The sequence below is a fragment of the Pelophylax lessonae genome (genome assembly GCF_965119305.1).
Source record: "Pelophylax lessonae genome assembly, chromosome: 2".
NCBI lineage: Eukaryota > Metazoa > Chordata > Amphibia > Anura > Ranidae > Pelophylax > Pelophylax lessonae.
The window spans coordinates 696,502,063-696,767,743 of NC_138769.1; the positions used below are offsets into that span (position 1 = coordinate 696,502,063).

Below are 265,681 nucleotides of genomic sequence, written 5' to 3' on the forward strand. Positions count from 1 at the left end.
GCCACGCGTGCCTACACAGGTTGAACTGGATGGACTATTGTCTTTATTCAACCTCAACTACTATGTAACTATGTACCCATCACATATAGGGACATCACATACCCCCTGAGGAAAACCTTACTGTACAGGTCGAAACACGTTGGGGTCCTGCTCACTGGATGATTTGTGATATTGTCCTGTGCTTTTAGCAATATGTGATAATTGACATGATATTCCTATTCTTTGTAACCAGAGCTCATAGCTTACGTTTCTGAATTTTACAAAGTTTTTTTATGAAAACACTTTTTCTAATAAAGAAAAATATTTTTATATATCTATAGTCTTACTGGTATTTGCTGCTAAAAAAAACCCTGGGGGCTTCCTTCTTTTGCCGCATTAAAGTGGACCTGTACTCAAAAAGTACAGATTGGCCATCTAATAGGGAACATCTAGAAATGTTAAAGGAGTTGTAAAGTCAGAAAGGTTTTTTTTTTTATCTTTGCATTCTATGCATTAAGATAAAAAGTCTTCTGTGTGTAGCAGCCCCCAGCACCCCCTAATACTTACCTGTGCCCCCACTCTGTCCAGCGATGTCCACAAGTCCCTCGGCCATCCTGGGACTCTCCCTCCTAATTGGCTGAGAGAGAGCCACAGGGCCATTGGCTCCCGCGGCTGTCAATCAAAGTCAGTGAGCTCCATGGACACATGGAGCTGCAGCTCGGCTCGGGTGCCCCCATAGCAAGCTGCTTGCTGTGGGAACATTTGACAGGAGGGAGGGGCCAGGAGCAGCAACGAGGAACCCGAGAAGAGGAGGATCCGGGCTGCCCTGTGCAAAACCAACTGCACACAGTTCTTTAAACTAGACTTTATTTGTGTCTGAGCAGTAACCTAAAAATCAACCTTCAGTTCCTCCTGAAAAATTAGCTGAACACTTCCTGGTATGTGATTGTGCCTAGGCACTCCTGCCCCTACCTGTATATCTGCAGTGTGAGATCAAAGGCACTGCTGCCTATGACTGCTAGTTACAGCAGATCTGGAGTGTGATTTGGTGATGTCACTACTGTGCTGCTTACTATTCTTCTTGCTGGAGGCTCTTATATTGGGAAGGAAAGCCCTGCCTCTACCAAGTTGGCCACCTCCACACAGAGAGACATTGCAGAACAAAGCATGGTAAGTCAGCAGTGGGGACAGATCGACTCTAGGCAGGGCCGTAGATAAAGGGGTACCACCAGTCCTCCTGTATGGGGCCCAGGCCAGCGGGAGGGCCCAGGCAGCTGGATAAATCAGATGTGGGCATGGAGGATGATCGGCATGGCGAAGGCGCAATTACTGGAACCAGTCCCCCCTGTATGGCTTTCTCTGCAGCAGCTGAAACTTGACTTCTTCTCCTCTCCCTACTGTTGGCTTTCAGCTGCTGCAGAGAGAGCCATACAGGGGATCAGTTCCAGTAATTACCTCCCTGTGCACCATTATGTTTCCCCCTGCTGCCCATGCCCCCCCTGTGTGCCTCCACTCCCACAGTGCTGCTGGCTTCCCTACTTTTCTTTCTCACTAGCACTTGCAAGCACATAATACGATCCTTCAGGAGGGAGAGTGGGGGAGGGGTCTGGAAAATGTCACATTTACCAGCCCCCATCTTTCCATAATGAACATAATGAGTGATTTGTACCGATCACTCATTGTGTTTGTTCATAATTGAAGCGTAGTAGATTGTTTTGGGGGTTTTTTTTTGGGGGGGGGGGGGGTTTGTCAAGTTGTCTGTAAGGGGCCCCATGGTTTCTAACCGAAGCCCTGACTGTAGGGAGGCACTGCTGTTGCTTATTTCTTTGCCTTTTGCCTGCCTTTTTTTTTTTTCTTTTTTTGGGGCACAGCATACAGAGTTCAGTTATTCTTCAAAAATTGCCCCACTATTTGTTCTCCCATCCCTAAAGATTTACCTGACTCCTGTCAGTGCTCCAGCGCTGTCTTGGGAGCAGCACTGCTACCTTCGCTTCCTGCTTTCAGAGGAGACACCGAGGGCAGCGGGAGCCATAGGCCCCTGCTGCTGTCAGTTAAACTCTTGTTAAGGAGGGAACAAGAGCATGGCTTACTAGCACTGTGCGTTTCTGGGGACACACACAGCCCTGCTCAGTAGCACGCATGTGGGTGCTTCCTTAACACGCAGCTTCCTAAGGAAGCGCCCGGAGGAGGAGGAGAAAGTGGACAGTGCTGGCAGGGGGTTGACAGCCTTTAGTATCACTTTAAGTATGTGAGCTTTGCTCAGCAAAACAGTCCTGCATTCAAACAGAAGGCGACACGAAAAGCTGATTCATCTGCAGTATATACAAGCAACACTATATACTTATCAGCAATTTTTTATTTAATTTTTTCATAATAGTCACTTTAAAGGGAGACTATAGTGTATTTTCAAGTAAACGTACATTTAGTTCTATTGTTATCGTTTAAATCATTTTTACAGTAACTTTTACATTTTTACTTGCTCTTTCATATTTTGATTATTGTGTTATTTTATATTAGGGCATGTATATGCTCTGTCTAGCTGTTACCTATATATTGGGGTATGCGATGAGCCACCTGTCACAAGCTAATGCTGCATCTGCTACCCTCATGAGTACACCATGCTTGGTAGTAAACCCTGTGTTCATTTTCATGTTGGCACTGTGTTCTAAAAGTAAATAGCTGCCTGCACACTTACATGCTGCATACTAGTTTCAGGGTAGTCCCCTCATTCCATAGTAATGCTGAGCAAGTGCTTTATTGCCCTGAAATCAGCATAAGGCTTAAAGAAGATGTACAGCCAAAGCTCGTTTGGCTGTACATCTCCTATGAATCACAGGAGTGCAGTTAGTTCTGCACTCCTGTGACCCATTTTCAGCAGTCTGAAGTCCGCTCTCTGCTGACGTCACAGAAGTCAGTCCAGGTAACGCATCAGCACGACCAGGGAGTCGGGATCCCCAGGTGCCTGGACTGACATCCAGCTCAGCCTCTCAGGGAGCCGCTGAGAGCCTGAGCCGGCCGCTACCCACCCCTCCATAGCGATCAGCCTCTTGGAGCCGCTGAGAGCCTGAGACGGCCGCTGCCCACCCCTCCATAGCGCTCAGCTTCTGGGAGCCTGAGCCGGCCCGCTACCCGCCCCTCCACAGCTCAGCGCTCCAATGAGTAAGGAGGAGGCAGAGCGGAGAGCTGTGACTGACAGTCAGCAGCTCTCTGCTCGGGGAGCTGTCAGAACCGATCGATTGGCGGTGCTCAGGTTTTTAGTGTAGAGGCCCCAGGGGACAGATGCAGCATCAGACTGATGCTGCATCCACCTAGGTAAGTATAAATGGAGGAAAACATTAAAAGCCACACTTCTCTTTTAAGATTCAGACAATGATCACCTGTGTCAGAAAGATATTTAGCTTGACAACAGATTCCCGCAATCCTGATATGGTCTAAAAATTAATAAGGTGGTATTCATTCTGAAATCTTGTGACACCTGCAAATACCTGTATAGCTCTTCAGATCGATACCTGTGGAGCCACTTAGATCCCTGGCCTAGGCTTTGCACAGTACCTTGACTTCTGTAAATATCAAAAATAACCAATTATAGTTAAACTTCTACAAGAATTTGAATATTCAGTTTTCTAGGGATACTATAATGGCTTTAGGTCAATTCTAAATTAAATTTATTACATGACAAAGGATTCCCATTGTTCCTTGCACCAATAACTATCTTTGTCAGCTGCCAATGTCTATGTAGAACGTTGGACTTCCATAAAAGTTGAGTCACACCTCTGATGACTTATTCAGCTGGCACTATTGTAAATAGCAGGCTTTTAACATCTGCATGGTTATGATAACTTGTACAGCATGTGAAAAGGAGACTAGGACTCCACCTGCTGGCTGGATAATAGGCTGCAAAAGAATAGTCATATGCATCATTTCATATTTACCGGACTAAAAAAAGAAAACCTGTACAAAACAGTTAGACATTCCTGTTACCCTATCATACACATGCAGGCTTACCTATAAAAGATTTAGATTTAGCACCATGTATATTTGGAATATGACTCTGGGTCCAGGAATTTAGATGTGAGAGATAGCTTGAACTCCTATAGTTACTGCCCTTCCAACAGCTTGGACTAATATATTATTATGCGCATAAGTTAAGAGAAATGTAAACAACTTCAGGGGTCCATGGCTGATACTTGGGAGCTTGTGACCGCATATGTTATTGACAGTTTAGGCAGTTAACAAGGCACCCACTCTCAGACCAAACCAAAAAATGGTGCAAAGCACCTATCTCCTGCGCTCTGAGAGGTGATCTTCTAACCACATCCAGCCACACTCATGCGGATACCAAAGACTTTCTACTTGACTTCTCTTGAATGCTTTGGCCTTGCAGCCCCTTTCAAGACCAGGGTAGTCAGGGACCACTAAAATCGAAAAACAAACACAAGGGCGCACCGGCCTAGTGCATTATCTTCCACAAAGGTTTTATCAAATAAAAGGTATAAAAATACTCACAAACGAGTTCTTGGTACATGGATATCAAATTTAATATATTGCCGTCTGCATCAGAACCGGAGGGTGTACCGTCCTCTTAAGCTTGAAAAGTCTTACGTGTTTCGAGGCTTAGCCTCTTCGGCTCTGAGCTTTAGAGGACGGTACACCCTCCGGTTCTGATGCGGACGGCAATATATTAATTTTATATGCATGTACCAAGAACTCGTTTGTGAGTATTTGTATACCTTTTATAGATTTTTATGCATGAGACAGGCTGTGACTGAACTCTGTATATATCTCCATGCGCATGTAAATAAACAAATTCCTCTTGTTTTCCAAAATCACCGGATCTGAGTTGTTCCTACAGTAATGCACTAGGCCGGTGCGCCCTTGTGTTTGTTTTTCGACCCACTCTCAGATCTCAGGGTGGCCTCTGACCTTTGACTCCCCAAAAGTCATCCTTGAAAAGAAATAAGCGGGGTAAGTGTCAATGAAAGTTAAAGCGGGACTTCGCCCAAATGGGGAAGTTCCACTTGTTTGCATACTCCCCCCCCCCCCCCCCCCCCTTTGCCACTTTTGGCATTTTTTTCGGTGGGAGGGGGGAGCGAGTACCTGGTTTTGACAGGTACCCACTTCCAGCTTAGAACGCCGCGGCGATCTGAGCCAGAAGTTCAGCCCTCCTCCTTCCCCCCCCCCCCCCCGCAGTCTTCTGGGACACATCGCAGATCCCAGAAGACTATGGACCATTCACAAGGCGCATCGCGACTCGCCCATGCGCAGTAGGAAACCGACTGTGAAGCTGCAAGGCTTCACTTCCTGTTTCCCTTACTTGAGATTCCGATACCTGCACCTGTAGCAAATTGAAGAATCTTCTCAGGTGCAGGCATCGCTGGATCCCTGTACAGGTAAGTGTTCTTTATATTAAAAGTCAGCAGCTACAGTATTTGTAGCTGCTGACTTTAAATTCTTGGGGGGGGGGGAGCCTGGAGCTCCTCTTTAAGTACTGCTTTAACTTCCTGTCCAAAAAATGCAACACAAACTGGAAGGAAATCTGTATAAGTGCATCCCTCTTAGGCCTTGTTAACACAGGTATACTAAAGCATATACCCATTTAAGGACTGAATTTGCCTGCTTGGGGATGAGTAGGTGTTCCATATAGGTAGCCTATTCATGTCAATTGGAATACAGCTGTGTGGGTTACTCTAACCCAGGGGTGAGCAAATAATGTTCCCAAGGGGCCATATGAGAAGCTGGGACTAATGTGGAGGGCCAAACCAATGGTAACTGGCCCTTTCCTGTATGTACAATGACCTTCTGGGATAAATCACTGCCATCCTTGGGGGAGAAAGACTGAGGAACCTCGGTGTGGTCTTGCGGGATCCCCGCACTGCTGTGCCCTGATCTGTACTTTGCACTGTTCATTTTTATTTTCAATGAATTTAATTGAAATGTCACTCAAACAGTGATTTGCAAAGCGGTGGATTGCTTCACACTAAGCTGAAAAAAGTACTGCATGCAGTACTTTTTTTTTTTTTTTTTTTCAAGGCACACCACCCGCACACCACTGCAATGCAGTGGTGCAAACCAGGCAAATAGGACACGAGGCATATTGCCTTGTCCATTCGGTGGGACTGTGCTGGAAAAGCTCCGTAACGCAGTCCCATCGCACCAGGTGTGAATGAACCCTAATCACCACTGTCACAAATGGAAGAGGATTGGGTAGCTGAATGGAACCTGCTGTGGGAGACTAGGATGAATCCCTGCCACCCCGGGGGAGAAAGACAAGCAAGCAGGGGCTGCTGGGTGAGCAGGGACAGGCTGTGTTCAGGATAACTGCCGGCACCAAGGAAGGAACGATGTATGTTCCTCCTACATTTCGGAGTGAAGAACAGACTCTAATACAGTAAGAACTGTCTTGGCTGGTAGCAGAGTGGCAGGAGAGTGTCGGGAGGTCTCCTAGGCAAACACTCTCCTACCAGAAACACGCCTCTCTGCTGTGCCAGTTAGCTCCTCCGGCTCTCTCCTTCTAGTTCTGGCTTCTCTCCGCAGGGTTCAGGCGGACTTCTGTCAGCTTCCAACCTGACAGGCTCGGAGAGGCATGCTGACAGTGGAGGCATCACAAGCCGGATAGAGAGAGCCAAAGAGCCGGATGTGGCCCACAGGCCACAGTTTGCCCAGTCTACTCTATCCTCTTATTCTAGTGGCAAATATAGAATTATGGATTTGACACTATTTTCTGTTTGGCCACAAAGGTCAACAGGATACATGGAGAGGTTGAATCTCCCCAGCTGCCTGGAAGTACTAATCCTAAATGTTGGCTATGGACACACTTTACCTCATCACGTCTTCGGTATGGATATATGCATGCTGTACAGTTACCGGCGGCTAACCGAAAGCTCCCGATCTCTACTTGTGACTGGGAGCTTTCCAATCATGTGACAGCCAGTCATGGCGGTCACATGATCAGAAACTCAGCCCCGTCTCCCAGCATCAGAAACCCCTTATAGGGCTGGAAGGTGCCGGTGTTAAGGGGTTAATCACATAATTTCTTACACCCATGATGGACCAGAGCAATTTTTACATTTCCAGTATGGTCACCCCCCTTTTATCTGTATATGAATGAAACAAATGTATCTATAGTGTTACAGTTAGTGTCGCTACATTGTATTTCTTAATTTATTTTTTGGAGAATGTTGGGCTCCTTTCAGACTGGCAATCCAGTCAAGTCTGCCTGTAAGTTTTTCAGGCGGACCTAATCTGATGGTCCATGTGCCCCTATAGACAGCAGTGCTGTATTTTAAACTAGGCCAACAAGGCCCAGGCCTAGGGCGGCACTTTGCAGGGGGGTAGCAAAAAAGCCGCCCTCCCCTCCACCTGAGACTCTATTGGCCACTGGTTACTAGAGCCGCCTCTCTCTTACCCCCTCTCTCTCACCCCCCTCTCTCTCTCAATCATCCCCTCTCTCTCTCTCTCTCTCCAATCCCCCTCTCTCATCCCCCTCTCTCTCTCTCGTTCTCTCTCTTGCTCTCTCTCTCATCTCCCTCTCTCTTGCTCTCTCTCTCATCCCCCCTCTCTTTCTCTCTCATTCCCCCCCTCTCTCTCATCCCCCCCTCTCTCTCTCTCTCTCTCTCTCATCCCCTTCCCCTCTCTTTCTCTCTCTCTCTCTCACCCCCCCTCTCTCTTTTTCTCTCTCTCTCTCTCACCCCCCCCCTCTCTCATTCTCTCTCTCTCTCTCTCTCTCTCTCTCTCTCTCTCTCTCTCTTTCATCCCCCTCTGTCTCTCTCACCCCCTATCTCTCTCGCTTTGATCCCCCCCTCTCTCTCTCTCTCCCCCCCCCCTCTCTCTCTCTCCCTCCCTCCCTCACCCACTCTCTTCCTCTCTCTCTCTCTCTCATCCCCTCTCAGCCCCCTCTCGTGAGATCTCAGGGGTTCACATCCGTTAAAAGAGGAGTGGAGCAAATTTACATAGGAGGAAGGGGGGCGCCCAATTTTAGTCTTGCCTAGGGCAGCACAAAACCAAAATAAACCACTGATAGACAGGCGGGTTTAAATGGACTTGTGTCAGTTTACACCCACCTATTTCTGGATCTGACCCGGTTCACTAACAAAAACGGAAGGGGATCAGTCCTCTTTCATTTGGGCAGATCAAGTCAAAAGGTAATTCGGTGTAAATGGACTGCAGAATCCGCTGTGCATAAACTGAGAAAATGCAAATGAGTCATCTACTTGCACCGCTCCGATCAGCAGAGGATCTGTGAGCCGATCCCGTGCTGATCGGAACGGAATGCCACCCTGTCTGAAAAGGGCCTAATGAACACCCTCCAAAAGCTCCATTATATGCAACATTGGCTGCAGCCGCTGCAGTATAAGAGAGCAAGTCCCTGCTGTCAAAATGACTTGCTGGTAAGTGTGACAAGGTGAATGGCAGCAGGGGAGAGGGACAGGACATGCAACATATGCCCAGTGTATTTGGACGAAGTTTGTTTGGGTGTACATCAAACATCCGGTCATATATTCACATTCTTGCATTAGGAAAATCATAATTGTATATCTTTAGTTGTCAAATGGCAGAACCTTTGTTGCCTACTGAGGTGCTGGCATGTAAAGTTTTATATGATGAGTCTCACTGATGAATTTAAAATAAGTTGGGGCACCGTGTACAGATTGGGCCAGGATCTAAGGGATTTCCAAGAGAAAATTGGGATCAGTTTTAAAGACTATTACACAGATATTGTAGCATGTTGGATTGGCGCTTTTTAAACTTCCACTGAGAGAGAGCAGTAAAACTGCTGTGTAACACTACAAAGAAAAAAAAAAAGTACAACCTGCATATGTAATGGATAAACATGGCTGCCCACCATTATGCATAGATAATAACAAGACATATTTAGAAAGGTTTTAAAAACACTAAAATGGATTTATATGATTTCCATCGTCAGTAGTCACTTTCTCATATGCTTAAAAATCTGTAAAAAAACCTATAGTTTCCCTTTAACTGTGTGAGGAGTATAAATGTACCAGCAGTTACTCGCATCGCTGTTTTCTTGCTTTTCTATAATTTATTTGCTGCTGACCTGCTTCTGAGATTAGAGTATTAGAAATTGAGTTATTACACGGCCAGTTGTATATATGAGAAACTGACAGTTTTTTTTTTTTTTTTCATTATCTAAAGTAGGGCCAAATAATATGAAACAATTTTTGAAGTTTAGGTAATGCTGTTTTTGATATGTTTTTGCTGCTTTGAAAAGAAAATTGGTGATTTTACGGCATACGGTATTTTTCTTTCTTTTTTTTTTTTTTTCTAAACATTTTCTCATGTTGAGCTTTACTATTTAATGCTTTAAATAAAATGTATTTGTGTCACAAAATAGCATTTGTTTTGTTATGATGGTATGTTGATATGGGTATCAAAGTGTATGTCTGGGCAAAAACAGAAAACTCAACATATGCAGTACATTTTTGCAATGCATGTGCTTTTCTTTTTACAGTACGTCTTTTTACATACGCTGCATGTACAGAAAAATACCGATTGATGTACCATGGATCCAGTGGGCTCCTAACTTCCTGTGTGAACTGACAACGCTGCCTCTGCTGTACTGAAAAATAGGGATGCATCGATGCCAGTTTTTAAGACTGAGTACAAGTAACAATAGTTTTTTTTTCAATACTCCCCGATGGTATTTAACAATACCTATTTTTTAGTGTCATGTGACAGTTTTTTTTTGGCTAATGAAAAGTTATTACTGTGGATTAGTATGGGGTTAGGGGTGCAAGGTAGATGGGAGGTGTAAGAAGAGGAGAGGCTCCTGCACAGGAGAAAAAAAAAAAACAAAAAGAGCGCCTCTAAGTGGAATATTTTTTTTTTTTTCCAAACTAACTGTAATATTTATTAGCACTTTGGACAAATAAAATCACAGCAAACTCACAAGTGTGATGATAAAAAGGCTCTGATGTGATTTCTCAGATGAATCTACTGCAGGGATGTTTGGGTTATAGCAGGGGTCTTTAAAGCGGTAGTATACTCCGCTATATGACTTTTACCTACAGGCTTGCTTGTTGGTACAATTAATATCTCCTAAACCTGCACGGTTTAGGAGATATTAAACCTGCATGCAGCCGCTGGCGTCTGCGGCGCATGCTCTCTCTTCAGAGCTCCTTGCCGGATTTTGCAGGAAAGTGAAACTCCCGCGCATGCGCAGGAGTGACGTCATCGTGGCTCCGGCCACTCACAGCGCCGGAGCCACTGAACCAGGAAGAGACGCAGAGGGAGCATGTCGGCTCCCTCAGCGTTGTCCAGACGACCGTGCCGGGGCTTCGTTCTAAGTTAAGTATTTTATAATGAGCTAGTATGCGATGCATACTGGCTCATTATGCCTTTGTCTTACATGGTTTTTTTTTTTTTTGTTTATGAGTATACAACCGCTTTAACCACTTAAGCCCCGGAAGATTTTACCCCCTTCCTGACCAGGGGGTATTTTGCGATTCGGCACTGCGTAACTTTAACGGACAATTGCGCGGTCGTGCGACGCTGTACCTAAACAAATTTGGCGTCCTTTTTTTCCCACAAACAGAGCTTTCTTTTGGTGGTATTTGATCACCTGTGCGATTTTTTTGATCACGCGCTATAAACAAAAAAAGAGCGTCAATTTTGCAAAAATAGCAATATTTTTCACATTTTTTTATATGAAATTCCCCCCAAAAAAAATGTAAAAATCAAAATTTTTTAACATTTTCAGCCAATTTGTTTTATGCTACCTATGTTTGGTAAAAAAAATCGCAAAAAGCGTATTTTTATTGGTTTGCGCAAAAGTTATCGCGTTTACTAACAAAGGGAAAGATTTTTGTCATTTTTGTTGTTTTTTTTTTTAACGCGTAATGGCGGCGATCTGTGATTTTTTTTTGCGGTACTGCGACATTGGGGCGGACAGATCGGACCCTTGACTGACATTTGTGACACTTTTGGGGGTCCCAGTGACATTTCTACAGTAATCAGTGCTATACATATGCACTGTTACTGTAAAAATACACTGGTAGTGAAGGGGTTAACTTTATTTGGGAGGGAGGGGCTGTGTGTGTCCCTAGGGGCATGCTTTCTACTGTGATTGGCTGTGGCTTCAGCTGTAAGGACACTGATCAACGAATCTACATAGTAGATCCGTGTGATCAGTGTCTTTACAGCGAGGAGAATGACAGGTGGCTTGTTTACACAAGCTGCCTGACATTCTCCCTCTCCCCCGCCGATCGCCGAGTGACCGGCGGACATCGGGTCCGCTGGTCACACACGCGCGGGGGGGTCGGTGACCACGCGGGAGCGCGCCTCCGGGGGCGTGCGCTCGCTCCCTAGACCCTCACAAGCTAGTGACGTAGCCCTACGTCACTTTGCCTGTGAGGGGCTGACTGCCGACGTAGATCGGCGTTAGGCAGTTGGCAAGTGGTTAAACTATGGCCCTCTAGTTGTTCAAGAACTACAATTCCCATCATGCCTAGTCTTCTCTGTGAAGGTCACAGTTTTACAATGCCTCATGGGATGTGTAGTTCCGCAACAGCTGGAGGACCGTAGTTTGAGGATCCCTTGGTTATAGAGCCCATTCATTTTTCCGAAGCTGAATGCTTTTCTAGACTTTGTCAGCGAGAAACTTTCTGGATATATACCCTATATACTTTGGCGCCCAATGGATTGAATGAAAAACTAGACATTAGTACAATATTATAATCATCTATTATAATCAGGTATCAGTGGACTTTTTTTATAGGTCTCTTATAAATTCTCTATGCATTGAGTCTCTCCTTCTCTGTATCAGCACTAATATTTATACTGTATAGTAATTTTTTTTTTTTTTATTTATTTTTTTTTTTATTCGTTTTTCTTTAATTATCTTTATTTGTATTTTTCATTTTATTTAAATTTTTTTAAATAATCTTTATTTTATTTTCACAATTTGCAAGGTACAAATACAACAAGATAAAGTGTAAAGCGGAGTAATCAACAAGAAAATGCTGCTTGCATGCATACATAATAATGGTTATAAAGCAGATGGAACTTGAAAGACATCGGCATATAAGACAGGTTTATCATATTGTAGAGTGTGCCTATTGGCCCAACAGAGGCGAACCTTAACCAACCCCTGTCCCACTGGCAGGGCCCGGCCCCGGAGAAAGTCCTCTGGAGGGGCCCCTTTTTAATTTTATTTTCATTTTTCATTTCATATATTTTTTATTATTTTGTATTTTTTTTTCATTATAATTTCTTCATTATTCTTATTCGTTCATTATTTTCATTTTTCTATTTATGTTTTCACATTTAATGGTTATTGCCTTTGCTAGATCTTATGTTCATTCATTTTACTAGCATCCTCGCTATGTAGCCGAATTGTGTATTGTAATTGCTTTTGTCCCTCCCACTCTTTTTCTATGCCCAATTTTCCTTTAGTTCTCCCTTTTATATACCGGGCTTGTCACCCTGTACTATTACACTTGAAAAAGGAGTGTGCATGTTCCGTATGAGCTTGGTGCATGCTCGGAAACGCGTTGTGTTGTACAGCATCTTGGAGACGAGGGACGTCACTCACGCTGCTCTCCACCCACACCCGGAAGTGCTATCAAGCAGCCCCTGTCTACACAGACATCGCTGGAGCCAGCAGCTGATGATATTGGCGTCTACCGCTTCATCTGAGAAATCACATCAGAGCCTTTTTATCACACTTGTGAGTTTGCTACAATTTTATTTGGCAAAAGTGCTAATCAATATTACACTTAGAGGCGTTCTTTTTGTTTTCTTCTTTCACTTACAGCATATAGAGTTGGCTCAAACCTCTGACAAGAGCTATAGCCCTGAGTGTTTAGCATGCTCCATTAACCATTCCTTAGTCCCTTCCATCCCATTTCCCTCCTCAGGAGTTTTTACATGGACATTTATTATATAATGTTTTTGGACTGATTACATATTCAAAAATTTTATAATTTTATTACCTTGCCATGCAGTTTGTGGGCCGTTATCTTCACTACCACTAATACTCTTATGGTGCTCCTGACCGCATGTTGTATCGATACTATTTGGCTCCTGCATAGGGGCAGAGGACAGTGTTGGAGGGTACCCTGGACAGCCTGGAATGATCGGAGTGACCCCAGATCAGAGCCTTCTGTACTGATTAGAGCTGGGGGAGCCAGGCAAGGAGGGGGCAGCTGGTACTCACGATTTGGGCAGCAGTGGAGCCTGGTCTCTTCCTGAAGGACATTCTCTTGGCTGGAGGGTGAGCGAGCACTGAGAGCGAGGGGACCGGCATGCATGGGAAGGACACAGCCAGCCACCCCAATTCACTTCTGATCTGCTGCTCCAGATCAGTCACCGAGAGCTGAGTAGCGCACCAATCGCTGGGATCTGCCATACAGCACACTGACTGCTATCCCTGACCCACACCTCCATCCACTGCTCTACCCCATTGGCAGCTCTGCTTCCCCATCCATTGGACAACTGATCACCCTCTACTACTCTGAGGGTCAAGACAGCCCTGCCTATCAGCAGGGCAGGAGGCGGGAGCAGCTGCAGATCCAACTCATTTTAACAAGCGGTTGATTACCCACTTGTTATTATGAAAAGACTCCCGCTCTGTGCAGATCTCCAGCTCCTCCTGCCCCTTGCTCTGCTGATAGGATGACATCACAGGGTGGGAGAGCCAGAAGAGGAGACACAGGCATGGCCACATAGGAGGAGGTGAACGGCAACAGCAGTCTGTGTTAGCCCTGTCCAGACCGTGGTCCCTGCTTACCTCCCATTGTGCGGCTTGGACATGTGGCCATACTTGTGCAAATGCTTAGTATTGACACCTATACCAGTATCGGGGCAACGCTACCGAAATCCATAACAACGTTAGTCAGTCGTGCCTGAACATCTTCCCTGATGGATGTCAGAAGAGCACCTTCATGGTATAGATTTAGCCCCAGACCATCCATTCTCAACCAGGGCTCCTCCACAGGATGTTAGGGGTTCTGTAGCTAATTGACCTCCAATCTGATGGTGCCTACATTGTTCAAGGTCCAAAAGTCCTTCCAACAGAGTAACAGCAATCTGAAAATAATTCAGCATTACAACATGAAAACTTGTCACAGCTTTCATTGCTGATTGGCTAATTGATCCAATGGAACACATTTAATATTTCACCAGGGCACAATCAGGGTTATTCGCAGCGACACACATTGTCCAGGAAGTGACCTGACCTATTTTTTAATGTGTATGGGACCTGAGGAATCCATCAAGAATCTGGAGCATGGACTCCATCTGTTCTGTCCTAGTCATGCCATTCACATTTCCACAGCCAATCACCAAGACCAGGAAGGAAACCTGTGTGGAAAACAAAAAGGGGGGTGCTATTGATGCTGTGTCCCCAATAAAGCGTTTTCTCCTCCCTTCCCAAAGGGGATACTAAAAGCAATAAAATTGTTATTGCTGTGTGTCCCCATTGGGTAGATTTCTCTTCACTTTCTCTTCTATCTAACACCATCATAGATACAGGAAGTCATGAGCAATCACCCAAATGAGGACACAACAGTAAAAAAGTTATATTTTGACTGGAGTTGGTTTTCAAAGTATAGGGACACTTACTGTATGTACATAATCCTTTTACTAATAGCCCTAGGTCCACCCTATCACTTCTAACATAAATCACATGTATTGTGTGAGGTCGAGTGTGTTGATGGAGGGAAAGTCAGATCCTCTATATCTAAACTCTTTCTAACATTGGACAGCTCTTTATGGCCCTCTCTATCTCCTAAAACAGTGGTCTCCAAACTTCGGCCCTTTGCTTGCTTTTTACGGTATTTGGGGCACCATTTCATCCACTGATACGAACATTTGGGTATAATTCCCACCACTTACACCAATAAAGGGGGCACAACTCCTTCCAATGACATCAATGATGGGGCCCAATGACATCAAATGGTGGGGCACAATTCCTCTCACTGACACCAAACAATTTTTATTGCCACTGATGTTGGGACCTTTTCTACTCCCACTGGCCACAGTCCAGCCCACCTAAAGTAGAGTTAACTGGCCCTTAGAAAGTTTGTAGACCCCTATTCTAAAACAAGGCAGGACATATGGAGTTTCAACTCAATCATCAAGTTTTCTATACACCTTATCAAAAGTGAAGTAGCATTGTTATCCTGGTAGATAGAACGATGGGGTGCAATTCTGAATCACAAACTCTGTAATACATTTTAGTGGGTAAAGAGGCCACATTGCAGTCTTATTTTCGCACAACAAAAGGCTCTAAAAGTGTCCATAAACACTTTTATATGAAGGAGTTCCCAATATTTTTACTATCATGTTGAAGACAGGACATCATCTAGCCAGGTAAGTGTAAAGACTAGTACACACGCAACGATTATCGGCCAACCGATCTTCCGTCTTTTATCCAGAGTGGTGTTTTGTTGGTTGAAATGTGCCTAGACTGCACACTCGCCAGACAAAATTCTACTTCAGAAGTGATGTCATGTATTGGTTTGCTTTCTTTGTGTTCTTTCTTCTCTGAGCATGCCCAGACTTGCTCATTAGATTTCTCCCTGTCGAAATCTGTACTGACTGCACGAAAATCGGCCGTGTTTTGACGGCGGACAAAAATTTTATAGCCTGCACACCAGATTTTTTTTCGGCCGAAAAGTCGGAGTCGGTTGTCGGAAGCATCATACTAACAAGCCGAAAATCGGCAGATCGGTCGTTGGACGAAAATTCCCTGCCGATTTTCGACGCGTGTGTACGAGGCTTTAGTATAAAAGGCATAACCTGGATCCTTGGAATTTGTGTGGTGAATGACCAGATAAACTTAAAAAGCTCAGCATAATACCTAAAACAGAAGCTTATTTTGAGGCGTAAAATGTCAATAAGATTTTTGGAGCAAATAGGGTACCAAAAGGAAGAAGCCATCCTTTCACTAATTATCATCAGCAGGTACATACAACTCAAGGCCATGTCTTTCTTGAGTTAAAGTAGGTATTTCATCTTAGGTAACCAGCCTGACTTTGACCTCTACAACTACTCCTGATCATTTCCTTTTAACATTAATATGCTATACTTTCCCCGATATTTTGGAATCGGCCCCGTAGGTTACTGATATTGCCGATATTTCGGGAAAGTGCTTGTACCGGTGTGATGCCTGCAGCTAGAAGCATCACCCCAGTACCGGCGTCCATAGCAAATGGTCTGCTGTCTTGTAATGACAACCGATGCGGCTGAGAAGCCGCTCGGCTTTCATTACAAAGAGCAGGAGGGGACGTCCCCCCCTCCCGCCGCCTTCTGTGGCTCACCCGGGTCTCCCGTCCCACCGGGAGACCTGGGCAACCAGCCTGCACGGCCGCCGAAGACCCGATCAAAGCCGCATTCGGCTCTGATCGAGTCTCCATGCAAAAACCCGGAAGTGACATCACTTCCCGGTACTGGTGCCAGATTAAAAAAAAAGCATTCAAAACAGCAAACCTTGGCGTTTTAAATGCTTTTAAGTGCAGAGGAGGGGTTGGGGTCTTTTATACCCCCAGATCCCTCCACAAGAGTACCTGTCAAAAAATAAATAAAAAACAAAAAAAAATGTTATATTTTGAAAAAAAAAAAAAAAAACTTTTTTAGTTTCTGTCAGTTAATTTTGCAAATAAGTACTTTTTCTACTTCACTGATGGGCACTGATAGGTGGCACTTATGGACACTGATGAGGCGGCACTGAAGGGCACTAATTAGGTGGCACTGATATGCAGCACTGATGAGCACTGATAGGTGGCACTGATATGCAGCACTGATATGCAGCCACTCTGATGGACACTGATAGTTGACACTGGTGGGTGGCACTGATGAGCAGCATTGATGGGCAGGCACTGACTGGTGTCACTGATGGACACTGCTGGAGCTTTACTGTAATCAGGGCACCCGATTACTTATCCTGGTTATCCCTTTGAGGAGATGCCACTGATTGGCTCCCCTCGCCACATACTCTGACAGTGTAAGACGAGGAGCGCCGATAAACGACACTTCCGCATTAACGTGACTGGCTGACCGAATCATCGACTTTTTATCAAGATCGGGGTTGCGCGTGTCCTAGGAACACAGCGCGGCCATGATCGCCACCGTGCGTGCCCCCGCAGGCGTGCGAGAGCAGCCGTTTTGGGGCGCCCTCATATGACGTCATCTCAGAATGAGAGCTGCACCGCTCCGCTCCGCTGTCATTTGACGGGTGGATCTGGTTTAAGGTACTCCTCCCCCATCCATTCTTAACCACTTGCCAACCGTATAACTTACATATATGGCAGCAAAGTGACACCGCTGCTCCAGATCATGTAGCTAGTAGGCAGAGATGTATAGTAACGAAGTAGAGCTACTTAAGTACTGTACTTAAGTACCGAAATGCGGTATCTGTACTTTCCTAGAGTAGAATTTTTTTCTCCTACTTCTACTTTTACTTCACTACATTTTTTCGATGATTTCGATACTTCTACTCAAGTATTTTTTTTTTGTGCTGCATAGTTACTCGTTACTTTTAAAAAAATTACCACTGCCAAAACAGTAGATGGCAGGTTGCATAAAGCTCAAAAAAATGTGTATAATGTCATTTGTAAATCAGCGCATACGAAAATAAAGGCTGTGTATAATAAAAGCTGCTATACCAAATCTTTCCAATAAAAAGAAAATATGAAACAAACAAATAAATGGTGCTACAGCGCTTAAAGTGCATCAAGAAACTACTAACAAACACAGGTTAATCATTTGAATAAATCATTTGAAATAATAAAAAACAATATGATGTTCAAACTTTTGACTTCTTTCTTTAATAACTACATAACACAGTACTTGTACTTCTACTTTCAGTACTTGAGTAGAAATTTTTTTTCAAAACTACTGGTACTTTTTACTTTTAGTACTTAAGTAGCAAATTTTTTGAAAAAAGTACTTGCAATACTTAAGTAAAAAAAATGTTGAATACTTTAGTACTTCTACTTAAGTAACTTTTTCTGTGAGCACTTCCACTTCTACTCAAGTCACTTTTTGATCGAGCACTTGTACTTTTACTCAAGTAGAAATTTCGAGTACTTTATACAAGTCTGCTAGTAGGTGATCCAACACTTCCGGGTAGGGGGCGCGCATGCGCGCCACTGGCGGCCCGCTCCTGCTATGATTGTTCACAGTGGGAGCTGATCTGCGGGTACCGTGGACTCGATGTCTGCCGACACCCGTTGATCATTCGGTACAGAGGCAGAAAGGCGGTCTGCCCATGAAAACAAGAAAGACTGCCGTTCTGTCAGTAGAGAAAGCATGGATCCTGTGTTTCTGCAAAGCAGAGGCAAGAATCTATGCCTTCCCCAAGAAAAAGCACCTCCCCCACACTGTACAAAAACACTGGCTAGACACATAGTTAACCGTTTGATCACCCCGGATGTTAACCCCTTTCCAGCCAGTCTCATTACACAATACAATACAGTGCATATTTTTAGCACTTACTGTATTGGTGTCACTGGTCCTCAAAAAGTGTCAGTTACTAGTGTCTGATTTGTCCACTGCAATATCGCAGTGCCGCTATAAGTTGCTAATCACTCCCATTACTAGTAAAAATAAATAAATAAATATATAATATATATATATATATATATATATTTATCATAAATTTATCCCATAGTTTGTGGACGCTGTAACTTTTGCACAAACCAATAGATATACATTTATTGTGATTTTTTTTTTTTTTTAAACAAAAATATCTAGCAGAATATATGTTGGCCTAAATTGATGAAGAAATTTGATTTTTTGAATTTTTTTATTGGATATGTTTTACAGCAGAAAGTAAAAAAATATTGGGGTTTTTTTTTCAAAATTGTTGGTCTTTTTTTTGTCTATAGCGCAAAAAATATAAACCACAGAGATTATCAAATACCACCAAAAGAACGCTCTATTTGTTTTTGTTTTTTGAAAATTCTTTTTATTATTTTAAAGAGAAAAAGGTACAGAAACAGAGCATTGGGCATACCCTGGTCCCTGGCTCAACAATAGGAAAAAAAAAAATACACAACAAAAGAGAGGTAAAATTAGCAACTATAACAAAACCCCAACTATTGGCTGCTGCTATAAAAAATATTGAGAGTGTGCTTCACAAGAAGATGGAAGGATAAGAAAAAAGAGTAGAAAGCTCTATTTGAGGGGGAAAAAAGGACTTACATTATTTAGGTACAGCGTTGCATGACCGCACAATTGTCCGTGAAAGTAATGCAGTGCCATATCGCAAAAAAAAAAAAAAAAAAAAATGGCCTGGTCAGGAAGGGGGGTAAATAATCCGAAGGTCAAATGGTTTTATAACCAAAAACATGACAACACTTCACTCATATCATCCTTGTTGATATGTTGTAATAAAAGTTTAAAAATAAATAATAAAATAAAAAAAATATTAATAGTAAAAAACTAAAATAAGAATAAACATATAAAAAAATAATAACATGATAAAATAATAGAAAATAAATAAAATAATAAAAATATAAGAAAACTCTAAAATATTAAAATATAAATATATAAAATATAAAATATTAAAATAAAAAAATAAAATATCATAAAAATAAAATAATAATAAAAAAAACTGTTTTAAAACTGGTTATATAACCAAAAACATGACAACACTTCGCTCATATCATACTTGTTGATATGTTGTAATAAAAGTTTAAAAATAAATAAAAAAAATAAAAAAATATTAATAGTAAAAAACTAAAATAAGAATAAACATATAAAAAATAATAACATGATAAAATAATAGAAAATAAATTAAATAATAATAATATAAGAAAACTCTAAAATATTAAAATATAAAAAATATAAATATATAAAAATAAATATAAATATATAAAATATTAAAATAAAAAAATAAAATATCATAAAAATAAAATAATAATAAAAAAAACTGTTTTAAAACTGGTTTTATAACCAAAAACATGACAACACTTTGCTCATATCATACTTGTTGATATGTTGTAATAAAAGTTTAAAAATAAATAATAAAATAAAAAAAATATTAATAGTAAAAAACTAAAATAAGAATAAACATATAAAAAAATAATAACATGATAAAATAATAGAAAATAAATAAAATAATAAAAATATAAGAAAACTCTAAAATATTAAAATATAAAAAAATATAAATATATAAAAAAATATAAATATATAAAATATTAAAATAAAAAAATAAAATATCATAAAAATAAAATAATAATAAAAAAACTGTTTTAAAACTGGTTTTATAACCAAAAACATGACAGCACTTTGCTCATATCATACTTGTTGATATGTTGTAATAAAAGTTTAAAAATAAATAAAAAAATAAAAAAATATTAATAGTAAAAAACTAAAATAAGAATAAACATATAAAAAATAATAACATGATAAAATAATAGAAAATAAATAAAATAATAATAATATAAGACAACTCTAAAATATTAAAATATAAAAAATATAAATATATAAAAATAAATATAAATATATAAAATATTAAAATAAAAAAAATATCATAAAAATAAAATAATAATTAAAACTGTTTTAATGCCACACATCTTCATTTTAGTGTTCAATATTTACTACCGGTATTCACCAAAACTGAAGTATCTTACACAATAGACTTAGGCTCGGGGTATTTCCCTACGCCTGGTGATGCTCACGTTTTTGCGCCCAGTCCCTTGTACACCGGATGCCCTACATCAGCAATTGTTTTTTTTTTTGTGTAATCGTGTGTTTTTGACCCCAAAGACCTCATTGTAAATGCATGACGTGTTTTTACGCTTGAAGAACCGCATTTTTAAAGCGTTATATAAGTATTCTGCAAGAATACCGAATGCTTATACAACGCTTTAAAAATATGCAAAAAAATAAAAAATTCAATAAAATCACCAAAAATACGCACCGCTCGCTCATGATCTGCTCAGACTGATATTTATTTCACATGTTGTGCAACATATCCTTGTATTGCTATTTTATTTATTAAAACTGATTTAAAGATTTACAGAAAAATATAAAGTATTGTATTTTCTATCTCTGTGTAATCAGTCTGTGTGTATCCGGCTGCATGGCCAGAGAATGAGCTGAGATGAAGTGTGAGCTCCCCCTTCTGGGTGTTCTCGGCTACTACATGTGCTCTGCACTTTTTCAGGCACCCCCAGTTTAGCCAAATACGATTTCTCCTCCCCCTTCCCCTCCTCCTCCCCCTCCTCTTCACAAATGTGCATAAGACAAACACGCCCCTTACTGCGCGCCCCCAGCTCCACACCGGGCAAACTGCTCGGAAGCGCGCATCGACGTCACGCCTAGCAACCCTCTGGGCTGTCTGCGCGTCCTAGTGACCGGCGCGCTCCCGAGATCGGAGTGAGACATCTGTGAGTTGCCCGGAACCGGGTCACCGAGCGGGTGAGAGCTGTGCGGAGGGGACAACCGGGGTGTGTGAGAGGGAAGATTATCAGTGAGAGACACGGGGGGCTCCGGGGGGGGGGGCTCCGAGAGTGCGAGAACTTTACTAAACACAACTCTCTATTCAAATGTTTTATATCTTTATTTATAACTCTGTGTGTCCCTCCGCTTCACTCTATGTGTATGTGTGTGAGTGTGTGAGTGTGTATGGATGGGCATCAGATGGGAATGGTACTGTGAGCTCCTCACTTATTATTTGTAATAATATTATTATCAGTATTATATATAATATATGTATATTAGAATGTATTATTATTTGTTTGTTACTATTATTTGATTCAAATAATAATTATGATAATGTTATTATTATTATTGTTTGTTACTGTTTGAGAATAAATACTAAAAATATTTTTTTAATAACATCATGTATCATATTATTGTTATTATTATTAATAATATTATTAGCATTTTTTATGTATAGTAATATTATTGGTTATTAGCGTTATTATTTATAGTAATATTATTGGTTATTATATGAATATTCATACTATTTTTTATTGTTTGATTATTATTAATATTATTATTAGAATTATTATTTATAGCATTAATATTAGTTCTTCTATAAATAATAATACTATTTGTTTGATGATTATTATTGTATTATTAGCATTATTATTTATAGTATTATCATTAGTTCTTATATAAATAATAATTATATTTGTTATTGTTTGATGATGATTCATAATATTATTATTATTAGCATTATTATTTATAGTAATATCATTGGTTATTATATTAATACTAATACTATTTTTTTATTGTTTGATTATTATTAATATTATTATTATTATTTATAGCATTAATATTCATTCTTCTATAAATAATAATACTATTTGTTTGATGATTATTATTATTGTATTATTAGCATTATTATTTCAAGTATTATCATTAGTTCTTGTATAAATAATATTTATATTTGTTATTGTTTGATGATTATTAATACTATTATTACTAGCATTATTATTTATAGTAATATTATTGGTTATTATAATAATACTATTTTTTATTGTTTGATTATTATTAATATTATTATTAGAATTATTATGTATAGCATTAATATTAGTTCTTCTATAAATAATAATACTATTTGTTTGATGATTATTAATACTATTATTACTAGCATTATTATTTATAGTAATATTATTAGTTATTATATAAATAATAAGAATATTTTTTATTGTTTGATTATTAATAATATGATTAGCATTATTATTAATAGCATTAATATTAGTTCTTCTATAAATAATAATACTATTTGTTTGATGATTATTATTGTATTATTAGCATTAATATTTATAGTACTATTATTAGTGCCTATATAAATAATAATTATATTTGTTATTGTTTGATGATTATTAATACTATTATTACTAGCATTATTATTTATAGTAATATTATTAATTATTATATAAATAAGAATATTTTTTATTGTTTGATTATTATTAATATTATTAGCATTATTATTAATAGCATCAATATTAGTTCTTCCATAAATAATAATACTATTTGTTTGATTATTATTGTATTATTAGCATTATTATTTATAGTATTATTATTAGTTCCTATATAAATAATAATTATATTTGTTATTGTTTGATGATTATTAATACTATTATTACTAGCATTATTATTTATAGTAATATTATTAATTATTATATAAATAAGAATATTTTTTATTGTTTGATTATTATTAATATTATTAGCATTATTATTAATAGCATCAATATTAGTTCTTCCATAAATAATAATACTATATGTTTGATTATTATTGTATTATTAGCATTATTATTTATAGTATTATTATTAGTTCCTATATAAATAATAATTATATTTGTTACTGTTTGATGATTAATAATACTATTATTACTAGCATTATTATTTATAGTAATATTATTAGTTATTATATAAATAATAAGAATATTTTTTATTGTTTGATTATTAATAATATTATTAGCATTATTATTAATAGTAAATTAATTAATAATAATAATTAATTAATAATAATAATAATATTATTATTATTAATAGTTCTTATAACTAATATAATAGTTCTTATATAAAAAATAATACTATTTGTTATTATTTGATGATTATTATTCATTTTATTGTTAGCATTATTATTTATAGTATTATTATTAGTAGTAGCAGTGTTAAGTTAACATTATTTAACATTATTTTTTTTATCCTTATCAATTAATAATATTATTATTTCTATTATTATTATTATTATTGTTTTATGGTGATTACTACTTATATTAATAATAATATTTATATCAGGGGTATTGAATTAAAATTCCGGGAGGTTCAATCACTAAAATTTTCTTCCCGCGGGGGTCCAAACCACATATTTGTGTGGTGACTCGGGTCCTTCACATTACAGCCCTCCTCCTCTTTTATCACAATTCACAATCACAATTCATAGCAGCCTTCTCCATCACCCTCTTCACATCACTCCCCCTACAGTCATGCCCCCTTTTACATTACTCTCTGTCCACAGCACTGCCCCCCAACACATCCCCCCCCCCCATCCCCACACATCAGTGTCTTCTGCCCCCCTGCACATCACTCCCCCACAGTAGTGTCCTTTCCCCTCCCTTCTGCCCCCTTTCACAGCCCCCACAGCTCTGCCCCCACTGCTCACCACAGCCCCCCTCCCGCAGCTCTCTCCCCCTCTTCACTCCCCCCTGCAGCTCTGTCCCCCACTTCACATCCCCCTCTAGCTCTGCCCCCCACTTTACACCCCCTGTCGCTCTGCCCCCCATTTTACACCCCCATGTAGCTCTGCCCCCACTTCACCCCCCCCCTGCAGCTCTGTCCCCCACTTCACCCCCCTTCAGCTCTGTCCCCCACTTCGCACACCCATGTAGCTCTGCCCACCATTTTACACCCCCATGTAGCTCTGCCCCCAATTTCACACCCCCTGCTGCTCTGTACCCCACTTCACCCCCCCCCCCCCCCGCAGCTCTGCCTCCCATTTCACACCCCTCTGCGGTCTCTCCGCCACATCACACCCCCTGCAGCTCTGCCCCCCATTTCACACCCCTCCGCAGTTCTGCCCCCCACTTCACACCCCCCTGTAGCTCTCCCCCCCCATTTCACACACCCCTGCAGCTCTACCCCCCTCTACTTCACACCCCCCTGCAACTCTGTCCCCCATTTCACTCCCCCTGCAGCTTTGTCCCCCACTTCACCCCCCCCTCTTGTAGCTCTGCCCCCCACATCACACCACCCCTGTAGCTCTGCCCCCTAATTCACACCACCCCTGTAGCTCTGCCCCCCCCCCACTTCACACCACCCCTGTAGCTCTGCCCCCCACTTCACCCCCCCCCCCGCAGCTCTGCCTCCCATTTCACACACCTCTGCAGCTCTGTCCTCCACAAGATACCTCATCAAGCTTGCATTGGACTATTTATTGGTTGCATTATTATCAATAATAGGCTTTATTTATGCAACATGTAAAAAATGGCTACTCACAAACACAGATGTCAACCCTCTGAGGAAGAGGCTAAGCCTCGAAACGCGTCAGCCGTCATCTTATTGGATTATGGACTTTCATATGGACTATTCCTGACACTGGACCAATCGAGCCTGTTATGATCATTTTTACAATTGTGTTTGTGAGTAGCCATTTTTTACATGTTGCATAAATAAAGCCTATTATTGAGGATAATGCGCTAGGAAAAAAAAGGAATAAAAAAAAAAAAAATTCAATCTGACCAGATACTTCTTAAAATTGGCCAATTCCTGCTGGCTCCCACCACCATGTTTCACAGTGGAGATGGTGTGGAGATGCCAAAGATTGGAAGTGGAAAATTGTGTGGGGAACAGCGCTTGCATCCAATCAGCTGCGGTCACTGTTCGGGTGTTCTGACAGCTGGGGCCGGCCAGCTGTCAACATACAATAGCCTGACAGGGAGATTTGTTAACTCGCACTGTTAACTAGTTAGGAGGAATCTGTTACATTTCTTTTGTTCAGCCAGCATGCTGAACAAAAATAAATTTGTACATGTATAGTCAGCTTAAAGCAAAACTTCACCCTAGAGGAGAAGTTCTGGTTTATGTCTCCCCCCTCCTCTGTTTTTGACATTTTTTTGGGTCAGCCATCAACATGCTCTTGCTGTGATTGGACACAGCGGGAGCCAATCAGCCCATCGTTCCCAACAGAGGCAGAACGGCAATCTACAGACAAAAAGAAACAAAGAAAGGGCGCATCGACCTAGCGCATTATCCTCAATAATAGGCTTTATTTATGCAACATGTAAAAAATGGCTACTCACAAACACAGATGTAAAAATGATCATAACAGGCTCGATTGGTCCAGTGTCAGGAATAGTCCATATGAAAGTCCATAATCCAATAAGATGACGGCTGACGCGTTTTGAGGCTTAGCCTCTTCCTCAGAGGGTTGACATCTGTGTTTGTGAGTAGCCATTTTTTACATGTTGCATAAATAAAGCCTATTATTGATAATAATGCGCTAGGTCGATGCGCCCTTTCTTTGTTTCTTTTTGTCTGTAGCACCGTTGGACTACCCCAGTCCTCTTTGGGCTGCAAGACCTAGCTATCCAAGACGCCAGTTGGAAGTCCCATGGTGTGTGGTCGGGGAGCTTGGATTCTAAGCGCAGGAGAAGGGTGATATCACCTTATTTTTTTTGGAGCAGAACGGCGATCTGCCTATGTTAACAAAGCAAATCGCTGTTTTGCTAGTACGGGAGACAAAGATCCTGTGTTTCTGCTCGGGGCCACAATTTTGATGTAGCCTTTGTGTAGGTGGTCATGTTTGTGTAGTCCGGCGGCCATTTTGCGTTGGTCTGCCATAGAAAACAGCAGCCGTCATGTCTGTGGAGCCTTCTGGGTGGCACTTTTGGCGGTGCGAGCCCCTCCTCATCCCCTGGTGCTGACTCCTGGATCCTTTTGTTTCCTTATCGCCACTCGTGCGGTGCAGATTCTCCTGGTGGCTGCGGTGCCTGGTTTCTGTGGGGTGGTGAGTCTGGTGGGGTTCTCTCCCTCTCTGCTGAAGAACGATTGATGCTCTGTGACTGGCAACCAGGTGGTGCTCTCATGGAGGGGCTACCTTCAGCGCTTGCCTAACATACAAATTGTAAATAGATACTCAGTACAACACAATAAAGAAATTGCATAAATTCATATAAAGTGCATATTATTAAAAGTGCTCTGTGTTTAGAAAAAATAATAAATGTATATAAATAAGCTAAATGGATAAGTCTTATGATTGGTGGTAAGTAAGACTTTGATAATGACCAATAAATAGTCCAATGCAAGCTTGATGAGGGATCTTGTGCATATAGAAAAACATTTCTGTGCAAAGTAAAGTGCAGGTGCTAAAAGTAATCTTCCCCGTCAGCCATGTATTGACTAGACTTCACCAACAGAAGAAATCCAAAGGTGGTTATGAATGGGCCACTCACCAGATGTTGTTAGTCTTGGCTGCTGTATAGCATCAAGACCATGCAGCACTTAGGTGGTCACCCCAACCAGGAATAATAGCTGTTCTCCAGTGTAGTCACTCCGACCAGGGACATCAATCTGTATGTGATCTCTCCAGCTCTCCTTGTGCACAGCACGGGTAAGGGACAAGAGGTAAAAAAGGCTCCGGATAATGCAGTAGGTTAAAAACATTTATTCCTATCCATGGGTTAAATGATCCGCAATGGTGACAAAAGTTTAAAAGGTTTAAAAAAGTTTAAAAACCGTGTGCGTGACTAGCCATAGACCGGAGATGAAGGTGACGGCGGTATATCTTCCGGCTTGCGTTCCACCCTCTCCACGTGATGTCACTACGTGCGTTCCCAGTTTTTTCATTTTTATGTTTTTTTTTTCATTTACGTTATTGTCCTCAGCTGCTGCAATTTCTCACATTTATATAGAAGATCACGTTTAGCTCACAATCTATGTTCAGTGGCGCGAGGGGTATACCTCTTTAGGCATATATAAGACATAACCAGGTGGTGCTGCCAGAGCGGTGGGGGTTGTCCCTTAGCAGTGTTTTACACTTTTTTGTGGGGTCCCCCTGGTGACTCATGGAGTCTTTGGAGCACATCTACCCACCTGATCCCCTCCCTGGGGCTGCTGGGCCCCTCTGGGTCCTATACATCCATTGATGCACTGATGGCAGTCCTGGAGTCCTTTGTGTTCCGGGTGGAGGTGGCTTTTGGGTGACAGGTTGGTATTAAGAGCCCCCCCGCCTTCCCCTGCCGCATCTGATCTTGAATCTGATTCGGCCGCCGCCAACGTGGGTCTTCCTACTGGGTCTGCGTCCAAGCACCCTGAAAGCTCAGATAGTGAGGAGGATTCCTCCACTTCTGCACGAAAAGGTGCTGGTGGATGCACTGATTGTATCTGTGCTTTAGACTTAAAGTTGGAGGATGCAGCTGTGGCTGCGACAGAGGCGCAGGTTCCCTTTTGGCACTCGCAAGCCATCCAGAGTGGCAAAGGTGTTTCCTTTCCCCTCCTATTTTGACAGAATTGTCACTAAAGATTGGGGATGACCAAAACGTCCCCTTGGGGTCCCTAAGCAAGTTACTAGGCGATACCCCTATGAAGAGTCCCTTCTTAAGAAGTGGACTGTTCCACCAGTTTCCAGATTATACAAGGCAAACATGATTCCGGTTGAAGAGTCCCTGGCCTTTAAGGATCCGGCTGACAGGAAGCGGAGGCTGTGGCCCGCAATATGTACACCCTGGCTGGTTCAACACTAAGGCCGATATTCACCATTGCCCTGGTGTCGCAGACACTGAACGAATGGGCTAAGCTTTTGCGCTGTGACCTGAAGGGGGAGTAGCTCCCCCCTGCCTTTGCTGAGCTGGCGGACCAGCTGGTCCAGGGGCTGCAGTTTATCTGGGATGCCTTTTTGGATGTGGGCCCCCTGGTGGCTTGGCTATCTGTTTCGGCAGTGGTCCTCAACGTGTCTTTTGGTTCAAATGCTGGTCTGCGGACCAGACTTCTAAAAAGGCCTGACTGATCTTCCATTTCAAGGAGATCGCCTGTTTGGTGCTACCCTGGATGACATCATTAAAGGTCTCTCGGGGAGAAAAGTTCCTTTCTTCCAGAGGCTACGAAGGGCTTCTCAGTTCATAAGAAGGTTTTTAGTCCCTCATGGTGGACTGACAACGGATCAAAGCCCTTCGAACTTGGCCTGGCAAGTCAAGAGCAGGCTTCTCCAGACCCGCGGAAAAGGCCCTTTCAGCAGGAAGGTGCGCCCTCACCCGTATATGGGGTGGGGAGACATCTTCGCTGGTTGCTGGACCCGTGGACTTCCCTGGTACAAGACAAGTGGGTCCGCAAGGTCATACAATCTGGCTATAAGATCGAGTTTCATTGTTACCCTCTGGTAAGGTTCTTCCTTCCAACGTGTGACTGTCCCCGGTCCGCTTACAGGATCTTTTTGGGGCAATGCAAGACCTTTTACTTCAAAGGGCGATTGTCCCAGTTCTGACTTTGGAATGTTTTTAAGGGTTTCTGCTCAAACCTGTTTACAGTCCCCAGGAAGGCAATGTGCGTCCAATTCTGGACCTCAAGTCACTGAACTTCGTTTGCGCGGGTGCAGAAGTCCAGAATGGAGCCCATTCGTACGGTGGTGGCTTCCCTGCATCAGGGGGATATTTTCTTGCCTCCATCGACATCAAGGATGCTTACCTTCACATTCAAATATGTGTCGGTCACCAGTGCTTCCTCCACTTTGCCGTGGGAGAGGAGCATTATCAGTTTGTGGCGTTACCTTTTGGTCTCGCCTCTGCTCCTCGGGTCTTTATGAAAGTGTTGGACCCGGTGTTAGCATTGTTACGCTAATGGGGGATCGTGGTACTGGGCTTCTTGGACGTCGTCCTTCTGCGAGCGGAGTCGCCTACTGCTCTGGAACCTGGAAATCACCATATAAACTTTGAGGGGTTTGGTTGGATTCTACATTTTCAGAAGTCTGCTCTGGTTCCATCCACAAAGCTGGACTATCTGGGTCTTCCTCTGGACAAACTCCAGAAATTGCAGGCTGCAAGTCGTCTCCTGCTGTCCAGCAGATGTCCAGCAGATGGTAATCCCTCCGGACTTGCATGCGGGTGCTGGGCCTGATGGTGTCTACCTTCGAGGCGGTTTCTTTTGCACAGTTCCATACGAGGTCCCTGCAAGGGAGATTCTTGCCAAATGGGACAAGAATCTGCAGTCTCTGGACAATCAGATCTGGCTGACCCGGGGAACGAAAGAGTCCCTGATATAGTGGATTCGTTCTCTGGTGCTTCGGCTGGGCAAATCCTTCCTCCCCTTGTATTGAACAGTGGTCACCACGGATGCCAGCCTTTCTGACTGGGGAGGCGTCCTGGGCAAAAACTCTGCTCAGGAGATCTGGCCACTGGAAGAGTCTAGACTACCGAACAATATCTTGAAATTCCGAGTGATCAGACTGTACCTGGACCATTGGATGGATCGTCTTCAGGGATGTCCAGTGAGCATTCAATCGGACGATGCCACGGCCTTATCAATCAGCACAAGAAGTGTCCTGGCGACTTTGGAGGTAGCCGGCATTCTAAGGTGGGCAGAGCGGTTAGTTCCAGCCCTCTCCGCCGTATACATTCCAGGGGTGGAAAACTGGCAGGCGGATTTACTCAGTCAGCAGGCGTTGGACCAAGGGGAGTGGTCCCTTCATCCAGAGATGTTTGATCAGTTGTGTCTCCAGTAGGGCATCCCCGAGGTGGATCTGTTGGCGTCTCAGCTCAACAGAAAGGTGCAGAGGTTTGAGGATTCTCTGGCGGACGCCACAGATGTGCTGGTGGCCCCGTGGGGTCAGTATCATCTGATTTACGCCTTCTCTCCTCTCAAGCTTCTGCCAAGACTTCTAGGCACGATTGAGGCAGAAGAAATTCTGGTCATCTTAGTGGCCCCGGACTGGCCTCGCCGGGTTTGGTACGCCGATCCGGTGCGGCTGCTCACCGACGTTCCTTGAAAACTTCCTCTCAGGGAGGATCTGCTGTCCCAAGGACCAATCTTCCATCCCCTTTACAGTCGCTGGCTTTGATGGCTTGGCTGTTGAACGCCAGGTGCTGAATGAGGGTACTTATTCGCCGAGGATCTGCTGAACAGGGATGCTAATGAGCTGGGAATCTGCTGAACAGGGGTACTAATGAGCTGGGGATCTGCTGAACAGGGGTACTAATGAGCTGGGGATCTGCTGAATGGGGATACTAATTAGCTGAGGTTCTGACATTTGTCAAGCTTCATTAAAGCCTCAAAAAAGCATCACCGAAGCAGCAAAAACACATCAAAAAAGCATGTTGAAGCATTAGGCGCTTTAATGTGTGTTAAAATCTAAGCAAGTGTAAATGAGCCCTTAGTGCACTGGGAGGCACAGGTACAGCGTCTAGTCCTGCAGCCCATTGCGCAAAGGGTCCAAGGCCCATTCACATGTGAGCGATGTGGGAGCATAGTGTTTTTCCTGTGGTTTCATTTTTGTGCAACACGTAGGGCAGCCTCCACACTCCAGAAACGTAGCTCCTGTACTCTTTTTTTGGAGCTGACTTTGGCACGTATTTGAATATTGAATTTTTGTGACAAAACACCAGTTTCTTTAGAGCGTTTGGGGTTCCATTATTAATGAATGACACCCTAACGCACATTGTGTGTTTTGGTGCATTTTAGCACATTCTGAAAATGCTTCCGAGTTGCTCAGATGTGAACAGGGCCAAAATCTTAAATGGTCCTGACCCACATTTGCAGGACTGTCAAAAGTGTGCTAATGCATGTAAAACATATTCAAAAAGAATAGCGCACACATGCAAATGAAATGACTATCAAATATGAAGACAATCCATAAATAAAAATGGGGATTTGGTCCCACCATATGGCCATATCATGCTCAAGCCAACCACTATGTCAAAGTACCCCATTATCAGTGGGTCCTACACTATCCATAAAAAAGTGTGAATCCAGCCTCTCTAACCCTTGGAGTCAACACTCCTTGCTTGGAGAGATGTGCTAATGCACTACAAGGGACTCCTCCTATATCTACTTGTTAGTGGACACTGATAGAGTACAGGTGTGTGTGTGTGTGTGTGTGTGGGGGGGGGGGGGGGGTGCTCAACCTCAGAAGTCTGGTCAGACCGAATACATAATAAACAAGCAAAAAGTTGGGGGAGCAAACCCTGAACATGTATTTCTAAAGCTGGTGCAGCTATGAACCAAGGGACATGCATATTAAAAAAGAATAGCGCACACATGCAAAAGAAATGACTATCAAATATGAAGACAATCCATAAATAAAAATGGGGATTTGGTCCCACCATATGGCCATATCGTGCTCAAGCCCACCACTACGTCAAAGTACCCCATTGTCAGTGGGTCCTACACTATCCATAAAAAACATACAGTACATCAACATGTAAAACATACAAGAAAAGCCTGCGTTACTATGTAAATAAAACAATGGAATAAATGCTTGCTGCTTGTGCTCCAAGGCAAGGAGCAATGTGCAAAGCAGAGTGACCTATAGCTACCAAGTAACCATGATCTTTCAAGTTGTGTCTTTGTTTTAGAAAACAAAAGTTGCTCTAAGCATTTTTACCCTGACAGCTTCCCGAAAGTGAATGTAACCTAAGAACAATGTAATGTATTGCAGCTGACCAGCTTTTAGAGTGCATTCACATTAAAAACCTTGCAAAGGTGCAAAAATCGTGCAATTTCCATTGCGTCTTTACAGTGTTTATGCTTATTTTGGCGCATTTTGACGCGTGACTTTTTTTTTTTATACAGCCTTTTTGAGCTTTTTTTTTTTTTTTTTTTAGCCAATAGAGAAAACTATCATCTGTAGTATCATTTGTTGCTTGGCATTTCAACTTTTTTAACTTTTCCATTAACTTTTTTTTTTTATTGTTGTTATAAATTTTATTTATTTTTTTCCTTGGGGTTAGAGTTCAGGTTAGGGTTAGAATTATATATTTATTTTTTGTTAGGGTGTTAATACTAATAATAATAATAGTAATTATAATTAATAAATTATTAAATACATGTAAAATAAATACACAAATAAAAATAATCATAAATAATTAATAATAAATGAGTACTAAGTAATAATAAAGAAATAATGAACCCCTAACTTAAACCTCTAACCCTTAAAAAACTAAATAAATAAAATAATAATAATAAATAGCTAAACACTCTAACCCTAACCCAAAATAAATAAATTATTATAGTAATTTATTTCTTTTTTTGGGTGTTGGGTGTTTTTTGTATGTTTTTATTATTATTAGTAATAATAATACTTATTTATTTATATTTTTTAAAGGTTAGGGGTTAATTATTATTTATGTATTATTATATATTATTCATTTATTTTATTTATTATTTATGGTGACTTTTGTTATTTCTGTATTTATTTTACATTTATTTATTCATATATTATTACTATATTTTTTTTACATTTTTTCATTATTATTTATGTATTATTATATATTATTCATTTATTTTATTTATGGTGATTTTTATTTCTGTATTTATTTTACTTAATTTTTATTTATTCATATATTATTACTATTTTTTTTTTTTTTTTTACATTTTTTTACATTTTTGCAGAAACTCGCACAAATGCGCACAAAAACGCACAAAGGATGCGTTTCCATTTATTTCTATGGGAATCAAAATGCGTCAAAGCGCTCAAATATGCCCGATTCGAGCTACAAAAAAAGCTCCAGAACTTTTTTGAGCTTCAGGCATTTGGCTTCAGGTGAATTGGAGTGGAGATGTAAACCATCTCCAAAGAGAATATTTGATTTTTTTCTCCTCCAGCATTTTGGAGCTTTGAGCTTCAAGCTACAACACGTTGAGGTGTGAATGGGGCCTTAGTGTGGCGCCCTGTTACGCTGGTGGTCAGAAGAAACCTCTTTGATTGGTGGTCAGTGAAATCGTGCCCCCTTACATTGGTGGTCAGTGTTGTGTCCCCTTACATTGGTGGGCAGTGTTGTGTCCCCTTACATTGGTGGGCAGTGTTGTGTCCCCTTACATTGGTGGGCAGTGTTGTGTCCCCTTACATTGTTGTGTCCCCTTACATTGGTGGGCAGTGTTGTGTCCCCTTACATTGGTGGGCAGTGTTGTGTCCCCTTACATTGTTGTGTCCCCTTACATCGGTGGGCAGTGTTGTGTCCCCTTACACTGGTGGTCAGAAGAAAAGAGACTAGTTTGTTTGGTGATCCCTTACTTTGGTGGCCAGTAGAGAAGGGCCTTCTTATATAGGTGGTCAGTGGAGAATGACCTTAATAGAATGGTGATCAATGAGAAGAACGCCCCCCTTACAGATAGCTAAAAAAGATGATTGATGTCAGTGGTTACATATTGAAGAAGCAAACATTGTTCAATGCTCAAGTAACCCCTAGCAACCTCTGGAGAAACGTCTAGGGTTCCATGAAAAACTGGTTGAGAAAGATTGAATCTACAAATTTCTAGGCACATCATGTCCACCATCCAGCCAATTTTTATAGTTATACCAACCAATGTTAAATAGATTGTTTAGTGATTAAACAAATTACATTTTTCTTTTAAATCAGGGTTACATAAAATAATGCTTATAATTATTTTGCATTCTAATTTTCTGCTGTCTGTTGTGATCAATTAGTTGTGTAATCTGATGAGAGGGAAGCCTGTATTGAGTAGGATAATGGTTGGTACCCACATCCCTTGGATGATAAATAACAAAGGTTGGGGATAATACCCAAGACCCACCTCCCAGTGTGGTCAAGGGAGAAAGGGGGGAAGGAAAGAATATTGGGACTTTCTCGGTACCTTAGTAGTCAAATATCGACAGAAATGTAAAATCCAACAATTTTTATTAATACATATAATTTTAAAACAAAAGGAAAAAAGAAACAATGTTGTACAAAAAGGTACTGTATCAGAGCCTATAAATAATCATATGAGCATATATATGGTTTGATTTATCCAAAAAGACATGGACTCTCAATTATCCAGGTGTGTATGCCTCAACATGTTTCGTGGCGGACCACTTCTTCAGGAGGATATCATTATATACACACAATGCTCTTTCTAACAATGGCAAAACATTTGGTTAGTGGAAAATATTTGTGTATATATATATATATTAAGATATCGTACAGATGTACAAAGTATACATCTATAATATTCGTGAACATCAGTATGGGAGGTCAGTCTTACCTATTATTGTTAGGCTCACAGGAATCACAGACCCAAGTACGCAGCCATCAAATCCTCTCACCGGCGGACATGGGAGACACTGAGTTTAAGCCAATTAAAGTTTTATTTTTATTTTGTTAATGATATACTGATTGTAAAAAAGATATTGAAAGTCAGGGTGGTGGGTAGCCACTCCCATGGTGGGGCGGCTAGAAAAAAATGTGATAATCCGAAAATCTAACAACATGCAATGCCAAAAATAAGCCACACTGTGGTCTGAAGCAAGGCTGAAAACCAAGAATAAGCTGTGATAGTATAGACATGCAATAGTAAAGAAAAGTGTGAGAAGCATGACCCTAATTGGTTTCGTGGGGCCCCAGAACACCCTGTAGTTCGACAACTGGTGGTCTAGAGCTAATCAAATTTCCAAAAAGGGTGATGCCGTACAGAGACTTACCCTTATCCCAGAAAAAGGTAAAAAGGATGATATCAATAAAAGATAGCCTACCAGGGATATGATGGTTGTTTAGTTAAAACATGAAAATCAAGATCCAGAGGCATTCAACCGAGGAGCATATCTCACCAAGGACCATTTGAATGGACCAGAGAAGGTTGATAAGTGTTGTAAACTACTGATTTTACACCCAGTAGTGTTAGAATGGATTTTCCGGGTAGAAGATCCACCAATGGCTGGATTGCCTATTCAAACAATATACAGTGGGTACGGAAAGTATTCAGACCCCCTTAAATTTTTCACTCTTTGTTATATTGCAGCCATTTGTTAAAATCATTTAAGTTCATTCTTCTTCCTCATGAATGTACACACAGCTCCCCATATTGACGGAAAAACACAGAATTGTTGACATTGTTGCAGATTTATTAAAAAAAAAAAACTGAAATATCACATGGTCCTAAGTATTCAGACCCTTTGCTGTTACACTCATATATTTAACTCAGGTGCTTTCCATTTCTTCTGATCATCCTTGAGATGGTTCTACACCTTCATTTGAGTCCAGCTGTGTTTGATTATACTGATTGGACTTGATTAGGAAAGCCACACACCTGTCTATATAAGACCTTCCAGATCACAATGCATGTCAGAGCAAATGAGAATCATGAGGTCAAAGGAACTGCCTGAAGAGCTCAGAGACAGAATTGTGGCAAGGCACAGATCTGGCCAAGGTTACAAAAAGATTTCTGCTGCACTTAAGGTTCCTAAGAGCACAGTGGCCTCCATAATCCTCAAATGGAAGACGTTTGGGACGACCAGAACACTTCCTAGAGCTGGCCGTCCGGCCAAACTGAGCTATCGGGGGAGAAGAGCCTTGGTGAGAGAGGTAAAGAAGAACCCAAAGATCACTGTGGCTGAGCTCCAGAGATGCAGTCAGGAGATGGGAGAAAGTTGTAGAAAATCAACCATCACTGCAGCCCTCCACCAGTCGGGGCTTTATGGCAGAGTGGCCCGACGGAAGCCTCTCCTCAGTGTAAGACACATGAAAGCCTGCATGGAGTTTGCTAAAAAAACACCTGAAGGACTCCAAGATGGTGAGAAATAAGATTCTCTGGTCTGATGAGACCAAAATAGAACTTTTTGGCCTTAATTCTAAGCGGTATGTGTGGAGAAAACCAGGCACTGCTCATCACCTGTCCAATACAGTCCCAACAGTGAAGCATGGTGGTGGCAGCATCATGCTGTGGGAGTGTTTTTCAGCTGCAGGGACAGGACGACTGGTTGCAATCGAGGGAAAGATAAATGCGGCCAAGTACAGGGATATCCTGGACAAAAACCTTCTCCAGAGTGCTCTGGACCTCAGACTGGGCCGAAGGTTTACCTTCCAACAAGACAATGACCCTAAGCACACAGCTAAAATAACGAAGGAGTGGCTTCACAGCAACTCTGTGACTGTTCTTGAATGGCCCAGCCAGAGCCCTGACTTAAACCCAATTGAGCATCTCTGGATAGACCTAAAAATGGCTGTCCACCAACGTTTACCATCCAACCTCACAGAACTGGAGAGGATCTGCAAGGAGGAATGGCAGAGGATCCCCAAATCCAGGTGTGAAAGACTTGTTGCATCTTTCCCAAAAAGACTCCTGGCTGTATTAGATCAAAAGGGGGCTTCTACTAAATACTGAGCAAAGGGTCTGAATACTTAGGACCATGTGAGTTTTTCTTTTTTAATAAATCTGCAACAATGTCAACAATTCTGTGTTTTTCTGTCAGTATGGGGTGCTATGTGTACATTCATGAGGAAGAAGAATGAACTTAAATGATTTTAGCAAATGGCTGCAATATAACAAAGAGTGAAAAATTTAAGGGGGTCTGACTCTGAATACTTTCCGTACCCACTGTATATATATATATATATATATATATATATATATATAAGAGGAGGTATAAGCATATGAATTCCCACTAGGTTCATTTAGGACCCTCGGGGCATGCAATACATCCCACAGATGTGTAAATGCTTACCAGCCACTTGTGAGAATGCCAAACTTCGGATGAGTGCCGGGATCCTCTAGCATTTGCCGCCATAGCTGGCCGCGGGTGCTATTTGTGTGTCTCCACACGTCTGTGACACTCAAACAGCACCCGCGGCCAGCTATGGCGGCGAATGCTAGAGGATCCCGGCACTCATCCGAAGTTTGGCATTCTCACAAATGGCTGGTAAGCATTTACACATCTGTGGGATGTATTGCATGCCCCGAGGGTCCTAAATGAACCTAGTGGGAATTCATATGCTTATACCTCCTCCTATATATATATATATATATATATATATATATATATATAATGTTTGAATAGGCAATCCAGCCATTGGTGGATCTTCTACCCGGAAAATCCATTCTAACACTACTGGGTGTAAAATCAGTAGTTTACAACACTTATCAACCTTCTCTGGTCCATTCAAATGGTCCTTGGTGAGATATGCTCCTCGGTTGAGTGCCTCTGGATCTTGATTTTCATGTTTTTACTAAACAACCATCATATCCCTGGTAGGCTATCTTTTATTGATATCATCCTTTTTACCTTTTTCTGGGATAAGGGTAAGTCTCTGTACGGCATCACCCTTTTTGGAAATTTGATTAGCTCTAGACCACCAGTTGTCGAACTACAGGGTGTTCTGGGGCCCCACGAAACCAATTAGGGTCATGCTTCTCACACTTTTCTTTACTATTGCATGTCTATACTATCACAGCTTATTCTTGGTTTTTAGCCTTTCTTCAGACCACAGTGTGGCTTATTTATAACCATATATATGCTCATATGATTATTTATAGGCTTTGATACAGTACCTTTTTGTACAACGTTGTTTCTTTTTTCCTTTTTGTTTTAAAATTATATGTATTAATAAAAATTGTTGGATTTTACATTTCTGTCGTTATTTGACTACTAAGGTACTGAGAAAGTCCCGATATTCTTTCCTCCCCCCCCCCCCTTTCTCCCTTGACCACACTGGGAGGTGGGTCTTGGGTATTATCCCCAACCTTTTGATAGTTGTGTAATCTGTTGTGTCCAAAACGACCAGGTGCTTGTAAAGTCATTCTATGCATTAGGGTAAAAAACCTTCTGTGCTGCATATGTCCTCCCTCAGCCTCCTTCTACTTGCTTGGGCCCGATCCTGATCCAGCGATGTGAATGGGAGCAGCAGCTTTCCTGGCTCTGTTCCTTCTCACTGCTGAGTTAGATAGCAGCGGAAGCCATTGACTCCCACTGCTGTCAATCAATTTCTGAGATGAGAAGTGGGGGTCAGGGGCCCAGCCACCCTTTCTGTGTCAATGGACACAGACAAGATGTCTCGGGAGCGAGCCCCCCCCCATGAGTGCCTCCATAAAAAGTGACTTCCTAATGGGGGCACTCGCTGAAGAGAGGGAGCCATGAGCGGTGGCGGAGGACCCCAGAAGAAGAGGACTGGGGCTGCTCTGTGCAGAACCATTACACAGAGCAGGTAAGTAGGAAATGTTTATTGTTTTAAAGGAAAAAAGTGAACCTTTAATGTTTCTTTCATCAGTTTTCTAAAGGCTGAATGTATTAATGTACTATGATTATTGTCTAACCTTCGCTCTTATAAACTCTCTCTTATAGGACTAGAAAATGTTGGATTTCTTGCAGGATACGGGCAGAAATGTATTCCCAACACTCCCCAAACTCACCGATGAAGGTAAGTGCATAGGACAAAAATAAACTGGCTGTTTAAAAGGATCAGTCTGCCCAAAACTGATATTTGGGTTTTGATAATTGCTGGAATGTTTATTCCCCCCCCCCCCCAATAGTTTCTTACATTCTCGGGGACTCTGTTGGGGAGATCTTTTGTGTTTCTCTCTGCATACTTGCTGTGGCCATTATGAGGGATCCCCACTCTCTTAGGCAGTGCTGGGACAAGGTCATCCAGCGCCCTGGGCAAAAATGTCAAACTGTCCCCCCCCCCTTCCCTTAGGGTCAAGGCACCCCCATCCCTGCAAGAAACCATTGCGCCCAGGGAAGCTGTCCCTCCTGCCCACCCCTTGTCCCAGTCCTGCCCTTAGGGCCATATTTATAGTGGAGACTGGATATTTAACACCGCAGTGTTTAACTAGTCAGCATTTTAGAAGTAATTTACAGTGCATCCGGAAAGTATTCACAGCACTTCACTTTTTCCACATTTTGTTATGTTGCAGCCTTATTCCAAAATGAATTAAATTCATTATTTTCCTCGAAATTCTACAACAACGATACCCCATAATGACATCATGAAAGAAGTTTGTTTGAAATCTTTGCAAATTTATTAAAAATAAAAACTGAAAAAAACACATGTACGTAAGTAATCACAGCCTTTGCCATGACAATAAAAATTGATCTCAGGATTTAGAAAGGCACACACCTGTCTACAGTATATAGGGTCCTACAGTTAACAGTGCATGTCAGAGCACAAACCAAGCCATGATGTCCAATGAATTGTCTGTAGACCTCTGAGACAGGATTGTATTGAGGGCACAGATCCGGGGAAGGGTACAGAAAAATGTATGCAGCATTAAAAGTCCCAAAGAGCACAGTGGCCTCCATCATCCGTAAATGGAAGAAGTTTAGAACCACCAGGACTCTTCCTAGAGCGGGCCGCCTGGCCAAACTAAGCGATTGGGCGGGAAAGAAGCCAAGAACCTGGTGGTCACTCTGACAGAGCTCCAGCATTTCTTTGTGGAGAGAGGAGAATCGTCCAAAGAACAATCATCTCTGCAACACTCCACCAATCAGGCCTGTATGGTAGAGTAAATGTTTAAAAGTGATGGTGCGCTTTTCAAAAATAAGAAATATATTACACAATATATTATATATAACACATAATGTGAGTATAATGACAGTGTATACCACAGTGATATTCAAATCAGGTGAATTATCAAACAAAAGTCCCAAACAATTCAACCTTGATGTTAATGAAATAAATAATCCATGTGAACTAAAGTCCAATTTTTATGAAGTGATCAAAAATGAAAAAGTGAAGGGTCCAAATAATAAATCTTTTGGGTGATTGTGATGTTCCCTCCACCTGGTGAAATGCCTCCTTACCCGGCGGAAAGAAGGTAAGTGCCTGATTGTAGCAATTCCTGTGAAAGTGAAGCCGATATCCTATTTCCACCTACCACACGTGCACGATCACACAGGTGACATAATTAATGCAAGCCTCTTACCAGATTAAAGAGACAAAACAGCCTCCAAAATGATAGATGGCACTGGGGGCATTAAAATCCCTTAATGTTAGAGATGGATGGATGGCTCGCACTTTCTTCCCTCTGCACAAACCACGGTAGCCTCTTAAATCCTTAGGTGATTATATATGCTTCCCACGATGTTCCAGTACACATGTAAAGCATAAATGGGACTAATAGTGCATTACCTTTAAAAACGGTTTTATTGGTAGACAATATTGCACTTACAGTTGGTTGAGCATAAACGAGCAGAAATTCTTTAAGCTAGCAGGCTGAGGATCTCTATTCGCCTCGGGTCCGGCTGCAGCACGGACCTCGAGTGACGCAATGACGGCACGCCTCCCTCCTGACGCGTTTCCTCCAATAGGGCTTCAACTGAGATGGGAGATAGGTATGGTAGAGTAAGAGATTAGTCAGGATCGAGGAAAAGATGAATGCAGAAATGTACAGAGACATCCGTAATGAAAACCTGCTCCAGAGTGCTCTGGACTTTAGAATGGGGCAAGGGTTCATCTTCCAACTGGACAATGACCCTAAGCACAGCCAAGATAACAAAGGAGTGGCTACGGGACAAATCTGTAAATGTTCTTAAATGGCCCAGCCAGAGCCCAGACTTGAACACAAATTAACATCTCTGGAGAGATCTGAAAATAGCTGTCCACCGACACTCCCCATCCAACCTGATGGAGCTTGAGAGGTCCTGCAAAGAAGAATGGGAGAAACTGCCAAAAAATAGGGCTTGTAGCATCATACTCAAAAAGATTTGAGGCTGTAATTGGTGCCAAAATTACTTAAACAAGGTTTTGAGCAAAGGCTGTAAATACTTATGTACAAGGGATTTTTTTTTCGTTTTTTTAAATAAATTGACAAAGTTTTTAAATATTGTTTTAAGTTTTTAGAATTTTGAAGAAAAATAATGAATTTAATACTTTTTGGAATATGGCTGTAACATAACAAAATGTGGAAAAAGTGAAGTGCTGTGAATACTTTCTGGATGCACTGTATAAACAGTCTACGCCATCCTTTTCCAACCTTCCTAACATGGAGGAGCTGTTAAAATAAAGAGTAGTTTTCAGGGAACCCCTTCTAATAATGACTTTATCTACAGATCATAATACATTAGCGTAAATAGAGTATTTGAACACGCAAAAGAAATAAAATGTGACACACTTAGAATATTTAATACACGAGGCTGCTTTATACGACAAAATAATTTTCAGTAATAATATTGAAATGAAACAAATATTAGTCATGGCTAGAAAATAAATTCAGACAGTTAAAACTCTAGTATTCCCATCTCATGTTTATCAGTGAAGAAATGCCGGCTTGCTTTGGCAGTTTGTGGAAAATTTCCCTTTGCATTTGTGGTCATAAGAGAAGAAACTTCTTTGGTGGTCTGTGAAATTCTCCCTTATTTTGGTGGTCAGTGGTGAAGAGCCTTCTTATATACACTGTAACACTAGGAACAGAGAACACTAGGTGGCGCTCCTAAGAAGCTACCTGCACCCTAGCAACGGGGGCAATTCACACTGTAACACTAGGAACAGATAACGCTAGGCGGCGCTCCTAAGAAGCTACCTGCATCTTAGCAACAGGAGCAATTCACACTGTAACACTAGGAACAGAGCACGCTAGGTGGCGCTCCAAGAAGCTACCGGCACCCTAGCAACGGGGGCCAATTCACACTGTAACACTAGGAACAGAGAACACTAGGTGGAGCTCCTGAGAAGCTGCCTGCACCCTAGCAACGAAGAAAGAGGTGTGGTTCAGTGGAGAAGGGCTATCTTATATAAATGTAAAGGTGGTAAGTGGACAAGGGCTTTGTTGTATTAGGTGGTAAGTGGAGAATGGCCTACTTATATTGGTGCTTAGTGGACAAGGGCCTTCTAATATATGTGGTCAATAGAGAAGGGCCTTCTTATATAGGTGTTCAAGTGGTCAGTGGAGAAGGGGCTTCTTATATAGGAGTAAAGGTGGTCAATGGAGAAGAGCTTTCTTGTATAAGTGTATACAGTAGGTGATGAGAAGAGCAGCGCCTTCTTGCTTGGGTGGTCAGCGGAGAACGACCTTCTTAGGTGTAGAGCCTTCTTGTATAGGTGTGAAGGGGGACAATGAAGAAGAGCTTTCTTGTATAGGTGGTCAGTGGAGCAGGGCCTGCTTATATAGATGATCAGTGGACAAGAGCCTTCTTAGATTGCTGTATAGGTGGTTAGCGGAGAAGGGCCTTCTTATATAGATAAATTGGTGGTGAGTGGAGAAGGGCTTTCTTTTATACAGTGGGGAAAATTATTATTTGATCCCCTGCAAATTTTGTACGTTTGTCCACTTACAAAGAAATGAAGGGTCTATCATTTTTGTGACAAAATATTAACCAAAAATACAGAAAAAACACATGATACAAATGGTATAAATTGAGTTGTAGTTCAGTGAGTAAAAAAAGTATTTGGTCTCCTACCAACCAGCAATAATTCTGGCTCCCACAGACTGGCTACAGTATGTGCTCATCTGGTACACAGATTAGTCCTGTCAATTTAAGAAGGTTCTCCTAATGACAACTCATGTGTTTGAAAGACACCTGTCCACAGAATCTCTTTCTTCCATTCAAACCTCATGATCATAGGCAAGACCAAAGAGCTGTCAAAGGACGTCAGGGACAAGATTGTAGACCTGCACAAGGCTGGAATGGGCTAAAAGACCATCAGCAAGAAGCTTGGTGAGAAGAAGACAACTGTTGGGGCAAATATTCGCAAATGGAAGAAATACAAAATAATTATCAATCGTCCTTGGTCTGGAGCTCCATGCAAGATTTTGCCTCATGGGGTAAGGATGATCATGAAAAAAGTGAGGGACCAGCCCTAAACTACATGGGGGGAGCTTGTGAATGATCTGAAGGCAGTTGAGACCACAGTCACCAAACAAACTATTGGTAAAACAATACGCTGCCATGGATCCTGTAGTACCCGGAATGTCTCTCTCCTCAAGAAGACACATGTACAGGCCTGTCTGAAGTTTGCCAATGAACATCTAAATGATTCAGAGAAGGATTGGGGGAAGGTGCTGTGGTCAGATGAGACTAAGATTGAGCTCCTTGGCATTAACGCGACTCGCCGTGTTTAGAGGATGAAAAATTCTGACTATGACCCTAAGAACACCATCCCTACAGTGAAGTACAGAGGGGGAAACATTATGCTTTCGAGCAGTTTCTCTGCTAAAGGTACAGGCCGTTTTCTCTGCTTCTATGCCCGGAAGGCGTTGCTGATGAAATGGAAGGGTGCTGACCCCCCCACGGTTGCATAATGGAGGGCATTGGTGGATGCGGCTCTGCCCCTCTACAAGCTGACCTATATGGGGCGTCAATGCCCTCAAAAATTTGGGAAGATATGGGATGCTTGGATCCAGGGCCGGATTAAGAGCATCATGGGCTTGGTGCTGAGGATTTTGAAGGGCCTTAAGGGCCGTGGCTTGGCATGCACCCAGAGGAGGAAGGGTGCAGCCATGCATGCCTAATTCAACATGGGATGCTGTCTCTGAAGCCCATAAACACATCCATGCATCGGCAACTGTCCCTCCTTGTCCGGCCTTCGTGCTGTGTGGGGAGGTTCTGAGGGTGCTGCCTGGGGAAGCGAGCATAGAAGCCAGACTTCTGTGTTTACAAGTGACAGAAGAGCGGTAACAGTGAATATGGCCAACCCGGGGCCTATATTAAGGTAGGGGCCTGGAGCTGCAGCTGGCCCTGCTTGGATCGCAGCTAGACCTCTGCAGATCTAACCAAGTTATGTTGTTCGTTGCTCCCGGGGCTTTGGTGGTGTGGTTGCTGCTGTGTGGTTGTGGGCCGTGGGGTGCTGTAGGGGCGCTAGTGTGTCTCTGCTCCCCCGCGGCTCGGCCTCCTGGAGCTCCCCTCTGCGCCTCCCCCTCCCGGGGGACCCGGGGTCTGGGGGGACTGTGGACTATTGAGGCCCTGTTGTTACTACTGTATCTCTGGATGAAGGCCAGTATCTATGTCTGTTCAATTACCATGTTTATCATTACTGTGCATTTGCTCTCTTTGGATCGATTGTTATTATCTTTACTTCCTGTGTATCCATACCTTGTTGGCACTGTTAATTTATTATTTGTCTTATATCAATAAAACGTTTCTGTTAAAAAAAAAAAAAAAAAGGTACAGGCCGACTTTACTGCATTGAGGGGCCAATAGACGGGCCATGTATTGTAAAAACTTAGATGAGAACCTTCTTCCCCCCGCCAGAACAGTGAAGATGGGTTGATGATGGGTCTTCCAGTGTGACAATGACCCAAAACATACTGCCAAGGCAACAAAGGAGTGTCTCAAGAAGAAGCACATTAAGGTCATTGAGTGGCCTAGCCAGGCTCTAGACCTTAATCCTATAGAAAATGTATGGAGGGAGCTGAAACTTCGAGTTGCCAAGCGACAGCCAAGAAACCTTTAAGGATTTAGAGAAGATCTGTGAAGAAGAGTGGACCTAAATCCCTCCTGAGATTTGTGCAAACCTGGTAACCAACTACAAGAAAAGTCTTATCTCTGTGCTTGCCAACAAGGGTTTCTCCACCAAGTACTAAGTCATGATTTGCTTGGTCATCAAATATTTATTTTACTCACTGAACTGCAAGTCAATTTATAACATTTGAATCATGTGTTTTTTCTGGATGTTTGGTTGATATTCTGTCTCATTTAATATACACCTATGATAAAATCTATAAACCCTTCATTTCTTTTTAAGCGAGCAAGCTTACAAAATCTGCAGGGGATCAAATAATTATTTTCCCCACTGTAGGTGTATAAGTGGTCAGTGGAGAAAAGCCTTCCTAGGTATAGAGCCTTCTTATATAGGTGTGTAGGTAGTCAATGGAGAAGAGCTTTCTTGTATAGGTGGTCTGTGGAGCAGGGCCTTCTTGTATGGGTGGTCAGTGGAGCAGGGCCTTCTTGTATGGGTGGTCAGTGGAGAAGGGCCTTCTTATATAGGTGTGTAGGTGGTCAGGGGAGCAGGGGCCTTCTGGTATGGGTGGTCAGTGGAGAAGGGCCACCTTATATAGGTGTGTAGGTGGTCAGGGGAGAAGAGCCTTCTTTTATAGCAGGTCATTGGAGAAGGGCTTTCTTGGATAGGTGTAGGGCCTTCATATAGTACATGTAAACCCTTCATTTCTTTGTAAGTGGGCAAACTTGCAAAATCTGCAGGGGATCAAATGATTATTTTCCCCCGCTGTAGGTGTATAGGTGGTCCGTGGAGAAGGATCTTCTTAGGTAGATGTATAGGTGGTTATTTAAAAAGAGCCTTTTTAGATTGGTGGTGAAAAGTGTCCCCATTTCAGGTGGCTAAAAAGGTAATTGGTGTCAGTAATTACTTATCTCAGAGTCAGAAATTGCTCACTGCTAGAGAAACCCCTAGCAACCTCTGGAGCACAGGTGCCAAACTGGTGGCCTTCCAGCTGTTGCAGAACTACAAGTCCTATGATGCTTTGTAGTTACAAGTAAGACTCAAACAGGCAGTGGCATGATGGTACTTGTAGTTCTGCAACAGCTGGAGGGCTGCCAGTTTGACACCCCTGCGGGCCTGGAGGACCTCTAGTGTTCTTTAGAAAGGCTGGTCCACAATGTGGAATTTGTGATGTCCCACAGAGTGTTGCCTGCCCAATGCTGCAGCGGAGCATCCATCATTGGAGGAGAGGGTGGTCACTTGACTTTGAGAAGTCACATGACCGGGCTCTACTTCCTGCACTTTTTTTCTACGCTTTGCATGGTTTGGAGACCCAAAGCAAATGAAGCACTAAACTCATTTGTAAATCACAATTTTGTGCGTTATGAATGTGTAGTGTTTTTTTTTTTTCTTAAGCAGTGGTATTGCTTGGCATAGGCCATACACCTTCTTTATAATTTGGTCTCCTAGTTGGATTTCGATTTTTTTTTTTTTGTATTATAGAGAATGGATCAACACCCAAGCCTTCTGGGTAAATAGCAGCTGTGCCATCGGGAATTATTGCAGGGAGCATTGGTGTGCACAGCCTATTGCATTAGGGTGTGCACCTCAAAGCTCAAACACATACATGTGCATATATACATATAGTGATGGTGTCAGTAGAGCAGTGGACGCTGTCAGTAGGGCAGAGAGTGGTGTCAGGGCAGTGGATGGTGTCAGTAGTTTTATTTTTTATTATATCTTACAATTTTAGTATTTTTTATAAAATTGTAGGGGGCTTTGCTGAAATATCAGGGGCTCAAACAGGGGAAATCTGCTCCACACAGGGTTATTAGGGTATGCCCAGGCACACCTGGCACACCCTGTGCGCACGCCTATGGCAGGGAGATTTGATTTTCAAAACATATTAGAATCCAGATGCTAACCTATCATAAAAATACTGTATCTTTGTGGGTATAGTGGCCCTTTATTGCACTTTTTTGTCATAACTTTAAAAACGTGTACTGTACAGACTACAGATATATGTATATGTACATTTATATGTCATCAGTAGACAGTTGCTCTGTTTTGGGTGTTTGCTGCTTTGCTAGGTTGCTCTTTTCTGAGCCTTTTGTTGATCAAGTTCCATTCAAACCAGTTTATATCTTGTTACTAGGAGATAATAGTGACTGCCACACAATGCTTTTCTTTATACAGTATGCTAATCCACTGGTGCGATTGTAAGAGCGAACATGATATAACAATTTTCCGATCTGTATATTTTTACCTTGCTTGTTATAAAATGTATTTTATTTGTCACCAGAAGTAGGATATTTAAAAATATTTAACCTTTTTTTTTTCAGCAACCTAAATATAAAATTAGAACAAACCTATCAATATTTAGTAGGGGGAGCTGTTAGCTTTTTTTAACATGTTTTTTTATATCTTCTTAAAGCGGAACTTCAACCTAAGGGCCCATTCACACTAGGAACTGCATGTGAATTTCACAGGAATGCTGTGCGGTTCCTATGCCGCTCTGTGCAGTGAAATTTCAGCCCTAATAATTTTGAATGGGCTTAAATTGCACCACACCAAAAGTAGTGCATGCACTGGTTTTTAAAATGCACGGAAACTGCATCGTATAGTGCTTTTGTACCATGTGATCTGGTGCGGGCAAACACACTGGGTTTGCGACATGCGCTTGGGGTGTCATTCATTTAGAACTGCAGCAGTTCACAAGGGTAGTGCAATTGGAATACAGTGTGGGAAGCTGCACAGGAATGCAGCTCTCCCGCAGTGCACTCTAGTGTGAACAGGCCCTAAAGGGGAAGTTCTGCTTTATGTCCTCCTCTCCTTCCACAATGTGCATAGTATTTTTTTGGGGGGAGGGTACCTAGTTTTGATAGGTTGCCGGCCGCTACCATTTCCACTCGGATCGCCTAGTTAGCCCCTCTACTCTTTTCCTGCAGCCTTCTGGGATACATCACGGGTCCCAAAAGGCTGCGGGACCATTCACAAAGCGCAGAGCGGTTTGCCGATGTGCAGTGGAAAGCCGGCTGTGAAGCCACAAGGAGTCACAACCGGCTTCCCACAGTAAACATGCCAGCACTGGGGACCCGAAGACAGGAGAAGAAGTGGCTCGGGTGTGAACGGCACTGGATCCCTGGACAGGTAAGTGTCCATTTATTTAAAGTTAGCAGATAGTATTTGAAGCTGCTGACTTTTAGTTTTTTTTCTTTCTAGGATGAAGGCCCCCTTTAAAGAGGAGGGTCAGTGTTTAAAAACAAAAATCAAAAGTCAGCAGCTACAAAATCTGTAGCTGCTGACTTTTATTAAAGAGGTAGTATACTCCACTTTTTATTTTTACCTACAGGTAAGCCTATAATAAGGCTTACCTGTAGGTAAAATTAATATCTCCTAAACCTGCACGGTTTAGGAGGCATTCACCCAGCATGCAGCCGCTGACACCAGCAGCGCATGCGTTCTGAAGGTCCGGCGTATCTTGCTGGACCTTCAGAGCTCCTTATGTGGGAATGACGTCATCGCCCCGACACCGCTGAGGGAGCCGACATGTTCCCTCGCGTCTTTTCCCGGTTCGGCGGCTCCGGCGCTGTGAGTGGTTGGAGCCGCCGAACCCCGAAAAGACGCAGAGGGAACATGTCAGCTCCCTCAGCGGTGTCCAGGCGACCGTGTGGGGGCTTCGTTCTAAGGTAAGTATTTCCTAATGTGCTAGTATGCAATGCCTACTAGCACATTATGCTAAATGGACACTTACCTGTCCAAGAATTCAGTGCCATGCTCACCCATGCTAGTTCACTAGCCTTCGGGTTCATGGCATCCTAATTGTGCGTCTTTCGGCTTCACAGCCGGCTTCCCATTGTGTATGCGTGAGCCACGCAGTGCTTTGTGAATGGTCCCGCAGTCTTCTGAGACCTGTGACATGTCTCAGAAGACTGCAGGGAGGGAGAGGAGAACTTCGGTGCAGAAGTCAAAACTAGGTACCTGCTCCCCCCCCCCCCCCCCCCACTTTAAAATGAGATGCCAAGTTAGGTAGATGAGGGAGGGAGGGTGACTTAAAGTGGAATTTCCCCTTTTGGGTCGAGGTCCGGTTTAATCTTCACTGTTGAAAAAAGCCTGCGTACAGATCTCAATATTTTGGGGCCCATTAACACTGTTGTGTTTCAACGCACACAGTGCAACATGGTAAAACACATGCGTCCAATTTCCCCATAATAAAAATAGTGTCTGTTCTCATCTCAGCGCTGCATTGCAATGCCTCCTTTTTTCTGAATTTCAGTGGACTGCGTGTCTCGTAGAAGCCAATAGCTACACATTACAATACATATAACATGCATCTTGGAAACGCACATTGACGCATAAAAAACACACCTGCCTGGCGGGTGGTCCGGAACAGGTTAAGAGGCGTTTTTCAGCTTTAAAAACGCTCTAACTCTGATAAAAGCTTAAAAATGCTGAAAAATGCCAAAAAACACAGCTAATTAGCGTTTATCAACATTTTTGAGCCATAAGCTTTTGTAGGAGTATAGTTTTGCTAAAAAAAAAAAAAGCTAGGAAATACTGCTGAAAAAAGCTACCGTAAAAAAAAAAACGCCACTGCAAAAAAGCTGAAAATCACTTTCTACTGACGTTTTGATAACATCCAGTGTGCATGAGGCCTTATTGTTAGTGTTTACATATCCACGTCCCATCCAATGACATACAGGTACATCGTTGGATGGGAAGGGTGAAATCTCAGTCATTAATGCAGCTGCAGCAATGATCGAGATGTCATTTTATTCTGTTGGGGATTCCCTTCAATGTAAAAGTAATCCTAGCGGCTAAGAAGCCGCTGGATTACTTTTGCAGGCAGTGGAAGGGGGACATACTTCCCTCTTGAAAATTATTAAACTTGCTGTAGTAAATATATGGTTTAAAATATTCAACATAAAGTGTAAAATCCAAAAGAAAAGTGAAAAAGTGCTTATAGGCCAAAAAAGTCTGATTTAGAAATCAAGTGCAATATTTCTATAATCCAAACGTATCCAAACGTCGCGGTGAGGACACTTCACTGGTGATCAATAATAGTGTGTCTCCTTTTCACTAGCATTCAAGTGCGCATCCTACTCACCAGAATTTTTTGACTCCCGTTACAGGCATTCAAAAGGCATTAATATCTGATGTTTTCACTTGCGGATTTCAAAGGAACAACCCAGAATAAACTGTCAATGGCAATGCTTCTAAACTTCTATATGCTCATAACAGACCATGTGGTGGTAAAAGAGAAGCCTCTCATTGTGCAGTATGTATGAATAGTTTATTAAAAAGGTTTAAAATCACACTTACATAGAGCCAGTTGTATCACAGCATTGAAAAAAACAGGGGACGCCATATTGCGCTCCATCTGCGTTCCAGAGAGGCAGAAGTGTCTCGCTTAGTCCCACCCAACGCGCTACGTCAGTAAACGTCTGATATCATTACTGGCTTAAGCAAGCATCTGATCAAACTCATCTCAATTTGATCAGATGCTTTGGAGGGCAGAGGAGAGATCTGGGATCTAATAGACCCCAGATCTCTCCATAAAGAGGACCTGTCATGGCTTATTCTATCACAACGAATGCAGTTCATCCCTTCTGATAGCAATAAAAGAGATTAAAAAAATGTAAAGATAGTGTAATTTTTTTTTTAAAAAAAACAAAATAAATATAAAAAAAAAATGTAAAGCGCCCCCTTTCCCCTGTGCAAACACGCAAGTGCGAATGCTCATATAGGTCCCCTATGCATATGTACGGTAAATGGCGATCACAACACACATGTGGGATATCGCTGCGAACAATGGAGTGAGATAAATAATTTTAGAGCCAGACGTCCCCTGTAACTCTAAACTGGTAACCTGTAAAGGCTTTTAAAACGTTGCCAATGGAGATTGTTAGGTACTGTAGCTTGGTACTGTTCCAATTTTTTAAGTGTGACAAGTTTGGTATGTTTTTACTCGGCATAAGATCATCTTTTGTATTTTACTAAACATTTGGGTATTATATTGTGATTTTGTGCATTGAGATTCATTAAAGTGCATTTTTTTTAAATTTTATTTTAAAAAGGCTTTTGAAAAACCGCCGTGCAAATATCGTGTGACATAAAAATATGGAACCCCCACCATTCTATTCCCTGGGGCCTCTGCTTAAAAACATGTTTGGGGGTTCTAGAAAACAAAAATTATGTTTCGATGATGTAGGAGAGGAATGTCAGAATTGGCCCAAACTGGAAGTGGTTAAACCTCAAAAGAGAAGTAGGTGGATGCGGCATCAGTCTGATACTGCATCTGTCCCCCGCCGGTTCTAACAATGAGAACCAAGCAATCCAACACTACCGATCACTTGGTTCTCAGAGCTCCCAGAGAAGAGAGCTTGTGATTGTCCTGCCCTGACTGGTGGTGGAGAGGGTGGGAGCGGCTCACAGAGAGGCTGAGCTGGGTGCTGGTCCAGCTCTGTGATGTCAGCTGAAGTCCGCAGTCGGCTGACATCACAGAGCCGCAACCTGGTGAAAACAGGTCACAGGAGTGCTGAACAAACTGCACTCCTGTGATCCACAGGAGAAGTACAGCCAAATGAGCTCTGGCTGTACTTCTCCTTTGAAGTATGTCTTAAAGCTGTAGTAAAAAAAAAAAATAAACTTTTTCCCTGCAAGGTAAAGGCATATTGTGCTAGTATGCATCGCATACAAGCACATTATGAAAGACCTACCTTGAAACTAAGCTGTCACAGCTGCAGAAGCTTCCATCCTCACCCGGTCTTCCTTTCGGGTTCACGGGCTGTGGCCACTTGAATAGCCAAGTTGCGATGACGTCACTCCCGTGGGAGTCACGCCCATGGCACAGAGCTCTAAAGGAATGGCACAGGTATGCCATTCCTTTAAAGCGCATGCGCCGGTAACGTCACCAGCTGCCAACCAAGCGAATATCTCCTAAAAGATGCACATTTAGGAGATATTCATTTAACCTACAGGTAAGCTTTATTATAAGTTTACCTGTAGGTAAAAATCAAATGCAGGAGTTTACTACCACTTTAAGCCAATATGTTTGTCTTCATTTTGGATAGAGTAGGGAATAGTTGAAAACCCCTGGCAGGTTTTTTTTTTTTTTTCAAATAGAATTACCTTTTGTAGATTTTAATTCGCTTCCTGTCCTACAGAGAGTGAGAGAAGTTCCCTCTTAGACAGATATCACCACAGCAAGTGTCCCCAGTGGAAGATTTCCTCAATATTCCTGTTCTGGTGACAAGCCCATATTCAGCATTTCCTGATGACAAATACAAAAAATGATTCTCCTTAAAGTGGAGTTCCACCCTAAAATTATACTTACCTCCATCTTCTCGCTCCGGGTCACCTGAAAAACAAATGGATAATCGCAATTTTTTTTTTTTTTACTTACCTCGTTTAGAAGATAATATACTTACCTTACTTCCTTCTTCCTCCCCTCGGCGGCCGCGGCGAGTCGTCACTTCTTGGCTTTGCAATGATTCCTGGGAGATGAACGTCATCGCTCCCAGGAATCAATGCGCCGGCACCGGCCCCGACGTCAGTTCCGGTGCAGATGCCGTCATACCTTGCTAAACAGCTTCTGGGCATGCCCAGAAGCTGTGCAGGGATGACGCTGCGGCACCGGAACTGACGGCGGGGCCGGCGCAGTGCATCGTGGGACCGAAGAAGACGGAAGAGGACACAGAAGAGGATCGCGCTGGCTTCAAGCTGCCCACACCTGAGATGGCAGCGCTGGACAATACATTTTCAAGGTAAGTATTTCTTCTAAAAGGTAAGTGCAACCCCGGACAGTACAGAGGCTAGCCATTGTGGAATGTACTAGCCCTGACTGTCCCAGGGGTATTTTTATTAAAAAAAGGTTCACTGGTTGGAACTCCGCTTTAACAGGAACTTATACAGCCTCCTTCTCCACTCTAACCAAAACCTTATGCCTTTGGACACATTTTAAATTAAAATTGACCGCAACCATTTAATGGTCTACAAAGTGAATATTACAAAGGTCACAAAGCGAAGGACTGTGGAAGGCTCGGAAGCCTTTCTATGTGCTCTGTTTTCTATTAAAGCTGTGCTTCCCATAGGGTTTAGTGACCGGTGCTGGCCGTACCCAGTGTGGTCATTCGGTTGAGTGATTGCACCGTTGCCAGGAGTTTTATATAAACAGGTATTCTGTGCTGACATGTACAAGCAAATATATTTGTGCAGCGGCACAGGGATTTTCTGCACAAAAGCTACGCGGTTCTTTAATACAGTATGGGAACACTGTACTCATTCTTTCTCCCTTTATTATGTTTATTTATTGACTATTCAAACAGGCAGATAGATCCCAGCAAGCCATTCTTCATTCTTCTATGGGAACCGGATTACATTGTGGCTCTGGTGCATTTAAACATAAACATATCCACTACAAGTGTTGTTCATAGTTGGTAAGGCTTGCTTAAAACAGTAGTAATTTTTTTTTTCAAAGTACAGCCAAAGCAGTTTGTTCTGCACTCCTGTGACCCGTTTTCAGCAGACAGCGGGCTGAAGCCTGCTGTTGGCTGACGTCAGAGAGCCGGTCCAGGCTGGGGCAAGATCACGACAATGAAGTTGGCATCTGCCCACATGCCTGGACCGGCACCCGGCTCAGCCTCTCAACAACCTGCTGAGAGCCTACGCCGGCCTGTCCTGCCCTCTCCACAGCCCAACGCTCCAGTCAGCGAGAGGAGCAGAGCAGACAGCAGTGACTGACAGTCACCACCTCTCTGTTTAGGGAGCCCTGAGAACCAAGCGATCAGCGGTGTTTGATCACTCGGTTATCAGTCTTAGAGCCGGCAGGGGACAGATGCGGCCTCTACCTAGGTAAGTATCATTCTGAAAAAAAAACAAAAAACATTCTTCTCTTTTAAATGGACCCCTGCAGGTTTATGCCATAATGTTCTAGAATGAGCCGCATATTAGCACATTATTACCTGTCAAATGCAGCCCTCCATGCGCGTAGCAGTCACTTCATTCACCATGGCACACATAAATGTGGTCTGATCCATGCATGCGTGGTTCAGATTACGTTACAGCTGACAGGTACCACAAGGGTCTCTCCTGTTATAAAAACCCTGCCCATCACGATTTTTTTACTATGAGAGTTTAATAGCACTTTAACTACTTGCCTACTGGGCATTCTCACCCCCTTCCTGCCCAGGCCAATTTTCAGCTTTCAGCACTGTCACACTTTAAATGACAATTGTGCGGTCATGCAATACTGTATCCAAATAAAATTTTTATAATTTTTTTTTTCACACAATAAGAGCTTTCTTTTTGGTGGTATTTAATCACCGCTGGGTTTTTTATTTTTTACAAAGCAAAAAGACTGCAAATTTAGAAGAAAAAAAAAGTTGTTCTTAGATTCTGTCAGTAATTTTTCTCCTTTACTGAGGAGATGGCACTGATGGGCACTAATGAGGTGGCACTCATGAGGAGGAACTAATATGTCGCACTCATGGGCACTGATAGGTGGCACTGGTGGGCACTGATAGGTGGCATTATTGGGCACTGATAGGCAGCACTGAAAGGCGACACTGGTGGATGGCACTGATGCCCACTGATGGGCAGCACAGATGAGCAGGCACTGATGGGCACTGACTGGCATAACTAATGGCCACTGTTTGGGGTCACTGATGGGCACTGATTGGGGTCACTGATGTGCACTGATTGGTGTCATTGATGGGCACTGCTGGGGCTTTACTGTAATCAGTACCCTGATTACCTGTCCTGGTCACCCCTTCAAGGAGGAGCTGCTGGTCGGCTCTCCTTAACACACATTCTGACAGTATGAGGAGAGGAGCGCCGATAAACGGCACTTCTGCATTTCCATGTTTAGACACAGCCGATCACATGGGTACATGGGTAAAGAGGGTAAAGAGCCATGTCATTGGCTCTTTACCAAGATCGGCGTCATGCCGTGTCATAGGATCGGGGCACGGCTCCTATCACCGCACTGCGCGCCCCCGCAGGTGCGCATAAGCGGTCGTTTTAGGGCGCTATCATATGACGTCGTCCCAGAACGAGAGCCACACTGCTCCACCGTCATTTTACGGTGGGCGGACGGCAAGTGTTTAGGCTCCGTTCACATCTAGGCGTTTTGGGGCGTTTTTAGGGAGTTTTTCTGCTCTAGGATCAGCTCTCAAAACGCCCAACAAGACAAATCCTATTCATTTCAATGGCCCCTGTTCACATCTGTGCGTTTTGTCGCTGTAAGCAAAACGCCCAACGCTCAAAAAAGTACATGAGCTTCTTTTTGGGCAGATTACAGGCGTTTTCCATTGGTTTCTATCCAATCTAAAAAACGCCTGCACAAAAAACGCCTGTAAAAACGCCTGTAAATCGCGGTACAAATCGCGGTAAAAAACGCGGTAAAAAACGCGCGAAAACGCTACGCTCAGGTGTGAATGTAGCCTTAAAGTGATTATAAATGTATTTATTTATTTTTTTACAAATCATTTTTTAAAAATAATAAAAAGAGTTTATACTCACCTGCTCATTGCAATGGAATTACACAGAGCTGCCCAAAACCTCCTCTTCTAAGGTCTTCGCTTCTGGCTCCTCCTCTCTGGCTAGTGCCCCCATAGGCAGCCACTTTCTATGGGGGCACTTGTGCGGGCTCACTCCTGAGCCCCGCTGCCTGCATCTATAGCACAGACAGTGGAGTTCGTCCCCGCCTCCCACTCCTTAGTCACTGGTGTTGATTGACATAAGCAAGGAATGCAGTAAAGAAAAAATGTTTAGGCTTTAAATCCACTTTAAATAATAACTAAAGGCAAACATTTTTTTGTTTTAGATAAGGTAGAGAGGGATTTAGAACACCTGTCTATTGTTGTCTGTACCCCTTATAGGGAGATTCACCCTCTCTATTTGTCCTAGTTACTGCTATCATGGAAAATTAAAGTGAAAGTAAATCTCAAAATTATGAGTGGTCACCAGAACAGGAATAGAAGGGAAATCTTCCAATGGGGACTTCTGGTGACCCTGATGACTACCAGGGATATCCCCCACTTTGGGGGGTTTTCCTCTAACTTCATTTTTTGGCTGTGGGACAGGAAGTATAGGGATATCTCCCCAATGGAACACAGATGGCAAAAGAAACTAAAAACTGACGGGTCAAAATTAAACAGCTTATGTGCAGGCAAGCTATTTATCACAGAAATCACATGCAATAAAATAAACTTGCCAGCTTGTTCCAGTGTTCTGTAGAATGTGCAGAATGTGCACATGACGGTGTAAGCAGACCTTGAATTTTACTGCAAGGTCCATTTTAAAGAGGCTCTATCAGCCTCTAAAAATACTAAGCCTTCACCCCTCCAGGGACTCAATTCTTCATTATCTCCGTCCCAGCGCTGCAGCCTCCACCATTTTCTTCAAAATTCGACACTTCTGGGAGTGCCAGATATCAGTGTCCCCTACTGCGTGCTTTAGTTTCATCATCGGACCCCTATGTCAGTTCTCTTGTGATGGGTCGAAGGGAGGAGCCACAGCGTGCAGTAGGGGACACGGGCATCCAACATGCCAGGAAGTGTTGAATGCTAAAGATACTGATAGAGGCTTTTTTTTTTTTTAGAGACTGGCACTCTCCACTTAGAAAATATCATTAAATGGACACCTAAGCTCTCACCAAAAGCCAAACAAAGCCCACTGTTTTTTTTTGGGGGGGGGAGGTAACTTCAAACATTGCCATTTTTGATTAAAACAGGGGTTCCAAACCTAGGGTCCATGGACCCCTAAATGGTCAATAGATGGGTTTCAGGGAGTCTATCAGGGTAAGATAAAAAAAATAACATTTACATTCACTATACACCCCCCCCCCCCCTTTCCTTGTCCCAATCAATGGTTTCCCATTTTAAAAAAATGAAAGAAAACACACCCTGCTACTGCTTATAGCACCAACTGGTAAGCATCTCTTGACTTGTTGTTGGCCAATGTTTACCACTTAAATTTGTGTAATAATTTTTGGAGAGGGAGGGGTCCAAAGCTTTCATCAGATTCTTAAAGGGGTCCGTGACTCAAAAAAGGTTACTAACCACTGGGTAAAACAAATATAATGGAAAAATAATATTTGTGGCTTTTTTGCGGATGTATTAACTGTACTGCAGCTGACATATAAACTGATGGATCATTTCTGCAATACAGTTTGTTTATATTTTCAAATATTACAAAGTGTCCGGTTCATTTGCCCTCCATACGTACAATGACATCACCTGCATGGACATTGGCTCAGGAGCTCTTGTGGGCTGAGTCTGGCCAGCATGGGCGATATGGTGTGCTGCTGTGCGTTGTGCATTTGCACGCTACTGTACAATGCCTTGGGGCGCCATTACCAGTAAATAACACTGCAATGCACCGCACATAGAGCGTTGCCATGCCCCAGTGCACAAGTGTAAATAGAACCCTAATTGATGGTTCTTTTCTGCTGTGCTTCTTCACATAGCACTACACAAGCTGCTGACTTGTGTCACTGTGAGAAACACGAGCATTGTTCTGAGAATCACCATATTATTTTACCTGGTAATCAAGAGACCGTGCATATGTAAAAGATTCAGTAGGGAGAAATGTAACACTTTATAATTAAGTCCAATAGCTGTCATTGTTGGGCATGTTAGTATTGTTCTCAGAGGCATGTGCAAAGTGGACCTGTTTGTAAATTATGAGCTAATTCCCTTTCATCTTCTTTCATGTGTAACATACAGTAGCTGAATCTCTTCCGTTATAGGAAGACTATAGTGTATTTCCAGTGAGAACATATTTTGACTACTTATTCTAATGCTTATCTATAAAGAACAACTACCACAAGTAAAATCAATGCCTGTTATCTATATGTACTAGAACTTTCGTTTTTTATAGATAGATCAGATTTCTTAGATTGTCGCATCACTCCCAAAAGAGCCATTTAGGCAGTGCTGAGCTTTCTTATTAGAAAGCCCAGCATGTTTTGCTAATTAAGTGTTTTACGTATGCGCCCTGTATGATTGAAATGTACTGTATACTCGTAAAAAAAAATTTAAGAAATAATACTGTATGTTGTAAGATATGAATTCATATAACACATTAACTTTAATCTCTAAAAAATGATCATATATGGGAAAATGTGAATCTGACCTGAGTGAAACTTTGGAAATAGATGAATGGCATAAAAAAGTGCAGTACGCCTCTAGATCGCTCATTGATACTTCAGTTATATAAGCTAACTACAAGGTGTTGGTATGGTGATGCATGATGAAGAAAAAGGAGTTGGCAGCACTCCAGATGGTGTCAAAATCCAGATTTATTAACAGGACATCCAAACATGACAATTGTGACAAGGTATATTTGAATTCCCACGGAGGCGAGTCGAGGCGTGCACCGGTGTGTGCTATCAGGCAACTATACCATCTTGAGCAGTGAGTTCTTCCTTCTCTGATGGTGATACATGATGCCAACCACGGTGGCTTTGTATGTTCCAGGTGCCTCTCCACTTTGTTTTCGTGGCTGTGGGCATTTTTTTGATTTCTGGTGGCAGTGCCTGAAGGTGAGACGCTTCTGGATGCGTCTTTACAATTTTATTGTCTCTCTCGCCCGAATTAATCTCCGAAAGTCCCCTTGGGGATTTGTACAATCCAGTGGAGGAGGTACCAAGACATATGAGGAGATTGATTGCCTTTATATTTGTATCAGCAAAAATCTCCATAGACAAATCTTGGAAGTCACGTACGATTCCATTTGAGTTGGGTTGCCGTGGATTATGGTGAACGAACGTCTCTCTGCAATCTTAAACTACAAAATTGCACTATTTGAGAAAACATGGAAGCCCTAGATTAACTAGTTGTTGGGTGATGCCTAAAATATCAAATTAAGCACCTATGGATTGGACAGCTTGCGGTTTTTTTTTAAAATAATTTCCTTTCTCCTTCGATTGTCTCTGTCTTATGGATACATGTTCCTATGTGTGATAACGCTATGTTTGGAGTAATCTAGCACATTTTGCAAATTTTTGTACCCTTTCTTGTTTTGTACTTTGAAATCTGACTAATCATTATTGGAAAGAAATTCATATGACACATACAGAATAATTCATTAGGGACCAAGGTGTCCTTTGCATGGTGGTTCAGTAATTTAGCCCTGGAGTCAGAGAAGTCCTTCCTTCCTGTCCTTTGGAGGATTTTCACAATGGATGCCTACCTGTTAAGCTGATGAGTCATGAGCACCCTGTTGGTGTAGAGGACTTGGTCTTTGAAGGAGTCTCATCTCCTTATCAACGTACTGGTGCTTTTGGGCGATTTGGCTGTCCCTGCAGCGTTGGAACATCCTGCTGGAGGGTAATCTGATCCAGATTCAGTCCGACACAACCGCAATGGTTCCTCGCTGTGGCAAGTCTTGCTGTGACAAAAGAGGTAGTTTGGATCCTATCCCGAGCAGAACTTTATGTTTAAGCCCTGTTCGCTGTGTACAATACAGTTAGGCATAGACAACTGAAAGGCCGATTTTCCCAGCCAGCAGCGCCTAAAACAAGGGGAAAGGTCCCTTCACCCGGGGGTGTTCCAGGACCTGTATCACAAGTAGGGCAATCCAAACTAAAGACCAAAATACTGCTCAGGTGTGGATGTGTGAAGGATTGCTCACAAGTGCTGGCTCGCCACCCTGATCACCATACAAAGAAGAAGAAAACCGGTCGCACATTGCAAATGCAATCCAAAAAAAAGGTAGGGGACACTGGATGTGAAACACCTGCTCAAGGGCAACACACTTGATAGTGAAGCATCCTCAGACCTACAACATTGATCTAGCCATTTGTGGTAAAATGCGTTAAGGTGGTGGTCTCTAGGGAGAGGGATCTTGGTGGCACCTACTCTGGGGGCTCTGTGGGATCAATTCACCCAAATCTATGCATTTCCTCCACTGAAGCTTCTTTCTTGTCTGCTCTGCAGGATCAGGATGGAGGTTATTCCAGTGAATCTTGTGGCTCTGGACTGACTTAGGTAGATGTGATATGCTGACTCCTCACAGAACCTCCATGGGCACTGCCAGATCATCGGGTCTTCTTTTCACAGTGTCTGATTTTCTATCCTGTTTCACGGTCTCTAGCTTTAACATTATTGTTGAAGCTCAAGTTGTGAGGGACAGGGGAAAATCTGAGTCTATGATTCCTATGATGCAAAGAGTTAGAAAGTCTACTTCCTGCAAGGTCTGTCATGGGGCATAGAAGGCATACTTCACTTGGTGTGAGTCTTGATGCTTCTACTCCAGGGGTTTCTCTGTGTGATGAATCCTCTCCTTTCTTTAGCTGGGTCTGTATCAGCATTTGCTTTTCAGCAGTATCAAGGGTCATGTTTTCTACCTTTTCTATCTTGTTTCAGAGACCACTGACCTCTCACTCCCTGATTAGGACATTTGTACAGGGGGTCTCCCGTGTATCTCCCACCATAAGTTCTTCTGTGACTCAGTGGATCTAACTCTGGTTCTCTCTGTGCTCCAGAATCTGCTGTCTAAACCCATTAGAGAAATGTTTGTTTCTACTCTCACCTATAAGGTGTTGTTTTATGTAGACCTTACTTCTGCGGGTCTAAACTGGTGGTCTTATCCTGCAAAGGACCCTTTCTGTTTTGTTTAGAGTCAAGGTTGAGGCCCAAGACTTTCTTTTGCCCAAGGCAATTTTTACTTTTCACCTCAACCAGGACTTTTCTTTCATCCCTCTGTCCAACTTACCAAAAGGATATTTCCCCCCTATGTCTACATGTGATTGGGGCTGTGAGAGTCTAACTCTTAGCCACTGCTTCTTTCAGAAAGACTAATTCCCTTTTGTTATCCCAGATGGACTCTGAAAGGATGAATTGGCTTCTTGTTCCACTCTCTCGAGATTGCTCAGACAGACCATCATCCAATCAAAAGAAATCTGAAATTTGCTGCAACACTTCACCTTTATTGATCTTTCATGCAAAAGATATGACAGATAGCGCGGGGTACAGTAAAAGTTGAAGCGTCTTGTGCTGTGACTTGCGCTTACACTGTAAGTGCTAGTCACAATGCGAAACGCATCAACTGTTACTGAACCCTGCACTGTCTGTGAAGTCCTTTGCATGAAGGATAAATAAAGGTGAAGTGTTGCAGCAAATTCTGGATTTCTTTTCATTGTGTATCTACAGACAAGCTTTGCTAGCACCTTCACCTAAGCTCTAGCTATGCTGTGGATGGATGCCTAATGTGCTTACCTGGAGCGGCTTTCTCTTCAGTGGTGAATTATCCAGACCATCATCCAAGCTTTTGCTTTCAAGGATCGGTTCTAGGGCTGCCACAACGCGTCGACTACAAAAAATCGTCGACGTGCGTGAAAGGCATCGACGCGTCAACGTGTGACGTCACACGCCCCCTGGCCGGCCGCAGCGCCGCTTGAAGTATTGCTGGCCGGGAGAAATCAGTGCGCAGCAGCAGAACACCGGGCCCAGGGAGGAGGAGATGCCACCGTACGAGGGGCTGGGGACGGGGGGAGAGAAGACCGCGGTGGTCATAGACCTGGGAGAGGCATTTACTAAGTGAGTGTCTGGAGTCATATGCTGGGATTGGAATTGGGGTGCATGGGAGACATGGGATCTTATACTGGGGGGACATGGGACCTGTCATTAGAGTCTATTGGACCTGTCAGTGGGGGGTACATGGGGGTCTGCCAGCTGGGGGGTGTGTGGGATCTGTTGTTGGGGATTCATGGAGTCTGCCTGCTGGGGGTGTATAGGATCTGTCATTGGGGTTCATGGGGTCTGTCATTGGGGTTCATGGGGTCTGCTAGCTGGCGGTACATGGGATCTGTCATTGGGGTACATGGGGTCTGTCATTGGGGTTCATGGGGTCTGCCAGCTGGGGGTGTATAGGATCTGTCATTGGGGTACATGGGATCTGTCATTGGGGTTTATGGGGTCTGCCAGCTGGGGATGTATAGGATCTGTCATTGGGGTACATGGGGTCTGTCATTGGGGTTTATGGGGTCTGCCAGCTGGGGGTGTATAGGATCTGTCATTGGGGTACATGGGATCTGTCATTGGAGTTCATGGGGTCTGCCAGCTGGGGGTGTATAGGATCTGTCATTGGGGTACATGGGGTCTGTCATTGGGGTTCATAGGGTCTGCCAGCTGGGGGTGTATAGGATCTGTCATTGGGGTACATGGGATCTGTCATTGGGGTTCATGGGGTCTGCCAGCTGGGGGTGTATAGGATCTGTCATTGGGGTACATGGGGCCTGTCATTGGGGTACATGGGGTCTGTCATTGGGGTACATGGGGTCTGCTAGCTGGTGGTACATGGGATCTGTCATTGGGGTGCATGGGATCTGTCATTGGGGTTCATGGGGTCTGCCAGCTGGGGGTGTATAGGATCTGTTATTGGGGTTCATGGGGTCTGCCAGCTGTACTAGGTGGGAGAGCTTACTGAGGGGTCTGCAATGGGAGGGGGGCTTACTAAGTGGTCTGTACTAGGTGGGAGGGCTTACTGAGGGGTCTGCACTGGGAGGGGGGCTTACTAAGTGGTCTGTACTAGGTGGGAGGGCTTACTGAGGGGTCTGTACTGGGAGGGGGGCTTACTAAGTGGTCTGTACTAGGTGGGAGAGCTTACTGAGGGGTCTGCACTGGGAGGGGGGGGGCTTACTAAGTGGTCTGTACTAGGTGGGAGTGCTTACTGAGGGGTCTGCAGTGGGAGGGGGGCTTACTAAGTGGTCTGTACTAGGTGGGAGGGCTTACTGAGGGGTCTGCACTGGGAGGGGGGGCTTACTAAGTGGTCTGTACTAGGTGGGAGGGCTTACTGTGGGGTCTGTACTGGGAGGGGGGCTTACTGAGGGGTCTGTATTAATTACAGGATTAATTAGCTAATCAAAAAAACAGTTAAGCAAAAAAAATAAAATAAAAATAATCGTTAGATTAGTCGACTAATCGTAAAAATAATCGATAGATTAGTCGACAGACAAATTAATCGTTAGTTGCAGCCCTATCAGGTTCTACAGTTTACTGTCACGGCACACTCTACTTTATCTGTGCGTGTTTCTTAAACTTTCCAGATTTGCAAGTCTGCAATCTGGTCTTCTGTGTACAGTACATGTTAGTGTTTGTTTGCTGTGTTACCCATTTGTTAGTTGGGCTGCTTTTGGAAACCCCAAAGGTTAAGGACCTTCTGTATCCCCCAGTAGAGAAAAGAAAATATCGTTTTTTGACTTATTCCAAAATCTTTTTTTGGAGTCCATAAGGGACACAAGTCCGACTCATCTGTGTTTATGATTTTGCTCTCAGTGCTGCTTTGCTGCAAAAAAAGGAGCATACTGCTGGTAGGATGGGTTACCCAAAGCTGGCCTACAGTTTTTTTGTTTGCCAGTGTCCAATTTTCCTGTAGGTGTCAATATAACCCAAAAGTTAAAGACTTCCCTTGTCTTTCAATGGAAAGCTATTTTACAGTGAGTACAAAAATCCTATTATATTTAATAAACCTAAAACAAATTAAAGTCATGATAAAACCACATATCCAGCAACCTGATTGTTTTTGCAAACAATATATAGGCTGCAGTCAAGTGAACCTTTAAAAATAGCTCAGCTGCACCTATAGCTGCCTCTGTGTGCTCGGTGCACTTCGTCTTATCTATAATGTCCCTCAGCCTTCTAGCAAGTGCACTGATGGTTTCTGCTGCAAATGTGGTGTTGAGTATAAAAACTGTGTGGTAATATTTAGCAAGGGTGTCCCAAGTCCCTGTTGGGGGAATTCTTGTGCTGTCCAGATCCCATCCAATGATTATGACCAAACTGGCTTCTATCATGTCTTTCCTGTTTAACTCTAGCATACCAATTCTAAAAATCATAGTTCCAAGCTGTTATGCAGGATTGGCCCACACGATCAATGTAGGGTGAATAATCCAAGGTGCACTTAAACACGCTATCACATCAAAGATAAATAGGATAATAACACATCCTGGTGTTTCACATGTGAAATTGAAAAAAAAGGAATTCATATGCTGAATACAGTACTATCATTAAAGGTATAAACCCCATACAGTTACCAGAATATAATATTTTTCACTATAGCGGTGCCTTGTAATGTTGTGGTACATTATAATGTTGTGCATAGTGGTCCATTAAAATGTTTTATTTGAATGTTGGTATACTGGAAGTTGTTTACGTATCCATACAAAAGCAGTAGACCTATGAATATAGTACTTCTTTAGATATTGTTTAATTAAAATATAAATGGAATATAACAAGAGCCAGAAATACTTATTTTCCTGATTTCTAATGTCTGTGTCGATATTTTAGATGTTTCCACTATATGGGCTTGTGTTGCCGAGTTCGTTGAACATCAAATGTCTCAACAAAAGGTAATTTAAATACATCAACATTTATAATTGCTGTGGTGTAACTATTTTGACAGACTAGTGATGTTTCATATCCCTTTGCTGGGGAAACATTAACTCCCTGTAATGTTCTGGTACCTTTGGGTACCCTAATTACTCTTTCATAAGTGTATGCGCCCCACCATTCTCTTTTGGTAAGGTGCGCATACACCTTTAAGACTGATGCTGTCATCACTGAGCGCCGGACTGGACGGCTATTTAGATCGCCGGCTCTCACTCACATGTGTTCGTTCAAACTGCTTTGTGCCTTGATGCTAACCTGTCTTGAAGCTCTCATGCTTGCAAGCATACCTCGCTGTCGGAACCACGCTGCGCTGATCCCTGTATCCCGCTACCGGATCATCCGCTCTTGCCGAACCTCTCCTCTGCTACATTGCTACTAGTGATAAGTACCCCACAGGGGAAACCTCTATAACCTTCATACTAAAGCTTACACTATCTAGCTCTGCATACTAAGGACTATTACTACATCTGCATTATCTAAGATTGCTAGCTCTTGAGCCTACTACCACCTGTTCTTGCACTGGGTTGATCTCTCCTGTATGTCCACCTGCTACTCTGTCATCTGCTACCATACATGATTGCTAAACCTATCTGCATCCCATCTGCTACTATCTTACTTTCAAGAACATTTCCTTTCAAGTGTCTGTCATCTACCATCTCTACCCAACCTGTCTCTTCAGCCTATCATCACTGTGTTACTATATACATAAGTCACTCTAGGAAACATCTTATTGAGTGTGTGTATTTACTTGCTGAATTGAGATCATCCACACATGATGAGTCTTTGGGAGTTGGGATTGGTGTCTCAGCGTTTCTCTACATGACTACTGAAGTGGAATATTTCTGCAGCTGAAAATCCACATCATACATAAAACGCAGGAGCGTTACACTCCCCCCTTTTAGAGTCAGCAGCTGACACTTTGCATGGCTGCTGACTCTCAAATACGGCTACTACTGGCAGATTCCATCTCCACTGATGATCAGGCACCAATCACAGTGCTGCTCCAAAACAATAAGGTGATACCACCCTTCTTCTGCGCTTAGAATCCTGCGCTTAGAATCCTTAGAATTAGAGTGGCTCTGAGGAAGAGGCTGAGCCTCGAAACACGTCAGCCGTCATCTCATCGGATTATGGACTAACTTATGGACTACTCCTGATACTGGAGCAACTGAGCTTGATATGATCTTATTTCACCTGTGTTTGTGAGTAGCCATTTTATATGTTGCATGAATAAAGCCTATTAATGAGGATAATGCGCTAGGTTGGTGCACCCTTTCTTTGTTTCTCTTTACCAATCACAGTGGTTCCTGATCATGTGATCACTATGTCCAGTATGACATAGTGATTAAATGCAGATTGGTTTTCCAAGCATGTGCAAACATATTTGGGAAACCAGGAGACTTTGCCATCTTTGCAAATGTGTGATAAATCACCTGCACATACGCAGATGTGCTGGGGGCTCTGCCAGGACCCAAAGATCAGGCAGAGCCTATCCACACATCTGTGTACGCGCTATAATGGTGGCACTGGAGAGGGGTGTAGCTGGTACAGAGCAGGGCTGGAGGTCAGCTTCCAGGCTGCAGATGCCCACTGCCATCTTCAGGCTACAGTGCCAACTAATTAAATATATATTCGGCAGATCCAGTTGCATTAATAAGAATAATAATTCATGAATTCACTGGCTGCATACTTGTTTAGGGTAATAAACTGCATACTTGTTCAGAGTACAGCCAGACAACATGTATTTTCAGAGGGGGGGGGCCAGAAATGGCAGCCTACATGTTTCTCTTAGTTAGGATTTCCTTTAAAGAGGATCTTCAGGCCCACAAAAAATAAAAAATACTGTTGCTGCTGACTTTTAATTACAGGAAACTTACCTGACCAGGGATCCAGCGCTGTCCTTACCTGGGCCCGTTCTTTCCAGAACCGGCATTTTTACTAAGGTAAGCTTGCTGTGATTCCTTGTGGTTTCACAGCCGGTCTCCCACTGTGCATTTGTGAATGGTCCCACCGCCTTCTGGGACCCGTGATGTGTCCCAGAAGGCTGCGGGCAAAGAGGGAAGGGTACCTGTCAAAATCAGGTACCCGCTGCAACTCCACAAAGTGTCCAAAAGCGGTAGAGGCTGAAAGGCAGAACTTCCCCTTTTGTGTGAAGTTTCACTTTAAAGTACTGTAATGTCACCCTCTATTGGCAGCAGGAAACCATGCCTCATACAAGAACACCCAGGGACAGTCCGAGCAAGTCAGATTGCCTATATGTATTCACTGTGTCCTAGCTTCATATTGATCACATGATTGGGACCTACTCAGACTGGTTTCTAATTACTGACAGCCTGGATTGACAGCTAGAAGTTGCTCGAAGTGTCGGCTGCTAACTGTCAAAGGGATAACATTATTAAATGTATCCTCAGCACAGGGTATTGTGCTGAGGGATGTTTATATACAGAGTGTGGACAGGAAGGGGTTAACCTGGCCATGCACATTTCAATAGGATTGTACAATCTACTTCCAACAACTGAATCTGAAAAGTCAGATTGCAAGGTGTATGGTCAGCGCTAAGCTGGCAAAAAATGTTGCAAAATGTATTAATAACCACTATGTTTTACAATGGCCTCCCAAAGCAGTACATTTCATTTCATTCATTCTGGTTGTTCCTTACATTTTATTGCTGTTGACAAATCCAAAGTAGATTGTACAATCTGGCTCTAACCTGAGCATCCAGCATTAGACTGCCTGAAGCCTGAGAGGTGCCTTAAGAAATAATGTTCTTTTTTTCCGATTTCTGATTATATTTCAGGGGGTGCAGATTCCTGGACTGGGAACTTTTACTCTATCAAGACACAAATTAGATGTTGGCAACAACAAGTTCATCCTGGTTCAACGTCCAGTATTTCTTTTGTCTGAGAAATTTGCACAGATTCATGGACTGAAGTACAATAAAATATTCACAACCAGTAAGGGATTTATATGAAAATATGTACAATATTTGGCCTTACATGCTCCGCTCTGCACAATTTTAAAACCTTAATATTTTTTTTTATTATTGATTATTTACATTTTAATTCAGCCCTGCCACCATTCTCGCCTAGATGAGAATGACGTGTCTATGCTCCCGTAGTCCCCTGGGATATCCCCACCCATGGACGTCCGCAGGTAGGGGCAGGGGGGGGGGGGAATGCCCCTGGAATTTCAACTTCCCCTTTCAAGTGGTTGTTAAGCCACTTTATACCAGCCTGTCTGGTCTGTTTAATAATCCTGTGTGTCAGTGTATGTGTTTTAAAAAAATAAGTAGTTCTTTACCAGTTTTCAGAGGGCCCAGCGCCGCTCACGTGACCCGTCTGCTCTCTCCTCTCCCCGTCTGATAGCTGCCTGCAGCGAGCGGGGCCGAGAATTCCTCACTGATGTCAATCAAGAGGGGAGGAGGAGAGAGGCAGCGGGTCACGTAAGCGGCGAGTGGCGCTCTGAAATTTTGTAAAGAATGGCTTATTTTTCATAAAACACAGACACAGGGGCACACAGGATTATTAAACAGACTGTAGACAGGATATGAAACTTTAAATGAATCTACAGCAGCAGGAGGAGAGGGGGGGCACTGACACAGGAGCAGACAGACAGGGAGGGAGGGGGGAAAGAGGACAGAGGAGGACAGGAGGGCTGCGGATGACGGAGGCACGTAAACTGACCACAGTGTCAGGGCTCAGCAGCCATGGTTACCGTGGTCAGTTTACAGAGGGGAGGACATAACCAGGCAGGATCAGCCAGGTATTTTAGGTGATAGAAGGGGCCAAATTACACAGCAAAGCATTCTGTGTATACCATGCTTTAAGGGAACAGGGTCTTTTTTTTTTTTTTAGGTTAACAAATGCTTTAAAAATAAATGCTACTGTTTGCTCTTTAAAAATAAATGCTCAAAATAAGTATAATGACTAAGCCCCTCCCCTTTCTGACATTGAAAACGGGCAGAGCATGGGTGACCTTAAAATGATGCCCCCCCCCCCCCCCCCTGAAAAAAGTTCTGCGGACGCCCATGTCCCCCCCACATATCTCAAAAGGCTTCAGGAACTGAGATACAGAGAGGCTGGAGGGTGGAGCTGTTCGTGTTATCGGGGGCCAGCTGCCTGATTCCAGAAAAGACTGTCGGGATCCTGATGACGTCAGGGGAGAAGATGGTGGCTGCGGGACCTGGCGTGTGGACCAGCATCAGAGAATCTTAGACTGCCAGAGCATGGGAGATAAGAGGCTGCAATCAGGGGCATATCTACCATGAGGCAAACAGGGCATTTGCCTGGCATCGCAAAACTCTCCATAAAAAGTACCTGTCACTGCCAATTGCAAATGTTACAGCATTAAAAGTGATAAAAATAAAGTAACAGTGTAAAAAAAAAAAAAAATAATAATTAATTAATACTTAAGCAAAAAAAATGAAAGTGCCCCGTCCTCCCATGTTCGAATGCAAAGGCGAGTGCACGTGTCAGTCCCACACGCATGCAAACAGCGATCATCCCACACATGTCAGGTGAATGGCAGATCATGGGCAGTAATTCTAGCACCAGACCTCCTCTGTAAATCTAACAAATCTAGTGGTAACCTGTAAAGGCTTTTAAAGCTTTGCCTATGGATAGTAAAATGTACGTTGTTTGCGGCCGTTGAACAGGCGTGCGCAATTTTACATTGGCTAGGGTGGGACAAATTTAGATTGGGGGGGGCAGGGGGGGCCTAGGGCAGCACAAAACCAAAATACACCACTGGCTGCACTGGCCCATCTAGCAGCATGGAGAAACCTGCGGAAGATGAGGATCAGGTAAGTAAATCTGCTTTTCCAAATCTCCTAAACAGAAGCAAGCAGCTGACCCTTGCATTGCAAGCATGACCCCACTGCAAGGATGAGTTTTTAGGTTTCCTAGAGTTCAGCTTTAAATACAGTATCTCACAAAAGTGAGTACACCCCTCACATTTTTGTAAATATTTTATATCTTTTCATGTGACAATTCTGAAGAAATGACACTTTGCTACAATGTACAGTAGTGAGTGTACAGCTTGTATAAGTGTAAATTTGCTGTCCCCTCAAAATAACTCAACACACAGCCATTAATGTATAAACCGCTGGCAACAAAAGTGAGTACACCCCTAAGTGACCATGTCCAATTTGGGCCCAATTAGCCATTTTCCCTCCCCGGTGTCATGTGACTCGTTAGTGTTACAAGATCTCAGGTGTGAATGGGGAGCAGGTGTGTTACATTTGGTGTTATCGATCTCACTCTCTCATATTGGTCACTGGAAGATCAACATGGCACCTCATGGCAAAGAACTCTGTGAGGATCTGAAAAAAAAAGAATTGTTGCTCTACATAAAGATGGCCTAGGCCAGTGATGGTGAACCTTGGCACCCCAGATGTTTTGGAACTACAATTCCCATGATGCTCATACACTCTGCAGTATAGTTGAGTATCATGGGAAATGTAGTTCCAAAACATCTGGGGTGCCAAGGTTCGCCATCACTGGCCTAGGCTATAAGAAAATTGCCAAGACCCTGAAACTGAGCTGCAGCACAGTGGCCAAGACCATACAGTGATTTAACTCCCTTAGCGGTATCCCCGAGCGTGACTCGGGGTGGTTTTTCCATGCTACTATCGGTATCCCCGAGTCACGCTCGGGGTAGATGTGCAGAGCCTGCAGCGGGGGTTCCTTACCTTCTCCCGGCGATCCAGCGATGATCTCCCATTGCTGTGATCGCCGCCGAGATCCCCGCTGATCGTCCGTCGGTCTGATGACTTCCTGGTTCCGTTCCCTGCAGCAGCAATGGTGCATGGGAGCAGAACTAGGAGGGAAATTCAAAACTTGCACAAAACACACACACATAAAAAGGAGGTGATACAATGTAATCTGAAATTATATAAATGTATTATGTATAATTTCAGATTACATTGTATTACCTCCTTTATATATATATATATATATATATATATATATATATATATATATATATATTATATTATATAATAAAATTATATTATTGATTAGATTATAATTCATGCATTTGTGTTTCAAATTTATCACATCTGGGATGTCTACTAGAGTCTTGTTTTGGTCAGGTTTAAGTCAGTAATTACTAAGAATTGTAGGCCTATAATACATAACACCAAATTTCCATGCAAAGAATTGTACCGCTTTTGGTACATAATTTCTGACATAATCATACCGCCAGGGAGGTGAACAGGACAGGTGCCACTCAAAACATGCCTCGCCATGGTCGACCAAAGAGGTTGAGTGCACATGCTCAGCTTCATATCCAGAGGTTGTCTTTGGGAGATATATGAGTGCTGCCAGCATTGCTGCAGAGGTTGAAGGGGTGGAGAGTCAGCCTGTCAGTGCTCAGACCATACGCCGCACACTGCATCAAATTGGTCTGCATAGCTGTTGTCTCACTACTTTACATTGTAGCAAAGTGTCATTTCTTCAGTGTTGTCACACAAAAAGATAGAATAAAATATTTACAAAAATATGAGGGGTGTACTCACTTTTGTGAGATACTGTACATCCCAATTCTAAATTGATTTGTAGGTGAATGTTACACCAACAAGCATTGTTTTCTAAACAGTGAATGTTCACAGTATTTGTCTCTATACTCTTGTGTTCTCAGGTGATGTCCCGGTCGTTCCTTTGAACTTCATCGCCATGTCTTTCTCTTGCTCCTACAACAGAGACACTATAGAGGGCTGTGTGAGGGAGACACTCGGTGTTTTCTCTCGCTCTGTTGCTACCAAACAAAATGTCGAGTTCAGCTTTAAAGGCATTGGTTCCCTTATCATCCGCAACCAGAAAGCCAAGATGAAATTTTACAAAGACTTTGTAAATAGCATGGATGGAACTGGCTCTCTGGTGAAATCTCTGTGTAATGTAAGTCTATCTTGTTATATTCGTCTGGTGCCTATGGTTTTCAGTTGGAGTCCAGCATTACATTTGAGCAATATCAAGATTTTTAGGCATCAGTTTAATGGAGTTCCCAAATGTTATTTGGGGTTCCCAGACAACATTACAGTAAGGCCTCATGGACACTGGACATTATCAAAACGTCAGTTGAAAGCTGTAGCTGTAGAAGGAGTTTTTCAGCTTTTTGCAGTAGTGTTTTACAGCTGTTTTTAGCTTTTTTTAGCTGTAGCGTTTTTTAGGTTTTTCTTTTTTATAACAAAACTATACTCCCACAAACTGAAGAAAGGAAAACGCTGCTCCAGGTGTATAGTGTGTAGTAATTGCCAGGAGATGGGATATCCCATAGAGTGCTGACCCCGGCCCGCCTCCATGGGAACACTTGTAGAAAAAGAAATAGCCTCACATCCAGGGATTCCAATAAGTTTCAAATACCTTCAATTCCAAAATGTTGCAAGTGATGACACCAAAGACACCAACATGAAGTCTCGTAGACGCGTTTCACACATACATCTTGTGCTTAATCATACTCCCACAAAGGCTTATGGCTCGAAAACGTTGATAAACACCAAATAGCCAAGTTTTTCAGCGTTTTTTTGGCGTTTTTTCAGCTTTTTTCAGCTTTTATCAGAGTTAGAGCGTTTTTACAGCTGAAAAACACCTCCTAAAACCCACTAGATCTGGGGTTTTTTTCCAGCCAGAAAACGCCCCTGCCAAAAACTGCTGATAACAGCCCATGTGTTCAAGGACACATAGAATAACATGCTGGGGAGTCTACTGGCTGCAGAAAAAAATGTCTGACGCCAAAAACAGCCGCTGTAAAAACATCCATTGTGCATAAGGCCATAAACTTGCTGATCTCCGAAAAAAAATTAATCAATGCTTTTGCTGTGTTCGAACAGTGTTAATTTTAGACAAAAATATTTTTGTCAATTAAATGAACACTATCTTAGTTGACTAAAATATGACTAAAACTAAAATGCTATTTTAGCGAAAGGCTATGACTAAAGCTAAATCAAAATTTGACATCAAAATTAACACTGCATTGCCACATAAGAATAAGCAGAGGGGAATCTACTTAGCTGCTGAAAGAAAAAGAAAAAATAAGAAAAGGGCTTTTCATATTATTTTTTTTCTTGATATTTAATGTTGGTAATATATTCAGGTTTTATGTACAATGAAATTACAGACAATAGAGTTTAAAGGTTTTTTTATATTTTAAAGTTGCACTTCTGTTTGTTAACCACTTAAGCCCCGGAGGATTTGGCTGCTAAAAGACCAGGGGGTATTTTGTGATTCGGCACTGCGTGACTTTAACGGACAATTGCGCAGTCGTGCGACGCTGTACCTAAACGAATTTGACGTCCTTTTTTTTCCACAAACAGAGCTTTCTTTTGGTGGTATTTGAACACCTGTGCGATTTTTTGATCATGCGCTATAAACAAAAAAAGAGTGTCAATTTTGCAAAAATAGCAATATTTTTCACATTTTTTTTATATGAAATTCCCCCCCAAAAAAAAGTAAAAATCAAAATTTTTTAACATTTTCGGCCAATTTGTTTTATGCTACATATGTTTGGTAAAAAAAATCGCAAAAAGCGTATTTTGATTAGTTTGCGCAAAAGTTATCGCGTTTACTAACAAAGGGAAAGATTTTTGTTGTTTTTTTTTAACGCGTAATGGCGGCGATCTGCGATTTTTTTTTTTGCGGTACTGCGACATTGCGGCGGACAGATCGGACCCTTGACTGACATTTTTGACACTTTTGGGGTTACCAGTGACATTTCTACAGTAATCAGTGCTATACATATGCACTGTTACTGTAAAATTACACTGGCAGTGAAGGGGTTAACTTTATTTGAGAGGGAGGGGCTGTGTATGTCCCTAGGGGCGTGATTCTAACTGTGATTGGCTGTGGCTTGAGCTGTAGAAACACTGATCAACGGTCCTACATAGTAGAACCGTATGATCAGTGTTTCTACACAGGGGAGAATGACAGGCAGCTTGTTTACACAAGCTGCCTGCCTTTCTCCCTCTCCCCCGACGATCGCAGAGTGACCAGCGGACATCGGGTCCGCCGGTCACACGCGCGGGGGGTCCGTGACCGCGCGGGAGCGGGAGCGCGCCGCCGGCGGCGCGCGCTCGCTCCCCAGTGCCTCACAGGCTAGTGACGTTTATTTACGTCACTTTGCCTGTGAGGGGCTGACCGCCGCAGTATATCTACTTGCGGCGGTCGGCAGGCAGTTAAAAAAGCAATATTTTTGTTTGTTTATGAAACTTGGTTTTATTTTTAAAGACGTTTTTTTTTTTTATCACAACGGCTAATGGCTGTACACATGATGAGATTATCGGACGAATGAAGTTACGAAAATTCTCGCACAACAGAATAAAAATTCGGAAGTGATGTAATGTGTTGTAGTGTATTTGTATTGTATTTTTAAACAACAACTGTACTGATTAACCACTTCCCGCTAATCGATGCAGCCCTACGTCAGCTCAGAGAAGCGGTTGTACCGGGGTGATGCCTGCAGCTAGAGGCCTCATCCCAGTATCATTTTTTAGAGCCAGCGGTCGGCTTTCAGGTGATAACAGCTGATGCGGCTCGGCCGTTCTCCCAGTGAACGGGAGGGGACACCCGCCACCTTTCACAGCTCTGCCCGGTTCTCCCATCCCACCGGGAGACCCGAGCAACCAGCCGTCACGTCCGCCGGCTGGTTGGAGTCCCGATCAAAGCCGAATCCGGCTTTGTGTAGGTCTCTGATGTAGTAACCCGGAAGCGACGTGATGACATCACAGCCGGGTTATTCTGCGGCCAAAGGCGCCAAATTTAAAAAACTTTTAGCATTCAAAAATGCAGATTTCGAACACATTGAAGTGCAGTGGAGGGGTCTGGGGATTTGAACACATTGAAGTGCAGTGGAGGGGTCTGGGGTCTTTTAGACCCCCGATTCTTCCAAGAGTAGCAGTCACTGCCTATTACTGTCACAAGAGATGTTTACAGCAATAAAAGTGATACATTTTTTTTTTTTTAAACTGTGCTAAAACTAAAAAATTTAATAAAATAAATAGGAAAAAATGTTTTTTAAAGCGCCCCCATCGCTGTGAGCTCGCGCACGAAAGAAAACGTATATGGAAGTCGCGTCCGCAAATGAAAGCGGTGTTCAAACCAAACATGTGAGGTATCCCTGCAATCACCACAAGAGGGAGAGAAATAATTCTAAAAAAAAGAGCTGCTTTGTAACTCTAAACTGGTAACCGTTAACATTTTTTAAAGTGGCGCCTATGGAGTTTTTTATATAACGTATTTTGTCGCCATTAGGCAGGTGTGCCCAATTTTAAACCGTAACATGTTGGGTATCTATTTACTCTGTGTGACATCATCTTTCACAATATACAAAAACAATGGGCTAACTTTACTGTTTAATTTTTTTTTAAATGCAGTGAAATTTATTTTTTACAAAAAAATTACGTTTGAAAGACACAAATACCGCGTGACAAAAAATATTGCAACGACCGCCATTTTATTTTCCAGAGTCTTTGCTAAAAAAATATATATAATGTTTGGGGGTTCTATGTAATTTTCTAGCTAACAATACAGATTTTAACTTGTAAACAACGTGTCAGAAATCGTTTGATCTGGTATCGTATGAGAAACATTTTCATGCTTGTCCAATCAAATAATATCGGATGAACTATCGTGATCGGCTCTCGAAAGCTCTGTACTAACAATCAGATCGTCATACGATCGCTTTGAAAGCTGTATTTTTCATACGATTTTCAGGCCCTGTGTATGGGCCTTAAATCTGTGTCTGTAGTGCATGTTGAAACCTTAATACCATAAATAACAACGTTATTCGATTGAGTATATAATGAGTTTGGCAGTTCTAGAGATATGCTTAAATAACGCATTACAATTTAATTAAACCCATGTGATTTTAGTCTACTAAAATACGACTAAAACTAAAACAATTCAGATGGTTAAAATACGACTAAAAGTAAAATGGTATTTTAGTCAAAAGACTATGACTAAATGACAGCAATACAGTTTTTAAAAGGGTCCACCTTTTTCACACTATATCCAAAATTAAAAGCCAAAAATAAATTAACACACAAGCTGAAGTTTAATCTGATCATATTTTGCTTTCCCTGTTCCATGATCAACATGCTAATGAAATGTTTAAGGTTCACACCTAATACAGCAGGTGTCCGGTGCATCCCTGTTCTCCATTTCAGGGATGAATCAGGCCCAAATTTTTACCTGAATTTGGACCTGAAATTGAGCCAAAGTTGCAAAGAACCCCTGTGCAATCCGCTCCGCAGCCACCCCGGAGATGTGTGAACTGGCTCCATTGAGAGCCGAGCACACTCTCCTGTCATGTGAATCTGATGCGGGTAAACACACATCCAATTCTCACTAGTGTGAACCCAGCCTAAATAAAATTTTCCTGTCATTCTATACCCTTTTGTTAGACCCAGAGGCACCATGACTGGGTCTTTGTGTTTCTCTACGCAGTGCAGGCAAATCAATGCTGGTGGCAGGGGCTGGCAGGGTACTGTACACAGCTTGCCTGATGCAAATAATGGGCTGGCTTTTGGGAAGAGATATTTCATAGTTTTACATAGAAGTTGAGGTTGAATAAAGACAATAGTCTATCCAGTTCCACCTGTGTAGGTGTGTGTGGACGTAATCATCTCACATACCCCTGAATGTTTTGATCCTTGAAATGTACGTCCAAGAGTCTTTTAAAAGTAGCCATACTCCCCGCAGTTACCACCATTTGTGGTAGAGGTTTCCACAATCTTGTAGCCCTTACAGTAAAAAAAAACCCTTGTGTAGCCTGAGGTTAAATCGCTTCTCCTCTAATCACATTGTATGGCCTCGTGTCCTCATGCATTCGTTACAACTGAATAGTTTTTTTTCTATGCTGAGATCACCGTTGAGGTACTTGTATATTGCTATCATGTCCCCTCTCAGGCGTCTCCTTTCCAGGGAGAATAAATCAAGCGCCTGTAAGCGCTCTTCATAATTAAGGTCCTCCAATCCCATAATCAGTGTAGTTGCTCTCCTCTGGACTCTCTCCAGCTCCAACACATCCCTTCTGAGGACTGGCGACCAGAACTGGACAGAATACTCCAGATGTGGTCGAACCATGGTTTTATTAAGTGGTAAATGATATGATATGCAAACATCAACATGACTAATATCAAATTCAACAATGCGTACTAAACGTATGATTTTTTTTTTTCCCCGTATGATTCTGGAAAAGCTTCCTGGTTGCATAGCTATGTATCGGATAGTGCAAAACAAAAACAATGGCAGCCAGGCTTTAACGGGTTATTTTCGTGTTTTTGATCATGTGTGGTCTTTGTCTATTGATTTTTAGCTGACACATACTGTACTGATTGTCATTCTCTAGGCCAGCCTTTTTCAACCAGGGTGCCTTGAGGTTTCTTCAGGGGTGCCTTGGCAAAATGCCCAAAAATTGTATACAAGCCGGCGTGTTGATAAAGCCTGCCTTTTAGTTAAACAAGGCCATTGTGAACCACTACAACCTTCTAGCCACTAATGACCAATGGCATCACCAGTTGAAAAGGAGGATGTCAGTTGCCTGCATAGCATTCTTGTTTGACCCTTCCCTGCCCCTCTATATCAGCATTGAGGGCACCTTAGCGGGGTGTTGGAGAAAAACTCAGGGAGAAGAGAAACATTGGAATACTAGTCAGAACCAGTTTGCAAAAGTGTAATTGCTTTAGAAGAATAAATCACTTCCAACGTTGGCTGGTCCTACATGTGTGGAGGTTTCTGCTTCATACAAAACTATTAGAATCATTTTTTCATTTTAGAATGCGGTGCCTCAAGACTGTCCATTATTTTTAAAGGGTGCCCCGAGACTGTCCATAATTTTGAATGGGTACCTTGACTTAAAAAAGGTTGAGAAACACTGCTCTAGGCTATCAAAGGGACAAACCGGAAAACTTTTGTCATACGATAGCCTAACAAACGACAATCGTTTAATCAGTACAGTATGCGTCCGCTAAAAATCGATAACCAAAGTCCACCCATGATCAGAAACATGACAATAACCCGGAAAAAGCCTGGCTGCCATTGTTTTTGTTTTGCACTATCCGATACGTAGCTATGCAACCAGGAAGCTTTTCCAGAACCATACGAAAAAAATCATACGTTGAGTACGCATTGTTGAATTCGATATTAGTATCATGCAACAAAATGCGAACGGTAAGTCCTCCGATTATCTGATCGTGTGTACGAGGCATAAGCAATTCCAGTACAGGGGAGGAACCTGTACAACTGTACAAGACCGATGGTAAGGCTGGAGTTCAGCTTTAGGCTCGGTTCACACTTGTGCGATGCGGGAATGCTGCAAATATGCAGCGTGATCCCGCATCGCATCCGCACATCTGGCAGCTCACACTGCCATATGCGATACGCAGGGGGTGTCAACTAAATGTTAACGACACCCCCAGTTTGATCACATACCGCAGTGCGATCTGACAGTTCGCACAGAATGGGATCACACAAGTGTGAACTACTGTGCGATACGATTCTGATGCGGCTCAAAAAATGCCTCATGTGCGTGTTTGGTGCGGATACAGTGCGAATTCAGCCATACAAAGTGTATGGCTGAACTCGCATCCGCACATGAGATCGCATGTAATTCAGGAGCAGTGCGCTCCGAATTACATGCGATCACCGCATCCGCACAAGTGTGAACCGGCTCTTATGTTTAAGATTTCCATTAGCAATCATTGGCATGGCTAATCAAACTGCATTTAGGAATACACAAAATAGCTTGTGTAATATTGTCTTTCATTGCTAAACTACGGCAAAGTTTCAAATTAAATTCCCTTTACAATTCTTAGCATTTTAGCCCATGATATCTGATTATAATGGTTGTTGTGTTATGTTTTCCCATTAGAGGCCTGGGACAGCTGATTCTGTGATGTCTGCTGGGGAAGACCCATCAATGCGTCCTCGGTCTTGCAGCGCTCTGCTATTCCCTAGGTATTTATATTGTTAAATATTTAGAAGAATATATTTAGTGCCTGAAACTGCTGTCTTTTGTAGGTTTCTTTTTTTTTTTTTTGAGTGTTATTAAATATATAGTTGTCATTCAAATAATTATACTCCCTTCAGAGTCTCAAAAGCTGTCAAGAATATTATGTCATTTATTTTTTAGGAAAACACTAATTATATGGTTACAAATTATATTTCACCCACGTGTCTCTTGTGGTTGAAAAGAACAGAGTTGCTATAATATTGATGGAACCGCTAGTCAGATCAGTCCCTGCGCAGAGGGTGACCACTTAAAGCGGAGTTCCACCCAAAAGTGGAACTTCCGCTTTAGGGAGTCCTGACCCCCCGACATGCCACATTTGGCATGTCATTTTTTTGGGGGGGGAGCGGGTACCTAGTTTTGACAGGTACCCGCTCCCACTTCCGCTCGGAGCGACGCGGCGCCCTGAGCGGAAGTTCTCCTCTCCCCCTCCCTCCCTGCAATCTTCTGGGACACGTCAGAGGTCCCAGAAGATTGCCGGCCAATCACGGCGCGCAGCGTGACTCGCGCATGCGCAGTGGGTACCCGGCTGTGAAGCCGCAAACTGTAACAGCCGGGTGCCCACAGCAGTGATGCCGGCGCCGAGGGAGAGGATCGAGGCTTCCGGCGGCCGCATCGCTGGACCGTTGGACAGGTGAGTAAATGGCTGGAACTCCGCTTTAAAGTGTTACTAAACCCAGGGCCCTGCATTCACTATATCTGGTCCCCCACAGTACACAGAACATGGAAAAGTAATTAATGTAGTAAATATAAACTGCTAAATACCTTTTCTCATCAGCAGTTAGAACAGTCTTATGACCTTTTCAGTGTTTGGTTCAAGCTTGTAGGAGGAGTTTTCATTCTACTCTTCTATCTTTAAATCTTTGTGAAGTGAAAAAGTTTTAAAGATAACTGGCAGATACCTCTAAGGCTCCGTTCACATGTAGGCGTTTTGGGGCGTTTTTGGAGAGTTTTTCTGCTCTAGGATCAGCTCCCAAAACGCCCAACAAGACAAATCCTATTCATTTCAATGGCCCCTGTTCACATCTGAGCGTTTTGCTGCTGTAAGCAAAACGCCCAACGCTCAAAAAAGTACATGAGCTTCTTTTTGGGCAGATTACAGGCGTTTTCCATTGGTATCTATTCAATCAAAAAACGCCTGCACAAAAAACGCCTGTAAATCGCGGTAAAAAACGCGCAAAAACACTACGCTCAGGTGTGAATGTAGCCTAAAGGTTAAAGGCTATAATGGTTATAAATTAAAGTCCTCTAAATTGGAGTTCCACTATTATCTGGTCATACATCCTTGCTAGTGAGAGGAAAAGCTATGTGGATGATCTGGATTCGTTTTGGATACCAATGTTTGTTGTGACCCCCCCTATAACCAAGGGGTCATATCCTTCTGGTAAGGAGTATTTATTAAGAACACTGGGGGAAGGTGTGGAGGTGAAGGTTTTTAACACCACTTCTATCAAGTCTGTGCTTTTAATCACTGCTGCGGTTAACCATATAATCACCTTGATATTTTAAGCACCAAAAGGACTTTTATTTATTTATACATTTATTCATTTATGCTGGGTTTGTGCTTTTATCAATTGTTATTTAGCACATTTGGACTGTTTCATATAAGTATTTATTTATTTATTTATTTATTTATATGCACCCATGCACTTTTTGTGAATATTGTTGCTGAGCGCAATATATACTCTTTTTCAGTATCATACTTTTGTGAGATACTGTAAATAAAGGGAGAATAGAGCACATGTAAGGAGGGTAAGGGTAATTGATACAGGAGGATTTACCTAATTTTTTTGTTTGTAAAATACACCAAAATATGAATACATTTAGACCCCGTTCACACTGGGGCGACCTGTCAGGCGACCTGGTCGCCTGACAGGTCGCCATAGGTCGCCTGCCATAGAGAAGCTGTGGACCCGTTCTAATAGGAGCGACACAAGTCGCTCCGACTTAGAAAAAGGGTCCGGAGCTTCTTTGGGGCGACCTGGAGCGACCTGCATTGACTTCAGTGTTATGAAGTCCGTGCCGGCTGCTCCGAGGTCGCGGTGTGAGCTGCGCGCCGCGACCTGTGAGGTCGCCCCGGCAAGTCGGATCGCCCCAGTGGGAACGGGGCCTTAAAAACCAGCTTTATCCTCTTCGTTGCAACACTTTAATTACAACTTTTTCTTGGTGTGCATTGCTGAGTCCAGCAAGTAATGTTCAGCAACAAATTATTACCACTTACACATGATATTGTGTAGAATTGCTTATTTTAATACCAACACACATATTTAGTCACAAAAAAAGTGCAGCGCTCTCTCTCCTTCATTAAAGTGCATTCAAATTATAGTGCATAAATAAATATCTGAAGACAGTGTAAAAATCATTTCTCTTACGTCCTCCGACAGTCGCCGCCCACTTCATATTCATCACCAATGGGGTTATGTCCTTTATTCCGTAGGAGTAGCTAGGCAATAGAATATGTTAGTACAAAGACTTTTAACATATCCCACCCCCAGGGGGTGGTCCCCTCAGTACATAACCCTCCACTTCCTGTATCCAACTCAGTTTCATTTGTCTAGCTGTCAGGATTAGCTGGAAGTTTCTGTGCTGGGGCACCTTGTCTCAGCTCTCTTTCCTTTCTTTGGATTTTATTTGAGTTTTTTCTCTCTTTCTTGTTAGCTGTTATTTTACCAGCGTTAGTTAGTTCTTCTGATGAAGAGGATCATGCGGGCTGCGTCTCGGGCTGACCCCCCTGGTAGCAGGCTGTGGGTCAGTGGCTTCTCAGCCCGCCATCGAGCGTTCAGTCAGGTATCGCTCCTGAGTTATCTGAACGACCCATCCCTGTTCCGTGCAGGGATGCTAGGTGAGGTGGCTACCTCACTGGACGCTGTGCGGTTTCTCAACCCACCTTCTGATGCGTCCTGGATGCGACTCTCCCTGCCTCATGTGCAGCGGTTTGTTCGCCTGTGCGGGTCCCCCACGCCATGTGAGAGGTAAGTGCATTTATGTGGGGACCTGTCTGTCTGGGGGGTGTCAGTCTGAGACTGTGTACCTTGCCCTGTGTTCACACTATTACGTTTTCCCTATCTCTCACATTGCAAGCTGTGGGCTGCAGGAGGGGGGGCTGGCTGCACTCTGTGTCAGTTTTCTGTTTGTGTGAACGGCTGTGTGCTGTGGGGCTTGAGTTTCTCATGCTTGGGGCACATTACAGCACCGCTGCGGCGGTTTACCATGTTCCTTTTTTGGGCAGATGGTGTGTTTTACTTCTCCCTCATGGGGTGTGGGAGCGGCAGTTTCAGCGCCAAACGGCGCCATTTTGACTGCGATCGCTCCGGCCGCATGTTTTACATGCATGGCGGCCATTTTCTTGTAGCCTCCATAGGCTTTCATAGAGCGCCCTGTATGCCAGCATTTCCTTTCCTTCAGGAGCACCGCAGGCAGCAGCAGCAGCACCGATCTCTCCAGGTTCATTTCTTTTTATTCCCTGTATCCTGCCTTGGTATACTTGTCCCTGTGGGGGTCCCTTGTGTGGGATGCTTAGTGTGAGTGGGCTACGATCGCAGCGCTCTCTTAAAGGGGCGGTCACCCATTTATTTTTGCTGCTACAAGGGCATGGATTTTCAGGAATACTAGTTTCCTGCCAATTTAGGGGGAAGCCAGGGGACTGCGGTTTCCCCCCCCCCCCCCGGGGGGGGATTTGGCTGCGATTGTGGCTAGCCTTGCGACTCAGGTGCAAATGCTGGTGGTTGCTCAATCCTCTAAAAGGCCCAGAGTTTTCAATTTCCTCTGTTTCAAGAGGGTGATGGTACTGGGGCTGCTGGGGCAGAGATCTCCTTATCGGGGTCTCGTTCCTCCCGGGACCTTATAGGGTCAGTAATGGAGGCTGGGGTAGAGGGGGTTGATAATTCTCCCCCTGGCTCGTCTGAAGAGCTTGCGCTCATGGATGAATTGGTTGCTTCTATCAAGCAAACTCTGCGTTTGGAGGAGGAAACATGTCCTCCTGCTGCCTTGGCGGCTTATGGGACGCAGAAAAGGCGCATATCATCGCAGCTGTTTCCATGCACTGATGATTTTCAGCGCGCTGTGAAAGAACGATGGCGTAATATACGCAAACCTTTTGCTGTACCAAGTAGGTTTAAGCTGCGCTATCCTTTTACGCCCGCTACTGATGGGCGTTGGTGTGTCCCACCTCCGGTGGACCAGGCGTTAGCAGTTTTGAATAAGTCCACTGCGATTCCTGCTGCAGACACCCCGGTGTTCCGGGATGCCACGGACAAGAGGATGGAGTCCTTTGCCCGTCGTACCTATTCTATTATGGGTTCTATGTTGAAAGCTTTATTGCTTCACTTATGGCGGCCCAGGCGGTCGCGAACTGGACGCAGGTGCTTAGGCGTGTCCTGGGGGCTGATTCTGCCCCCCAGGCGACTTTGGATATGGTGGATCAAATCCACCAGGGTGTCATGTATTTGTGTGATGCGGACCTGGATATGGTTCCGTTGGATGCACGTGTACACAGTGTGGCGGTGTTATCTCGCCGCCTGGTTTGCTTGAAGTGTTGGTCTGTGGATCAATCTTCACGTAGGACCTTGGCCAATCTGCCGTTTGATGGTTCTCGCCTTTTTGGCGAATCCCTGGATGCCCTAATTAAAGGGGTCATGGGGGGTAAGAGCACGCTCTTACCTCAATCCCACTAGACTAAGACGGCTCCTGGAAAACAGAATTATTTCTTTCGGCCCCCTCAGGGGTCCTTTCGTGCCTTTCGGCCACATTTTTGGGACAAGCCGTCCAAGGGTCAAGGCTCCCGCAAGAAGCCGTGGGCAGGTAAGCAAAGGTCCGGCCAATCCGGTTCTGCGGCCCACAACAGTGCGGCCTGAAGGGGCGCCCTCACCCACTTCACAGGAAATCGTTCGATCTGGCCACTAGATCGAGTTTCTCTCTCGGCCGGAGAGCAGATTTTTTCCCTCAAGTCTTCTGTTATCCCCGGAGCGTTTGCGGGACCTGCATCTAGCGGTGCAGGACCTGAGGGCTCAGGGAGTGGTGGTCCCGGTGTCTCATCGGGACAGATTTCGGGGGTTCTATTCCAATCTGCTCACCATGCCCAGGAAGGAGGGCAAGGTGCGTCCGATTCTGGACTTGAAGGCGCTGTACCGCCTTGTGCGGGTGCGCAAGTTCCGCATGGAATCCCTGCGGTCGGTGGTGGCTGCCCTGGTTCCGGGGGAGTTCATGGCTTCCATCGACTTGCAAGATGCGTATCTTCACATCCCGATTTTCGAGGGTCACCAGAGGTACCTTCGATTCGCCATAGCGGAAGATCATTACCGATTTGTGGCGTTGCCTTTTGGTCTCGCCTCTGCTCCAAGGGTGTTCACCAGAGTGCTGGCACCGGTTCTGGCTTTGTTGAGGGCCCAGGGCATTTCGGTTCTGGGGTATCTGGACGATATTCTGGTTCGGTCTGCGACCAGCCAGAGTCTGGAGAAGGATCTGTCTGTCACGTTGCAGACTCTGCAGGAGTTTGGTTGGACGATCAATTTTCCAAAGTCGACATTGTGCCCATCGGTTCGGATTTCTTACCTGGGTATGATTCTGGACTCTGTCCAGGCGTAGGTCTTCCTGCCGGAAGAAAAACTCGCTGTTCTTCAGGAGGCAGTCAGGTCCCTCAGGGACGTTCCATCTTCGTCCATTCGGACGTGCATGCGGTGTCTGGGATTGATGGTCTCGGCTTTCGAGGCGATTTCCCTTCGCCCAGTTTCACACGCGGGATCTCCAAGCGGAGATATTGTCCAGGTGGGACGGGCGTCCGCAGTCTCTGGATCTCCAGATGTCATTGAGTTCTCAGACCAGAAGGGATCTTCTGTGGTGGCTTCTATCCCCCTCAGTATCGGGGGGCAAGTCTTTTCGTCCCCTTTCGTGGACGGTGATCACCACGGACGCCAGCCTGTCGGGCTGGGGTGGTGTTCTGGGCGTTCTGTCCACCCAGGGTGTTTGGTCGACGGAGGAATCCTCCCTTCCGATCAACGTTCTGGAACTGCGAGCGATACTCCTCTGTCTTCGTCGTTGGACGGACAATCTTCACGGCTTCCCGGTTCGGGTGCAGACGGACAATGCCACGGCGGTGACTTGCATCAATCACCAAGGGGGCACCAGGAGTGCCCGGGCGGCTCGAGAAGTGGCCGCGATTCTGTCTTGGGCCGAGACGCATGTCCCGGCAATATCGGCAGGTCACATTCCGGGGGTGAAAATTTGGCAGGCGGATTATCTGAGCCGTCGAACCCTGGACCAGGGAGAATGGTCCCTTCACCCGGCTGTCTTCCAGATGTTGTGCGCGAGGTGGGGTCTTCCGGAGGTAGACCTGTTCGCGTCTCGTCTGAACTACAAAGTACCACGGTTCGTGGCAAGGAGTGCGATCCTCGGGCAGACGCGTCGGACGCGTTGGTTGCCCCGTGGCATCAGTACCAACTGATGTATGCGTTCCCGCCGATTCAATTGCTGTCCAGGTTCCTTCACGGAACCGACCACGGTGATTCTTGTGGCACCGGACTGGCCTCGCCGTTCCTGGGACGCAGACCTCGTAAATCTGGCAATCGACGCCCCGTGGCGTCTGCCTCTTCGAGAAGATCTTCTGTCGCAAGGACCGATCTTCCATCCTGCTTTACAGTCGCTGGCCTTGACGGCCTGGCTGTTAAAACCGAGGTCCTGAAGAACAGGGGTCTTTCCCCTGAGTTCATTCACACCTTAATAAATGCGAGGAAGTCTTCCTCGGGGAAGGTTTATTACCGTACTTGGAAGGCGTATTTTGCCTGGTGCGTATCCAGGGGTTTCTCTCCTGACACTTATTCGGTGTCTAGGGTGTTGCCCTTCCTTCAGACGGGTGTTGACCAGCGTCTGGCGCTGGCCACGATCAAGGGTCAGGTGTCTGCCTTGGCCGTTCTTTTTCGACGGCCTGTGGCATCTGATTCTTTGGTTAGCACTTTTGTGCGGGGGGTACGTCATCTGATCCCTCCTAGGAGGGACCCTCTTACCCCTTGGGACTTGAATCTAGTTCTATCAGTGTTGCAGCGTGCTCCTTTTGAAAGGTTCAGGGAGATCTCGCTGTCTTTGTTATCCAAGAAGGTCGCCTTTTTGGTGGCTATCACCTCGACTCGACGAGTGTCGGGGCTGGCAGCCTTGTCCTACAAGTCTCCGTGTCTGGTTGTGCATTTGGACAAGGTGGTCTTGCGACCTAACCCTTCTTTTCTTCCAAAAAGGGTTTCGGACTTTCATCTCAATGTGGACATTGTCAAACCTTCGCTTTGCGCGAAGCCAAAGCATCCGACGGAGGTGTTGCTTCACTCCTTGGATGTTGTCCGGGCGATTAGAGTCTATTTCACATCGACTGAGTCTTCTCGCAAGTCGGATGCCTTGTTTGTCCTTCCGGGAGGTCCTCGGAAGGGCATGGCGGCGTCGGCTTCTACAATCGCCAAATGGATCAGACGGACCATTGATCAGGCCTGTGCTTTGAGGGGGAAAGTTCCCCCTGTACCTGTGAAGGCGCACTCTACCAGATCTCTGAGTACGTCTTGGGCCTGTCGTCATGGGGCCTCTGTGGCCCAGGTGTGTGAGGCGGCGACTTGGTCGACCGTACACACTTTCACGATATTCTACAGAGTAGATGTTCAGGCATCGGCTGATGCTTCTTTTGGCCGCAAGGTTCTTAGTGCGGCAGTTCCCTAGAGCCCTTGTTACGGGTTCTTTGGCTTTTTGGGATTTTTGTTTTTTCCCTGGGTTTTTTTGCTCCTGTTGAGCGAGTGTTTTGTTCTTATGCCCAACTGGTTTCCTTCCTTTGGTAAGGTTCCTTTCTCTGATGGGGAGACGGCGTTGCCTTGGGCGCGGCTGTGTTCTTCCCACCCCTCATGTTTACACTGCTTTGGGACATCCCCATTGGTGATGAATATGAAGTGGGCGGCGACTGTCGGAGGACGTAAGAGAAAACGGAATTTTTGTAAAATCTTACCTGTAAAATTCCTTTCTCTGAGTCCTCCGACAGTCGCCGCCCCCGCCCCTCTTTTGGGGTTTTGATGTACTCTCTACTGCTATTCCACTGAAACTGAGTTGGATACAGGAAGTGGAGGGTTATGTACTGAGGGGACCACCCCCTGGGGGTGGGATATGTTAAAAGTCTTTGTACTAACATATTCTATTGCCTAGCTACTCCTACGGAATAAAGGACATAACCCCATTGGTGATGAATATGAAGTGGGCGGCGACTGTCGGAGGACTCAGAGAAAGGAATTTTACAGGTAAGATTTTACAAAAATTCCGTTATTTTAGTTTAAATTTTTAAACAGTCCATAAATAAATGATTCAATCTCCGTTAAAAAAAGTGCAGTCCTATACACCAAAAGCTCCTCAGTATTTGCTACTGATCACCCCAGTGCCCTTCACCCCACCTATCTTCTCATCTGCTTGAATGGACCTCACTAATTAAAGGAGGTCTATATGCACTTTGCAGTGTTGTAAGTTGCACCACTTCCACTTGCCGTACACTCCAAATCCATAGCTCTCAGCGTGGTGTCAATCATATAGGAGGCAAGAGGAAAGAACCGTAGTCCAAATCGCTAATAAAAAGCATTTATTTCCATATGAAAATCCACTCACATTTTAGAAGTAAAAAACAGGCATTTCACAATACAATCCTCTGCATACACAGCTCCACCTCGTCCCAGCATGATTACATCTTCGGATTTACCTAACCTATTTGTTTCTAAAATACACCAAAATATTAACAAATTAAAAAAAACAGTACCATTATTCTCTTGGTTGCTACACGGTGCACTTTAATTATAACTTTTTCTTGGTGTGCAGTGCTGAGTCCAGCAAGTAATATTCAGCAACAATTTATTACCACTTATGCATGAAATTGTGTAGAATTGCTCATTTTAATACCAAAACACACATTTATTTCTTGGATTCATGTGGTTCAGAATTGAGGAAAAAGTCACAGACAAACCACCTGCCATGGAGACAATCCTTGAAGAGAATGTGGAGCTTGAGAATGGGGAACAACTTAAGAAAGATCAGCCAATAGAAAATGTGCAAGAAGGAGAAGAGCCAATCACAAGCAGAAGAGGTAAGGCATAAGAAATTAAATATGCAGCAAAAGTAAGTTAACCACTTGCCGACCAGCCGTCGTAGTTTTACTGCGGCAGGTTGGCTCTGTTACGCGAAACGACGTACCTGTACGTCACTTCATGTAACAGATAGTGGGGGCGCGCGCATGCCGATTGGCCAGAGAGGGAGCCAAGCAGTGGGTCCAGCGGACGCGATATCCGCCGGGCACCCGCGATTGCTCCCCATGGAGACAGAACGGCGGTCTGTTGATGTAAAAAAGGCAGACCGCTGTTCTGTCAGTGATGAAAACGGTGTTCCTCCTATTTAGGAACACAGGTCTCTGTGTTTTTTTCCAGTGAATACAACTCCCACACAGTTAAAAAGCACTCCCTAGGAACACAATTAACCTTTTGATCACCCCTGGTGTTAACCCCTTCCCTGCCAGTGTTATTAGTACAATAACAGTACATTTCTTTTAGCACTGATTACTGTAGTAATGTCACTGGTCCCCTCAAAAGTGTCAGAAATGTCAGGGGTCTGATCTGTCCGCTGCTATGTCGCAGTCCCTCTAAAAATCTCTGATCGTAAAAAAAGAAATAAATAAAAATCACCTAAATCTATCCCATAGTTTGTAGATGCGATAACTTTTGCGCAAACCAATCAATATACATTTATTGGGATTTTTTTTACCAGAAAATAAGTGGCATAATACATATTGCTTCACTGATGAGGTGGTATGCTTTGGATCATGAGCAATTCCTTTCCTTCTCCACACTCTTCTCTTCCCATCACTCTGGTACTGGTATCTTGGTCTCATCTGTCCATAGGATGTTGTTCCAGAACTGTGAAGGTTTTTTTAGATGTTGTTTGGCAAACTCTAATCTGGCCTTCCTGTTTTTGAGGCTCACCAATGGTTTACATCTTGTGGTGAACCCTCTGTATTCACTCTGGTGAAGTCTTCTCTTGATTGTTGACTTTGACACACATACACCTACCTCCTGGAGAGTGTTCTTGATCTGGCCAACTGTTGTGAAGGGTGTTTTCTTCACCAGGGAAAGAATTCTTCGGTCATCCACCACAGTTGTTTTCCGTGGTCTTCTGGGTCTTTTGGTGTTGCTGAGCTCACCGGTGCGTTCTTTCTTTTTAGGGTGTTCCAAACAGTTGATTTGGCCACACCTAATGTTTTTGCTATCTCTCTGATGGGTTTGTTTTGTTTTTTCAGCATAATGGTGGCTTGCTTCACTGATATTGACAGCTCTTTGGATCTCATATTGAGAGTTGACAGCAACAGATTCTAAATGCAAATAGTACACTTGAAATGAACTCTGGACCTTTTATCTGCTCCTTGTAAATGGGATAATGAGGGAATAAAACACACCTGGTCATGGAACAGCTGAGCAGCCAATTGTCCCATTACTTTTGTCCCTTAAAAAGTGGGAGGCACATATACAAACTGTTGTAATTCCTACACCTTTCAACTGATTTGGATGTAAATACCCTCAAATTAAAGCTGAAAGTCTGCAATTAAAGCAGATCTTGTTTGTTTCATTCCAAATCCATTATGGTGGTGTATAGAGCCAAAAAGATTAGAATTGTGTAGATGTCCCAATATTTATGGACCTGACTGTGTGTGTGTGTGTGTATATGTATGTATGTGTGTGTATATGTATATGTATGTATGTATATGTATATATATATATATATATATATATATATATATATTTGACATACACACATATACAGACAGACACGCTAACACCACTGCTTGCCTGCACATTTCTCCTCTCTTCATGAATAATCATGGATCTCTGCAGTCTCCTGTTATCTCCGCCCTCATCCAGCCCTTTCCAGTCCTTCTTGGCTTTCCTATGACTAATCCCTCCTCCCTTGCTGGCAAACTCTCACGAGCATGAGAGAGAGAGAGAGAGAGAGAGAACTGTGCATGATGTCATTAGCCTAGGCTAATTACCTGACAAGAAAGAGGAAGCATGCTGTATAAGGTATTTACTATCAGAAAAAAAAATGCTTTATTATCCAAAGTTAAAACAACAAGGGCAGAAGATTCTATAGATGGAAAGGTGAAAAAATGACAGAAGAGCCACTTTAACCACCTCAATACTGGGCACTTAAACCCCCTTCCTTCCCAGACCAATTTTCAGCTTTTAGCGCTGTTGCATTTTGAATGACAATTGCGCGGTCATGCAACACTGTACCTAAACCAAATTTATGTAATTTTTTCCCCACAAATAGAGCTTTCTTTTGGTGGTATTTGATCACCGCCAGGTTTTTTCTTTTTTGGTGCACAAATAAAAAAAGACCGAAAAGTTCGAAAAAAAAAAAAAAACAGTTTTTTTATTTAGGTTATAAAATTTTGTAAATAGATACGTTTTTTCCTGCACTGATGAGCACTGATGACGCCGCACTGACAGGCACTGATGAGGAGACACTGATGGGGTGGCACTGATATGCAGCACTGATGGGCACTGATAGGTAGCACTGATATGTGGCACTGATAGATAGCACTGATACGCAGCATTGGTGGGCACTGATAGGCAGCACTGATGGGCACTGATAGGCAGCACTGATGGGGACTGATCGGCAGCACTGATGGGCACTGATAGGCGGCACTGATGGGCACTGATAGGTGGCACTGATGGGCACTGATAGGTGGCACTGATGGGCGGCACGGATCGGCACTGATGGGGGCACTGATGGGCACTGATAGGCAGCACTGGTGGGCAATAATGGGCACTGGTGGGAAGCACTGATAGATGGCATTGGTGGGCAGCACTGATAGGGGGGCACCACTGGCAGGCTCTCTGAGCCCTGTTTGCCATCCCTGGTGGCCATGGTGGGCATCCCTGGTGGTCATGGGTGGGCATCCCTGGTGGCTCTAGTGGCAACCCCTCCCCCCAGGGCTGCACTGGTAATCAATAGGGTTGAGCGAACACGGACTGTATTATTCGTGTTCGTACCGAATAATTGGATTTTTGTTACCCGAACACGGACCCGAAAACTTTACTGTATATTCGGGTAAAAATCCGTGTTCGGTCGTTTTATTTCCGGGTTTTGCATGCATTGGCGCGCTTTTCATGGCGGGCTTTCAACAGCCAATCAACAAGCGTTTAACTGGTGTGCCTAAGCCCTCCCAGCCATGCCTACAAATGTATTAGTAGCTGTGATTGGCCATCTGAAGCATGTGACCAAGTCTTTATAAGTTTGAGGCAGCGCCACTGCGGCGTCATTCTGCTATTTAGTTCAGGGACAGAGCACACATCAACGTGCTGGCTGCTGATTAGGGACAGACAGGCAGGCAAAACTCATTTGTGTCCGCATAGAATTGAGGGACAGGTCGGAGTGTGTTAGGCAGGGCGAGTTGTAGGCATTTTAGGGCGAGGCTGCTGCTGATTTTTAGGGTCAGACAGTGTGTTCTACAAACTACAATCGATATTGCTGTGTGGGGTGGGGTTTGCAGTCACCCGATCTACGATCTTATCAATCCTTTTACGGAGAGAGTCTGCTGATTTTTAGGGTCAGACAGTGTGTTCTACAAACTACAATCGATATTGCTGTGTGGGGTGGGGTTTGCAGTCACCCGATCTACGATCTTATCAATCCTTTTAGGGAGAGAGTCTGCTGATTTTTAGGGTCAGACAGTGTGTTCTACAAACTACAATCGATATTGCTGTGTGGGGTGGGGTTTGCAGTCACCCGATCTACGATCTTATCAATCCTTTTAGGGAGAGAGTCTGCTGATTTTTAGGGTCAGACAGTGTGTTCTACAAACTACAATCGATATTGCTGTGTGGGGGGGGGGGGTTTGCAGTCACCCGATCTACGATCTTATCAATCCTTTTAGGGAGAGGCTGGAGATAGGCAGGTGTCAGTGGTCCACATCCATTTTGCTGTGTGTGGGGTGCAGTGAACACAATCTTTTTGGGGTGCAGTGAACACAATCTTTTTGGGGTGCAGTGAACACAATCTTTTTGGGGTGCAGTGAACACAATCTTTTTTGCCCACTGAGGAGGAGGGAGAAAAGTTTTTTTCTATCAGTCACTGTGTGCAGCGTTTTTCCTTCAGCTGTGCTGTGCTGACTGATCATACACTGCTGTGTTCAGTTCACATGTGCTATTATTGAGTGGTTTCAAAAATCTATTCCACTATTCAATATACAGCCTTGGGTTAAAAAAAATAAATTGTGGCCTGCAGCAGAGCTGAATGATATTTGGGGTTTATCTCATACTTCTGAAGATTTGAGGGTGCTGCCTCCTCCTACTCCTCATCCAGCCTTTTAGGGGTACAAACAATAGTAATTGGGGCCTAGTGTGGTTTTGTACGTGTGAGATACATACACTTTTTTTATCATATTTTCTATTCCGCTATTCAATAAAAACCTTTGGGGATCAGTTAAATTGCGGGATAGTCTGTGTTGGTACGTGTGAGATCCACCTTTCCAAGTTTTTGGGGTTCATCTCATACTTCTGAAGATTTGAGGGTGCTGCCTGTTCCAAACTCCTCCTACTCCTCATCCTGCCTTTAGGGGTACAAACAATAGTAATTGGGGCCTAGTGTGCTTCAGTACGTGTGAGAAACATACACTTTTTTTGATCATATTTTCTATTCCGCTATTCAATAAAAACCTTTGGGGATCAGTTAAATTGCGGGATAGTCTGTGTTGGTACGTGTGAGATCCACCTTTCCAAGTTTTTGGGGTTCATCTCATACTTCTGAAGATTTGAGGGTGCTGCCTGTTCCATAATCCTCCTACTCCTCATCCAGCCTTTTAGGGGTACAAACAATAGTAATTGGGGCCTAGTGTGGTTTTGTACGTGTGAGATACATACACTTGTTTTGATCATATTTTCTATTCCGCTATTCAATAAAAACCTTTGGGGATCAGTTAAATTGCGGGATAGTCTGTGTTGGTACGTGTGAGATCCACCTTTCCAAGTTTTTGGGGTTCATCTCATACTTCTGAAGATTTGAGGGTGCTGCCTGTTCCAAACTCCTCCTACTCCTCATCCTGCCTTTAGGGGTACAAACAATAGTAATTGGGGCCTAGTGTGCTTCTGTACGTGTGAGATACATACACTTTTTTTGATCATATTTTCTATTCCGCTATTCAATAAAAACCTTTGGGGATCAGTTAAATTGCGGGATAGTCTGTGTTGGTACGTGTGAGATCCACCTTTCCAAGTTTTTGGGGTTCATCTCATACTTCTGAAGATTTGAGGGTGCTGCCTGTTCCATACTCCTCCTACTCCTCATCCAGCCTTTTAGGGGTACAAACAATAGTAATTGGGGCCTAGTGTGGTTTTGTACGTGTGAGATACATACACTTTTTTTGATCATATTTTCTATTCCGCTATTCAATAAAAACCTTTGGGGATCAGTTAAATTGCGGGATAGTCTGTGTTGGTACGTGTGAGATCCACCTTTCCAAGTTTTTGGGGTTCATCTCATACTTCTGAAGATTTGAGGCTGCTGCCTGTTCCAAACTCCTCCTACTCCTCATCCAGCCTTTTAGGGGTACAAACAATAGTAATTGGGGCCTAGTGTGCTTCTGTACGTGTGAGATACATACACTTTTTTTGATCATATTTTCTATTCCGCTATTCAATAAAAACCTTTGGGGATCAGTTAAATTGCGGGATAGTCTGTGTTGGTACGTGTGAGATCCACCTTTCCAAGTTTTTGGGGTTCATCTCATACTTCTGAAGATTTGAGGGTGCTGCCTGTTCCATACTCCTCCTACTCCTCATCCTGCCTTTAGGGGTACAAACAATAGTAATTGGGGCCTAGTGTGCTTCTGTACGTGGGAGATACATACACTTTTTTTGATCATATTTTCTATTCCGCTATTCAATAAAAACCTTTGGGGATCAGTTAAATTGCGGGATAGTCTGTGTTGGTACGTGTGAGATCCACCTTTCCAAGTTTTTGGGGTTCATCTCATACTTCTGAAGATTTGAGGGTGCTGCCTGTTCCATACTCCTCCTACTCCTCATCCAGCCTTTTAGGGGTACAAACAATAGTAATTGGGGCCTAGTGTGGTTTTGTACGTGTGAGATACATACACTTTTTTTGATCATATTTTCTATTCCGCTATTCAATAAAAACCTTTGGGGATCAGTTAAATTGAGGGATAGTCTGTGTTGGTACGTGTGAGATCCACCTTTCCAAGTTTTTGGGGTTCATCTCATACTTCTGAAGATTTGAGTGTGCTGCCTGTTCTAAACTCCTCCTACTCCTCATCCTGCCTTTAGAGGTACAAACAATAGTAATTGGGGCCTAGTGTGCTTCTGTACGTGTGAGATACATACAATTTTTTTGATCGTATTTTCTATTCCGCTATTCAATAAAAACCTTTGGGGATCAGTTAAATTGCGGGATAGTCTGTGTTGGTACGTGTGAGATCCACCTTTCCAAGTTTTTGGGCTTCATCTCATACTTCTGAAGATTTGAGGGTGCTGCCTGTTCCAAACTCCTCCTACTCCTCATCCTGCCTTTAGGGGTACAAACAATAGTAATTGGGGCCTAGTGTGCTTCTGTACGTGTGAGATACATACACATTTTTTGATCATATTTTCTATTCCGCTATTTAATCAAAACCTTTGGGTATAAACAATTAAATTGCGTGATAGTCTGTGTCGGTACGTGTGAGATACACCTTTCCAATTTTTTTGGGCGCATCTCATACTGCCGAGGATTTGAGGGTGCTTCAGTCTGCCTCCTGCCTGTTCCGAACTCCTCCTTCTCCTCATCCTGCCTTTAGGGTAGAAAAAATTGTAATCGGGGCCTAGTTTGTGTTTGTACGTGTGAGCTACACCGTTTTGTAAAATTTGTCCTATTCCGCTATTCAATATACACCCTGTTTGAGTGTAAAAAATTAAATTGCGGGATAGTCTGTATTGGTACGTGTGAGATACACCTTTTAAATTTGTTTGGCGCATCTCCTTCCCCCGCCAAGGATTGCAGGGCGCTTCAGTTTGCCTCCTGTTCCCAACTCCTCCTACTCCTCTTCCTCATCCTGCCTTTAGGGTACAAAAAATTGTAATCGGGCCTAGTCTGTGTTTGTACGTGTGAGATACACCGTATTATAAATTTTTTCCTATTCCGCTATTCAATATACACCCTTTTTTAGTGTAAAAAATTAAATTACGGCATAGTCTGTATCGGTACATGTGAGATACACCTTTTAAATTTGTTTGGCGCATCTCCTTCCCCCGCCAAGGATTGCAGGGCGCTTCAGTTTGCCTCCTGTTCCCAACTCCTCCTACTCCTCTTCCTCATCCTGCCTTTAGGGTACAAAAAGTTGTAATCGGGGCCTAGTCTGTGTTTGTACGTGTGAGATACACCGTTTTATATGCTTTTTTCTATTCCGCTATTCAATATACACCCTTTTGGGGTGAAAAAAATTAAATTTGCGTCATACTTTGCATATTTGACTGTGAGATACACCTGTGCGATACTGTTGTTGTTTTGTTCCGCTATTCAATAAACACCTTTCTAGGGCAAGATCTTAAATTACAGAAATATGAGGAGACCGTCAAATAGGGGCCGTGGCCTGGGTTGTGGTGCTGCTGGTAGAGCTCCTGTTGCAAGGAGAGGACGTGGTGTAATGTTCCGGTACCTTTGGTACCCTAAATTACACTTTCCACAAGTGTATGCGCCCCACCATTTACTTTTGGAAAGGTGCGCATACACCTTTAAGACTGGAGCTGTCATCACCCAGCGCCGGACTAGATGGCTATTTAAAGCGCCGGTTCTCACTCACATGTGTTCGTTCAAACACCCTTACCTGGATGCTAACCTTGCTTGAAGCTTCCATGCTTGCAAGCTTACCTCGCTGACGGAACCTCGCCGCGCTGATCCCTGTATCCCGCTACTGGATCATCCGCCTCTCCTGAACCACCCTTCGGCTGTATCGCTAATAGTGCTAAGTACCCCGCAGGGGAATTCTCTATAAACTTATTCTAAGCTTACACTATCTAGCTCTGCATAGTAAAGACTGTTTATTACATCTGCATAACTAGATTGCTAGCTCTTGAGACTACTGCTACTTTTCTGCACTGGGTTGATCTCTTTTGTATGTCCACCTGCTATTCTGTCATCTGCTACCATACAACATTGCTAAACCTTCCTGCATCCATCTGCTACTGTCTCACCTTCAAGTGTCTATCACCTACCACCTCCACTCAACCTATCCCTCAACCTTCATCATTGTGTTACCACATACATAAAGTCATTCTAGGAACCAGCTTGCTAATTGTGTGTATTTACTGGCTGAAATAAGACCTTCCACACATGATGAGTCATTGAGGTTGGGAATGGTATCTCAGCATATCTCTTACATGACTACTGACGTGGAACTATTTCTGCAGCTGAAAATCCACACCATATAAGAAACGCAGGAGCGTTACAGATTGAACGAACCAAAAAATGGATTCAGCAGAAATAACCACTCAGAAGACACAATTAAAACAGCAAGTATCTGCGTTAATACACGCACTTGCTGAATTAAAAGAAGACAATCAGGCTCTGTCGCAGCAGGTTATTAGACTGACACAACTTACCTCTGCTCAGTCCCCTGAACCCAAGATAAATCCCCCTTTGGTATTTACAGGCGATCGCAAAAAATTTCGCGAATTTAAAAACGCATGTGAGTTACTTTTTTTGCTAAAACCTCGTACCTACCTTACTGATCACATTAAGGTTTGTACTATTATTTCTTACCTATCAAGCGATCCTCGAGCCTGGGCAGATTCTCTTTTTGAGAAAAACGACCAGCTTCTCAACTCCTATGCCTTGTTCCTGGCAGAGCTCACTAGCCCAGGGCTCAAAATTTCAAGTCCTGAGCTACTCGCCAGGCCGTAAGAGTTACTCGCCACTACTTGCCCCACCCCAACCCCTACCCTGCCCCACCCCTAAACACACCCTCATAAATTATCTCATGAAATTACACTCTTAAATGTTTTATGCAGAATTAAGTTACAAAATTAAATATTAACAAAAACTTTATCAGTGTCCATCAGTACAGCATCATCAGTGCCCATCAGGGCAGCATCTCAGTGCAGCTTATCAGTGCCCATTAGTGCCACCCCATCAGTGCCCATCATTGCAGCCTGATCAGTGCCCATGAATTCAGCCTCACCAGTGTCAATCAATGCAGCCTCACCAGTGCCCATCAATGCAGCCTCACCAGTGCCCACCAATGCAGCCTCACCAGTGCCCTCCAATGCAGCCTCACCAGTGCCCTCCAATGCAGCCTCACCAGTGCCCACCAATGCAGCCTCACCAGTGTCCACCAATGCAGCCTCACCAGTGCCCATCAATGCAGCTTCACCAGTGCCCATCAATGCAGCCTCCCCAGTGCCCATCAATGCAGCCTCACAAGTGCCCATCAATGCAGCTTCCCCAGTGCCCATTAATGCAGCTTCCCCAGTGCCCATCAATGCAGCTTCCCCAGTGCCCATCAATGCAGCTTCCCCAGTGCCCATTAATGCAGCTTCCCCAGTTCCCATCAATGCAGCTTCCCCAGTTCCCATCAATGCAGCTTCCCTAGTGCCCATTAATGCAGCTTCCCCAGTGCCCATTAATGCAGCTTCCCCAGTGCCCATCAATGCAGCTTCCCCAGTGCCCATCAATGCAGCTTCCCCAGTGCCCATTAATGCAGCTTCCCCAGTGCCCATCAATGCAGCTTCCCCAGTGCCCATCAATGCAGCTTCCCCAGTGCCCATTAATGCAGCTTCCCCAGTGCCCATTAATGCAGCTTCCCTAGTGCACATTAATGCAGCTTCCCCAGTGCCCATCGATGCAGCTTCCCCAGTGCCCATCAATGCAGCCCCAATGCAATGTAGTGGAATTGGAGGCATAGGTATAATAGATGGGGGATGGTTGGAATGAGAATGTTTCAGACCTATACTTCCAATTCTACCCCCCCCCCCCCCAACCCCAATCCTTTATTTTTTTTAATCCTTATACCTATTCCTCAAAATAACTTCCCCCCCCCCAATCCAGCACATCTATGCTCTACCCCCCCCCCCCCCCCTTTCCTCCCAGCACACATTTTGTATAGATCCCCCATTCAATGCCTCCAACCCCCTCAAGCACAAACATATACTGCGTCCAGTCACAGCACACTGTCATCATAGTTACCATTCTCCTGCAGCCACAGAGGTCAGGCATCTGTGCTCACTGAGGGTGGACCAAGAGGGGTTGAGCCCGCTCACTTAGGTCTCCCTTAAGACCTACACCTCTCCATTTTTTAGATGTCTACAGGAGAGAGTTGAAGAGGGGCGATCCCAGGTGGCTGAAATGCCTATGCTGCGAGCCTGTGCGGGGGGGGGGGGGAGGATGTGTGGCACGAGGGGGGTGGAGCGGGACGGTCCCAGACGGCTGACAGTGCCTATTGAAAATTGAAATACCCGCGCTGTGATCTTGTGTGAGGGGGGGGGGCAGGAATGAGCAGTAGGAGGGAGGTAGAGAAGGGCGGTCCCAGGCGGCTGTACAGTTCCTATTCAAATGCTCGCTCTGCGAGCCTGTGCGAGGGGAGGAGGGGGGAGGTGGAGGGAGGTGGAGAAGAGCGTTCCCAAGGCGACTGTACAGTTCTCATTGAAATGCCTGTGCTGCGAGCCTGTGCACGGCTGGATATACATCCCGGGACAGCGCAGCCCTGTCCATACTCGCAGTCCTCATATTTACACTAGCCAAATGCGAGCAGGCGAGTGTAAATTTTGAGGGCTGCACTAGCCTATATGATGACCCCAATAGGCAGAGTACTGCTGATCTTCAGTTAAGATCCTTGAAACAAGGAAGGAGGCCTGTAGAAGACTTTGTCGCAGAGTTCAAGAGATGGACCCTTGATTCAGAATGGAATGATGCATCTCTGAAAACCCAATTTAGGCTTGGCCTATCAGAAGCCGTTAAGGACGAGCTCGCCCGAGCGGATCTGCCAAAAACCCTGGATGCATTAATACAACTCAGTATTACCATAGATAGAAGACTACGAGAAAGAAAGGCTGAAAAGATGGGAATGCCATTATCCATTTCCTCTCGGAGTCTGGCCGTTCCTATGGAGGTAGGAACCGTACGCTCACCGCTATCAACTATGGAAAAAGCCAAAAGACGAAATGAAAATCTCTGCTTGTACTGTGCATCCCCGGATCACAAGATAAACGTCTGTCCCCTAGTCAACAAAAAGAAGGGTGAGTGTTCACATGTCTCCCTAGGAGGATTGACAACTTCATTCACTAACCCCTACATTTCTGTTTTTTTTTACATTACAGTGGGACCAGAACAGGATTACTACTAAGGCCATGATTGACACAGGATCTTGTGGAAATTATATGGATATATGTTTTGCTGCTTTAAATAAAATTCCTATTATTTCTAAACTCAAACCTGTCTCAGTAAGTCTTATTACCGGTGTTCCGTTATCCTCTGGTCCGATCACCGATCAGACACAAGCACTTCTAGTCACTATTAACGAGTCTCATAGGGAGACTTCTACCTTCGATTTAATACCATCACCCCACTTTCCCATTGTGTTGGGACTTCCCTGGTTGCACACACACCAACCAACCATAGATTGGAAGAAACGGTCCTTGACCTTCCCTTCTTGTTATTGCGAGGAAACGTGTAACCTCCCGTTTTCCGGGAAGATTCTGTCTGTGGTGACAGATGAGATTGCACCACTATGTTATCAGGATCTTTCTGAGGTTTTTCTTGAGAAAAATGCTCAAGCATTACCTCCTCATCGAGACTATGATTGTAGCATTGATCTACTCCCAAATAGCAAATTGCCGTTCGGTCATGTTTATCCTCTTTCACAGGATGAACTTGCCCATCTCAAAACCTATTTGGACGAGAACTTGGAAAAAGGTTTTATTAGACCTTCCACTTCTTCCACAGCAGCAGGACTCTTTTTTGTTCGCAATAAAGATTCAAGTCTCAGACCTATCATCGACTACAGGAAATTGAATGCTATCACAATAAAAGATCGCTATCCTCTACCGCTTATCCCTGAGCTCATTGAGCAGGTGCGTGGAGCTACCTATTTTTCAAAATTAGACCTGAAAGGAGCATACAATCTCATTCGAAATCGTGATGGACACAAGTGGAAGACTGCATTCAGAACTAGATACGGATTGTTCGAATATCTTGTGATGCCATTCGGCCTATGCAATACCCCTGCAGTTTTCCAACGATTTATAAACAATATTTTTAAAGACTTACTAGATGTCTGTGTTGTGGTATATCTGGACGATATACTTATATATTCACGGACCCTGTCTGAACACATAAGACATGTAAGACTTGTATTATCGAGATTGCTTGCACATAATCTTTATGTGAAGCTGAAGAAATGCTTGTTCCATAAAGATGAGATACTCTTTCTAGGCTACATCATATCCAAAACAGGAATCGAGATGGACATGAGTAAAATATCCTGCATTCAGGATTGGCCTACACCAACTACACGCAAGGCGCTACAGCGATTCCTGGGATTTTCAAATTTCTACAGGAAGTTCATAAAAAACTTTTCTGCTATTGTGAGACCCCTCACACAGCTCACTAGCATAAAAATACCATTTAAATGGTCAGAAGAAGCAAATAAGGCTTTCCAATTGTTAAAGACAAGGTTTACTTCCGCTCCCATATTACGCCATCCAGACCCATCCCTCCAATACATTCTGGAGGTAGATGCGTCAAACATGGCAGTAGGAGCAATACTCTCCCAACGACCTACCCACACTTCACCACTTCATCCAGTCGCTTTTTTTTCTAAATCCCTGAGCAGTCCCGAGATAAATTACCCCGTGGGTGAAAAGGAACTGCTTGCTATAAAATTGGCTCTGGAGAATTGGCGACATTTACTCGAAGGCACCCAACTACCAATAATTATATACACGGACCATAAAAACCTCCAATATCTTCAGACTAGCAAAACTCTCTCGCATCGACAGGTACGATGGTCACTATTCTTTCTAAGGTTTAACTTCCTAGTGACCTACACACCTGCAGATAAGAACAAAAAGGCGGATGCACTATCACGACTAACTGAAGAAAATTACTTTGAAATCCCTTCCGTTCCTATAATACCTCACAAACGCATTATTGGAGTTGTCCGTTCCTTAAAGGAAGAGGTTCTGCATGGTATAAGTTTGGATTCACCCCCACCACAACTAAATACTGATGCAGAAGGCTTCCTCTACTACAACGACAAACTTTACATACCACCTACCCTACGCACCAAGATCTTGGAATTATCGCATGATGTGCCTATGGCAGGACATATGGGTATGACAAAGACTTTTAATTTGATTTCTCGACAATTCTGGTGGCCTGACATGAAAACATCTATACAAAAATTCGTCTCTTCATGCAATGTCTGTGCCAGGTCCAAAATTGACACTACGAGACCATCCGGTCTACTATGCAGTCTACCAATACCCCAAACTCCATGGGAGGTTTTGTTATTGGACTTCATCGTAGAATTGCCTCCTTCCAAAGGATTTAATACCATCTTGGTGTCAGTGGACCATCTGACAAAGATGGCACATTTCATTGCTATTCGCAGACTACCTTCGTCCAAACAAACGGCAGAACTCCTGATGAAACATGTCTTCAGATTACATGGTATCCCAAAAACTCTTCTGTCTGACCGTGGATCCCAATTTATTTCTAAATTCTGGCAAGAACTATGTCACATACTACGGATTGAGCGGAAGCTCACTTCTCCTTACCATCCGCAGACCAACGGACAGACTGAAAGAGTCAACCAATGCATCGAGCAGTATTTACGTTGTTACACTTCTTACCAACAGGATGATTGGTTGGATCTTCTCCCCCTGGCAGAATTTGCCTACAACAACGCAACTCACAGTACAACCAAGCAGAGTCCGTTCTACTTGAACTATGGGTTCCATCCCTCTATTCTCCCTCCACGCATCCTTCCTTCAAATAACCCAGTAGCCTCAGACTATCTTACCCAAATAAAGGATTCTCTGGGTTTACTAAATACTACCATTGCACACGCTCACAGTCAACAAAAGAAGTACTATGATCTTCGTAGAAGACCTTCTCCACAGTATACTATCGGGGACCTCGTTTGGCTCTCAACAAAAAACTTGAGACTGAAGATCCCTAGCAAAAAGCTTGGACCTCTGTTCTTGGGACCTTTCCCAATCAAGAAACTTATTGGAAAAGCTGCAGTGCAGCTTACATTGCCAATGGACCTAAAAATCCATCCCATTTTCCATGTGTCGCTACTAAAACCCCATGTTCCGGACCAAGGAATAAGGCCTAATATTCCACCTCCCCCTCCTGTACAAGTTGAAGGTGGAGAAGAATACGAGATAAAAGAGATTCTGGATTCTCGTATCTACAGAAGAAGACTTCAGTACTTGGTTAGATGGAAGAACTATGGGCCCCAAGACGACACCTGGCTAAACACCTCTGACATACATGCCCCTATATTAATCCGCAATTTTCATGCGAGATACCCAGACAAACCAGCTCCAGAGGCCTTCAGGAGCAGGCCTTAAGGGGGGGGTATTGTAATGTTCCGGTACCTTTGGTACCCTAAATTACACTTTCCACAAGTGTATGCGCCCCACCATTTACTTTTGGAAAGGTGCGCATACACCTTTAAGACTGGAGCTGTCATCACCCAGCGCCGGACTAGATGGCTATTTAAAGCGCCGGTTCTCACTCACATGTGTTCGTTCAAACACCCTTACCTGGATGCTAACCTTGCTTGAAGCTTCCATGCTTGCAAGCTTACCTCGCTGACGGAACCTCGCCGCGCTGATCCCTGTATCCCGCTACTGGATCATCCGCCTCTCCTGAACCACCCTTCGGCTGTATCGCTAATAGTGCTAAGTACCCCGCAGGGGAATTCTCTATAAACTTATTCTAAGCTTACACTATCTAGCTCTGCATAGTAAAGACTGTTTATTACATCTGCATAACTAGATTGCTAGCTCTTGAGACTACTGCTACTTTTCTGCACTGGGTTGATCTCTTTTGTATGTCCACCTGCTATTCTGTCATCTGCTACCATACAACATTGCTAAACCTTCCTGCATCCATCTGCTACTGTCTCACCTTCAAGTGTCTATCACCTACCACCTCCACTCAACCTATCCCTCAACCTTCATCATTGTGTTACCACATACATAAAGTCATTCTAGGAACCAGCTTGCTAATTGTGTGTATTTACTGGCTGAAATAAGACCTTCCACACATGATGAGTCATTGAGGTTGGGAATGGTATCTCAGCATATCTCTTACATGACTACTGACGTGGAACTATTTCTGCAGCTGAAAATCCACACCATATAAGAAACGCAGGAGCGTTACACGTGGTCGATCTGTGCCAGCTACACGCACAAGTGAAACACCTTCCTCGAGTGTTAGTAGGCGACAGAACCTGCATCAGTATTTGGTAGGGCATCATACGCCTCTAGAAGTGATGAGGCCAGAACACAGAGAGGCGATAGTAGATTGGTTTGCTGCTGACAGTGCCTCCAGTTCCTTCACATTGTCTCCCACCCAGTCTACTGCAGAAAGGTCAGAGTTGGCACCTGCAGCCGATGTCCAACCATCTTTCACCTCACCCCCTTGCAAATCAGGCAAGCAGTCTGAGCCCCAAGCCATACAGCAGTCTCTTCTTCTTTTTGAGGACTCTGTCAGCAGGGTTTCCCAGGGCCATCCACCTAGCCCTGCCCCAGAAGTGGAAGAGATTGAGTGCAGCGATGCCCAACCACTTATTTCTCAAGATGAGTACATGCAAGGACCATCGCAGCACGTCTCCGATGATGACGAAACGCAGGTGCCAACTGCTGCGGCGTTCAGCATTGTGGAGACCGACAAGGAGGGCAGGGGTAAAGACTGGGTGGAAGATGATGTGGAGGACGATGAGGTCCTCGACCCCACATGGAATGAACGTCATGCAGGTGACCTGAGTAGTTTGGAGGAAGAGGCGGTGGTCGCACAGAGCCACCAGCACAGCAGAAGAGGGAGCAGGGTGCAGAAGCGGAGCGGCCGTGCCCTAGACACTACGCCTGCTGCTGCCCAACGCAGCAAGGGAACGAGCGCACCAAAGTCAGCTCAAAGGAGTTCTCTAGCGTGGAAGTTCTTTAGAAAATGTGCTGATGACAGGACACGAGTGGTTTGCACCTTGTGCAATCAAGCGAGGCATAAACCTTCTCAACCTGAGCACAACCTGCATGATCAGGCATCTAAGTGCAAAGCACGAGCTGCAGTGGAGTAGACACCTTCAAAACCAAGAAACGTCTCTGGCTCATCCTGCTTCCTCTTCTGCTGCAGTCTCGGCCGCTCCAGCCACATCTGTAGTGATACCGGCACCTGCCACCCCGCAAACAGAGGATCTGTCAGCAACACCACCACCTGGGTCACCAACCATCTCCACAATGTCCCGTGGAAGCGTTCAGCTTTCTATCTCCCAAACACTTGAGAGGAAGAGAAAGTACCCCCCTACCCACCTGCGATCCCTGGCCCTGAATGCCAGCATTTCAAAATTCTTTGCCTTTGAAATGCTGTCATTCCGTCTGGTGGAGACGCACAGTTTTAAAAACCTTATGTCGGTTGCTGTCCCACAGTACGTCGTGCCCAGCCGCCACTGCTTTTCCAGGCAAGCCATCCCTTCCCTGTACAACCAAGTGGGGAAAAAATCAGGTGTGCACTGCGCAAAGCCATCTGTGGCAAGGTCCACCTAACTACCAATGCGTGGACCAGTAAGCACGGTCAGGGGCGTTATATCTCCCTAATGGCACACTGGGTAAATGCAGTGGCGGATGGGCCTGAGGCGGATAGCAATTTGGCGCATGTCCTTCCACCACCGAGGATTGCAGGGCGCTTCAGTTTGCCTCCTGTTTCTAACTCCTCCTACTCCGCTTCCTCATCCTCTACCGCCTCCTCATCCGGACAGCGTAACACCTTCACCACCATCTTCAGCACGGCCAGGGGTAAACGACAGCAGGCAGTTTTAAAACTTGCCTGTTTGGGGGACAAACCACACACCGCGCAGGAGTTGTGGAGGAGCATGGAACAGCAAACAAATGAGTGGTTGCTGTCAGCGAGCCTCAAGCCCGGCCTGGTGGTGTGCGATAACGGGCGAAATCTCATAGCAGCTCTGGGCCTAGCCGGTTTGACGCACATCCCTTGCCTGGCGCATGTGCTGAATTTGGTGGTGCAGAGGTTCCTTAAAAACTACCCCGATATGTCAGAGCTGCTGCAGAAAGTGCGGGCTGTCTGTGCGCACTTTCGGCGTTCTCACCCTGCTGCTGCTCGCCTGTCAGCGCTGCAGCGTAACTTCGGCCTTCCCGCTCACCGCCTAATATGTGACGTGCCCACAAGGTGGAACTCCACCTTGCACATGCTGCAAAGACTGTGCGAGCAGCAGCAGGCCATAGTGGAGTTTCAGCTGCAGCACGCACGCGTGAGTCGCTCTGCGGAACAGCACCACTTCACCACCAATAACTGGGCCTCCATGCAAGACCTGTGTGCCTTGTTGCGCTGTTTTGAGTACTCCACCAACATGGCCAGTGCCGATGACGCCATTCTCAGCTTAACTATCCCACTTCTATGCCTCCTTGAAAAAACAATTTGGGCGATGATGGAAGAGGATGTGGCACAGGATGAGGAGGAGGAGGATGAAGAGGTAACATTTCCAAGGCTTTCAGGGCAGTCATTCGCAAGGGGCTCCGAGGGTGGGTTCCTGCACACACAAACGCCAGGGACACAATTGTCCAGCAGGGGCACAGTTCTGGAGGATGAGGAGGAGGAGCTGGAGGAGGAGATGGAACCATGTTCACAGCAGGGTGGCACCCAGGCCAGCTCATGGCCATCACTGGTGCGTGGCTGGGGGGATACAGAGGACACGGACGATACACCTCCCACAGAGGACAGCCTTTCGTTGCCTCTGGGCAGCCTGGCACACATGAGCGATTACATGCTGCAGTGTCTCCACAATGACCGCCGAGTTGCCCACATTCTAACTTGTGCTGATTACTGGGTGGCCACGCTGCTGGATCCCCGTTACAAGGACAACGTACCGTCCTTAATTCACTCACTGGAGCGCGACCGCAAGATGCGCGAGTACAAGCGCACGCTGGTAGACGCGATGCTGCTGGCATTCCCACCTGACATCGGGGCCACAGTGGAAGCACAAGGCAGAGGAGGAGGAGGAAGAGGTCGCCAACGCAACCAGGGCACCGCCAGCACCTCAGAAGGCAGGGTTAGCATGGCCGAAATGTGGAAAAGCTTTGTCAGCACGCCACAACAAACAGCAGCACCAGCAGCTCATATGGAACGTCTTAGCAGGAGGCAGCATTTCACCAACATGGTGGAGCAGTATGTGTGCACACGCCTAGACGTACTGAATGAGGGGTCTGCCCCTTTCAACTTCTGGGTCTCCAAGTTGGGCACATGGCCTGAGCTTGCCCTTTACGCATTGGAGGTGCTGGCGTGCCCTGCAGCCAGTGTATTATCTGAACGGGTATTTAGCACGGCTGGGGGCGTTATCACGGACAAGCGTAGCCGCCTGTCCAGAGACAATGTGGACAAGCTCACGTTCATTAAAATGAACCAGGCATGGATCCCACGGGACTTTTCCGTACCTTAGCGATGGATACCGACCTTACCCAGCCATTGTTCTATTTTTGCTCTTTCTCACTCTTTTGGGGTGTACCCTCATTTAAAATTTCTGAAAAGAAGCAGTGTTGGCTACCTCGTCCTCCTCAGGGCCAGATTAACGTAGGAGCTATTGGAGCTGCAGCTCCAGGCCCCTACCTTTTATATAGGCCCCGGGTTGGCCATATTCACTGTTACCGCTCTTCTGTCACTTGTAAACACAGAAGTCTGGCTTCTATGCTCGCTTCCCCAGGCAGCTCCCTCAGAACCTCCCCACACAGCACGAAGGCCGGACAAGGAGGGACAGTTGCCGATGCATGGATGTGTTTATGGGCTTCAGAGACAGCATCCCATGTTGAATTAGGCATGCATGGCTGCACCCTTCCTCCTCTGGGTGCATGCCAAGGCACGGCCCTTAAGGCCCTTCAAAATCCTCAGCACCAAGCCCATGATGCTCTTAATCCGGCCCTGGTCCTCCTCCACCGCCGCTTCCACCTACACCGCCCATAGGTGTGCGCAGCCTATTGCATTAGGGTGTGCACCCCAAAGTTTAAATACACATGCATGTGTTTGCCTACATGTACATGGCCCCGATACATTACTCTCCCTGTTGGCAAAGTGAAATAGAGCAGAGCAGGTCCGAGGGAGATCTTTCCTATCTCCTCACTGGCAAACAGCGATAATGCTAATGTGCCCTAGGTGATTAGGGTGTGCCCAGGTACACCTGGCACACCCTGTGCGAACGCCTATGACACCGCCACATCCACCACCACCTCCTACTCCATATGGGCCTCGTCCTTCAGAGATGAAGAACATTGTTTTATTTTTCTGTTTTTTTTTTTTTTTTGTTGTTTTAAGTTATTTCCCTATCCACATTTTGTTTGCAGAGCACTTGCCATGCTCTTAAATACGTTTTGCTGCCATTTGCAGCACTCTAGCCCTTTCCTTTGGTGTTTTAGAGCCATTTTAGTACCTGAAAGTTCGGGTCCCCATTGACTTCAATGGGGTTCGGTGTCCGGGAAAAGTTTGGCAAAAGTCCGGGACATGGACCCGGACTTTTTTTTAAAGTTCGGCCGAACCCGCCGAACACGGACATCCAGGTGTCCGCTCAACTCTAGTAATCAATCATCTGATTACCAGCACAGACCCCCCCTGTGATCAGTGAGTAATTAGAAATAGTCACTGATCACCCCGGCTGCAGAATCGATCCTCTCCTCTTCTCTCCAGGATCTGTCAGGAGGAGAAGAGATCGAAGCCGTTACAACGGCTGTATTGACATTACATGACGGCTGTGATTGGACACAGCCGTCATGTGATCAGGAGGGCCAATCACAGGGCCCTCCTGCCGAGTCTTGTTGCTCTGTGTCCTAGGGACACAGGCACATCGAGATCGCGCCGCTGCGCGTGCCCGCGGCGGCGCGTTCTCTCTCCTTCTGAAGGACGTTCCGGAACGTCCGATCAGAAGGACGAGACTCCCACCCGGCCGTATATGTACAATGGCCCGGGTGGGAGGTGGTTAAATAAGAGACATGGAGGATCTAACGCTTTCTTATCAGAACCATGGTGAACAGTTCAGGAAACCTATGGCAATGCTGGTTTGAATAAAATACCTCAATGGAATATCAAGCCCTTCTTCAAAAAAACTTGAAGTGGCCACATATTGGATTCCTACATAGAACTCCCAAGGAGGGGTCCCCTGGGTGGAGTGAATGCTGAATGGTCATGCCCTTCCTCCCTCTTCCCTCCAAACCTTTACCACCAAACTCACCCTTCTCCTAATGGGTCATCAAAATGTTATGGCTGATTGGTGTATGTCTTATAAATTACTGATATCTTATGTATCTACACTGAATCCGGAAAGTATTCACAACGCTTCACTCTTTCCACATTTTGTTATATTACAGCCTTATTCCAAAATGAATTAAATTCAATATTTCAAAATTCTTTAAACAATACCTCATAATGACAATGTGAAAGAAGTTTGTTTGAACTCTTTACAAATTTATTAAAATTAAAAAAGGAAAAAATTCCATGTACATAAATATTCCCAGCCTTTGCTCAATACTTTGTTGAAGCACCTTTTCCACCAATTACAGCCTCAAGTCTTATTGAGTATGATGCTGCAAGCTTGGCACACCTATTTTTGGGCAATTTCTTCCATTCTTCTTTGCAGGACCTCTCAAGCTCCATCAGGTTGGATGGGGAGCGTCGGTGCACAGCCATTTTCAGATCTCTCCAGAGATGTTCAATCGAGTTCAAGTCTGAGATGTCCCGTAGCCACTCCTTTGTTATCTTGGCTGTGTGCTTAGGGTCGTTGTCCCGTTGGAAGATAAACCTTCATCCCAGTCTGAGGTCCAGAGCGCTCTAGAGCAGGTTTTCATTAAGGATGTCTCTGTACATTGCTGCATTCATCTTTCCCTTGATCCAAACTTCTTCCATTTACAGATGATGGGGGCCACTGTGCTCATTGGGACCTTCAATTCTGCAGTAATATTTCTGTATCCTTCCACAGATCTGTGACTCAGTACAGTCCTGTCTCCGAGGTCTGCAGACAATTCCTTTAAATTTATGGCTTGGTTTTTGCTCAGGTGTGTGCTTTTCCAAATCATGTCCAATCAACTGAATTTACCCCAGGTGGACTCCAATCAAGTTGTAGAAACATTTCAAGGATGATCAGTGGAAACGGGATGCACCTGAGCTCAATTTTAAGTGTCATGGCAAAGGCTGTGAATACTTATATAGATTGGATTTTTTCCCTTTTGTTTTTAATAAATTTGCAAAGATTTCAAACAAACCTCTTTCATGTTGTCATTATGCGGTATCGTTTGTAGAATTTTGAGGAAAATAATTAATTTATTCAATTTTGGAATAAGGCTGTAACATAACAAAATGTGGAAGAAGTGAAGCACTGTTAATACTTTCCAGATGCACTGTATGTCTGTGAATAATGTGCAATGCATTTCATAAGCTTATACTCCACTCCCTTCTGCAGAGAACACACCAACAAAGCGTCTGCTGAATAGACAATGTATTGTGCCTGCCAAAGTCACCGGGATCAGCTTGAACGAAGACCTGGAGAAGATAACTAAACCAAAAACTGCTCCTGAAAGGTGAGCTCAGCCAACCTAATCATCTGCCACAAGGATTTGACTGATTATTCTATTTATTTATTTTTTTAAATCTATATGTGTGTGATATAGTCTTTGCTGGCTCTGTACATCAAATAAAGGGCAAGCATCATGAAATCTTTACTGTTGCAGCCAATTTTATATAACTTGGGGAAGGCTTAGAGCCTCTGTCAGGTATTTGTCAAATGATCTGTCAGGTGCCCTCTGTTAGATTTTCTCTCATTCACTGTGAGGACATGAAGTAATGGGAAAACTCTGCAACTGGTACTAAGACAGGAAACATTTTAAGTACAGTGTGGAAGGGTTTGAATTTATTTATTTATTTATTTTTTTGCTATCTGTGCCTTCCTGTTCTCGTGATGACTGCTCCTCTGATTTCTTGCACAGGTGTCAAAGGAAGTAAGTGAAATCCATAAGAATAAAAAAAGATTTTCTCCTCTAGGTGGGATTTTGTAGGCAAAGAAAATGAAAATATATATATATAAAAAATTCCTTAATTTTATTCAGAAGTACACATATAAATCACAACATGATAAAAAAATATATATGTAGTGGGGCACTATGAGAGCTCCCACATACATTAACAATAATAGCACAGAGTATAAGACCCCTTAGTAGAGAGAAGATCCAATCCAACGCGTTTCAAACATAATAAGAACTAATGGTTCTGTTCTTCATCAGGAATCTGCCCTGCTGTGCTATTGTGTTCTGACAAGAGGGACTGCCCTCCCACCAGAACACTCAGGTTAGCGCTCTCAGCCATTGGATGAGCAGATTGGCAGACCTGTTTAGGTCATGCCCCTTTGACAGAGGCTGGCCGAACAATTGGCTTCTGTCGGAGCAGCTGCAGTACACACAGGTGGAATGTCGGCTGGTTTCTGTTGAGCCGGCTGATGCCGCCCGAAATTCAGCCCTTGTATACTAGGCTTTACCCACTCTATCTAAAATAAAACAAAACAACTGCCTGAAAATATTGTTTGCCAATGCCTAAAGGCTGCCCGTAAACATAAACCAGGTGCCCCTTTAAAAGGGGGACCTCAGGTTTGGATGCTACATGTACAAAGTATACAAAAGAGTATACCCAAGAGTCCAAAAACGTTTATTGTTGGAGTGTGTTGACAAAGAATATATAAAACAGCCAATGTGTTTTGGGAGTTCAAAGGTATTTTTTTATTAACCATGAAAAAAGGGGGGTACCTTTGAACTACCCCTGGAAAATGTTGGCTGTTTATATATTGTCTTGCTGATCAAAAATCAACATTAAACATTTTTTGACTCTCAGGTCATTGGTGTGGTACCTCGGTCCAGCTTATGTCATACCCGTGGGATCTCTGTGAAAGCAGATAATCCTTGTAGTACTGTACCTGCTGCTACAACAGTGATTGTCACAGTCTTGCTGATCAAAAATCAACATTAAACATTTTTTGACTCTCAGGTCATTGGTCTGGTACCTCTTTTTGGTTTTTGTACTTTCAGCTCATTGGTCTGGTGCTCTTTTTGGACTTTTCATACAGACAACAAGGTAACAGAGGTTCTAAGCCTTCTCTTTTATACTAAAAAAGGGTATATTAAAGCTATTTTTGTTTTCTCTTGCTTACTGTTTTATGATAGGGAGATGTAAAGTGAAAGGAAATCTCTCCAATGGGGAAACGGCATATAAAACAACAAACAAAAACTCCCAGCTCACTTACCAGCCAGCTTGCAACAAACCAAATTGACATGTCTAACAGTTCACATTAAAACCAAGGGGTTTGGTTTGCACACATTTGCAAATACAAGCTGCAGCACCCACGTCAGGGCACCCCAGTTTTTTTCAGTCCTAACTCTATCATTTTGAGAGTCTCCTGAGTTGGAGCACATATATAATAATTGAGAGATTAAGGGCAGGTATGCCTGGAAGGAACCCACCCCTCCTTAAAGGTATAGGAACGCACTGGACACCCAGCAATAGAAAAATGGCGGCGAAGGTATCCAGTGCATCCCCTCCCCAATTACCAACAGTACAACCAAATGGTAAGCACCCCAACCTATAACTGGCCTTTGCAGCATAGAGCACATGGAAGAGCGACACATGTCCTAAAAACAACAAATAAAAATTCCCAGCTCATTTACCAACCAGTCTTCAACAAACCAAATTGACCTTGTCTAAGAGTTCATGTAAAACCAAGGGGTTTAGTTTTCATACATTTGCAAATGCATGCGTAAGCTGCATCGGCCACTTCACGGCACCCCAGTGTACTGCAGTCCTAACTTTATAAAACAGCATGAAAAACCTGACGGAGATTAAAACCCCTCTTCATTCTATCCAAAACAAAAAGAGTCTAGAGTTGGGCTTTAATAACTGTTACTAACACTTTATTAATAAGAGAGGTCTCCGTTTCATACATGTCTAAGTTGTGAAGGCTGCAATGAACTATGAATTTTTACTAGCCTATGTTATAATCCCACATCACGACCACAAGAGCAGTTCATATTTCCAAGAACATTGTAATCTTGAATGACTTATAAACTATTAATTCCTGCTGACAAAATGTTCTCTTAATGGTTTTAAATGATTCAGAGGATTATCTGAGTTTTATTCAAAAGTATCAGTTATCAGTGAGATGTTGAAAAGTGTATACAGAGACAGCAAGTGGAGGAGGAAGGGGGGCTAACTGATAGGGTTTTCTTACCTGGTGAAATGGAAACCGGGTCTTTCAAGTCTGCACACCAGACTGCAGCCTCCTAGATATTGTTTATTATGCATCATTTGTATCTGGGATGTCACAAGCAAGCAGATGTCCTTTAGCTTTGATGCTCTGAAGAATGCTGAGTCTCATTACTCAAAGCTAAATTCCAGGTACAGTAATCCCCCGCTACATCGCGGTTCAGTTTTTGCGGTCCCGGTAATTCGCGTTTTTTTTTGTAATGTTATTTTACTATATAAATCATTAAAAATGAAATATTTTTGTGTTTTCCATAGCTCTTTCTATGTCTCTTAGTATCTTTTATGTGTTTAAATGAGTTTCTATTGTTTTAAAAGTCTGTTTAAAGACCTTAAAATGCTTCTACACGTACAGTGACAGTAAAATAATCATGCCTACAATGCATTTTAATAGGGTTTTTCTATTTCGCGGAATTTCACTTTTCGCGGCTGGGTCCGGAACGTAACCCCCGCAATGGAGGGGGGTTTACTGTATAGCTTTTTTTGCATAGTTACATTGGTCCAGCTTATGTCATACCTGTAGGATCTCTGTGAAAGCAGATAATCCTTGTAGTACTGTACTTGCTGCTACTACAGGCGGTCCCTGGGTTACAAACATCCAACTTACAAAAACGACTCCTACTTACAAACGGAGAGAGACAACAGGAAGTGAGGAGAAATCTACCCCCGGGAAGGGAAATTCACTCCTGTAAGAGTTCTCATGGGAAAAGGTGTCTCCATTGAAGCTTTATCACCAATCCTTGTTTCCACAACAACCCAAAATTTTCAAAAATACAGTTGTCATAGGGACAAAAAGTGAGGTGAAATCTTCTGAACTGGGGTACAGACAGCAAAACAAATGGTACAGGGGTGTTAACCTTTCCCTATGGTATCCAAAAACCTTGAAATCGATTCCTTTGGCTGAAGCTAAACTTAAAAAATGTACCTGTTCCGACTTACAAACAAATTCGACTTAAAGCGGAGTTCCGGGCACAGATGTCATTTTTTAATGAACATACCCCCGGGACAGTCAGGGCTAGCACATTCCACAATGGCTAGCCTCTGATCTGTCCCGGTTCGCACTTACCTTTTAGAAGAAATACTTACTTATAAAATTTCTTCCACAGCGTTTCCATCTCTCTTGTGGGCAGCTGAAGCCGGCGCTGTCCTCTTCTGCGTCTTCTTCCGCGTCTTCTTCTCCCAGAATGTGCCGCACCGGCCCCTTTCGTCACTTCCGGCGCGGCGCCGCATTCCTAAACAGCTTCTGGGCATGCCCAGAAGCTGTTTAGCAGGGGAATTCGGCGTCGCCCGGAAGTGACGAGCGGGGCCAGTGCCGTCGCATTGATTCCTGGGAGCGATGACGTTTAGCTCCCAGGAATCATCGCAGCGCAGGAAGTGACGGGGTGAGCCGCGGTTCCGAGGGAGGAAGTACCCTGAGGTGAGTATTTACGATCGTCAATTACAAGGTGAGTTTTTTAAAAAAAAAATCTAACTATCCAATTCCTTTTCAGGTTAGGCTGAACTAGCGGACGGGCACAAAAAAAAATATTGTTTTTGTGCCCGGAACTCCGCTTTAAGAACAAACCTACAGTCCCCATCTTGTTTGTAACCTGAGGACCGCTTGTGCACTGATTTTCGCAGTCTTGCAGGTCCTGTGCTGAGCGACTGCCCTGCTGCATAGGTGTTCTCTGATTGGATGAGGTGGAAAGGTGGGGTATTGACTAGTCCAATCAGAGAAGGCTTTACATTCATTAAAAAAAAATGAAGGACATTCTATGAATGACACTTGTGTCAATCGAATGACCTCCATTGTTCACTTTGCAGCAGGACAGCCAAAGTCAAAACCCTATAACATCAAGACCATTAATGACAGAATGTCACCTGCGCATAGGTGTGACAAAAAAACAAACAAAAGAGGGTGCACCAGCTTAGTGCATTATCCCACAGCATTTATTTATTAAAAGATCCCGGTGAGGTCCCCGTAATTCTGGAGTGTGACAAGTATAGGACTACTGGGCTATAAGTGAGTAGCTCGACGAGCAATTTTAATCCACGAATATTATTTTTGTTGATCTTAAATAAATGCTGTGGGATAATACACTAAGCTGGTGCGCCCTCTTTTGTTTTTTGTTGTGACATCAAGACCATATCTGGCCTAGCATTCAAACCCTCTTCCAGGAGGCTTGGCACTTCAGTTAGTGTTGATGAGTAAACCTGCACACTTCAGGTTACCTACATTTTGATATGCTCAACCCCATACCAGATGCTTCTCTTCTGTTTTAAATCAGTCACACAAATAACCGACGCACGTTTCGTCAGAGCGTATGACCTCTGAAGACGTCATACGCTCTGACGAAACGCGCGTCAGGTGGAACGCACGCTGCACGCTTTGGGTAGCCTGGTGAAACGCAAGCCAGCAGTCACCGCTCTCCATCCATAGGCATGACCCACAGCAAGCGTTTTTAAACTATTTGAACTCCTTTCTACGTTTTATCAGCAAGATTTAATAAAAGCTACTTTTTAATGGTACTGTACTATTGGAGCACTTTTATTTTTCCCTAACCACCGGACCTGGAGGATCATTTTACTACCTAAAGGAGCGACCCCGAGCCACAGGGAACCATAAGGCCCAGCAGTCACCTGCTAGGCTCAGGAAGCCATAAGCCTGAAAGGTCTTTCTGCCATATGGTATCTAAGACCCACTATTTCTGGTGAGTGTGAACCCCTATTATCTCAAGTCACGCCCAATATACCAGCAGTTGGACTACTGGAGGAATTAACACTTGCACTTTCCTATTTTGGCACTGAAAACCTTTATTCACGCACAATGTCACTTATGAACTGTTTATTGGGACTTATTATTTGGCACTATTTTGCACTTTAATATTTGATGTATTTATTTATGTACACCATATGTTAATATCTTTGGATCACCACCATTTAGTTTTGTATGGTATATATATATATATATATTTTACCACTTCATTGTCTATTCCAATATTTGGGGTGCGAACAAGGAATTGCTCGCCCCTGAATAATTAGAAGCAAGCGCTATACAAACTCCTTTTTTGGGGTTTAAATCTTTCACAAAGTAATAGTACCTCACTCCAGCTCTTTAAGAATGTCAGTGTATGGCTTCTTCCCTCACACCACCAATACTACCTTCAAGTGCTGGCTTCATGATAAATGTAAAGGGTGACATGCTAGAAAGAGGTGTGCTAGGATATCTGGTCCCACTCAGCTCTGCTTTTCCACTGTTTGCATTGGATACAACAATCACTGAACAGTTCATTCATATGAGTATTTTGTTGGTTTAGATCGGGGGGTCTCCAAACATTCCAAGCAAATGGCCAGTTTACTGTCCTTCAGGCTTTGGGGGGGGGGGGCTGGACTGAGGCCATTTGGAGTAGAATATGCCCTTGTATCAGTGCTCCATCATTGTTTTTATCGGAAGAAATAATGCCTCATTGTTGGTAACAATTAGAAGCATAGTGCTCAATTGATGGTGTCTGCAAGAGAAATGGTGCCCCCTTATCTGTGTCAGTTGGTGGAATATTGCCTCAAAGGACAGATAAAGGCAAGCAAAAGATCCACATCCGGCCCCTGGGACGCAGTTTGAAGACCATTGGTTTAGATTATAAGCGAGCAGGTCCTCTTATCTCTCTTGTCTTGAATTGTATTGCCACTGTGCTGTCTCCCTCTAGTTTGTAAACTGTTGCACAAATTGTCGGCGATTTATATATCCTGTATAAAAATAATATTTCAGGAGCTTCTAAGAATGGAAAGCGCTTAAAGATTTTACGCAGGACGCAGAGGAGTTTAACTGCACTCTGGTTTGTTTGTATTGCAGATTAGGATCTTCACTCTCTATGAACTTCTCAAGACCTGATCCTGAATTGAGCCATATGAATATCCTGAGGACAACAACTTCTCCTGCCTGTCTGGATCACTGTCGTGCAGGGCAGGTACTGTTCATAGAATAATAACATGAAATTAGTGTAGCACAACTCAAATACATAATAAATAATCACACTTATCATATACAAAAGTGCAAACCAATCATAAATGCTCAAAATTCGTGCAGTTAAAAAAAAACATTATACTAAACATAATCAACTTAAAAATCTACACATAAGTATCTCACAAAAGTGAGTACATCCCCTCACATTTTTGTAAATATTTTATTATATCTTTCATGTGACAACACTGAAGAAATGACACTTTGCTAATATGTAAAGTAGTGAGTGTACAGCTTGTAAAACAGTGTAAATTTGCTGTACCCTCAAAATAACTCAACACACAGCCATTAATGTCTAAACCACTGGCAACTAAACTGAGTACACCCCCTAGGTGAAAATGTCCAAATTGGGCCCAAAATGTCAATATTTTGTGTGGCCATCATTACTTTCCAGCACTGCCTTAACCCTCTTGGACATGGAGTTCACCAGAGCTTCACAGGTTGCCACTGGAGTCCTCTTCTACTCCTCCATGACGGCATCACGGAGACAGTGGAGGTTAGAGAACTTGCGCTCCTCCACCTTCCGTTTGAAGATGCCCCACAGATGCTCAATAGGGTTTAGGCCTGGAGTCATGCAAAAAATTTTGAAAACCATTTATCTTTTTCCTTCCACTTAACAATTATGTGCCACTTTGTATTGGTCTATCACATAAAATCCCAATAAAATACATTTTAAGTTTTTGAATCCACCCTGATCATACAGGATTTATAATAGGAAGAGAGGCCTGAGATAACACTATTAGGGCGCTCAATATACTCCATTGGTTTAGACGTGGACCTTCCCAATCCCCCTGTCTTATTCTATCTACTTATGCTGAAAAGGCATTTGACAGGGTGGATTGACTGTTTAAGGAGGAGACCCTGCAACCACTGGTACTGGAAGAAAAAATGAGGGGTTGGATCTCAGCACTCTATCACCAACCAGAAGCTAGAGTGATGGTCAATGGTGTCTTTTCCCATCCCTTTCCAATCCGTAATGGCACCAGACAGGGATCCTTGTTGTGTCCTTTAATTTTTGCCTTAGTATTAGAAGCCTTTCTGTGAAATATTTGTCAAATTGGGGATGTATGAGGTGTCCGTGTGGGCTCAACAGAGCATAAACTTTCACCATACACCAATGATATTCTTTTCTACATCTCACAACCCATCACCGCTTTACCGATTCTGATAGCTAAGATGCATCGATATGGACAACTCTCTAACTTCCGCATCAACTTTAGTAGATTGGAAATACTCCCGGTCACTATTCCAGAAGGAATGAAGTCACAACTTAAGGCAAATGTTACATTTCCCTGGCAATTACACACTTTGCCATATTCGAGAGTTCGTATTTCCCTGGACTCTCAACTGCTTTACTCCCATAACTTTCCCATAATCATAGACAATTACTACAGACTCTAGACCGAGATTTAAAATCCTAGCATAATTCTACCTTTACCTGGCTAGGCCGAGACAATGTGCTTAAGATGAATACTTTCCCGAGAATTCTGTAACTTTTTATATATGGTTCTCATTTCTTTGCCTCCAACTTTCTTTGGCCGCATTCGTAAGCTGTTTACATTTTTTGTCTGGCAAGGTCAACACCCCAGATTGGCTTACTCTATCCTACGATGCTGGAAAGAGGACGTTGGTCTGAGTCTCCCAGATATTAACCTATACTATAAGGCCATAGCGTTAGTCCGCATTTTCAATTGGCATCATAACAGATAATCAGATAAGCTATGGGTCCCACTTGAAAAACCATAGACGATTGTAATCTTGCAGGTGCCCCATGGATTCTGGCTATGGTACAAGACCATTCGGACTGGACCTCCCCCTTAATTTTCGGCACCCTTAAAATTTGGGAATGGATAAACATGAATGGTGAGCTAGCCCCCTTGACATCCTCTTTGGTCGCTTTAGGTGGATTCCCCTGGTTTGTACCCGGAGAGGATGTTTCCTTTTTTTAAATCCTGGGTGGTAATGTAACTATCAGCTGCTCATCCTTGGCTCTGACGGGTCGTATTTTGCCCTTAGGACCGGTGCAACGCACTCACGGTGGGTTCGCCTGACGACATAGGCAAATCCACAACTTCCTGCAAAAATTGCAACCTAAACTACGAGCACTCGATTCTCTCACTGAGTTTGAATCTAGATGCCATAATGTGGATGACCCTAAACACCTCCGGCCACAAATGTACAGGCTCTTATTGGAGGCTGATACTCATTCTCTTCCGTATTTCATAAGAGAATGGGAATCCGAATTAGGAATTAGTTTCTCGCCACCTCAAATACAGAAAATAATTACGCTATCTCATGTTTCCTCTATAAGCACCAAAACTCAGGAAATGTGATATAAATTCCTCTCACTGTGGTACAAAACGCCCAAGAGATGAACGCAAATTTTCCCTATGGCAGACTCTGGATGTTGGAGAGGGGGTGCCCCCAGTAGAGATTTCCCCATGTACAGTATACGGAAAACTACATTTAAACCCATTGAATTTACCCCTCTACATTACCTCTTCCACGCCACCCCTAGCTCCTTAAAATCATATAAGCAGAATGTGACATCTTTTCTTCTGAATGCTGCAAAGAGTTAAATTCCCCCGATTCTGGAAACAGAGCAGATGCCCTACCTTGCAGGACTGGCAGGAGGAGGTGAACAAATTGTTTTCATGAGTCTCTGGTTGTTAGGATGCCGGTGGGTTCCTAACAACCAATGCAAAAACGGACTGCCTGTACATCTGTTTAGGTTCACTTACTCCGTCAATGGATGGAAGAAAAACAGACAGATGGCACACCCATGTGAAAGGATCCTTAGAGGTTCTTTAACTTTTAGAGTGGTAAAGATATGGAACTTTCTTCCACAGTTGGTAGTATCAGTGGAGAATGTAGAAAAATTCAAAAAATGTTTAGATGTGCTTCTCAGCAAACATAATGTGCAGGGATATGGAAATTGGTAGCAACATAAACACACACAATCGTTAAACTGGATTAAAAGGTGTCTTTATTCAACCTTACCAACTATGTAAGTAGTAATGTACAATAACTCCTCCATCTTAGTGAATGAAGCCTATCGCATTCATCTGACTGGGTCACAAACAAAAAAAAAAATGCAAAGTGATTTGTGGACAGCACCTAAATATTTGCTATATTAGCCACATGTAGTTCACAGCAGTCTTTTTGTTGTCTCTTTTCCTAGGAACTGTGCTACTTGTGTCTACAGAGGGCCCAGAAAAATATCCCGGTGTACTTCACAGAGGAGAGAAAACTGAAAGAAAAGGAGGAGGAGAGAATATTACAGCAATACCAGCATATGAAAGACCAAGAGGCCATACTAAAGTCGCAGGTATTACGTACAATACTATCATAACATACAACCCCAATTCCAGAAGAGTTGGAACGCTGTGTAAAATCTGTATCGTGTAAACACAATGCAATGATTTTCAAATCTCATTAAACCATATTTTATTCACAATAGAAAATGTATCAAATGTTTAACCACTTAAGCCCCGGAAGATTTTACCCCCATTCCGACCAGGGGGTATTTTGCGATTCGGCACTGCGTGACTTTAACGGACAATTGCGCGGTCGTGCGACGCTGTACCTAAACGAATTTGGCGTCCTTTTTTCCCACAAACAGAGCTTTCTTTTGGTGGTATTTGATCACCTGTGCGATTTTTTGATCACGCGCTATAAACAAAAAAAGAGCGTCAATTTTGCAAAAATAGCAATATTTTTCACATTTTTTTATATGAAATTCCCCCCCAAAAAAATGTAAAAATCAAAATTTTTTAACATTTTCGGCCAATTTGTTTTATGCTACCTATGTTTGGTAAAAAAAAATCGCAAAAAGCGTATTTTGATTGGTTTGCGCAAAAGTTATCGCGTTTACTAACAAAGGGAAAGATTTTTGTCATTTTTGTTGTTTTTTTTTTTAACGCGTAATGGCGGCGATCTGCTATTTTTTTTGCGGTACTGCGACATTGCGGCGGACAGATCGGACCCTTGACTGACATTTTTGACACTTTTGGGGTTACCAGTGACATTTCTACAGTAATCAGTGCTATATATATGCACTGTTACTGTAAAAATACACTGGTAGTGAAGGGGTTAACTTTATTTGGGAGGGAGGGGCTGTGTGTGTCTCTAGGGGCGTGCTTTCTACTGTGATTGGCTGTGGCTTGAGCTGTAAGGACACTGATCAACGGATCTACGTAGTAGATCCATGTGATCAGTGTCTTTACAGCGAGGAGAATGACAGGTGGCTTGTTTACACAAGCTGCCTGACATTCTCCCTCTCCCCCGCCGATCGCCGAGTGGCCGGCGGACATCGGGTCCGCTGGTCACACGCGCGGGGGGGGGGTCCGTGACCACACGGGAGCGGGAGCGCGCCTCCGGGGGCGCGCGCTCGCTCCCTAGACCCTCACAAGCAAGCGACGTAGCCCTACGTTAGTTTGCCTGTGAGGGGCTGACCGCCGACGTAGATAGTCGTGCGGCGGTCGGCAAGTGGTTAAACTGAGAAAATGTACAATTTTAAGAAGAAAATAAGGTCAATTCTGAAATTGATGGCAGCAGCAGGTCTGAAAAAGTTGGGACAGGGCCATGTTTATCATGTTGCAGCATCCCCTCTTCTCTTAACAACACTCTGTAAATATCTGGGAACTGATAAGACCAGTTGCTGTATTTTTGGGGGAGGAATATTGTCCAATTGTTGCCTGATATAGTATTCTAACAGTCCAGGGCCATTTATTTGCTTTTTGGAACTGCGTTACTGTAATTAGTAATTGAGCGATCATGCAACACTGTACCCAAATTACATTTTTTCACACAAATAGAGCTTTCTTTTGGTGCTATGTGATCACAACTGGTTTTTTTGTGCTATAAACAAAAAAAGACTAAACATTTTGAAAAAAAGAAACATATTTTTTACTTTCTGCCATAAAACGTATCCAACAAAGAAATTTAAAAAATTGAATTTCTTCAAAAAAGTGTGCGCCAATATGTATTCTGCTACATATTTTTTGTAAAAAAAAAAAACTTATAATAAGCGTATATTGATTGGTTTGCAAGAAAGTTATAGCGTCTACAAACTATGGTATATATACTGGAATTTTTTTTTTTTTATACTAGTAATGGCAGTGATCAGCAACTTATAGCGGGACTGCGACACTATGGCGGGCAATCTGACACTAACTGACACATTGTGGGAACCAGTGACACTAATACAGAGATCAGTGCTAAAAATATGCACTGTCACTGGAGGGAGTTAACATCAGGGGCGATCAAAGGGTTGAATTTGTGCATAACCAGTGTTTTCTCAGTGTGGGAGGTACTTTTACTAGGGGAAGGCATTTATCCATATTCCAGCTTTACAGGAACACAAGGTTCATGCCTTCCCTCCTGTCAATATGTATTCTGCTACATATTTTTGGTAAAAAAGAAATCCATATAATAAGCTTATATTGATTGGTTTGCACGAAAAGTATAGTGTCTACAAACTATGGTATATATACTGTCATTTTTATTTATTTATATTTTTTTAAACTAGTAATGGCGGTGATCGGCAACTTATAGCAGGACTGTGATACTATGGCGGCCAATTTGACACTAACTGACACTTTGTGGGAACCAGTGACACTAATACAGTGATCAGTGCTAAAAATATAGAGTACACGGTCACTGTACTAATGACAGTGGCCATGATAGGGGTGAACATCTAGGGTGATCAAAGGGTTAAATGTGTGCCTAACAGTGCTTTTTACATTTACTGTGTGCTGTTATTACTAAGGTATGTGCTGGTTTTTATTCCCTGCTTTGCAGGGAAACAGAAACCAGCACATCCCTGCTGACAGGACAGGGTTCTGTGATTTTTTTTCTTTCACAGAGCTCTGTCCTGTCAACCTCTTCATCAATCAGCGGGTCTCGGCTTGCGATCATTGGCTGGAACCCACTGATTGGCTCATGCTTAGACTAATGACAGTACAGTCGGCGCAGCGGGCACACACGTGCCTCCTACTTGCAAATGCTGGATCATGTATTAAATACATGATCTAGCGCAGAAGAGCCACTCTACCGCTGTACTCCTGTGTGAGGCAGTTGGTAAGCGTGTAGGCACCCAGAATCTTCTATTATGAAGCCACGCTGTTGTTATAGATGCAGTGTGCGGTTTAACATTGTCCTGCTGAAATATGCAAGGCCTTCCCTGAAAGAGACGTCGCCTGGATATGGGCATATGCTTCTCTGAAACCTGGATATACAATGGGTATAGAAAATAATTCACCCCCCCCCCTTAAAAAAATTAATCACATTTTGTTGCATTGCAGCCTGAAATGAAGACAGACACAGTATTTTGTTTTATCCAGCTGTTTTTACTAGTGCAACGTATAACATCCAAGTGAATAATAAAGCACCAAAATGTGAGAAAACAGAATTACGAGTTTTGAAGACCTTCTTCCCATTGACTTTCTGGCAAAGGGCAGCAAATTTTCCTGAATAATTTGACAGTATTTTGCCCCATCCATTTTCCTTCTATCCTGACAAGTGCTCCAGTCCCTGCTGCAGAGAAACACCCCCATAACAGGATATGACCACCTCCATGCTTTACTGTAGTAAGTGCGTTATTTGGATGGTGAGCTGTATTGGATTTACCCCAGACATTATTTGGTGTTGAAGCCAAAATCCTAATTTTAGTCTCATCTGACCATAACACCTTTTTCCATGTGGCCTCAGAATCTTCAAGGTGCGTTTAAGTTGGTCAGATAAGACTAACATTGAATTACTTGGCCCAGACTTAAACCCAATTAAAAATCTGTGGAATGACTTGAAGACTGCAGTCCACAAACAATCACCATCAAATTTAACTGAACATGAGCAGTTCTGCAAAGAAGAGTGGGCAAATATTGTAAAGTCTAGATGTGCAAAGTTAGTAGAGACATCCCAACAGACTAAATGGTGGAATTAAAGCAAAATGTGGTCCAACAAAATACTGACATAAGGGGGGGGGGGTCCTTTTTCCAACTCAGTTATTCTGTTTTTGAACTTTTTTTTTTCCTGACAAGTTGTGTTTTATTGGACATTATAATTTGCATTAGTAAATACAGCTGGATAAAACAAACACAGTGTCTGTCTTCATTTCAGGCTGCAAAGCAACTAAATGTGAGTATTCTAAAGTGGGGGGGTGATTATTTTCCTATACCCACTCTATCTTGAAAACCTGGATAAAGAGTTACACCTACATATAAGTTTTAACCCTGACCTTACCATTAAACCTCACCCCTAAAAGGAGCCCTTAACAATTAGCTTCCACCAACACTTCACCTGCTAAAACCTAAGCCTAACATTAACTGAAGTAATCCAAACCCCAAAAAATAAAGTCTTCATTAACATTTATTTTTAGTAATGATAGAAAAATAGTGTGAAAAACTCTTCCACACTGGTTAACTACGGATCACATTTCTTTAATGTAAAGTAGTGTTGATCATAATGTCATTGCTAGAGCACAGATATTTCTAGCAGCCTACTCACTCTTGTAGGTTTTGCTATATTGAAGTCTTCAAATTTCTACTTTTTCTTTCTATACAGATGACATCTCAAGCAATTCGAGAACAAAGTCAAAAAGACACAGCGTACAACATGGGGGTCGCAGAAGCCATCAGGAATGAACGCAATGCCAGGAACACAGATTTTTATGTGAGCACATTGATATTCTGTTTGTCAGTGTGACTCTTTCTGATCCCATAATGATACTGGCAGGGCTAAACTGAAATGAAGGGTGACTGCATGCCACTGAAACATTGGGGACATTTACTAAAACTAGAGCACATAGAATCTGGTTCAGCTGTGCATGGAAGCTGATTGTTTTCTTTGCAGAGCTTCACCAGTTTTTGCACACTCCAGTTTTAGTAAATCTCCCCCATTGACACCAAGACCCATTAGTATTATTGATTAAAGCACAGATGAGTCATTTGTGGTATTTGAATGAAAAGGATTTCTCTAGTTTTTAGTAAGATTGCAATAAAAAGATAAATAAAAGTAGTATGTAGCCTTTTCACTATGTAACCTTTTCACTATGTGCTTATTAGATATTCAGGTAATCAGCTTAAAATTATCCTGACATAAAAAAATAATGCCCAAGCAAGTGAACATGTAGGAGTGAATACATACTTTGCCTCCACTGCCAGAATACTGCATGGTTAAAAAGAAAGCCTCAGCTGGGAAACCAACATTTCCAGGAGTGTTGATGTCCGTGGGTCCTCAACACTCCTGAGGTGCTCACTGGTTTCTCCCAGTGACTATTGCATCATTCAGTCATATTTGAAGGTTAATGGGAGTTCAGAGGGCCAAAGGGATTGACGCTCCCGGGAGTGTCGGTTTCCTAGCAGATTTCAGCAGTGAAAAGGAAAGTATTCAATATTTTATTTTGCAGGTAAACTTGATTGGCATTTTTATTTTAATAATAGGGCCACTTTAAAGGGCTAGTGTGATTTCAGACAAAATAAGTCACCCGGCCTAGCCCTACTGACCTAAACTATCCACCCCCCTGTGCCTCAGCTATTTACTTACCTGAGCAGCCACTGCTCCATTGTTTACATCACTGAACCTTCCTGACCTTGTTGAGCCTATGTAGTGAGACCTCAGGGATCTGTATAGTGCTGTGACCGACCGCATGGCACCCAGCCTGAGTGCGTCTGCCAAGATATAGCCTCCTCCGCTCTGGAACCAGGTATTATAGCTGAGAATTGCACCCAAGAACAAGATGATAATAGCTTAGGTGCACACTGGAATGCTTTATTGGAAACTCACACAGAATTTATACCACAAAAAACTCATATAGGAGCTTGATCACATTATCCTAAACAATGCAAACTGTAAACAGTAATATCAGTACATCTACAGTGGGTACGGAAAGTATTCAGACCCCCTTAAATTTTTCACTCTTTGTTATATTGCAGCCATTTGCTAAAATCATTTAGGTTCATTCTTCTTCCTCATGAATGTACACATAGCACCCCATACTGACAGAAAAACACAGAATTGTTGACATTGTTGCAGATTTATTAAAAAAGAAAAACTGAAATATCACATGGTCCTAAGTATTCAGACCCTTTGCTCAGTATTTAGTAGAAGCCCCCTTTTGATCTAATACAGCCAGGAGTCTTTTTGGGAAAGATGCAATAAGTCTTTCACACCTGGATTTGGGGATCCTCTGCCATTCCTCCTTGCAGATCCTCTCCAGTTCTGTCAGGTTGGATGGTAAACGTTGGTGGACAGCCATTTTTTGGTCTCTCCAGAGATGCTCAATTGGGTTTAAGTCAGGGCTCCTGCTGGGCCATTCAAGAACAGTCACGGAGTTGTTGTGAAGCCACTCCTTCGTTATTTTAGCTGTGTGCTTAGGGTCATTGTCTTGTTGGAAGGTAAACCTTCGGCCCAGTCTGAGGTCCAGAGCACTCTGGAGAAGGTTTTTGTCCAGGATATCCCTGTACTTGGCCGCATTCATCTTTCCCTCGATTGCAACCAGTCGTCCTGTCCCTGCAGCTGAAAAACACCCCCACAGCATGATGCTGCCACCACCATGCTTCACTGTTGGGACTGTATTGGACAGGTGATGAGCAGTGCCTGGTTTTCTCCACACATACCGCTTAGAATTAAGGCCAAAAAGTTCTATTTTGGTCTCATCAGACCAGAGAATCTTATTTCTCACCATCTTGGAGTCCTTCAGGTGTTTTTTAGCAAACTCCATGCAGGCTTTCATGTGTCTTACACTGAGGAGAGGCTTCCGTCGGGCCACTCTGCCATAAAGCCCCGACTGGTGGAGGGCTGCAGTAATGGTTGACTTTCTACAACTTTCTCCCATCTCCTGACTGCATCTCTGGAGCTCAGCCACAGTGATCTTTGGGTTCTTCTTTACCTCTCTCACCAAGGCTCTTCTCCCCCGATAGCTCAGTTTGGCCGGACGGCCAGCTCTAGGAAGGGTTCTGGTCGTCCCAAACGTCTTCCATTTGAGGATTATGGAGGCCACTGTGCTCTTAGGAACCTTAAGTGCAGCAGAAATCTTTTTGTAACCTTGGCCAGATCTGTGCCTTGCCACAATTCTGTCTCTGAGCTCTTCAGGCAGTTCCTTTGACCTCATGATTCTCATTTGCTCTGACATGCATTGTGATCTGGAAGGTCTTATATAGACAGGTGTGTGGCTTTCCTAATCAAGTCCAATCAGTATAATCAAACACAGCTGGACTCAAATGAAGGTGTAGAACCATCTCAAGGATGATCAGAAGAAATGGAAAGCACCTGAGTTAAAAATATGAGTGTCACAGCAAAGGGTCTGAATACTTAGGACCATGTGATATTTCAGTTTTTCTTTTTTAATAAATCTGCAACAATGTCAACAATTCTGTGTTTTTCTGTCAGTATGGGGTGCTATGTGTACATTCATGAGGAAGAAGAATGAACCTAAATGATTTTAGCAAATGGCTGCAATATAACAAAGAGTGAAAAATTTAAGGGGGTCTGAATACTTTCCGTACCCACTGTATTTAACAGTCAACAGCTAACAGTGATCTAATTAACAGTAAGTTAATCAACAAGCAAATAACCAAGCTTTGATTAGTCCCAGACAGTCTGTCAACAGTCTACAATAGTCTGTGAGACAAAACTCATACAATGTTTCAGCAGTCTGAAAAAGTGGAATTCATTTATCTTCATAGATTTCTTGAGGGAGTGTTTTCATAAATATTTCTATCCCAAGTGGAGGAGCTTCTTAACCCAGTCTGCAGGAGGGCAACCATATTTCCTCTGACCATTAACCTGTACAAGATTAATTTATCCCCTCCAGAAGGGAAGCCTTGTTGTCTTTTCTCAGAGAATTAATCCAAGCCTTCGCTCTCAGCGTTCATCACATTGATGTCCATCATTAGAGAATGATCTACTCTCTTCATAGGGTCAGAGGCTGAACTGAGCTCTTTTCCATGCTCTGACCGCAAGAAGCAGACAAAAGTCTCCTCCATGGGCCATAATCAGTGGGTAGGATGCTAGCTCCTAATCCCCTCCAAAAGCCCCTGTTCTGATTGGGTCTGTCACTAGTGCCATCTCCTAAAATTCGAAACCCTTGGGAGATGGCCCTATACAAGTCTATAGGGGCTCCCTATGTGGTGAACCGTGAGGAATGCTTTGGCAAGCAAGATGTAAACATTGAAGCGGGCTGCTCCTGTCGTACTTGGTTAAGTATGCAGTTGGCTGAGGTTAGTGTAGCTCAGGAAGTCTAGGATTAGTAAGTGTATTTTGTCTGAAGGTACATTTACCATTTATAACTGATCTCCAGGCTCCTCCCCTTAAAACCCCCCACCTGTCTCAATTTCCCTGCAACCAAATCCTGGCATTAAAATAAAAATAACCTAACCTAAATGTGCCCTTTACTCATCCAAATCTGCGGTCATGTAACATTCCCAGGCCTTCACCCTTCTACTGTGCACCAGAAGTGGAATCCTTATTCTGCTTCCAGCATGAACAGGACCTTTCTGATCAGCTGACCAGTGCTGGGGTTCTCTCAAGATCCAAAAAAAAGTCTGCAGGCCGTGACATCAAATAAAGGGGAGGGTAGGGTGAGGGGTTAAATGCCAGAAATTCTTCCTCCAATATGGCCTCATGTTACACAATTTTGGTCAACATGGTCAAATCACCACACCGAATTGTTTACCGTATTTACCATATCTTTAGATTAGGCTTTAATATAAAGCATGATTCACACTTCTGTTTCTTAACAATCACTATTTTCACTTTATGCCTCTTATTCCTAGAGATCATACATTTTTCAGAAGAGGCCTCTGACCCCTCCAGCATTAATAAAACAGGACCAATATTACCAGTCGTTGACTAAGCAGATGGCGGACAGACGTGGAAAGGAGGAAAAAGAGAAGCAGGACCAGGAATTGCTGGGCAGACTGGAACAGATTCAACTTGCTGATGAGTAAATGTCCTATTTATTTAACATCTTAAACATCACATAATGCAACCTCTGACATTACATGACTTAGCTGTTGATTTTCTGGGTCTATCACCTTACCTATATGCAGCTACATTTGACGTATACATTGATTTGAGCAGCTACCATTTTATGGTTTGGCGCAGTCACACACTGGGGGGTCATGAGCTGTCTATCGAAAGAAAGAAAACAAATGCAGCCACCACATTTAAGAATTGGTAAGCTGCAAAATATAACAATTTCATTTTTGGGTTTAATACTGCTTTAAGGAGCCACACGTTGCCTTGGTGGAGTGGAGTGACTTCACATATAGTTCCAAATGTTTTTATAGTCACAGTACAAATCAAGACAAATGGGTTAAGAGAGTCCTGCCTGTGAGAGTTTACAATCTTAAAGGGATGAGCAATACAAAAGGTAATAACTGTGTGGGGATGAGTAGAAAGAAAAAGTTTAGTTGTTAGATAGAGCCATGATAGACGTTCATGCGTTTTTAGGGATTGTCTAAAGACAAGACCGAAGACAGAGTAGTAAATAGTCAGGCAGATTAAGGTAGGGAGTTCCAGAGGAAGGGAGAGTCTCTGTGGATGTCCTGGAGGCAATGGTGCGAGGAGGTGACGAGGGAGCTAGAGAGCAGGAGGCTTTGGGAGAAGTGGATGGTTTTGTCTTCTATCCTGCTTTACAGTTGCTGGCTTTGACGGTATGGCTGTTGAAAGCCAGGTGTTGAAGGATAGAGGTTTGCCGGGGTCAGTTATTCTGATACTGCTGAAGGCTAGGAAGTCTACCTTTAGGAAGATCTACCATCGTACTTGGGCCTTCCAGCATCAGGTGCCAGTGGCGCAAGTTTGCAAGGCGGCCATTTGGTTGTTGGTGCACACTTTAACTAAATTCTACAAATTGGATGTGTTGGCATCTGTGGATGCTTCCTTTGGCCACAAAGTTTTGTAGGCTGCTGTTTAGAAGGTCTTTGGGGGTGTGTTGTTCAGGTTGGGCTCCAGTTGTTTTTTGTTGAGCTCCTGGTTACCTGGTTGGCTGTTGTGTTTAACCTTGGGATTTTCTGTTGTCCCACCCCTCATATTTTGGCACTGCTTGGGGATGTCCTTGTGGTTCTGAATAATGGAGAACTGTGTCAGTCAATGAACGAAAGAGAAAATTGGGTTTTTGACTTACCATAACATCCATTTCTCTGAGTTCATTGACAGACATAGCACCCACCCCTCTATGGTGTTGTATTACTTCCGACACTGCTTGTTACATAACTGAAGGCCTATAGCAGAGAGCGGAGTATACCACCTAGGACTGCCCATAGGTGTAGCCAAGTCTTTTTTTCTGCCTAGTGTCCTGTAGGGGGCAATATAACCATGTGGTTCTGAATAATGGAGAGCTGTGTCCATCAATGAACATCAGAGAAATGGATTTTATGGAAAGTCAAAAATCCAATTTTTTATGCGTTTGATAAGCAGAAGCCAGTGAAGAGATTGGAAGGGATTCAAATGCCACTTTATGCATTGACATGCCTTCCTAGACAGAGTCTGTCCAGACAGTATGGTAACCTGCTGACTTGCACCATCCACAGGCGGCATAAAGTGATTGTAAAGTCTCGTTTTATTTTTTATTTTTTTTGCTTAAAAATAACAAACGTGTATACTTACCTGCCCTGTGTAGTGGTTTTGCACAGAGTAACCCTGATCCTCCTCTTCGCTGGTCCCTCTTCGGTGCTCCTGGCCCCTCTCTCCTGTTAAGTGCCCCCAAAGCAAGCAGCTTTGCAAGCTGTGTAAATATTATCAACTGCATAGGCATTTGAGGAGTGTTAAAAATGCCCCTCAAATGCCTGCTTTCAATGCCAGTGTTAACTAGGCCTTAAAAGGAAAGGAATATGAGTGGTATTACAATGAGTGCACAGGCAGCTCCCTGTTTTTCCTTTAGTTTTGCTAGGGCAAAACAATTTCTGTACCTTACCACTGCAGAACCTTCACTCACTGCATTTGGTTCTGGATCTTGTGTGCAACTTCTCCTCACATCAAAGCTTCATCCCGCCCCCACTAAGACAGGAAGCCTGGGGGGGATGAAGATTTAGTTGGAATGATGGCGGCACACTTGTGGTTGCATACGTGTGCACACCCTCTTATGACTGGAGATGTAGCTGTGTTCAGAATTAAGCAATCACATTAAAACTCATGTTAAATAGGAGTCAATACACACCTGCCATAATTTAAAATGCCTCTGATTAACCCCAAATAAAGTTTAGCTGTTCTAGTAGGTCTTTCTTGACATTTTATTAGTCACATCCTACAGCAAAAGCCATGGTCCCCAAAGAGCTTCCAAAGCATCAGAGAGATCTCATTGTTAAAAGATATCGGTCAGGAGAAGGGTACAAAAGAATTTCCAAGGCATTAGATATACCATGGAACACAGTGAAGACAGTCATCATCAAGTGTAGAAAATATGGCACAACAGTGACATTACCAAGAACTGGACGTCACCCCAAAATTGATGAACAGACGAGAAGAAAACTGGGAGGCTGCCAAGAGGCCTACAGCAACATTAAAGTAGCTTCAGGAATATCTCGCAAGTACTGGATGTGTGGTATGTGTGGCAACAGTCTCCCGTATTCTTCATATGTCTGGGCTATGGGGTAGAGTGGCAAAGAAAAACATCCAAGCCCAGCTAAATTTTACAAAAACACATCTGAAGTCTCCCAAAAGCATGTGGGAAAATGTGTTATGGTCTGATGAAACCAAGGTTGAAGTTTTTGGCCTTAATTCCAAAAGATTTGCTTGATGCAAAAACAACACTGCACATCACCAAAAGCCATAGTGAAGCATGGTGGTGGCAGCATTATGCTTTGGGGCTGTTTTTCTTCATCTGGAACAGGGGCCTTAGTCAAGGTAGAGGGAATTATGTGCAGTTCCAAATACCAGTCAATATTGGCACAAAACCTTCAGGCTTCTGCTAGAAAGCTGAACATGAAGTGGAACTTCATCTTTCAGCATGACAACGACCCAAAGCATACATCCAAGTCAACAAAGGAATGGCTTCACCAGAAGAAGATTAAAGTTTTGGAATGGCCCAGCCAGAGCCCAGACCTGAATCCGATTGAAAACCTGTGGGGTGATCTGAAGAGGGCTGTGCACAGAAGATGCCCTCGCAATCTGACAGATTTGGAGTTTTTTTGCAAAGAATAATGGGCAAATATTGCCATGTCAACATGTGCCATGCTGATAGACTAAGTGCTGTAATAAAATCAAAAGGTGCTTTAACAAAGTATTAGTTTAAGGGTGTGCACACTTGTGCAACAATGTTATTTTCATTTTTTATTTTTGCTTCCCTCCACCTAAAAGATTTCAGTTTGTTTATAAACCAAGTTGCACAGCTTATAGGTCACATTAAAGGTGGAAATAAATTCTGAAATTATGTATATTTTTCTAATTTTTTTACATCACAGAAATCTGACATTTTAACAGGGGTGTATAGACTTTTATATCCACTGTACATTATATTATGGGATGATCTGTATTCACTGTCCTACCAGGCCACCCTGCTGACCAGAAGCATGGAGAATACAGGCTGGTGTTTGGCAGTGTGGCACCTGCAGCTGAAAGGCTGTACTAGCCTAGCTGCTGTGACATTGATGTTCGCTCTGGGAAGGGGGAGTTTTGGACCCCCCCTCCCTTATCTACACCCCTGCGCCAAAGAGTAGGGAAACCAGTGGCCGTGGCTGTGTGGCTGCCTAGTTCACCTAGTGATAGCACTGGCTCTAAGCAGAGGTAAGTATTTGCCAACATTATTTCCCACAGCCTCACCAGTGCCCCATCAATGCAGCCTCACCAGTGCCCCATCAATTCAGCCTCACCAGTGCCCCATCAATTCAGCCTCACAAGTGCCCCATTAATGCAGCCTCACCAGTGCCCTATTAATGCAGCCTCACCAGTGCCCCATCAATGCAGCCTCACCAGTGCCAGATCAATGCAGCCTCACCAGTGCCAGATCAATGCAGCCTCACCAGTGCCAGATCACTGGAGCCTCACCAGTGCCAGATCACTGCAGCCTCACCAGTGCCAGATCAATACAGCCTCACCAGTGCCAGATCAATACAGCCTCACCAGTGCCAGATCAATACAGCCTCACCAGTGCCAGATCAACGCAGCCCTGCCAGTGCCAGATCAACGCAGCTTCACCAGTGCCAGATCAACGCAGCTTCACCAGTGCCAGATCAATGCAGCTTCACCAGTGCCCCATCAACGCATCCTCACCAGTGCTGCATCAACGCAGCCTCACCAATGCCAGATCAACGCAGCCTCACCAATGCCAGTTTAATGCAGCCTCGCCAGTGCCACATCAATGTAGCTTCACCTGTTCCAGATCAATGCAGCCTCACCAGTGCCAGATCAATGCAGCCTCACCAGTGCCCCATTAATGCAGCCTTGCCAGTGCCAGATCAATGCAGCCTCCCCAGTGCCAGATCAATGTAGCTTCACCTGTGCCAGATCAATGCAGCCTCACGAATGCCAGATCAGTTCAGCCTCACGAATGCCAGATCAATGCAGCCTCACGAATGCCAGATCAGTGCAGCCTCACGAATGCCAGATCTGTGCAGCCTCACGAATGCCAGATCAATGCAGCCTCACCAATGCCAGATCAAAGCAGCCTTGCCAGTGCTTGATCAATGCAGCTTCACCAGTGCCAGATCAATGCAGCCTCACCAGTGCCCCATAAATGCAGCCTCACCAATGCCAGATCAATGCAGCCTCACTAGTTTTTTATTTTTACTTCCCTCCACCTAAAAGATTTCAGTTTGTTTATAAACTGCGTTGTACAGTTTATAGGTCACATTAAAGGTGGAAAAAGTTCTGAAACGATTTATCTTTTTCTAATTTTCTTATATCACAGAAATCTGACATTTTAACAGGGGTGTATAAACTTTTTATATCCACTGTACATTGTATTATGGGATGATCTGTATTAACTGTCCTACCAGGCCACCCTGCTGACCAACAGCATGGAGAAGACAGATTGTTGTGTTGCAGTGCGGCACCCACAGCTAAAAGGCTGTACTAGCGTAGCTGCTGTGACATTGATGTTCGCTCTGGGAAGGGGGAGTTTTGGACCCCCCATCCCTTATCTACACCCCTGCGCCAAAGAGTAGGAAAACCAGTGACCGTGGCTGTGCGGCTGCCTAGTTCACCTAGTGATAGCACTGGCTCTAAGCAGAAGTAAGTATTTGCCAACATTTTTTCCCGCAGCCTCACCAGTGCCAGATCAATGCAGCCTCACCAGTGCCCCATCAATGCAGCCTCACTGGTCACTGCATTGATGGGGACACGGCAAGCTGGTCAATGCATTGAAGGGGGCACGGCGCGCTGGTCACTGCATTGAAGGGGGCACGGCAAGCTGGTCACTGCATTGAAGGGGGCACAGCACGGTGGTCTCTGCATTGAAGGGGGCACGGCACGCTGGTCACTGCATTGAAGGGGGCACGGCACGCTGGTCACTGCATTGAAGGGGGCACGGCACGCTGGTCTCTGCATTGATGGGGGCACGGCACGCTGGTCACTGCATTGAAGGGGGCACGCACGCTGGTCACTGCATTGAAGGGGGCACGGCAAGCTGATCACTGCATTGAAGGGGGCACGGCACGCTGGTCACTGCATTGAAGGGGGCACAGCAAAATGGTCACTGCATTGAAGGGGGCATGGCACGCTGGTCTCTGCATTGAAGGGGGCACGGCACGCTGGTCACTGCATTGATGGGGGCACGGCACGTTGGTCACTGCATTGATGGGGGCACGGCACGCTGGTCACTGCATTGATGGGGGGCACGCTGGTCACTGCATTGATGGGGGCACGGCACGCTGGTCACTGCATTGATGGGGGCACGGCACGCTGGTCACTGCATTGTTAGGGGCACGGCACGCAGGTCACTGCATTGATGGGGGCACGGCACGCTGGTCACTGCATTGATGGGGGGCATGCTGGTCACTGCATTGAATGGGGGCACGCTGTGGTAACTCTGCATTGAATGGGGGCACGCTGTGATAACTCTGTTGAATGGGGGCATGCTGTGGTAACTCTGCATTGAATGGGGCATGCTGTAGTAACTCCGCATTGAATGGGGGCATGCTGTAGTAACTCCCCCCTTTCACACTTTTGTGACCTTAAAGTCATGCAATTTTTTGCCGCAAAGCAATGCCTATTAGATTTTTTCTGTTTGCGCCCCCCCCCCCAAAAAAATTTTGAGCACCAGCCGCCACTGGTCACTAGAGGGATCACCAACAAGAGGAAGAAGGTCCTCATTCCACTATGTAGATCTTTAATTCTCACTAGAGGGGGTCACCAGCAGGGTGAAGGAGGTTCTGATTCCCTTATACAGATCCTTAGTTATCACTAGAGGGATCACCAGCAGAGGAAAGAAGGTCCTGATTCCTCTATATCAGGGTTTCTCAACCAGGATTCCGTGGAACCCTAGGGTTCCTCCTGAAGTTGCTAGGGGTTCCTTGCGCAATAGGCAATTTCTGCCTCTCAGATACGTTTCCAATGACACCATTGTTCCTTTTAGCTATCTGTGAGGGGGTAATTCTTCCCAATGATGATAAGAGTCCCACTGACTGTCACACCAATGTGTCATGAGATTTTTAATTTTTAGCAGGGGTTCCCTGAGACCAGAAATGTATTTCAAGGGTTCCTCTGTGTTGAAAAGGTTGAGAAAGGCTGCCCTATGTAGATGTTTAGTTATCGCTAAAGGGATCATCAGCACAAAGAAGGGGGTCCTGATTTTCCTATAGGAACATGTGACCATCTGTTCTATCTGCGTAGAGTTTGCATTTTCTTCCTGTCTTTGAGTGTGGTTCCTCTGGATACTCTGCTTTCCTCCTACACTCCAAAGACATGTTGGTAGTGGAATTAGCTCCTGTCCAAATTGGCCCTAGAATGTTTATGCATGTACGTTTGTGAGTTAGGGACCGTGGACTGTAAGCTCCTCGAGGGCAGGGAGTGATGTGAATGAATCGTATGTAAAGCACTGAGTGATTTGTCTGCGCTAAATAAATACCTGGAATAAATAACTAATAAATAAAATGTGTTCACCCTTTTTAATAATTTTTTGACAAATTATTGGAATGAATATTAATTTATATGGCTGTATTATTTTCTATAGACTGGCAGCTCAAAGAACAAAATATTTAAGAGGGAAGAATGAATTGATGCTGTCTTACAAGAGCGCCCTGGACACGCAGGTAATTGAGGGCTAATATATTAAATATTTATCTGTAGAGGTGTTATTTTTATATATATAGTGTATATACAGTGGGTAAAATAAGTATTGAAATTGTCACCATTTTTCTAGGTAAATATATTTCTAAAGGTGCTATTGATATTCAAATTTCACCATGTCATACAAAGAAACCAAAACACATAATTTCAAAAATTAAGTTATATGTAATAAATGTAAGGACACAGGGAAAAAGTATTGAACACGCTAACTGAAATTTATTTAATACTTTTTACAAAATCCTTTGTTGGTAATGACAGCTTCAAGACACCTCCAGTATGGAGAAACTAGTCGCATGCATTGCTAAAGTGTGATTTTGGCCCATTCTTCCACACAAACAAGGATCCATGGGCCTCTTCTATGAACTCTGATCTTTCGTTCTTTCCATAGATCTCTCTTTTGTTCATTGACAGACACAGCACCTGATCTTCATACCCATTGGGTTATACTGCCCCTTACAGGAGTAGGACACTAGGCAGAAAAAGAATCTGACTACGCCAGTGGGCAGTCCCAAGGGATATACTCCCTTTTTCCTGCTATAGGTACTCCGTTTTTTTTTGCCTAGTCAGGAGTAAGGACCTATTTCCTTGCTGGGATCTCTGGTCCTGGCAAATTTTTTCTTTTTAGATAGAAATTCTCCTGGTTTTTTGTGGCTGGAGTTAAACCTTCAACTAGCTGCTTTAGTGAATTCGGAGTTGGAGTTAACTAAGACTGAATTTGGGTTTGGAGTTAACCAAAATCCCTTTGTGTTTTTCATAAAAGGAAATTTGTCTGTTCTGAATCACTATTACACAGCAATGTCATCTATTATGGTTTATTTTAATTTTAAGGTATAGTTATGTATCTTATGTGTTTTAACCTTTAGATTTACTAATAGCAGACTACACAGCTGTCTAATTAGCAATCTTCATTCTTTATTCATCTGAAACTTTCAGGCAGGCCTGATTGTATTCAGCACTTTGGTGTAGTGGGCTATGTTCATAGACAAAGATTACTAGGTCATGAGTTCAAGGCCCAACCATGATAACACCCTGTGTGCTCACAGTTGTGGGTCATTATTTTTTTGGCCCCATAGTAATACATTGGCTACATCACCTAAAATTGCATGTCAATGGCCATGTATATTCAAGAAACAGACATGCATATGTGCAGGGTGCAATTATGCATTTGCCAAGTTTCAGTATTTATTTACAGTTGTCTAAAATTTAAGGAGGTGATGGCACACTTGGGATTTGAACTCATGCTTGCAGTGCTTATAGACAGGAACACTAACCACTAAACCATTGAGCTGAGCATGATTACCCATGGAATATTTATTCCCATGTTTCAATAGTTAACCACTTCCTTACAGGGCAGTTACACCCCTTCCTGCCCAGGCCAATTTTCAGCTTTTTACACTGTTGCATTTTGAATGACAATTGCCCGGTCATGCAACCCTGTACCTAACACAAATGTATGACATTATTTTCACACAAATATTGCTTTCTTTTGGTGGTATTTGATCACTGCAAGGTTTTTTTTTTTTTATTGTCAAAAAGAAGACCTAAATGTTTGACCCCTAAACCTACCTGCGGGGGGTCTGTGTTCCACAGTCATTGTAGCAGTGTGCTGCAGGGTCCGCGGCGCTCTTAAAGGACCAGTACCTTAAAAAAAAAGACACTTTTTTTGCAATGGACTCCCAGGACAGCAAATTCCCTCCAACCTTGGTGGGGGATTCAAGTTCTTCTGAATCCTCTACTCTGACTTATTTGGCTGCTGTTGTGGCGACTTTGGTGTCCAAAATGGATGTGCTGATGACTGAACGTGCTGCTAAAAAAAGGCCTAGGATTTCTTTTTCTTCTGATTCTGAATGTGACATGGTTGCTGTAGGTAGCGTACCCCTTTCAGGGTCTCGCTCTTCTCAGGACCCGCAAGAGTCTGAGAGGGAGGCGGAGGTTGCAGGGGTGAATGATTCCCCCCCGGGACGCCAGAGGAACGCGCAGCTATGGACGTGCTGATTTCTGCCATTAAAGAAACACTGCATTTAGAGGATGAGCCCAATCCTCCGGGCATTGTGTCATCTTTTGGTACACACAGAACCCGCAAGACGGCGCAGGTTTTTCCCTGCCCCGCTGAGTTTTATCACACAGTGATTGAGCAATGGCGCAATTTGAAACACACCTTGACGGTGCCTAAAAGGTTTCAACTTCTCTATCCTTTTGCGTCTTCTACGGTTGCACGCTGGTGTGTGGCTCCTCAAGTGGATCACACTGTGGCCAGATTGAACAAGGCTACTCTGGTTCCTACCGAAGATTCTCCGGTATTTCGGGATCCTACGGATAGGAGGCTGGAATCACTTGCCCGCCACTCCTATGTGGTGGCAGGTTCCCTGCTCAAACCTATTTTCGCCTTTGTCATGGCGGCTCAGGCTGTCGCGGATTGAACCAAGGTGCTCCGACGCACCTTCGTGGCTGATTCTGCTTCCCCCACTACCGTGGAGATGGTGGACCAGATTTATCAAGGGGTCATGTATTTGTGCGATGCGGCCTTGAATGAGGCCCCTTTGGCTGCGCGCCTGTCCAGTGTCGCGGTGCTGAACCGTCGTCTGATATGGTTGAAGAGCTGACCAGAAATCTAGAAAGGCGGTGGCTTACATTCCCTATGCGGGGTCTCGCCTTTTTGGTGAATCCCTGGATGAATTGGTTAAGGGAGTCACTGGGGGCAAGAGCACTCTGCTTCCCCAGAATCCCAAAGGCAGGTTTTTCCGCGGCAAGGGGGGTCCCGCCTCTAAACCTAATCAGGGGTCCTTTCGTGCCTTCAAGACACAGTACAAGGGGAACCCTTCAAGGGCCAGGGTGGCCAGAGAAAGCCCTGGGCCGGCAAACAAAAATCCATGCTGGTGCCGCAACTCTGTCCGCCTCTGCCTGAAGGGGGCGCCCTCACCCATTTCAGGGGTGGGGGGACATTTGCGCGGTTTCCTCCAACCTTGGCTGTTCCGAGTTCAGGACAGGTGAGTTCAGGAAATCATCCGATCGGGGTACAAGATTGAATTTCTTTCACGGCCGGCAGACAGATTCTTTCCCTCAAATCTTCATTTGACCCCAGGGCGGTTACAAGATCTCCATCAAGCGGTGCAGGATCTCCTCACTCAGGGGGTAATCATCCCGGTGCCTCATCGGGACAGGTTTCGGGGGTTTTACTCAAATCTGTTCACTGTGCCCAGAAAGGAGGGCAAAGTGCGTCCGAATCTGGACTTGAAAGCTCTGAACCGCTTTGTGCGCGTTCGAAAGTTCCGCATTGGAATCGCTCCGCTCGGTGGTGGCCTCTCTGAGTCCGGGAGAATTCCTGGCCTCTATCGACCTGAAGGATGCGTATCTACACATCCCCATTTTCGAGGGTCATCAGAGATACCTCCGGTTTGCTATCGCGGAGGATCATTATCAGTTTGTGGCGTTACCCTTTGGTCTCGCTTCGGCTCCAAGGGTCTTTACCAAGGTGTTGGCGCCTGTTCTGGGCCTGTTACTGGCACAGGCATTGCGGTCTTGGGTTATCTGGACGATCTCCTGTTAAGATCGAGTGCCAATCAGAGCCTGCTGCGCGATCTGTCCACTACGGTCCAGACGCTCCAGGAGTTCGGTTGGACCATCAACATTCAGAAGTCGACCTTATCTCCTTCGGTTCGTCTCCTGTATTTGGGAATGGTTCTAGACTCTGCTCAAGCGAAGGTGTTTCTGCCGGAGGACAAGCTCCGGACCCTGCAGTCCGAGGTCAGGTCCCTCAGGGCCTGTATGCGGTCCCTGGGGTTGATGGTATTGGCCTTCGAGGCGATACCATTTGCACAGTTTCACATGCGGTCTCTCCAAGCGGAGATCCCGGCCAGATGGGACAGACTACCTCAGTCCTTGGAAGGGAGAGTGTCTATGAGTCACCAAACCAGAATGGATCTCTTGTGGTGGCTTCAGTCCCCGGCTGTTTCGGAAGGGAAGTCTTTCCGGCCATTACTGTGGACGGTGATTACCACGGATGCCAGCCTGTCGGGCTGGGGTGGCGTCCTGGGCAACCTATCTGCCCAGGGCACTTGGTCGGAGGAGGAATCCTCCCTTCCGATAAACATATTGGAATTGAGAGCGATCAGGCTGTGCCTGCTCCATTGGTCGGATCGTCTTCAGGGCCGTCCTGTGCGGGTGCAGACGGACAATGCCACTGCAGTGGCATACATCAACCACCAAGGGGGCACCAGGAGTGCCCGGGCGGCCCAGGAAGTGACCAGTATTCTGTCTTGGGCCGAGACTCATGTCCCGGCGATATCGGCAGTTCACAATTCGGGTGTGGAGAATTGGCAGGCAGATTATCTGAGCCGCCAGACCCTGGACCAGGGGGAATGGTCCCTGCACCCGGAGGTATTTCTAATGCTGTGTGCGAAGTGGGGATCCCCGGATGTGGATCTGTTCGCGTCTCAGCTAAACCACAAGGTGGAAAGGTTCGTGGCAAGAACGCGCGACCCTCTGGCAGACGCCTCGTATGCGTTGGTAGTGCCTTGGCATCAGTATCGCCTGATCTATGCCTTTCCTCCAATTCAGTTGTTGTCCAGGTTCCTTCGCAGGTTGGCCTCGGAACAAACCTCGGTGATTCTGGTGGCACCGGACTGGCCACGCCGGTCCTGGTACGCGGACATCGTTCACATGGCTGTCGAGCCTCCATGGCGACTGCCAATGCGGGAAGATCTGCTGTCTCAGGGACCGATCTTCCATCCTGCTTTACAGTCGCTGGCTTTAACTGCTTAGCTGTTGAAAGCTAGGTCCTGAGAGACAGGGGTCTCTCCTCAGAGGTCATTCCTACTTTAATCAAGGCTAGAAAAGCCTCGTCTGGTAAGATTTATTACCGAACGTGGAAAGCTTATTTTGCCTGGTGTGAGTCCAGGGGCTTCTCTCCTCGTTCATACTCGGTGGCGAGAGTGTTGGCTTTCCTTCAGTCTGGTGTGGACCAGCGCCTTGCGTTGGCCACGATTAAGGGCCAGGTGTCTGCACTGGCTGTTCTTTTTCAGCGCCCTGTGGCGTCTAATTCTTTAACTCGCACCTTCATTCAAGGTGTGCGTCACTTGGCCCCTCCTAGAAGGGAGCCCTTGCCTTCATGGGACTTGAACTTGGTTCTGTCCGTGTTACAACGTTCCCCGTTTGAAAACATCAGGGAAATTTCGTTGCCTCTGCTTTCTAAAAAGGTTGCCTTTCTGGTAGCGATCACTTCTGCTCGCAGAGTGTCGGAGTTGGCGGCGTTGTCTTGTCGCTCCCCTTACCTGGTGGTTCATAGGGATAAGGTGGTCTTGCGACCCAACCCGTCCTTTCTTCCAAAGGTGGTTTCGGAGTTTCACATCAATGAGGACATTGTCTTACCTTCGCTCTGTGCGAATCCTAAGCATCCTAAAGAGATTGCCTTGCATTCTTTGGATGTTGTCAGGGCGATCAGGGTTTACCTGTCGTCGACTGAATCCTTTCGAAAATCGGATTTTCTCTTTATCCTCGGAAGGGTATGGCTGCGTCTGCGGCAATCATTTCAAAATGGATCAGACAGACAATTGTTCAGGCCTATTCGTTGAGGGAACGGGTACCACCTTTCCCTGTCAAGGCGCACTCTACCAGATCGGTGAGTACGTCCTGGGCCCTCCAGCATCAGGCTTCCGTGGCCCAGGTGTGCAAGGCTGCGACTTGGTCGTCAGTGCACACTTTTTCCAAATTCTACAAAATTGATGTTCTGGCATCAGCTGATGCCTCCTTTGGCCGCAAGTTCTCTGAGATCTCTGTGCGGCAGTACCGTAGGGAACCCAGGTTTTGTGTGGGTCTCTGGCTGTTGGGGTTGTTTATCCCCTTGGTTTTTTGCTTTCCTGGGTTGTTGCTCCTGTTGAGCCTTTTTGTTGCCCAGAAGGTTCCCTTGCTGTTCATGTAAGGTTCCTTTCTCTGATATGGGTACTACGTTGCCTTTTTCTGATGGTTGCGTTTCCCACCCCTCATGTCTACACTGCTTTGGGACATCCCCATTGGTGAAGACTGTATGAGTGGGCGGTTTTAAATGCAAACGCCCGCGAACGCCCGCTAAACGCTCGCTAAATGCGGGTGCAAACGCGACACAACAGACGTTTTAAACGTCCTAAAAGTTTCAGCATTTCAAGGGACTTTTTTTTAGCATCCCGTGTACATGGAGCCTATAGTTGTATTTTGGTTACATAATTGCAACATTTTGCAAAACACAATTTAAACAAACCATAATCACTTCATTACATTTATTTCATAATATATGCCACTGATAGTTTATTAGCCTATCAATGTATATTTAAAATACTCATTTTTCACAGAAATAAATGTTTTTTACACCTATATATAATTTCCAGCGTGCAGGATTATTTTTATAAATTTGTTATTTTTATACAGTTTCACTAAACTAGGTTAATTAGTTGGGAATTGTAGTCTCTGAGGTTTTTGTTTTTTGTTTTTTTTTTTATTTATTTATTTTTTTGGGGGGAAGAAATCACAAATCACACATGCTTTTCAAAATTCTCTTGAGCAGGTGGCTAAGTCGTTAGCCAATCTGCCGTGCAACAGTGTATTTGGTTGTTCAAATCCCTGAACTACCTACAACTTTCTCTGTTGTTCTATATGACAAGCAACACTAATATGGCTTCTCCCCAAAAATAAAACATTGTATGTGTGTGAAATTAATATATTTTTGGGTTGGTTAGTTATAGGAAGTAACAATAATATATTGGTTTTTGCATATATATAGATATATATCTATATCTATATATATATATATATATATATATATATATATATATATATAGATAGATATATGTATGTATATATATATATATATATATATATATATATATATATATATATATAAATATAATATATATATGTGCTCAGGTATCCCTATCTATGTTCCCATGTCTAATGTGAAAGGAGGATCCAAAAAAAAAAAAAATTAGCGCCGGATTAACACCGTTTTACCACGATTTTCGGCATTAGCGCTAGCGCAATGCACTATACCGCCCGCTAACGTTTTCAAAAACGTTATTTTTTGCCTACTTTTTGGTATGGAGCATGCTCACATGGGCTATCTGGCAGCAATAGACTCCGGGAGCTATTTTTGCGTTTTGCACTTTTATTAATATCTTTTTTTCTACTTAACTTTTTCACACAGTTTAAAAGCAGTTTAGCTCAAGATGACATAACACATCTTTCCCACACATTTTTTTCCTGCCATATTTTGTAATTTAGAAACAATTAGTCCAGCTTTTAGCTTTTAGCTAGATTTTTGGCCTGGACCTGGTGATCGGTTCTGACCAATTGCAGAACGTCCTGTGCCTGTGTAATGTAAGAACACAGGCACAGGAAATGATGCAATCTTCTCTCCTGGAGCCCTTTTTGGTTCCAGCGTGAGAAGAGAGAACATCTACCTTGAGTACACAAGCACTACACTGACACCAGTACACATAGGCACATATTTAACCCCTGATCACCCCCCAGTTAACCCTTTCACTCCCTGTCACAGTGTACATTATATACAGTATACAGCTAATTTACTGCTTACTGTATTAGTGTAACTTCCATTAGGGGAACTGATTTCTGAAATTGGCGCATGTGGCACCGTGCGACCTAATCGCCGGGGCTTCCCCCAACGACTTGTAGATTCCCAACTTAGATGGGGGGACAGAGCCTGCTTGAAGTGTAATAAACTGCTTGCAGTGAAGTGGAGGGACACAGCAAATTTTTTCGTTCTGTCCTCCATTCACGCAGATAGGACAGACCAAATTGCAACTGCGACTGGTGTTGTTGAGAAGCCCCTCTGTGTCCACGAATACAACCCTAACATGGGAGGGGTGGACTTCAATGACCAGATGATGGCTCCGTACTTAATTGCCCGTAAGGCTAGACGCTGGTACAGAAAAGTGTCTGTATACTTATTCCAATTGGCCTGCTGAACGGTTATGTGCTATATTAAGCGTCAGGAAGAAGTGGATCCTTCCTAAAATTCCAGGAAGAGATCATCACAGTCCTTCTGTATCCAGAAGGTGCTGTGGCCCAAATTCACAATCCAAATGGAGTGAGCCGGCTCCATGAGAGGCATTTTCCGAATGTCCTTCCTAGTACCCCTACCCAATGAACATTCCAAAGATGATGTCCTGTCTGTAGAAAACGCAGATATAGGCATGACACCCGCTATTTTTGTCCCTTCTGTCCTAACCAACCTGGTCTCTGTATCGGGGACTGTTTCCTTCGCTACCACACACTATTAGAGTATTAGTATAGGGTACAGCACTGCATAGTCTAGGGCACACTTTCACACAGGGTCTCGAAAGATGTTGGATGGCTTTCGCATTTTGAGAGACCCTAGCCCGGAACAGTTTTTTTTACAGTAACAAAAAAAAGTGTAAAAAAAAAAAAATTAAATAAAAAAAAATGAAAAAGCCAAAAACAGTTGTAGTTTTATTGAGTTAATTTTCTGTTCTTACTCTACTCATTCTACTTTTACTGTACTTTATAATATACTGTTATACTGTAATGTTTTATTGTTACTGTTTTTCATTGTTAACCATAGTTTTCTTTGCAGATACCACCATTCTACTGTTTTACTGCACTGTATACTATTATATTGTATTGTTTTATTGTTACTGTGTTTTATTGTTAACCATTGTTTGCTTTGCAGGTACACCCATCAGCTGCAGCACTGATTTGTTTATTCTGACAGCAACAGCGTTTGCTCTCAGCATATACGTAAATCAATGATTGCAGCACTGTAAGAGGTGATTTCATCACCACATTTAAAAAAAAAAAAGAGCATATATGGCAAAGCATAGGGGATGGGGTGTGAACACAGAGGGGGGATCTTCCCTATGCTTCGCCATATATTTTTTAACACTTTTCTTGGCAGAGATTTCTTCATCCACATTGATCAATGCGAAGGGAGGAATCTGCAATGTTTTTTTTTTTTTTCTTTCAGCCGATGGGCTGAATGAAAAAAAAGAACGTTGTATGTATGTCCATCATTAGAAGTGGGTGGATGCTGGGAGGTCTAATTGTGGGCATACCACACAATTTCTGGTATGTTTTTCTACAGCCAGCGGCTGGCTTTCATGTAAAAGCAATCCTAATAGATAATTAGCCACTAGACTGCTTTTACAAGCCGTGGGAGGGGACAACCCCCCCCCCCCCCCTCCTGCCGCCTTCCACGTTTTTTTCAGGCTCTTCCGTCCCACCGGGTAACCGAGAGTGCAGGCGGTGGTTCCGTCAGCTGACCATAGAGCTGATTGGAGAACAGAATGGTTTCAATCATCTCTATGGCCTAAGATACCGGAAGCTACGAGCATTTCATGACTTCGGTTTCCCCAGATATAAACAGCGTCATTGGGTAAGCATCTTATCACACCAATCTTGGTGTGGCCAGATGCTTTAAGGGCAGAGGAGAGATCTAAAGTCTAATAGACACCATTTTTTTTTTTAAAAGAGTACCTATCACTACATACAGTTGTGTTCAAAATTATTCAACCCCCACTGAAATTAATTGTTTTGGCCAGTTTGACATTGATTTTGATCATTCAGTCATCCTGCTTACAATTAAATCGAAGAGGCACGTGTAGGTCAGACAAATATAACATAACATTTATAATGAAATAACCACAAATGTCTTTTCTGTGCTCACATCATTATCAGTTTTATTCAACCCCCAAGTAACATTCAATCTTAGTACTTAGTACAACATCCTTTTACAGCTTTTAAACGTGAAGCATAGCTTGACACAAGTGTCTTGCAGCGATCTACGGGTATCTTCGCCTATTCGTCATGGGCAAAAGCCTCCAGTTCAGTCACATTCTTAGGCTTGTGCACTGCAACTGCTTTCTTTAAGTCCCACCAGAGGTTCTCAATCGGATTTAAGTCTGGTGACTGTGATGGCCACTCCAAAATGTTCCAGTCTTTAATCTGCAACCATGCTGTAGTGGACTTGGAGGTATGCTTGGGATCATTGTCCTGTTGAAAGGTCCAACGTCTCCCAAGCCTCAGGTTTGTGACGGACTGCATCACATTGTCATCCAATATCTCCTGGTACTGAAGAGAATTCATGGTACCTTGCACACGCTCAAGCTTCCCTGTACCTGCAGAAGCAAAACAACCCCAAGGCATGATTGACCCCCCGCCATGCTTCACAGTAGGCAAGGTGTTCTTTTCTTCATAGGCCTCCTCCAAACATAGCGTTGATCCATGGGCCCAAACAGTTCTAATTTTGTTTCATCAGTCCACAGAACACTATCCCAAATCTTCTGTGGTTTGTCCACATGACTTTTGGCATACTGCAGTCGACTCTTCTTATTCTTTGGAGACAGCAAGGGGGTGCGCCTGGGAGTTCTGGCATGGAGGCCTTCATTACGCAGTGTGCGCCGTATTGTCTGAGCAGAAACTTCAGTACCCACATCTGACAAATCTTTTCTCAGTTCCTCAGCAGTCACACGGGGACTTTTCTCCACTCGACGCTTCAGGTAGCGCACAGCAGTCGAAGTCAGCATCTTCTTTCTGCCACGACCAGGTAGCGTTTCAACAGTGCCCTTTGCCTTGAATTTACGAATGATGCTTCCTATGGTGTCTCTTGGTATGTTTAACATCTTTGCAATCTTCTTATAGCCATTGCCCTTCCTGTGAAGAGTACTCACCTCTTCTCTTGTCTTCCTGGACCATTCTCTTGACTTCACCATGTTTGTAACCACACCAGTAAATGTCTAGAAGGAGCTGAGTATCACAGTCATTTTAAAGCTGCCTAATTGGTGCTTATTAGGCTTTATTGCTGCTGCCTGACATCCACAGGTGTTTTCAATACCTGATTGAAAACACTTCAATGAACCTCTGTTCTTCAGAGTGGTAGCCTTTAAGGGGTTGAATAATTGTGTCAATGAAGAATTCACAAAAGAAACATTTACTACTGTATTGCAAAACCAATTGATGTAATTTTAGTTGCATATAGTTCTTTAAGAAGTCCTTGTAGGATTTCATTCTGAATACAATTACAAATGTACACTAAATTCCCTAAAACCATTTACAGCATTGGGGGGTTGAATAGTTTTGAACACAACTGTATTGCTATCATGGGGGATGTTTAAATTCCCTGTGATAACAATAAAAATTATTTTAAAAAAAATGAAAGGGAAGGTGTCAAAATAAAATAAAAAAGCAAAATAAATATTAATAAAAAAAATTAAAAAAAATTCAAGCACCCCTGTCCTCCCTCACAAAAATATGTAAACAGCAATTGCAGCATGCATGTGAGGTATCGCTGCGAACGTCAGATTGAGGGCAGTAATTCTTGCAGTAAACCTCCTCTGTACATCTAAAGTAAAGGCTTTTAAGGGCTTTTAAAAATGTACGTAGTTTGTTGCGCTGCACCAGTGTGTGCAATTTTAAAGCATTTCATTTTTGATAACTATATACTTGGCATAAGATCTTCTTTTATATTTTACAAAAACATTTGGGCAATATATAGTGTATTTGTGCATTAAAATTAAAAAAAGTGACTTTTTTCCCCAAAAATTGCGTTTAAAAAATCTATGCGCAAATACAATGTGACATACCATGTGACATAAAAAAATTAAACACCCACCATTTTGTTTTGTAGGACCTCTGCTTTGAAAAAATAACCTTGGGGTGTCTACTTTCTGAAAAGGGGTCATGTGCTATCTTGGCATTTAATGGCCTCCGAAACTGTGATAGGTAATGAGGAGTAAAATCAACAATTTATGCCCTTAGAAAGCCTGAAGGCAGTGATTGGTTTTGGGGGTCCTGTGCATGGCTAGACTGCCAAAAAGTCTTACACATGGGGTATCCCCATACTCAGGAGAAGCAGCAGAATGTATTTTGGAGTGTCTTTTAACATATACCCATGACATGTGTGAACAATATATCATTTAAATGACAACTTTGTATAAAAAGAAAATAAAAATTGTAATTTTCCCAAAACCTGTGTCAAAATAAAAAATATTCCATGGACTCAACATGCCTCTCAGCAAATAGCTTAGGGTGTCTACTTACTGAAAAGGGGTGATTTGGTGAGGGGGGTTGTACTATTTTGGTATTTCATGGCCTCCAAAACTGTGATAGGTAGTGAGAAGTTAAATCAACGATTACAAAACCTTAGAAAGCCGGAATGCAGTGATTGGTTTTCGGGGTCCTGTACGTGGCTAGACTGCCAAAAAGTCTTACACATGGGGTATCCCCATACTCAGGAGAAGCAGCAGAATGTATTTTGGGGTGTAATTCCACATATACCCATGGCATGCGTGAGCAATATATATTATTTCAATGACAACTTTGTGTAAAAAAAAATGTCTAATTTTTCAAACACCTGTGACAAAAAAATTAAATATTCACTGGGCTCAACGTGCCTCTCAGGCAATTCCATGGTGTGTCTACTTTTCAAAAACAGGTAATAAGGGGGGGGGTTTGTACTGCTCTGCCATTTTAGCACTTCAGGAAATGAGATAGGCAGTCAGAAAGTAAAAGCTGCGTAAATTCCAGTATTTACACGATAGTTTGTAAACGTTATAACTTTTGTGCAAACCAATAACTATACGCTTATTGAGATTTTTTTTTATCAAAGACATGTAGCTAAATACATTTTGGCCTGAGTGTATAACTAAAATTTATTTTTTTGGATATTTTTTTTTAAGAAAAAGTAGAAAATGTCATTTTTTCTCAAAGTTTTCTGTCTTTTTTCGTTTATATCACCAAAAATAAAAACTGCAGAGGTGATAAAAAACCACCAAAATAAAGCTCTATTTGTGGGGGAAAAAATGACATAAATTTAGTTTGGGTACAGCATTGCATGCCTGTGCAATTACCAGTTAAAGTCACGCAGTGCCAAATTGCAAAAAATGGCCTGGTCATTAAGGGGGTAAGACCTTCCAGTCCAGAACTGGTTAATATGCTTTTTCTTCAGCAGTGGAGTTTTGCATTGTGAGCGTGCATACAGGCCATGGCAGTTAAGTGCATTACTTATTGTTTTCTTTGAAACAATTGTGCCTGCTAATTCCAGGTCTTTCTCAAGCTCTCCACAAGTAGTCCTTGGGCTCTTGGACAACTCTTCTGATAATTCTTTTCACCCCTCTGTCAGAAATCTTGCAAGGAGCACCTGGTATTGGTCGATTTATGGTGAAATGATGTCATTTCCACTTCTGGATTATGGCCCCAACAGTGCTCACTGGGACATTAAGCAGTTTAAAAAACCTTCTATAACCACTGCCATCAGTACTGTAGATTTTAAGATTTTGCAACAATAAGGTTGTGAAGGTCTTGAGAGAGCTCTTTGCTTTTACCCATCACGAGATGTTTCTTGTGTGACACCTTGGTAATGAGACACCTTTTTATAGACCATCAGTTGAGACTGAACCAGCTGATTTTAATTTGCACTGGCAAGGGGCAGGATTGCTTTCTAATTTCTGATAGCTGGTGTCTTGGCTTTTCTTGCCTTTTTGCACCTTTCTTTCTTCCTTCCTTCATGTGTTCAATACCTTTTCCCTGTGTTATTCAATTTTATTACACATAACTTCATTTCAGAACTTACTTGTTTTGGTTTCTTTGTATGTATGGATTGCATGGGTTGTTACCGACATGTGGTAAAAATGTAATGTCAATAGCACCTTTAGAAATATAATTTACCTAAAAAAAAAATGGTGATGCGATCAATACTTATTTTACCTGCTGTATATGAATATGAACAAGGCCACTGATAGGGGGGTAGAGCCTGCCCTTCTATACCGAGCCTGGGTCCCATAAGTTTAGCAGCAAGGGCTGGGGACAGAGAGGGGACTATTTAATTATCTTCAGGAGCAGAAGGAGTAATCCTCTGTGCTGTGGCCGCCTATAAAATAAATTAAACTTCCACCCTCTTCTTCTATATCAGTTCATCAGGGCAGGCCTGAACTTTAATTGTCAGGAGCCACAACATGGAGGATTACTCCGCTTGACCCCGAAAATTTGTATATAGTCCCCTCTATATCCCTGGCCCCTGCCTTTACAACCCAGGGACCATTTATTTAAAATGTAAGTCCACCCTAAAACTAAAATCCCTGCATCTATAGACATCTATGATCTAACACTAACCTATCTAGCTCTGTAAAGAAGAAATCGGTGTACATACCTTTTTTGAAGCCGATCTGATCCAGTCTCCAGCGGCAGAAGCTCTGCAGAGGACACGGCCGACAACGGCTGTGAAATGAATGGGAAGTGATGTCATCCATAGACTTACTATGGGGCTTCCGTTGTCAGCTGTGTCTTCTGCACCCGCCTCCACAAGCCGCCGCTGACAGCTCAGCGTGGGATCAGGTCGGATCGGATTCTAAAAGGGTATGTATACTAATTTCTTCTTTACAGGGCTAGATAGGTTAGTGTTAGATCATGGAGGTCTGTAGATGCAGGGATTTTAGTGTTAGGGTGGACTTCTACTTTAATTGCTTGGGGCCGCGGTTGGTGGGATTAATGTGCATGCACAAAAAGGTATTTAAAGTCCCTTCTTGTCCCTGTCCCTTATCAGGAAGTCTGTAGTGGGGGGAGGGCGCTATCAGGCAGACTGCATGGAGCCTCACGATTTTTAAAGATGGCCCTGTATATAAATATGGGAATAAGAGGAATAATAGTGTTTCAATGTGCTCAGAAGGTGTTTTCAGACTTTACCTGCAGTGCCACCTACTGGTGAAATTTAGTATCACTGCAAACCATACTTGTATACAGTGATGCTCAACTCTGACCTTCCATGCATTAATGGTGCAAAATTAATAGAGGTGAGATAATTAGCATTGTTCTCTTATACTGGTTGAAGGAGAACTGTACTAAGAGAACTATGTGAGCTGCTATTGAAGGATTGTTCTGAAATTGCTATCTGCCTGGCTGTCATACTTATTCTTTAGCTTTAGTGCATTCTGAGTTACTTACTTAAAACAAGTATACAGACCAGTCATTTTCTTACCACTCCTGTCACTAAGTCATGCATGCTTGTTCTGGTTTAGGGATTTAGAAAGCCAGGTTATGTCAGGAAACTAAAATTGTTCAGGAGGTCAGCAAAAGCAGCCCCTATATTTCTCTCAATAGAGTTTCCTCTACTGCAGGTTTTCTGCTTCCTAGTAATGAGGAAAACATTCTTTCTAAGAAAGTAATGTGGAAGCACTGCCGCTGTGTGGGAACCATATGACATAATATAGTATTGATGCAAATATTCACACAAGGAGTTAAGAAATCCTATTAAACCATTGTCACAGGTCAAAATGAAACCAAGCTTTGCTCCCCCTCCTGAACCTGAAATTACAGAGCCGGTATTTGGACTGAATGACATGACCAATGAAAAGCTGTCAGAAAAGAAAAGGCGGGCACAGGAGGTCTCTAAGCACCAGCTGCAAACCGCGGCAGAACGTAAGCGCTTGGCTGTACTCAATGATCTGGTGCAGCAGAGGAAGGAGTCAGACATGCTGCAGTCTACTAAAGAGCTGTAAGTACAATATTCATTTTACAGCACAACAGAAGGTTTCTTTGAAAGGCAAGCCCAATAAAAATTGGGATTTAGATTTCTGCTCTCCGCAGTATACACTTACTTTTCCTTTGCTTCCTCGCCACTCTGTTCAACAAAAACAGCCAAAGCAAATACAGTGTTATTCATATCCCTTAAAATTTTCCACATTTTGTCTTGTTACAACCAAAAACCTAAATGTATTTTATTGGAATTTTATGTGATAGACCAACACAAAGTGGCACATAATTGTGTAGTGGAAGGAAAATTATAAATTGTTTTTACATTTTTTTACAAATAAATATCTGATAAGTGTGGCATGCATTTGTATTCAGCAATTTATCATCGTCCTTCCACTTCACAATTCTGTGCCACTTTGTGTTGGTCTATCACATAATATCCCAATAAAATACAATTACGTTTTTGGTTGTAACATGACAAAAGGTGGAAAATGTCAAGGGGTATGAATAGCACTGTATTTGCTTTGGCTTCTTTTGTTGAACAGAGTGGCGAGGAAGCAAAGGAGAAGTAAGTGTATACTGCTGAGAACGGGGGAACTAAACAAAACCTGAGTGTTTAAATAAAGCCATAAACTGCTTGGATTTTAGAAGATTCCTCCTGGCTCGTCCAAAATTTGAGCAGTGTATGGCCTGCAGGTACTATTCAGTTTTGTCAAAGGAGCCTGTCAGATGCAGGCACTGTAGGGGTATTTACACAGCCGGCAGCTCCGGCTGTGTGAATACAATAGCCAGGCCAGCTTTAGTTTCACTAGTCTGTCTATATACTGTTTCTGTGTGCCTGATGGATGGGCTATTGGTATCAGCCTTCCATTCATACAGGCATGACATTACAAGGCATTGATTACCAGCTGTATTTCTCATTTGCCAATAATCCCATCTGACAATATTTTTTTCATCCACGTTTCTAAGGCCCCTTTCAAACAGCAGGCAGATGACAGCTTATTTGCAGAGACAGAGCTGTCAGATCCCCGCTCTCCTCTATGGAAGAATGGATGAAAATGGACCACCTGTCAGTTGTCATCTGATTCCATCCGATCCGATCCTCCAGACGGATGGAAAATAGGGTTTCCATCCATCTGGATTTCACAGACAGGATTAGATCGGATAGCAGCGGGTGTCAGCGGAGATCGGCTGACATCCGCTGCTCCATAGAGGTGCATGGAGCATCCAATCAGGTCCGCCTGAAAAACTGACAGGCAGACCGAATCGGAAAGCCCGTGTGAAAGGGGCCAAACCTTCACAGAATTTTAGCTTTGAGTGGCCTGATGATTGAAAATCATTTGTAAAATGCCTTTCAACAGACATTTCAGTGATATTTAGTCTAGTGCCACCAGAATTTCGATTTGTTGCCTGAAACTGAGAAAAAAAATGGAAACTGTAAGTAAGAGGTTGCTTTGGTTAAAAGTTGACCACACATGGAGTCAGTGATGTATTTAGGTTTTGTGCTGCTCTAGGCCTGACTAAACTTGGGCACCCCCTAATTTAAATATGGCACACCCCTTCCTGTAAAGGCCACACCCCTTCCTGTTTATGACCCACCCTGTCATCTGTAAACCACAGACCACAAACACAGTCTATCAGTGCCCATGAGTTCAGCCTCGTCAGCGCCCATCTGTGCAGCCTCATTTCTGCCCATCAGTGCGGCCTTATCAGAGGCCATCAATACAGCCCCATCAGTGGCCACCAGTGCATTATATCAGTGCCCATCAGTGCTGCCTTATCAGTGCAGCCTCATCAGAGGCCATCAACACAGCCTCATCAGTGGCCATCAGTGTGCCCATCAGTGAAACATATCAGTGCCCATCAGGGCAGCATATCAGTGCAGTCCCATCAGCGAAGCTTATTAGTGCCGCCTCGTGCCCATCAGTGCAGCCTCATCAGTGCCCATCAGTGCCGCATGTCAGTGCGGCCTTATCATTGCTGCCTCATTAGTGCCCATCAGTGCAGTTTATCAGTACGTACCACTGCCGCCTCATCAATGACCATCATATTAGTTCCCATCAGTGCAGCCTATTAGCGCACATCAGTGCAGCATATCAGCGCAGCCCCATCAGTGCAGCTTATTAGTGCCACCTCATCAGTGGCCATCAGTGCAGCTTTATCAGTGCCCATTAGTACAGCCTCATTTCACGGGATTAGTAAGATTACTCCTTTCTTTTAAGAAATTTGGACTTTGCTGCCACTGATTGTAATCATAGGATTATTTCACTTATTTGTATAATGAATAGGAAGTCCGGAGTCATTATACAAATAAGTGAAATAATCAGTGGCAGAAAACAAAAGTCCAAATATCCTAAAAGTAATCCAGTGACATATTGCGATAGCACATATAAAGGTAAGCAGGTCCAAAATATTATTGTCATCATATACAATTAAAAGTCTTATTTGTATATGATGCAATTCAATATGCTCGCTCAAGGACAAGGATGTTTAAAGAAATTAAATTATATTGACATGATGCCTGCCATACCTGGGGGCAGAGGAGGGTAGGTGGAGCATTAGGCTGCAGTGCCGCACTTATTAGCATTGGCGGCCGTCGGGCCAGTTGTATTAAGTGTGGTCGTCGGTCTGTCCGAATGTCCTCACCGGCCGGTATTATCATACCGGCAGGTAGCAGTGTGACTGCTTTATGGGGTTGCCAGACTGACTTGCCTCCTGGACTCTGCCCTCTGGCCCAATTCGCCCCATAAGACTGGCACTATACTAAAAGTGTAGCACAAGCTGTCGGGACCCTTTTCGTGCGGGAGCCAGGTGGAGGCAGTTTTTTTTTTTTCGTGCGGGTTGCAGCTTTTTTGCCGCCCCCTGCAAAGTGCCGCCCTAGGCCTGGGCCTTGTTGGCCTAGGCCAAGATACAGCACTGCAGGGGGTTAGCTTTTTATTTGAACCTTCTTAGAAAAATAATTCTTTTTTGCTATATTATTTTTTTTTTTAATTGCTTATGCTATAATATTTTTTTTTTCCACAATCGCAGAGTTGCCCTATAAGTGACTGAAAAGTGAGCTAACCAACAGCAATTGGATCCTACAGGCAGCAACGTTATTTTATTGCACAGTTTTCATACACCAGCTGATAAGTGGTCCTATTTTTATACATTTGGTTTGAAAAGAGAAAATCAATTCATGTATTCATAGAAGTTTTCACACTGCGGCAACTTCTCATAGCACTTGCTGCAACATGCAGCACAAAGTCACATAACAATCAAAGCCACATTTATTTCAATGGGTGTTGTCTTAATTGCTGCAACTCAAGTTGCAGAAACAAAAAAAAAAAGCTCCTGCACTACTTTTTTGTGTCTTCTTTGCAGTATGAGTGTCAAAGATTGCAATGTTAAAATCACAAAAGTCCCAAGGAAGTTGTTTTTTTTTTGTCTTATGTTTGCGACTTTGGCTGCGACTTCAAAGAGTTTTGTAAGTTAACTAATATGTGTCACACTCTGTAATACTATGACTAGCCAAAGTCGCAAAACATCAACGTCGCATTGAGAATGCAAGCAAGTTGCAATGTAAATTTGCACTGGAAGTCACACAACTTGGGGTCGCAGCAGTGTAAACCGAGCCTTATTGTCACAATAGAATATAGATTGTAGAATAATATTGTTGCTCTTCTTGCCTTCCTGTAGGTTGTTGTCTGATAGAGCGGTGCAGTTTGAGAAGATGCAGAGAATAAGGAAAGGGTTGCAGGATGATTGGTCCAAGAGCTCTGAGTTGAAGAGACGGAAGGAGCAGGAGGAAGGGCGCTTCATCCGGTAAGTTCAATCACACTATAACCCCAGCATGGGCAAGCCGTGTCCTTGCAGCTGCTGAAGAGATGCAGTATTCAAAACACAGAGCTAACCGGACTGCTTAGGCAGCTGCTGCAGAAAAACACTAGTAATGTCTCTGTACATCTTGTATCACTTAGGGTGAATTCACACCACAGCGCAGAGCAGCCAGAGTGCTGCACAGCCAGCTGCGCTAGGGACAGTGTGGTACACGATTCAGCACATCACACGGCTCCCTCTTTTTTTATTTTTTTTTTGTTTTGTACAAGCTTTATTTGAATTTATTCTCCCTGGAGAAGAGACGCCTGAGGGGGGACATGATAGCAATTTATAAATATCTCAATGGGGATCTCGGCATAGAAAAACAGCTATTCAGTCGAAGGGATTGCATGAGGACTCGAGGGCATACAATGCCATTAGAGGAGAAGCGTTTTAACCCCGGGCAACGTGGGGGGGTTCTTTACTGTTAGAGAGCTACAAGATTGTGGAATTCTCTACCACAAGAGGTGGTTTCTGCGGGAAGTATGGTGGCTTTCAAAAGACTCTTAGACCTACATCTCAAGGATCAGAACATTCAGGGCTATGTGAGATGATTACAGCCACACACACCTACACAGGTTGAACTGGATGGACTATTGTCTTTATTCAACCTCACCTACTATGTAACTATGTAACTATGTAACTATATGTAACTATGAAGTGTACAAATGTACACTTCATATAATTTAATGTCAGGAAGCACACTGTGCTTGTCGACATTGCAGTGCGATTCAGCTTAGTACACTGCGATAAAATGCAGCATGTCTGCATTTTACCGCAGCATACTGCATCGCAATGCTGGGCTGTGTTGCAGTGTGAATGAGACGCTTAGAAAACAATTGTTTCCTGTGTATCCCTGCGATGACAGATGTTTTACTATGCATTAAAATGTCTGTTACCGCATAAAGTATGAATCGGCCCTTAGCGTGGGGTTAGTTACAGTGGGGAAAATCTTTTTTGAATCCCCTGCAGATTTTGTAATTTGGTCACTTACAAAAAAATGAAGGAGTCTTTATCATTTAAAATACACCTATGATAAAAAACTAGAGACAGAATATCAAACAAAAATCCAGAAAAAAACAAATGGTATAAATTGAGTTGCAGTTTAGTGAGTAAAATAAGTATTTGATCCCGAAGCAAATCATGACTTAGTACTTGGTGGAGAAACCCTTGTTGGCAAGCAGACGTCAGACATTTCTTGCAGTTGGTTGACCAGGTTTGCACACATCTCAGGAGCGATTTTGGTCCACTCTTCTTTACAGATCTCCTCTAAATCCTTAAGGTTTGTTGGCTGTTGCTTGGCAACTCGAAGTTTCAGCTCCCTCTATAACCTTTCTATAGGATTAAAGTGGTTGTAAAAGGAGAAGATTTTTTTTATCTTAATGCATTCTATTCATTAAGATAAGAAGCCTTCTGTGTGCAGCTCCCCTCTCAGCCCCCCTAATCCTTACCTGAGGTCCATCTAGATCCAGCGACGTTGCACAAAAGACATTGGCTGAGATAGCAAGGCAGCACCATTGGCCCCTGCTAATGTCAATCAAAGCCAGTGAGACAATGAGCAGAAAAAAGGGGCGGGGCTGGACGTGGCTCCGTGTCTGAATGGACACAGGGAGCTGCAGCTCGCCTTGGGTGCCCCCATAGCAAGCTGCTTGCTGTGGGGGCACTCAACAGGAGGTAGGGGCCAGGGGCACCAAAGAGGGACCTGAGAAGAGGAGGATCTGGGCTGCTCTGTTCAAAACCATTACACAGAGCAGGTAAGTATAATTGTATTTTTAACAGAAAAGATTTTGGTATTACTTTAAGGTCTGGAGAGTTGCTAGGCCACTTCATGCTTCTTGTTGATGGTCTTGTAGCCCATTCCAGCCTTGTGCAGGTCTACAATCTTGTCCCTGATGTCCTTTGACAGCTCTTTGGTCTTGCCCATGTTGGTGAGGTTTGAATAGAAGAAAGAGATTATGTAGACAGGTGTCTTTTATACACATAACAAGTTGTAGTTAGGAGCACCTTCTTAAATTGAAATTAAAGTGTACCACATGAGCACATACTGTAGTCAGTCCGTGGGAGCCAGAATTATTGTTGGTTGGTAGGGTATCAAATACTTATTTTACTCACTGAACTGCAACTTCATTTATAACATTTGTATCATCTGTTTTTTCTGGATGTTTGGTTGATTTTCTGTCTCTATCATTTAAAATACACATATGATAAAAATTATAAACCCTTAATTTCTTTGTAAGCAAACTTACAAAATCTAGAGGGGATCAAATAATAATTTTCCCCACTGTATTTGCTTTTTATTTTTTACATGTGTTTTATATAATGCAGACAGTTTTACAGCAATTTACATATTGGACTTTCACATCAGTCCCTACCTTCGAGGAGCTTACAATCTAAAGCTGGCCGTAAACAGCTCATTTTTTTTCGATCAGCCAGCAGGATGATCGAAAGAAAAAAAAACTCCCCCATTCGCACACATGAGGTATCCTTCCTGCTGTGCCAATGTATTCTTTTTTTTTTTGTATAAATCTTTTTATTAACATTTTCAACATGAAGTACAAACATTCGGGAAGTACAATTCCCATAAACAGTCATCTAAAACAGCATAACCATAATATGCAAGGGAGATTACCAAAGAGGAGTGCAGAGAAGACATCCAAAAGTAATTAGGCTTCCTATTGGCACAATCTGTAGTATAGTGAAAACGACAGTGGAAACAAGAGAACCGAAGTAGGAGCAGTACCTATCCACCACCACTAGATGTCGCCAACAACATAAATTAAGCAAAAATGGGGATATAGCCCTTCTGCAGGGTCCCATGCCACCGGTATCCGGGTATCCCAGAGACGCACACCCCTAATGGGAACCACACTGTGTCCGCCTCCAGGACCCCGGACCCCAGCAGAGCAAACCCCTAGTAGCTTGATGGGAGTGGGTCGCTAATCATGACCTGTTTAACCAAGAAATCCAAGGTTGCCATAGCTTAGTCATACGGGCACTGGACTGATTCTGCTGTGCCAATGTATTCTGACAGTGGGACTCCTCCACTGTCAGCAGCTGCAAACAGTACCACTGATCGACAAAAGCTTTCCAACAGTATCATTTGCAGAAGCCAAACCTTAGGTCAGAGTGGGAATGGCCATAGATGGATTGTAATTCATCCGGTCCCTGACGAATCCATCTATGGGCAAGTTAAGGTTACTATATCACACGCATAAATGCACATACTAGGACACCTTTAGACAGGAGTCAATTAGCTTACCATGTCTTTGGAGTGTGGAAGGGAACCCACACAAGCAAAAGGAGGACATGCAAACTCCATGCAGATATGGTACTCGTTGGGATTCAAACCAAGCACTGTAGTGTATATTGCATATTGTGGAAATGGCCACAGCCCAGACTGAGGCTAAGGCAAGTACTACAGCCTTTTCATATCTCCCTAGACTTTATGAGCATTTAACCCTTGCAGTGCGGATGATACATATTCCAGATCAGTGACTCGCAGGGTATTGAAGCCAGAGGTTTAGAATGACAGACCAACAGCTTTCATTTTCAGAAAGAATGCAAAATTCTTAACTTCCATATTACAAAGCAACCTGACATGTTTGTTTTTCTGCTACTCCAGGGCTAGTAGTGATCTTCTTCTAGATCAGTTCGAGAAGTATCGCCGCTGCTTCCAGTGCAAGAGGCGAACATCAAACTGCGGAGAGACCAACATTTGGTGTGAGACACGCTATGTTCCAGGATCGCGCCTGATGGTTTGATCACCGCTGTCCGCTCCTCAATAATGTTTGTTTAGTCATAAAGCATAACTGTCACTTTGTAGCTCCTGTCCTAATAATGTTACTTCAAATGAGCAGTTCTGCATTCTAATTACATTGGATTATAAAACTTGAAAACACTCTCCTACCTCTGTCTCCGCTATGGCCATGACAGCTGTCAATAGAACTAATTGGGTCTGTGGCGGGATTATTGGGATATGTACTGAGACCCTGAAAACAGATTGTGCCTTAACAAAAAGGAAAAATGGTGTGAAGACTAAATTAGCAATTTGAATTGAACATTGTCTGATGTCTAAACCAAAATAAAGGTTTGTTCAATATGCACAGAGTCTTCTATTTAATACACGAGTACCAGTTTAATTGACCTTTGACATTATGTTAACAAATATGTTTCACTTAAAATCGGCAAAATAAACTTTTATTTCTCCATTTCTAAAATTGGAGGTTTCAAAAAAACTATTAGCCAATTTCCAAGTTAATTGGAACTCCAGCCAGATGCAAAAAAGATCACAATTATTACATACTCATTAATGTGGACCTAGCTTTAGATATACACTGCTCAAAAAAATTATAGAGTATAGTATCAGATCATTAACCACTTTAGCCCCAGAGGATTTGGCTGCTCAATGACCAGGCCCTATTTTGCGATTCGGCACTGCGTGACTTTAACTGACAATTGCGCGATCGGGCAACGCTGTACCCAAACGAAATTGACGTCCTTTTTTTCCCACAAATAGAGCTTTCTTTGGTAGTAATTGATCACCTGTACGATTTTTATTTTTTGCGCTATAAACAAAAAAAGAGCGACAATTTTGAAAAAATAACAATATTTTTCAAATTTTTTAGATGAAATTCTCAAAAAAATTGTTTTTTTTTAACTAGTAATGGCGGCGATTTTTTTTTTTTGCGGGACTGCGACATTGCGGCGGACAGATCGGACCCCTAACTGACATTTTTGACACTTTTGGGTTTACCAGTGACATTACTACAGTAATCAGTGCTATAAATATGCACTGTTACTGTCAAAATGACACTGGCAGGGAAGGGGTTAACTTGGTGATCAAGGGGTTAAGTGTGACCCTAGGGGCGTGATTCTAACTGTCAGGGGGCCTGGCTTGTTAGATCATCACAGACATGCGATCCTATATAGCAGAATCGCATAGCCTCTGTGATGATCTAAGGGAGAATGACAGACAGCTGTGTTTACATCAGCCGTCTGTCTTTCTCCCTCTGCTGCGGGAGATCGTGAGTGACCGGCGGCGATCCACAGGCGCCTGAGCGAGCGATGTAGGGATACGTCGCTTTGCCCAGCAGTGGCAGAGTGCCGCAGTATATGTAAGGTGGGCGGGGGTCAAGTGGTTAATATAAAAAAAAAGCAGGCAAAAAGAACCACCTAAAGGACCATATATGTGAGCCGCCAGGGTATGGTTACAAAAACGAGACAAAAGTCAGAGTACCAAATTACAAAAATTTATTGTTGAAAATACAAAACCATATGCTGAGAAAATATTAAAAGGAACCACCCATCATACCTATAAAAACACAACACAAAGTATCAATGCCAGATGCCACACTCACATGCTCACAGCCCAGTCATACTAAGTGGCCACAGAATGTGTATATAAACAAAGCTAGTGGCTGTGTATCGAAAAGAGGTTCCACCTTGGAAATGACCAACAGTGACCACAGCAAAAGGAGATCAAGATAATGGTGGAGCCCATTGTACCAAAAGTATGGGTCTCCAGGGGTCAAGCACCAAGAAGAAGGTCCTTAACCCATCAGCAGGACCGGTATCTGCTCCTTTGTGCATGGAGAAACAAGATGAGCACTGTCAGAGCCCTACAAAATGACCTCCAGCAGGCCACTGGTGTGAATGTCTCTGACCAAACAATCAGAAACAGACTTTATCAGGGTGGCCTGAGGGAATAACGTCATCTAGTGGGCCCTGTGCTTACTGCCCGGCACCGTGGAGCTCAATTGGCATTTGCCATTAAACACCAGAATTGTGAAGTGGATTCCTTTCATTCCTAACACATTACCCAGTCCATATCAATATAGATATCCAGCATGATAATTTTCACTATTGAGATCTGATGTGTTTTCAAAGTGTTCCTTTAATTCTTTTGAGCAGTGTATAATTTCATGTGAAGTGCATGCATAGTAAATAATGTGTAAGTGTAACAATTTCAAGTACTACCTGTCATAGAGCTCACAGTAGTCCCCTCACCAATGTTGTCATCTGCTGTTCTCTTCTGAAGGACTTAGTCATCTTTGTTCAGGTATCATGCAGGGTCACCACTAGGGATGAGCTCAGGCGTGTTTGGACAAGAGTCTAAACCCGCCTGAGCTATTTTGCCAGAAAGCTGTCAGAGCTGACAGCCGGTCATAGGTGGTAGATGCATTCCCCACCCTGCAGCTATACGTATACACACCCCTTTCATGTGTAGCACCCTCCTAGGTAGGTCTAGAAGAGAGTATAGTTTTAGGGTCTTTCTGCTTACCAGGAAGATAGCCAAGTAAATTTATGGTGCTCTCTGCCTACCAGAGAGCAGGATCTATTGATAGGGTCTGCTCATGGTGCTCAGGTGCAGCTCAGCTTGTCTGAATGTTTCACACACTGGTCCAATAGGGAGGCATATTGGACAGCGGGAGGAAACCTGACAAGCGAGGGCACAGGCATTGTTACAGCCCTGGTGATTGGTAGAGGAAAGTGCCTCATTGCATGCTGGGTGACTGTAGAAATGCCTGGGGCATATGTGCTCATGGTTGCCCTCCTCTGTAGAAGGTGCAATGCTGCCTTGGGTAGTCGACCTGAGGACCGGAAAGTCAGAGAGAAGCTGAACCCAGAGATCCTGCAGAGCTGACTGGAAGCAGGGCCGGACTGGGAATAAAAACCATCCCTGGAAACAATTTAATACCAGCCCCATAGCATTATTATACGAGCCCAACAGCATAACGTCATTATTTTCTTATTCATAAAAGGGAAAACCATGCATTTTAAAGCACATTGGAAGAGTGTATTATATATAGATAAGACAGTTATGTTCTGGCAATCTATCAATCTATGTTCTTGCAATCTATCAATCTATTACCAGAAGTTGCTTATATAAACAAATTCAAGTTAAAAGTGGAGCAATCATCAAGAACAGTCCACTTATTGCTATGGTAATAGATTGCCAGAATTAAGAATAATCGAAGAACTTTACTTCAAAGTATGGAAGACGCAAACAGTTTCAAAACTTTATAAACTTTATTAACTTAACATAAATTACTCACAAAGACGCAAAATAAAGTAGATAAATAGTGCACATAAAAGAAAAAGGGCAAAATGTTTTCTTTAAACCGTAATTAAATATTGTAACAGTTACAATAAACCTTTTGAAATAATAAAAAGTGCAAATATGACTTCCTGGCACAGAACATTCCAACCTTCAGGGACATTTAGAGGACTACTTTATTAGTCTCCTGGCACAGTTAGTCCCCAATAGGGGTGCCTGGATCGTTAGATGATTTGTTACTTTCGTTGTATGTCTTCCTCAATCTTAGGTTTGCGTGACTTCACAGTCCAAATTTCTTTAGTTATGATGTACACGCCATGTTTACACCATGTTATACCTTGTTGTTATTCTCAACCTGCTGAGCATTTTGATGCTTTCCTGTTCATTTATGTTTGAAACTAATAAAGATCTTTGACAACTAAAAAAAAAAAAAAGTGCAAATATGTTGCTGTTAATTCTGTAACAGTACAAAATGTGCAAAAAACCTTTGGAATTCCACAAGTCAGAAAACCTTGAAAACATATTCCCAACTTGCTTTCCAGTCCAAATTTAGAAAATAAAAAAACGTTTACGATGTACCAGTAATACTGGTCCAGTATCATGGCAACTCAACAGTTTTCAAAAAGTAATGTACAAACATTACTCAAAAAAAGTGCTTTAAAAACAAGTAAACAACTTTAACAGTAGATAAAAAAAAAAAAAAAAAAAAAAACAGGGCTCGTTAACTTTTAGGAGGTTGCAATGTGCAAACTGTTTTCCAAAGTATTAGAGCAGCCTTTTTTAACCAGGGTGCCGTGGCACCCTGGTGTGCCTCCTGGGTTCTTCAGGGGTGCCTAAAAATGGCAACAAATTGCCACAAGTTCAGGGGTGCCTAAAAATGGCAACAAATTGCCACAAGTTTTTACTTAGCAGCATTACAACCCTTGACTGTGCAGGTCAAGCCACTGGCACCCTGACAACCAATTACATCACTGGTTGACAAGGAGAACAGACGGGTGCTTGCATTGCATCCTTGTTTACTTTTCCCCTGTCCATCAGCACTGAGGTCACATAGAAGAAGAAAAACTGAAGGAGAAAAGAAATGCAAGAATACTAGTCAGTACCAGTTTACCAGGAAAAAATCACTTCATCATATGATCAACATGTTTAAATACATAAGGGGTCCATATAGTGAACTTGGTCATCACAGAGGACAAGGGGGCACTCTTTACGTCTAGAGGAAAAGAGATTTTGTCTCCAAATACGGAAAGGTTTCTTCAACCTAAGAGCTGTGAAAATATGGAATAGACTCCCTCCAGAGGTGGTTCTGGCCAGCTCACTAGATTGCTTAAAAAAAAAAAAAAACCTGGATTCTTTCCTGGGTGTAGTTAATATAAATGGGTACTAATATTTATAGGTAAAGTTGATCCAGGGAATATCCGATTGCCTCTCGGGGGCTCAGGAAGGAATTTTTTTCCCCTGCTGTAGCAAATTGGATCATGCTTTGCTGGGGTTTTTCGCTTCCTCTGGATCAACTGCAGGTATAGGATTGTGTATATGGGATTGTATGGTTGGGTTTTCATTACGGTTTTTTTTTTTTTTCTATTGGTTGAGCCAGATGGACTTGTGTCTTTTTTCAACCTGACTAACTATGTAACTTCTAATGTTGGACAGCCCATGTTTTAGATGTTTCTGCTATATGTAAAACTATTAGTTTAGGGTTTTTTTACATTTTAGAATGGGGTGCCTCGAGATTGTGCAGAATTTTAAAGGGTGCCGCAACTAAAAAAAAGGTTGAGAAATACTGTTTTAGAGGATAAGTTTGTAAACCAGTAACTAATCCAGTCAAAATTTTGGAAAAATAGAGATTTACCAGCTTGTAATCCACAGACATGCTTGTAATGTTATGTAAGAAACATCCCTTGTAGCAAGCTGCTTTTTGAAGCCAGAACATCCATGATGGTTTCATTGCTTAGTCCAATCAAGACCTCTTTTTCCATGAAAATGAGCATAAAGGCCTCCAAATGTTGTTGGGAGAGGGAATTTCGAGGTCTGTTCAAAATATATTTTAGTTTAGAAAATTACCTTTCACGTGCTACTTGAGAAGAGGAAAGTGTCAGTGTCAATTTGTATGCCACAATCATTTAAGTTCATTCTTCTTCCTCATGAATGTGATATTTCAGTTTTTCTTTTTTAATAAATCTGCAACAATGTCAACAATTCTGTGTTTTTCTGTCAGTATGGGGTGCTATGTGTACATTCATGAGGAAGAAGAATGAACTTAAATGATTTTAGCAAATGGCTGCAATATAACAAAGAGTGAAAAATTTAAGGTGGTCTGAATACTTTCCGTACCCACTGTATATATATATATATATTAGGGATCGAGCGATATATCGAGGGTCGATATGCACTTTCCCCGATATATCGGAATCGGCCCCTGAGGTTACCAATATTGCCGGAAAGTGCTTGTACCGGAATGATTCCTGCAGCTAGAGGCATCACTCCGGTACCGGCATCCATAGCCGACAGTCGGCTGTCTTGTAATGACAAACGATGCGGCTGGGAAGCCGCTCGGCTGTCATTACAAGGAGCAGGAGGGGACGTCCCCCCAATCCTGCCGTCTTCCGCGGCTCCCCGGGTCTACCGTCCCACCAGGAGACCCGGTCAACCAGCCTGCATGGCCGCCTTAGACCCGATCAAAGCCGCATTCGGCTCTGATCGGGTCTCCATGCAAAAACCCAGAAGTGATGTCATGACATCACTTCCGGGTACTCTGCGCCAGATTAAAAAAAATGACAACATTCAAAACAGCCAAACTTGGCGTTTTGAATGCTTTTAAGTGCAGAGGAGGGGTTTGGGGCCTTTTAGATCCCCAGATCCCTCCACAAGAGTACCTGTGATGTAATAAAAATAATAATGTATGAAAATATTGGGCAATATCAGCCAATACCGATACACGATGACCGAAATATCGGCATCGGCAATGAAAAAAACTATATTGGTCGATCACTAATATATATATATATATATATATATATATATATATAAAAAAAACAACACCAAACTCTTTAGGCAGTGAGTGAAAAAACAAAATGACACCTGTTAAAAAACCAGTGTATCTGGTTATGTTCTCTAATGTTGTAGGGATGATAAAAAAAAAACCCTCACAGATGTTCATAAAAAATGAATATGAAAAATAATGGTGAATAAAAAATAAAAATAAAAAAATATATAATAAAAATTGTCCCTCAAGCTGATAGGTAACCCAAAGTCTGATTGTGATTCCAAGGGGAAAAAATTCCTCTTTTACAACCAAATCCAACTTAACCGGTTGCCGACTGCGCACAGTATATTTACTGCGGTAGTCAGCCCCGGCCAGGCAGAGTGACGTAGATCTACGTCGCTCGCCTGTCACTGGGTTTTGAGCCAATAGCGGGCGAGCACGCGCCCGCTGAGGCGTGCGCCCACCTCGGCTCATTCACGGAGGAGTGCGAGCGTGTGACCAGCGGACCCGATGTCCGCCGGTCACACTACGATCGTCGGTAGAGCGGGAGAAAGGCGGAGAGGCTTATGTAAACAAGCCGCCTGTCATTCTCCCTGTGTAAAAATGGAGATCAGACGGTTCTACTATGTAGAACCGTTGATCTCTGTTTTTACACTAGTAGCCATGTCCCATCACAGTTAGAATCTCGCCCCTAGGACACACTTAACCCCTCCCTGTCCAATACAGTTAACCCCTTCCCTGCCAGTGTCATTTTTACAGTAACAGTGCATATGTATAGCACTGATTACTGCAGTAATGTCACTGGTACCCCCAAAAGTGTCAAAAATGTCAGTCAAGGGTCCGATCTGTCCGCCGCAATGTCGCAGTACCGCAAAAAAAAAAAAATCGCAGATCGCCGCCATTACTCGTTAAAAAAAAAAATACCAAACATATGTAGCATAAAACAAATTGGCCGAAAATTTTAAAAAATTTAGATTTTTACATTTTTTGGGGGGGGGAATTTCATATAAAAAAAAGTGAAAAATATTGTTATTTTTGCAAAATTTACGCTCTTTTTTTTGTTTATAGCGCATGATCAAAAAATTGCACAGGTGATCAAATACCGCCAAAAGAAAGCTCTGTTTGTGGGAAAAAAAAGGACGCGAAATTCGTTTAGGTACAGCGTCGCATGACCGCGCAATTGTCCGTTAAAGTCACGCAGTAAAAAAATCGCAAAAAACCCCCTGGTCAGGAAGGGGGTAAAATCTTCCGGGGCTTAAGTGGTTAATAGTGACACTCGCTATAGCAATTAACTGATGAGCTTCATGACAATCCCATCCAGCAAGAAGAATGTAAATTAGCCGCTTACCAGATAGTAGCAGTGGGATAGTTTGTACAATCCACGCTGGTCTCACACGGTCTTCCGACTAAAGACAGCTCAACCTCTGCTGATTGCTCCTTCGTGCCTCCTGGGACCAGCTGTCAGAACTCAGAACTGTACGGCTGAACACATTCAACACTCCGACTAATTTTGTAATCCATGTGGGAGGAAAAAAAAAGGGAATGGATGGTGCATTCTCCTTACGATAAAACTTTTATTGGACAAAAAGGATCATAGTGAATGTAGACAAAAATTAAAATGAATTAAAAAACACGGCCGCCTGCAGAATGGACCGTGTGAAGTGATTGTTGGGCTATCTCCCTCCAATGCGTTTCCCCTAAGCAGGCATCAGCTGGGAATGGAATGGGAACAGCTGTGCTGTTATACCTGTGTTGAATTTCTTGAGGGAGTCCAAGAAAGTTCCAGCCTTGTATCTTATGTCAGCATTAAAATGATCAGAACATGATATCTCTGACATGGTCTGGATTAAATCAACATACAAGGCTTGACTTGGATCATTAAATGAACCAACACCTTTGTAATTTCTGCAGCCTGGACCACCATCTTGTTTCTCCAGTCACAGAAAGTGATCGAAATCCTTCTTCCTGAGACTTTTCCCACCATACATTCATCCGGTGGTAGGATTCACGGATAAACACAGCACATGAATTTAACATGCCGAACAAAAAATTGCTTGAACACATACCTTTGTAACATCCATCAGCACCAGATTTAGTACATGTGCATAACAACACACATGAATCTGGCCGGGTGCTTTAGTACTCAGCCAAGTGCTGAATCCATTGTACTGCCCCTGCATATTAGAAGCTCCATCTGTTTAATTCCCAACACAGTTTGTAAATTAAATTTCCATGGATTCCAATACATCGCAAACCAGTTCACACAAAGCCTTCCCTGTCGTGATTGTGCAATTTACCACAGCGACCAGACGTTCATGGACCACACCTGTGACATATCAAATTATTATTGAACACTGGTCTGAGACATTTATATCCTGTGTTGTATCTAGCTGTATTGAGAACATGCCAGCATCTCTGATCTCTTGGGCAATACCTTTTTTTAAAAATGCTGAAATTACACAGATGATTTTGTTCACTGTAGTATTAGAAGTTAGTGTAACAAAGCCGCCACATCCTTTGCTACTCGTTGCACTGTAATGCTGCTTTTTACTTTTTTTTTAATAACCGTATTAAGGTGATATTTCAGCAAGGGATCAAACTTGCTTAGGAGTAGCAAAATCTAAAGGAATTTCCATGGTCCAAATTTTTATAATCTAAAGCAGGGTTTCTCAACCAGGGTTCCTCCTGAGGTTGCTGGGGTTCCTTGAGCAATGGACAATTTCTGCCTCTCAGATAGGTTTCCAATGACACCATTGTTCCTTTTAGCTCTCTGTAAGGGGGTAATTCTTCTCAATGATGACAAGAGTAAGGAGCATTCTTCCCAATGACTGTCACACTAATGTGTCATGAGTTTTAGATTCTTCATTTTTAGCAGGGGTTCTCTGAGACCAGAAATTTATTTCAAGGGTTCCTCTGTGTTGAAAAGGTTGAGAAAGGCCGATCTAAATTATATGCTGCTTCAGTTGTTGCCCTATAGCTTAGACCTTTTCCACTCAGCTTAATGGTGTCAATCAGTCTCTGTATAATGGCACGTTTTCTCTTCACTTCCTCTTTTCTGGCTGTTGTTTCTCAAAGAAATGATTAGATATGTCCATATTCTTTGATCTCATGAAGAAGGATTCAGAGCTATTATTGTGGAGGTTGCTTCTTTCATGCTCTTCAATTATCCGATACATGTGTTTGTGATCAAAGCAACGATCAATATAAGCACTGATGTCTGTCTTTCTACTGAAAGCATGACACACCCTGCAGAAAAAGGCACCATGTCCATGTGAATAAGTCAGCCAGTGACGCTTCTTTTCATCCCTCCTCTCCTATAATGTTTTCAAATTAAAATAATGAAAATCTGGTTGAATTGATGAAACTGTAAGAATGGATCCAAATTTTCAGATTTTGGTTTGATAAACCACATTTTATCATCAACTGTGTTCGGTATGCCCTCATTAATGCTCACTACTTCTGGAATCTCTTCTGCCGCTAATGATTCGTCCACAATTTCTTCTTCATGTTCTTTTTAAGCTCCAATACTGTGATGAATATCTTCACCTGCATCAGTATCCATATCCAATTGCACAGTGCTAGGCATTGCTGTGCTACAGATAGCAAGCACCACTGTCTTTACATGGAGATGCAGATGGTAAGTCATGCTTTGTTGCCACTATCTTAAACAAGCTACTAACTTTTTGATACTGGTTTGCAGCTTTTGCGAAGAGTTTTTTTTTTTTTTCACGTTTTTTCTCTGCTCTTCCTTTCTGTTTTCTTTTACCTTCACCTTTCTTATCCATGGCTATCTTTGAAAAAAAAAAGAGATACTTCCTATATGTGATTCAGCTTGAAAAACACTAATTAACCACTTCAGCTCCAGAAGGTTTTACCCCCTTAATGACCAGGCCATTTTTTGAGATTCGGCACTGCGTTGCTTTAACTGACAATTGCGCGATCGTGCGACGCTGTACCCAAATACAATTGATGTCCTTTTTTCCCCACAAATAGAGATTTCTTTTGGTGGTATTTGATTACCTCTGCGTTTTTTAGATTTTGCGCTATAAACAAAAAAAGCGACAATTTTGAAAAAACAATATTTTTTTACTTTCTGCTATAAAACATTCCTAATAAAAAACAATTAAAAAATCTAATTTTTTTATCAGTTTAGGTCAATTTGTATTCTGCTACATATTTTTGGTAAAAAGAATCCCAAAAAGCGTATATTAATTGGTTTGCGCAAAAGTTATAAAGTTTACAAACTACGAGATAGATTCATGGACTTTTTATGTTTTTATTTGTAATGGTGGCGATCAGCAATTTTTATCGGGAATGCGACATTGCGGCAGACAGATCAGACCCCTAACTGACATTTTTTGGGGACCAGTGACAATAATACAGTGATCAGTGCTAAATAATATGCATTGTTACTGTATAAATGACACTGGCAGGGAAGGGGTTAACACTGGGGGTGATCAAGGGGTTAAATGTGTTCCCTATTGTGCTTACTAACTGTGTGGTTGGATGGGTTGTACAGAGGCAGAGAGAGATCGGTGATTCAGCTTCGCTCAAAAGGGTTAAGGCAGTGCTGGAAAATAATGGTGGCCACACAAAATATTGACACTTTAGGCACAATTTGGACATTTTCACTTAGGGGTGTACTCACTTTTGTTGCCAGCGGTTTAAACATTAATGGCTGTGTGTTGAGTTATTTTGAGGGAACAGAACATTTACACTGTTATAATACAAGCTGTACACTCACTACTTTATATTGTAGCAAAGTGTAATTTCTTCAGTGTTGTCACATGAAAAGATAGAATAAAATATTTACAAAAAGGTGAGGGGTGTACTCACTTTTGTGAGATACTGTACCTCCTCTGTGCAGTGGTTTTGCACAGAGTGGCTCAGATCCTCCTCTTCTCGGGTCCCCCTTGGCTGCTGCTGGCCCCTCTCTCCTGTTGAATGCCCCCCACAGCAAGCAGCTTGCTATGGGGGCACCTGAGCTGCGCTGCAGCTCCCTGTGTCCATTCAGACATGCTGGCATTTGGCCCCGCCCCCTCTCTCCTAATAGGCCAACTGACTTTGATTGACAGCGGCGGGAGCCAATGGTGCCACTGCTGTGTCTCAGCCAATCAGAAGGGAAAGTTCCAAGGGACTGACTCATGGACTTAGCTGGATAGGGATGGGGCTCAGGTAAGTATTAGGGGGGCTGCTACACACAGAAGGCTTTTTGCATAGAATGCATTAAGATAAAAAAAAACCTTCCTGACTTTACAACTCCTTTAAACTCCATTGAAAATCTGTGGAATTACTTTTAATTGAACTGAGCTTCAGCAGTTCTGCAAAGAAGAGTGGGCAGATATTGCAAAGTCTAGATGTGCAAAGTTAGAGCCATATCCCAATAGACTAAAGGCTCTAACTTAAGCAAAGAGTTAAACAAAATACTCACACAAGGGGGTGATCCAACCCAGCGAATCTCTTTTTGAATTTTTTCTGACATGTTGGTGTTATATCTTTCACTTTGATGTTATAATTTGAACTGAGTAAATACAGCTGGATAAAACAAAAAATGTGTGTTTTTATTTTAGGCTGCAAAGAAACAAAATGTGAATATTTTAAAGGGGGGTGATTCTTTTCTATACCCACTGTATATCCTAAATACAGAGCCATTAATACAACTGTATATCCAGAGCCGTTGGATTATAGACCAGAGACATCCTAAATATAGAGCCATTTATCCAGCTGTACATGTAGACTTGGCTAGTAAACTCATCAGAAACTCACTAAAACATTCGGGGGAAAAAAATGCGAGGCTGAATGCTGGACAAGGTCCTCAAGCTTCTACCTAGCGTGTTTGTCGAGCGCAGGGCAGCCAATTTAAATGAATAAGCTGCCCTTTGCTGTCTTGGTGCGACTTTGGATGGCATCATCAAGATCCTTACAGGTGGCAAGAGTACTTCCTCCCACTAGCGAAGAAGGGGACCAAACCACATGGTAAGCCCAGTCCTTCCATTTCTGCACAATGAGGATTTCTTTCCTCTGGCCCCTCGGACAAGAGCTCCAAGCCCTTCAAGGGTATTTTGCCTAGGGCTCCTGGCCTCACAGGGCTCCAAAGACCAAGGACGTTTCCTCTTTAGCATGTAGGCTGATCCCCACCTGTGCCCAGGGTGGGAGGCTCGTCTTTGCTGGTTCGGGGCTTGCAGACCTCCCTCATTCTTGTAAAGTGGACCGCAAAATGATTGTGACTGGCTACAAATTCTTTGTCTTGCCCACCAGAGAAATTCCTTCCGTCCAACCTCCACCCCACCAGTGTTAATTTCGTCGACTAACACAATTCAGATGACTAAAATATGACTAAAACTAAAATGGCATTTTAGTCTTAAGACTAAAATACGACTAAAACTAAAATGGCATTTTAGTCAAAAGACTATAACTAAAACTAAATCGAAATTTGCTGCCAAAAATTAACACTGGTGCATGCTCAAAGCATAAATAATAACATATTCGATTTTTCCCTCCAGGACCAGCAGTAGTATATAATGAGTTTGGAAATTGTAGAGAAATGCTTAAATAATGCATTACAAATTACAATTGAACTACACCCATTTGATTATAAATGACTAAAATGAGTTTTAGTCGACTAAAATGTATGGCGTTTTAGTCGACTAAAATATACTGGAGTTTTAGTCGACTAAATACGACTAAAACTAAAACACTTGCAGAAGACTAAAATAGGACTAAAACTAAAATGCCATTTTAGTCCTAAGACTAAAACTAAATTGAAATTTGCTGCCAAAATTAACACTGCACCCCACACCCTGCCTGCAGGCTCTGTATGGGGCGGAGCAGGATTTGTTTCTCCAGTTATGGAACTTTTTCAGGGACTTTTCCCAAGTCGTTTTTTTTTTTCCAAAAATGGATGTGGTTTGCCTGGTCCTCAGGGCCCTAAACTGCCTTGTGTGGGGGGGCAGAAGTTCACAATGCAATCCATCCACTTGGTGGTGGCCTCCCCTTCATCAGGCGAAATTCCTGGCCTGCATAGGCACCAAAGATGCGTTCCTGCACAGTCCCATCTTTGCGGGGCAGAAACTTTTCCTGGGCTTTACAGTTGGGGACACACATTTTCAATGTGTGGCACTGCCTTTCAGGTTGTCCTCTGCTCCTAGGGTTTTACCAAGGTGTTGATCCATTCCTGGTGTTGCTGAGAAAACGGGGAATTCTGTAATTGGGTACCTGGGCAACCTGCTCCTGCTAGTGGAGACTTTTTCCACGTAATGGACAATGTAGAGATCACAATCCTCACTCTGCAGGAATTAAGATGGGTCCTGAATCTCACAGCGCCCGCCTTGGCCCTGCCTGGGAGACTGGAGTATCTGGGACTGCTCTGAAGGAGGCTCTACAACCATGCTTTACCGTCTCTGGCTTCAACACCATGGCTAATGAAATTCTGGTTCTGGGAGATAGGAGATTGTTGGATTCAGTGATCCCCATGTTGATGATGTGCAAATCTACCGCTCCAAAGATCACCACTCCTGGTAGACTTCTATCCCCTCGTGCGTACTCCATTGCCAAGGTAGGACTTGACCTTTGTTCTTTCAGTCCTCCGGCAGCCTCCATTTTAGAGAGGTAGAGTTATAGGATCGCAGGTGTAAGGCAATGACCAGAAAACATGCATAGACTAAAATAAAGAACCACCAACATTTTTTTTGGACTAAAATTGGCCACGGCCCGGTTTATTGGTTTTAAACAAAATATTTAATTACATCAACTTTATTCACATCAAATAATTTTTGCAACCAAAATTACTGCGCAATAAGGGGGGGGGGGGGGTGACGCAGAGAATCGTGGAAAAACAGCTCCTTAAATAGGCCTAAAAGGCCTTCCCAAAGGGTTCTGAAAGGTCATCTGACCCTAACTGACCAATCCCTACCTGACCTTCAAGCATCTTCTGTCACATTACCCTAAGTGACCAATTAGAATAAGCCCCATTAAAAAAACACTATATATAATAAATTTGCGGACGCCACAATCCCTTGGGGTAAAGGGGGGCCTAAAAAGGCTTCCCCCTTTTTCCCCACTTGCGCTTTCTCAAATTATCCTTCTTGGTTGTCATTACTTTTGCACTGTGGAGACTGGTGGACTGCTCCTGTACATTTTCCCTTCTGGTTTGGCACAGGGATAACGTGGTTTTCCATCTGTGCACCACCTTCCTTTTGAAAGTGGTGTCAGATTTCTATCCTAGTGAGGATATTGTCCTGCCTTCCCCATGCCAACAACCTTTGCATCCCTGGGAGCGTGCTTTGCACTACTTGGATGCGGTTTAGGTGTTTTTTTTTTTTCTGTATTTGTCTGTCTTCCTCCAGTGGTTGAACTCTCTTTTGTGCTCACTGGTAGCCTCCTCCGCCACTCAGCAGATGACTACTGTTTAGGTGTCTGCCGTTAAGTCAGATTCCTCCCTTCCCCGTTATGACACCTCACCTGGTCGATTGTGTGGTCGCAAGGTTTTGCATACTGCGGTTCCTAGTTTCCCTTCTTTGAGGAGTTTGGGTGATTGGCATCTTTACCTGCTTGATTCAGTTCTTTAGTTTGCCCACCCTCTCATGGAGGCACTCATGTGGGACATCCCTATGGAAACAGCACCCACTCCTCTTCTCATGTTTTTTTTTTTTTGTTCCTATCTTCATACGCTGCTTTTTGACTTAATGGCTTGCCTATAGCAGACATAACAAACATGTCAAACTTGCCTTCTCTATGCAATGGTTTTGTACAGAGCAGGCCTGATCCTCTTCTGGGGTCCCCCGCCGGTGCTCCAGGCTCCTCTCAACTGTCCCGATGGAAAGCCACTTTCACTCCCAAGCCGCAATTGTCTGCATATATTGACAGAGCGGGTGGCCCGGGCCCACCACCTGCTCCACACAGCATTTGATTGACAGCAGCAGCTCCCATTGCATTAAGTTGAAAAACCATGAGACTTTAGAACCACTATAATGTAAAAATTCTCAGTAGCAGTACCGCCCACTCACTCAGTCCAGCGCTTTACCCATCGGTAGGGGCTCGCTCCCCACTCTCACAGGCTTTGCTGAGGCAGTGGGATGCTCCTGCTGCTATTAATCAAAACCTGTGAGCAGATAGCAGAGGGGGGCCAAGCTGTACTGTGTGTGTCAAACATACACAGCCCGGCTCAGGATGAAGCTTAGATGAGTGCCGCCATACCAAGCAGCTTGCAATTTGGGCACTCAGAAGGAGTCTACATGCTGCATCCTATGATCCTCGTGCCCTCTTCATATTTTCAGGTAGATTTCCACCAATTCAGGGTTGTCTACCTCTGACTTTATTCTTCATCACATGCTTTGACCCCCCCCAGGTTGTACATACTGTGCGCGATCACCTTTTGTATCCTTTCTGTATATTTTTTTGGGGTTTTGGTACATGCATCTTTTTAAACCTACAGTATCTCACGAGTACACCACTCACATTTTTGTAAATATATTATATCTTTTCATGTGACACCACAGAAGAAATTACACTTTGCTACAATGTAAAGTAGTGAGTGTACAGCTTGCATAACAGTGTAAATTTGCCGTCCCCTCAATATAACTCAACACACAGCCATTAATGTCTATCGCTCTCACTCTCTCATACTGGTCACTGGAAGTTCAACATGACACCTCACGGCAAAGAACTGAGGATCAAAAAAAAGAATTGTTGCTCTACATAAAGATGACCTAAGCTATAAGAAGATTGTCAAGACCCTGAAACTGAGCTGCAGCACGGTGGCCAAGACCATACAGCAGTTTAACTGGACAGGTTTCACTCAGAACAGGTCGCCATGGTCAACCAAAGAAGTTGAGTACACGCGCTCAGTGTCATATCCAGAGGTTGTCTTTGGGAAATAGACGTATGTGTGCTGCAGAGGTTGAAGGGGTGGAGGGTCAGCCTGTCAGTGCTTAGACCATAAGCCACACACTGCATCAAATTGGACTGGATGGCAGTTGTCCCACAAGCAGACTAATGGCGCTTTTCCACTGCATGGAACGGATCGATTTGGCTCGCTTTGGCACTTTTCCACCGCACGGTACGTGTTAGAAAGGTAGTGCTTTTCCATTACATGGTACGGCTTGCTTAAACAGTACCACATCACTTGTGGTTCCAAGCGTTCCGTACCTATACCATATCCCACAATCCTTTGCATGCAGCCTTTATTGTCACTACTAGCCACTGATTGGTCAGAGAATCGTTGTAATCCCACCCACTTACTACTTTAGTGGATAAGCAAACCGAGCCGAGTAGAGCCTATACAGTGCCGAAAGGTGGCGACCCGTACCACGCAGTGGAAAAGCAAACCGGGCCAAGCAGGGCCGAGTGGAGCCAAGCTGGTACTTGCAGTGGAAAAGTGCCAAAGTTCATGGATTTCTTGAAACATGTCCTGTGGTCTGATGAGACCTAGATAAACTTATTTGATTCAGATGGTGTCAAGCGTGTGTAGGGGCAACCAGGTGAGGAGTACAAAGACAAGTGTGTCTTGCCTACAGTGAAGCATGGTGGTGGGAGTGTCATGGTCTGGGGCTGCATGAGTGCTGCCGGCACTGGGGAGCTACAGTTCATTGAGGGAACCCTGAATGCCAACATGTACTGTGACATACTGAAGCAGATAATGATCCCCCTCCCTTCAGAGACTGGGCCGCAGGGCAGTATTCCAACATAACGACCCCAAACACCTCCAATATGACCTCTGCCATGCTAAAGAAGCTGAGGGTAAAGGTGATGGACTGGCCAAGCATGTCTCCAGACCTAAACCCTATTGAGCTTCTGTGGGGTATTCTCGAATGGAAGGTGGAGGAGCACAAGATCTAACATCCACCAGCTCCATGATGTCCGTGGGTGGAAGAGGACTCCAATGGCAACCTGTGAAGCTCTGGTGAACTCCATGCCCAAGAGGATTAAGGCAGTGCTGGAAAATTATGGTGGCCACACAAAATATTGACACTTTGGGCCCAATTTGGACATTTTTACTTACTTTTATTGCCAGTGGTTTAGACATAGCTGTGTGTTAAGTTATTTTGAGGGAACAGCAAATTTTCACTGTTACAAGCTGTACACTCACTACTTTGTAGCAAAGTGTCATTTCTTCAGTGTTGTCACATAAAAAAAATAATACATATACAAAAATGTGAGGATGGACTCACTTTTGTGAGATACCGTACTTGTACACAATTACCTACAATATATAAAATCTTGTTGCATCATCAACACAAGTACAGAAGATTACAGCTCTTCAAAAATAAAAAACAGCCAGAATTTGGTTTTGTTGTTAATTTCATTTTATTGGTCCACAAAGACGCTTTGTGAAAATTTCGGTTCAGCCTCTTGCGAACAGTTGGTATTTTAAGTCACCGAATCATAACATCAAGTAACTGCCACAAAACGATATCTTAAATTAACTTCTTTAAAAAGGCCACAAACAAGATATTTACATACATAGAACATACTCGTTCTGGTTTCCAACATGCCCATATTACACAATCATACAAACGGCATATACATTAGACAGTAAATACATCAAAATCCATAAAAACAGACGTTACAGAAAGCTGTACAAAAATACATTTTTATTAAAAGCAGCTGAAATTGTAGCAAGGGAACAGTACAGAGAAGAACCAGATCACTAAACTTGGCTATGGCCGTCAGGCCTACTACAAAATGCGAGTCGCAAAACGCGAATAGTACATTACACCGAATATGGAGGTCTCTTCACAAGAAGAGGATTCACCGGAGTCTATCCCAGCGCCAAATGGTGGCATCGTCACATACAGCTATGAGAGTACTACTATCCCGGCTGAAGCTGGTCTGTCGGATTGCTGAGATGCATTTGGGATGTGTGAGGGTTGTACATCTGGGGAAAACAAGATTTAAAAAATTAGCGAATGGGGGCACATTCAAAATCCCTCCTAAGCCTAAACGGCATCAAAGTGATTTCTTAATCAAGTGGTTTGAAATGGTATTCTTACAATTTAGGCTTTTACAAAGACGATTGTGGGGAAACGTGATAAGCTGATTTGGAAGCATTTATCAACTGCTGTCACACAGCTAAGCAATGAGACATAGGTGATTATTGAGCAAATGGGTGACAAATTTAGACAGAAATCCTATGTAGAAAACTTACAAATTAGCACACCTGCACCAGATTCATCAATGAAGAGGAGAGATTCCACACAAAACAGACACACGGTTAAAGCTGATCTATTGTATTGATTGATAGTAGGATTAGAAGATCTGAACAGTCGCATTTATTCCGAATTATGATAAAACAGCAACACATGCATCAAGCAGAGGAACCATAACCCCTTACCCAGCTTCCTTTGCTTGATGCATGTGGTGCTGTTTTATCATATTTAAAGCGGAGTTCCACCCAAAAGTGGAACTTCCGCTGATTTGCTTGCTCCCCTCTCCGCTTTCGCGGGGGGGGGGGATATCCCTCCCACTTCCGTGAGACCGCGACGCTGTCCCTCTGAATATTGGCCCCCTCCCTTCCCCCGCTGCCGAGCCAATCCAAATGCGCAGCGCACATGCGCATTAGGGGCACGCCCGTGAAGCCGCAAAGGCTTCACTGCTGGGTTTCCTCACGCAATGGCAGCAGCCGATGGAAACATTGGCTGCGATGCGGACATCGCTGGACCCCAGGACAGGTTAGTGTCCTAATAGTAAAAGTCAGCAGCTGTGTACAGTGTGTGTAGCTGCTGACTTAATTTTTGGAGGAGGGGAGGCTGGAATAAAGGCCATTCTGAGGATATGCAGCTGTCAGGATCTTCTTCTAATGCAATCAGTGGTGAGCTGACCACCAGCACTTCTACCCTTGCATGGACATCCCTGGTGTGGCTTGGCCTGCCGAAGGGTTTTTGCACTCTACTCTTGCAGTGGGGCTCTGCCTGCGTTGCAAGGATAAAATGCTCAGCTTTGTCCAGGGAAAATAAAAATAAGTTACACTTGGCCTTATCCCTCACTCTCACAGGCCCCTACTCTTCCTAAGCCGCTTATCTTCAGTGCTCGTCCAACGGTTGCACTCCATCATCATTCAGTACAATGCAGGACTGGTAGCCCAGCATCTCAAGTGAGGACATCGAGGAAACCTGGAGCATCAGAGGGATTAGGAGAGGGACAACTGCCATTTGAGCGGCAGGTAAGTGAAACTACTTTTAAATGGCACCCTAGAGAAAAACAAGCAATTTACCGCTTGTATTGTGGGTGGAGCCTTGCTGCAAGGGAAGTTTTGCAGTTTCCCCAGAGTTTAAAGGATAAGTTTACCTTTTAACAAAAAATACACCTTTTTTTTGCAAGTAAAAACGGCATTTATTCATTTTTTTGTTTCTGGAACCTCTAAGGCCCTGTTCACACCTGAGCGTTTTTCAGCTCGTAAAAAGCTCATCTCTGAAGTCTCAAAACGCCCAACAAGCAAAATCCCAATGATTTCAATGCCCCCTGTTCACATATGAGCGTTTTGTCATCTGAAGCTCAAAAAAGTTCATGAGCTTCTTTATTGGCAGATTACAAGTGTTTTTGTTAGATGTCAATGCCTGCCTCCAAACACCTGCAAAAAAAAGCCTGAAAAACACCTGAAAATTATACGCTCAGGTGTGAATGGAGCCTTGAAAAAGGACTGCATCAATGATCAGCAGATTGCTGGTACCATGCAGGTCTCCTGCAGATCTGTCAGTGTATCTGTGTACTCGCATATCGTACAGGCAAGCAGTTACAATCAGACAGACTCAAAGAACTACCACAGCGCCGTAGTTAGTAGTTTATTGAAAAACTACAAGGCGACAGCTGCGAAGATAGTTGGGATTTGTAGCTTTCCATTCAGAGAGGACTGTAAATGAGTGACATAGCTGGGCTGGCAGAGTCCCGGTATGGGTGGTAATATGTAAGTATATAGGTGTAACATGCAACAGGTTACAAAAGGTGAACTTATCCTTTAACATTAGATTTAAAGCTAAAACATTTTCATTTTGTGTATAGAGAAGGAAAGGGTTAAATCCACTATCTTTTTTTTTTCCACCTATAGCTTATTAGGCATATTTCCCTTCACTTCCTGTCCTGGAGACCAAAGAAGCGGGAGTATATATACACTGCTCAAAAAAATTTAAGGAACTTTTGGAAATTACATCAGATCTCAATAGGAAAAAATATCATGCTGGATATCTATACTGATATGGACTGGTTTAATGCATTGGCAACGAAAGGATGCCACTTTGTTTGATGGAAATTAAAATGATCAACCTACAGAGGGCTCAATTCAAAGACACCCCGAAAATCAAGGTGAAAAAATTATGCAGCAGGCTAGACCATTTTGATAAAATTTAATTGCAGTAACTCAAAATGATACTCAGTTTGTACGGCCCCCACATGCTTGCATGACAATGTTGAGGCATGCTCCTAATAAGAGGACGGATGGTGTTCTGGGGTATTTCCTCCCAGATCTGGATCAGGGCATCACTGAGCTCCTGAACAGACTAAGGTACAACCTGGGGGTGTCAGATGGACAGAAAATGTCCCAGAGATGATCTTTTGGATTTAGGTCATGTGAGTGTGGGGGCCCTCAATGGTATCAATTCCTTCATCCTCCAGGAACTGGTTGTATACTCTGGCCAATGAGGCCGGGCATTGTCATGCACCAGGAGGAACCCAGGACCCACTGCACCAGCGTAGGGTCTAACAATGGGTCCAAGAATTTCATCCCGATACCTAATGGCAGTCCTGGGTTGCATTGTCTAGCCTGTAGAGGTCTGTGCCTCCCTCCATGGATATGCCTCCCCAGACCATCACTGACCCACCACCAAACCGGTCATGCTGAACAATGTTACAGGCAGCATAACCTTCTCCACGGCTCCTCCAGGCCCTTTCACGTCTGTCACATGTGCTCAGGGTGAACCTGGACTGATCTGTGAAAAGTATAGGGCGCCATTGGCGGACCTGCCAATTCTGGTGTTCAATGGCAAATACCAATCGAGCTCAGCGGTGCCGGGGAGTGAGCACAGGGCCCACCATAATGAACACTGTTTCTGATTGGTCAGACATTCACACCAGTGGCCTGCTGGAGGTAATTTTGTAGGGCTCTGGCAGTGCTCATCCTGTTCCTCCTTGCACAAAGGAGCAGATACTGGCTCTGCTGATGGGTTAAGGACCTTCTACAGCCCTGTCCACCACTCCTAGAGCAACTGCCTGTCTCCTAGAATCTCCTCCATGCTCTTGGGACTGTGCTGGGGGAGACAGAAAACCTTCTGGCAATGGTACGTATTGATGTGCTATCCAGGTATCCCCTCATGCTACCAGTAGTTACACTGACCCTAGTCAAATGAAAAACGAATGGAAAAACAGTCAGAAAGATGAGTAGGGAAACAAATGTCAGTGGCCGCCACCTGTAAAACCATTCCTGTTTTGGAGGCCGTCCCATTGTTGCCCATCTAGTGCGCCTTTTAATTTCATTAACACAAAAGCAGTTGAAACTGATTAACAACCCCTTCTGCTACTGAACTGACAATCAATATCCCAGGAGTTGAATTGACTTGATGCTATACTTTATTAAAAAGTGTTCCTTTAATTTTTAGCTATATATATCTCATTGGTGATCAGCACTAAGAGTAATAACCCCTCATCAATATGGGGGGGAAGGGTGGAGTTTTGCCATTTGTTAAACTTGCACTTGCCTTATCCATCAAAGAGGTTAAAACTGTTTTCTTGCATTGTTTGAGTCTCTACTAAAGACAGTGTATAACTAATGAACTGGGTTCACAACATTCACCCCAGTTTCTTCATGATAAAGCAAGGCAGTCAAATGAATCTCTAAGCAAATCCTTTCAGTATAAATATATTTTGTGTAGTGTTGTTGCACTGCTGAAGTTGAGTTTTTTTTTTTTTTTTTTTAAAAAGGGAAAAAAAACTAAGTCAACACCACCATACTCCCCTCCATGCTGCAGCTGTCCTACACCGACTAACACCAAGAACATACCCTGTAATACATCTAACACTGTGCAATTAAAAAAAAATAATAATAAAACCAAAAAATGGAGAAAGCATACTGGGTAGCCAAGCAAACACTTACTTGGCTTTGTGCGGATCTTCTGCTTCCAGATCCCAGACATACAATTTCCCCACCTGGTTTCCAAGTGCAAGCATCTGGATACAGAAAAAGGTATTCAAGTCAATTAACATTTCATCAAATTGCTTACAATAACATTTTCATATTACTAAAAAACAAAAATAGCTGGCACACAGTAAGGGTTATAAGCAATTCGTTCTAGGCCTCCTTTGGGTAAATGACCGGGGAGCAGTTTGTACTTGTGCTGGTTTCTAAAGCTTTTTGCCATGGAAGTTAATATAAGCTGTGTTATATGAACCCATACATCTGCCACACAAAAAACAGGCAGACGCACTTTCCAATTTAAAGGGGTTGTAAGGACCCTGTTTTCCCTTATAGTAGACAACAGTGTGCAGCGACCACATGGAACCCTCTTCTGCCTTTACTAACAGTGGGAAATATTATTATTGGGGTGGGGGTGCCAGCAGAAATTAGGCCTGCTCACAATGTATTTTTCCCCATTCATGAGCTGAAGCATGTATATTATATATGTATATTATATATATATATATATATATATATACACATACACACACATACATACATATATATACACCCTGCGAAGTAATCGCCACTAAGAAGGCAACCTTCTTGGACAACAAAGACAACGAGATCTCCCTGATATTTTCAAAAGGAGCATGGCCAGTCCGGTGCCACCAGAATCACCGTTTTCGGGTCCGAGGCCAATCTGCGAAGGAACCTGGACAGCAGCTGAATCGGTGGAAAGGCATACATCAGACGATACTGATGCCAGGGCGTCACTAACGCGTCCGAGGCGTCTGCCCGAGGATCGCGCGTCCTTGCCACGAACCTTTCCACCTTGTGATTTAGACGAGACGCGAACAGGTCCACATCTGGGGACCCCCACTTCGCGCACAACATCTGGAAGACACCCGGGTGAAGGGACCATTCCCCCTGGTCCAGGGTCTGGCGGCTCAGATAATACGCCTGCCAGTTTTCCACCCCCGGAATGTGAACTGCAGAGATCGCCGGGACGTGCGTCTCGGCCCAAGACAGAATGTCGGCTACTTCCCGAGCCGCCCGGGCACTCCTGGTGCCCCCTTGGTGGTTGATGTAGGCCACCGCTGTGGCATTGTCCGTCTGCACCCGAACTGGACGGCCCTGAAGCCTGTCCGTCCAACGCAGAAGACAGAGATTTATCGCTCGCAATTCCAGAATGTTGATCGGAAGGGAAGCTTCCTCCTCCGACCAAGTTCCCTGGGCGGACAAAACGCCCAGAACACCACCCCAGCCCGACAGGCTGGCATCCGTGGTGATCACCGTCCACGACAAGGGACGAAAGGACTTGCCCCCCGACACCGCCGGGGACTGGAGCCACCACAAAAGACCCCTTCGGGTGTGGCGGCTCAACGAAATCCGCAGATCCAGAGATTGCGGACGCCCGTCCCACACGGCCAGGACCTCCGCCTGAAGCTCCCGTGTGTGAAACTGGGCGAAGGGAATCGCCTCGAAGGCCGAAACCATCAATCCCAGACACCTCATAAACGTCCGGAGGGACGAGCACTGATCGTCCCTGAGGGACCTGACTTCGCACTGAAGTGTCCGAAGCTTGTCTTCCGGCAGGAAGACCTTCGCCTGAACAGAGTCCAGAATCATCCCCAGGTAGGGAAGACTAACCGATGGACACAACGTCGATTTTGGAAAATTTATCGTCCAGCCGAATTCCTGCAGAGTCTGCATCGTGATGGACAGGTCGTTCACCAGACCCTGATTGGTCGCGGACCGAATCAGGATATCGTCCAGATACCCCAGGACAGAAATGCCCTGGGCCCTCAGTAAAGCCAGAACCGGCGCAAGCACCTTGGTGAAAACCCGAGGAGCCGAAGCGAGACCGAAGGGCAACGCCACAAATTGATAATGATCCTCCGCAATGGCAAATCGAAGGTACCTCTGGTGACCCTCGAAAATGGGGATGTGTATGTACGCATCCTTCAAGTCGATGGAGGCCATGAATTCCCCCGGAACCAGGGCAGCCACCACCAAGCGCAGGGATTCCATGCGAAACTTGCGAACCCGCACAAAGCGGTTCAGAGCTTTCAAGTCCAGAATCGGACGTACTTTGCCCTCCTTTCTGGGCACAGTGAACAGATTGGAATAGAACCCCCGAAATCTGTCCCGATGAGGCACCGGAACCACCACTCCCTGGGCCCGCACCGCCAGGTGCAGATCCTGCAAGCGCTCCGGAGTCAGCTGAAGGTTTGAGGGTAAAAATCTGCCCGCCGGCCGAGAGAGAAACTCGATCTTGTATCCAGATCGAACAATTTCCTGAATCCACCTGTCCCGAACGCGGTCCAGCCAGGGTTGAAGAAAACCGAGCAAACGTCCCCCCACCCCATAAACGGGTGAGGGCGCCCCTTCAGGCCGCATTGTCATGGGCAGCGTATCCGGACTGGCCGGACTTCTGCTTACCCGCCCACGGCTTCTTCTGGGAGCCTTGGCCTTTGAAGGGCTTGCCCTTATAGTGCGACCGAAAGGCACGAAAGGACCCCTGAGAGGGCCTAAACGAAGCATTCTTCTTACCACGAACAAACTTATTCTTGTGAGATTGGGGCAAGAAAGTGCTCTTACCCCCAGAAATACCCTTTATCAGAGTATCCAAAGATTCGACAAAAAGGTGGGATCCCGCGTAGGGCAAATTTTCCAGAGTCTTGCGAGAAGATTGGTCAACCGACCAACATTTCAACCATATCAGGCGATGGTTCAAGACCGCCACACTAGAAAGGCGCGCCGCCAAAGGGACTAAATCCAAGTCCGCATTACACAAATACATGACACCCTGATGAATCTGATCCACCATAGCCAAAGTTGTCGGCGGGGCAGAATCAGCCACCAGAGTGCGCCTGAGCACCTGCGTCCAATCCGCAATAGCCTGGGCTGCCATAATGGAAGCAAAAATAGGCTTCAGCATAGAACCAGCAACCGTATAGGCATGATGGGCCAGAGATTCCAATCTCCTGTCCGTAGGGTCCCGGAACACCGGGGTATCCTCAGCAGGGATCCTGCCACCAGCATCTGCACCCGAGCAGCCAAGTTTGCCACAATAGTGGCCAGATCAGCCCCCTCGGGGGAAGCAGCAGCCCCTTGCCCCCCCACCAGGGTGGGAGGAAACTTGCAATCCTGAGAATCCATGCCCCAGCAAAAAATTAATAAAGGGTACTGCCCCTTTAAGATCGCGGCGAGCGCTGCCCACCGCACCCACTGACCCCCACAGGGATAAGAAAACTGGGCAAGGAATACAGGAAAAAGGGAGATATAAAACCTGGAGAGCTCACACAGGCTGCTGCACCGATCGCTGTCCCAGAGGAAAAGGAAGTGATGCAAGACTGACCGCCCCTACGAAGCCTCTGTAAGGCTACACAAATATGGCCGCTGGCTGAGGACAAAACCCTGGGCAAAGAGAACATGGCACTGACATGTGGGATCAATCGCCGCTCAAAATGGCGGCGTTTGGCACCAAAAACGTGGGCAGTACCTCACAGGACTTGCCACCATAATTTTTGCCCCAGAAAAAATGGCGGATCGCCGCACATGTCTAAAATCTGACTGCTTCATACGACACCCAGCAGAGCGGGAGCGCCCCCCCCTCACAGCCCACACACAGGCAGCAAGTGCACACAGGAGCTGACAGGGAGCACAGCAGCCACACAGACATGCAGGGTCACACAGTCCCAGACTGACACCCAAAAAAGACAGGTCCCCACATAGAGATACACTTACCAGTCCGGATGGCGTGGGGAGCCTGCTCCAGCGACCAAACCACAGTACTGAGGACAGGGAGTGTCGCAAGCATGACGCAGTGGAGCTGCGGTGCGAAACCGCAATGGCGTCCAGTGAGGTAGCCACCTCACCGATAGCATCCCTGCAGCGAACAGGGATGGGTCGTTCAATGTGCCAGGGCAAAACCTAAGCTGAACGCTCGATGGCAGGCTGGGAAGCCCCTGGCCCTGAGCCCTGGGATCCAGGGTGGCCAGACTGGGACCCAGCTCCGCACGATCATCTTCATCAGAAGAACTAATGCTGGAAATAAACAGCTAAGTAAAAGAAAGAGAAAAAACTTCAAATAAAATCAAAAGAAAAGAAAAAAGTGGCTGAGACTAAGAGCCCCAGCACAGGAACAGCCTGCACTCCTGAGCTAGGCATATGAAACTGAGTTGGTATGCAGGAAGCAAGGAGGTATTGACTGAGGGGACCACCCCCTGGGGTGGGATATGCTAAAAGCTTTGATATCAATATATTCTGTTGCCTAGCACTCCTACGGAGCAAAGGTCAATAACCCCATTAGTGACGAATATGAAGAGGCGGCGACTGTCGGAGGACGTAAGAGAAAATTGCATTTCCATGTTCTGTGTACTGTGGGAGACCAGATATAGTGACTGCAGGCTCCTGGGTTTAGTAACACTTTTATATTAAACAACCTCACCAATGCGTGTAATGATGTCATTAAAGCCACTCTGTAATGGAAGAGGATGAATATTTTTCCTGCCCATTCTGAAGCTGGCCATACATGGCTCAGCTTTCTTCGTTTAGCCGGCCAAACAAAAAAATCTGAGCCGATTTCCCCATCCATGCATCCCCTGCTGTTGCTGTAGTCCACTAGTTACATTTTCCAACAAGATTGTCAAAAGTCGAAAGATACATTAACTTCTCATTCATGGAACAGCCATACATGGATCAAAATGTGGCCAGTTTCTGCTGAAACAGAATTTCAATTCATGTATGGCCAGCTTTACTCTGTTGCAGAGCTAGAGGCATTGCTGCTGACTCTTTTGGGGGAAGGGGGGTGTCAGATAGCATGTCCCCCATTAGGCACTTTGATTCGTCCCGCCAATCACTTTAAGACTCTGTACCTGACTAGTCAGACCACAGCAATGCTGCTAGCTCTCGAGGGTGGAGAATGGCTCACACATTCACAGACACAATATTGAATTCCTTCTTATGCCTCCAACCACTTGTCAGCACTGTCTTCACCTCTTGAAAGACTTCCCAAACAATCTGTTGAAACCGGTAATCCTGTGCTGAGAATTATTCAGCATATAATTAATTCACTCATGCATAATCAGTGAACAAAAACTCCGCTCCAATCTGTTCGAAAACGTCATTTTTTCCTGATGGATGTCCTCTAACAGAAGGTGAAGCCAGGCTCTCAATCACAGCCTGCACATCAGCTAGTTCTGCATTTAAGACCTGCCATGTGTCACTGTCCTTGGTATTTAAAAAATAAAAAAATGAGAACGTCAATAAAATCGGTAACAGCATTTTTAAATCTGTTTAATCTACATATTTTAGGGAAAGTAACGGTTTGTTGATAGAGAAAATAAAGATGTCACTAGGTTTACATCCCATCGTTTCATTGGGAAAGTTAGAGAAATTCTACCTTTTGCTAAAAAGTCAGTAAGCATTTAGGCACACATTTAACCCTTTGATCACCCCCTGTATTAACCCCCTCCCTGCCAGTGTTCTTTATACAGTAACAGTGCATATTATTTAGCATTGATTATTTATGTCACTGGTCCCCAAAAAGTGTCAAAAATGTCAGTCCCGCTAAAAATCGCTGATCACCGCCATTACTAATGAAAAAAAAAAAAAAAAAAAAAAAAAAGGTCCAAAAATCTATCCGATAGTTTGTAAATGTGATAACTTTTGTGCAAACCAATTATTATACGCTTCTTGGGATTTTTTTTACCAAAAATATGTAGTAGAATACAAATTGGCCTAAACTGATAAAAGATAAGATTTAATTTTTTTTTTTTTTTTGGGAATGTTTTATAGCAGAAAGTTTTGTGTTTGAAAGTTTGGTGTTTTTTCAAAATTGATGCTCTTTTTTTGTTTATAGGTCAAAATCTATAAACCACAGGTGAGATCAAATACCACCAAAAGAAAGCTCTATTTGTGGGGAAAAAAGGACATCAATTGTATTTGGGTACAGCGCCATTAGATTGCACAATTGTCCAGTAAACAGTGCCAAATCGCAACGAATGGCCTGGTCATTAAGGGAGTAAAATCTTGCGGAGCTGAAGTGGTTAAAGTGTTACTAAACCCACAACAGTAAAATCAGTCTTTATATGCAGTAAAGCATGCTTGTTCTACTCACTGTGGAACCTAAGGGGTTAATCCTCTGCATTGTGCAAAAAGGCTGCTTGATCCGGTCTTCTCTGATCCTCCCCTTTGGCAGTCCCCAACCCATCTCCTTATTGTACAGAGCCATGGGGACAGGCTGCACCTGCTAAATTTGGTGTGTATTGCTAGAGTTATTTTTTTTTTTCTTGGGAGAGTGCATAGGCACAGGGCCAATCAGCACTGTCCAGAGGGTGAGGGGTCCTGCTGCCTCATAGGACAGGCGAGAATGAAACTCCTCCTACAAGCTTTAACCAGACACTGATAGAGGTCACAAGATTGCTATATACTGCTGATGAGAAAAGGTATTTAGCAGATTATATTTATCAAAATAATTGCATGTCCATGTTCTGTGTACTGTAGACCAGATAATGAATGCGAGCTCCTGGGTTTAGTAACACTTCAAAGTGGCACAAAAGCGCAGTCTACAAAACTACCACAGAAATGGCTCAATGCCTCTGAGCTAGTCTATATAAAAACCATACACTGTAGACCACTGAGAAGAGAGCCTTTTTATTTGAAGTCCTGGATACTTTTTATGGTTTTGCACGGTTTATATGCAGGAGTCATACAGCCTTGTCATTTTAAATCGGAGGTGGTTGGGCAGCACAATAAATGTCCAATCAAATCATTTGGGAAATAATAAAATGCACTGTAAAGAACACACAAGTATTACGGTGTGTTCTGAATAAGTATAGTGTCTCACCTTTTGCCAAAAGTCCATAGAAAATCTCATATACCAGATATCACACTGGCTGTAGTCAAACCTCCCCAGGATTGTGACATTAGACTCGCTAGGCTTGATCTTATCAATGTCATCTTCCATTTTTCCTGGTTTCCAGCAAACAATGGCATTTTCACATGACTAATAGGAAACAAAAAAAAAAGGAATAGTAGTGATTTTGTATCAGTCTTATTTGTCAGCTTCCAGCTAGATTTACTAGAAGAAAAAAAAAAAAAAAAAAAAAGCAGTAGGGATGTTCATGAACCAAATGAAAAGAAAAATGGAAAAAAAAAAAAAAATTACACACACAGTGATATATTTCAAGCATTTCTTTTAATTTTGATTATGGCTTAAAGATAGTGAAAACCCAAAAATCTGCATTTTTAGAATATTAGAATATTGTGAAAATATAAATCTTGTAGACTCACGGTGACACTTTAATCGGCTAATTTACTCTAAACACCTGTAAAGGTTTCCTGAGCCTTCGAGCCACTTGCCCACTGGAGCAGTCAAACTCCCTTCCTAACCAAACCAATTTTCAGCTTTCAGTGCTCTCACATTTTGAATCACAATTAGTCATGCAACATTGTACCCAGTTAAAATTTGTGATCTTTTTTCACACAAATAGAGCTTTCTTTTGACGGTAATCACCTCTACGGTTTTTATTTTTTACACTATAAATTAAAAAAAGACCGAACCTTTTGTAAAAAAAAAAAAAAAAAATTCATTTTTCTTCGTTATAAAGTTTTGCAAATTCATAATTGTTGTTCATAAATTTTGGCCAAAATTTATACTGCTACAGATCTTTGGTAAAAAACAAAGTCAGTGTATATTATTCAGTGCTTGTGAATGTTATAGAGTCTACAAGCTATGGTGTCATGCACCAGTTGACAAGTAATCACTCCAACGTTTGACGGAGCGATCACGTGGTAAAGGGCCACTGTCATTGGCCCTTTACCCCGATCCGTGATAAGCCGGGTCCAGAGGACCCAGGCATCATGGACTCTTCCGGGTGTGGGCCATTCGGCTATGGCCCAGTCAGAAGTGGTTAAAACGGTTCCTCAGTCTGGTTCGGTAGGTTACACAATCATGGGGAAGACTGCTAACTTGACAGCTGTCCAGAAGACAATCATTTAAACCCTCCCACAAGAAGGATAAGTCACAGAAGGTCATTGCTAAAGAAGCTGGCTGTTCACAGAGTGCTGTATCCAAGCATAATAATGTAACGTTAAGTGTAAGGAAAAAGTGGGATTGTGAAGCAAAGAGCATTCAAGAACTTGAGGTAGATTCACAAGGAGTGGACTATGGCTGGAGCCAGTGCCTCAAAAGCAACCACACACAGACGCATCCAGGACATGGGCAACAACAGTCACATTCCTTGCGTCAAGCCACTCCTGAACCAGAGAGCGTGCCAGAAGTGTCTTACCTGGGCTAAGGAGAAAAAAAGGACTGGACTGTTGCTGAGTGGTCCAATGTCCTCTTTGGATGAAAGTCAATTTTGCATTTCATTTGGAACTCAAGGTCCCAGGGTCTGGTGGTAGGGTGGAAAGGCACAGAATCCAAGATGCATGAGGTCCAGTGTGAAGCTTCCAGTCCGTGATGGATTTTTGGGAGCCATGTCATCTGCTGGTGTTGGTCCACTGTGTTTTATCAAGTCCAAAGTCAGTGCAGCCCTCTACCAGGAAAGTCTAGAGCTTTCATGCGTCTCTGCTGACCAGCTTTATGGAGATGCAGATTTCAATTTTCAGCAGGACTTGGCACCTGCCCACATTGCCAAAAGTACCAATACCTGGTTTAATGATCATGGTATCACTGTGCTTGATTGGCCAGCAAACTCGTCTGACCTAAACCCCATACAGAATGTGTGGGGTATTGTCAAGTAAAATGGAACTGACTCATGCAGACAAGCTTAGGGTTGCTATCAAAACAATTAGCACTTCTCTAACACCTCAGCAGTGTAACAGACTAATTGCCTTCATGCCACGCCGCATTGATGCCGCAACTCATGCAAAAGGAGCCCCAACCAAGTATTGAGTGTATACTATATAGTGTACAGCCGTGGCCAAAAGTTTTGAGAATGATACAAATGTAATTTTCACAAAGCCTGCTGCTTCTGTGTTTTTAGATCTTTTTGTCAGAGGTTACTATGGTATGCTGAAGTGTAATTACAAGCATTTCATAAGTGTCAAAGGCTTTTGACAATTACATGAAGTTTATGCAAAGTCAATATATGCAGTGTAGACCCTTCTATTTCAAGACCAGGGCAATTCTCCCTGGCATGCAGTCAACTTGCGGGCCACATCCTGACTGATAGCAGCCCATTCTTGCATAATCAATGCTTGGATTTGTCAGAATTTGAGGTTTTTTTTTTTTTTTAACCAGCTTCTTGAGGATGGACCACAAATTCTCAACAGGATTAGGGTCTGGGGAGTTTTCTGGCTATGGACCCAACATTTCAATGATTTGTTCTCCAAGCCACTTCGTTATCACTTTTGCCTCATGGCAAGGTGCTCTAATCATGCTGGAAAAGGCATTGTACCTCAAACTGTTCTTGAATGGTTGGGAGAATTTGCTCTCGGAGGATGTTTTTTGTACCAGTCTTTATTCATGGCAAAATTGTGAGTGAGCCCACTCCCTTGGCTGAGAAGCAACCCCACAGCGTCTCGGGATGCTTTACTGTTGGCATGACACTGGACTTGATGGTAGTGCTCACCTTTTCTTCTCCGGACAAGGTTCTTTCCAGATGCCCCAAACAATCGTAAAGATTTAATCATAGAAAATGACTTTACTTCAGTACTCAGCAGTTCAATCGCTGTACCTTTTTAGGAATATCAGTCTGTCCCTGTTTTTCCTGGAGAGAAGTGGCTTCATTGCTGCCCTTCACACCAGGCCATCCTACAAATGTCTTTGCCTCACTGTGCGTAGAGATGGACTCCTAGCGCTTGCTGGACTTTCTTGGGTGCCCTAAAGCCTTCTTCAAAACGCAGTGGAAATGTTTAAGGCAGTGGTCCTCAGGGCCCACTAACAGGCCAGATTTTAAGTATTACCTTGGGGAGATGTAGACTTGAGTACTGCAATCACAGAGCAGCAAATGATATCACCTGGTAAAGAATTTCAGTTATCTTGCAAACCTGGCCTGTTAGTGGGTCCTGAGGACCACTGGTTTAAGGGATTCATTTTTATGGCAAAGAGGGACTATGTAAATAATTGCAAATTAACTGATCCCTCTTCATAACATTCTGGAGTATATGCAAATTGCTATCATAAAAACTGAGGCAGCAGACTGAAAATTTGGATTTTTGTCTTGCCGTAAAATCCTTTTCTCTGATGTTCATTAACGGACACAGCTCTAGAATCTTCTTGACCATTAGGTTTATGCTGCCCTCTACAGGAAGACACTAGGGAGGAAAAAGCTTTACCACAACCATGGGGCAGTCCCATATACTCCCACTTCCTGTTATAGGCACACCGTTTTGTTGCAAGCAGGTGTCAGAAGCAATAGCACCCACCCCTCTATTGAGTTGGGTTATATGTCCATCAATGAACATCAGAAAAAAGTATGTTATGGTAAGAAATTAAAATTTTCTCTTTCGTCCATCAAAAAACAGCTCAAGAATCTTCTTGACCATTGGGACGTCCCAAAGCAGTGTCAACACATGAAGGGGGGGAAACAGCAGAAATAAAATTCTCAAAGGCTAAACCTAGCCAATCAGGTAACACTGAGCTCAACCAGTAACAACTGTAGCTCACCTGAAACATACACCCCCCAAAGAGACCTTTCAAACAGCAGCCAGCAAAACCTTGCGGCCAAAGCAGCATCCGCAGATGCCAGCACATCCACTTTGTAAAAATTTTGTGAAAGTGTGCACAGACGACCAGTGGCCACCTTGCAAACCTGCATCACTGACGCCTGTTGGCAAAAGAACCAGGAGGCAGTAAGCGCCCACGTAAAATGCGCCTCATCAGGGAAAGGAGGAACCTGACCCTTGATTGAAAAGGCCTGCACCACTGTTTGATCCATCTGGAAATGGTCACAGCAAAACGCAGCCAAACCCTTGTGAAGTCCATCCCTAAGGACAAATAGCGAGTCCGATTTCCTAATTGACTCGGTAGCTGCCAGGTACACCCTGAACGCCCGAACCACAGCCAGAGAATGCAGGGAACTCTCTGTAGGATGCCTAGGCTTAGGACACAGGGAAGGCAACACCATGTCTTCATTCAGACGGAAACCAGAAACAACCTTAGGAAGGAACGACTGACAAGGACAAAGCACCACTTTATCTCCATGAACCAAGTAAGGTGAATGACAAGACAAAGCTGCCAGCTCCGACATGCTATGTGCAGAAGAAAAATCCACCAAGAAAGCTACCTTCTGGGACAATATCAGCAGAGGAATCTCACAAATATTTTTCAACGGTGGTTACTGAAGAACCGACAGCACCAAGTTGAGATCCCACGAGGGCAATGGAGACCACACTGGGGGAGACAAGAGGCGAACCCCCTGCACAAAAGGTACAAACCAAAGAGTGCGTAGCCAAAGGACATTGAAAGAAAACCGCCAAGGCCGAACATGGCCCTTGATGGTACCCGAGGCCAGACGCTGCTCAACACCTCGGAGGAAAGCCAAACTGAGTTACCGAAAAGGAGTGGGGGTGAACCCAAGAGATTCACCCCCGCAATGTACCCTCCTCAAACACGATGGTAAATCTTCCTAGAAGTAGATTTACTAGCCTGCAGCAACATGTGAATCACCGATTGAGACAACCCACTATCTTTCAGCACCAGGCTTCCAACAGCCAAGCCGTTAAGCCAGCGACTAAGGCAAGATGGAAGATTGGCCCTTGCACCAACAGATCTCTTCTAAGAACAAGTCTCCAAGGAGCATCGGCGACCAACCGTATCAGATCTGCGTACCAAGACCGGAGAGACCAGTCTGGAGCCACTAGGATGATTGAATTGCCTTCTGCCTGGAAACTACGCAGGAATCTTGGCAGACGTTCTAGAAGAAGAAAGACATATATAGCGAGACGATACCGGCCTCAAAGGAGCTACCAGTGCATCTGTGGCGTCGTCCAGAGGATCCCGAGACCGTGCCATAAACCTAAGCACCTTCCTGTTGAGATAAGAGACCAACATGAGCCCACATCGGGAGTTTCCCGCCGGAGACACAACTGATGAAAACACCTCCAGAGGAAACGTCCAGTATATCGTTCGGTAGTCTGGATTCTTCCAGAGTCCAGATCCCCTAAACACAATCCATGCCAAAAACACAACCCCACTCGGAAAGGCTGGCATCAATGGTAACCTCTGTCAAGTACAGGGGACGGAAAATTTTCACTGTCGAAGCGCCAGAGAGCGAAGTCACCAAATCAGAGACCCTCTCGTACCCTGGCTCCACAGGATCAGACTGCCTAGAGACTGAATTTTTGACCCACATGGCAAGAAGCTCTCTTTGTAGAGGTCTTGTGAGGAACTGTGCAAACAGAACCACCTCGAAGGTAGACACCATCAGACCCAGCACCTGCATGCCAGTCCTGATAGACGACAGACTGCTGGACAACAGGAGCCAAAATCATCCTGCAGATTTTGGAGCATGTCCCATGGGAGGAACAACCTGGCTGAGGCCTGACTCCAGAGCAAACCTAGATAGTCCCACTAGGTGGGCAGAACCAGAGCCAATACCTGGACATTTAATTTCCAACAGAACTTGCTGCAGAGTCCGCACAGTAATCTCCTGGTTGTCCGTCAGAGAAGTTGGAGACTCTCCTCGCAGAAGATGATCATCCAGGTACTCCAGTATTGCATTTCTCTGCTGGCGCAACAATACCAACACTGGGGTCAACACTTTTCGAAGACCCGATGAGCCGAGGCAAGACCTCTTAATAATGCTCCTCGCCCATGGCAAGCAAGGGAGGCACGGATGACTGACATTTTGGAATATGAAGGTAAGTGTCCTTGATATCGGTAGAGGCCAGAAGACCACACCATGAAACCGGGTGTGCACCAATCGAGGCAGACCACCGCACCATCTTGGAATGGGGGTGCTGCGGGCCAGAGGTACCCCGCGACTCCGGTCGTGACCAGATCTGAGCGTCCTCGATACGTTTAACTCGCTGGCCAGTCACCGTCCAGGGAGGGCTATGTCATACCCGACCTAGCGTGGAGCTGAGATCGGGTCGTGCTTACTGGCCAGACTGGGGAGTCCATAAGGATCTAGAATATTCAGTGCGTCGCCCAGTGCTGCAGTTGATTGCAGTTCTCACAGGAACAGAAAATGAGGAGAAAAAAAAGGAAAAAAAAAAATGCTAAGACCGGAGATCCCAGCAAGAAACTAGGTTCTTACTCCTGACTAGGCAGAAAAACAAACTGAGTGCCTATAGCAGGAAGTGGGAGTATATCCCCTGGGACTGCCCCATAGGCGTGGTAACGTTTTTTCCTGCCTAGTGTCCTTCTGTAGGGGGCAGCATAACCCAATGGTCAAGAAGATTCTCGCGCTGCGTCAGTCAATGAACAAAAGAGAAATTAAAATTTGTGTCATTCCCACAACTTTGGAGTTGGCTGTAAATAAACACACTTTTTCAGTAAGCCAACATTTCTGTATTAAAAATCCTTTTTTTTTTTTTTTTTTTTTTTTTATTGGTCTTATGTACTAATCTAATTTTCTGATACTGAATTTTGGGTTCACTAGCTGTAAGCCATAATTATTAAAAATAAAATGCTTTAAATATATAACTGTGTGACACATCTATACAATATAAAAGTTTAACTTTTTGAATTTTATTACTGAAATAAAATGAACTTTTTGAGGATATTCAAATTTTCTGAGATGCGCATGTATAGACACACAGCATACACCTGCTGTACATATACTGTACATACAAACATCCCCCCACCACAGCTGCCCTATCTATATACATAAGCAGCTTAACTATTAAGTTTGTTAAAGGCTCCCGCAGCGATCACTCTGCCTAGAGGGGGAGAGAGGTGAGAGCTGCTGCTCTCGTGCACAGCACTGGATGGAGATGGGGTAAGTATAAGGAAGGAAGGTTTAGGGGGGTTCTTAAGCTTAAGACCTATCCAAGGCTTGGCATGCTCTGGTGCTCAAGACCATCATTAAGCTGAAAAAAGGTCTCAAATCAAAAAGGAAGGGTAGGGGCAGACTGGCCACTATTCCCTATGAGCCACACACTTATCAGCCCAACACAAACTCTTGGCTCAGAGATGCCTATAGGCCAAGCTGATAAGTTCTATTCTGAAAACCATACCTAGCATGTTCTATTTACTTTATTTACACAGAGGCCAATGTAATAAAACTTAAATAAAGTTCACCTTTGACAGTATTAAGTCTCCAAGCCACCTGACACAATCTACATAATTTCTGTGAATGTCTCTTGTGGAGAAGTCAGGAAAATGGATCTTTTGTGAAATAAACGGCCTGTGAAAACATAAGACATAGTTGATATTTTTTAAGAGCTCAAGAGAATAACATGAGAACAGTGGTATAGGTCAGAATTAAACTATGCAGGATTCACTTTTAGACTTTGAACACAAACACTAAAAGAGAGTTCAGCATGAGCGTGTTATTCATGCAGAAGATTTGTAGCAAAATAAATATTTGCAAAAAAAGTGCTTGGCAGTTTGTGTAAAAACTGCTTCTTTGTGCACCTATGCTGCTGTACCTCCTTCTCACTTATGGGCTCATTCAGAAGGGAGCTGAAACTCGTCCTCCTTACTGAACCATTTCTTGCATGGACATTCATCTTAGAGCTGCAACCAGGCATCCATTGGGATCCATGCACCCATTTGCTGCTTGCATGTCAGACTGACAGGTGACACTGTCCCTGCAGCGTCTGTACGCACTTCTATAGGCTGCCTACATGCAGCTTCAAGATGTATGCACACGTAGCAAAAACTGTCACCATGGAGGATGGATCAGAACCAGTCTGAATGTGTCCTAACAGTTTATCCTGGCACAACCTCACCAGGGAAAGCAGCACAGGCCTGGGATGTGTACCTACATCTTCCACGTGCAAAACTATACTTTCAAAATTCACGCTTCAACTCACAGATGACCTGCAGTGGGAAATCAGCTGTTCTGTCACAATGGGCAAGTCACCCAATAAAAACCAAAATGTAAGGAATTGGATTTACCAGAAATTAAGCCAATACAACCCCAATTTCAAAAATCAAAATGTGCAAATCTCAAAAACCCAATAGAAAACATATCAACTAAGAAAACTTACAATATTAAGAGGAAAAAAAAAAAGGGGGTAATTTAGAAATGTATGGCAGCAACCAACATGTCTCAAAAAAGTTGGGGCAGGGCACCAAAGCTGGCAAAATACATCCCCAAGTCCAAAAAAGGCAGGACAAGGACATGTTTACCATAATGTAGCATTCCCTTTTAAACAATAGTCCGTAAATATCTGGGAACAGAGAATAGTTGCTTAAGTTTTGGGAGAGGAATTTTGCCGCATTCTTGAATGAGCATATGCTGATCTAAAACCTGGATATATCCATCAGCATTGATGGTGCTTTTCCAATGTGCAAGCTGCCCATGCCACACATTCTAATGCCCCCCATACTAATCAGATGCAGGCTTTTAAACTGAGCACTGATTACAAGCCAGATGGTCCCTTTCCTCAGTCCAGTGGATGAGACGTCCATACTTGGCTAAAAGATGTTGAATTTTGATTTGTCTGACCACAGACCAGTTCTCCACTTTGCAACAGACCATTTTAAATGAGCTTTGACCCAGAGAAGACATTTCTGGATCATGTTCAGATATGGCTGCTTCTTTGCACGATGGAATCTTCCATTTTGGGATGGCACAGTGAACTGTGTTCACAGACAGTGATTCTTTGAAGTATTCCTGAGCCCATGCAGTGATGCCCACAGATCATGCCTGTTTTGAATGCAGTGCAGTCTGAGGGCCTGAAAATCACAGGCATTTAATAGTGTGTTCTAGACTTGTCCCTCACACACACACAGATTTCTCCAGATCCTTGGGATCTTTTGAGGATATTATGTACTGTAGATGATGATATAGTCTTTGCAATGTTATGTGGAGGAGCATTATTCTGAAATTGCCTGAATTTTTAGATGCAGCTTTTCAGATTGGTGAACCTCTGCCCTTCTTTACTTCTGAGACACTTACTCTCTAAAATACTCTTTTTATATCCATTCATGTTACTGACCTGTTGTTCATTAACTTAATTAGTTGCAAAATGCTCTTCCAGCTCTTTGTTAGTACAACTTGCACTCTTTTTTTGGTGCACTGTCCCAACTTTTGAGACGTGTTGCTGCGCCCTCAAATTTCAAAATTACTTTTTTTTTTTTTTTTTTTTTAAACAAAAAAGGTAAATTTTCTCAGTTTAAACATTTGATACGTTTTCTATTGTGTATAAAATATGGGTATATGGAGATTTGCAAATAATTGCATTAGGTAGATTTTACAAAAAGTGTCAACTTTTTTGGAATTGGAGTTGTACATTACTGCAATTGTATAGACATTTCCAGAAAAGACAGGGCACCTATTTGTTTTGTTAGGATTGTATTCATAGGAGTCTTTGATTGCAGTCTGCATTCTTTTTGAATTTAGTCGCCACAGTTTGAGTGAATGGTCCATTCCACACGACATAATCTTCTCTCCTAGCAGATCATAGTCCTAATAAGCAACATATACAAACTATTAATGCATACTAACACAAAGCAGTTCATATTATAAGCATGCTAAGAAAACTCTACAAAGGTAAGCATGGACCTAGAAAACAGTAAGCAGGTCCCAATAGGGAATTAAAAAGACTGATGCAGATTAAATTAGACCATTAAGCCGAGAACAGGCAGCCATAGACTGATCGAAATTTGATCAACTTCAGAACAACCAGCCTGTCAGTTTTTTTTGTCATCCAATCACTGCGGGCGGCTATAGCAGTTATTATCCTATACTGCCAATGGAGACAGCTCCCCACTAGCAGAATACAATGGAAGGGATTCCCTCATCAACACAGTTGTTGATGGGGGGAATCAATTTTCTTTCCTTCAACTCATGGCTGAAGAAAAGAAAAATTCAAAATGTAAAGGCAGGCCATTCATTGTGCATTTTTTTTGCAGTTCTGCCCTTTTTTTACAAAAAAAAAAATGTAAAAATATCTAACCAGATTCCTCTTAGGGCATACCTGCTATATGGTGGTTTTAATTACTGCCACATCAGAGAGGTTAATTGGTTTTATCATGTGATAATTCATTAAAGTGATTGTAAAGGATCACCTTGTAAAAACCTATTCAACTTAAAATTGAAATAAAAGGCAAAACATGTTTGTATAGATATAAAAATGCAATAAACACCATCTGTTCTCAGCTGCCTAAGAGCTAGGATAGGGGGGGATGAGAAGCAGCAGCACACTGAGCTTCCCAGTGAATGGCTGTGCAGCAGGGGCATGTCAGGACAAGTCTGATCATTGGAGTAGAGCACACTATATTCCAAGGATAGCTGTTTTCCAGCTCAGTGTATTAAATTTTTAATAGGAAAGCAGAGGGACTGGCAGGACCACAAGTGATTTTACATAAGGGAAGCATACAAAGATCAGGATACTTTCTCATACAAGTACAGGGTACAGCAGGCACATATCAGGAATATAAAGTTTTGGGGTAACAAACTCTTTAAATAGGAGAACTGGATATATCAAGTTATATCTTTATTAGTGATCAACCGATTATAGGCAAAGCCGATATATCGAGGGCCAATCTGCACTTTTCCCGATATATCGGAATCGGCCCCTGAGGATACCAATATTGCCGTTATTTCGGTAAAGTGCTTGTACCGGAGTGATGCCTGCAGCTAGAGGCATCACCCCAGTACTGGCATCCATAGCCGACGGTCGGCTGTCTTGTAATGACAACCAATGCGGCCGAGAAGCCACTCGCTGGGGTCTCCCATTCCACCAAGAGACCAGGGCAACCAGCCTGCACGGTCACCGAAGACCCGATCAAAGCCGCATTCTGCTCTGATCGGGTCTCCATGTAAAAACCCGGAAGTGATGTCATGGCCACTTCCGGGTACTCGGCGCCAGATTTAAAAAAAATTACAGCATTCAAAACAGCCAAACTTGGCGTTTTGAATGCTTTTAAGTGCAGAGGAGGGGTTTGGGGTCTTTTAGACTCCCAGATTCCTCCACAAGAGTACCTACCCGTCAAGTGATAAAAATAAAAAATGTATTTTTAAATGTACGAAAATATCGGCCAATACCGATATGCAATGGCCAAAATATCGGTATTGGCAACAAAAAACCGATATCGGTCGATCACTAATATTTATATTTTGATGACAAATTATTTATTTTTACCAATATAATTTTAGATTTTTTTTTTTTTTTTTTAACATGTTTAAAGAGATACAATTTAAGTGGTTCAAAGGCTCAAGGTTTTTCTTTTTTTTACCTGAATACATTGTATCCTGGTTTTCCAGCATGCCCGTTTGACAAGCGGGCTGCGATACCAGCTTCTGGAAAACCGCTATACACACGGGTCGAAAGTCGGCAGGTTCCTGCCGAACCGACTGTTTTTGGCTGAAATTCGGCCTGTGTGTACCCAGCTTAACTTTTACCTGCACTTCCCAAAATAAGTAAAATCAAATTTTGGCTGAAACTTCACTTAAAATGGCTGTAAAGCTTAAAAATGTTTTTATGCTAAAACATGTTATACTTGCCTGCTCTGTGCAGTGGTAGCGCAAAGAGTGGCCCCAAATCTCCTCTTCTGGGGTCCCTGCTGCTACTATAGGCTCCTCCTCTTCTGGGCGTGCCACCATAGGAAGCCGCATTATATGAGGGTGCACCTACGGGATCGCTACCAAGCCTATCTGTGCGTATCTTCAGACACAAACAGCCCAGCCCTGGCCCCTGCTTCCTCTTCACAATGGCTGCCGATGCTCTAAGTCTTGTGAGAGAGAGAAAGCAGCACTGATGCACTCAGGAACTGCACTGGTTCTAGACAGGACTTCGGTAAGGATCTATGGAGGTGAAGGGGGGGGCTATAGAAATACTGGAACATTTTTTACCTTAATGCAACACATGCATTAAGGTAAAAAATGTTTTACCTTTAAAACCACTTTAGTGAAAGCCAGATCACAGAACAAGAAGAAGTTAACTTACCGCACTTAATACTTCATCTCTATGACCTTCTACACCTCCAAATATTGCAACCAGAGTGTCTGTCTGAATATTCCACAATCTCAGTGCATGGTCTGCAGGAACAGCAGAATAATTTTGCCAATTAAAATTTAATTATTTAACAAGCGTGAGAAGTTTACACATATTTACTGAAAAACAAACAGATTCCACAGGCTCAATACTGCTTCTGTGCCTATTTAGTGCAGAAAGTTACCTTTGCTTACAGATAACAGAAGACTTGGGTCTCTTGGGTGAAACTTTAATTCATTGATTGCATTGCCGTGGCCTACATAGTGCTGTAATATGAGAAATAGAAAACAAAAGGATTAAAATAAAAACATCTAAATAAAAAGTCTCAAGACTTTGAAAAAGCAGGATTATTTTCAAATTGTGGTGCTCTGCTATGAACCTGACCAGCTCCATTTTTCTTGCTTCTCCACCTATGAATTTTGATCTACAGTTGAATTGTTGTGACTTATTTGAACATGTACTTTTACAGAAGAACTAAAATGGCCAAATTTGATATATACTTTGAGTCTACACACACACACACACATATATATATTTTACACACACACACCGTAGTGTCAAAAGTATTAGAATATCTGCCTTTACACGCACATGAACTTTAATGGCATCCCAGTCTTAGTCCGTAGGGTTCAATATTGAGTTGGCCCACCCTTAGCAGCTATAACAGCTTCAACTCTTCTGGGAAGGCTGTCCACAAGGTTTAGGAGTGTGTCTATGGGAATGTTTGACCATTCTTCCAGAAGCGCATTTGAACGAGAAGGCCTGGCTCGCAGTCTCCGCTCGAATTCATCCCAACGGTTTCTATCAGGTTGACGTCAGGACTCTGCAGACCAGTCACGTTCCTCCACCCCAAACTCACTCATTCATGTCTTTATGGAACTTGCTTTGGGCACTGGTCCAAATAATTTGGTGAAAGGGGGATTATGAGGTGAGGTTTTTCAGGCGGCGTTGGGTGGTTGGCCCCCAAAAGACATTTTGTACAATTTAATTCTCCCAACTTTGTGGGAAGTTTAAGGATGGGCCCTTCCTGTTCCAACATGACTGCACACCAGTGCCACAAAGCAAGGTCCATAAAGACATGGATGAGAGAGTTTGGGGTGAAGGAACTTGACTGGCCTGCAAAGAGTCCTGACCTCAACCTGATCCAATTCATCCCAAAGGTGTTCTATCGGGTTGAAGTCAGGACTCTTTGCAGACTTGGGGTCTTCTCCCCATTTCTGCTGCCACAATTCATCACTCATTCACAGTCCTCTGAGTGGAACACTACAAGGTATGACCCCCTTTGCAGCTGTCGGCTTGTAAATTTCAATGAACTACCACGGCGCTGTGGTAGTTTATTGAGTCTTCCTTAAAATGTATCGGCTTCATGGAACGAAGTACGAGAAAGCCATTACACTGACAGATCTGCAGGAGACCTGCATGGCATCATTGATCTGCTGATCTCTGGTGTAATGCTTTTCAGGTTCAAACAAAAATAAAAAAAATGCACCTTTTTTTTTTTTACCTACAAATGTGCATTTATTATTCTTGTCAAAAGGTGAACTTATCCTTTAAGCTTTGGGTTTTACTTTCCAAAAGTTGAAAATGTACCTATGGATTCTGAGGGACGCGGGCAGCGAAATCGTATGTCCAGCTAACAGAGGTAGGTGGGAATGAACGCTTGCACACCAACTGCTTACTTTTACTTAATATATGTAATAGAATTAACTTTTGTGACCAAAGGCTAATGATTCAGAGATCCCTAAACCAAATACAGTTGTGCTCAAAAGTGGGCATACCCCGGCAGAAATCATGAAATTTTGGCATGGATATTGAAAATATGACTAGTCATGCCAAAACACTATTTTTTTAAGGATAGTGATCATATGAAGCCATTATTGTTTGGCTCCTTTTTAAATCATAACAGAAATCACCCAACTGGCCCTAATCAAAAGTTTCCATCCACTGGAATGTTTGGCCTTGGTACACACAAGGTGACACACTAAGGTTAAAAACGGCAATTAAAGGTTGACTTCCCACATCAGTGGCTATTTAAATAACAATTAGTGTCTGTATAAAGAGTAGACAGTTTGTCAGCTCTCACATGGATGTACTATGAAGGCTAGATACTGAGACACGGGGAGCAGAAGAGAACTGTCAAAAGACCCGTATAACAAAGTAATGGAAGTATAAGGATGGTATGGGATAAAAAGATATCCAAAACCTGGAATCTGCCAATCAGTACTGTACTCACAAGACTGGCATGATAAACCGGCATGTAAAGGGTTCATGGAGGGTGTGTGAGCTCTAAAGGCACTGGGAACCTTGTGAAACCTGATGGCAACATGTATGCAGCATGTTATCAGAAAGTACTGGCAGACAAGTTGCAATCTTTTGCATGAAAGCTACACATGGGACGATATAGGACTTTCCAGCACAACGATGACCCCAAGCACAAGACCAAGTTGACCCTCCAGTGGTTACAGCAGAAAAAGGTGAAGGTTCTGGAGTGGCCATTAGTGTCTACTGTTCCTAATATCGAGCCACTCAAACGTACGAGATCTCAAACGTGCGGTTCTTGCAAGACGCCCGAAGATTTTTGCACGACCTGGAGGCATTTTGCCAAGATGAATGGGCAACCTTACCACCTGCAAGAATGTGGGGCCTCAGACAGCCATTACAAAAGACTGCATGCCATCATTAATGCTAAAAGGGGGCATTAGTACGAAAAAAAGAGGATGGCCGCACACCACAACGAGATGAATGCCTTTTCACCAAGCCAGACAAACACAGGGACATGGTTGCCACGTTTCACACGAGCAGCTGAACAGGAACTGCTCGTGTGAAACGCGTCAGTTTCCCTGTGATGTTTGTCTGACAAAGCAATTCGGAAAAAGCATTAATCTAGTTGTGTGTGGCCATCCTTTTTTTGTACAGTTGCTATTGAAGGTGGTGAGGCAGGGCGAGCACCTGCAACAGACTGCTGATCACTTAACTGCTTGAGCAGTGTGTGTATTTATATTGGACTAAATGTATTAAGAATGTATTAAGATTAAGTATTAAGAACTAAGGGTATGCAGACTCTTAAACAGGGGTCATTTAATTTGTTTACTTGTTGCATGTTTTGTTTTAGGATTGTGCCATTGTGGTATGGCCTACAATTGAATATGAATCACATAAGAAATAAATGGGTTTTGCCCGCTCAGTTTCTTTAAAAATGGAACATACTGTATATTACCAGTTCTCCAAGAGGATGCAAACTCTTCAGCAGAACGGTATAGCAACATCTGAATGAATGGGTTAGCTGGGGTTCAGTTATCAGCAGGGAGAAATAAAATGTAAAATAATTCCCAACTCTTATAGTGGCCGGGGAGTCTTTTGCATGCCAGGGCTTCCATTGACGGTACACCAATGGCAGCATAAGGGTTAAAAAGGCCTTGCAAATGCACTTTGCAGAAAGATATACGTTACTCCAAAAACATAACACAAATACTGAAATAAGTGACCTATTATCAGCAGAGAGAAGAGCATTTTATATTGAATCCACCTACCTTGATACACTGCATAGTGATAGGATTAATTATACGGATGATGCCCCTGGACCCAGCCACCGCGAGGAGTGGGTGACTTGTGTTGCTGTCGTACGTCCATGCACAGGTGTAGAAGTTTTCATCTGCCTATATCTTACACTTAAGGAGAACACACCAAAGAAAATTGCTGCTGTGCAAATTGGAGTATATAAGGTTTCTCACCATGGGGTGGCTGTCAGATAAATGGACCTCTCACTCGGTTTTATTATATATATATATATATATATATATATATATATATATATATATATATATATATATATATATATATATATATAATATTTTTTTTTTTTTTAATAAGCCCAAAAAGATTAATGCAGATAACTAATTACAGATATACTCAATTAGACCGTGCACTGTCAGTTAAAAAACAATTACTGTAAAGGCACAGCTAATGGCCTTTGACAATATACCATATAACTATGTAGATTAAAGCAGGTCAAAGAATCCAGCACCTTCCCTGCTGTGGGACCTATGGATCTTACATTTTCTTGTAATGTTTCCTTAAAGTACCTTAGATGCCAAATTGAGTAATGTCACATGCACATTGATGGTTCAAAAACAGCTTCATCAATCTCTCTATTCACAGACAAATCTCAGCTATTGCCACGTCGCCATCCATAACAGTCACTCCAAGCACCCACTGATCATCTAAAAAGGTCAAGTACTACAAGAAGTACAGCTACCAAATTTTTCGCCTTCTGTCTTGAGCATACACTACAGAACACCTTCAAGCGGTATAAAACCTAAAATCAAAAAAAGTAATATATTGCAGCTTACCAATAATTACCGTGTTTCCCCGAAAATAAGACCAGGTCTTATATTAATTTTGGCTACATAAATCATACTAGGGCTTATTTTCAGGCGATGTCTTATTTACGGTATGTACAATGACGATCTTAAAGTGATTGTAACCCTAAAATAAATAAATATTCTGATCCTTTAAAGCATGATAGACATCACAGTGCTTGTGCTGTGTCATTTAGCCCTCTTTATGTTCTAAAAACCTGTAATAAAAAAATAAAATGTTAAAAAAAAAAGTTCTCTCCCCCTCTGAAGTCTCAGAAGTCAGCAATTATGACATTCTGTAATCCCAAAAATAAACCTTGGATTAAGTCATTGTAAAATTATGTAATCTATTTTGTAAAAAGATTATATAATGTGCAGTGTGTCTCCTTTTGTAATTTTATTGTGGAAAATACCTTATTTACAGCACTGCTGGGCACTCATGTGACCCTCCGGAGCTCTACTTTCCCTCTCCGAATACTGCAGACGGAGGGGCTGAGATCAAGGATTTTAATATGGCTTATTTTCAGGGTAGGGCTTATATTGCAGGCATCACTGAAAATCATGCTAGGTCTTATTTTCGGGGTAGGGCTTATTTTCAGGGAAACAGGGTAGATGTGGCGCTTGCATTAGTTTTGATCTTTAAGGCTTTTCCCCCTCCCTGTTGATCTGGCAAGTAACACATCTCCTGTATTACAGTGTCCCCCACTCTGGATGAAGAAGCACAGGGGGCAAGGCAGACAGCGTTGCCAGTCTTGTATGAGGGGAGTGTTAGCTGTACTAGCAGATTTAGATACATCAACAAATCGAAGCAAAAACGCAAGCTCACACTTTATAACCAGTTAAAAAAAAAATTTTTTTTTTTTTTTTTTTTTGCTTTTGGTAAAATGTTTTGCATGAATAAAAGTGGATCATTTTAAATCACTTTTAGGTAAAGGATAAGAATGGGGATTACAAAAACAGTAAACCTCATATTCACCTCCATGCTGCAACACGAGTGTGATGCTGCAGCTGTCCCATGTTGGCTTTAAGACTTAGAACCGAGTGATCACATCACCTCTGATCACGCAATTTGTCTGCTGGGATCAGAGGACAATGACTGTCAGTCATTGCTCTCTGCTCTTCCAGCGCTCTCTGGAGTGCCAGGCTGGGGAAGGGGCAGGGGCAGCTGGGCTCTGCCTCTCAGCCACATGCTGAGAGAGAGAGAGAGAGAGCCAGCGGTCAGATCCTTCCAGAGTCTGGAGCAGTTCTGCCTCGTCAGTTAAGGGGGGGGCAATAGCCAGCTATCAGCTGACTCAGGGTTACAGGAGAACAAATGCACTCCTGTGGTTCACAAGAAGTATGGCCATAAATCAAACATTTAGAAAAGAACAGTTGAAAGCTGATGCTGTACAGAAGGCTCTGTGCCTTTTTAGACAACTTTGGTTTTAAAAACAAGATATTTTTGGGTCACTGCAATATGCTATTATAGTGAAAACCCCACAGCAGGAACAGACACTGATCTCAGCATGAGAATGAGATCTCAATATTATAATACTTCCTTTTACTTTGCATTATGCACAAACAGGAGCAAAAATCAAAGCTGAAGGATACATCAGCGTCTACATAAGACTGCAGTAATCGGATTTCTCCTTGTGAATGGCATTCATATAACGTGACCTGTAACCAGAATGAGAACAAGTGAGATAACACAATTCTGTTTATATTATAGGCAGCAAATGAAATGAATACACAAGTAACATTGCATTATCAGATAACATCACACCTCTGCACCTTGTGCTCCTCTCAGCTATCACCTTTACTAACAGTTGGGAGTTGATTTACTAAAGCTGGAGTGTGCAAAATCTGATGTAGCTGTGCATGGTAGCCGATCAGCTTCTAACTTCAGCTTGTTCAATTAAGTTTTGACAATATATATCCTGGATGCTGATTGGTTTCTATGCACAGCTGCACCATATTTTGCACTATCCAGTTTTAGTAAAATCAACCCCAGTTGTTTCTTCAACACTTTCTCCTATTAAGGCTGCAGTGATCGGCAGCTTATACCCACCCCCTTTCACCACAGCAGCACTATCTGTCGGCACAAAAAAATATTAAAAAACATATCTGGACAGAACACAAGTTTGCCACTTTTTTTCTCCAGTAAAAATGAACAAAGCATCTATATGATGTTAACATTATTCACAAGCTAAGTAGGAGAAATTTATATCTCTCTCTCATATATATATTAATTACCTTTTCATCCATACAAAAACAGGGCAAGTTTCAAAAAAACAGTGCATTTATAACAGAACACTGTAGAAATGACTATAATCACATGACAAAAGGGAACAAAGGGGAGGGGGTTTGAATCTCTGTGCAACAAAAGTCTTCACTAGTTGTGGTATGACCTGTATTCAACATGTCAACTCACGTCTGCAATAATAAAGAATTTCAGGCATGGTACACGTTTACAGTTACATTAGTCCAGCTTGGACCAATGTAACTACGCAATTATGGTCGATGCCATGGAAGCTGGAAATTGCTAAAGCAGACAGCCCACCCTACTTCAGTAATCGCCACTTGTTTCCGGGTCCCGTGCGGAGCAGCTGGCCTAATGCACTGTGAATAAGGAGGTGGGCTGCTCACCACAGACGCCATTCAGAGAATGCTTTGCAATTTCTGAATGAATGCAAAGCATTATAATTGGACGAGGTGGAAAGGCAGGACAGGGATGTCACGCTCACCACCTTGTCCAATAAGAGAACACTTAGCATTAATTCAGAAACTGCAAAACATTCTTTGAAAGGCAGCTGTGCTGAGCGGCCAACCTTCTGTGTTCACAGTGCATCAGGCCGGCTGCTTAGCTCAGAAGCTGGAAACAAGTGCAGATCATTGAATTAGTGGTGTTCAAAACGCAGCAATCAGGCTGCTAAGCACTGGAAGAAAAGTGGAGATTACTAGAGTAGTGGGGTCTTCAGGGATTTTCAGCTTTCGGGGAATTGGCAAGGTATTGTATATGCATAGTTACATTGGCCTAAGCTGGACTAATAACTATATACCATGCCTGGGATTATCAAAACATTTGACGTGTGACACTATAAGATCTGGGACTGTCTCCATTTAAGATTCGCAGGGGTTGGAGTTAAAAAAAAAAAATGCAGCCACCCATGTTTTGTAATAGGTGTCAGTTTTCCCTTTTGAGAATGTAAGCTCTTTCATCAAACCCATTCCTCTACAAGTAGTAATCTGTGGCTTTCCAGTATTTGGGAATCAGGCAAGGTTTAGGTGGTGTGGTAGCAGTCATATAGTCGTGTTATGAGTGAAAACTCCAAAACCCCCACTATTGCAGTCTTTGATGAAGCAGTGCATACAGTGATTTATAGTCGCTTAAATCCTGAATGTATATCCAAAGTTAATGCAAATTACTCAGAGAAAACCAACTATATTGCTCACATATCAGTTACATACCCTGTTACTGCCAACTGTAGCAAACACAAGTGGATCTCCTTCCTTACTGTGCCAGTTGAACTGTACTCCGAAAAGAGGCTGGTTGTGATCTTCCTGTGGTGAAAGGACAGGGCATTAAATAACTTATTTGGAGGTGGAAAAAACATCTTACCACAGATAATAAGGGTCTATTTAGAGCCAACGCTTCAAATACAACTTTATCTATAACTTGATTTATAAAAAAAAAAAAAAAACAACACTGGACTTCTGTCTTACCGTAAAATCCTTTTCTCTGATGTTCATTGACACACAGCTCCATATCTTCTTGACCCTTGAGTTTATGCTGCCCCCTACAGGAGTAGGACATCAGGCAGAAAAAAGTTTGACTACGCCTATAGTGCAGTACCAGGAGGTATACTCCCCCTTCCTGCTATAGGACTTCAGTTTTGTAACAAGCAGTGTCAGAAGAACATATAAGCCAACTCAATAGAGGGGTGGGTGCTGTGTCCGTCAATGAACATCAAAGAAAAGGATTTTATGGTAAGACAAAAATAAAGGTTCTCTCTTTAGTTCATTGACTAACACAGCTCCACATCTTCTTGACCCTTGGGACGTCCCAAAGCAGTATCAACATGAGGGGTGGGAAAACACACAGAAATAAACACACTTTCCGAAGGCAAAAACGTAGCCAACCAGCAACAACTGGAGCTCAACTGAAAAATAAATATGCCCTCAAAGAGGGCTATTCCTCTCCAGTGGCCTGCAAAAGCTTCCGGCCAAAAGAAGCATCCGCAGATGCCAACACGTCCACTTTATAAAATTTTGTGAAAGTGTGGACGCCTTGCAAACCTGCACCACTGACGTCTGATGACGGAAGGCCTAAGAGGCACTAAGCGCCCTCATAGAATGTGCCTTAACAGGAAAGGAGGATCCTGACCCTTAATACAATAAGCCTGCACCACCTGATCCATCTGGAAATGGTGGTAGCAGACGCACACAGACCCTTACGGGGTTAATCCGTGACACAGGGAATCCGGTTTTCGCAACTACTCAGTCGCCACTAGGTACACCCTGATTGACCGAACCACATCCAAAGAATGTAAGGCAATTTCTTTAGGATGCTTAGGACCCAAGGCAGGCAACACAATGTCTTCATTTCAATGGAAACCAGAGAAGACCTTAGGAAGAAACGATTGGCAGGGACAAAGCACCACTCTGTCTCCTTAAATCACCAGGTAGGGTGAACGACTAGAAATCTCCTTTTGCAGAAATCTGGTATGGAACTGAGCAAACAGAACCGCCTCGGAGACCATCAGGCCTAGCTCTTGCATGCAAGTCCTGAGAGATGACCACCGACTGGACAACAGGAGCCGTATCGCAACCTGCAACTTCTGGGAGTTTCCACTTCTGTAAAAAACACCCGAGCTGAAGCAGAGTCCAGGGTCAGGTCCAGATAGTCCAGCTTGTTGGACGGGACCAGAATAGATTTTTGGAAATTCAGTTCCTATTCCGAACTCTTGCAAAGTTCGCACCGCAATGTCTAGATTGTTTTTTAAGGCATTCAGAGACTCTTCTCACAGAAGGGAGGTCGTCCAAGTACCCTAGTACTGCACAATCCCCTTCTGCCCTAGCGATGCTAACACCTGGGCCAAAACTTTTGTGGACACCCAAGGAGCCGAGGCGAGACCAAAAGGTAATGCCACGAATTGATAGTCCTCCTCGCCATGGCAAAGCGAAGGAAACGCTGATGCCCGACATATATTGGGATATGAAGGTAAGCATCCTCGATATCGATAGAGGCCAGAAAATCCCCTTGATGGAGGGATGCCACTACCATGCGAATGGACTCCATCCAAAATTTCTGAAACCCGCACAAAGCGGTTCAAGGCCTTGAGGATCAGGATTGGACAGACCTTGCCTTCCTTTACAGTAAACAGGTTTGAATAAAAGCCCTGAAAGCATTCCGATTCTGGAACCGGTACAATGACACCTTGTGAGAGCAGACCTTGTACCACCCTCAAGACCTCGTAGGCAATCTGGGGCCTTAGATCCCGAGGGACAAAAGGACCGCCTATGGGCCGAGAAGAAAGGGCCAAGTTTACGACGAGATGCTCCTGGTAGTCTGCGTTTGCAGGGTACTCTTACCTCCAGTAAGACCCTTAATAAAATTGCTCTCCTCCATGGAACCTCTGAACAAGCAGTCTCCTACAAAAGGGAAATCAGTCAATACCTTCTTGGAAGCATGGTACGCAGATTAGTATGTCAGCCATATCATGCGGCAAAGGGTCACCATTGTCACGGACACTCTGCAGGCTAAGGGGGCTGCATCCAGAGAGGCATCACAGATATGCTGCATCCCCTGGACCAACTGGTCCACCAGGTCAGGAGGAGGCTGTCCCCCCTTCCAGGTTCTGGCGCAGGAGCATAGCCCATTCCGTTAAGGACTGGGAAACCAAGGGTGTGGGAAAGACCGGCCTCAGAATGGAACCAGCCATGGAATAAAAAAAAAAAAAAAAAAAATGTATCAGACCAGAGATTCCGCTCTCTTGTCAAAAGGGTCCTTAAAGGACAGAGTCCTCCACCGGGAAAAGGGTGGCTTTATTTAACCTGGGAGTCCACCACAGGTGGTACTGTCAGTTTCTTTAACGGGGACTCTTCAAAATAATACCTTCTTGTGAAATGCTTCGGGACCCTGACAGTGAGTTTTGGGGAACCCCACTGGCTCGCAACAATGTTGTCAAAATAGGCAAGAAAGAGGAATACCTTTGCCGCTTTGGAGGCTCTGCAGGAGCTAGGAGTGGGTGAATTGGGGGTGGTCAGCAGAGGGACCATAATAGTGAGGGGGAGCATTATGTGGGAAGGAAGGGCGCATGGGGGTCCAAACCAACAGTGGGAGGGGCCCACGCCCACCCCAAAAAAACACAAGAAAGGAGGGGGACACTACACCACACATTGAGACTGAGCAGGCATCGCTCCAGGCAGACCACTGCACCATCTTGGAATGGGGGTGCAGTGGGCCAGAGGCATGCTACGACTCAGGTCGTGACCAGGGCTATGCGTCCTTGCGAACCGTTTAACTAGCTGGCCAGCCCCTGTCCAGTGGGGCTGTTGCGGCTTACCTAGTGCGGAGCTATGGTCCGGTCGCGCTCACTGGCCAGACTGTAAGGCTCTAGGATATCCAGTCCGTCGCCCAGTCTGCAGTTGATTGTAGTTCTCACAGAAACAGAAAATGAATAAGAAAAAATTCAGTTTAAAAAGAAAAAAAATGCTAGGACCAGAGATCCCAGCAAGGAACAAGGTCCTTACTCCTGGCTAGGCAGAAAAAAAAAAAAAAAAAACTAAAGTCCTATACCAGGAAGCGTGAGTACACCGACTGGGACTGCCCTATAGGCATAGTCAAACGTTTTTCTGCCTACTGTCCTACTCCTGTAGGGGGCAGCATAAAACCAAGGGTCAAGAAGATATGGAGCCGTGTCCGTAAAGAACAAAAGAGAAAATCATTTTCTTTAGCAAGGAACATACATTACACATTAATAATTATCCTACCAAAATTAGTGTGTACTATAAATTGCCTCCAGAATTGTTGATTTCTTCTTGCTGGAGATCGCCATTTTGCTGAAGCCTAGAGCCCCTGAGCAGCAGTTAATCTTCAGGCTGTCATCAGATAGGCCTCTATATTTTCGGCAGTGCCGAAAAATAGAGAGACTGAGCATGTGCCCAGTAGTGTGAGACTGTGTATTATTGGATTTTAAACAGTATGGGCAATTATTTTTATTAGAGAAAGTATCCCATAAGTCACACCGCTGAAAATCCACTGTAAAAGAGTATGTGGCAGTCTAAGCCCAGGCTCCCTTCCACCATTTGCAACCTTTTTTAATCTGCGTTTCATTTCATTAAAAGTTTAGAATTGCTTTAATACATTTGAAATGCTTTTTTAAGCTAGGAGCTTTGCTTAAGTACTTGAAGACTTTTTATGATCATGTGGTTATCCAGCTATACGGTAATTTTAAGCTTTAGACAGGCCATACACTATACAATTTTCTTTAACAAGAGTTTGCAGTAAAGAAATTTGCTTGATGGGGGAACGTGTTCATGGGGTAATCCCTTCCATGGAGCTATTGTATTCTACCCCACTGGCAGAATACAATGATCACTGCAGGCAGCTGCCAGCAGTGATCGCACCGAAAAAATTCAACAGGCAGGTTGCGCTGAAGTTGATCGACCGAGCAACTTCAGTACAATCAGCCTGCCCATAGACAGATCAAAACTTGGCCAGTTTCTGCTAAACCAGCCGTGTCTCCGTGTGACAGGCAAGAAAAATCTATTCAAAAAACCAGTAAAGCCGACCATACATGGATCGAAATTCAACCAGTTCAGCGGGGACCGGCTGAATTTTGGCCCATGATTTGGCACTGTGGTTATACAGAAATTGATTTACCAATCAACTTCTGTACATCCACCCTCTCTGATATTCCCCGATCAGTGCTGCAGGCTATTGTCTGCAATGCTGATCATTGTATTCTGTTCTGAGGGGGGGTCCCCTCTCCATCTGAATACAATAGCTCAGGGGGGAGGATTCCCTCATTTATAACGAGCGTGCGCTCAACCCGTTGGTTAAATGAAGAAAAAAAAAAAGGACTCCTCTATGGAATGACTAAGGGTATATGCCTATACAGTCCTAGGTTTAGTAATCAGGATGTACCTTTAGGCTGTTCACACATTTGAAGGAGTATTTGCACTTCTTGGACTTCCATTTTCCTTTGCCCCAACCCTTCCTGCCTGGGAGACTGGCTGTGTTTGTGGGTGTGTCTGGTCGTTCTGTGTTCGTGCCGCTTTCTATGCTGACAGCATCATCCTGTGAACAGAAAACATTTGTTAGAAATATGAACACACAGGAAAAACAAGAGCGCTGCCACATAAGATTATCCAGATTCTCTTTAATGGGAAGTAAATTAACCAGTACAAGCAAAGATTTTTTCTTGCCAAAATCTTTAGTTTTCAATTCCACATGAACAAAATATTGAAGAAAGAAATAATGTTGCAACTGAGCCCTTGGGGGAAAAATAAAATCATGCAAGGTGATGGCAGCAGCTCCCATTGATAAGTCCTGAGATAACCTAATATACATATGCAAAGAAAGGAGAGGGGGTGCACCATCCAAGTGTAACCTGTAATAATTGGAATAGATTACAATAAATGCACTCAATCAGCATGTGAATGTAGTCCTCTGAGGTATGCAGAGATCGGCAGGGCAAGCAGCCGGTAGATGCAGAGGTCGGAAGCTGGTAGATCGATGCAAAGGATGCCGAGGACCGCAGGAAACCTGAAGCGTGATAGCTTACGCCCCAAGCACAGTAGCGATCCTTTCCATCCATCTACCAGCCGCTTGCCTGCCTGCCGCCCTCCGCACCAACCAGCCGCTTGCCTGCCTGCCGCCCTCCGCACCAACCAGCCGCTTGCCTGCCTGCCGCCCTCCGCACCAACCAGCCGCTTGCCTGCCGATCTCCGCACCAGTCGCTTGCCTGCCGATCTCCGCACCAACCAGTCCCTTGCCTGTCGATCTCCGCACCAACCAGTCGCTTGCCTGTCGATCTCCGCACCAACCAGTCGCTTGCCTGTCGATCTCCGCACCAACCAGTCGCTTGCCTGTCGATCTCCGCACCAACCAGTCGCTTGCCTGTCGATCTCCGCACCAACCAGTCGCTTGCCTGTCGATCTCCGCACCAACCAGTCGCTTGCCTGCCGATCTCCGCACCAACCAGTCGCTTGCCTGCCGATCTCCGCACCAACCAGACGCTTGCCTGCCGATCTCGGCACCAACCAGTCGCTTGCCTGCCGACCTCTGCATACCTCAGAGGACTACATTCACACGCTGACTCAGGAGTGCATTTATTGTAATCCATTCTAAATATTAATACAGGTTACACTTAGATGGTGCACCCATTCTCCTTTCTTTACTAACAAAATATTGCAAGTGACGCTACTGAACATTAGGTAATAGAACATAAATATCAAGCATAAGTACTCTCCTGATGCCCAGGAACTACAACTACCAGCGTGCCAGGCCAGGGATGAAGGAGTCTAAAATCTGTGTCTAACTTTTAAAGAATCAGCAGAACAATTTGAGTAATGGAAAAAAAAAAAAAACACAGAAGAACAGAAATAAAGGGAAATCTCCCCAACTAAGCACACACATCCAAAAACATACCGACAGCAGTTTTACCCCTCCTCGTTCTAAAATTATAAAAGTCTGGCTTTTGTTTTACTTAAGCCCAGTTACAACAACACAATGTGGCACAACGTTAAAATGGCCCCCTAATGCCCTAATAGACATTCCAGTACCTTGGCAGCCACCTCACTTCAAAGGGCTGCCTTTAAGCACAATCCACATGAACCCATCAGGCTTTTATATTTAAAAATACAAACTAAGAATCCTGATTAATTATTGTTCGCTTCTTTTGTAGCTCCTTTTCAATTTAAAAATGTCAGATTACCAGTACAGTTTGTAGGGGCCTCAACATTGCCAAAACACAAAGACAAATAAATGGTTCATAGAGAATTGCAGCAACTGGAAGATATAGTCGGGTAAAAGCACAAATACAATACGCCACGATGAGTTTTGGACCTCATGATGCTTGATTGTAAGGCTGATAATGTAGCATAAGGCTAAAGCTAGCCATACAGTGTTAGATATTTTTCATGTAACCTGCAGGCTAACAGTGTGGATAGACAAATCCCCTCTGTTGGACTATCCTATTCTGACAGCTGCTGCCAGTGGCTGTTAGAATAATCAGGTCTGCAAGCTGCCAGTGGCTATAAAATTATTCCGTTGCTGCATCCAATTTGATGCATCTGCTGTCCAGAAGACAATTTTTCGCTCGGCTCCTTTCTGAACCAAAGGATATTGGACGAGAAGAAGCCAACAGAGCCACCCACAGAGAATTTTGTCGGGTTCCTCAAAAACCAACTGAAAGTCGCACTGTGTATGGGCCAGCCTAATAAACAGTCTGTCCCATCTGGTGATGATTACCTTCCTCCCTTCTCCCCATTCACTTGCTGGAGCCTTGTGATCTTCAGCTCCACCGTGAAACTGATCTTCATGGAACTGCTAGTTTAGCTAGATATGAGATTTTAGCACGAAGTGGAATTTTGACATATGAAAAAAATATTGAGACTTCTATTCTTGCAGTCTTGTTACTTTCCTCTACCCTCATATTGCTCCTATAACCGGATTCCTTAAGCTTACTTAATGCCTTCTGCATGCTTACTGCCCAATTCTAGGTTAAAAAAAAAATGTAAATAGTTTGTGTGCATCAAGTATCTTACTTCCCAGTCCTGATTCCAGAAACCTCTTCCTAAACCATCCTGCAGTGTAATAGATCAAAGCCAGTTTCGTCTGCAAGCTGATTTCCTGCACTGGGGACGTTTTGAATGCTTTTTGGTGCCGAGGAGGGGTTTGGGGTCTTTTAGACCCCCAGATCCCTCCAAAAGGAGTACCTATAGGAAAAAAAAAAACATATCGGCAGAAGCAGATATTCGATGACCAAAATATCGGTATCGGCATTAAAAAAAAAAAAAAAAAAAAAAACACGATATCGGTCGATCTCTACCTTTACGTACAAACGGACATTATCAACGTGCCGGCCCACTGTCTTCGATACAAAAAAAGCGACAGGACTTTAAGAATTGACACAAAACAGCAGTTCCCTGTTCTAACGACAAACATCTAAGAGGAATATACCTCCCGATGTGTCTTAACTATTTCCTATAACAGGGATCTTCAAACAATGGCCCTCCAGTTGTTCAGGAACTACAATTCCCATCATGCCTAGTCATGTCTGTGAATGTCAGTTTTACAATGCCTCATGGGATGTGTAGTTCCGCAACAGCTGGAGGGCTGTAGTTTGAGGATCCCTGTCCTATAACTTAAGTGGAATTGCAGTTTTTTTTTTTTTTTTTAAGGTAGCCGCATCTAATGCTATTCATAATGGTGTATGTATCACATGTAGTTAATATAATTGATGTTTTTTTCTTTAAATAAACTCACTTTGTTGTCCCCAGCGAGCGCGTACCCATCTTTAGTGTGGGCATCTGAAGTCCACTCGTTTCTCCTTGCGGGATACGGCGCTACCCAGCATGCGCCACCCGATCAGGGGGTGTTTTGGAAGAGTGTAAAAAATGCATGGAACTCTGCTATAAACTGGTTGAAAACCTTAGACATAAAAAACGAAGAAAGCATATCCCTCTATATTGTGTACTTGTCTCAATTAAGAGCAGTGTCATTTCTGTCTGCTGCTTCAGTCCTCTGCTATCAGTATGAATCGCTTCTGACAACTTTTCCTGATGCCAAGAGAGAAACGGTGACAGGGGGAAGAACCTCTAGATGATTGACAGCCTCAGCTCTGTTCCTGTGTGCGGTGTGAAGGGGGTCAGTCCCTTCCCTCCAATCAGAGCTCTCCCCACTGAGCTCTGCAGAGTTTAACTTCAGCTGCCCCTCTCCCTTTTTTTCTGTACTCTCAGACAAGCTGATCAATTTAGGCACTTTGGATGTGGAGAAGACTGCAGATAAACAGGTACAGCCTATGTAGGAAGATTTGTTTCATTTGTGCATCCCCTCAGGATAGTCCTTCACTGGGTATATGTAAAGGTTTACAACCATTTTAGGTAAAAAGTTTTGGTGTTACACGATTATCAGTTGATCGCTTGATCAGATTATCAGTTGATCGCTTGATCAGATTATCAGTTGATCGCTTGATCAGATTATCAGTTGATCGCTTGATCAGATTATCAGTTGATCGCTTGATCAGATTATCAGTTGATCGCTTGATCAGATTATCAGTTGATCGCTTGATCAGATTATCAGTTGATCGCTTGATCAGATTATCAGTTGATCGCTTGATCAGATTATCAGTTGATCGCTTGATCAGATTATCAGTTGATCGCTTGATCAGATTATCAGTTGATCGCTTGATCAGATTATCAGTTGATCGCTTGATCAGATTATCAGTTGATCGCTTGATCAGATTATCAGTTGATCGCTTGATCAGATTATCAGTTGATCGCTTGATCAGATTATCAGTTGATCAGATTATCAGTTGATCGGTAGATCAGATAACACCTTACTGCAAAAGTCTAAAGTTTTCTTCATGTAAAATACTTCTGACACTACTGACATTTACACCAGCGGACTCCAACTACAATGCACAAAAGACCCAACCTACATATTTCTGCTGCTGACTCACATCTGAAGACAATGGCGGGATGAAATTAGGTCAGACAAGAAGATTCTTTTTTTTTTTTCCCTTTGATTTGAAGTTAATTTTTTTTTTTTTTACCCTACATGATGCAAAGCACCGAACACATTCACAAACTCTTAACCGTTGCATGGTTTCCGGACAGGGAAATTAAAGATGGTGTCTACGCTTTCACATAAAAAAGGGGATTCCCATCTTCAGCCTGAAAGTGAAAAACCCAGTAGTAGGTTTCTGCAGCTATAACTTACTACAGTCCTCCAAAAAAAAAAAAAAAAAATTGGAGGTCTATCCGCTCTGCATACACCAAAAACCTCATCAGATCAAATTTAGGGACACGCCAATCTAAAAGCTTCCAAAGTAAGCAGAAAGCTGAGTGCTGGATGGGGATGTTGAGATTCCCACTCTAAGTGCTGCTTCCACCTGGATCTCTCAATGAGCAGTTGCTATGCACACAAGCATTAAAAGCTATAAGATTCCCTACCCCCCCCCCCCCTCCTCACACAGACTAATTTCACATTACACACTAAACTACCAATTAGCCTCCTTTCAGGGTCTCCAATCTGCTGCAATTCACTTGTAGATCTTGCATCTCTAAGTTTGAATCACAAACAAGTCTACAGGGATAACTCCTCCAGAAGCAAATTACAGGTTCCAGGAATCATGTGCAATTAGGCTTGCAAGCAACAAGTGAGTAGTCTTCAGTAAAACTGCTGCAAGCTTTAGGCCCCTTTCAAACAGATTCAGATCCGCCTGTCCGTTTTTTTGGCGGATCTGAACGGTCCCCCCCATGCATCTCTATGGGGGATCGGATGTCAGCGGAGACATGTCCGCTGACACCCGATCCGTCAAATCTGGAGGGATGGAAACCCTATTTTCCATCCGTCCAGCGGATCGGATGAGAACGGACCGACGGTCCGTACCCATCCAATTCCCCCATAGAGATCTATGGGGCTGTGACAGCTGTGTCTCCGCAACTGTGCGGAGACACAGCTGTCATTCTCCTGCTCAGCGGGGGATTGGCGGATCGATCCCCCGCTGAGAAAAGCGGAGTACGTTTGACGGACTCATCATGTGAAAGGAGCCTAAAGAGGAAGTCTGCCTTTGATAAAATATTACATTTAAAAAACTTGTCCCTGTATATAAGGCCTGTTTCACACTTGCATCAGTTTGTAAAAGAGCAGTGTGGACAACAAGATTTGGCAAAGCAGTTGGAGAGCTTTCAGCAACCTTTGTTGAAGCTTTTAAAGTACTATTCAACTCCAGTTTGTAAATGTTGCACAGATCCCAATGGGAGTGCTGATTGCCACCCACTTGCCGGCCACTTGTTTACAAGTTTAAATCAGAATTTTCTGCTAGAAAAAAATTAACCCCTAATCAAAGTGTGAAAGGTGCCTTAGCAGAGATCCTAGGGAATAAAATGGCGATCGCTGCAATTTTTGTCACGCGGTATTTGCGCAGCAGTTTTGCACTTTTTTTGCAGGAAAAAATACACTATGAATTTACCCCATTTTGTGTATTATGTGAAAGATAATGTTAAGACGAGTAAACAGAAACTAGCCGGGTGTGTGTGTGTGTGTGTGTGTGTAGGTGGTGTGACGTCCCCTCCTGCTCCGTCAGAAACTTTCTGGAAGCCAGCCGCCTGCTGAAAGAAAAATTGGTACATATACATATTGCAGTAGGCAAGTGGTAAATGGGTAGCAGGCTTCAAAACTTCTTGAAGCTTGTTGAAAGACTCCCGTGTTCAACATTTACAAACCAGGAGTTGAATGGTACCTTAAAAGATTCAACAAAGCTTACTAAAAGCTCTGCAAATGCTTTGACAAAGCTTGCTGTTCACACTGCTCTTATACAAGCTGTAAGAACGTGTGATACAAGCCTAAGAAAAAACATACTTGCTAGTCCATGGAGTCCAGCATTGTCTTCCTTGTAGGGAAAGTTTTCCCAACACTGCATAAATTGAGACCTGGGTATGCAGTCTACAGGACCTGGTATATCCCCACGGCATGCACCGGACACCCGTGAATGCGCGCACATGCTGCAGATCTTGATAGTAAACTGGCAGAGACCCCTTGGCTGTTTCTGTGCATGCACTGGGATGTGATGTAGAAATCCCAGGAGTTTTTTTTTTTTTTTTTTTGTTCGGTGCATCATGATTGGGTCTAATCCATTGAATATGGGTGGCAGTTCCTCCCCACACTTCATTGGATCTGGAGGACTTTTCCAGTACTCAGGGGATGCACCCCCTGGGGACAGGAATGGACTCACTTCCTCCTACGGGGTACTATATTGCTTCTAGGGGGGGTTCCGAGTTGAGCAAGAGGTGCACTGATCTTACTTTCAGCTGCCAAGTCTTGGCTTGGCTATTCTGGAAAATTAATTCTCTGCATATCCCTTTAATACTGTGCTTGCTCAAATGCTATGTTGATATATGCACTGTTTTGTTGGCGTTTTCACAGTTTTTTCTTCAGTGTTTTGTTATGTAAAAGTTTTTTCAATAAAAAAGATCTGATTTAAAAAAAGAAATCCAAGGAGGCAGGTCACAGTACATGCAGACATGCCACAAAGGGATCCCATACATTTTTATCCATGAGTGGGATTCCCGCACATCTGTAGGGTTAAGGTATGTTATTCTTGCCTAGGTAGAACCTTTTTAAAATAAAAAAAAATGTTTTTGCAACTGTGTTACGTGTGGGGGGGGGGATGCTTGCAGGGTAGGCAGGAGGGAGCAACATTAACGTGGTTCTAAAGGCAGAAGGTTCTTTACCTTGACTGCATTCTATGCAGTCAAGTTAAAAAAAAAAAAAACTTCTGGGTGCAGCTTTTCCCACCTCCATACGTAGCTCCATCCAGCAATGTGCATGAGAGCAGTGATTCTCAGGTCTCTCCTTGTTGGCTCATGCTGCTGTCAATCTTTTTTTGCCATTTTTTTTGGGGGGGGGGGGGGAACTTAGCCACACTCTAGGACACTTAAGCTTGCTTTTGGGGGCACTCGGCAGGGGGGGGGGGAGATCAGCCAGGAGCGCAAGCAGAGGACCCAAAAAGTAAAGGCTTGGAGCTGCAGTTGCACATTGAAGAATAACATTTTTTTTCTTTTAATAAAAAAATCCAACCTTTAGAAACACTTTAAATAGGAAGAAATATACCTAGTGGGGACAAAAACAGTAAAAAAATAAAAATCAGAAAGAGGTTCCACCCCTTAACCAACTTTATCTGAATATTAAAAAATATTTTAGCTTTAGATGCACTCCATATGCTCTAATCCAATCTAAACTTTAACAGCAGTGGATTAGTGTCTAAGAAAGGTCGACATGCGCAAAAGCCAATGGGTCGGTCCATCTGAAGCTGATGTTATGGATGGATTGATCTAGGCAGGCAGAATTGCACAATGGCTTCTTCTACCCCCAAGACTCCAGTTACAAGCTCTCCTCCAAAGTCCTTCCACTCACCTCTTGCTGCAGCAGAGATCTCCCACTACTGCTGTGTAACAAACTACAGCATCAGGCAGGAAACTCGTCTGGGAAATCATTCACAGAGTGAAAGATATGGAAAGTAGTTTAGTCATTTCTACCTATCAACACCTACTCACAGCTGGAGAAGTTTTGGTAGATCTATAAACTGTGCATTTAGTTTGTAAGAAGTATGACCGGCTGGCTCACTACATAATTTTGCTCCATGTATGGCCAGCTTAAAGTGAAGTGACTGGCCTGCGATACACAGAGATGAAACGCATCCTCCTAAATAAGTTGAACCTGTTTAATAAGCAGTCTTCTCTTCTCTACAGCTAATCAAAGTGCTGAATTTACAGAGTTTCTCTCGGCTCTGAAAAGCAGGGGGCGGGGAAAGCAGAAATTACATCAGTGAGGAGAGCTTTGAGAGCTGATTGGAGGGAAGGGACACACCCACCTTTACACAGCACACAAACAGAGCTGAGGCTGTCACCTGAAGATCCCTCCTGTCACCGTGTTTCTCTTGGTGTAAGGAAAACTTGTCAGAAGTGCTGATAGAGGAACGAAGCAGCAGATGGAAACGACACTGTGCTCTGGATTAGTACAAACCATAGAGGGATATGTTTTGTTCATATTTCATGTCTGAGGTTTACAACCACTTTAAGGTAAATAGGCAGTTAAAGAGGAGTTCAACCCAAAAGTGGAATTTCCGCTCATTTGCTCCCCCCCCCCCCCATTTGGCACCTTTCAGGTTTTTGACAGGTACTCTTCTCCCCACTTCCGGGAGACGGCGTCGTCCCTTGGAAGTTTAGTCCCCTCCTCCATCCCCCGCCGAGTCAATCCAAAAACCGCAGCACACTTCACGCATGCGCAGTAGGGACCTGCCCATGAAACCGCAAGGCTTCACTGCCGGGTTCCCTTACCGGCAATGGCGGTGGCAGCACCCGACGGAAACATCGGCTGTGATGTCGACATCGCTGGACTCCAAGAACGGCAAGTGTCCTAATATTAAAAGTCAGCAGCTACAGTATGTGTAGCTGCTGACTTCATTTTTGGAGGGGGGGGGGGGGGCTGGAACACCCCTTTGAAGTACAAATTTGCAGGATAACTAATTAGCAGTACAGGTAAATAAAACTACAAAAGAGGACAAAAACCCACAATATACCAACTGTGCCAAACAACGAACACACTGCCAGAGGGCAAATATCTCAGCTTTGCTTATATAAACGAGATAATTAGAACAGGGCCTGTCATCGGTTACATCCTCTGATCTCACATACAGCATGCTCCAACTAGGAAGAAACCACATTCTTCTTAGTGTTACTAAATGAAATGCTTATTACAGGTGACCTCGTTTCTTCATTCAGCTCTCCTTCTAACACGTGCTCTTTACCTCTTTTCACAGTGGCAGCCTCTCTCCTTAAACTCGTTCCTTCACCAATCTTCTCCGCCCCACAATCTGTATGCATCACTCCCTTCTGCACTAATCTCAATCACACATGCTAATAAAACCCCCAGGATGCTGAGGTATGTACCTTCATATAAATCCTATTCTCAAATTACCTCCCTCACTCGTCTGCTTCTCCTAACCTCAGGAGATATTTGCCCAAACCCTGGGCCTCCCTTATTTAACTGTACCCACCGCAGCCATCGCCCCACATCCTCTGGCAGGAGTCACAATCTACGCAATTTACTCTCCATTCCTCTTCTTCCCCAAACTGGCCTCCCCTTCTCCTGTGCCCTCTGGAAAGCCCACTGTCTGCAACAAACTCACCGCTGTTCACAAACCTCCATCACTAACTCCTTTAATCTACTTGCTGTCACTAAAACCTGGCTCCATGAATCCAACACCACTTCTCCTGCTCTCCTCTCCCATGGTGGCCTTTTCTGGCCTGACTCCCCTAGACCTAGTGGACACAAGGGAGGTAGAGTAGAAATCCTCCTATCCTCACAGAGTACCTTCCAGGTTCTCAACTCTCTTCCCTCTTTCTCCCGCATCATTTGAAGCTCACTCTAAACATCTATTTTCCCCAATTTCTTTAAGCATTGCTGTGATCCAACAACCCCCCTGGACCATCATCAACTTGACAACTTCTCTGCCTGGCTACCCTACTTTTGCCCTTCTGAAAAGCCCACAATCCTTCTTAATTCCAACATCCCTATTAATTTCAACATCCCTATTAATATTAACACCCCTGCTACTTCTAAACTTCTTAGTCTAACCACCTCATTTAGCCTGGATACATTCCCTGGAACTGGCTGACCACTTGTCTTCAGAGGCACTTACACACATATGATCTCTTGATGGGATTATTTGATTTGGTAAGCGGCCAATTTTTGCATATAGAGTACAGCGGTGACAATTTCCATTGTGGATTATTTCAGCTGCACTAAAAACAGTTTGTAATATTTGCATGTGGGAAAGTTGGAGCATCATCTTTTCACTACTTAAAAAAACCTTCCTTGGACCTTACCAATCTTAACCTACACCCCATCTCCTTGCTCCCCTCTTCCTCCAAACCAGACCACCTTGTTTAAGAAAAACCTTTCTGATCCTCTTCAGTCTGGAGTTCACCATCAACATTTCACAGAAATGGCTCTTTATAAACTCACAAATGATGTACACTACACTATTCTGTACTCCTACTTCAGGACCTTTCAGCTGCCTTTGATACGGTTGACCACCCACTCCTTCTCAAAAAGCTTTATGTCATTGGCCCGCACCTGTAGCGTCACTTACAATTCTACTTCCTTTTCTCCTCATCCTCTCTCTGTTGGGGTCCCCCAAGGTTCTGTTCTTGGACCTCTCCTATTCTTATAATCTACACATCCTCCCCGGGTCAGCTGATAGCCTCCCATGGCTTTCATTTCTACGCTGACCCTAATTTCTCTCTCCACCCCTCAGCTCACTCCATCAATTTCCTCACGCATCACTAATTTACTTCATATACGTCTGGATGTCAGACCACTTACTCAAACTCAACTTCTCCAAAACCAAGCTCATAATATTTCCTCTGCCATGTGCCTCTTCCCCTGACTTCTCTGTCAAGAGCAATGGCACAACCATCAACCCATCCCCACATGCCAGGGTGCTAGGTGTAATCCTGGACTCTCCTTTCGGCCCCACATCTGTTTACTTTCCAAAGCTTGCCGCCTCCACCTCCGCAACATCCCCAAAATACACCCCTTTCTAACTAATAACACCACAAAGCTGATTCACTCTGGCCACGACTACTGCAACTCTCTCCTCACTGGCTTACCTTAAATAGGCTATCCCCTCCATCACAAATGCTGCTGCCAAAGTCATTCACCTTACATATCGCTAAGCGTCTGATACCCCTCTTTGCCAATCCCTCCATTGGCTGCCACTCACCCAACGAATTAAATTTAAAAAAACGAATAATAATTTGTAAAGCCATCCACAACTCGGCCCCAGCTACATCACTAGACTAGTCTCAAAATACCAATCTAATAGTTCTTTGTTCCTCCAAAGACCTCCTGTTCTCTAGTTATTGTCACCTTCTCCCATACTTGCATCCAGGACATCTCCTGAGCCTCTACTATCCTTTGAACTTCCCTACCCCAATCTGTCCAACTCTATCCATTTTCAAGCGATCCCTGAAAAATGTTCCTTTCAGAGAAGCCTATCCTGCCTCCACCTAACTGTTCTTTTATTGTCTTCATCAGCTCCCCCCCTACAATTATTACCTTTATCTGTTGACTTTCCCTTCTAGATTTTAAGCTAACGATTAGGCCCTCTGATTCCTCCTGTATTGAATTGTATTGTAACTGTATAGTCTGCCCTAACTTTGTAAAGTGTTGTGCAAACTGTTGGCGCTATATAAATCCTGTATAATAATAAAAAGAAAAAATTTGTACAGAAAAAAAATGTCAACTCATAGCAGGCAACTAATGGCACTCTTTAGTTATGTAACAGCACTACAATCTAGTAAACTTATCCCATTGTCTATGAAAGGGGGGGGGGGGGCGGATGGCATGCCACTATTCCATAGAGAGGGTTTTACAGTTTTGCATTCCTGTGCTTTTTTTTTTGGCCAGTCTGGCGCAACTCACATACTTCGCCACACATTATTGCATTGACAGTGTAAAGGGGACCAATAAGGTTTAGATTTGACCTTTGCATATGCCTAATGCCACTAGAGTTCATCAACAAGCCAGAACTTATAGGTACAGAGTAACAACACCTCAACCCAATGATGAGTGCCGAAGCAGCCAACTACATGAGCATGTTTTACCCTTGTAAAAATGGAGGGGGGGGGGGATGAGAGGAAGCACAACTCTGCATAAAGCAAACCTGATTCTTTGCTGGATCCAGGCTCCCCCAGACTTTACAACCATTGTGATGGGACTTCCTGTACTAAAAGGTATCACTTAGTATAGGGGAGTGACGGGGGCATCTTCCTCCATGGGCCTCCAGTACGACAGACATCATAAAGTAATCAGGGAGTGATGGGGTCATCCTACCCCTATGGAGGCCCTTTACAATTAACATCAGTAATAAAAGGAATGATGGGATCACCCTCCCCCTTTACTAGAGAAATAACTCTGTAATAATTAGGGAGTGGTGGGGTTCCTGTACTACAGAGATAACTCCGTAATAATTGGGGAGTGATGGAGTCCCCCTCCCACCATGGGGTCCCCCCATGAAGCCCCTGTACTACAAACACCACTCAGTAATAATTAGAAAGTGATGGGAGTCCCCTTCCCCCAATGGGGTCCCTGTACTACAGACAAAAGGGAGTGATGGGGACCCCCCATTAGGCTCCTGTACTATAGACACCACTCAAAAATAATTAGAAAGTGATGGAGTCCTCTCCCCCCATGGGGTTCCTGTACTATAGACATCAAACATTAATAAAGTAGAGATGGGGGCCACCCTCTCTCCAGTACTACAGAAATCAGTAAAAAGGTAGTAATGGGGCCCCCCTCCCCCTACTACAGACATCACCCCCATTAGTGACGGGGTCCTCTCCTCCTGTACAACAGATATCACCCAGCAGTAAGTGATGGGGTCCCCCCCTGTACTAGACATTGCCCAGTAGTAAGTGATGGGGTCCCCCTCCCCCTGTACTACAGACATCACCCCCAGTAGTGATGAGGTCCCCTTCCCCTGTACTATAGCCATCACCCCCAGTAATAAGTGATGGGGTCCCCTCCCCCTGTACTACAGACATCACCCCCAGTAATACGTAATGGGGTCCCCTCCCCCGGTACTACAGACATCACCCCCAGTAGTAATTGATGGGGTCCCCTCCCCTTATACTACAGACATCACCCCTATTGATAAGTGATGGGGTCCCCTCCCCCTGTACTACAGACATCACCCCAAGTAGAAAGTGATGGGGTCCCCTCCCCCTGTACTACAGACATCACCCCCAGTAGTAATTGATGGGATCCCCTCCCCCTGTACTACAGACATCACCCCCAGTAATAAGTGATGGGGTCCCCCTCCCCCAGTACTACAGACATCACCCCGATTAGTGACAGGGTCCTCTCCCCCTGTACTACAGACATCACCCCCATTAGTGATGGGGTCCCCTCCCCCTGTACTACAGACATCACCCCCAGTAATACGTAATGGGGTCCCCTCCCCCGGTACTACACACATCACCCCCAGTAATAAGTGATGGGATCCCCTTCTGCTGTACTACAGACATCACCCCCAGTAATAAGTGATGGGGTCCCCTCCCCCGGTACTACAGACATCACCCCCAGTAGTAATTGATGGGGTCCCCTCCCCTTATACTAGACATCACCCCTATTGATAAGTGATGTGGTCCCCTCCCCCTATACTACAGACATCACCCCAAGTAGAAAGTGATGGGGTCCCCTCCCCCTGTACTACAGACATCACCCCCATTAGTGATGGGGTCCCCTCCTCCTGCACTACACACATCACCCCCAGTAATAAGTGATGGGATCCCCTTCTGCTGTACTACAGACATCACCCCCAGTAATAAGTGATGGGGTCCCCTCCCCCGGTACTACAGACATCACCCCCAGTAGTAAATGATGGGGTCCCCTCCCCCTATACTACAGACATCACCCCTTTTGATAGGTGATGGGGTCCCCTCCCCCTGTACTACAGACATCACCCCTTTTGATAAGTGATGGGGTCCCCTCCCCCTGTACTACAGACATCACCCCCCGTAATAAGTGATGGGGTCCCCTCCCCCTGTACTACAGACATCACCCCCAGTAATAAGTGATGGGGTCCCCTGTACTACAGACATCACCCCCAGTAATAAGTGATGGGGTCCCCTGTACTACAGACATCACCCCCAGTAATAAGTGATGGGGTCCCCTCCCCCTGTACTACACACATCACCCCCAGTAATAAATGATGGGGTCCCCTCCCCCTGTACTACAGACATCACCCCCAGTAGTGATGGGGTCCCCTCCCTCTATACTACAAACAACACCCCCAGTAATAAGTGATGGTGCCCCCCCCCAGGTAATAAGTGATGGTGTCCCCCCCCAGGTAATAAGTGATGGGGTCCCCCCCCCAGGTAATAAGTGATGGGGTCCCCTCCCCCTGCAGTACACACATCATCCCCTGTAGGAATTGATGGGGCCCCCTCCCCCTATACTACAGACATCACCCCTTTGATAAGTGATGGGGTCCCCTCCCCCTGTATTACAGACATCACCCCCAGTAGTGATGGGGTCCCCTCCCTCTATACTACAAACATCACCCCCAGTAATAAGTGATGGGGTCCCCCCCTTGTACTACAGACATCACCCCCAGTAGTAAGTGATGGGGTCCCCTCCCCCTGTACTACAGACATCCCCCCAGTAATAAGTGATGGGGTCCCCTCCCCCTGTACTACAGACATCCCCCCAGTAATAAGTGATGGGGTCCCCTCCCCCTGTACTACAGACATCCCCCCCAGTAGTAAGTGATGGGGTCCCCTCCCCCTGTACTACAGACATCCCCCCCAGTAGTAAGTGATGGGGTCCCCTCCCCCTGTACTACACACATCACCCCCAGTAATAAATGATGGGGTCCCCTCCCCCTGTATTACAGACATCACCCCCAGTAATAAATGATGGGGTCCCCTCCCCCTGTACTACAGACATCCCCCCCAGTAGTAAGTGATGGGGTCCCCTCCCCCAGTAATAAGTGATGGGGTCCCCTCCCCCAGTAATAAGTGATGGGGTCCCCTCCCCCAGTAATAAGTGATGGGGTCCCCTCCCCCAGTAATAAGTGATGGGGTCCCCTCCCCCAGTAATAAGTGATGGAGTCCCCTCCCCCTGTACTACACACATCACCCCCAGTAATAAATGATGGGGTCCCCTCCCCCTGTATTACAGACATCACCCCCAGTAATAAATGATGGGGTCCCCTCCCCCTGTACTACAGACATCCCCCCCAGTAGTAAGTGATGGGGTCCCCTCCCCCAGTAATAAGTGATGGGGTCCCCTCCCCCAGTAATAAGTGATGGGGTCCCCTCCCCCAGTAATAAGTGATGGGGTCCCCTCCCCCAGTAATAAGTGATGGGGTCCCCTCCCCCAGTAATAAGTGATGGAGTCCCCTCCCCCAGTAATAAGTGATGGAGTCCCCTCCCCCTGTACTACAGACATCCCCCCAGTAATAAGTGATGGGGTCCCCTGTACTACAGACATCACCCCCAGTAATAAGTGATGGGGTCCCCTCCCCCTGTACTACACACATCACCCCCAGTAATAAATGATGGGGTCCCCTCCCCCTGTACTACAGACATCACCCCCAGTAGTGATGGGGTCCCCTCCCTCTATACTACAAACAACACCCCCAGTAATAAGTGATGGTGCCCCCCCCCAGGTAATAAGTGATGGTGTCCCCCCCCAGGTAATAAGTGATGGGGTCCCCCCCCCAGGTAATAAGTGATGGGGTCCCCTCCCCCTGCAGTACACACATCATCCCCTGTAGGAATTGATGGGGCCCCCTCCCCCTATACTACAGACATCACCCCTTTGATAAGTGATGGGGTCCCCTCCCCCTGTATTACAGACATCACCCCCAGTAGTGATGGGGTCCCCTCCCTCTATACTACAAACATCACCCCCAGTAATAAGTGAAGGGGTCCCCCCCTTGTACTACAGACATCACCCCCAGTAGTAAGTGATGGGGTCCCCTCCCCCTGTACTACAGACATCCCCCCAGTAATAAGTGATGGGGTCCCCTCCCCCTGTACTACAGACATCCCCCCAGTAATAAGTGATGGGGTCCCCTCCCCCTGTACTACAGACATCCCCCCCAGTAGTAAGTGATGGGGTCCCCTCCCCCTGTACTACAGACATCCCCCCCAGTAGTAAGTGATGGGGTCCCCTCCCCCTGTACTACACACATCACCCCCAGTAATAAATGATGGGGTCCCCTCCCCCTGTATTACAGACATCACCCCCAGTAATAAATGATGGGGTCCCCTCCCCCTGTACTACAGACATCCCCCCCAGTAGTAAGTGATGGGGTCCCCTCCCCCAGTAATAAGTGATGGGGTCCCCTCCCCCAGTAATAAGTGATGGGGTCCCCTCCCCCAGTAATAAGTGATGGAGTCCCCTCCCCCAGTAATAAGTGATGGAGTCCCCTCCCCCTGTACTACAGACATCCCCCCAGTAATAAGTGATGGGGTGCCCTCCCCCTATACTACATACATCACCCCCAGTAATAAGTGATGGGGTCCCCTCCCCCTGTATTACAGACATCACCCCCAGTAATAAGTGATGGGGTCCCCTCCCCCAGTAATAAGTGATGGGGTCCCCCTCTATACAGTAATAATAAAGTAGTGCTGATCTCCCTGGCAGGCCATGCTGGTACTCGCAGTCCCCATGCAGGCGGAGGAGTGAGGGCCCCGGGCTGTGTGTGATTCTGGATGCGCAGAGAGAACACACACAGCCCGCCTCCACTCACTAATAGACGCCCCGGGCTGTCAGGCTTTCCCTCCCCGCCTCTCTCACGTTCTCGTCCCCGGACAGCTCCGGATTGCTGTTCTCATCGCTGCTCAGCTTCTGCTTCTTGGCCGGCATTTCGTTTCCCGCCGCGCGACCGGAAGCTTCAGACATCTTCCACCGCCTCAACGTGACGTCACTTCGGTGCGCCGATCAGGGCACGTGATGCCGCGCATGCTCATCGCTCTTTCATACGCTCTGTGGGGAGAGTTGGCATAGCCATAGGGGAGGCAATGCCGAGGTTTTGGAGATATACATGAAGTCTCCTTCACAATGTGTGCTTGTATTAGAACTTGTCACCATACCATTTATACCGATAAAGATGTAACCAGATCATTCCTCTCAATAAAGATGTCACCACACTATTCATATTAATGACAAGCTCACTAGACCATTCATTTCAATAAAAATGTCACCAAACAATCATAGCAACATAAATCTCACCAAACTATAGCAACATAAATCTCACCAAACCATTTATATCAATAAAGATGCGACCAAACCATTAATATCAATCAAGATGTCACAATACCCAGGTCACCACATCATTCAAATCAATAACATTGTTTCCAGAACATTCATATCAATAAAGATGTCACCAGACCATTCATATCACTAAAGATGTCACCAGAATATTCATATCAATAAAAAAGGTCACCAGGCCATTCATATCAATAAAAAGGGTCCCCAGACCATTCATATATTTATTGATATGAATGGTCTGGGGACCTTTTTATTGATATGAATGATGTGGTGACCGGTGTATTGATATTAATGGTTTGGTGATATATTTATTGATATGAATGGTGATATCACCAAACTATTAATATCAATACACAGGTCACCACATCATGCATATTAATAAAGATGTCACCAGACCATTCTTATCAATAAAGATGTCACCAGACCATTCATATCGCTAAAGATGTCACCAGACTATTCATATCACTAAAGATGTCACCAGAACATTCATATCAATAAAGATGTCACCAGACCATTCATATCACTAAAGATGTCACCAGAACATTCATATCAATAAAAAGGTCACCAGACCATTCATATCAATAAAAGGGTCCCCAGACCATTCATATATTTATTAATATGAATGGTCCGGTGACATCTTTATTGATATGCATGATGTGGTGACCTGTGTATTGATATTAATGGTTTGGTGATATATTTATTGATATGAATGGTGATATCACCAAACTATTAATATCAATACACAGGTCACCACATCATGCATATTAATAAAGATGTCACCAGACCATTCATATCACTAAAGATGTCACCAGAACATTCATATCAATAAAAAGGTCACCAGACCATTCATATCAATAAAAAGGTCACCAGACCATTCATATCAATAAAAAGGTCACCAGACCATTCATATCAATAAAAGGGTCCCCAGACCATTCATATATTTATTAATATGAATGGTCCGGTGACATCTTTATTGATGTGCATGATGTGGTGACCTGTGTATTGATATTAATGGTTTGGGGATATATTTATTGATATGAATGGTGATATCACCAAACTATTAATATCAATACACAGGTCACCACATCATTGGTCATCAGACCATGCATATCAATAAATATATCACCAGACCATTCATATCAACATACATCTCACCAGACCATTCGTATCAATAAATATGTCACCAAACTATTCATATCAACATACACCTCTCCAGACCATTCTTATCAATAAATATATCACCAGATCATTCATATCACTAAAATATTGATATACTCATCAATAAAGATGCCATCAGAACATTCATTATTAATACAAATGTTACCACACCATTTCTATCAATACAAATGTCACCAGACCATCCGTATGAATGCAATTGTCACTACATCATTCATATCAATGAAATGTCACCAAAACATTTAAATCAATACACAGGTCACAACATCAATCATATCAATAAAAGGGTCACCACACTATCCTTATCAATAAAGATGTTATCAGAACATTCATTATTAATAAAAATGTCACAATTTCTATCAATAAAAATGTAACCAGACCATGTCTATCAATACAATTGCCAGTACATCATTCATATGAATACAATTGTCCCCAGACCATTTATATCAATAAAATGTCACTATCACTACACAATTCATATTTATAAAGATGTCACCAATTCATTCATATCAATTCACAGGCTACATCATTATTCATACCAATACATTATCACCAAACCATTCATATTGAAAAAGATGTCATCATACCATTCATATCAATAATTATGTTACCAAAATACCAAAAAAAAAAAAAGGTCACCAGGCTATTCTTATCGATAAAAATGTCAGCACAGCATTTCTATTAATGAAAATGCCACCAGACCATTCATAATGATACACAGGAAAGCACACCGTTCATATCAATAAAAAGAACACCAGACCAGTCACATCAACAAAGATGTCACCAGAACAGTCATTATCAATAAAAATGTCACCACACCATTTCTATCAATAAAGATGTCACCAGACCGTTCATATTAATAAACACGTCACCAGACCATTTTTATCCATAAAGATGTTACCAGATTATTCTTATCAATAACCAGATCACCAGATCATTTATATCAATAAAAATGTCACCAGACCATTCTTATTGTGGCGCTACCCCCGTGAGGACCGCTCAAAGATTCTGTACCCAACTGGTTGCCTTGACCTTGCAAGTTCTCCTACACCTCTGACACTCTGGGTTCTGACATTTCTGTAACAAACAAAAGAGTTTAAGACCCCATTCACACTAGCGCGACTTGTCAGGCGACTTGGTTGCCTGACAAGTCGCGGTGGGTCGCCTGCCATTGATTAGCACAGGACCCGTTCTAATAGGAGCGACACAAGTCGCTCCGACTTAGAAAAAGGGTCCTGTACTACTTTGGGGTGACCTGGAGGCGACTTGCATTGACTTCAATTATATGAAGTCCGTGCAAGTCGCGCCGAGGTCGCGGTGCACAGCGTGCACCGCGACTTCACAGGTCGCCCCAGCAAGTCGTGTCGCCCCTGTTTGAATGGGGTCTTAATGCACACACACATGCAAAGTAAACAAATTCAATTTTGTTTACTGACAGATTAATGGTAAAGAATTTAGCAACAAAGAGTTTGTAACATGCAATAGATAAGAGACGATCAATAAACTTGGTGGCCAAGCCAATTAAGAAATAGGCAATTAGAACACTGCAGGAATATATAACTGGCAGAATTTGGTTCAGTATAGATTCTATGGCTACAGGCCAAAAAGGGTAGAGGAATGTCTGAACTTCCATCAGATCCCTCCCTTTAATCTCCTACCGTAACACCACAGTCCCAGCAATGTATAAACTCTAAATACGCATTACCCAAATGCTCTAGAGTTCTTATCCCTATTCTCTAACAAGTAGAATCCTTGATCACTGTATGGGCCTAGGTAGGCACCAAAAGCTTATATCCCTTGTGGGTGGAGGGGGGGGGGGGGGTGGTTCTGTAGTTATTTGAAGAGAGAGACTTGAGTCTTCATCTAGCTCTTTAAGATGGGCTAATTGTGTCTTGGCAAGTAAGATCGACACTAGATTCTCTCAGCGTGGAAAAAAGGGTAGCAAGAGTCCCCTTACATGGCTTGGTGGAGTGAACAAGGCAACGGCGGTATCTGCATGCAGTGTCCTTTAATGTAACAAGAATGGGCAAGTGCCTGCTCACCAATCCCAGCGATCTCCTGTTTTGGAGAGTGGTCTGAGTTCTGCAGTAGGCTTCTGCAAAGACTGACTCAAGAGACAGCGCTCAACCTAGCATTACAATGCGCTACCGTCCAGCTGGATCTGAAGTGGATGTGAGGAGGGTGGCCTCCAGGCCTCCACCATACTTTGAGGTGTTGTAGGCAGCAGATGATTCCAAATATTTATTGAATAAAACAGTAGTAACTCACATTTAAATACACAATAAGCAGCGTAGCAAAGATAGGTGTATTGCGTCTCTTCCTGATATGTCACTTCCAGGTCTCTGTGTCCTACGCGTTGCGTCATGTGCGTTGATAGAGGTATATGCTCCAATAGGAGTATATTCTTCGCGCCTTTGGATGACCTAATCTATAAAGGGGGTGTGCAGGTAAATAATAAATAGGTGGGGGAAGGAAGCAGCTGCTATAGGTTAAATATTGTCTGATAAGAGAAACCCCAAAGTGGTTGGGATTGATATAGCGCTTGCTATTATTATCCAGGGGTAAACAATTGCTTGTTAATAACCCGGATAAAATTGTATGGGGCGAATATAAATTAATTCTAGATGTGATATAAATATGTATATATAATAACAGGTTTTGAAACTTAATAAGTGACATATACTAAATCACACAAATGCAATGAATCATCATCAAATAAAAACAATCAATTAATATCCATAAGTGCCTTAAAGTGCAATTAAGTGCCAAAAAAGTCCAAATAAAGTTCATATGTGACTTAAGTGCACGTAAATAACTTCAGTGCCAAAAAGGGGAAGAAAGTGCAAGTGCTTGTGCCGAATCCTCCAATGGTCCAGCTGCTGGTGTTTGTGATGTGGCTTTAAGAAATAATGGGGGTTGCGCACTCACCAGAGGTTGTGGGTCTTAGTTGCCGTATGGCAAAAAGACCATATGAGCCTTATGGCCTCCCTGGCCAGAGAGATGGTGACTGCTGGGCTTTGTAGTCCCCTATGGTCCGGGATCTCCTTCCTCAATAGACCGGGTCCTCAAGGTCCGATTAGGGTAAAAAATAAATGCTCCCAATAGTGCAGTACCATTAAAAGTGTTTTATTAAATAAAAAACTGGTAGTACAGTACACAAAAGTTAAAAATTTTCAAGATCGCGCCAGCTGTGCTAAGCCAGGCTGTGCGTGGAGAGCGGTGACTGCCGGTTTGAGTTCCACCGAGATCTTCCCAGAAGAAGTCACGACGAACGTGACGCAACGCGTAGGACACGGAGACACAGAAGTTACATATCAGGAAGAGACGCACTACACCTATCTTTGCTACGCTGCTTATCGTGTATTTAAATGTGAGTTACTATTGTTTTATTCAATAAATATTTGAAAATACTACACCATGAGAGGCTTTGCGTTTGTACCCCCTTACTGAAAGAATCGTCAGGAGTAGCGGAGAACACCGCCAGGGCCCCCATCTATAGGACCATAGGAGAGCCCCATTCACAGGACCCCAGGAGAAACCCATTCCCCCCACAAGAGGACAGACCATCACCAGGCTCCAAGAGAGAGATCTATCACTGGAACCCTGCAGTTATTACCAAACCCCAAGGCTTTTATACAAGAAAGGGACAGGTGAGATGCCAACTATACAGTTAGGGGGCCCCCCACTGCCCATTACCTGCACTTTCTTAGGCGATATCTGGTAATGCCTATTTGTAAGCTTACCTTGGATTAATAAACATCACCAGCACCCAGCATCCGGCTTAGCACAAATTATTACCATCACAGGATCATAAGTGAAGAGACTTTTATTTTTTTCTATCTCCAGGATCACCTCACCATGCACTTTAGTTTGAATAGGTGACTATATACTATTATTTATATTAATATTTGTCCTTCACCGAATCAAGGCATTTTGGCTCCTATCACTTGGGACTATTTATATTTCTTCACGAGCCAAGACATATTATTTATTCATTCTCCACTGTTAGCACTATTATTTCTCACACCTATATACCAGTACAGGTATTGGAGTATGTATTCCAATTTATTGTCTATTATTTATGAATGACCCATCCCTTTGCACTAGGCACCTTTGATCAAATTAGTATTTGCACATTCCTCTAGCACTTTATCTTGGCACTTGTATTATCTTTTTCAGATTTCACAATATTTATTGCATACCTGTATCGCATTATGCTAACTTTTTTATGTATTTATGAAATGGTTTACCCAGGGCTTTTTTTCTCAGAGAATAGGTACAGGTACCCCCCTTTCCGAGTCACCCCTCGACCCATCCCCGACCCCATCCCTCCACCCATTACCTAGAGAATACAGAAAAGTATATTTTTTTGTGCAAAGTAGTTTCTATTGAATTTTCCAATAAAAGGCAGTAAATTAGGTCCCCTGCAGCCAGCAACAATAGATCCCTCAGCAACAATAAATCTCTGCAGCAACAATAGATCCTCCACAAAAATACTTTCAGCAACAATAGATCCCCCAGTATCCAGCATCAATAGACTCTCCAGCAGCATTAGACCCCCTCCCTTAACAGTAGATCTCTCCCTTCAACAATTGAACCCACCAGCAGCTCTATACTAACAAAAGACCCCCCTAGGGACAACAGAGTCTCCAGCAGCCAACATCAATAGATCCCCCAGCACATTCCAGTACCCTCTGCATATACATTCAGTGCTGGAGGTGCCGGAACTCTGTTCCCCCGCATTCCCGCTGAAAAAAAGCCCTGGGTTTACCTGATTTTGTTCACACATATCCCTCAAGATTAATAGAGATTCTTTTGTGGTTTATATTTTATATCACGCAAGAGGTAGCGCAGCACTACCCCACATCTCCATCATTCTCTAGTTTAAGGATAAACTATCAGTGCTAGCTGCAGCCTCCTACCTTTTATTTTTCTCATCCCATAATAAAAAAAAAAATGTTTTTCCCATAATAGCGCGAGAGTCCCACTTTTGACAGTTAGGCAGCAGATGCATCCACACCCACTTGCTATGACTCCCTCCCTCTGTAGCACAGGCTGCAAACCGGCCAAAGCACAATCTGCAGTCAGAGTCACTGCTTGCAGATCCAGGCCACGGTCCCAAGAGAGCGATCCCGTCCCCACACAGGGTTTATATTCCCTCACCTAGCATTCTATTCTCTCTTCTCCAGTCGGTTGATACTTGTAGTCCATAACAGCCCAACTTGAGTGCAAAACCTGGCTCTTTGGACTACATGTCCCAAGATTCTTTGCTCCACTCTTAGGTCCTATTTGCTCTGCTTTTAGGATGTGATGACATAGAGTCCAGGCTGAGCATTATTGGGGAACAGTTTCACTGGAGCAAGTGCTACAAAGTGTTAAATTATATATTGATTGAATGTACTTTATTCATATTACGTTGTACAGTGTACCCATAAAATCCTTCTTGTCTAGACATCCAAAAGCCTTAAGACTGTCGCTAGGTGCCACCATCTTGGAGGTGAGATCAGCAGACTCAGAGCTTTAACACAAACCGTAAAAACTGGGGGTTGAGTCGCATTTTCACCACCCACCATTTGCCAAATATGGCAACATCACCTGTCATCCGCACCCTGACCCTTCTTCCCTGTGAGAGCTGCAGGTAAGGATGGTTTATGATCAGGATTTTTACTTAGTTTTTTAAAGTATGTTGGTATTATGTTATTTATTATTTGGGGTAATGCTAGAGAAAGTGGTGTATTATTTGCATTTTGGTAGTTTGGTTTTCTGTTATTTTTTTAATCTGTGCTATTTATTCTATGTTGTAGTTTAATTGTATAGATGTTTATTAGAGTGTAGTTTTATTTTTATTAATTTTTGGTGGCAGTGGCCGTTATTGGAAATTTTGTTATGTCTTGTGTCTTGTTCTGTTCATTGTTGTGATCTTGTGTTGTCTTTGTTGAATGTGGCATGTGTTGCAATAATTTCCCTTTGGGATCAATAAAGTGTTCTGAATCTGAATCGAAGTAAACAGGACCACGCCACAACAGTAGTTCAATGTAAAATCCTTAAGCACAGATCAGTTTACATTCCGGCACAGATCTTGATAACTTACTCTTGTGCATGTGCAGGAGTTACAGTATGTTATACTGAGGTGGCTAATGGAGATGCCCGAAGGCCTGCACCCAGAGAGAAGAGGACAGCACCAATGAGGGACCCGGATTATAAGACAGGAGGTGTAAGAGAAGTCCCGTGGAAACCAAACAGGAGTTGGCATGCATGCATGGGCACGCTAGCGTGTGCACAAGACGAAATGTACATATGTGCGAACGTGCATGCGTGAGCGAGCACACGTGCACGCACTGGCGCCAAATGGCTTATTTTAGCAGAACGGTGGCATGAACACATTGCCTTTCAGCTTATTCCTGTTTATCTGTGCCCTGACCTGTTCTCTGCCTACCTGTGTTTGACCCGGCTTGACCTCGAACCTTCTCTGGATTCCAGAACCTACCTCGGCCTGTGCTTTGACCCTGCCCCTGTCTCGTGCTCTTGTACCTCACTGCCCGACTGTGTACTGACTTAGGCTTGCATCCTGACCCTGCTCTTGTCTCATGTTCCTGTACCTGCATTTCCCGGCTGCTGATGACCCCTTGGCTTGTGTACTGGCTATGCTCCTGCCTACTGATCCAGTGTCATGGAGTTCCAGTTTCGAGTGCCTGTCTGGTGATCCACAGCCATCGGTTTCCTGTCAAGCCTTAGCTGGTACTGCCTGCTATACCGGCCCTTGTGCCACTATGTGTCCCACACTCCCTGTCATCTCTACCAGGGGAGTTAAACAAGAGGTGCAAGAGAAGCCCCCTCTACAGCTTAGGGTGACCAGAGATCCCCGGTTTCCGGGGACAGTCCCCAGACTGAGGACACTGTCCCCGGACAAAATCTGTACCCGCCACTGATCTGTGCAGCGGTGGGGGATTTACAAGCACCAATCTCCCTGCTTCATTGAAAGTCACACAGGGAGATCAGTGCTTGTAACTCCCCTACCGCCGCACAGATCATCCCCAAATGCCCATCAAATGTCCCTAATCTCTGGGCCTTGTGCCCTCCTCTGGTTCCCCGGGTCCTCCTCCGGCTCCCCCTCTATGCTCCTCTGACTCCCCCTCTGTGCTCCTCTGGTCCTCCTCTATGCTCCTCTGGCTCCCCCTCTATGCTCCTCTGGTTCCCCTCTGTGCTCCTCCAGTCCCCCCCTCGTTCTGGATCTGTCAGGATGGAGAGCGCAGGAAGGAGCCGGTAAATATGTAATTTACAGGCTCCTTCCTATTATGAATGAGCAGAGTCAGTGATAACTGACTGTTCATTCATAACTGAGCATCAGAAACTGTGTTTACGATGCTTCAGTTTATGAATGAACAGGAGCCTATATGTCTTCTGTCCATTCATCTTCATTGAAGCTGAGGCTACAGAGAAAGTGACTGGGGAATCGGTGTGCTCAGTCCCTTTCACTGTCTCAAAAGCGAGATATCAGGGGTCTGTTTAGACCCCTGATATCTCACCAAAGACCCACCAACAGGGCTGATTCAAAAAAAAGAAGAACTGTAATAATTAAATATTTAAAAATCACATTAGACTGCCCTACTGATTCGATAAACAACGCTACGCATCGGAAGTTTGCAAGATGCAGAAAGTGGGAACCAGTGACCAAAGATGACATTTGGAAATTTCTGGGCCTAATAATTCTTCAGGGAGTGGTCGGGAAACCCCTGCAGAAGTGGTATTGGACAACCAATAAATTACTTGCCACTCCATTCTTTGGCACAGTCATGTCAGAGTACAGATTCTCTCTCATAATGAAATATCTCCACTTCCAAAACAGTGAAGAATTTGATTACATTTATTATTATTACATTATAATTTATTATTTTGTGTTTCAAACTTTATCATACCCGGGATGTCTACTAGACTCTTAAAAACAAAGACAGAGGTGTGGGACTTTGAGTGAGGTCAACTAGACATAAAAATGTATTGAATAATTGCATATAATATATAATATTTAATATTATGAAAACATTGTTAATGACCACACACAGAGTTAAAGCAATCAAACGTTTAGACAATACATATTGCATCAGAATAAATACAATGTTTATAGGATCACAATGGATCACTCAAAAATGTAATGAATACAATAGAACATCAAAATCGGTGTGTGCAAACAATCTTAAATTGTATCACAATTCAATAGAAGATAGGAGTTAATTGTAGACTCGACGCGTTTCATGGACCTCCGTCCATTCATCAGGAGCTTGAATAAATATTATATATCTAAAAATAAGAATATAAATTGTAATATTATACTTTTTTGGGGAATAATAAATTAAGATAGAGAATATGATGGAATAAACACTACCTTAAGCAGTGTCATAGATCCACGAGCAGTCCAGTATTGGAAGGGGAGGCCAGAGTCGATCCAGAAAATGCCCCACCATGGATACCATTCAACACACAGGGGCAGCAGAGAGGAGAGGACCAAGGATCAAGTGGTATACAAATTTAAAGGCACCACTCCAGGAAATATTAATAAAGGGTGCACAATGGGGCCAAAAAAGTTTCTGAAAAAAGTGTATACAAAATTGAATGAGTATACTGAGAGGGTAAATCTTGAAATATATAAAGATATTCCGAGAAGTAAATACAGACAAATAGACCCGGAGAAAGTGCCAAGAGAAAACCACCAGAATAATTATCCGGATAGAAGGTATCAAAATTAATACATAGAAAAAGTGCACGAGAAGACTGTGGTGAATCAGAAGAAAAGAAAGTGAGCTAGGAAAAAGTGGGAAAGGAAGGACCCACCTGACAAACAGGGAATACCGGATAGGAACGCTGGGATAAAGAATGTGCATGAAAAAAGTGACCACAGCATAGCTGAAGCTAATGCAAAGGAAATAACTAGACGTGCATAATAGGTGAATAGGAAAGTATTTTAGATATATAATATTTATTCAAGCTCCTGATGAATGGACGGAGGTCCATGAAACGCGTCGAGCCTACAATTAACTCCTATCTTCTATTGAATTGTGATACAATTTAAGATTGTTAGCACACACAGATTTTGATGTTCTATTGTATTCATTACATTTTTGAGTGATCCATTGTGATCCTATAAACATTGTATTTATTCTGATGCAATATGTATTGTCTAAACGTTTGATTGCTTTAACTCTGTGTGTGGTCATTAACAATGTTTTCATAATATTAAATATTATATATTGTATGCAATTATTCAATACATTTTTATGTCTAGTTGACCTCACTCAAAGTTCCACACCTCTGTCTTTGTTTTTATATTTATATATAGGGATGGAGGCAATTAGATATTTGATGTGGCAAATTATGTATACCTATATTTTTTCTACTAGATTCTTGTTTGGACAGATTTAAGTGAGTTATTCCTAAGAATTACAGGCCTAAAATATAAAACAGATTTCCATGCAAAACAATGTACCACTTTTAGCACAAAGATTCTGACATAATCAGACCGCCAGGGAGCTTAAAAAAAAAAATTGTCCCCGGATTTAATTTTAAAAATCTGGTCACCTTACTACAGCTCGATCTCCACCAGGTACATGACAGGAGGTAAGCATAATGCCTTTTTCTCCACTTTAAATGAAAACTTTACTCACCTACACCCCAGTGATGTGGTCCCTCACCACCCACTGACACCTTCAGCTGGTCTTCTTCGGGGTTCCAAACTTCAGCCATTTTGATGGGCCAGGCCAGGACGACATCAGTGCCACACTTGTGCGGGATTTTTTTTATCTCAGCAGGTGCTAAGATTACACAGTGAGTGTACATGTACAGCTCAGTCTTACTGACTACAGGCACTATGTACCACCAGTCCATTCCCACTGACCACAGTATGGCCTCCCTAAACTACGAAGGACTGTAAAGTGACCCTTTCTTTAGAAAGTTTGGAGACCCTTGCCCTAGGATCAAAATCTTCTAGTATTTTTATTGTTGTGTAATTTAGAACGTCTGTTTCTTATCTTTGCAGGGACATTACTCCAGGAAACATATTCCTGAGCAGCACAGGCCATGCAAAGATTGGCGATTTTGGACTGGCAGTGATGTGAGGGCACCCGATTATATTGGGCCCCAGAGGTAAAAAACAGTCTACTGACTTCATTTTAGTGTTTGACTAGACCGTTTTTTTCCAAATCTGGCCTGGGGGCCAGATGTGGCCCTTTGCCTGCCTTTATCCGGCCCCTGGGGCACTATTTGATCCACTGATACCAACAGTGGGACACAATTCCTCCCAATGACACCAATCATGGGGCACAGTTCCTCTCAATGACACCAATAACTGGGCTGAATGACACCAACAATGGGGCAGAATTCCTCCCATTGACACAAAAAGTGAGGTATTTTTTTTTCCCCACTGATGTCGGGACCTTTTCTACTCGAAATTGCTAGAGTCTGGTCCCCCTAAAGTCCAAAGGACAGTAAACTGTCCCTTTGTTTGGAAACCCCTGATCTAGACACACAGACAGCTCTTCATTATTGGGTATAGACGAGTTAAAGGGGCATACCACTTTCACTTAGGAAAGAAATGTCCTGGGTGTCCAATGTCATTGGGTTTCAAGGTTGGGATTAAATAACCAACAAAAAGTGGGAAGTGTTGAAACTTAAATAATTGTTGTCGTTCCCCTGAGGCTGCATGTACATAGAGACCTTCATCCAGCGTTTTTTTTGTGTCCCAACATCAGCTCCCTCATTATCCATTTTGCCAGATAATGAGCCAAGCTAGAGATACGAATAAGTTGGAGGCTTCTCACTGCAGTACTTCCTTATTATAAGATAGTCATGGTAAACCTTGAGCCATTGGACTCAGTATACCTCGTCTTCCCTCTGCAAATAGAAAATTAAAGTGTACGTAAAGCCAATATGGATTGATTGAGGTTGGAGTAGATCAAGTGGGAAAGGATTAGAACCCCTTTTAGGTTTTTATTGCTCTCTGTATCCCCCACTGGGGAGGTTCATCCTCTCCATTTGTCCTGGAGACACGGGAGGTGAAGAGAAGTCTTCCAATGGGTAAACCTGTTTTGGTGACAGTTGCCTAAGATGGGATAGGCTCTTCCTTTGGAGAGATATTCTCATACTTCCAGTTGTGTCTGTAGGACAGGAAGTAAAAGGATATTTTCCTGATAGATAAAAAAAAAAAACTGAAAAACTGAAAGGACTTTTAGCCCTTTTCTAGTTTTGGATTTACAAACACTTTAAGCTCCAACTCCATTTTCAAAAACTGCACCTCAGTTGGCTTCAAAGTCATAATGAAAAACCAAAAATATCCCGGTGAGATCAGGACACTTGGGAGGCTAAAAAAATCACCTGTGCTAGAATAGAACCATCTCTGTCCCATACCTGGCGTGACAACGTTCTCATCATTCTTCTCTTTTGTTTCTACAGCTTTGGCTCTGTCTACCTTATGATGCAATGATTGTCTATTTCGCACTGGGGATCATACTTTACAACATGGCCGCTGCTGAACACCCGTTCTATTTATATTTAACAAGCGAAAGAAAGCTGAAGTTGGCGATGACTACGATCAATCCGGTATATCCCCCAGAGATGGAGTTTTACCTTGTGAACTTCATTAGCAGGGTAAGCAAATACACATCTTTTTACTCACATTTGCATATATGACACCCCATGTCTGATGGAAGAACTGTACTGCTGGCTGAGTGCGACAGTGGGTATATGCTTTGCATAAGGGGGAGTGGTCAGGGTATGGTAAAAATGTGGCTCAGCAGCATATTTGTACTGCCCCCCCCCCCAACCACAAGTGTAAGCGAGGCCTAATAGAAAGTCTTCCATACTGTACTGTGTTATAATGTAACAGTAGACTGACAGGCATGTACAGGGGGGTTTAAATAGACTACTATTAGAGACAAATTTTTAAAAAAGGTATTGTATTGTTCACTTATTGCTTGTTCATGTCTAATATTATGTTTCTCTCTTTATAGTTCCTTTACAAAAACCCAGAGTCCAGGTGACAGCTCCTGAGCAACATCGAAGAGCATCCGTTTTTCAACGCGATAAACTGGGTTGAGGTGAAGTCGGGACGATCACCTCCATTATTTCATTTTCTACCTGTAAGTATATCATAAAGAAACAAGTTTGGGCACATTTAGGGGGGTGGAGGATTTAGAGTTTGTGTTTCCCACATCATGTTCCAAAAAAACGCACTGCAGCGGGTGTCAATGCAGTGCTAACGACGCCCCAAATGTAGGTCACCAATGCAGTGCATTTACCTGCACCGGGTTGCATGGTACAGAGGTACCCTTTGAACCAGTTGCGTTGCGTTTTTTTAAAATAAAGCATGCATTACTTTTGGTGCAGTCCAGCGCGATTTCAGCCCATTTAGGTGAATGGGCGAAAATCGCACTGCACTCAAATAGCACAGGAATCTGAGCCGGTAAATGAAGTGCACTAACATTTGGGATCAATTTCTGTATGAACTAGCGAGTTTAATGTTTCCTATATTTTTTTACATGACCCAAAGGCTCCACTACATCGAAGACACGATAAGGCTGATATGGCCACTCTTTTGTCCTCAAAATACCTGAGAAATTCCATATTACCAGAGGACCAGCAGTTCTTCAGTTAGTTTTCATTTGTCAGTGAAACACTGAAGATGGAAACATCACCCCAACCATCCCAGTCACCACCACCAGATCAAAGCAGCACCATGGATGGAAGAATCTCACGGGCATCTCTGAGCTCTTCATCAGAACAAATCTCTTTGGCATCACTGAGCTCTTCATCAGAACAAATCTCATTGGCATCACTGAGCTCTTCGTCAGACACTTCAGAGTATTTTTCTGCCAAAGAGGATGACAGCGAGTCAGCATGTTATCAGGCAGTTTTTCTGCAGGTCAGATCCATGACATGGTGCAAAGTAGCCCCGAGACAGACCAAAATGGTTGCCTAGATGATCAGGCATCCAAGAATTTTAAAAGATCCATTGAGGATCCAGTCACCTCCAGGAGTCGGGAAGGAATTCTTTACCTTCGGAAAAGCTGGATTTCCAGGGTTTTTGGCCTTGATCACCTTACATCACCTACATCACAGGGGGACACCTACCTTACATCATCTACATCATAGGGGGACTCCAACCTTAAATCACCAACATCACAGGGGGGACTCTCACCTAAATCGTCACATACATCACAGGGGGAATCTCCCCTCCATCATCACCTACATCACAGAGAGACTCCTACCTTACATCATTTACATCATAAGGGGACTCCAACCTTATATCACCTACATCACAGGGGGGAATCTCGCCTCCATCATCACCTACATCACAGGGAGACTCCTACATTACATCATCTACATCATAGGGGGACTCCAACCTTACAGTATATCACCAAAATCACAAGGGGGAATCTCGCCTCTATCATCACCTACATCACAGGGGGACAAAGCATAAAAGCATTGGCGCACGGAGGGTGTATGTCCCAAATAAAGGGACGTTTCTGAGTTATAGTTGAGAAGGGGGGGGGAAACAGGAACCTTAGTTCGTAAGTTCATGGAATGAAATTAATGTTAAGGGTTAAAGTCCCATTGGATTTGTCATAAACTTCCAAAAATCAAAGGAAAAAGAGGGTGGGGGGGAGGAGGCACCAACTGAATGTAGTATTATAGTAATCCTTTAACCACTTGTCGACCGCCCACCGCAGATATATTCGCCGTACCTGTCTGAACCGAATCAGAACAGCGTGGGGACAGCAGGGGCACATGCGCGCACCCTCCCAGCCTTGTGTGCCCCCCCCAGCCTTGCGCGCATCCCCGCTGTCCTCGCAATGTTCTGATTCGGTTCAGAATCGATCAGTCATTAGGTCCGGGGGAAAAATTATTTTTGGCCTGGACCTGTTGATCGGTTCTGGCAAATTGCAGAACTTCCTGTGCCCGTGAAATGTAAACACAGGCCATGCTCTCTTTCGGAAAGAAAGGGTAAAATGCAGGGCTGGGGGAGTTTGTCTCTATGGGAGAAGTGATCTCAAAGTGAGTGTGAAAAAGGACCTAGTTGATGGGGAGTGTGAGGAGTCTGAAGCAGTATGGGTGGAAACGTACATGGGTGTATGTAATACAAAGATTATCATAGGAGTTTGTTATAGACCTCCCAGTATTAATGAGGAGGTGTCGACTGGGGGATTTTAACTACCCATACATTGACTGGAGTAATGGCACTGCTGGAACTGTTAAAGGGCAAAAAAATATAAATCTATTACAAGAGAATTTAACAGTACAGTTTATGGAGGCCCCGACTAGAAACAATGCTCTGTTGGACCTGGTAATCTCAAACCATGCAGAGCTTATTAATAATGTTCATATAAAAGAACATCTGGGTAGCAGTAACCATAATATGATTTCATTTAATGTTAGCTGTAAGCAACAAACGCATACAGAAAATATAAAAACACAACTTTAAGAGAGCAGATTTTCCAAGGATGAGGGCTGCTCTTCAGGTCTTAAACAGGGAGGGAATATTGGCATCGATGAACACAGAACAGAAATGGGAATTAACAGAGGCATGGACTCCAGAGAGAGAGATATAATTTCGTCCCATGTACAAATCATTAGTAAGACCTCATCTGGAATATGCAGTTCAGTTTTGGGCACCAGTTCTCAAAAAGGATATCGGGGAACTGGAGAAAGTGCAGAGAAAGACAACCAAACTGATAAGAGGCATAGAGGAGCTCAGCTATGAGGAAAGATTAGAGGAACTGAATTTATTCTCTCTTGAGAAGAGGAGATTAAGGGGGGATATGATCAACATGTATAAATACTGTGAGGGATTAGCTCGGTGGTAGGCGTGGATGACCCCTTGGGGGGTGCGTTTTCCCAGAGAGGTAGCCGACAAGTGCTTGCAAACAAACAGTGTGGTTTATTAAATGGTGTTTTCTTCACCAGGCTGTATGCAGCAAAACATCCAAAATAAAATAAAACAGAAAATAAATCCTTGCCTCTGTGGGCGGCTACCTTCTCACAACTGGAACCTGCCTAAGTGTCTGTCTCCAACCTACCGTCGGGCAGACTTCCTTGTCCTACAGCGGACACTCAATAGTCCTTTTATAATAGCTTCACAGGGCAACACAGTCCTTTGTTTCTTTCACATCAACAGTTCGTCTTCTCACCTTTGAGACGTATTCACCCTTGGTTACCGTCCCGGGCACACATCACTCCGGGGGGTCTTCTCCCAGGCCCACACATCCTGTCGGGAGGCACACGCTGACTGTCCTCCTGCTCCCAGCCCACATGGCTTCAGGATGCAGCTTCTGGAGGCAGCAGTCCTTCTCCCATGCCCACACGGCGTCGGGAGGTACACGTATGTCTGCCTTCCTCTCCCAGCCCACACGGCGACAGGAGGCAGCAAACAATAGGAATTTCTCTGAACAAATTATAGAGCCTTAACTCCCTCATTCTGAACAGGTGAAGGCCTTTCAACTTCCTGCTGGCTAGCTCTGTAGCCAACACCCTAAATTAATTAATGGACTTTCTAAATCAGGTGGAAATGTATCTCCTTCCTGTGACTACATTCCCAGATTTAGCTGACTTCCTGTCACATACCCCCCCCTCTTGTTTCAACCCTAGGGTTGGGACACATATTTCCAGGCACGCATGTGTCAGGCACTGCTGACTCACTGATAAGCCTCCTATTATCCTCAAGCTTCCGGATGAAACTGTTTTGTCATCTTCATTGACGGATTTCTCATAAATGCCACACAGTTTGTCTCTCATCTCATATACACATTCTTCAACTGCATTTTTGGCATCATTTTGCTCCTTCTCGTTTCTGTCATCTTCATTGACAGCTTTCTCATAAATGTCAGACAGCTTGTCCCTCATAACCGTCTGTCCAATCCACCATGGAGGACCGTGATCCATAGGCAACTCAATTGGGCTAGTCTTAATGTCTTCAACATTCTTAAGACGCCTCTCTCTGCAATCCATAAATGTTTTCCACAAAACTTTGAGAACCTTTGCTTCACTAAGCTTTGTTCCAAGTAGGGACTCTTGACATCCCTCTGTGACTTGAGTTGCCTCTCCATACATCTGTACACAATCATTGACTTTTTGTTGTAAAAGGGAATGATCTTCCTTCTTGAGCTTTGCTTGCTCTAAGATGCTGTGCAGAGGATTTTCCAATTGAGACAACAGGCTGTCACACATTTCTTCAAAGTGACCCCTGTTCCTTTTCCCAGAGATATCAATATCATTCACCAAACATTTCATATTCATAGGCAGATCTGAAGCATTTGCACTCATCAACTTCTTAAACTTTTCGCCCTCCTGAGCGAGTCGCAGTAAAGGCCTACTATTCAGTTTATATTTCTTGCCAAACTCTTCACAGAAGTAGCCAACCAGAACATCATCAACTTTCCTTCCACCAACATAGGGGTCAAAGGCAACAACACAGTTGAACCCAGCGATCTGGGTGGTATCCATTATAGACCTCCTCTCTGCATCAGTGAAGAAGCATGGAACTGCAACACATTCTTTTACAGGTTTCTTCAATGCACTTTCTGCTGAACTATTTGACCGCTCAAGGTCACCTAGTTCTTTTTCTCTATCTGAATTCCACATGGAATGCATCTCAAGATCACGATCAAACTTCTGCCACCCGTCTTTCACCAGTTCCATTTTGGAAACACTCCCTGAAAGGCACTTATTCATTTGCTTCACGTTTTCACCAACAGCCTTAGTTTTCTCCACTAGGTTTTCAGCCTGAACTGAGAAATCACCACATTTCTTACTCAGCTCCTTTGTTTGCTGAAGCTCTAATGATACATTTTCCAATGCTTGAAGTTTTTGAAGGAACGGTTTATTCCAAAGGGGTGATTCAAGCCACATGTCGTCACATTTCTGAGGCTCACTCAGGACAGACCCCAAAACACTGATCCTTTTAAAAACTGCATCAGGCACACTATCCCCTCTTTGGGACAGATCCTCTGTTGCCTGGAATTCCTCTTCCAGTTCCTGCAACGGAATCTTCATCTCTTCTAGTTGCTGTTCTAAGGCTCGCTTAGACTTTTCTAGCTCCTGAACGCTTTTCACAACATCATCCTTGGAGCTGACCAATTCTTCCATTTCTGTACGCAGCTGTTTAACACTTTCTAGTTCAGCCTTACACTCTAGAGCTTCCTCCAAAGAGCGAGCCAAGAACAGGGCTTTGCTCTCGTTATCACGCACCTCCGTTTCTGCACGTGCGCGTTCTTCTGCATATTTTGCAGACACATTCTTCTCTTCACCAAGCATCTGATCAAACTTCTTTTTCACATCTTCAACACACTGTAATGAACCAACGCTTTCTTCCATGCGTTTTTTCATATCCGCTATCTGAGCTTGCAATGTTGCGACTTGCTCTGATAGGTTTTTCTTTGCTTCCGCCTCCTCTTTTAATTGTTCCAGGAAGCCATTTTTCTCATCTTCCATTTGTTTGAGCTTTGTGCTAAAACTCAGCCTTTTACACCTCTCTTCCTGTAAGAGTTCCTGCGTGTCTTGCAGCTGCGATTCCAAGATAGAAAAATCTTCCCGCAATTTCTCTAGATTTGCTGTCTGCTTGAGAAAGCTGATTTGTAACATTGTCCAACTCAACCTGCAGTCGGTTTGCCTTCTCTGACAGCTTAGCACACAATCGGTCACCTTCTGACACCTTGACTTGCGATTCCAGAAGCTGTGCCTCTACTTTTTCCCTCTTATGTTCACAATCTTCTTTTCCCTGCATAAGAGCCTTCACCTCATTGGCTAGCATCTGGGAATAAGAATGTAATTCTGCCACACAGGCTTCTTTCTCCTTTAACTGCTGCTGGACACGTTGGGCTTCCCCTTTCCAACTTTCACAGTCCGCACGCCATTCATCTACCACATTGCTTAAAGTAGTGAGCTCATACACAGTACTCAGTAATTTAGCCTCTCTTTCACTTTTCTCTTTGTCGCTGAGAGACAATGTCGCTTCCAGAGCAACATTCTGTTCCTGCGACTCCTGCAGGTCTATTTTTGTAGCTCCCAAAGACTGAAGACTTTTTTCCAGCTGATTACGCAACTCCAACATATCAGCCATACTTTACTTCTGCAAAGTCTGAATTTCACTTTCCTTTTCCATGAGGATGGTATCTTTCTCCATTATAGTCTCTCTGCGTTTTTGCAACTCGACCAAAAGAAGAGCAGTGGATTCTTCCCACTGTGACACATGAGACTTGAGTAGTTCATTTGTTTCCTGCAAGTTTCTATGCTCCATTTTAAGCAATTCCAAGGCTTGTTCCTTTTCTTCCATTTTCCGTTGCAAGGCATCCAACTCAGCCCTGCACACATACTCGGTTTCCTCCAAACCGATGGCCTCCATTGGCTGCTGGCGTCTCTGTTTCCAGCCTGCCATGCTCTCTTGATGAGCCTTTTGTTGAGCTGCAAAGCTCCGCTGAAAATCCGCATTTGCCTGCTGTTGAGCTGCATTTGCCTGCTGTTGAGCTGTATTTGATATAATCAGTTGTTTCAACATCTCCTCCATTTTGAGCTTACTTTTCATCTGAGCACACTGCGTCTCCATAGCAGTTTCATCAGTGTTGCTAGGGACAACAACCTTCCTCTTTAGTAGACTCTCTTTAGGCATGGATGGGGCTGGTTCAGACGGCAACATCCCCTCCATCCATAGAATCCGGTCTCTCATTTCATCTATCTTTGCATTTTTCAGGCGTTTGGACCGCCCCATCTTCAATAACTCCACAAACAAATTTTTCACAGTCCAGCAAACAATTTTCAGACCACTGTCTCTTCAACACATGTAGTTTTTCTCTCTCTTGCAGGATCTCTTTTCCTGCGCACACAGTTTGTGCAGTCACTTGCACCAGACACAACAAAGTTCATCAAAAAATTTTGAGACCCCTGTCTCTTTAAAACACTTTTTTTTTTTTTTTCTGTCAGGATCTTCTCTCCTGCACACATAGATTGTGCAATCTCATGCACCAGACAAAGTTCATCAAACATTTGCACTTCCTTGCAGGGATCTTCGCTTCTGCCCACTGCATACCTCCACCATATGTGAGGGATTAGCTCGGTGGTAGGCGTGGATGACCCCTTGGGGGGTGCGTTTTCCCAGAGAGGTAGCCGACAAGTGCTTGCAAACAAACAGTGTGGTTTATTAAATGGTGTTTTCTTCACCAGGCTGTATGCAGCAAAACATCCAAAATAAAATAAAACAGAAAATAAATCCTTGCCTCTGTGGGCGGCTACCTTCTCACAACTGGAACCTGCCTAAGTGTCTGTCTCCAACCTACCGTCGGGCAGACTTCCTTGTCCTACAGCGGACACTCAATAGTCCTTTTATAATAGCTTCACAGGGCAACACAGTCCTTTGTTTCTTTCACATCAACAGTTCGTCTTCTCACCTTTGAGACGTATTCACCCTTGGTTACCGTCCCGGGCACACATCACTCCGGGGGGTCTTCTCCCAGGCCCACACATCCTGTCGGGAGGCACACGCTGACTGTCCTCCTGCTCCCAGCCCACATGGCTTCAGGATGCAGCTTCTGGAGGCAGCAGTCCTTCTCCCATGCCCACACGGCGTCGGGAGGTACACGTATGTCTGCCTTCCTCTCCCAGCCCACACGGCGACAGGAGGCAGCAAACAATAGGAATTTCTCTGAACAAATTATAGAGCCTTAACTCCCTCATTCTGAACAGGTGAAGGCCTTTCAACTTCCTGCTGGCTAGCTCTGTAGCCAACACCCTAAATTAATTAATGGACTTTCTAAATCAGGTGGAAATGTATCTCCTTCCTGTGACTACATTCCCAGATTTAGCTGACTTCCTGTCACAATACATAAGGGATCCATATAGTGAACTTGGTGTTGAGTTATTCACTTTAAGGTCATCGCAGAGGACAAGGGGGCACTCTTTACGTCTGGAGGAAAACAGATTTTGTCTCCAAATACAGAAAGGTTTCTTCACTGTAAGAGCTGTGAAAATGTGGAATAGACTCCCTTCAGAGGTGGTCCTGGCCAGCTCAGTTGATTGCTTTAAAAAAGGCCTGGATGCTTTCCTAGGTGTACATAATATAACTGGTTACTAATATTTATAGGTAAAGTTGATCTAGGGAATATCCGATTGCCTCTTGGGGGATCAGGAAGGATTTTTTTTCCCCTGCTGTAGTAAATTGGATCATGCTTTGCTGGGGTTTTTCGGGTTCCTCTAGATCAACTGCGGGTAAAGGATTGTTTATATGAGATTGTATGGTTGTGTTTTCTTTACTGTTTATTGTTTTATATTGGTATATTGGTTGAGCCAGATGGACTTGTGTCATTTTTCAACCTGACTAAGTATGTAACTATGTAACAGGCACAGGATAAGATGTAATCTCCTATCCTGGAGACCTTTTCAGTTCCAGCGTGAGAGGAGAGATCATCTACTGTGAGCAGTGGTGTATTTTGGTTTTGAGCTGCCTTAGGCAAGACTAAAATTGGGCGCCCCCCCCCCCCATCCCCCTCCTATGTAAATTTGTCCCACCCCTTCCTGTTTAACAGATGTGACTCCCTCCAAAATTGAAGGACTACAAGTCCCAGCAAAAACCCCTGAGATCTCACAAGAGGGGGGGGGTGAGAGGGGGTGGGAGAGAGAGATGGGGGTGGGTAAGGGAGGGTGAGGGAGGGTGAGAGAGGGAGAAGGTGGTGGGAGGGAAAAAGAGAGAGAGAGGGTGTTGGGGGAGAGAGAGAGGGTGTTGGGAGAGAGAGAACGAGAGAGGGAGATGGGGGAGAGAGAGGGTGTTGGGAGATAGCGAGAGAGAGGGGGGATGAGAGAGAGAGGGGGGATGAGAGAGAGGGGGTGAGAGAGAGAGGGGATGAGAGAGAGAGAGAGAGAGAGAGGAGGGATGAGAGAGAGGAGGGGGGTGATAGAGAGAGAAGGGTGTGAGAGAGAGGGGGTGAGAGAGAGGGGGGGGTGAGAGGGAGAGAGAGGGGGATGAGAGAGAGGGGGATGAGAGAGAGAGGGGGATGAGAGAGAGAGGGGGATGAGAAAGAGAGAGAGAGAGGGGGGGTGGAAGAGAGAGAGAGAGGGGAGGTGGAAGTGAGAGAGAGAGGGGGTGGGAAAGAGAGAGAGGAGGGGATGAGAGAGAGAGAGAGAGAGGAGGGGGTGAGAGAGAGAGAGGGGGTGAGAGAGGGAGAGTAGGGTGAGAGAGGGGTAGGGGGGTGAAAGAGAGGGAGAGGAGGTGAGAGAGAGGGAGGGGGTGAGAGAGAGGGGGTGGGAGAGAGAGAGAGGGGGAATAGAGAGAGATAGAGAGAGCGTGAGAGGTGAAAGAGAGGGAAAGAGAGAGAGGGGGTGGTGGGAGAGAGAGAGAGAGAGGGGGGGTGGTGGGAGAGAGAGAGAGGGAGGGAGAGGAAGAGGGAGGGGAGAGAGGGAGAGGGGGTGGGAGAGAGAGGTAGGGGGTGGGAGAAGGTCTGACGTCACTGGTTGCTAGACACCAGGCGGCTCTAGCAACCAGTGGCTAATAGAGTCTCAGATGGAGGCGGGGGTGGTTATTTTGCTGCCTCCCTGCAAAGTGCCGCCCTAGGCCTGGGCCTTGTCGGCCTAGGCCAAAATACAGCACTGGCTGTGAGTACAGAAGCAGCACACTGACACCAGTATACATAGGCACACATTTAACCCCCTGATCACCCCCTAATTAACCCTTTCACTCCCTGTCACAGTGCACACTATATACAGTATACAGATAAAGTTTACTGATCCCTGTATTAGTGTCACTTGTGACTTCAGTTAGTGTGAGAGGCAGTCCCGGATAGATTTAGGGTACCCGCCATATATCCCCTATAAAGATTTAACCCCCTGATCACCCCCAGTTAACCTCTTCATTGTCCTGTCACAGTATCACTATTATAGTGTACAGATCTTTTTTTCTGATCACTATATTAGTGTCACAGGTGACATCAGTTATTTCAGGACAGCGTCAGATTGCCCGACACACATTTAGTAATACATTCTACCCCTTTGATTGCCAGTGACACACACACACACACACACACACTAAACACCTCCATTACTAGTATAGCATCTGAACAGATCAATATCTTTGATCTGATCAGAACTATACTAGCGTCCTTTATAGTTTAGTGTTCCCAAAACGCAGCGTTAGCAATATCAGCCCCGACACCAGCCAGCACCTGTGTTTAGCCCCTCCGCCCCCCCCCCCCCCCAAAAAAAGTGCAGAATCAGCAGATTACTGTCACTACCAATACACAGCACACTAAACCACAGCGTTAGCAGAGTCAGGACTGATCTCTGCTAGCACTATCAGTTACGTTTTTTGGTAGTGGTTCAAACAGTCCTTGACAACCAGGTGCTTTTTTACCTCTGATTCACACTAGTTACCTATGAATTTATTGGCCAAAATGTCCAGAGGTACACTAGTGAAGAAGCCTACACGATGCTGAGCATGACAGATGAGAGCGATGAGGAAGCCTCACTGTCAGAATCAGGCTCAGTGTTCGAACCTGTAGACAGCAGCGGCACCCTGACAGATAGCTCTGACGACGAAGTAGTGATCCCTGCAAAGGTCAGGTGTACCCGACCCCGTTCTTCTGTTGCTGAGGTGCAACAACCGCAGGGTTCTCGCCTGCAGCTGAGTGTTGGTACTAGTGCTGCTCAACCTTCCGGTGAACTGGCAAGCACCAGCGGCTTAGTACATCCTGGTCATAGTCAAACCAGCACTGTAGTAACACTTGGTGACGTGGGGAGACCCATAAGTGCAGTTCAAGCTGGAATTTAGTTAATTTTCTGTTCTTACTCTACTTTTCTACTCTTTCTACTTTTACTGTACTTTATAATATACTGTTATACTTTAATGTTTTATTGTTACTGTGTTTGTTTGTTTACCATTGTTTGCTTTGCAGGTACGCCCATCAGATGCAGCACTTGATTTGTTTATTCTGACAGCAACAGCGTTTGCTCTCACCATATACGTAATCAATGATTGCAGCACTGTAGGAGGTGATTTCCCCACCGCAGTTAAAAAAAGAGCATATATGACGAATCATAGGGAATGGGGTGTGGACACAGAGGGGGGATCTCCCCATGCTTCACCATATATTTTTTAACACTTTTCTTGACAGAGATTTCTTCATCAACATCGAACGATGCGAATGGAGGAATGGGCTGAAGGAAAATAAAGAACATTGCATATATGCCCATTATTATAAGTGGGTGGATGCTGGGAGGTCTAATGGTGGGCATACCACACACTTTCTGGTATCGTTTTTTTTAATGATGTGATTGATGTGGCTGGTGTGTTCAGAGGCTGCTATAGCACCTGTTCGTATTGGGGATTTGTCTTTTCCCTTCCCTCCAATTTAGTATTGGATGGTCTATGAATTAATTTGGACACTGTGTACTGGGAGATCCGTCGTTTGGAGTCTCTATTTAAATGGTTGCCGATTTGGATTGTTTACACCTATATCTATGTATGGGAATAACCTCTCGGCTATCATTTTTCTTCTTTTTGTATGTATCATCCAGCAGATGGGAAGCATACCTGATATGTATCACCCAGCACATAGGACGAATCCCAGGTATATATCACCCAGAGCATAGGACAAATCCCAGGTATGTATCACCCAGCACATAGGATGTATCCCAGGTATGTATCACCCAGCACATAGGACGAATCCCAGGTATATATCACCCAGCGCATAGGACAAATCCCAGGTATGTATCACCCAGCACATAGGATGTATCCCAGGTATGTATCACCCAGCACATAGGATGAATTCCAGGTATGTATCACCCAGCACATAGGATGAATCCCAGGTATGTATCATCCAGCACATAGGATGAATCCCAGGTATGTATCACCCAGCACATAGGATGTATCCCAGATATGTATCACCCATCACATAGGATGTGTACCAGGCATGTAGCACCCAGCACATAGGACGTGTATTAGGTACAGTGGATATAACATCTGAAGTCTCCCAAAAGCATGTGGGAAAATGTGTTATGGTCTGATGAAACTAAGGTTGAACCTTTTGGCCATAATTCCAAAAGATATGTTTGTCGCAAAAACAACACTGCACAACACCAAAAGGACACAATGCCCACTGTGAAGCATGGTGATGGCAGCCTCATGCTTTGGGGCTGTTTTTCTTCAGCTGGAACTGGGGCCTTAGTCAAGGTAGAGGGAATTATGAACAGTTCCAATTACCAGTCAATATTGGCACAAAACCTTCAGGCTTCTACTAGAAGGCTGACCATGAAGAGAAACTTCATCTTTCAGCTTGACAACAACCCAAAGCATACAACCAAATCAACAAAGGAATGGCCAAGCCAGAAGAAGATTCAAGTTTTGGAATGGCCCAGCCAGAGCCCAGACCTGAATCCGATTGAAAATCTGTGGGGTTATCTGAAGAGGGCCGTGCACAGGAGATGCCCTCGCAATCTGACAGATTTGGAATGTTTTTGCAAAGAAGAGTGGGCAAATATTGCCAAGTCAAGATGTGCCATTCTGATAGACCCATACCCAAAAAGGCTGAGTGCTGTAATAAAATCCAAAGGTGCTTCAATGAGTTTAAGGGTGTGAACAGCTATGCAACCATATATATGTATATATATTTTTTTGTTACTTCCCCCCTAAAAGATTTCAGTTTGTTTTTCAATTGAGTTGTACAGTTTATAGGTCACATTAAAAGGTGGAAAAAGTTTAGAAATTATTTATCTTTGTCTCATTTTTTGTTTACATCACAGAAACCTGACATTTTACCAGGGATGTGTAGACTTTTTATTTCCACTGATCATTCAGCACATAGAACGTGTACTAGGTATACATGCAGCACATAGGAGGTGATTTCTGTACACAGGTGTAGCTAATGTGGGCGGGGAGGAGAAGAAGATATCACTGGTCAAACAACTACAGAATGAATTCTGAGATTATAAACAGAATCCAGCCAATAAGGCGGCTGTGTAGCTGTGATTGGTTCTCACCCAGTTCATTGGAGACTAAAGAGTCCGTCTGCACCTTCTCGCAGAATTTGTAGGTCTTGCAGCAAACCCAGGACTGGCACATCGTGGGCTTTGGCAATCAATGCGATCTGAGAAGACACGACCTGCAACATGACGTAGCCATTGGCCAGCAGAGCATGCACCCCTAGGAACACCTTGGACACCTGGAAAGACAAACGCCATGCGTTATAACAGCTGCCATAGTGAAGTGTAAGCTGTCCACATACAGAGATTCACATATCCCAATCTGTCATAACACCGTCCCTGGCACCCCACCGACACCGCACACGCTATATCACCATCCCTGGCACCCCACCTACACCGCACACACACGCTCATGCCATATCACTGTTCCTGGCACCCCACCGACCAAGCACACACCCGCTCCTGCCATAACACTGTTCCTGGCACCCCACTGACACCGCACACACCCACTCATGCAAAATCACCGTCCCTGGCACCGCAAACACCCGATCATGCCATATCACTGTCCCTGGGACCCCACCGACCAAGCACACACCCGCTCCTGCCATAACACTGTTTCTGGCACCCCACTGACACTGCACACACCAGTTCATGCCATATCACCGTCCCTGGCACCACACACACCCGCTTATGCCATAACACTGTTCCTGGTACTGCATACACCCGCTCATGCCATAACATTGTCCCTGGCACCCTACCGACACTGCACACACCCGCTCATGCCATAACACTGTCCCTGGCACCCCACCTACACCGCACACATCCGCTCATGCCATAACACTGTTCCTGGTACTGCATACACCCGCTCATGCCATAACATCGTCCCTGGCACCCCACCTACACGGCACACATCCGCTCATGCCATCACACCGTCCCTGGCACCCCACCGACACACTTTCATGCCATAACACTGTCCCTATAGTGCAAAAAAATAAAAACTGCAGAGGTGATCAAATACCACGAAAAGAAAGCTCTATTTGTGGGAACAAATGGACATAAATTCTATTTCTGTACAGCTTTGCACGACTGCGCAATTGTCAGCCTGGGTTCACACTATCTACAGCATAGCTCACAGCAGGGGTCCAGTGCATCCCCACTCACCCTTTCAGGTCTGGATAAGGGCCATATTTTTGCTTGAATTCAGACCTGAAATGGTGCCAAAGATGCACAGAACCCTTCTGCAGTGCACTCCATGGCCACCCTGGAGATATGTGAGGTGGCTCCATTGAGAGTCGGTCACACTCTCCTGTCATGGGAATTGCATGTGGAGAAACCCACATCCAATTCACGTAAGTGTGAACCCGGCCTTAAAGTAATGCAGTGCCGTATAGCAAAAATGACCTGGTCGGTAAAGGGGGTAGTGGTTAAGGTTGCTTACCCCTGCTGTAGACTTACCACTGCAACTTTGCTCTTGCTATAGAATTGCCACGCACATTTGTTTCAAATTGTAAAAGTGTCAACTAGAACTTGTGATTCAAGTGCTCTGTAAGTGTACAGCTTGCCGGTGAAAATGTGTAGCACGTTAAAGCGGAGTTCCAGCCTAACCGCACACTCACCTGTCCCGCGGTCCAGCGATGCGCCATCTTCTCCCTCTCTGCTCTGCGGCGCCAGCCTCACTGATGTGGGCACCCGGCTGTGACAGTTTGCGGCTTCACAGCACTGCGCATGCGCAAGTTGCGCTATGCGTCGTGATTGGCCGGCAATCTTCTGGGACCTCTGACATGTCCCAGAAGATTGCAGGGAGGGAGGGAGAGAGGAGAACTTCCGCTCAGGGTGCCGCGGGTACCTGTCAAAACTAGGTACCCACTCCCCCCCCCCCAAAAAAATGACATGCCAAATGTGGCATGTCAGGGGGTTAGGACTATTTAAAGCGGAAGTTCCACTTTTGGGTGGAACTCCGCTTTAACAAGACTTACAATTTAACACTGCCACAAAGGTGTGGTAAATTATCCTCGCTATCTGGGAGGTTAAAACAGGCAGTAAGGAGGTGACATGTCGCCTCCTCTCCTTCTTTCAGACACCTCTGAATATCAGTCCACTGCAGATTGCTTTTCAGAGGGGTGGCCAGGTCTGCCGCATATGTACACTAAGAATCCCACTGTAAGCATTCAAGACACCTAGCTGATAGGCTCTGTCCCCTGTAGAGGGCTGCATCGTAGCCAGTGTGAGAAGAAAACATCCTGGCATCAGTGGGAATAAACAATGCCCATCTTTGGTATTAGGGAAAATATCGGTGCCCCATCATTGGTGTCAGATGAAAGAATAGTGCCCCATTGTTGGTGTCAGATGAAGGAATAGTGCCCCATTGTTGGTGTCAGTGGAAGGAATAGTGCCCCATCATTGGTGTCAGTGGGAGGAATAGTGCCCCATCATTGGTGTCAGTGGGAGGAATAGAGCCCCATCGTTGGTGTCAGTGGAAGGAGTAGTGTCCCATCATTGGTGTCGGGGGGGGGGGTAATAGTGCCCCATCTTTGGTGTCTGGGGGGAGGAATAGTGCCCCATCATTGGTGTCAGGGAGAGTAATAATGCCCCATCATTGGTGTCTTGGAAGGAATGGTGTCCCATCATTGGTGTTAGGGGGGGTAATAGTGCCCTATTGTTGGTGTCAGTGGAAGAAATAGTGCCCCCTCATTGGTATCAGTGGGAGGAATAGTGCCCCATCATTGGTGTCAGGGGGAGGAATAGTGCCCCATCGTTGGTGTCAGTGGAAGGAATAGTGTCCCATCATTGGTGTCGGGGGGGTAATGGTGCCCCATCGTTGGTGTCAGGGAGAGTAATAATGCCCCATCATTGGTGTCTTGGAAGGAATAGTGTCCCATCATTGGTGTTGGGGGGGGGGGGGGTAATAGTGCCCTATCCTTGGTGTCAGTGGAAGAAATAGTGCCCCCCCCCATTGGTATCAGTGGGAGGAATAGTGCCCCATAATTGGTGTCAGGGGGGGGGGGAATAGTGCCCCATTGTTGGTGTCAGTGGGAGGAATAGTGCCCCATCGTTGGTGTCAGTGGAAGGAATAGTGTCCCATCATTGGTGTCGGGGCGGGGGGGTAATAGTGCCCCATCTTTGGTGTCTGGGGGGAGGAATAGTGCCCCATTATTGGTGTCAGGGAGAGTAATAATGCCCCATCATTGGTGTCTTGGAAGGAATAGTGTCCCATCATTGGTGTTGGGGGGGGGGGGTAATAGTGCCCTATCGTTGGTGTCAGTAGAAGAAATAGTGCCCCCTCATTGGTATCAGTGGGAGGAATAGTTCCCCATCATTGGTGTCAGGGGGAGGAATAGTGTCCCATCATTGGTGTTAGGGGGGTAATAGTGCCCTATCCTTGGTGTCAGTGGAAGGAATAGTGTCTCATCATAGGTGTCAGTGGGAGGAATAGTGCCCCATTATTGGTGTCAGGGAGAGTAATAATGCCCCATCATTGGTGTCTTGGAAGGAATAGTGTCCCATCATTGGTGTTGGGGGGGGGGTAATAGTGCCCTATCGTTGGTGTCAGTGGAAGAAATAGTGCCCCCTCATTGGTATCAGTGGGAGGAATAGTGCCCCATCATTGGTGTCAGGGGGAGGAATAGTGTCCCATCATTGGTGTTAGGGGGGTAATAGTGCCCCATCCTTGGTGTCAGTGGAAGGAATAGTGTCTCATCATAGGTGTCAGTGGGAGGAATAGTGTCCCATCATTGGTGTCAGTGGGTGGAATAGTGCCCCATCATTGGTGCCAGGGGGAAGTAATTGTGCCCCATCATTAGTATCAATGGAAGGAATAGTGGTCCAACATTGGTGTCAGTGGGAGGAGTACTGCCCAATCGTTGGTGTCAGTGGAAAGGATAGTGTCCCATCATTGGTGTCAGGGGGGAGTAATAGTGCCCCATCATTGGTGTCAATGGAAGGAATAGTGGCCCATCATTGGTGTTAGTGGAAGGAATAGTGGGAGGAACAGTGGGGAGGAACAGTACCCCATCATTGGTGTCACTTGGAGGAACAGTACCCCCTCATTGGGGTCAGTGGGAGGAATAGTACCCCATCATTGGCGTCAGTGGGAGGAATAGTGCCCCATCATTGGCATCAGTGGGAGGAATAGTACCCCATCATTGGTGTCATTGGGAAGAACAGTGCCCCATCATTGGCGTCAGTGGGAGGAATAGTGCCCCATCATTGGGGTCAGTGGGAGGAATAATGCCCCATTGTTGGTGTCAGTGGGATGAATATTGCCCCAGTATTGGTGTTAGGGGGGGTAATAGTGCCATATTGTTGGTGTCAGTGGAAGAAATAGTGCCCCATCATTGGTGTCAGTGGGAGGAATAGTGCCCTATCATTGGCGTCAGTAGAAGGAATGGTGCCCCGTCATTGGTGTCAGTGGGAGGAATAGTGCCCCGTCATTGATGTCAGTGGAATGAATATTGCCCCATTATTGGTGTCAGTGGGAGAAATAGTGCCCCATCGTTGGTGTCAGTGGGAGGAATAGTGCCCCATCATTGGTGTCAGTGGGTGGAATAGTGTCCCATCGTTGGTGTCAGTGGGAAGAATAGTGTCCCATCGTTGGTGTCAGTGGGAGGAATAGTGTCCCATCGTTGGTGTCAGTGGGAGGAATAGTGTCCCATCGTTGGTGTCAGTGGGTGGAATAGTGTCCCATCGTTGGTGTCAGTGGGAGGAATAGTGTCCCATCGTTGGTGTCAGTGGGAGGGAGGAATAGTGTCCCATCGTTTGTGTCAGTGGGTGGAATAGTGCCCCACTGTTGGTGTCAGTGTTGGAATAATTGCCTCATTGTTGGGTCAGTGGGAAGAATTGCGCTTTGTGCCAGTGGGAGGAATAGTGCCAAGGACCATTGGTTAAGTGCATCATAAATCTAAAAATAGATTTGAAATTTAGACTAAATGTTGAATATTATCATGCATTTAAATAAGGCATAAACAATTCTGTTCAGAGCTGGATGGAGTGACAAGAAGTATTTCTTCTTCCTGACATCCGTTTTGCCACATAGTACTATACATCCAAAATCTTGCTGTTTACTCTCTTTCCACTAGGTGGCAGTTTAGGCTAACAGCATAGAAAATACACAGCATACATGTTTCTGTTAGGTACTTATAATGCAAAACTGTTAGGAAAGAAAAAGGTGGACTTTTCCCTTAAAATGTAACTAAAGGCAAAACCTGTCAGGTTTTTATTGTTGTCCATGCCCCCGTTAGGAAAATTCACCTATTTGTACTGTTTACTGTTATCATTGAAAGTGAAAGTAAAAAAAATTCCAGAATTTCGGATTGACATCAGAACACATATATAGGGGGAATCTTCCAGTGGGGCCACTAGTTCTGGTGACCCCGGCGAAACCCCGGAATTCCCTCACTTCAGAGATAGATTTCTTCTCAATCAAATATCCACAATGGGACAAAGATGACAAAAGAAAACATGATAGGGGTTATATAACCCTACCTTAACCACTTTACCACCGGAGGATTTTGCTGTCTTACGTCTGGGCCACTTTTTGCGATTCGGCACTGTGCGAATTTAACTGACAATTGCGCGGTCGTGCGACGCCGTACCCAAACGAAATTTACGTCCTTTTTTTCCCACAAACAGAGCTTTCTTTTGGTGGTATTTGATCACCTGTGCGATTTTTACTTTTTGCACTGTAAACAAAAAAAGAGCGTAAATTTTGAAAAAATAACAATATTTTTCACATTTTTTTATATGAAATTCCCCCCCAAAAAATTGTAAAAATCAAATTTTTTTTAAATTTTTGGCCAATTTGTTTTCTGCTACCTATGTTTGGTAAAAAAAATCACAATAAGCGTATTTTGATTGGTTTGCGCAAAAGTTATTGCGTTTACTAAAAAAGGGAAAGATTTCCGTCATTTTTGGTGTTTTTTTTTTTAATGAGTAATGGCGGCGATCTGCGATTTTTTTTTTTGCGGGACTGCGACATTGCAGCGGACAGATCGGACCCTTGACTGACATTTTTGACACTTTTGGGGGTACCAGTGACATTTCTACAGTAATCAGTGCTATAAATATGCACTGTTACTGTAAAAAAGACACTGGCAGAGAAGGGGTTAATTTTATTGGAGAGGGAGGGGTTAATGTATGCCTGGTGCTTACTGATGTGTGTGGGGGGAGGTGACTGAGTGACACAAGGACAGATCGCATGTTCAGCTATGCTTAACCCTGCAATCTGTCACTGTTTGTCACTTAGGAGATCCGCCCGCTCTGTTTACTCGATTCCCCGACGATCGGGGAAGAGCGGCGGCGATCGCGCTGCTCCTCCCCTGGCCCGACTCAGGGTTTAGACCCCTGTATTGACGCAAACTGTTAGACAGGCCAATTTGGTTGGTAAGCAGACTGGTTGGCAAATTGAACTGGGAATTTTATCTTTGTTTGTTTCATGTGCGTTGCCCTTTCATGTGTTCTTTGCTATGAAGGCTAGTTATAGGTGGGGGCAGAGGCCATTTTCTTTGTTGTATATGTGTACTGGTGAGTGGACATACTGGGTGCCTTTGCTGTAATACTATCAGCTGGGCTTCCATTATGCCCCCAATTACCTTTCAGGAGGGATGGGCCACCTCCAGGCTCACCTGCCCCCTATCTATCCATTAGCTTGCATGTGCTCCCACTGTGGAGACTCTTTAAAATTCATTAGAGTTAGGACTGCAGGTAACAGGGAGCCTTGACGTGGCCCTGCAGCTTTCACATGCGTTTGCAAATGTGTGCTAACTAAACCGCCGTATTGACGCAAACTGTTAGACAGGCCAATTTGGTTGGTAAGCAGACTGGTTGGCAAATTGAACTGGGAATTTTATCTTTGTTTGTTTCATGAGGAACTTGACTGACCTGCACAGAGTCCTGACCTCAACCCAATAGAACACTTTTGGGATGAATAGGAGTGGAGATTTTGAGCCAAGCCTTCTCGTCCAACATCGGTATCTGATCTCACAAATGTGCTTCAAGAAGAATGGTCGAACATTCCCATAGACACACTCCTAAACCTTGTGGACAGCCTTCCCAGAAGAGTTGAAGGTGTTACACCTGCAAAGGGTGGGCCAACTCAATATTGAACCCTATGGACCAAGACTAGGATGCCATTAAATTTCATGTGCGTTTAAAGGCAAGTGTCCCAATACTTTTGACAATATAGTGTAGATATGGTATATATACAGAGAGAGCAAGAGTTTAAGAATAAAAATATATCACATTGTTACTAATCTATTAAAATGTGAAATACAGTCGCTCCCTCACTCCTCCGTCTACATTTTTTCAGTTTAGCAGATATGTTTGCCTTTTTTTCACGCAAAAAAATTTTTCCCCCCATAAATATAGTGTAATTTCATAAAAATATGTTCAAAATGTTTAAGGAGCATCTAATAGTTTTTCCAAACATTGCCATTCTTTATAACCATTTGTGAGAGTTTCCATATTTTTGTAATGGGGGATTGGCTATGACTAGCCCTCTCAATTTTCAACCCATAGACCTGTAAGCCAGGTTGAAATATGTAGGCATTAGTGAGTTAGCAGCTGACCCAGGGCGGGGGAAAGGGTTAAGTGATGTATTCCCGGGCTTTTTGGTCACAGCCAGCCCACCATAAAAAGGGGGAAGGCTGAGGTCCAGGGTCCTTTGGTTGGTCCTTGGTTGGGTCTGTTCCCACTCATGGCGCGTGGTACCGGGACTGTTTCATATTGCAGTCTGCTGAAGGCACCGGGAAGACATCCAAGTCACGGAGAACACCAAGATTGACTATCACCTCATGGAGGTATGCTTGGGTAGCCACACAGCAGTAGTTAGACTAGGGATAAAGACCTTGTTCATACTGAACTGTTAGTCTCCATTCACACTGGTACGACTTGTCAGGCGACTTGGTCAGCCTGACAAGTCACGCACCATCGTGTCCCATAGTGTAGTACAGGAACGGTTCTAATAGGAGCGACACAAGTCTCTCCGACTTAGAATAATGGTCCTGTACTACTTTGGGGCGACCTGGAGCGACTTGCATAGACATTCATTTTATGAAGTCCGTGCAAGTCGTGCCGAAGTCACGGTGCACGCGACTTCACAGGTCGCCCCCTAAGTCGGATCGCCGTAGTGTGAACTGAGTGTTAAGCTTCAACTTGTTCAGTAAAGTTACATTAACCGTTCTAAACCTGGTCTGAAGTTATTCAAAGGGGTGCATGTTGGTTCTGGCGTATCTAAAAGAACTTGGGTCTGTAAATCACAAAGGGGTATAAAGTAACACCGTTACACAAGGGTAAACTCAGTAAGACATGGAAGAGAAAAGCCATTGCTAAGAGTAACCAAATACAAGATAGAGACATCAAGCAACCAGTCATTAGGCGTGCCATCTGGTATGGTGACAGGTCCTCCGGTAGCGAGGGGGTTGTTGTCTGGCTCCCTTCCTAGCAGCTGCTATCCAATAGCAACTGGATCTGAACTCGTGTTACTGAGATCTATGGCCTGGACACTAGGTACGAGAAGAAAAGAGTAAGGCTCCTTTCACACGGTCCCGCCTCCATCGGCGGACCAGTGTTAATTTTGTCGACTAAAACCGACTAAAACGTTTTCCGTCGACTAACACAATTCAGATGACTAAAATACGACTAAAACTAAAATGGCATTTTAGTCTTAAGACTAAAATACGACTAAAACTAAAATGGCATTTTAGTCAAAAGACTATAACTAAAACTAAATCGAAATTTGCTGCCAAAAATTAACACTGGTGCATGCTCAAAGCATAAATAATACACATTAGATTTTTCACTCCAGGACCAGCAGTAGTATATAATGAGTTTGGAAATTGTAGAGAAATGCTTAAATAATGCATTACAAATTACAATTGAACTACACCCATTCCATTATAGATGACTAAAATGAGTTTTAGTCGACTAAAATGTAGGGCGTTTTTAGTCGACTAAAATATACTGGAGTTTTAGTCGACTAAATACGACTAAAACTAAAACACTTGCAGAAGACTAAAATAGGACTAAAACTAAAATGCCATTTTAGTCCTAAGACTAAGACTAAAACTAAATTGAAATTTGCTGCCAAAATTAACACTGCGGCGGACTCCGTGTTGCTCAGCGGGGGGAATCGATACACTGATCCCCGCTGAGCAGGCAGGTGACAGCACAGAGCGGAGAGGGAGGTGTCAGAGCCCCGCTGCTCTCTATGGGGAATCGGATAAGAACGGACTGCCTGTCCGCTCTCATCCGATCTGATCCGATCCCCTGGACGGATGGAAAATAGGGTTTCCATCCGTCCAAATTTCCCGGACAGGATCGGATGCGGATGGCAGCGGGTGTCAGCGGACATGTCACCGCTGACATCCGCTGCCCCATAGGGATGCATAGAGGATCCGATCAGATCCGCCTGACAGGTTTGCGCAAAAGTTATAGCGTCTACAAACGATGCAATGTTTATATGGAATGTTCATTTTTTTTTTTTTTACTATTAATGGTGGTGATCAGCGATTTTTAGCAGGACTGCGACATTGCAGTGAACAAATCAGACCTCTAACTGACACTTTTGACACTCTTTTGGGCTCTGATGAGTTCTAAAAAAAAAGCACTGCCACTGCACTGACACTGGCAGGGAAGGGGTTAAAATCAGGGGCAATTAAAGGGTTAAGTGTGTTAAAGGGGGGGGCTTACTATCTGTGGGGGGGGGGGTTTGCACTGATTGGGGGAAGACAGAGGTCCGAGTTTCTGCTTAGCAGGAACACAAGATCTCCATCTTATCCCCTTGCAGAACGGCGATCTGCCTTGTTTACATAGGTAGATCGCCGTTCTGCCTCTCCCAGGGATGATCGCAGGTGGCCGGCGGACATCAGGTCCACCGGACCCACTGATTGACATTTCTACTAGCCAATCATGGGACTTTGGGGCCTCCAGCGGCGCCATCTTGTGGCTATTGAACAAAACAATGTACAGGTACGTCGTTTCGTGCAATAGTGCCACAGTAAATACACAGCGGTTATTCGGCAAGTGGTTAACTATGGGTTGCAATCCACAATCCACCCAGAAGCCAAGTTGTGCATTCAGGGACTCAATCCTGGCTACTATAGGACGTCCAGTCAAGGGAGTAAGTCGCTTGTGTGTTTTTGGAAGGTGATGGAAGATTGGAGTTATGGAGAAATTTTTTCGGAACTAGGGGTTGGATTACCATAATTTACAATATGTTTTGTCATCAGATAATTGGGCGGAGT

At 43.9% G+C, this 265,681-nt stretch overlaps 2 protein-coding genes and 1 pseudogene across 3 annotated transcripts; 1 reads left to right on the top strand and 2 right to left on the bottom strand.

Moving 5' to 3' along the window:
• Window positions 1–21,240: 21,240 nt before the first annotated feature.
• CCDC81 (coiled-coil domain containing 81) lies at window positions 21,241–158,234 on the top strand. The gene is made up of 16 exons (XM_082246822.1): window positions 21,241–21,369; window positions 38,666–38,741; window positions 63,989–64,050; window positions 66,888–67,044; window positions 70,730–70,986; window positions 77,954–78,039; window positions 87,031–87,176; window positions 108,810–108,927; window positions 115,479–115,593; window positions 118,828–118,974; window positions 123,210–123,317; window positions 127,421–127,590; window positions 134,755–134,833; window positions 150,134–150,360; window positions 154,017–154,142; window positions 157,819–158,234. Exons 2-16 carry the CDS (start codon window positions 38,675–38,677, stop codon window positions 157,955–157,957), a joined length of 2,004 nt encoding a protein of 667 aa, XP_082102948.1. The 5' UTR covers window positions 21,241–21,369; window positions 38,666–38,674; the 3' UTR covers window positions 157,958–158,234.
• Window positions 158,235–167,140: 8,906 nt separating this feature from the next.
• LOC309546750 lies at window positions 167,141–168,024 on the bottom strand (annotated as a pseudogene). The gene has a single exon. The product of its transcript is annotated as an uncharacterized misc_RNA (transcript).
• A 7,789-nt stretch (window positions 168,025–175,813) lies between these two features.
• Window positions 175,814–229,002, bottom strand: EED (embryonic ectoderm development). Its single transcript, XM_082246854.1, has 12 exons — window positions 228,855–229,002; window positions 211,896–212,048; window positions 207,215–207,307; window positions 205,358–205,423; window positions 202,940–203,065; window positions 199,594–199,675; window positions 199,362–199,453; window positions 196,746–196,879; window positions 194,542–194,647; window positions 187,195–187,353; window positions 180,318–180,391; window positions 175,814–176,114 (listed from the first exon to the last, which is right to left on the bottom strand). The coding sequence occupies exons 1-12, from the start codon at window positions 228,957–228,959 to the stop codon at window positions 175,988–175,990; spliced, it is 1,317 nt and encodes a 438-aa protein (XP_082102980.1). The 5' UTR covers window positions 228,960–229,002; the 3' UTR covers window positions 175,814–175,987.
• Between the last annotated feature and the right edge of the window lie 36,679 nt (window positions 229,003–265,681).

Excerpts from the sequence above, each read along its gene's own strand:
- CCDC81 (XM_082246822.1), top strand. The coding sequence starts at position 38,675 with ATGTTGGATTTCTTGCAGGATACGGGCAGAAATGTATTCCCAACACTC. Across the intron at positions 70,987-77,953 it reads TGGTGAAATCTCTGTGTAAT|AGGCCTGGGACAGCTGATTC; the intron begins GTAAGTCTATCT and ends TTTTCCCATTAG. Across the intron at positions 108,928-115,478 it reads CCAAAAACTGCTCCTGAAAG|ATTAGGATCTTCACTCTCTA; the intron begins GTGAGCTCAGCC and ends TTTGTATTGCAG.
- EED (XM_082246854.1), bottom strand. The coding sequence starts at position 228,959 with ATGTCTGAAGCTTCCGGTCGCGCGGCGGGAAACGAAATGCCGGCCAAG. Across the intron at positions 207,308-211,895 it reads AATGTGTGAACAGCCTAAAG|GAAGATCACAACCAGCCTCT; the intron begins GTACATCCTGAT and ends CTTTCACCACAG. Across the intron at positions 199,454-199,593 it reads TCTGTTATCTGTAAGCAAAG|ACCATGCACTGAGATTGTGG; the intron begins GTAACTTTCTGC and ends CTGTTCCTGCAG.